Genomic DNA, 249,962 nt, shown 5'->3' with positions numbered 1-249,962 from the left:
GTAAAAGTTATAGTAACAATTGATTTTACTATAACAAAAATACATTGTATATAATAATTTTGTTCTTGAAATAGTAGCTAAATTCTTTTTATTACATTACTCCTTTTAAAATTGCTGATTAATAGTCTGTGCTGTTGCCCGGTTAATAAACACAGGTGTGCTTGGTCAAATCATGAGAAAAGACTTGCAGCTTATAGTAAAAGTTAACCAGCAAGTCATTCAGTAAGTGTATAGTATTTCTGAGTGTAAGTGTTTACAATAAAAGCAGGTTTTGGGATTACCGCGTGTTGGTATATTTTGGCTATATAAGACTATTTTATAGCAATTTAACAATGTAAATGCTATGTTTCAACATAAAATTTCAACAATATAATTCCATGTAAGTGAAAGGTATTTATCAATTTGGTTGAAGTTGAGTTTTGACGAAAACTAGAGGTTCCTTTAGCACCATGCAGATAGATTAGGGCATATGTTAAAAACAGAAACCTATAGTTTAATTGAAAAAAGTGTATTTAGTCGTGCATAATTGGAGAAAAATACTATTTAAGCAAAATTCATGGAGCTTTATCCAATGATTTTAGTTATATTTTTTCTCAACTCGGTAACATCCTCCACCTCTGATTCATATGGGGAAGTTGGCAGTTACTTGCGGAGAACAGGTTTGTACTGGTACAGAATGAATCCAGGAACACTGGTTAGGTTAACTGCCCGCCGTGACATGACTGAAATACTGTTGTAAAACAAAACTATATCAGTATGTGAAGGATATTTCAATTTATTGTATGCGTTGCCTGTAACTATAAGATCCATGCTTTTAATTTTGTATACTTTGCTTTTGATTTTATGCGGATTTAACGGGGTGCTTGTATCTGTGAGTTTTAATATGTGTTTATAACTTTATCTGATATGCTCTATGGATTGAGCGGTAGTTTCAGCTCTATATGTGGTGGATATTATTCTTTCCTACGGTGATTCTAATTTGTACCGTATACAAAGTTAGGTTTCTTCTATGTTATCCTACAATATATACATGCCACACACATTTTTTGAACTTGGGGCAATAACTTTGGACAGTTATGTCATAGAGTATCACCTTTTTATCACATGCCAAATATCAATGCTCTAGAGAAGATTTTTAAAGTCTGATAGCTGAAAACCTATTTTTACCAAAAAAAACACATATGTTCATTGAACCGGAACCATTTGAACAACTTTGAACGAGGGCTACCCAAATAACTTGTGTAAAGTTTCAACGAAATCATTCAGTGGTTTTAGAGGGAAACTGTTGATAAAAAGTGACCATGCACGCCCTCTGGCAGACAAGTTTTTTAAAACAATAAAAAAAATTGAACAACATTTGCAAAAGGTCACACAAGGACCATTTGTGTGAAATTATTTTAAAATTGTGCTAACAGTTTAATATAAGAAGATTTTCTAAGTTTCTACTATATACATATAGGGAAATGTGACCATGCCCCCTGGCAGCCATGTTTTTTTGTTTGTTTTTTTATGAATGAGAATAATTTGAAATATTTTGGTAAAGCGTCACACAAGGACCATTGTGTAAAATTATTTCAAAATCGGGCCATAGGTTTCAAACAATAAGATTTTTAATGTTTCCATTATAAACATAAAGGGAAAATAACCACGCCCTCTGACGGCCATGTATTTTGACAAATCAAAATATTTTGAACAATCTTGGTAGAGGGTCAAACAAAAATCATTTGTAAAATATTATTTTGAAATTGGGCCAGAAGTTTCACACGAGAAGAATTTTTTAACCTCCACTATATACATAGAGGCAAAAATGAGCACGCCCCCTGGCAACCATGTTTTTTATGACGAATCGGTATAATTTGGAAAATCTTGGTAGATGGTCACACAAGGACCATTTGTGTGAAATTATTTTGAAATCAGGCCAAAAGTTACACGTATTAAGAATTTCTATTTTCCACTAAATACATATATGCAAAAGTGACCACACCCTCTGGCAGCCATGTTTTTTGACAAATCAAAATAATTTGAACAAGCTTGGCAGAGGATCAGACAAGAACCGTTTGTATAAAACTATTTCAAAATCGGGCCAGCAGTTTCGCACAAGAAGATTTTTCTAAATTTCGACCATAAACATATAGAGAAAAGTGAACACGCCTCCTGGCGGCCATGTTTCTTGACAAATCGGAATAATTCAAACAATCTTGATAGAGGGTCAAAAAATAAGGACCATTTGTGTTAAACCATTTTAAAACCGGGCAAGCAGTTTCACACAAGAAGATTTTCTAATTTTTCCACTATATACATATAGGGAAAAGTGACCACGACCCCTGGCGGCCATGTTTTTTGAGGAATTGGTATAATTTGAAAAATCTTGGTAGAGGGTGACATAAGGACATTTTGTGTGATTCAGTTATTTCAAAATCGGACCATTGGTTTATGAGATGTCATTTGAAGTTTTTTTTCTATTTTTAGCTCTGGCATACCCTATGTGCAACCAAGTGGAACCGTTTAAAAATTTGGTAGAGGACCACCCAAGGAACATCATGGCCAAGTTTCATCAAAATCCATTTAGTGGTTTTGGAGATGTCATTTAAACACAGTTGTTGAAGACGGACGGACAACTTGACGGATTGATGGACGCACGACGGACACAGTGTGATCACAATAGCTCACCATGAGCACATAGTGCTCAGGTGAGCTAAAAGAAGAAAGATTTATTATTTTCACTTTATTCAAGACAGAAGTTGTTATCACTCTAGTATAATCTGTTGAACTTAAATGTAACATTTTCTTCAACTGTACACTTCATTATATACACTAGAACTCAACAAATTTCCAAGTCAATACACAGTATTTTACATATTAGTATTTCTGGACACAATTTTCTTGACTCAGTTCTGTACTAACTCTGCTCAATTATAAAGTTTAGGACCTTCCAGCTAAATCAGTATCGGACTGTTCAACATTTTGTTGTACAAAGATATAACTGTTTAAGTTATGGGTACAAAATAACACTCTTACAATCTGAAAAGAAAGAAATTTAAGTCCTCTTCAACATGATTTATTCTGTTCCAAAGTAGAATTATGAGATTCTGGAATTATATTGATGGAGATCTGCTTGTACTGACTTAATGTTCAATGTTTCAATGTCATTCTAGATTCAATATCATTCTAGATTTTATGTCATTCTAGATTCAGTGTCATTCTAGATTAAATGTCACTCTAGATTCACTGTCATTCTAGATTTTACTGCAAAAGAAGCAAGTTGTATCTCTTGTTGTAATGTCTTGAGCTACATGGTTGTCCGGTTATAATATACTTGACTGTTAATCCAGAGATCTGGGTTCAAATACTGCCAGGCACTGGAAATTTCCGAGATATTTTTGAATGTCACCTAACCAACTTGGAGGCCAGTACTTGTACTTCCATGGAAAGAGGACTGTATCAGAACTCTATACAGCCCACCTGAAAACACTAGACTGCCTATTCACACAGAGCCAGACGAAGATAACTAGTCTGTTTCTACAATTTCTTTGTATCTCTGATCTAGGGGGGCTTTGTGTCACTCTGTTCCTCTCCTCAATCTGTTCTGTATGTGCATTGGTAGAAGATATATTTAGCATCTATGAGTGGTTGTCTATATCTATGTATGAATGCAAAGTACCTTTGAATGTGTTTATGTGGGGATATAATGTTGCATTGGGTAAGGGGCAATGTTGTTTTGCAGGGGGATGATGGGATACTATTAAAGGCATAAGAAACTGAGAGTGGTTTGCTTTTTGTTCTTTTGGGAGGGAGGTGGAAGTGGAGGGGGTAAATATGTATATGTTTGTGGGTAAGTAACATGTATTGTTGCAGACCTTAAGTCTCTGCATCATTGGCATCTTTATTCCAAGTTTAAAGTAAAACCTTGAATAGTTTTGAAGTCGTGCTCCAGACACAAATTTCAAAGGACAGATTTGAACTCATTTTGTGACCTTAACCACTTACATACATACCAAGTTCATTCGCTATGCACATCGTCTCGCTTGTTTAAGATCTATCAGGGTTTTTTCTTCACTCAAATATGACCTACTGATTCTAACTGTTCTTAAAAATGTTCAAGACATTGACATTCGCCTTCTGATCACAAACTCCTTACCACGGGCAATTATCCTACCAAGCATAAAAGCCCAGACGTAATTCTGTTATATATTGGAAAGTATTTTCACTGTGACTTTTGAATTAATGATCCCTAAAATTAGCAAATGGTCATGTCCTGGCCACAGGACACACCAATCGACCTTCCATAAGCCAGCTTGATGGTTTCCTCACATGAAGATTTCAACGCCCCTAGTGAGACTCGAACCCACAATGGTGAGGGGACAATTAATTTAAAGTCAGTACCTTAACCACTCGGCCACAAAGGCCCCTCAAAGTATGACCTTGACCTTTGAGCTAGGGGTTTTACGCAACACATGTCATCTCATCCAGGAGAATATTTATGACAGAATCAAAATCCCTTAATGGTTTACAGAGTCATGGACTAAACAGGAAAAAACTCTAATGACATTGACCTCCAAGTGTGACCTTGACTTGTGAACTAGTGACCTTGGTTTTGCGTATATATAGGGAACATTTATGCCAAGGAATAATGTTATCCCTTGACAGATGGCAGAATTCTGAACAGGACACGGAATAGACCCTGTTCCTGTCATGTTAACATCTTGCCCGCAAAGTGTGATTTTGACATTTAAGCTAGGGGTCTGCAATTTGTGCATGACACGTTGTCTTGATTAATATGGAAATACTGTGTTAAGTTTTATTATATACCTATATAAATTCTGTCAAAAATCGGCTTGTACTTCACAACATGAAGAGGCAGAAAAAAAATCCGTATTGTACCTTTTAAATTCCGTATTGTACCTCCCGTATTGTATGCTGCCGGACTACTTTCTTTAATATGCATGACCTGACATAGTTCTTTAAATAACGTACATAAAAACTTCGCTAAATTCCATTTTGACATCATAAAGATTAAAGATTTCGTTCAATAACAAGACATGAAACAAAAAGGTAGAGGTATATAATAAAAGGGTCATTATAACAGTAGCTCGATCTGGGATGATGTATTCGACTCTCGTGGATTTTGCAAGGTCAGATCACACTCGGCGCGTGCGCGCCTCGTAAGATCCGATCTGGCAAAAATCCAGTCGAGCCGAATACAGCATCCCAGATCGAGCTACTGTTGTAATAACCCCATTATATCATGGATGGAATGTTTAGTTAAAGACCGGACAGAAAACAATACCTGTTCACATTTGACCTCAAAGGGGTTTTGCTCATAACATGATGTCTCATCATGGGGAACATTTGTGCCGAGGAATAATAAAATCCCGTGATGAATGGCAAGAGTAATGAACTATGTATGAAATTGCAGATGGACGGATGGACTGAAAGACAAACAGGCAGCTAAATGAGCTTGATCGTGTTTGAACAGTCAGTCCTAGACAAAGCACCTCCTAGTCATAATATGTATTGATTGTTGATAAGAAGAATAGAGCTGGTGTTCTAGACCATAGACCCCCTGTTCATTTAGGAACGATGTCATACTTCCAGCCTTTTTGACTCGAGGCTTTGTAATGTAACAAATACATGCCACGGATACCCGTCTTTGGTTGACCTTTATGGAAGAATTTGACAAGCCTTCTAAGAACTTTTTTTTGTTATAGAACCTTGCATTCATTGACTTGCCTTTGGGTACAGGGACCTGGATTGCTAGTCCTTTAGTAGTGCAAAATATGACATACATAACCTTTTTCACACTTGCAATCCTTTTGGCAATGCAAGGCCTTCTGGCATCTTTGGTGAGTCGTACTCGAATACTATTTTTTCTGTGCGTTTCGAAGAAATGTATCCCAGACACATCACTTGTCACTGCATTTATAATTTTTTCTGATCGTATCTTGGGAACCTTTTAAAAAGTTTGCGCGCCATCTTAACACGCATGCGTTTTTGCTACTCGGTGAGCTCTTTTCTTCTTAAATTTCTAAATATTTCGCCGAATGCGCAATACAGACGCTTTTGAAATTCCAACCATGTCTGCTGAGACGTATATCTTGCGTCAGATTTTACTATTTTGTATGAATTTTTCAACAATCCTTGGACTACTTGCAGACAGGTCGGCCAGATTTAGGTTCATTTTTAACAGACTCCACGCTTGCATTTAATTTCTTACCCATCTGGAAACGGTGGAAAAGAACATTTGATTACTACCATAAAGAGCATGTCAGCAGAAATATCCTATATCCTTTGAACCTCTGCCGAATGAAGCGCGAGTCTTAATGTAAGCCCTGATATCGTTCGCATTTTTTTACTTTTCCCAACCATTCTGCCTGAAAACTTACGAGAAGGGTTTATGCAAATGTAAATTTTAAGCAATATATTGTGTCTACATGTATAGTTTATACTGTATAATATTATACATCGATTTAAAGCTTTGACAATGGGGACTACGTGCAAGGCGGGAATTTGTACTTGCGCTAGACAATAATGAAAAATAACAGAAACCATATCTGCAAAGTGACTTGAAAAAAGTGAAGAACACAGTACCAGACAAGGGGCTGCAGCTACAAGATCATCTAAAATATACAAAGAATCAACATCTCTTTCCGACTTACGACCGAGATAATAAAGGTAAGTAACGTTGATGACCATTGCTATTCAAAGTCCTAGAGTTATTTCCCTTCTGTTAACGCATTCATAGAAATACACCTGCATCAATCGCAAAGTGCTATGGAGATCCTTATATGTAACTTATACATGTAATTCTGTTTGTTACAAAAGTTTCATAAGCATTTAAATGGTCATACAACTGTTTTTGGTTAAAATATTAATACGCAACTTCAATATATCAAATCCAGCCATGTTGTTTCAATTTGTCCTCTTTTCCATGTATCAACCCCTTTTAGACAATATGTGCATATGTTCCACAACTATATTCGCCAGAGTGCCAAATTATAAGGAACTTTTTGCAGGAGGTATATTTAAAATATTCAGTTTACAGTACTCGTCAACAGATACAGAGCCAGGTGATATGGTATTGACATTGTGACATCCGTCTTCATAAATCTTGACGAAGAAGCTTCATCCTCAAATATACACATTAGTATCCACGCTAGAAGTCTGTGTCCAATGTACCTGCTTACCTTCAGTCATTGAGCTGGCAACAGCTGTGGTGAGGAAGGGTTATCCAGCTCAGGTTTCCCATAGTGTATAATGGATAGCTAACTAATTTTTCATGCGTTCCAATATAAAGATTTGAAATTTAGTAGTTTTTTCTGTATATCAGACAGAAAACATCTATATTTTTCAAAACATTCTGCTTTTATAAGAAATTCATGTGTTTTTTCTCTCCATGCCATTGTTTTTAGGGTGTACAGGATAGCTTTGGTGATGTTTTCCATTATTAATATGAAATCCACATCTAAAAAAAAAGATTTACTTTTCTATAAATTAGAATTATAATGTTATCCCTTTTCAAAAACATTCAGCTTTTTAAAATTTTATCAAATAATTTTCATTCACTGACATTTTTTACATACACACTGATTTAGTCAGTAGAGGATAGCTTCAATTTTCATTTGATGATATCTTAAAAATAACACAAAAAGCCAACATTTAAAATGTATGTCAGATTGTCTGTCTACATGCCTGTAAAAGACTGACATGAAAATTTCTACAATAATTCTAGTCGAAATATAAAATTTATCAACCTATCCACTATAACATAAATCACTATAATTTTACAACATTTCATAAAAGTTTTCAAGAGGGATCTAACGCCATAGACAGAAAGACCACTTTAAAAGAAAACTCAGGTCAATTTCTTCTAGTTCCAAAACAAACATAAGATTATAATCCCCGCGCCTTTTCAGGAAAGACGCCCAGACGTAACTCTAACCACAGGTGCTTGAAGCTCTATCAATAAATGTATGCATTATCATACCCCACCCACTTTGTATACCACGAGATCTAACCTGCATATACATTTTTATTGATTGAGCCTCAAACACCTACATGTGCGCTAACGTCAGTTGCTTTTGTGCCAAAATTGCATAAAATTTGACTACTCTACGGCACTTTGGGTAAGTTTGAAATGCATGAAATAATGACGTGCTTCAAGTCGCTGAATTCTGGTTGCTATAGATACCTCTAATTCTTCGATGATTCAAAGAAAATTAAAACCGATTTTAAGATAAAATATATGTCAAATTACTTGTATATGTATTTTCATGTAATCTGACTGAAAAATAAAATTTTGAGAAGAAAATTCCGCGAACTCGTATAGCATATGCTTATATTACAGTTATGTTTTCTCTTTCAATGTGATCGAGCCAGTGTTACTTTCGTATAAAATAATAAATATCTGACACGGTGAAATCACCAATTAGGTATAACATTTTAACATCACAATGTAGTCTGGAATACTCTGCTGTTTGGGCAAACTAATTTCATGGAAACTGGAATCCTATTGTATATAGCTTTTATCAAAGGAAACGAATTTCCACTGTCAGGATATAACCACAGGTGGCAGTAACGTACCTAGGATACAGTATGGGTTAATGAGTCATAAATTATACACTTAAATATATTACAATTATGTTTTCTTTAAAAAAAAAATGCAAAAAAGTCATTTTAATGTTTTGTGTTTGACTAGAATTTGACATGTGCATTGCCTCCAGGTCCGTATTTTTTTTTTTCAAAAAAAATATTTCTTTATAAATGGTTAGCCGTCTTTTGGGCATGTAAATACTCTATCAGAAAAATTTTACTTCAAAGCCCAGTTGCAAACCATTTGCGCACAACGAGCGAACAACGGCGTACAAAGCGGTAGTTTTTTCTCTATCCGAATAAATCCCACACATTTTACGCACCGAAGTCTTCCCCCTAAAACACATCAAGTACAACGTGTCAGTTAAAAATAGCGTTACAAGCGGTCGGAATAGGCTACATGCAAACTAACAAGACTAAAAATAAGGTACAGTCCTACTTAGTTTCTTACCAGTTGCTATTTAATTTGAATTTGGTAAAGAACCTTCGTCTAACATAGCTGCTTGATTATATTCGGGTACTATTCGGATTTTATCGCTACTTTTCAAATACGTAAACTGTCTCCGCCAATGAAAACGTTCTTTACAACTGCCGACTTGTCATCGATAATCATGGCAGGCGGAGGTAATTTGCAAAAGCGAAAAAGTTAATAGCGAATCTGTAAGTAACAAAGTAGGACTGAACCTGATTTTTGGTCTTGTTAGTTTGCATTTAGCCTTTCCTGAACGGTTATAACTTTATTTTTGAACTTGCACAGTGTGCTTGGTGTGTTTTAGGGGGAAGTCTTTGGTGATAAAAATGTGTGAGATTTATTAAATAGAGAAAAACTACCGTTTTTACGCCGTTGCTCGCTTGTTGTGCGTAAACGGTTTGCAACTGGGCTTTGAAGTAAGATTTTTCTGAAAGAGTATTTACTTGCCCAAAAGATGGCCAACCATTTATAAAGAAATATTTTTTAAAAAAAATACGGACCTGGAAGCAATGCACATGTCAAAATTCTCATAAAGACTTTTCTAATGGCTCATTGTCACAGTACAGGGGCAAAAAATCAAAATGTTTTTTTTTTTTTGCATTTTTTCCTGAGAAAACATTAAAATTGTAATATATTTAAGTGTATATGGCTCATGGCCCTATACTGTATCCTAGGTATGTTACTGCCACCTGTGGATATAACGTATGCTAACATCCCTATTTAAAATCGTCCATTTTGGATTTTGCAAATATTTGATTTGATATAAGGCAACAATCGGATTTTTTTCAAAAAATCAATTTGATTATTGTGACATATTTTGGCGTGCTGGATTTTTAATCAATTTAATGCAATATTTACCCGAATTTTGTGTTCTTAAAGGTCCATTGTTTATGGACATGTTTTGCCACTAAAATATTGCTTTGTTTTTTGTTTTGATTGTGGGATAATGGTCGCACCGACACAATTATTATAGGTTATTAGCTTTGTATCGTGAAATATGCACAAGTTCTTCAGCGGAAATATTGCGCGACTTTAGGAGCGCAATATTTTTTCGTTGAAGAACGAGTGCATATTTCCCGATGCAAAGATAATAACCTTTAACCTTTTTATTACATACGCATCTACACGTATAAATATTATGTAAATATCATAAATATGTTCAATAGCCTGAATAGGATTGACAATACTAAACTAAACAGAAGAATATAGTGCAACAACACACACTGAATTACGTCACGCACCCGATATGAAATTCAGGCGTCAGTGTATTGAAAAATATTGACGTTTCCGGTACCAGTGTAACTTAACGGGGAATAGAAACGAATATGTAATAATAGGCCATATGGCGACTTTTCGGCTTTGATCGTGGAGGAAGACCTTTGCAGGTGCCCCTCGTGAATTATTTTATAACGGGCGGGCACCTGCAGAGAACCAAAGACCTTCCGTAAGCAAGCAGCTGAGCTGGATGGGTTCCTCGCGTTCAACGCCCCGGGTGAGGCGCGAAACCCATCGGTGAGGTTCATGTGTTTCAAAGTTCGCGATCTTAACCACTCGACAACGAAGTCCCCAATAAAATATTGCTTCACGTTATATGAATCTGTAAAAGTCACGATTTTGCAAATGATGTTCGTAATTATATCAGTAACTAGTATATTAGAAATAAAATCAGTTGATTTAAACAAAGCCCATCACTTCTTGTACTGAAATGCTTTAAATAACGGCTAACCTTCTCAACACTTAGGTTATTTATGTTCTCTGCGCAGCCAAAAGGAGCATAATTACGGGAGTATTTATGTTCTCTGCGCGACCAAAATGAACATAATTACTGGAGTTTTGTTCTTTGTATATTCGTGAACTGTTTAATAACTCAGTAATTTATCATTTCGGGTCGTGAAACTAAATTTTTGTCCAATAAGTAATTTGATATAAGATATCATGCTGGCGTTTTACAATGAATAACGTTCTTTTTCTTTCCCAGTAAAATTATGACGTGCGTGTCAGAAGACACTGTCTATAGACTACATAATATATATATATTATCTTTAGTTAACAAACACCAAATACTTTTATTGCCTTTAACTGAGGTCGGTGTGAGTTTTTGGCTCCATCTTCGAGACGTATTAAGACCAGTGAGAAATGAATATAAGATTAAAAATATTTCCCTTAAACTTTAGCCCGCTGCCGGAAAATGAGTCTGCATTTGCGACCAGTGCAGACTGTTCGCTATTCGGTCAGTAAATTTTCAGAAAACACCCTTTCAGACGATAAATGGTACTGAAAGCTGGATCACTCCATTTTAGAAATTTTGCAGGGTAAAAGTTAAGTGAGGTTGTAATGAGGATAGATCTATATCGACCTTTGAAAAGTGATACCGACCGAGGGCGTGCCCTTGGCGGATGTCACTTTTTCCAAGTTGATAAGTCCTCATTATGACTGAAGCTTAGATTATTAAATCGAACAACTGGAAGGAAGCATATGGAAAGGGTTGCAACAATTTACTGCGATTGGTATTATATTTTTATATTATGGTCATAAAAAGTGTACGACGTCATATTTTATGATGTCATAACGTCATGATGTCACTGCTCTATCGGGTGCGCCCTCGAGTCAGTATGTCTATTTCACTGATGAATTGATGTATTTAGGCCAATGGAAACTACTATTAATATACCCAGCCAAAAAAGAAACCTGACACTATATAGCTTCTGAATTTTTCGGGAAGCGGATCAAGATACAGTATAGACAACGGTTGGACATCATTTTAGTGTTTTGTTTCGGTTATGACCATCTCTGGCTCTAATGAGTGTCTCTACACGTCTTCTCACGTTGTACCAAACGATTGGGCAATTTGTTTCATTCCCTCACAAGGGCATTAGTCAGGACATTGATGTTACACGGCACAGAAGGACGGAGGACACGTCTCTCAACCGTGTCCCAGATGTGCTCCAGTGGATTCTTGTCCAAGGGCATTGCTGGCCGTTGCATTACGTTAACGTTTGCGGTGGCTAAGTGAGCATGAGTGATCATGGCAACATGCGGGCGGTCATTGTCCTGTTGAAAAAGAGCGAGAGCATTCCCTCGGATAAATAGAATAGCTTCAGCATTTAAAAAATCGTTGCTGTACCTCTGAGCATTCACATCGCCTCAAAGGATAATGAGCCCAGTTTTTTGTTCCTCACCCCCCCCCCCCCCCCCCCCCCCCCCCCCCCACCCCCCATTATCCCACCCCACACGATAACACCACCGCCTCCGAATCGATCATGCTGTCTAACACAGACAGGGGCAAGTCGTTCGCCTTGACGACGGTAAACACGATGAAGACAATAGGCGTGACTGACATTGAACCTCGACTCGTCTGAAAACAAAATTGTGTTTCAGTCTCGACGACGCCAACGTCGCACGTCTGAACCTGTTTCGTAAGTGCGTCAAGACGATGGCATGATCGTCCCCTTGGTGTACCTGGCCTAGGACGATCATGTACATCACATGTCAGCCTTAAGCGTCTAACAAGTTCATGCACTGTGTTTCGACTGCAGTTAAACGTCCTACTGACTTCAACGGCAGATACACCTGCTTGCAACATCCCGACTGCTCTGTTTCTCTCGGCCTCTGACAAACGCTGCATTGTGAAACCTTATGATTTCAGTTGTGAATTGAAGTGTATGGTCGCCGAAGTAGTTCATAGCGTTTTTTTCAAGCTATATCGGACACTGTGCACGAGGTCCACCTTCAAACAGGGCAACTTTGCGATAAGCAAAATTTGAAAGATATCCTGCGAGCAAGAAGTTACACACATTTTGTGTATCGATAAATCATTGAATTCAAATGTAATCCACATACTAATAATATCTGTCATGTGTTTACGAATCGGATAGAAATATCCGTCCCGAGGGCACCTGCGCACTGGGCGGTAATGAGGCTTGCCGAATTACCGCCCATGCGCAGGTGGCCGAACAAAGTTCCACTTAAGTCTTATGGTTTGTAGCGTAACGTTATGTTCTTACGGTAAACTAACGTGTTTTTTATCGAGAATAATAATATCTGGCATGTGTTTACGAATTGGATAGAAATGTCCGTCCCGAGGGCACCTGCGCATTGGGCGGTAATGAGGCTTGCCTCATTACCGCCCATGCGCAGGTGGCCGATGGACGGATATTTCCATCCGATTCGTAAACACATGACTGATATTTTTTCTTGCATATCGTATACATGTTAGCATTTTATTCTGGCAGACTTTTTTCTTGCATACCGTATTTTACAAAAGGTAGAAATAGTTTTTTTTAGCACTCTTTCTTACAGTGGAGAATGAACACAAAGCGCGGGAAATTAACGTCCGTAAGCAGAAGTGACGTCATGATGTTTTGCGTTACGCATGATAACAAAGTTCCACTTTAGTTTTGTCGTTTGTAGCGTAACGTTATGTTTTTATGGTAAACTAACGTATTTTGAATCGAGAAATATACTATAAGGAACGGAGAGAAACTATCAAGGTACCTGCTTTTTTCGTATTTTACATAAACAATATATTATTAGTGCAAGAACCAGTAGTTGTCATTAACAGTACGAGAGTCATCTGGCATGGGGGGTGCCAGATGGGTTTTACCGGCATGGGTAAAATCACCGGAAACGCCAGTCCGGTATGCAAGAAATATACTATAAGGGACGGAGAGAAACTCTCAAGGTACCTGCTTTTTTCGTATTTTTACATATTACAATATATTATCAGTGTATGAACCACTAGTTGTCATTAACAGCACGAGAGTCATCTGGCATGGGGGTGCCAGATGGGTTTTGCCGGCATGGGTAAAATCACCGGAAACGCCAGTCCGGTGTGTAAGAAAAACAGATATGATAATTATTAAGTTTTAGGTTTCTTGTTTGGCTGGGTATATATATCTAACAAATAATCAAGGCCTTCAGTGGTTTTTCGTCTAATTTACCACGGTTCAGAGTTCAGATGCGTAGGAATTGAACCACGAGGGCGTTAGCATCGGAACGATGAACCTTGGTAAATTAGACGATAAATCACAATAAAGCCTTGATTGTTTTCATTCTGACATGCTCATTGACATATTTTAATAAATATTATGCTGGACTTCATTTACCCGAGGAATAATGTATCGGACGTCATGCGCGTCAACCGTTGTTTATCGCAGAATATACAGAGCTTGATTTCCTCCTTTGTTTAACTGGAAATCAAATCGAGCCATTTTAGACTTAACATCTTAATATGACTAGCAATGCTTAATAAATTCACCATTTGAACTCTTCCGCAAGACGTATTACCATTTCCAGTCCTGGCGGGTATAAACAAAGGGGCGCGAGGACCTACCATTTAGCGTCATGCATCCAAGAAGAAACAGTTCTATCATATTTGATCTAAATTTTACATATAAGAATCGAAATGATTTATATTAAAACCATGTTTTAACACTATTTATACACTCGGTGTGGTTCGAAGTAATTCGCTTGGGCGGCGCCCTTGTGAAATTATTACACCGGACGTATAACCACCCATCGTGTATAAATAGTGTTCAAATTAACTAAATACTGTTTTGACTGATTTAAAGTCTTACATTATTTATGTAATCTATTGATTAATCGAAAGACGTTCTGTATCCACTGCGGGGTAAACTAATTCGCTGCGGAGAGAAGTACTTCCTTCCGCTAGGGGCGCTTTTTTATAACTTCGGACGAAACTTTTAAAATCCATCACTAAGTGTGAAAGTATACTTGCGTTACCTTCGGGCCTGCTCTTTGAGCTCGCTAATATGAAATAAGGCAAAGCCTCAAAGCGAGCTCAAAGAAATCGGATTTATCTAAAATTATGCATCATTTATTTGTCACAAAGAAACTATTCACTAGTCACAAGAATTCAGGAGAACCTATTCACTGAAAAAGTCTACATTTAGTGTCACTATACCTGTAACAGTGAATATCATACGCTGCATAATTTATGGGAAGCCGGTGTCACGATGACGTCATTACCACGTTCCCGTTTCTTTTTGCTTATTATGACATTTTTCCATTTTCTGGCCGATGCTTGATCTTTTAAATGAAAACAATATCTTTTTCAAACAACTGGAAATCATTCTTTCATTATTGTTAAGTGATGAATAATTTTTAGCGATTGAATGAAGTTCTGTATTCACTCCGGAAAGAAGTACTTCGTGTGAGCACCAGTCCGCTAGGGTGCGCTTTTTTAAAACTTCCGACGAAACTTTTCAAATCCATCACCAAGTGTGAAAGTATACTTGCGTTACCGTAAAGCTCGATTCTCGAGCAGGCCCTTTGGGCCTGCTCTTCGAGCTCGCTAATATGAAAAAGGCAAAGCCTCTGAGCGAGCGTAGCTTAAACGGTAAAGAAACTATTCACTGCTTAAAACAATTCCGAGAACCTATTCACTTGAAAAGAAACAAACATTTAGTGTCATTATACCTGTAACAGCGAATATCATACGTTGCAAAATTTGTGGAAAGCCGGTGTCACGGTGACGTCATTACCTGTTTGTGGCGTTCTATGGCTTTATGCTTATTTATGACATTTTATCCCATTTTCTGGCCAGTGCTTGATCTTTTAAAAGAAAATCATATTTTTTTTCTACCAACTGGAAATCTTTCTTGCATTATTTTTGAGTGATGGATAATATTCAGCAATCAAATGAAGTTCTGTATTCACTGCCAACAAAGCATTTCCTGTGAGCACCTGTCCTCTAGGGACACGCACTTTGTAAAATAAAAGCAAAATTGAAATTATTTCCATAACATAACTTTTTTAAAAATAAAGACACCTAATGAACAAAGAGATTGTAACTCATATATAAAATTAAAAAAAAAATAAAATTTTCCCGACTTTGACGGAAGTAGAACAAAATGGCGGCACCCAAAATGGCGGCGCCCAGACGAGAGGAAAATTTTTCAGCTACATCACTTTGCCCCCATTCGGCACACCTTTGTTATATTCGTCTACACATTGCCGTAAGGCGAATTTAGTGTCACCATACCTGTAACAGTGAATATCATATGTTGCAAAAATTATGGGAATCCGGTGCCACGATGACGTCATTACCGCGTTCCCGTTTCTTTCTGCTTATTAATGACATTTTTACCATTTTCTGGCAGATGCTTGATCTTTTAAATGAAAATAATATTTTTTTTCAAACAACTGGTAAGCATTCTTTCATTATTGTTAAGTGATGAATATTTGTTAGCAATTGAATGAAGTTCTGTATTCACTCCGGAAAGAAGTACTTCCTGTGAGCACCTATCCGTTAGGGTGCGCTTTTTAAGAATTTCCGACGAAACTTTTCAAATCCATCACCAAGTGTGGAAGTATACTTGCGTTACCGTAAAGCTCGATTCTCGAGCAGGCCCTTTCGGGCCTGCTCTTCGAGCTCGCTATTAACCTTTGCAATTACATTAAAGTGAACAAACACATTGTTCTAATGTTCCTTCAGGCTGAATCACTTAAGCCGGTGTAAGAATGTTCAAAGTCGGTCATAAAAAGGAAGTAAGGAACTTTTCAATATTTGATCAGATGGCAGCCATTTTGTTTCTATGGCAACGTAAAAATAAAATGGATGATGGATTCGTATTGTTAAGTCTTTGTTAAACTGTTTTATCTTCCTATTTTGAAAAAAAAATGTGTTTTTTTCTCTCCAAAAACAACAAATTTTGATAAATTATCGTACTTTTAGTAAACTAAAAAAAACTATACAGAACATAATCTATCTGGTCCTCGGGTGGTATATATCACACGTCGCAAATGTACGCTTGTTTGTTACAAAATCGATTTCACATGCAATGCCGTATTTAGAAGCAATGTTTTACTTATATAAGAAACAGCTAATTACAGAGCTTTAAAGGCGTTTTAAGCACGCTTGCTTGTCACCAGGAAATACATTTGTTTAAACATTATTATACAGATTTAGAAAATGAAACTCTCAGTAGGAATAACAGTGATACATATAGTTTCAATTTTGCAACTACAAGGAGTGTTTTTGTACACACCAGAAAAAGAAGAGTTGGTGCGTTTTATGGAACTACACAATACGTACTGCAATATGGACCTTTGCACTGTAAAAGCCAATTTGAGTCCAGAATTAACAAAGTTTCAGATACCCTGCTGCCGGTCATGCTCTTGTGAGAAAGATTGCGTGAAATTCGGATCCTGCTGTCCAGACTATTGGCTACAACAACAAATTGGAAATAAAACATTTCAAACGTTTGAAGAGATATCACAGGTCATTAAACATTTGAACACCTCAGACTTGCCAGACCAAGCTGTTCTACCCTCGGAAAATGACGTCATCATTGACAAATTCGAATGCATAGAAGCCAAGGCAATAACGCATGATCCATATTACAAATCTCTACGTCAAACCAACGCTTACTGGATGATAGATAAGTGTCCAACAAGTTTTAAGGATACAAGCACTGTTGCTAAATGCACAATTGACCAACAGTCGCTCAAACTGATTATAAAAGAACACTGGCAGCACAGAAATTATACTGCAAAAGCTTTCCACGACATTCTTGCTCCTATCACATCACTACGAACCAAAATTACGTACAGAAACATTTATTGTTTGAAATGTAATGGCGAACGCATAAGAGCAGACGACACAGAACTATGGACAGCTAGTCTCTCGTGCTCGTGGGGCAGAGTACACGAGCACGAGCAGATTATAAAAAATCCATATGTTTTATTAGAACAAATTGTTACAAAGCAGATTAAGGCTTGTAATTTTGTGTTTAAACCAACTCAAGTCGTCCGCGGTATAGTCGCTAAATGTTACAGAGCTGATATCTACCAATGTCCCGAAAATAGTGGAAATCTCACTGACTACCTCTGCAGACATTATAACCTGCCAGTAACACAGATCAACTCTCATCAAGAGCTTATATCTTACAAGAACATAGCATGCTATATTTGCAATGAGAATAAGACATTTGAAGTCGGTTGTAAACATTTTTATCCGTCTTATACCGAATCTAACTTTGAGATGAACTTCTTACATGACAAAAATAAAAATCTGGTTCACTACAATGAATCTGAAGAGGAACCATTGCTTATACCTGCTGATAAAAAACGTAACGGTAAAAGATGTGGCACAGGTTTCTTAATGGATCATGTCAAGGTAATTGTTTATTTACCTTTCTATTTCAACCAATCTGGGCCGGCCTGTGAAGCGATAGCCTGAACCATGGCTACTGCACTGATCAATCAATGGAGATTAACTGCGTTTCTGTGCTCCACTTGTACCATCGATTTTTTTTCTGAACACTTTCGTCGAAAGCCGAAATCACGAAACTAAGATGTAAATAGCTGAAATCAAGAAATTACGATGGTGAAAACTAAAAATTGCAATGGTGAAAGTCAGAGAACACGAGATTTAGATGATGAAACCGAGATATGTTTTCGCGAATCCGCTATCGTGGTGTCGTGTTTTTGGCATGGTTTCGACTTTCATCATCGTAGATTTGATTTTCAACTTTATCATTTCGGTTTCCATGGCCAGCTTATAACGAGAAATATCGAGTATTCTCTCCTTTATCGATTATGTTAAAACAAATACCCTCTGATTGGATTATTTTCCTTACATTTGCTGAATCAATAATTCACTTCCGTAGGTGGTACTGCTTTGAGCAGTATCCGTACATTAAAATAAAGCTCGCATATTATCCCGATAACCTTCTGCATCTTAGTTCAGTTTGCTCTGGCGATTTTTATTATAAATCCTGTTACTTAATAGATTCATATAAAAAAATCAGTAAAAACATGTAAAAACATTATGTTAGCTTATGTTGTTACGGAATTCGTGTTTTCACGTAATAGAACTATAAAAAACGAGCAGTTTAACAAACCTTATTGAACAGGCATGTTAGTAAAACACGCACGTATATTTTACTGAATACCAATTGTAACTGGATGATAGCTGTAAACTGCAGGTTTTCCATGAAAATAGAGGAAGAAGGAAACACTTTTAAAGCCCTGCTCCGCGGCTATTCAAATTCTATTGTGTGTATGCAGCCCATGATTAAAATAGGTAACAGTTAAAGGCCACTTTAGCACGCAAAACTACAGGTATTTTATATAGAATTTTATATAAAATAGACTCTGTTTTGACAGGCGTCACAGTCAGGATTTTCATGCTTTTTCAGTGACAATTTAAGATTATAAGGTAGAACTGAAGTAGGTCTTTAATTAATGAATTTGTTGGTATATGTGTATCATAAGCCTTCAGAAAATGTCGTTGAATTCTGATTCATTCTGTCTACTAGATAATAGGTAATACATATAGTATGAATGTTTGTCAAAAAAGCAAATCTACAGTTTCATATATCTGTTTGCGCTGATTTTACAGTTCAATCATGAAATAAAATTTACCTGAGCTTTGCATGCTTTTCGCGAATAAAGCCGTGAGAAAAATGAAGGTTATACCAAGGTCTAGTTAATCCCACTGTATACGTTCTTTTGTTTCTTTTTTGTTTCGTTTTTAAGCTTTTTTTTTCTCGCTAAAGTGGGCATGCTATAGCTTGTCTGTTATTTTCTTTGATTTGTACATCTGTGGAATTCATGTTGTACATTTTACTTAAATAAATGTATCCATTCCTCTCCCCGCTCACAGCTGTCACTGTTCGCCGAAATTGCAAATAAGATAACACTCTTTTCCAGAATCTGACTCTTATTGACTTTTTTCTCCTATCGTCAATAGTTTTAAATACTCCAAAAATGTTAAATTTTTTGTCGGAACTAATTCATGCTTATTCATATTGTGAAATAAAAGCTCGGTTCTGTTGTGTTATATTCTGTTCCCCTTTTATCATTATGAACGTTATCATTTCATATCCCTAGACTGAATTGTCGAATTGTTGGTATATACATTGTAATATAGTTCTGTACATTAACACCACGTAAGTTACAATAGAGCTTTAAGAAATCCGTCAGTTTTTAGTTTCTTGGTTAACTTTGACGTTAAATGGAAGCAAGAAGCTTTTACCTTATTAAAGTTGTGAATATGTTATCATAAAGATCATCAATTAGGAACGCCTACAAATGTGCTAATAAGTTGTCATATTTGGGAAAACATGATTTATTTGCCTCTTAAGTGAAAGAAATTGCAAATTTTCCTTAGTGATTTTTGCTATTTGCTCAATGTCAGTGATGGTGATACTTTTAAAACAAAATTGGAAGCAAGAAGATATTCAGTTAGAATACATATTTTTACATCAAATTGAAAAGGAAATATTGATGTATGATGTCATATCTACTAAAACATTCACAAATTTAAAGAAATTAACCATTGAAAATAGATTCACTATTGATTCTATTGCTCAACCAATTACTTTCAAGGGGCGACAACCTACTATGATAGATGTTCGAATTCATCACTATAGCTCCGACATTCTCACTCATGGTTTCAAACTTAATTGAAACGTCAAATATGAAATTAGAAATGGCGTATGATGGCGTCTCGAATTATAGTCCGTTGTGGCTGATGTTACACTAGAACTTTGGTATATGTATATAATAAAAGAGTCATTAAAACAGTACCTTGTGGGATCCAGCTAGGCCTGGCAAATCCACTCGAGCCGAAAACATTTATTTGTATCTTACATAATTATACAACTATATTTCTTTGAAACACGTCTTCATAAAACAAATAATCTGTGTATTTATTTTCAGAAATGTAGACGCATTTTATGTCCACGGCACTTTTATCCGTTGAACGGAGCATGTATCCCAATGTTTACCACAATGGAAAACATTAATTTTGCCATAATGGTTATTGTACGGCCGCTACAGAAATTAAGAATGGATCTGCGGGATAAATTTGATGAAGAAGTGCACAAAACGATAGAAAGCATTGCTGCAGAAATGTTTGAAAGGTTTTCATTTGAAATGTGGCAGTTAGTCTACAAAGAGAAATTAGTTTACAATCTAGTTAAATTATCGTTTTCAACAGTCAAACACAGTATTGCATACATTGATATGCTAACGAAGGTTAAACTGTTTCAAACAAAAGTCGCCCGGCTGACATTAGACATTGGGGTCGATGTAATACATGCTAAAGTTCGCGAAGTGTCTACTGAGTTTTTTGAAAAACTAGGGGAACTGTATGACTCGACGACAGGAATTTCATTAAAAAGAATACAAAAACGCGAAAACGTTGATCCTTCTAAATCAGAATGGATTATTAAACTGAAATACCACATATGTTATCGTGTGGAGCTTGACTTTGAAGAAATATTTCTTACACGAGTATCATGGAATATTATAAAACGGAACGGAGTAAAAATTGGTAAGTATGACGCAGAAACAACTGAAGAATGGAAATGGCGCGTTTGCATAGAGGACATTTTTCAAAATTTGAAAGGCATGAAGATTCAGTTAACAACATCCAGTATGAAAAACAGTGTCAAAACTACACAAAATCCGAAGAAGACAGATTATATTAAACAAAATAGTAATTTTGATTTCGCAAATGCCCCTAAAGAAATCGTGTTATCCGCAGTATTTGCTTTTGTTGGTATCATAATATTTGCAGTCAAAGCATATAAATATGTCAAAAGCAAATTTCGACAAGAGGCATAATTATTACTATTCCTGCAAAAGAAAATGATGAAGTTTATGCTTGGTACTTGAAAAAAAAATAATATAATAATAATATAGAAGATAAATCGTATGTTTCCTGTCACGACCAACATTCACTGGTGTCAAAAAACATTTGTTTTATGCCTACTGATCACTATTTTTTGACACTTGTCCCTGTTCAAGACTTTTCCACCACAGCTCTTTGTTAAATTTATGACGTTCACATCCATACGTAAACTGTTGAAAATGTTCCAGTTTTGGAGGATGCGGCAGTCTTGGAACATAGCTTGTCCTACTGGATACTTGTACTTGTTTTCACGTTGGTTCAGTAAAGAAAAAATATTTATTTAAAAGTTTTGAATTTGTATGCGTGCGTGCGTTCGTGTGTGCGCGTGCGTGTGTATGTTTGCCCCATCATCTTCTTGGGCACTGCATAAGATTTATTTAAATGTTTAGACACTGCGTGCGTGCGTGCGTGCGTGCGCGTGCCTGTATGTGTATTTGTCCCGTATATATCATCTTGTTGGGAACTGCATATGACAGCTTACTGGACTGTTTTCTTTTCCTCAACCGTTCAATGACTAAAATGTCTTGCTTGTTTCGATTTTAAAACCACTGATTGGTAACAAAACTAGTCTCACACCCTTTTGAACATATTACATTAGATTATTCTACCCTGCTTCATGTCGGTTGTCTCTCGGCAACTAATTCTTGATGGTTATATCATCTGTTGAAAGGATTACATAATTACACCTGTACGTGATATCACTAATTGAAAGGAAATAAACGATATCACCTATTGGAATAAGTTTTATCAAGTAATGGAATAGTTTTATCCATCAGCTGCTTGCTTGAAGGCGACAAACGATCACAGAGAAATTAAAGCAAAAGTCCTTTTTTGTAAATATTTTAACTTAAAATAGGGAAATATTATTTTGTCAAAATATAAGCGAGAGTTTTGTAACATTGTGTGCGAACTTGTCCTTTGACCCTAGAAATATGTTTTAGGTTTGAAAAAAGTCTATTCTTCTTCAAGAGAAGTTTACAGAAAATACACAATGTATCTGAGAAAATGAATGAATAAGCCCCGTGCCTTTCTGCATCTCCTACACAAACACACGAAGGAACACTCACGCATCTTTGAATAGGTGATATCACCTTCTTGAACAAGTGATATCACAGAAATGTAGAGAAGTAAAACTGCTTCTTATTTCCTTTTCTTTGCTAAGCATCGAATCAGAGAGCTACCGTATCATTTTGTCACGTCTTTGAGATGACAGCTACGTGTTCGAGCGTTTTGAAGTTACTGATAGGAACACCTTGATTTGAACTTCTGACAGGTAAAGGCCCAAGAGGTCTCCAAGCTATTAACCAGAAAATATTTTCGGTCTCTAGGTCATTGCGACCTTGACCTTTGACCCAAAGACCTCTGAGATAATGAGATTCATCTATAGAACTTTGGTAATCATATTAGCTGAACCCTAAAGGCAACAGTTATATTATTAAATCCAACATGTGGAAAGACTAGCAAACATTATGACGTCAAAATTTTCTCCTTTCACAGATTTAAGTCAGTATGACTTTTTGCCACAAGTGAAGTTACTGTTTTCAGACCAATGGGAAACGGTATAAATATATATTTACTATTAGACTTTTTCGGCGTAAATGGAAATGTACACGACTGAGTAAATTTATACGCATTTCTATCAATTTCGAGAGTTTTTTTCAAAGCATAATTTGAATAGCAATAATTGTAGTCTAAATAAAAGAGGCACGTCCATTTAAAGTAAAAAATGATATCAAATTTTATTTGATTTGAGTGATAACTGTAAAAGGGGCTGAAAACGAGTTATTCACCGTGAAGGACGGACGGACGACGGATACCCTATGCCTCCCCGGGGAACAAACACACTGCTGATTGTAGTTCAATTCAGATTCAATTCAGATTCAATAATAAGGGGACAGCCATTAGGCAATAAGAGGAGTTTGGATTTTCCGTTTCCCCTTTATTTACGTACATAGAAAACTTGGTGCGAAACATTCATTTACATAAAAGAAATTTTACAATTGCAAGAAGCAATGTTGTGCGCCTTTGCCAATCATAGTTTTACTTCTTCTGTAAACAGTATCATATACATTTTGTACAAATAAACATATATAAATGGATGAAAGGCATATGTGAAACAACGTTACTTATTACGGTGAAGACGGTTAGGCAAAAAGGTAAAATTTTGACATGCCGTTTTTAAATTTAGTTTTAACGAACGAGCAACATAGTTGCTGCACGAGAGGAAATACATTTTTGGATAACCGTGCTGGAATAAAAGCCAAATTATACTAATACTGTCCTTCATATTGAATGCGTAGCATATGGAATTGTAGTTATTACGAGCAAATATTCTATAATATCCTTTAATTGCAGCAAGATCGTAACATTTTATTACAAAATAACCTTGGCTCGGGGGCAGTAGAATATGTAAAATACTGTAATATTTATTGAGAGCGAAGCGAGCAAAATGTCTCATGAGATTTCAGAATATACTTCTTGAAATCTATTTTCTTTTGAACTGAGACAAAACTATATACCAATATATATCAAGTTTAATGTTGGAGTATTTATTTACTATCTGAGAGCCTCGCCCCTGATTTTCTTTAATTCATCGCTTTGATACACATATAAATAGTTCAATGGCTCCAAGTTTCCCATGAAATATGATAGTGATTCCATTTGTGTAAACACGTGCAGCACCTCAATAACCTGAGAAACGTGTGTTAGCCTTCTTTATTGCAATGTTGCCAGTACTGTTACACTTTTGCTTCCGCCTTGTAACCGATATCTGACCAAAGTACAAACCTTTGCATTTACACCAAGTAGAACCTTGTTCTAATGTTCTCTCAGTCTGAATCGGTAACGTAAAAATGTACGATAACTCCCTTTCTAGACTTAAAAATGCAGTCAATCTTCAAGACTGAAATCCTATGAATATTGAACAACTGTCAGAAATATAGCTTTTAAGATACAAGTGTAGAAACGATCTTATTTGTTTACATTGAAATACTCAGAAGTACACATATCTGAAAATGCTCGATTTAAACCTTTCTTTCCGTCATAAAATAGTAATTAGTCAGGTGATTTTAGTGCCAAAGTTCCCTAGAAATCAGTCAATGAGGGCCGACATGTTAATGCCAGAAGACAATATATTTGTTCAAGCTTGAAACGTCCCGGTTACTTTGATAGCTGTCTCCAAAAAATATAACAATATTTTATGTAAAATACTGTAAATACAGTAAAAATCTCAATTTTGAAAAAAAAAGTAAATTCTTGGGTTTTTATTATATGACTGACCAATCAGAACATACAGACTATACCTTATTTCCAGGTATACACTTACACCATTCCCAGTAAGTTCCTTGTACCTTTTTTTGAATTTGTGGTCTCTGGTCTATATACTACTAACATCTTGGGGTGGTATATATCGCAACTGGTTTGTTACAAAATCGATTTCACACGCAATGACGTATTTAGAAGCAATATGATACTAGTACTTATATAAGAAACGGATAATTACAGAGCTTTAAAGTCATTTTAAGCACGTATGCTGGTCACCAGAAAATACATTCGTTTAAACATTTTGATACAGATCTAGAAAATGAAACTCTCAGAAGGAATAACAGTGATACATATAGTTTCAATTTTGCAACTTCATGGAGTGTTTTTATATACACCAGAATATGAAGAGTTGGTGCGTTTTATGGAACTACACTTTACGTACTGCAGCAATATAGACCTTTGCACTGTAAAAGCCAGTTCGAGTCCAGAATTAACAAAGTTTCAGATACCCTGCTGCCGGTCATGCTCTTGTGAGAAAGATTGTGTGAAATTCGGATCCTGCTGTCCAGACTATTGGCTACAACAACAAATTAGAAATAAAACATTTCAAACGTTTGAAGAGATATCACAGATTACTGAACATTTGAACACCTCAGACTTGCCAGACCAAGCTGTTCTACCCTCGGAAAATGACGTCATCAATGACACATTCGAATGCATAGAAGTCAAGGCAATAACCCATGATCCATATTACAAATCTCTACGTCAAACTAACGCTTACTGGATGATTGATAAGTGTCCAGCAAGTTTTAAGGATACAAGCACTATTGCTAAATGCAGAATTGACCAACAGTCGCACAAACTGATTATAAAAGAACACTGGCAGCACAGAAATTATACTGCAGAAACTTTCCACGACATCCTTGCTCCTATCACATCACTACGAACCAACATTACATATAGAAACATTTATTGTTTGAAATGTAATGGCGAACGCATAAGAGACACAGAACTATGGACAGCTAGTCTCTTGTGCTCATGGAGCAGAGTAGACGAGCAAATTATAAAAAATCCATATGTTTTATTAGAACGAATTGTTACAGGGCAGATTCATGATTGTAATTTTGTGTTTAAACCAACTCAAGTCGTCCGCGGTATAGTCGCTAAATGTTACAGAGCTGATATCTACCAATGTCCCGAAAATAGTGGAAATCTCACTGACTACCTCTGCAGACATTATAACCTGCCAGTAACGCAGATCAACTCTCATCAAGAGCTTATATCTTACAAGAACATAGCATGCTATATTTGCAATGAGAATAAGACATTTGAAGTCGGTTGTAAACATTTTTATCCGTCTTATACCGAATCTAACTTTGAGATGAACTTCTTACATGACAAAAATAAAAATCTGGTTCACTACAATGAATCTGAAGAGGAACCATTGCCTATAGCTGATAAAAAACGTGGCGGTAAAAGATGTGGCACAGGTTTCTTAATGGATCATGTCAAGGTAATTGTTTGTTTACCCTTCTTTTTCAACTGGCCGGCCTGTCAAGCGATAGCCTGAACCAGGAACACGACTAAACTGCTTTGCTGTGTTCCACTTGTAACATCGATTTTTGTCTGAACACTACACGCCGAAAGTCGAAACCATGAAACTAGGATGTAAATAGCTAAAATCAAGAAATTACGATGGTGAAAACTCAAAATTGCAATGGTGAAAGTCCGAGAACACGAACCTTAGATGATGAAACCATGATATGTTTCCGTGAATCCGCTACCATGCACAGACACTTGGGGTCGTCCAGGACGACCCCCACCCACCCCACTCTCCTCCGCCCCTACCTAAGTTTAGCGAATATTGTTTTAGCATTTTAACATGTATCATGTGTATGGAGCATATGTGACTATCATGAAATGCATTTTGCAGCATTTTAGTGGGGTTTTTTTTAAAAGTATTTTACTATCAATTCTCTTATTAATACAAGATTTGGAACAAGCAAATTCGATGAATTGGTATCCCCCGCCGAAAGGGTTTGGGGTCAGGAATGGCAAAAAAATATATCTGGCAAAAAGTTAAGGATGTTACTAAGAAGCAAAAGAAGCAAATAATTTCATTTGTTAAAATCAATTTAACAGAAAATGAATGCTATTTTTTGGTTGGGGGAGGGGGGGGGGAGCAGCGGGGGTGACTGGGTGAGGGTAAAAAACATCGATTATTGTCATTGATCATCGCTGTTGATTATAAATATTGAAATAGGGATGGAAAATAAAAATGAAAAAAAAAATGAGGGGGGGGGGGGGGTTGGGTGATGACTGGGTGGAGGAGTGAGGTGGGGGAACAGTACAACTTTTGATAAATATTCATGGAAGTTTGAAAAAATAATAATAAAAAGGAAAGAATTTTTTTTGTGGGGGGGGGGGGGAGGGATTGGTCGGGGAAGGGGGTTTGACGAAAGCAAGGTGGTGACCAGGTGTGGGTACAAAACTTCACATGTTTATAATAAATGTTCACGGAAAAGAATGAAAGAAGTTTTATAAAATTCTACCAATTGGTTGGTTTGTTATGTACAAATCTGTAGATTTTCAAACAATTAAAGGGCAATAACTCTAAGGAAAATTGACCAATTGAAAAAAAAATGACAGACATCATCGAAGAATGTTGATTCATATTTATTTTAAGTTTCATGAAATTCTACCTGCTTGTTACTGAGAAATGGCTGCAGACGTGGATTTTTCATTAAATCAAGGGCAATAACTCTAAGGGAAATTGACCAATCCAAAATAAAACTTGATGGGCATCATTGCAGTATGTTGGTTCATATTTATTTCAAGTTTCATGAAATTCTACCTGCTAGTTACTGAGAAATGGCCGCAGACGGACATTTTTGGGCATTTTTCATTAAATCAAGGGCAATAACTCTAAGGGAAATTGACCAATCCAAAAAAAAACTTGACGGGCATCATCGCAGTATGTTGGTTCATGTTCATTTCCAGTTTCATGAAATTCTACCTGCTAGTTACTGAGAAATCGCTGCGGACGGACGCACGCACGCACGGATGCACGGACGTGACGGACGGACAACGCCATTTCAATACCCCCCTCCCGATTTCATCGGCGGGGATAACAAGTGAAACTTACACTGGGAACACTTGCTTACCGCTTGAACCCCCGCTGTGCATATGATAAACCGGGTACAAAAATTAATACGCTTACGACTATATCATACCATACAAGTAAGATGGATTGATTTATGATAATTATTAATTTCTCGTCGGAACCCGAACGTCAATTGTCAGGACTGGTTTCATCTGACAGAATGGTAACAGAATCGTAGATTGATACCAGGGATTCATAGGTAAGTGCTTATTAAAAAGCTAAATCGACTAATGTTTTCTACTTTCAGTTTCACTGTTGCAAATCTTCAAAAAAATTTACGGTAAAAATGCATTTTTTTAAACACGCTGAAATGTTACAAAATGAGCTTTATGATCGTCACATATGCTAAATACATGTTAAAATGCTAAAATATTCGCTAAACTTAGGCAGGCAGGAGCTGGGGACAGTGGAGTGGGTTTGGGTGGTCCTGACCCCAAGGGGCTGTGCTACCATGGTGTCGCGTTTTTATTATATTATTCATCCTAGTTTCAATTTTCAACTTAATCATCGCGGTTTCCACGGCCAAGTTATAACTAGAAATATAGAGTATTCTCTCCCTTGATTATCGATTATGTTAAAGCAAATACCATCCGTTCTGTTATATTCTGTTCCTCTTTAATTATTATGAACGATATCATTTCATATCCTTAGATTGAATTGTCAATTGTTGGTATATAATGTAGTTCTGTACATTAACACCGCATAAGTTACAATACAGCTTTAAGAAATCCGTCAGTTTTTAGTTTCTTGATTAACTTTGACGATAAATGGAAGCAAGAAGCTTTTACCTTATAAAAGTTGTAAATATGTTATTATAATGATCATAAAGGGTAAGAACACCTACAAATGTGCTAATAAGTTGTCATATTTGGTAAAACATGATTTATTTGCCTCTAAAAAGTGAAAGGAATTGTAAATTCTAGCGTTTTCACTATTTGCTCTAAATAAGTAATGGTGATACTTTTAAAACCAAATTGGAAGCAAGAAGATATTGAATTAGAATACATATTTTTAGATCAAATGTCATATCTGCTAAAACATTCACAAATGTAAAGAAATAGTTGAAATTAACTATTGAAAATAGATTCCCTATATAATTCAAGATGGGCAACCTACTATGATAGATGTTCGAATTCATCACTATAGCTCCGACTTTCTACATCGTGGTTTTGAAATATGAAATTAGAAATAAAGTAATAATGGCGTCTCGACGTATCATGCGTCAAAAAGTTCACTGTTTCAAATGAGTTTTAAGACATATTTAACTAAAATGATAGTCCGTTGTGGCTGATGTTAAACTAAAACGTTGGTATATGTATATGATAAAAGGGTCATTAAAACAGCACATTCTGGGATCCAGGCCTGGCAAATCCACTCGAGCCGAATACAACATTTATTTATATCTAGGTAATTATACAACTATTTTTTCTTTGAAACAAACGATTTTATAAAACACATAATCTGTGTATTTATTTTCAGAAATGTAGACGCATTTTATGTCCACGGCACTTTTATCCGTCGAACGGAGCGTGTATCCCAATGTTTACCACAATGGAAAACATTGATTTTGCCATAATGGTCATTGTACGGCCGCTACAGAAATTAAGAATGGATCTGCGGGATAAATTTGATGAAGAAGTGCACAAAACGATAGAAAGCATTGCTGCAGAAATGTTTGAAAGGTTTTCATTTGAAATGTGGCAGTTAGTCTACAAAGAGAAATTAGTTTACAATCTAGTTAAATTATCATTTTCAACAGTCAAACACAGTATTGCATACACTGATATGCTAACGAAGGTTAAACTGTTTCAAACAAAAGTCGCCCGGCTGACATTAGACATTGGGGCCGATGTAATACATGCTGAAGTTCGCGAAGTGTCTAATGAATTTGTTGAACATCTAGGGGAACTGTATGACTCGACGACAGGAATTTCATTAAGAAGAATACAAAAACGCGAAAACGTTGATCCTTCTAAATCAGAATGGATTATTAAACTGAAATACCACATATGTTATCGTGTGGAGCTTGACTTTGAAGAAATTATTTTTAAAGGAGTACCATGGAATATTATAAAACGGAACGGAGTAAAAATTGGTATGTATGACGCAGAAATAACGGACGAATGGAAATGGCGCGTTTGCATAGAGGACATTTTTCAAAATTTGAAAGGCATAAACATTCAGTTAACAACATCCAGTATGAAAAATATTGTAAAAACTACACAAAATCCGAAGAAGACAGATTATATTAAACAAAAGAGTAATTTTGATTTCGCAAATGCCCCTAAAGAAATCGTGTTATCCGCAGTATTTGCTTTTGTTTGTATCATAATATTTGCAGTCAAAACATATAAATATGTCAAAAGCAAATTACGGCAAGAGGCATAATACTGTTCTTGCAAAAGAAAATGATGAAGTTTAGACTTCGGACAGACATATATAGATACTGATATATATATAGATATAAAGTATGTTTTGTGTCACGACCAGCTTTCACTGGTGTCAAAAAACATTTGTTTTATGCCGCACTGTTCACAATTTTTTGACACTATGTCCCTGTTCAAGACTTTTCCACCACAGCTCTTTGTTAAATTTTTGACGTTCACATCCATACGTAAACTGTTGAAAATGTTCCAGTTTTTTTTGGGGCAGGCGGAATTCTCGGAATGTGCGTGCGTGCGTTCGTTCGTGCGTGCATGTGTGTTCGTGTTTGCCCATTATATTGTTGGGAACTGCATATGACAGCTTGTTGGACTGTTTTTTTTTTACCTCAACCGTTCATTTACTAAAAAGTCTTGCTTGTTTCGATTTTAAAACCACTGATTGGTAACAAAACTAGTCTCACAACCTTTTGAACATGTTACATTAGATTATACTACCTTGCTTCGTGTCGGTTGAGAAACAAGTTCAACAACTTTTATTATTCACTCTTGACACTTAATTCTTGAAGGTAATATCACCTATTGGAAAGGAATGCATAATTACACCTACTCGAATAGGTGATATCACTTATTGAAAGGGAATAGACGATATTACCTATTGGAACAAGTTTTATCCAGTAGTGGAATAGTTTTATTCATCAACTGTTTCCTTACAGGCGACACAGAGAAATTAAAGCAAACGTCTTTTTTTGTAAATATTTTAACTTAAAATAGGGAAGTGTTTTTGTCAAAATATAAGCATAAGTTATTGAACATGGAGTGTAAACTTGTCCTTTGACCCTAAAAATTTGTTTTAAATTTGAAAAAAGGTCTATTATTCTTCAAGAGAGGTTAAATGAAAATACACACTGTATCTGAGAAAATGAATTAGCTCCCTGCCCCCTCTGCGTCTCCTACAAAAACACTTGAAAGAACATTCACGCCTCTTTGAATAGGTGATATCATCTTCTTGAACAAGTGACAGCTACGTGTTCGAGCGTTTTGAAGTTACTGATGGGAACACCTTGATTTGAACTTCTGACAGGCATATAGGCCCAAGAGTTTTCCCAGTTATTAACCAGAATTCTTTTTTTCAGAATCTATTTTCGGATAAAATTGCACCCGTGTATCTGTTAAACTTTATAGCATAGAAATGGGTTTATGGAAAGATATATTGCATGAAATCAACAGAAGAGGTGTTATCCTATTTATTTTTCATAGAGAAAGATACGATCCTTTCATAACATTTACGTAAATAATTTTTATTTGCACGACTTAGGAAAATAATTGCAGCCGTTACGGAGGGGGCGAAAAAATCACACCTGTTTCCCGAAAATACGAACATATGCACTTCAATTTGGTTTAATATTACATTCCAGCTGGTGTTTGTGATTGACATATCATTAAAGGGTATAATTAATTCAAAAGAAACATTATTTTTGACAATTTTGCCTCATAATCGCCGGTAGATTTGCAGTGTTTTCGTTCCCAAATAGTCACGTTCTGGCGTACGATTTCTTTTCGGATAATTATACAATAGCGGGATTCGAAAGACTGCAATGAAATCATTTGAAATCATTCAAACTAAGTTAGAAAAATTTCAATTTTCAATATTTGAATTTGAACAATAAAATTCGTAAAAAGATCCTTTGGAAGCATAGAATGCAACCAAGAAGAATAATAGCAGACTCGGTTTGATTGAGTCTGTTCATAAGAGGTAATAAAATGTGCAACACCTCTTACGCCCCCTAGCACCGGCTGAAGCAGAACTCTATTACACATATGTTGAATGGACTCCATGATCCCAAAGGACCAGAAAAATAACATCACTAAAACATGCATATTGTCATGATTATGAGGCATATTATATTAATCTTAGACTTACAAGGTCTGTTGAGATCAAGTTATCTGAAATAGTTTATTTTTTCTTCATACTGACACTGATATTTTCTAAGAAAACCATTTTCTCTCTAGGCTCATCTCAACAGACTTATAAAATGCAATTCTGGGGTTATATAATGTCATGAAGAGCGATTAGTACCACCTGTCAATAGCCAATCTGACTGAAGTACATCTCCTATTACGCTACGCATAGGATCTGAGAACGACCTATTCATAGCCTCGTTCTGACGACCCTTTCGCTAGCCAATCAGAGCCTAACTTACAACATCTTGCAAATCTACCTGTAGCCTTAACTTTTGATTGTCGTAATGTATCAGATAGCCGGCTAGCTCAGTCAGTAGGCCACTTGCTTTGTAAGCGAGGGGTCCCGGGTTCGAGCCTAGAATGACTGCACATTTTTCTTACTCTTTGACATTCGAACAAGTCGTCTGATTGGATAAAATAAAAATAGCAATACTGGAAATCCAAAATATACAGAAGACGAATGTGAATGGGTCGTTCTCAGATCTTCGTTTAGAAGATCAAGTACTTTAGTCAGATTGTGTCAATAGCCACCCTAAACTGACCGGCAACAAGATTAATTTAACTATTTCAAATCACCTGTACCAGATGTTTGATTTTTCTCTAGAAATGAAAGATAGTAAAGCCTTTACCACATTGTAAATTCCCTGCAGAAGTATGCTCAAGCATTTATAGCTGCTGAATAGCTGACGTTAAATATCCCTTACCAAAATATCAGGCTTCCGGCGAACGTTGCGGCAAATTTGCCGCACACGTTTTGGTGAATTTGCCGCAAACATTCTTTTGACAAACTTTTACCATGCAAATTAGTTTGCAGTAAATTTGCCGCAAACAATTTATGCAAATGAATATGCAAATGAAGTTTGCAGCAAATTTGCGGCAAACATAATTTGCATGGTAAAAATTTGCGGCGAATTCGCCAAAACCTTTTTGGCGAACTTCTGGCAATGTTCTGGCGAGCTTTTGGCAAACTATTTATGCAAATTAGTTTGTGGCGAATTTGCAGCAAACAATTATGCAAATTTGTTGGCCGCAAATTTGCTGCAAACTTTTGGCGCTAAAGTAACAGGCACTTTGTTTTTGAAGAACAAAGGAATCTGGGTTCAACAATATATTCTCAAGGAAAGTAAGAAAAGGCATATTTGTCTCTTAAATTAGCAAAAAAATATCATATGCTGCTAATTTATTTTTCTAAATAATGATACAGAGAGAATTACAAATGTACGAGATCAGTATGATAAAATATGTCTTTAGTAAATATGTTTTATGCTAACATGGGTTTGAAACTCTTTTAAGTAGTTTAAGGTTGTGAAAATTGATAACTGATTTGCAAAAGAAATCCTCTGTGTGCAAATGTCTTAATTAATTTGCAGATTAACTAAATTATTTATTGCAATCTATTGATTCTAGTGGTCTTCAGGTAGCAAAAGTCTAAAATATAAACAAAAGCTAACCGTTAAAAATCATTCAGTTTTCTGCACGCGTAATAATGTGAAAACTAACCTTACATCGCAACATTTATCCACGGAATTAAACAGAGTATACTTCTGTGATTTATCCATCTTTTTGTACAGCTTCTTGTTTAATATGGAAACAAAAATAATCCATGTTAATACATCGATGTTCAACTACTTTTTGGCAGCTTGAAAATGGAGCCAAACTCTACGCAGCCAATGAAAACAAAGAAGAAGTCATGTGATACACTGTTCTGGCAATCCTCTGGCGAACTTTTACATCTGGTCAGGTATATATTGCGAAAGTTTTGAAGACGAAAATATAGATAGAAATTTCTGGTGACGTTTTGGTAAACAAAATCATATAATAAAGTTTCTGGCGATGTTTTGGCAAACTCTTTATTCAGTTAAGTCTGTGGTGAGTTTGCAGCAAAGTCACCGAAACGTTTGCCGAAAGATCGCCGCTACCGGCAAACTCCTGCAAACATTCATTACTCTGTTCTAGTGAACTAAAATGTTTGCGGCAAATTTACCGCAAACTTTTCATTTTGGTAAGGGATTTTTAACATTTACACCCTTCAAAATATTTTAATTACTTTCGTTGGTATGGACAATATGACAGGAGTTTATGCTTTTATCATAATATCATAGAACTGTTTTAGAAATCGTTAGATAGACTTCTGTGGTCAATTAATATAGATATATTTAGTAATATGAATTTTTTACAGAACCAATAATAGACAGTACATGTATATCATTAAAATTACCTGTTTATCTAATAGATCATATATTTGTAAATACTTAAACATTTCCCTTCTTTCAATGTCTCCCACAAAGTTCATAGGTATAGATTAAAGACACATTTGACCAAGTTCTGAATTTGACAGATGAAGCAGTCAATAATTCAGTATTGTTTTATTAGATATTTAAAATTGAACTTTTTATGTTTTGTTTTTGGTATTTTTTGGGGTATGTAGTTGGGGTATAGTCACACTGTCACAGTTTGATCATGCGGTGTCATTTAATGGTAGAGGAAGACCCAAGGTGCACCTCTAGGCATTGTTCCAGGCATGGGCAGACATCAGGTCAAAATCGCTGACATTCCTATATATTATAAGCCACCCGGATGGTTTATGAGCATGAAGAATTCAAACATCTCATGTGAGGTTTCGAACCTTTACCGTTCGGTTATGGTGGCCTCTCGTGAAATAATGTAGACAGTGCAAAAGTATGATTTAAGTATATGATTTAAGTATATCATGAAAGTTACTAAATATAATGACCACCAGTCGTTGTTTTGACCGATTGTATGATTTGATTAATAAACTTTCTCTCATTAAAGGCACTGACCTACACATTTTGGCTAAAAATGATCTTTCTTTAAAATTGAAGTTTGGTCATATAATGAACATTAAAATACGAGTTTTTGTTTCTAAACAATCTTTAATTTGCTCAATCAAGAAAAAAAGATGCCAGAGTCGGGAATCGAACCCGGGCCGCCACGGCAATGAAAATTTTCCTGCTGCAACGGAGAAATATGTATACAACGATATTTATAATCAGGCAGTTTACATCGAGTAAAACGTTACAAACGCTTTTCAATTTCCTGTGTAAAAAATAGTAAAAACAACCAATTCTCATGTGTTTCAACAACATTTAGTCTGTCAGTATTTAGTTCAAAGCTTTCTTAAGAGGTATAGCATTAATATTTTCTCTTTATTTGTATGACAGTGATTTTGATAATCAATATCTGTTTGGTGTTATCATCATTTTTTTTTACATACAGGTCAAGTATTAAGTTGACACGAAATTTCTGGAACTGCATCTAAAGCATGATTTAACATGACAATAAACTATTGATACTTTTTTCGGCGACGCCGTCTAAATTCGTTTTCGTTTACCTATGCCACGTGACTTCAGTTTGCCAATCAAACTACTTGATAACGCATTATAGATAATTTATCAAAATGGAAGATTTATGCAACACTCTGCATGATTGGACGAGAGTGTCAATTTCTTTCACTCTGTTGATTGTGCTACGCTGAGTGAAATGTAGACAAAGCGTTTATCCTAAACGACGCTGCTCACAGCTTTAAATTAACTTTGGCTCAGTATATTTAGCAAGAATATTGATATATCTCAAAATAAAAAGTAAGTTTAATAAATATGATAAAATCTGTTCAAATACCAACATATATCAAATTAAAGAAAGAGCTGAATACGGTCTGCGTATCACATGAATAAGGGTGTGATAAGAGTCTTTTATGTAGAGAAGTGCTTTTTAAAAGATTTTCCTTGTTACAATTGCCGTCTGTATATGAAAAGGTTTCTTGCTTTTGTGACTTATTCAGTTTGCATATTAAAATGAGTACTTGTTTGCTTTGATATATTTGTTACAAGTTATTTAACTGATCTGTTATATATGAAGATTTTTCTTTAGTATGGTATGCAAATATTGAACTCAGTTGAAATCTGTTTCATTATATATATGCTATATAATGACTGAATCTCATTACACTGAAATGAAGGTACGTTGCATACAGTTTATATATGAAATATTGAAATAATTACAATTGTATGTTTTGCTTGACCTTCACTTTTTATAGGTGTGACGTCATTGTCCAAAGATTCACGAATAGCGAATATGCATTTGTTGAAGCGGGATCAGTTGGTCTATTTCAGAAATAAATAAAATTATAAATAAAAAAATCCTTTAATTGATTTTTTCTCATGTATTCTAATCAAACTTGATTTGTAGCATCTTTATTAGGCCCGCAGCCAACTTTATCAGCTGGGACATTTGACCCCTTTTAGGGGCTGCTAGAGCTAAAACTAGAAATGCCTTTATACAGCGTCTCATGAACAGCTTGGTGGATCTTTGTCATACTTGGTCTGGAGCATCATTATAAGGTCCTCTTCCAAATTTATTTATATAGGAACTTGGGCCCTATTATGGACCACTATAGCTAAAAGTAGATATGCCTTTCTTCGCATTAACCACTAAAATATAATGGATTTTTATCAAACTCGATGTGTAACAATATCGTAAGGTCTCCTGCTATTTTGTTACAAATGGGGATAGGGACCAATTTAGCTAAAAATACAAACACGTTTAATGACCTCTTCTCATGAACCGCTTCATGAATCTTCATCAAACTACCGCTGTAATTATTCGTCTAAGGATAAACGAAACAAAAATTGCAACCCTACGGAACTTTTGCGAAAAATTAAAAGAGAACCATTTAAATTGTTAAAGTGTGGTGTTTAGTTTTGCAATTTGAAAAATGTAAGATGAAAGATGAATGTTAGATGAAAAATTCATAAACTTCTTTCCTTATTACAATTCGCCGACCATCATTTTTAAAGATATTTCTTGTTTGTATTAAATACTCATTTCTACTTCATTTGCATTTAAAAGATGATACATTTATGAAAGTTTATTAAAGTATAATGTTGATTAACACCTGTAATAAAAGGTTGGCAAACACTCCTATACAGACTGTGAAGGTCATTACAGGATTCTATGATCCAGGGCACTGGAGTCAATCAAGGGTTATGTTAAATTATGAACACATTTCCAATGATCTTTAACGAGATGGTGATTATTATAGCTGGGATGTAAACTGCTCAGCTCAGATCGCATTTGTTCAGTCGTTAGAGTCAAAGGTAAGAGATATTGTAATTTTTTTTCAGAAAGTGCAATCAAAGAGGATTGATTTTATGGCCAAGTGATTTACATTTATGACTCTAACGATTGATGCCAGTCTATATTAATCTATGTACAGCTGAAAAATGACTGAATGCAACCCGAAGATCATGATGTATGCTGATATTGGAGATAGTTGTAGTTGTTTCGGTTGTTTTAAAATTGAATGAAACATTTAATTTCATTGTAAGTATTATTTTATGGTTGCTTTTAGTTTAAGAACTATTCTGAAGTGTCTTTATCTATGTAATTTATGTATAATATATTCATAGCCTGCTCTTGCCAAGATGAGATCTCATTTAAAAAAATTAAAATTGAAAAAATCACCTGTTAATGTCACAGGGGCCTGAACATGGAAACCCGTTTCTGATCAATAACTTGAGGACCACTTGATCCAGAATGTTGAAACTCCATAGGATGATTGGACATGTAGAGTAGATGACCGCTATTGATTTTTGAATCACTTGATAAAAAGTTAAGGTCACAGGAACCAGAACTTTGAAAACAGTTTCCAACCAATAACTTTAGAATCATTTGACCCAGAACCTTCAATCACGATGATAGGAATTACAAAGCCGATGACCCGTAATGTTCTGGGGCCACTTGACTTAAGGGAAAGGTCACAGAGACATGAAGATGGAAAAACTCCTTCTGGATCAATAACTTGAGGACCACTTGACCCAGAATGTTGAAACTTCATAGGAGGCTTGAACATGCAGAGTAGATGACCCCTGTTGATTTTGGACTCACTCGATCAAAGATCAAGGTCACAGGGGCCTGAACATGGAAAACGGTTTACTTGAGAACCATTTAACCCAGAATTTTGTAACTTCATAGGGTGATTGGACATGCCAAGTAGATGATCTCTATTGCAGCCAAACATTAGTGTCTCTTTGTCTTTCGCTTCTATCCTCTATTGACTTCTTGCCTATTACGACTATGCATTTGGGGGCTAGGGAGACATGGACATCTTCTAATTTGAAATTTAATTGCCCTCATTCGAATGAGGAGGGGTATATTGTAAATATTAATGTTTGATGATGGATGTTGGTCGGTCTGTAGACAAATCCGGATGATAACTGGAGAACACTTGGGCCTAGGATCATAAGATCGGGAGATTTGTCATGACCAGCAAATGACCCCTATTGATTTTGAGTTCAGTAGGTCAAAGGTCAATATCACATTGACAATAGAACTTTTTTGCCAGAAAACTAGATTATGCTTTGGTCTAAGATCACATTTGATACGGAGGTCATTTAAGACTGGTAAATGACCCATGATTATTGATTTAAGGTCAATACGTTAAATGTCCAGTAGGTAGTGACCAAATAATTTCTGTTACTTGTCAGTTAATTCATGCAAGTGTTCTACAAGCTCTTGTTATAACTAGAATCTCCAAATTTCACATAATTATCATTAGTCCATGACCTTTGCTCACATTTACTGTTATTCCCCTTGTTTCAGTAAAAGCAGGGTGTTTCCCATTGATTTGTTAAAAAAATGCTTAAACCTCACAAAATTTTCAATTAGTACATGAGCTTTGCTCATATATTATTTTATCCCCTTTGACAGAGTAAAAGCAGAGTTTTACCCCTTGATTTGGTAAAAGAAAGGTTGAAAATGCTTATTAATCAAAAGTAGTTTAACTAGAATCACCAAACTTAAGCTAACTGTTCATGCCCATTACCAGAAGCTGTCAACCGCTGCCCACATCAGTCCTCTCAGTGCTTTGATTCCTTCTGTAAACAGTATCATATATAGAAATAAACATATTTAAATGGATGAAAGGCGTATGTGGAACAACAGGTTATGAACAATACGAATTTATTACAGTGTATTCGGTTAGGCACAAAGTTTGACATGCCATTTTCAAAGTTAGTTTTAATGAGCAACATAGTTGCTGCACGAGAAGCAATCCTTGCAAATTATAACAATACTGTCTTTCATACTGAATGCGTGGCGTAAGGAACATAATAGAATACTTGTATTTATTACGAGCGAAGCGAACATATTTTTGTCGAATATTCTATGATATCCTTTAACTGCAACAAGATTATAACATTTCATTGCAAAATGACCTTAGTATATGTAAAATACTGTTATCTTAATTGAGAGCGAAGTGAGAAAAATGTCTTCTGAGATTTTAGAATATACTTCCTGAAATTTATTTTTTTTTTAACTAACATATATATTAAGTTTAATAAAGGAGTATTTATTTACTGACAGCCTCGCCCCTGATTTTCAAAAGGTCATCGCTTTGATACACATATTAATAATCTGATGGCTCCAAGTTTCCCATGAAATATGGTTGTGATTCCATTACTCTGGGCGACAGAACTACGGATCAAAAACTAAAGGTCGGGTGTAGGAAGAGGCAAATATATTTGATCTTTTTGGAATAATTTATTTATTTAGAATCTTTCAATATTCAAAATGGCAATATGCAAGATATTTCTTAGGGTGGTCAAACTCAGCTGTGCCACGACTAGGAGACTTAGTATTAATATTAATCGATGATTCGTTATTCGTTGTTGTCTTGAGACCGCCCACCCACACTTTTGTCCGAAGTACATAATACATGTACGTCGTATACATTTACGCCGAAAAGATCTATTAACATAGATTATAATTTTTAATATATCATAGTCAATCGTTAAATACTATGATTATACATCATTGATTCATAAATAGGTCTATGGACAGACCAATATGTCCAAAGATCACCTACTTTTTTGACACGTGAGCACCTCAATAACCTGAGAAACGTGTGTTAGCCTTCTTTACTGCAATGTTGCCAGTACTGTTACACTTTTGCACCCATCTTGTAACCGACATCTATAAAACTACGAATTAACATTAAGGTGAACCTAATGTTCTAAAGTTCTCTCAATCTGAATCAGTAACGTAAAAAATGAAAACGATAACTTTCTTTCTAGACTTAAAAGTGAAGTAACTCTTCAAGACTGAAATATTATGAATATTGAACAACTGTCAGAAATACAAGTGTAGAAAGGATATTATTTGTTGACATTGAAATACTGAACGACACATATCTTAAACGGCTCAATTCAAACCTTCGTTTCATAAAATAGTTAAATACGTATATATGACGAGCGGGAAAAAAGCAATAACTGAAAAAGGGAAATGACGGCTCTCATTACCAACTTTTAGTAACATCTCTAAACCGATAAAGCGGGACAGATCTACCTATAGGCATACAGACACTAAATAGAAAAATGGCGCGACGCTATGGCGGATCTACATAGTTCTCAGTATTTTTTTGCTCTGTAGATATTTTCCTCTATTTTCTTTGCAATCATTTTGCAAAATCACACGATAGATCTCTGCTTGAATGTAGGTAGCATTCCTTTATGAATAAATGACAAAACTTTTCATGAAACTTGATATATACCACCAGTGTTTTGGGTTTTATTTACTGATTGACAAGTGTTGTTGACTGAAATATATATTCTTGCATCAAACATGACCCCCACTTTAGTTATCTATGTCCAAAAGGAATATTTACGCACAAGAAACTGTATGTAAATAGATCCTTAAAGTTCAAAATATGATATGTTATCAACAATTTGAAAGCGTTTAAATTCCCATACGCTTTCTTTTACATATAAACATTGACTAGACTTTTATCAAAAATTTTCAAATTCTAATCACTAACGTTTTCGATTTTCGTCGTAAAAGGAGTAAAGACAGCAATTCTCATGTATTCCGTAACAGTTAGTTTGTCAGTAATTAAGTTTTGAAGCCTTCAAAGAAATTTAGCATTTTTTTCCAGATATCTAAATGTATTTTGTGTCAACGATTGAGGCCATCGCTTAAAGAAAAAAAAGAAAAAGAATTATAGAATAAGAAATTATACTTTTAAAAGGAAAACTTAACCTTACCATGCGGAATATGTTTTTTGCATCAGTGTAATCATGATCACATCGTCAGAGTCAGATCTCACAGTCTGCTTACAGTTGTTTTTGTTGTTCAACAGTATTTCAGTCATGTAACGGCGCAGTTAACCAAACCATGTTCCTGATTCTGTACCAATACAAACGTTCTCCGCAATAATGCCAACTTCACCACAGAATCAGGTGAGACTAATGATTTCGACAAGGTTTATCAAATAGTTAGGAGAACATACGCCCACCATATTGTAAACACAAAAAAGTCAAGGTAATTTTAAGATATGTTACAATTAATTTTATGCTTAATGTGGTATTGGTGCAACCTAGAGACAAAACAAATAATAGTATCTATTTTTTAACGATGATTAAAGAATGTACCTTAACATGATAATTAAATCCAAATCATATATACAAAGGAGAAAGCAGAATACAGTCATCAGGCATCTTTCAATTAAAGTTGGTCAATAATGAAATAAAAATGATTTTTTTTTATTTCAATATAAAATCCATATGAAGAAAAAAATGACGCGTCGAAATCGGCCGGACAGCCTGGCAATAAAATAAGTTCTCCAGATCTTTGCAAAAATAATTAGGTATCTGAAATTAATCTCGCTATATTTCTTAAGAATTCTTTGAAACTCAATTACTGACTATATTTTACGGAAACAATGTTTTAAGTTTTTTTGTTGTTTTTTTGTGATGACAATTAAAAGCATTTGTATATTTAATGCGAATTTAACACTAAATCCTCCATAGCGTTATTTTAAACGACAGCGGATCTAGGTTTCGGCATTTCTGAGTTCAACAACTAATTTGTTTTATTTCGTCTAATTACAATCTTTTGTCAATGTGAAGTTGCCTACAATTCAAAGGCTTTGAGCTGTAACAATTTGTACCGACAAAGTCAGACTAGCAGACGACAACATTTTCCGTAACAGCTTCCGAGTACTTACGGATAAGGGTGGAAAAAACCGGAATTTTTAAAGAAATGTTCACTGTACACTCTAAAATGCAAAAAGGACCAAATAAACCATTATTAAATTTAAAACAAATTACACATAACGAAAATTGAATAATTTTTCTACATTTTTAGGGGTATCGATTTTTTTGATTATTTGCGGAAAAAATCTCATTTTATTTGTTATATTTGAAAAAGTCAGCTTTTTTTACCCGTTTCCTACAGAGTCTATATGAACTGAGGTGGGTCTATTTAAAGTCAAAAAGGACCGACCAAATATCAAATTTTTTTTTTAAATATTCATAATATCCGGAATAAATTAAACTTTAATTTGTGGGGTATCGAATTTTTGATTTCCAAATAGAACTTTTTCTATTAAAGTATTTTTTCTTTCTTTGTTTATATAGGCAAATTTATCGATTTTCCGATAGTTCGATGTTATTAAAAGTTGGTAATGTTCTTTTTCATTTCGTTTGGCATGGCAACCAGAATTCAGCATGAAGGATCTAGATTTATAGGAATTCAAAGGGGACCACGAAAGAAGAAAGGAACATTTCTGTAAAAAGTAAAAAGGACAGTTACCTTTTGATCCTATAGCCACCGAAGTATGCAAATGTAAGCTCGCTATGACAGATGGACATGCAGTTCAAACACAATATGCCTCCAATGTTTTCGACACATTGGGCAAAAAAAACAAAGGGGCAGACTTGGGGTTCGGGATGTAGATAAGGGATGCCAAGATATATCAAGGCACAAGCACGTAGACAGGGGGATATTTTTTACTGAACTAAGGCTAAACAAGAGCTGTCTGTAGACAGCGCTCTCGACAATTCAAAGAACTGATGGAAGTATGGGGTCAAAATATTACCAGAGATTTTCAGACAAAAGAAAAATAATAGACAAGACAAACAATGTACCTGAATTTGTGGATTTGGATAAGTCTTGCACTTTATGGCAATATAATTAAACAGTCTAGGAAATATGATCTGATATTTTTTGAAGTATTTATTCCTATATAACTCATATAACAAGTGACCCCCAGGGCGCGGCCTTCTTTTCACCCGAGGGGCATAATTTGAACAATCTTGTTAGATATCCACTAGGTAATGCTACATACCAAATATCAAAGGCCTAGACCTTGAACTTTCAGACAAGAAGATTTTTGAAGTTTTTTTCCTATAAAAGTCCATGTAAAACTTTGGACCCCAGGGCAGGGCCTCTGTCCACCCCAGGGGCATAATTTGAAATTTTTTTGTAGAGGACCACTAGGCAATGCAAAATACCAAATATCAAAAGCCTAGGTTTTGTGGTTTCAGACAAGAAGATTTTTAATTTTTTTTCCTATATAAGTCTATGTAAAACTTGTGACCACCAGGGCGAGACCTCTTTTCACCCAAGGGGCACAATTTGAACAATCCTCATAGAGGACCAGTAGACGATGTCACAAGCAAAATATCAAGGGTCTATGCCTTGCGGTTTTTGACAAGAAGATTTTTTAAAGTTTTTCATTTCAGTTGCCATGGCAACCAGAGTTCTGCATGGAATTCAATTCTTTGAAAAGTGTTAAAAGGGGGCCACCCAAGGATCTTTCGTGTGAAGTTTGTTGTAATTCTGCCTGGTGGTTTTCAAGATAAGATTTTTTTAGAAAATGTTGACGGACACACAACACACGATGGACATTGAGCGGTCACAAAAGCCCACAATGAGCCTTTGGCTCAGGTGAGGTAAAAAAATCTAAGTTAAAAAGGGGCATAAATCTGTCAAAATTCAAATCAGAGTCCTGGTGTAGACTGTGATAGTAAATAACTATTTTAAGTTTCAAGCCAATAGCTCTGATAGAAACAGAGATATTTGACTTGATCAAACACTTTTACCAATGGCGACGCCGACGCTGGGGCGAGTGCAATACCTCTACATTTTCTTCGAAAAGTCAAGCTAAAACCTATCGAAGGTAATAACTGCAGTAAAAATAGTCACAGATAAAATTCCATCCTTTATGGTCATCTGCACATCAAGCTTGTTCATCTGTGAGAGTTTGAAGCAAATCAGGCCAATAGTGTTGTGCGAATGAACGTACAGACCGCAGCAATGCTATATGCCTCTGGTATAAAAACAATTTCTGAAAACTACTTTAAACCTTGTTATGTGAATTTTCAGCACTTGGACATTATTGCAAGTATATCAAAACAGGCGTTGAAGTCCAGAAGTGTGGCCCCTTGATGAAGTCCTTTTCCAGAATTTAATGCATATATGACTAAATAGACAATTGTTTTGTACAGTAATATACATGTTTTATAAGCTGTTGAACTTTCATGTAAACCAACTACTTCTTTCAATGATTTAGTGTTGTTTGAATTTTCATTCTCAAAATGGGGCTTACCTATTAAAGAGCCCAGAAACGAAGAAATACCAGAAATAAAGTCAGGTCTGTGACCTTGACCTTTGAGGGTACAATAAAGATTGCTCCAATCAGTTATTGTCTGGACAGACAGACAGACAGACACAAATGACTAAGAAGTCAACAGTATATTCTTCATCATTTTAATCTCAAGTAAGAATGTAGGAAGATTTAACAGACGTGTGTCTATAGTACAAAATGTGTACTATATAACAATACTGGTTCGTGGTGGCAGGAATATAACAAACATATAGACAAATAACTTGCTTTTAACTTAAAGGCAGCTCTGCTGCTCAATTTGTAAAGGTCAGTATTCATCAAGGTTTTAAGTCTGAAATTTGCCATTACTTTGTGCACTGTTTAATACCACTGATCCTTGAGCTGGCTGTTCCTGAAGAAGGCAATTGGGGCTCAAAGTTTCATCACATTCTGGGTTTTCAATAATAACAGACCCAAACCAAAATTAAACATATCAAATTTATATATTTATATTTATTGGGTTTTACGGCGCACCAACACAGTATAGGTTATATGGCGCCAAACAGGACTACAAATTTTAGTTTCACATCTCATTTACATCGAAATTAAAACACGAGGTATGGAATCAAAATTTGCATACCTGCTGGAATCACAGAGTTACAGCAAAACCAAGTGTTAAGACCCTATTAGTCACCTCTTACGATCATGCAAGGGTAAGGCAGTGGTTCCAATTCTTTTCATACACAGATTGTCCCAGAACCACATGGGGCTAAACATATCAAAAGTCTGGAATATGAAAAAGTTGATGAATACAAGCCCTTAAGTTTTATCTGTAAACAATGCTACATATATCCATAGTATCAACAGAATACATATCAACATATTACTTTTAAATTTTACAATGATAATTATAATGTTTTGTGTTAATCTGTAATCTGGTAATTTACAGATCAGTCCACCTTTTTCGCAAGGTTTCTCCTTGACTTCACCTTCAATACGAGACAATACCATTTATTATATATAATAGTACTAATGCTAAAGAACTCCAAGGGTGATAATATTGGAATGTTTAAGATTTTAAAGTATGTTTATTCGTGTTGAATTCATTGTCAATAAAAAAAAAAAATTGTGACAGGGGTAAAAATATTGAAATTTTTCAATGTAAAGAATATTACAAAGAGAAAACTTCATCTGTATTTTTTTACCATAAAACCAAAATAATTATGAACATTTTCAAAATGCAAAAAGTTCTTTCCACTCCTTAAGAAACAAGGAGACCGATCATACTTGGAATTGCAAATTGAAATCAATATTCATAAAAATCCTGTTACAGATCAGGACAAATTTTCAAGCCATTACTATTGAAGTACATCAATTTGGCAACATTTGAATATGGCTGTTCATCTTGATGCAGTGTCTTCAGTCAAATTATCAAGGACAACATTACCCTCTCCTATGATCTACCCAAAGACAGACATCTCTATCTGTTTCACTTACTTCCACATTTACAGAATTTTGTAAATGTTTACATGATCTTTCAAACTTGAAAAAGAAACAATTTGAATGGCTTCAATTGTAAGTCGGTGGCTTTTTTCCCTTTTATAACAGGGACCTACAGTCACAAATATATTTCTTTTTCGAATAATGACAGGGAAAAACAAACAAACAAAAACAAGAGCTGTTCGTAAGACAGCACTCTCGACTTTTCTCAGTACTTGACTCTGAATTTGAGCTTTGCCAGCAAAAGGGGCATTAATCTGTCAAAATTCTAATCAGAGTTATGGGGATTGTTTCTTATGATGTAGCCTTTGATAGAAGTTTCAAGTCAATAGCATTGATAGTAAGAGAGATAATGGAAGCTATATAAAACTTTAACCAAAAAATTCTAAGTTAAAAAGGGGCATAACTCTGTCAAAATTCAAACAGAGTTAAGGGGATTATTTCTCCTGGTGATGACTCTGATAGTAAATAACTACTTTAAGTTTCAAGTCAAAAGATTTGATAGTAACAGAGATATTTGACTTTATCAAAAACTTTAACAAAAAAATTCTAAGTTAAAAAGGGGCATCAATCTGTCAAAATTCAATTCAGAGTTACGGGGATTGTTTCTCCTGGTGTAAACTGTGATAGTAAATAATTGTTTTAAGATTCAAGTCAAAAGCTTTGATAGTAACAGAGATATTTGACTTATCAAAAACTTTAACCAATGGCGATGCCGAGGTGAATGCAATAGCTCTACGCTGTCTTCGAAATGTCGAGCTAAAATCACGGACATTTTGGTTAACATGATTGCAGAGACCAGGCTGTTTCTGACATTTCAATAATGCACTTCAATTGGCCCTGACTGATGTGATTCCAGTACAAAAAGAAACAACTAATTATTTTGCACTAAAACAACTACTTACACTTGATATTTGGATTTATCCCATTATTAATCAAGGGCACAAAAATGGCAGCTTGTTAACCCTTAGCCTGCTAAATTTCTAAAGTGGACTGGTCCATCTTTAAATTTGGGCAATACCATTTATTATTCCAAGGGGTGTTCACTGAAATTTACTGGCTGAATAGCGAACAGTGCAGACCATGATCACAAAGGCAGAGTCAGTTGCCGCCAGCAGGCTAAAGGTTAAGTTCAATTTATGAGCTGAGAAACAAACTGTGATGGTCTGACAGGTTATCATTTCATTTACCCTGCTATAAATTTTGTGAAAGTTCACATATCAACATAAAATGTTCTTGCTTAAATGCGGGACCTTTACATTCCAGTCAGGCTGGTTTAATAACATGACATTCTCAAAGTCAAAAGCCAGTAAGCATGTAGTCCAATGACATTATACCAAGTTTCAGAAGCTCCCTTTTCATGACAAGCACCTTCAAAGGCACATTGCATACAAAGACAGCCACTCAGTGCGCCAATTTTTGTTTTGATCTCTGCCAAATTTTGACAAAAAACCTGGTGTGGAGTTAGAAAAGTTGTTGAGTCTACATCTAAATCACTAACATAATTGCATTCAAGGATTATATTAGATTTAACATATCCAGGATTATAAATAAACACTATCAATCCACACAATAATGACTCTCATTCTATTCACCAGATCAACTTTAGCCTGCTGGCGGCAAGTGATTTTGCCTTTGCTGCAAGTGCAGACCAAGTGCAGGCTGATCTTGGTCTGCACTGTTCGCAGTTTGGTCAGCAAATTTTCAATGAACACCCCTTTGAATAATAAATGTTACTGCCCTAAATGAATGATAGACCAGACCATTATAGAAATGTAGCAGGGTAACGGATAAACTTATTTTTCAATCATCAATATGTAGATTGACCTTATCTTGTACACGTTTACAGCCAGTTAATGAAACTTGTCCATTTTTACCACCCATGTCAACAAACGACAACTCCTCTATCACAGATAGGATCAAACCTTCACTTGGATCGCGTCCCTTTTTTATGAAATCTCTTTCAATACACTGCTTTACATGGACTTCTGTTAGAGGCAAAAACGGAATGAAATGATCTATCAAACCTTTGGCTTTCATATCTTCATACCATTCAGATGTACTGCTGTCAAATACATTATCAAATTCACTTTTCCTAATTAACTCCCTTTCTCTATCAACCAACATTTGCGAAAATAAATAATGATTAATTTGACTAGCTCTGGAATTACTCAAGAAAAGGAATACTGTAATTGGTCCCATCTTCACGACACCATCTGATACTCTTCTTGCCTCCCGGTTTAACGTTTCGATCACAGATTGTATGCCTCGCAGGTGATCAACCTCGGCTTTGTCTATCTCATCAACAATAATCACATTAACACCACATCTTGTTATATTTCCAAGAATCCAAGACTTTATCCCACCGGTGCCATTTTCCTTTTCACTTCCATATCGAGTGACTAAATGTAATGGCGCAAGGTACAACGAAATCTTTGCATTATAGAATGCTTCAGCAATAAATTTACTTATATAGTTTTTCCCTATTCCAGTCCAGCCATGAAAAGACAATATCAGGCTCCTTTTCCCATTTCTTTCTCTTATATTTTTCCTGAACTTTTCCAAAGCCTCAATTACAGATTTTACAGCAATATGCTGACCAAAGACATTATCTTCTAGTTTATGTTGTAACTTAACAGTGTCGACATCAAAGACAGCACACCAGCCCATCTGGAAATATAGATATCCCACAATACAACTTGATACCAAAATGATACACAGTAGGACTAAGAAGGAAGATTTTGTCATACTGTCTTGTGTAGAGAGTCTCGGTCTCCTAGCAACAACACCATGACAACTAGCACCAGATGTATCTTTCTTTACGGAATCACGAAAGAAGACTGAATCCTCTAGACTAGAATCATGTGACACATTGTTGTTGATATTTCTATGTCTCACTGTTAAGGGCTCTGGTATTTTCTGCATTCTTGGTACATTTTTGGACTTTTGGTTGTCATAAGCAACACCAAAGTCGCTGTGCCTCTTCTGTAGCTTAGAACTAGACTTCTTCGAATCTGAAACAAAAAACAGACAGACATAGTCACATGGCCTCAGACCAGGCAAATACTAATGTCAAACATATAAAGCAAACATTTAAGTATATTTCTTGCCTTACCAGGTGAAGTTTGGCAAGTTTTGGCCAAAGCATTCTTCAGACACTGATTTGAAACTGTTTTCAGTCAGTTGTCAGTGACCTTGACATTTGACCTACCAACTCCTAACACTGACCTCAGGCAATCATTCTATTAACTGTGATTGTCTAAGGCAGAAGAGCTACTCCATGTCATTGTTACTTTGATGTTCTTAACCACAAAACAAGAGGGGTCATCTACTGACATCAGGCTATCAATCAACAAAAGACAAATAAGTTCTAAGAAAACCAGGTTTTTCAAACATTTTCTGTTTTCTGGTAACGCGTTTTCTATCTTTCATATGGTCACAAAAACAATCCCTCAACCATTCTATCCCATAAACCATCCCATATACCAATACAAGTTCCATCCTAATTAGAGTCATTGAGCAGAATGGGTTTTTTTTCTTTTTTTAGTAACATCTATCACCAATACAATCCAAAGCTAAATCTTTGTATATTAAGCTTTTTGTTTTGGGTTTAATGCTGTTTTTCAACTTGCTGTACACAAAGTTCGTTGGGCCTAAATTAAAAAATGGTTTGTTTGTAGTGCTCCGACCGACTCATCAAAACTTGAAATGATATTAGAATCACTACCTGCCGGTTGCAATCCAAAATTACTACATTCAAAAAGGTGTAACAGACCAATTAGTTACATGACTGTACCAAGGTGGAATTTTTTAAGTTTACAGATCAATTATGCTGAATTAAACTTGACCCCACTGTCCCAGTATGCAGTCCCAATCTTGGTTTTTCTATAAGCTACCCAATGGCCAGATATAACTTCAACGCATCCATTTAAACTAAAACTAACATTAGTAACATTGACCTTAACCCTACTGGCCCCACATATGCAATCCTAACCATGATCTTCTAGAAGCAACTTATAGGCCAAGTTTCATATCAATATCTCAACTCAAACCAAGGTTAGTGAGTGGAAAAGAAAAATTTTAAGCTGTCCATCTGCCCAACAATATCACATATCAGGTTTTCAACTTTGAAAATCATGGTACCGTAAACAAGAGCTGTCTGATGACAGCGCGCTCAACTATTCGAAGAATTGATTGAAGAATGGTGTCAAAATATTTCCACGGATATTCAGACAAAAGAAATAAATAGATTAGACAAACAATGTTCCTGTATTACTTTGATTTCGATAAGTCTTGCACTAAATGGCAATATATGAGCCAATTTCAAAGTCCAAAAAGGGCCATAATTCAGTCAAAATAGTTATGTACTCTTGCCTACAGATGGAAATCATAATGATAAACAAGTGTTCAAAGTTTAAAAGCCATATGTCAAATAGTTTTGACAAAACATGGACTTGTATGGAAACAGAACCAATTTCAAAGTCCAAAATGGGCCATAATTCAGCCAAAACAGATGACAGAGTTATGTTCTCTTTCCTACAGATAGAGACTATTATACTAAACAAGTGATAAAAGTTTCAAAGCCATATGTCAAACAATTTACAAAAAATATGAACTGGTATGAAATACTTAACCAAGATTTCTCAGTCAAAAAGGGCCATAATTCAGCCAAAATCCTTGATGGAGTTATGTACTCTTGCCTATAACTGGACATGGTGATGGTAAACAGATGTTGAAAGTTTCAAAGCTTTATCTCAAAAGACTGTCAAAATATGAACTGGTACGAAACATTAACCCAGATTTCTAAGACAAAAAGGGCCATAATTCAGCCAAAATCCTTGATGGAGTTATGTGCTCTTGCCTATAACTGGACATGGTGATGGTAACCAAGTGTTGAAAGTTTCAAAGCTTTATCTCAAAAGACTTCGTCAAAATATGAACTGGTACGAAAAACTTAACCATGATTTCTAAGTCAAAAGGGGCCATAATTCAGTCAAAATCCTTGATGGAGTTATGTGCTCTTGCCTATAACTGGACATGGTGATGGTAAACAAGTGTTGAAAGTTTCACAGCTTTATCTCAAAAGACTTTGTCAAGATGTGGACTGGTACGAAATATTAACCCAGATTTCCAAGTCAAAAAGGGCCATAATTCAGCCAAAATCCTTGATGGAGTTATGTGCTCTTGCCTATAACTGGCCATGATGATGGTAAACAAGTGTTGAAAGTTTCAAAGCTTTATCTCAAAAGACTTTGTCAAAATGTGGACTGGTACGAAAAACTTAACCCAAGGTGTGACGCCGACGCTGACACCGTGGTGAGTAGGATAGCTCTACTTATTCTTCGAATAGTCGAGCTAAAAATGGTCCATGCATGATTAACAATAGCAAATGAAAAATTTATTTTGCAGTTTCAGTAATATCACTTTCTCTGCAAGGTTCACATTTTTTTGCCTTATTCTTAAATGTTGGACAAGTGTTTTTATAAAATTAGACTCCACAATTCTTGCACTGTCAGTTAGTGAAATAATTATTGACTTTTGGTTTTAAATTACCATTATGAAAGCTAGGTTCTGACACATCTAACTCCATGGGTGAGAAACTCTGGCTCCTGTTAAGTGCCTGTCTGTCTGCATCATGATAGGTAGCTATCGTCTTGTGTGACACCTGAAATATAAATGTGTGACAATTACTGGGTGATCGTTAACAAGTCTATTTATACTTGCTGACCTCTGTACAACAAGGAATCAAGAAAGGCAAACTGTCAGAATATAAACCTGCCACAGCAAATCACTTCTGGCTTTTAAAATTCCCATTCCGCAGACAAGTTCTCAATTTTCTCCATCTCAACTTATTCAAAGACCATTACTCAAGAATTACAAAGACTATCCAGCTGGTTTAGGTTATCAAACTTGGTAAAGATAATGCCAATAAACATTTTGAAGCCTGGTCAGTCAATTTTCGGAAGTTAAGAAACTCAAGGGCCAAAACTCGCACAGAGTGACTAGGAGCATCTGCCTGAGATATTATGTCAATAAACATTGTGACCAAAATTTGTTAAGACTGGATAAGAACTACTGATGGGAGATTCCAGCTGGTTTTTAAACCTGGGTGAGATAATATGCCTAAAAACAGTGTGACTAAGTATGGCAATTAATGGGTAAAGAACTGCACAAGTTAGAGAGTAAACACAGTCAATTTTCCTATTTTGCGTAATTCAAAGACCACAGCTCCAGAAAAAACTTACAGGATTTGCTAGTTATTAAATCTGGTCAAGATATTATGCCCATAAACATTGTGACCAAGTCTGGTTAACATTCGAAACTCTAAGTTAGGGAGCAGACAGTTCAGTTTTTCAAACTCTTCCTACATTTTATTGAGGGTAACATTCTGAACAAAATTGTGACCTCTAGTGGTAACATTCAAATTGTTGACTATGCACAACACACAATGACCGACAATGGTGATCACAAATTATTAGTTCACCTTGAGCACTTATATTCCATCGTATAATATAACAAGAATATTGTATGACACATGGCCACCTGAAAATGCTTGACCGAATAATAAACCAAGTCCATAATACTATATGTTGATAATGTATACCAAGTTTCATTTCCACTGGATGGAAACTGAAGGGGAAGTTGAGTACACAATGTTCTGATGTAGTTGCAATAGTTCAAAGTCTAGAAAGGAGCCTTAAGTTAACTCCAGAAAATAATAAAGTGAAACGGTAAGTGAGCTCAGGTGAGCTAAAAATGTGTAACTGGTTATTTATTGACAAGGAAACCAAATAACTTTAGCATGTTTAGTGGCTGACTCACTAACAATGTAACCTAAGAGTCTAGTAAAAAAAAAAAACAAGAGGGCCATGATGGCCTTATATGGCTCACCTGAGTACCATTGCTTTAACCAAAAACAAAACAAAAAAATTCTTACAAGGTACAGATATGTCAAAATACACCTAAAAATTGGAGGTAACATCCATGTTGTACCACAGAAAAGTGGTCTCAGTTTTTCCCTACGGCCAATAATAAAAAAGTTACTAAATAAGCTATTTATAGTAACATAAAAGGGAAGTAATAAAAAAAAAATATTGTAAGCAAACAAAAGAAGGATCTGCCCCCCCAAAAAAGAGCACTGCAATGCAACGCAATATTCACATAAAACAAAGTCATATGACCTTTGACCCCTAAGTGTGACCCTGACATTGAATTTAGCCATCCGAAACATGCGCTCTGCACATCCTTTCAATGAGTGAACATTTGTGTCCATCAAGGGGTTCAAGAGTTACAGAGCGGAAGGGAAATTGCTAACCAACACACAGACAGACAGACGGACACCGAGGCGATAACATAATACGTCCCTGCGGGCGTACAAAAAAGAATCGAGATCTTATGGTGATACAAGTTGTGTGCAAGTTTGGTTAAAATCAAATCATAAATGAAGCTGCTATTGTGCAGACAAGGTCAAAATAGCCAATTTTGGCCCTTTCAGGGGCCATAACTCTGGAACCCATAATGGGATCTGGCCGGTTCAAGAATGGAACCAAGATCTTTTGATGACACAAGTTTTGTGCAAGTTTGATTAATTTCAAACCATAAATGAAGCTGCTATTGTGCAGACAAGGTCAAAATAGCTAATTCCGGCCCTATCAGGAGCCATAACTCTAGAACCCATTAAGGGATCTGGCCGGTTCAAGAAAGGAACCAAGATCTTATGGTGACACAAGTTTTGTGCAAGTTTGGTTAAAATCAAATCATAAATGAAGTTGCTATTGTGCAGACAAGGTTAAAATAGCTAATTTTGACCCCTTCAGGGGCCATAACTCTGGAACCCATAAAGGAATCTTGCCAGTTCCAGAAAGGAACCAAGATCTTATGGTGATACAAGTTGTGTGCAAGTTTGGTAAAAATTACATCATAAATGAAGTTGCTATTATGCAGACAAGCTCAAAATAGCTAATTTTGGGCCTTTCAGGGGCCATAACTCTGGAACCCATAAAAGAATCTGGCCAGTTCCAGAAAGGAACCGAGATCTTATGGTGATACAAGTTGTGTGCAAGTTTGGTTAAAATAAAATCATAAATGAAACCACTATCGTGCAGACAAGAAATTGTTGACGGACTGATGCACGCACGGACTGACGATGGATGACGGACGTCGGACGAAGGGTGATCACAAAAGCTCACCTTGTCACTATGTAACAGGTGAGCTAAAAAAAAACACCCAAAAAAAACCTGCCTTCACTTTTGGGGGAGGCGTGAATGTCTTCTCTTTCAATGTCAAAGTCTTCCAGCAGCGGGGATTTGGAGTGGATGCTGCAGGAAATCTGGCAGGTGAGAGGATATGACCAGTCCGACGTTGCAGTGGAGGGCTCAAGTCTCTAGATGTATTAGCCCAAGACACATCAAAACTGAAAAAGATCAAAAATGGTTACATAGGTACAGAAAATCTTAAATGAAGACAAGAGCTATCAGTAAACTGATGGATGCTCACCAAAATATATCCTGGACACAGGAAGTGCAACAACATAATAATTGTTATGCTTAGAGAACATGGGAGAACAATGCTTAAAAACAGTTAAAAGAGAGTTATGTTTCTTGTATATTAAGTTTAATAAAATTCTATTCAGTACTTACGAAATCATAAAAATGTAAACTTAAGTGCAACTTCATGTGTATCCATAGGACACTGGAGCCCCACTTACTATGATTGTATGGTCATTATGTTACTAATGTTGACAATGCAAGTCTTCCTTAACTTTCATATACCTTAGAGTGGGGAGGGGAGTAGGGTGTAAATCCCAAATAAAACAGGGCCCAGGCACACAATTTTACATTCCTATATGGCTTCATGATTCTAGGTCAAACACTTTTTGAGTTACGTGTGACAGAAACTTTTAGTCCTTTTATGCATATTATGGACTATGTCAATGACCATAACTCTGGTCATGCAGAGTGACACCACATCTAAACCCTTGGTACACAACTTACCATGCTGAATAACAATCCTATGATGTTTCACGACTCTAAGTCAAATACTTTTTGAAGTATGCAAGACACAAATTTGGACTGACAGAAAGATGGGATGGAAAGATAGACAAACAGAACTTTTTTTCTGCAAACAAGAAGAGGTGTGTTTTCATTAGAAAGGGGTTAACATTTATACTGGGGAATATGGTAGTACATGTATATCACTTAGCGGTAATAGCAATGCAGTTCAGTTGTTTGGGCTAGGGCCCATTGAAAAATCATTACATGAGTTATATGTATAGCAAAATAGTATTTTATAAAACTTTAAAAGGCCGTATCTCCTAAACCAGGCATGGTACATGTATGTCTGACAATGTTTCCCTCCTGGACTACTCTGACAGCACGTTACTGTATATCAAATGTAACAGATGCTTTCATAGCTGTTTTAAAAAAAACATTTACTGTCATTTTGCACTTTCTGATAATTTAAAACGAAGTGATACGTCACAAATTTATGTTACCTAAATATTTTTTCAACAAGATCACCACTGTGTGGAGCAATATAATCCCGAAAGGCAACTGATCCTGTTGAATAAAACCCTTGAATGATTCAGCAGATGTGACTGAATAATTATCTATCTGACCACTTAGCATGACAGTGACCATGACCTTTCACTAAGAAATCTCAACAAGAGGGTCATGATAACCTATATCACTCACCTGTTAAACTTGGCCTTGGAATCATGAAGATAAACATTCTGACCAAGTCCCATGAAGATAGGGTCATAAATGTGGCACCTACAGTGTTAACAAGCTTTTCTGATTTGAGCCTTTTGATTTGAGAGGTGACCTAGTTTTGACACCACATGTCTAAGTTCAGTGTTCCCAGAAACTCCCAAATGGGGGGTTTTCACCCCCAGAATGGTACTTTGCACCCCCAGTTTTGGAGACAGCTGTTATATATCTCTTAGTGAGGGGGTGCAAAAGTGCAAGAAAAACTCAGTTTTCACCCCTAACTTTATATGCCAGTGGAACACTGAAGTTTCATGAAGATAGGGTCATAAATATGGCCTCAAGTGTTTACCCTTAGCCTGCTAAATTTCTAAAGTGGACTGGTCCATCATTCAATTTGGGCAATACCATTTATTATTCCAAGGGGTGTTCACTGAAAATTTACTGGCTGAATAGCGAACAGTGCAGACCATGATCAGCCTGCACAGATGTGCAGGCTGATCTTGGTCTACACTGGTCGCAAAGGCAGAGTCAGTTGCCGCCAGCAGGCTAAAGGTTAACAAGCTTTTCCTTTGATTTGAGCGGGTGACCTGGTTTTTGACCCCACATGACCCAGTTTCAAACTTGGTCTAGAAATCATCAAGATAAACATTCTGACCAAGTTTCATGAAGATAGGGTCATAAATGGCCTCTAGAGTGTTAACAAGCTTTTCCTTTCATTTGACCTGGTGACCTAGTTTTTGCCCCATATGACCCAGTTTCAAATTTGGCATAGGAATTATCAAAATAAACATTCTGACCAAATTTCATGAAGATAGGATCATATATATGGCCTATAGAGTGTTAACTTGTTTAAGCATTTTTTTGCAGGTAGGAAGATATACCTTTCCAGGCTCTGGCAAACACTGACATAATTATGAAACTCACAATTTGAATTAAAAACAAGCACAATACAATTTTATGAGGCAGTCATTTGCAATTAAATCTGCATTCAGTAATGTACAGCTACATAAGTTGAATGTGTGTACTGCAACATACCTGAAGTTATGTAAGTTTGAGACCAGATTGGACTCCCCAGATAATTCCATCGCCTCCTCTTCATTGCTCATCCTTCAGCCTGAAATAAGAAGCTTCTGTTGATGTTCATATCTACAGTAACTAGTCAGGGTCTGGTTGGTGTCAGAAATAAGGTAAAACCACAATAAATTAAATCAATATTTAGTGTCACCATACTGATATTTCACTTGACTGTTTGATTGCAATAAAAATCTGAAAACGTTAAAAAGGCAATGTACACTGAAACTGAATAATTTGATTAAACGCCTATTTCTATCCAATGACATATTCAATGGCGTTGTACATAATAATAACAGTAATAATAACGACAATAATAATAATAACAATCATAACAGCCTTATTTAAACAAAATGTCATGACCGCACCCTTCCCCCTGAGGTTATTTTACCTCTATTGTGAATACCAGTGCTTAAAGCCTTACATGGTACGCCCAGACGGGCTGCATATATATAGAGGTTCAAACCCCCTAGTTAATGATGCTACATGTATCACAGATTATTTGAAAAAAAGAAATACTACACACTACTTTACCCATAGAGCCTGTACCAACAATTACGTTTTTAAACTAACCTTGAAAATATAAATGTTGAAATGTAAACCCTTTTACAAAAATTTAAAAACTATCATCTGCTGCTATCGCATATAAAACAGTTATCAAACTAGAATGTGTCTGTAGGACACAGGGTGTGCCCCCCACTGGTACATTTGTCACAAATAAGGGGCAAAAATTCAAATGTTTGCAGTCTTAATGGGGTATAGCCTCAACAAACATTTTATGAAAAGGATTCATTATTCTAGGCCCTATACTTTTTGAGCTATGAGCATCACAAACAAAAAATCCACTATATTGGCTATTTCAAGAGCCATAACTTTAAAAATAGGGGATGGAGCCAGCCAAAAAATTAGAGGTGTGCAAGTTTATATCATGATACTTATTTCAACCACTTATATTAAATAATTTTTGAGCTAGGTGCATCACAAGGTGAAAATGTACATTTTTGACTATTTCAGGGGCAATAACTCTAAAAATAGAGGGCAGACCCAAATGAAAAATAGGAGGTGCGCAAGTTCATATCATGATTAAGACTCATGCAAGGTTTCATGAATCTATATCGAATACTTTTTGAGCTAGGCGTGTCACAAGGTGAAAATGTGCATTTTTGACTATTTCATGGGCCATAATTCTAGAAATAGGGGGCAGACCCAAATAAAAAATAGGAGGTGCGCAAGTTCACATCATGACTAAGACTCATGCAAGGTTTCATGAATCTGTATCAAATACTTTTTGAGCTAGGCATGTCTCAAGGTGAAAATGTACATTTTTGACTATTTCAGGGGCCATAACTCTGAAAATAGGGGGCGAAGCCAGATAAAAAAAAAGGAGGTGCGCGAGTTCATAAAATGATTAAGACTCATGCATGGTTTCATGAATCTATATCAAATACTTTTTGAGCTAGGCGTGTCACAAGGTAAAAATGTGCATTTTTGACTATTTTAGGGGCCATAACTCTGAAAATAGGGAGCGGAGCCAGATGAAAAATAGGAGGTGCGCAAGTTCATATCATGATTAAGACTCATGCAAGGTAACTAATAAAATTAGGGGGCAGACCCAAATGAAAAATAGGAGGTGCGCAAGTTCGTATCATGATTAAAACTCATGCAAAGAAGTATAAAATACACAGAATGGCAACTGGCTGTAATCTCGCGTGAGCTCGTGTCAGAGCGTGATTCGGCGTTATCTTACTAAAAACAAACATCGGCGAGCATGGAGTTACAATTTGTACCTTTAAAACTACATGTACATTTAAAGTACATGTTTAGCTTCTAAAACAAAATTAGTTTAATTTGAAATGGTCTTAAGACACGAAGTTCACATTTTTTTTTTTGCCATCGAAAGAAGCGTGGTCATACGGTGATAATTATTTTACCGATGAATAATTGCTTTCGCATACAAAATGGCGCGTGGAGAAAGCGCCACTTCCAGTAAACGAGATCTCGTTTTTTTGTCATGGGAGGTTGGCGAGATTTGCTCTATATGCCTTTCAAGTTGCCAATCTATTTATTTTTATAGCTCTTTGACTCATGCAAGGTTTCATGAATCTATATCAAATACTTTTTGAGCTAGGCGTGTCAAAAGGTAAAAATGTGCATTTTTTGACTATTTAAGGGGCCATAACTCTGAAAATAGGGAGTGGAGCCAGATGAAAAATAGGAGGTGCGCAAGTTCATATCATGATTAAGACTCATGCAAGGTTTCATGAATCTATATCAAATACTTTTTGAGCTAGGCGTGTCACAAGGTGAAATGTGCATTTTTGACTATTTTTTCAGGGGCCATAACTCTAAAATCAGGGGGCGGAGCCAGATGAAAAATAGGAGGTGCGCAAGTTCGTATCATGATAAAGACTCATGCAAGGTTTCATCAATTTATATCAAACACTTTTTGAGCTAGGCGCGTCACAAACTTCGCACGGACAAGAGCAAATCTATATGCCACCACCACTAATAGGGGGGTGGGGGGTGGGGGGGCACAAAAAACACTGACTTATCGTCAAACACATTTTGTTCAAGTTTGGTGAAGATCGGATGAGAAATGTTCGACTTAGAGCGCGGACAAGAATAAAAGGGCTGATTTTCGGAAATTCAAGCGCCATAATTCAGAAGTGCCTGGGCCGATTTGGATATACAAATGAGAATAAACATTAAAATGGAACTAAAAGATTAACCTTAAAAAGCCCTAGATTTTTAGCAGTTCAGTAAATTAAACAGGGGTTAGGCAAACAGTCTTTTCCTCTGAGTAAAATTCTAATCAGTAATTTTTAAAAATAGTTTACAAGTCTTTTTAATTTAAAACAAACATTGTACATGTAAATGGATATTTGTCATTCTCCCATATCAGACGTCTACCAATTAGCAGAATTTTTGGCAGAAATTTGGTCCCATTCTTCCTTCCAAAAAAGAACGTAATTTTACAATAATGACATCAAAAAGAATTACAATAGTCATTGTCTATGATCCCAGGATTACGTAAATTCTGATTTTTACAAACGGAATTGAAACATAAAATATCTACATTAGGTCTTCATTTCCAAACATTCACCCGAAAAGAGACACAATTCCTTTAATTAGGCTATATGCCTAATGAGATTCTAGCCTTACTCATTTGGCTTATCAGGATGACTTATTTTATGATCTGATATTTTATAGCTGTCATCCCTTTAACGGAGACAGCGGCAGTCAAAAGTTAAAACGCTATCCCGAAACATCCTATTATTTGGACTAATGAGATTATATTTGGTTAAAAAAATTCACAGGCCAAGCTTTTAAATTTGAAGCATTTATTATTAGTGATTGGTTTAGGACTATGATAATAATTTATGTAACAAGAGCACCGCCTTGCGGGTGCTGACGCTCATCTGATTTTTTTTGTATAATAGAAATATTGTCCTACCCATGATTTTCTAAGTCTAAAAAGGGCCATCATTCTTGCAAAAAGCAGGATAGAGTTATGTTTCTTGATTTACAGTGTCCACTTATGATGGTGAAAAACTGTTGCAAGTTTTAAAGCAATAGCTTTGATAGTTTATGAGAAAAGTTGACTTAAACATAATATTCAACCAAGAAAATGATTTTTCTAAGTCCAAAAGGGGCAATAATTATTGCAAAAAGCAGGATGGAGTTATGTTGCTTGCTGTACAGGGTCAGCTTATGATGGTGAACAACAGTTGCAAGTTTTAAAGCAATAGCTTTGATGGTTTAAGAGAAAAAGTTGACCTAAACATAAAACTTAACCAAGAAATCTGATATTTTCTAAGTCCAAAAGGGGCCATCATTCTTGCAAAAAGCAGGATGGAGTTATGTTTCTTGCTGTACAGGGTCAGCTTATGATGGTGAACAAGTGTTGCAAGTTTTAAAGCAATAGCTTTGATAGTTTAGGATAAAAGTTGACCTAAACATAAAATTTAACCAAGAAAACTGATTTTCTAAGTCCAAAAGGGGCAATAATTCTTGCAAAAAGCAAGATGGAGTTATGTTTCTTGATGTACAGGGTCTGCTTATGATGGTGAACAAGTATTCCAAGTTTCAAAGCAATAGCTTTGATAGTGTAGGAGAAAAGTTGACCTAAACATAAAACTTAACCAAGAAATCTGATATTTTCTAAGTACAAAAGGGGCCATAAATCTTGCAAAATGCAAGATGGAGTTACGTTTCTTGCTATACAGGGTCAGCTTATGATGGTGAACAAGTATTCCAAGTTTCAAAGCAATAGCTTTGATAGTTTAGGAGAAAAGCTGACCTAAACATAAAACTTAACCAAGCAACGCCGACGCAGACGCCGACGCCGACACCGACGCCGACGCCGACAACCGCTCAAGTGATGACAATAACTCATCATTTTTTTTCAAAAAATCAGATGAGCTAAAAATGTTGTTACAGTATGTTTCAATATGAATAACAGAAATTATTCAAATACGCTTTTCTCTACATCTATAAAGCTCTTTGCAGATGACTGCCTTATATACTGGATCAGAGAGTGACACCACCATACTCTAGCAAGACCTAACCTCACTAGAAAAGTGGGAAAAAGACTGGCAGATGGCATTCCATCCAGAAAAGTGTACCACCATTCACATAACAAGGAAGAGAAAGCCAGTCAGAGCCAGCTACCATCTACACAGCCACATGCTTGAAAATGTTTGTTTGTTTTGGGTTTAACGTCGTTTTTCAACAGTATTTCCATCATGTAACGGCGGGCAGTTAACCTAACCAGTGTTCCTGGATTCTGTACCAGTACAAACCTGTTCTCCGCAAGTAACTGCCAACTTCCCCATTTGAATTATCAGAGGTGGAGGACGAATGATTTCAGACACAATGTCTTTTATCAAATTGTCACGGAGAACATGCACCCCGCCCGGGGATCGAACTCGCGACCCCGTGATCCGTAGACCAACGCTCTCCCTATATTGAGCTAAGCAGGCAGGCCCCTTAAAAATGTATTTGGAGGCAAGTACCTGGGAGTCTACATCAGCCAGGACTTGTCTTGGCGCGAGCACATAAATCAGACATCAGCAAAGGCACATCGATCTGTTGGATTCCTGCGGAGAAACCTAAGGAGCTGCCCACAAGATGTTAAGGCACAGGCATAATTATTCTACACTTGTCAGGCCTGTCCTGGAATATGCCTCTACAGTATGGGACCCTTACCATCACCAGCAGATCCAACAGCTTGAAAATGTCCAACGCCAGGCAGCCAGATTTACTACTGGGAACTTTTACTCAAGAGACCCTGGATGCGTCACCAGCATACTACACCAACTAGAATGGGAGCCACTTGCACACAGGAGAGCCAGGAATAAGATCATCATGCTCTATAAGATCACCAACTTCATTGCAGAGGTTCCCGTGCTCCACCTACTGCATTATACCACCAACAAGACTCGGGGCGCCAGGGTTGATGTATATAAATACTCCTTCCTACCAGCCACAATCTAATTGTGGAGCAACATCCCGCCATCTATGAGAGGATTACCATTCCTAGACAGCTTCCGAACTGCCATGCAAGCCATGAACATGTCCGACCTCCTAAGAAATTAGACAGTCAAGATTTTTAGCAGTTTTTAATTGTAAATACGGAATTTTTAGCTGTTCGTCCGTCTCGCGCTGGAGTAGCAACACTCGAGTATGAGTTCACTTCATAATGGGAAGAAGAAGAAGAAAGGCAGATGTATATCTATACCGTACTTTCTTTTCTTAAGAATATTTGTCAAGTCATCACATACAGTCAGGGGTGTAACTGTTTTAAGTTATGTAACCTATTTCAGTTATTTTTTCAAGCATTTTATAACCTGTATTAGTTATAAAATGTAAGTTAACTCAGGAAAGTTATTCATAAAAAGTCTTTTTGCTGTTCTCACAATGTGACCTATACAATAAAATAAGTAGTAACCTGTGGTTAATCAAATTCTCTTTTAGTCTGATCATGACCTGATAAGCATAATGGGATGCTAAGAGTTTTAAAGCTTTAAACCTTTTGCGTAAAACTTTATCAGCCTTGCGTAAACAATTTTACTGCATAGCTGGGAAGATAAGAGTTCAAGGATTCAGGGAATAATTACATTAGTCACTTTCGAAATGAGGAATTGGCACAGGAGGGCTTTGTAATATTTTATGATAACTGAAACAAGTTATGAAAATATAAGCAATAACTCAAATGGGTTATAAACTGCGATAACTTGAAATAGTTACACCCCTGACTGACATACGGAGATTTAATTTTAACTTTAACGCAGTGTCTAAGACATAACAAGCTTATATGTAATAGGAGCGGAAAAATGTGCAGCCCGATACAGGTCTCGAACCTGCAACCTTCTGCTTGCAAGTCAGAGGCTCTACCAACAGAGCTAATCGGACAATCGATATCATAGACAAATTATATTCATTATATACACACTGCTACATTCCTCCTTCCTTTTTTTTAAAGACAAACTCAGATTCTTTTGACTAACCCAGCCATTGCTTCACCCTAGCTCTAGGATTCCAAGGCTAGTCACCACACTCATGGCACCAATGTAATAGGAGCGGAAAAATGTGCAGCCCAATACAGGACTCGAACCTGCGACTTTCTGCTTGCAAGTCAGATGCTCTACTAACTGAGCTAATCGGACAATCGATATACATTATATACCACTTGCTGCTATTTTCACGTTACATCTGGTCTCGCGGTATTTGATTTTTGCGAGAACAACAATGTGCAGTGCTCTCTACAGTAAACAAATTTGACCTTCTTTGAAAGCTGATTATGTTTCACACCCTATTTTTGTAAACGTTGGTCAATTAATTTTAAATGCCCTTGTCGATCATTTGACTAAGTAAAATCGGTAATGAATTGTGTTGTCCATATATTTGACGGAATTACCCTTCCATTGTGTTAATTTTACATTGCAATAATTTTTAATGTTTTACTCACAAAATCTATTTTGAAAATTTAGGGGTCCTATATACATTTTACACTTTCACAGGAAGCACTTTATCAAGTTTGATGCCGTACCGCGAAATTAGAATTAACTCCCTTGGGGAAAGTGAAAGTCACATGCACCGGAAACATGATCGGTTTAAAAGTATACAAACAAGAACTAGAAAAATGATTTTCTGCTAATAGTGGAAAAGAAAAGATTTACGAAGTTAATAGGTAATAATAGCAACATAATATTGTTTTTCTTTCCTTTATTCATACGCATTGGTCGAGAGGGCTAAGACGCTTTCTTACGGAGGTGAAGGCCCCTGGTTCGAATCCTGGCTACTCCCATTGTGGTGTGTCCTTGGGCAAGGCACTTTATCACGATTGCCTCAGTCGACCCAGCTGTAAATGGGTACCAGCAAAATTGCTGTGGGTGAGGTATAATTGGTTTTAACTGTTCTTAATATAGGGTCGCAGAAAGCTCTAGAGAGCTTATGTGAATTGTTTCACCAAGAGACGTACGGTAAATAAAACTTACCTTTACCTATTATTCCCTTAGTACCGCGAAAATAGGTGCAAACAGGCTATACACAATGCTACCTCATATATTTGGGAATATCATTAATACAGTTAATTGTAATAATAGAACATGATAAACTTCCTAGAACTGATCCATAATTAGTGATATTTGCAGCCATTGCAATAACACCAGCTCGTTATTTTTTTATGGGGCACTGGTGATTTTTCAAGGGAGCTCTGCCTTTTAGGTAGCACCTAATTTCATATCAAAATAATGTGACTGTGACTTGATTCATATTAATTTCTTTACCTTTAGTTTCTTTTTCAGAAACTTGAACGGTGCGGGAAAATCAGGAGCTTGCAAACGCTTGCGCACGAACGCTTGCTTTAGGTTGAACACCACTAAGTAATTTTCGTTCCCTATTTTCGTACCCATAATTTTGAAGTAAGTACAACAAAAATGTTTGATTGGATACAAAATGGCGCTGAAAGTTATGGAAGTTGTTAATTGGTACGTTTTAGGAAGATTAAACAGTTTCAGCACGTTAATTCCAATTACATATTCTCATATGAAATTAGGCGCTGCCTATCTGACGGGAAAACCTAGTGATAGTGATACGGATTCTTTCTTTTTTTTCTGCATTAAATTGTTCTTTCTGAATTTTTTTTTTTGTTTGGCTTTCAGTTTTGACAGTACGCCTGATGGTTTTGCTATTGTTATAAAAATAAGAAGGGGAAATGTTTTAAAAAGTTTTGTTTAAATGAACATGGATCTAATAATTTCTTCAAATGTATCAAGACTAGACAGACAATGGAAAATAGTGTTCATGAGTTAAAGCAGGAAGGTCTAATACGGGGAGTAGAAACTCCGTATAAATCAATACATTTACCTGTATTATGCTGTCGTCCATACCTGTAAATATCGTTAGCGATCGATATTTCGTTTTCGCCACTATCGATTAGCGTGTAATTAGCATATTACCTCATGTTAATCATGGAGCTATAACACTTATTGTTCAAAGGGTTTACCAGTCACGTGTTAAGTGGCGATAATTAGATGATCAGAGATTGATCTAAAGGGATTCTGAAGCAAAAACAGCATGCGACTGCATGTGGTGATATGCTTAATTATTACCAATTAACTCGAGCTCACTTCCCTGAAGAAATATTTTACCACGTAACTTCAAACCTTTATCAAAGGGCCGATTTTGGTTGGATTTGAATAAAAAAAATTGGAAAATAGCAGAAAGCTGACACTTTTCTTAATCTTGTAGAGCCATAATTATAATTATTGTTTATAATGTCAGATTTCTACATACAGAAACAAACATTCTTCTTGAACGTAGGGAATGTTTCAAACGAAATTGTTGTTTAAACTCCAAAAATTAGTTTAATAAATTTAATCTTAAAACTGATGTGTGAAAAATACAATGTATTTAAATTAAAATAACAATTTTTTTTTTAAAAAAAGGCTGACAACGAAGTTACATTTAGTATTCCGAACTTTTAGATAAAACTGCAGAAAATCATCTAGGTTTAACACGCATTTAAATGGTGAAGAACAGAGCAATATCATAAACAAATATTTTCAGGCAACAGTTTACAGTTTTGACTTGCTATTTTCATTAAAATATGTCCTAATTTTTTTGTTCTAAATACTCTGAATCAACAAGGCAAATATCATGTAAAAAACGACATCTTTCTCTCTGGGTAAGACAAGTCTAGATTTAGCCATTTTCACAGGGCGAAAAGTAACATTAATGTAGATATTTTCCATTTAAAAACAGATGCAGGCAATAATTTCATGGCAGAACTTTTGTTTTCAACAAAAAAATCAATAAATGCTTTCCCAGATTTTCACTGAAAGGACGAGTTAAACTGTAAGGCGTAAGTGTTTGAGTAATAGCAGAATAACCTACTGTAACGATTACTGAATGCATAAAGGGAAGTAATTCCATTAATATGCAAATTTGTAAACCTGTGAATTGTCATTGGAGTAAAATGACAGTATATATGCGCATTAGATCACCTTTGGTGATGAGCTAGCTTTTCACCGACGGGATTTGTGTGGCACTGAAACGTTACACTACGGCATACGCTTCGATTGGACGACAGCATAAGATAAGATAAATGCCGGTTTCCAGTCCCCGTATCAGTTGTTCCAGGTTAAAGATAATAGTGATATTTGGGTGCACAGAATCTACTCCCAAAAACGCACCATTAGTTGTACTGATGGTAAAATAGAGAAAAGCGGAAACTTCACATGTCGCTCAACACGACAAAAACGAAACTGTTGCATAAACCCGGACAGATAACGGGGGGTTTTTGACCTGTCACTTTTTTATTTCTGCAAATTGTTATCATTTATTGGTATCAAAATAATGCTTTTGCTGAAAACTTTACATAATTCAAATTAATATCTAGTAAGCAAATTTTAACTCACACGAAGTGAGCCACGGAAAGGGGTATGTAAAATGGGGGCTGTACGAACATTGATAAATTCGAACACTGTCATTTACAAAATTTTCCTCATAGTATTATATATGGTGCAACAGTCATTCAAAAGTGACCCAATATCAGGCCTTTATGTGTTGTCAGTGAGCATGCGTAAAACACACTCGTCCTCAGTAGTTTTGGATAAATATTTTATTATATACAGATAAATGCAAGTCATTTATTTATACATAATATTATATCATATTCCCCAGTGATTTTATATCACATGCGCAAAATCGTTATTTTCAATTTCTGCGCAGGTGATATGATCCATAATTTCATATCACATGCGCAACAGCGTTATTTTGTTTTCTGCGCATGTGATATTATTGTTTCATATCACCCGTTGAGAAATTGATACTTTCGCATTGATTATTTTCTTTTTTAAGCTACGTGCAAAATATTTCGAAAACAATTTTTCATCAAATATTGAATCGAGACTACAACAATAAGTTTGGAAATGATCTAACAAAGAAAATGAGTACTCACACTTATATGTTTCATTTAGAAAGAAGAAAGTTATCGCCGTTTTTCGAATGCTACTGTTTGACGCAATGTTGAAATATTAGAATAAATATAGCTAGATGTCAGCGATATGTAATCGTCTCGACTAAATCTATCAAAAAAAATCTTATTACAGCAAAGTCGCCAAAAATTATGAGTCCTAACAAGTAAAGACTCTTTAATTCTGTCTTCATTATTTGGTTAGTAATTACTTTTTAATGTTAAATAAATTATTATGTTGATTTTCCAGTAACTGCTTTGACCCTTATAAGCTTTCGGTATAATAAAATGAATATTGCATTCCTGAGAGGGTGATATGAAAAATGTTCACCCCTCGAAATATGAATATAGACCTCGGCTGGCGCCTCGGTCAATATTCATATATCTCGCGGTGAACATTTTTCATATCACCTTCTCAGAAATGCAATATTTATATATTATTCAAGTTGAACTAATGGGAAATTTGCATTGGACATTTATGTGAGGTATAATAATACCAATTTTGTTTCTGTTTACAACGAACATGCCTTTGCTATCAATTTGTTTCTCTAATACAAATTTCTGAATCCGGAAATGCACATATTCTTTTCAGTTCATTTGTTACAAACAAATAGTTTCTAAAAACGACAAAACAATCCAAAAAATAAAACACAACAATTTACACATTATGCCTGCGTAACATCCCATTCAATATCATCTTGTTCTGATATTCTTTTGTAGTATAGATACCGGAACTTACATAATCCTGCTATCCTTAACACAGACTATTTTAATTCTTTTAAATGCCATTATTGTCAAATGACACTCTTTTAGGTCAAATTGTGTTCCACTAATACAGCTATGGTAAAACTCGTGTATGTGAGAATGACAAACAACCATTTACTTGTGAAATTTTTATTTCAAATTCATTGTAAAAAGTTCTTGACTAGAAATATTATAATATATACAACCAAACACTCTTGGTCTAAATTCAATTTTAATTTTAACTAACTGCTAACCAGTATCTGGGATTCATTTTTTGAACTTATGATTAAGGTTAAATTTCTTAGCTTGTATAGTGATCGTAGTGGTGCCTCTCAAGTTTATAGCCAAAAATTTTTTTCCAAGTGTAATTTTACTAAAACTGTAGTCAATGAATTGACTTTTAGAAAGTAGCTGCAATGTATGTGAAAGATTGTGGAAGGGAGGGGAGATAAGCAATATCGATATATGCTTTTCCATGCCTTCGAATATTTTGTTCAAAATTTACAGACAGAACATTGGTTAACTATACTTATTATTGATTTGTGTTCCAGTAATTGAAAAAAGTGTGATAAATATAAAGAAAAAAAAATTAAATTGGGCCTAAGCTATAAAAAAAAAAAAAAAATCAAGCACCTTACGAGATTCGAACTCGGACCTCGCGCATGGAAAATATGTGCGCTAACCACTGGACCACAGTGACTTGTGACACAAATGTGTGATAAAATTATGTATATAAATAAATTTTGTTAGGACAGCATGTCTATATTTGTTTTACATTGACATTTTTGAAATTATTGGCTTTTCTACATTCATAGAAATAAATAAACAATGGTTTTGTTATTCAAACAGTGCAGTAATGTAGCTTACATCATAATTCATTTTTGGAAACAAAAAGCGGGCCGCTTGAATCATCCATAAACTCGTTTCATGAAGAAACCCGAATAACACCGATTTCTATTGATACCGCGAATTTTCAACTGGATAGAATAATTTGTAAATAATGCGGCGCCCGATCTTTCATAAGAAATTTTATTTTATCAAATGTCGTCCTGAAAATTATTTACTGCACAAGCACGGCAGCAGGTCGGGTAGAATTATGGGACAACAACAACAACAAAACCGGTGAAGGTATAGAACATATTCCCAAGTTGAACGGTATATAGGTTTACTTTGACATATATACACGTACACATTATCTATAGACGGAAAAACCTTCGGTTTTCCCATATTAGAGGTGGCAATTTTATCGACTTTATAATTGTTACTTTATTATACTTCTCAAAGGATTTCACAAAAAACTGTTTCCACAGGGAATTTCCTTCATGAATAGCCCATTTTATTTAGCTAAAAATAAAAAAAAAATAATTCAGCTCAGAAATGTTTATATCTCTAAAATGAAACGAATCCTGATTTGAAACCGAACCGAAAATCGTGCCAGAAGTCTGTCACGCTATAATTTCCTCAAATGAAATGCCATGGACTCGCCTTTTACTTTAAAATAAGTCTATAATCCATTTTTCTTTTTATCTGACATAAAATAAACCATATAACACAAGTTATACGCACAAGTTTCAAATAGGTACCGCTGTCTGCAATATTTTGACCGCCATTGCAGTTGTGACCTGGTCAGAGTACTCTTCATTTTGAAAACAAATAGGCCGTATAGAATTGTTATTCCTTTAATTTGATCTTAGACACGGGTGGTAAACGCGCAATCCAATTCCCGCCGGGAATACGCTTAAAATGGGTTGCGCAACGTCCCGTGCTGGTGTTGCGCGTAAAAAAAGACGAAATTGAGGTATGTGAAGTTATGATTTTGCTTAGTATGAGGCAAGTATAAATTTTCTCGAAAAAAGCAAAATGCTATTCGACACAGATATGATAATACATCATATGTGTAAAATATCTGGTTTGTAATTTATGATTCGGCTCTATTATCACAAAAACTCTGGCGACACGAAACGTGAAAAAAGTATGAAATCAACAAAAATGGCAGTTTCTGACCTCATATGCCTAATCTGAGGACATTTGATGCTTTTTATGATAACTCAACTGTTATAAAGTAACGAATATCAAACTTATTTGTTTCAAATCCTGCTTACGGGGACATAATTGACAAAATAATCATCGGGAATGGGGTTGCGCACCGGGAATGGAGTTGCTCGTATACATCATAATGTATATAATGTATACGCGCAACTCCATTCCCGGGGCGCAACCCCATTCCCGATTATTTTTTGCCAATCTTTCCCCCAAAAGCAACATTTCATTCAAGTGTATGTAATATTCATGACTGTTTTACACGTGTTTGATCATTCGAAGCGTCACATTTCCAGAAAGAAGGCACAAGAGTTAAAAAATTTGCATTTTTCATGATTCCATGCTTTTTTGACAGCTCGAGCCATCAGAGTTTTCGTGATAACAGAGCTGATTCTTAAATTAATAAGTTGGTATTTCACACATATGATCCGTATTCATTTTTGTGTCGAATAGCATTTTGCTTTTTTTCGAAAGCACTCGTAAATGTGTAATTATTTACAAAAACAAAAACCCACCTACCTCGATTTTGTATATATTGATGCGCAACACCAGCACCGGAAGTCGCGCAACCCATTTTTAGCGTATTCCCAGTGGGAATTGGATTGCGCGTTTACCACCCGTGTTAGAACTGTGGTATCCCTTACAGAAGCAAGCCTCTGTGGCGTACATGCTGCGTATTTGCTGTGTATATGCCGCGAACACAGTAGTACGCCAGAGGAGTACATTTTACATACACCGCATGCCGCGTACATGCCGTGTACTATTTCGACGAGTACACAGCATGTACGCAGGAGGTCACTAGTACACTTCAAGTACGCAGCACAGACTCTGAAAATTTAAGGAGTACACTGCATGTACGCAGGAGGGACTTGTACAAGAAAATAGTACACTGCATGTACACCGCAGATACTTCGAAATTTATAACACTTATATTTAGTTGCATTAAAGTTGTTTCCCCTTGATGCAGTTACGCCATTTTGTTCAGATGTTTACCAAATTACATGCTACAAAAATTGATTTATTTCATTGAAAAGTGGATGAAGAAAAGCATACTAATTTATTTCATAACATCAATCTACATTATTTTGGTAAGGGTAAATACTTATTGATGCATGTCACTTATCTTTTTTCTGTTTTTTTCTGTCCAAATGATCAGCATTTGCATAAGAAAGTTGGTGGGGTAAGGAATTTACATTATCACAGCAGTTTCGCCACAAGAGTACACAGCATGTATGCAGCAGGAGTACACAGCATGTACGCCGCAGGACTCGGGCCAGGAGTACACAGAATGTACGCCGCAGGAGTACACAGCATGTACGCCGCAGGAGTACACAGCATGTACGCCGCAGGAGTACACAGCATGTACGCCGCAGGGGTAGTACACCGCAGGCTCATTTGCATGTGAAAAGTGTATGTGCCGTGTACATGCTGCGTACTATTTCCCGCATACTAAATTCCTCCAGCGTACATCCTGTGTACTATGTAGTCCACAGCATGTACGCAGCAAGTAGTACGTGGCAGAGCTCATTTGCATGTCAAAAGTGTACTACAAACGTACTATCGGTGTATGTGCGGTGTATATCCTGCGTACTATTTAAAGCCTTTGATTTCAGTACACATCATGTATGCATCATATACGCTGTATGTACACAGGAAGAGTACGCAGCAGGCCTTTTCTTCTGTAAGGGATGATTTGCATGAACTTTGTTGAAAATGGTTATATTTATAATTCCATAAAATATATAAGATGTTGATCTTAATTTTCAAAAATAACTATGTGCTGTTAACTTTTGACAGTTTCTCACGAGGGTCAGTGCGCAGATGTGGTTCAACACTGGTTAGGTAACAAATGGCCCGTTACTTAATGGACGCAACCATCACAAAATAAAAACAGCGTCAGTTTAAGTTATGGTAGCCAGAACTACCCATTATGTACTACTAGTCCAAATAATAGGACGTTTTGGGACAGCATGATAACTTTTGACTGTCGCTATAGATGGCAACTATAAAATATTGGATCATAAAATAAACCATCACGATATAAGCCAAACAAGTAAGGCTAACACAGTACATGATCCGGCCCTCTGAGATACTCATCATCATCATCATCTTAAGTAATTGTCTCACTCTACAAGCATGACAAGAGCATACTCGCAATTTGGTTAAAACTTTGTACACATGGGTAGCAGGCAGGACTGACTTTTATCATACAATTAGCAATGCAATGGCAGTGGCAAGGGACCTCTATACTCTGGGTCCGGTTGGCCGATGGTCTAATGGTAACATGCTTGACTGTCAATCCAGAGGTTCGGGGTTCGAATCCCGGTCCAGAAATTTCAGTGATGCTCTTTAGTGTCTCCCACCTAACTAAGAGGCCTGTACTGGTTTTTTCCCAGGAAAGACGGCTTCACTTGTATCGGTGCTATACACCGGACATGTTAAAGAACCAGACTGTCTATTTGCAAAGAGCTAGGCTAAGTTAGCCAGACAGGCCTGTATCAAAAAAGGATTTCTCTCTATCTGTTATGGGGGCCTTATCTCTCTCTGTCCCTCTGGTCAGTCTTCTTCGCTCTGTGTCTGTACTAGTAGAGGATGAACTTCGCGCCCTGTGTGGCTGTGTTTGCTATAATATAATTATAATATAGTATATGCAAAGCGCCTTTGAACTTGTTTATCATAAAAAGGGCGCTATATAAATCTGGTATAATAATAATATAATAATAATAGACATCCCTTATATTGGCTATGTAGAGATCCAATAATCAGTTTGAGTACTATAACTGAGTTTGATGCACAGATATCAGAAATGGTCTTCTGTCATTTTTTAAAATAAACCATCCCAATATAAGCCAAACAAGTAAGGCTAATACAGTACATGATGTGGTTTTGAAACTTTGAACACTTGTTTATCATTTATGATTTCCATCTGTAGGCAAGAGTAAATAACACTGTCAACTATTTTGGCTGAATTATGGCCCTTTTTGGACTGAGAAATTGGTTCAGTTTTCGTACAGGTCAACGTTTTGTCAAAACTATTTGACATGTGGCTTTCGTCATGATCTCCATATGTAGGCAAGAGTATGTAGCTCTGTCAACTATTTTGGCTGAATTATGGCCCTTTTTGGACTTGGAAATTAGTTAAATTTTTCATACCTGTCCATATTTTGCCTAACCTGTTTGTCATATGGCTTTGAAACTTTGATCACTTGTTTACCATCATAGTATACATTGTAGGCAAGACTACATAACTAGGACAAAGACTTTAGCTCAGTTATGGCCCTTTTTTGACATAGAAATTAGTTAAGTTTCAGATACCATACCATATTTTGTCTAAACTGTTTGATATATGGCTTTGAAACTTTGAACACTTGCTTACCATCATGGTCACACATTGCCATACAGTGCAAGACTTATCCAAAACCACAAATACAGGTACATAATGTTTGTCTTATCTGTTTTTCTTCTTTTGCCTGAAAATCTGGTAACATTTTGATTCCATACTTCCATCAATTCTTCCAATAGTCAGTCACGCTGTCAAGAGACAGCTCTTGTTATTTCCTTTTCCCAACCCTTACAGAAGAAAAAGGCCTGCTGCGTACTCTTCCTGTGTACATACAGCGTATATGATGCATACATGATGTGTACTGAAATCAAAGGCTTTAAATAGTACGCAGGATATACACCGCACATACACCGATAGTACGTTTGTAGTACACTTTTGACATGCAAATGAGCTCTGCCACGTACTACTTGCTGCGTACATGCTGTGGACTACATAGTACACAGGATGTACGCTGGAGGAATTTAGTATGCGGGAAATAGTACGCAGCATGTACACGGCACATACACTTTTCACATGCAAATGAGCCTGCGGTGTACTACCCCTGCGGCGTACATGCTGTGTACTCCTGCGGCGTACATGCTGTGTACTCCTGCGGCGTACATGCTGTGTACTCCTGCGGCGTACATTCTGTGTACTCCTGGCCCGAGTCCTGCGGCGTACATGCTGTGTACTCCTGCTGCATACATGCTGTGTACTCTTGTGGCGAAACTGCTGTGATAATGTAAATTCCTTACCCCACCAACTTTCTTATGCAAATGCTGATCATTTGGACAGAAAAAAACAGAAAAAAGATAAGTGACATGCATCAATAAGTATTTACCCTTACCAAAATAATGTAGATTGATGTTATGAAATAAATTAGTATGCTTTTCTTCATCCACTTTTCAATGAAATAAATCAATTTTTGTAGCATGTAATTTGGTAAACATCTGAACAAAATGGCGTAACTGCATCAAGGGGAAACAACTTTAATGCAACTAAATATAAGTGTTATAAATTTCGAAGTATCTGCGGTGTACTTGCAGTGTACTATTTTCTTGTACAAGTCCCTCCTGCGTACATGCAGTGTACTCCTTAAATTTTCAGAGTCTGTGCTGCGTACTTGAAGTGTACTAGTGACCTCCTGCGTACATGCTGTGTACTCGTCGAAATAGTACACGGCATGTACGCGGCATGCGGTGTATGTAAAATGTACTCCTCTGGCGTACTACTGTGTTCGCGGCATATACACAGCAAATACGCAGCATGTACGCCACAGAGGCTTGCTTCTGTAAGGGAAATGTCACCAAAAGGCCTCTTTCATTTTTGCACCCAAAACTGGCTGAAATACTTGTTTTTTTCTACGTCACAGTCATTTATATATTGGTAAATAAAAGGGATAGAAAAAGGTAAAATTTTTAAAACCATGAAAATATTTCACACATGTCATCCATGTTCAAAGTTATAATGTTTATCATATTCATGCATAAATAAATTTCAGTTTTTAGACAACAAAAAAAATATATATTCTTTCTATTATAATCAGAAGGGATCTAATTTTCAATCCAGTGTTTGACTCTGCCTTTCAGAATTTGTTACTTCTGTTGTTTTTTTTCAGAAAGTTCAATAGCAACATTGTCAGAGGTAGAAAAGCGTCGTCAGTCATGGAGAGGGGTGGGGGCTATGGCCAGTCCCTGGCCCATAGTTTTAGTGTGCCGAGTCTTGTAGAAGGCAGCGAACCAATAAGTGAGGCAGAAGAATTTGTTGAGGTATTAATCATGTTCAGTTCAGTTTCATAATTATGTGACAATGGCATTATAGTTCTGTACCACCTCAACAAGGTTTGGTCACGAAGGTGCAGAATGGGTGAAATATTTCAGATTTCTTAGGGTAGTTTGAATTGTGCATTTTAGATGCTCAAATTGTGAATGTAACTAACTGTACTTACTTAATAATTAATAATAGAAAGCAGTGTTTTGAATTAATGTACCATTACGACAAATACTTATTAATTCATATTATTAACCCTTAAACCTTGCTAAATTTCTGTAATGAACTTGTCCAGCTTTCAGTTTGGACAGTACGATTAACTGTTAAAAGGGGTGCATACTAAAATCAGATACTGACTGAATAGCGAAAAGTTCAGGTCCGTGCAGGCTGATCATGATCTGCACTGGTTGCAAAGGTAGAATCAGTTGTGTCCAGCGTGATAAGGGTTAACTACAATTCAATTTCACTGTTACAACTATAAACTCTGTAAATTGACAATATCTACATGACTAAGTACAGCTCAGTGTACTGTTCCAGTTATACAGATTTTCAAGGAAGCTGCTTTTAAAATAAAGTTATTATATGCACAGTTGTTATGGCAAACACGTGAATTACAATTTCAGTGGTCATTGATTGTATAGTATACCACTAGTGCTGAATATTTTCATTGAAAATAAGAGCTTTATAATTTATTTCTCCTTTTTTTTAGATGAAATCTTTGAGAGAAAGAGGGGACAAAGCACTCAAGGTGAAGGATTTTACAGGAGCTATAAAGTTTTATAACGAAGCGTTGGAAATTGACGAGCAGAATCCTGATGTGTTGTTGGCACGTGCCACTGCGTGCATAGAGATGGGGGATTACATCAGTGCACAGAGAGATACAGAATTTCTTATCAGCCAAGATTCTGAAAACCATCTGGTAATCAAAGTTATTGTCACTGTTTTCAGGTTGTTGAATGTGGCATACTTTGCACTAAGCATGCAGGTGACAATGATAACAACAGTCAGTACCTTAACTTGTACATGTACTGCTTATACTGATACAGTAATTTTCAATGAAAACACTGACTGCTGCAGGTTGAAAGGAGATTAGAAAATGCTCGTGTTAACTGGGAATTGCAAGTGATCTAAACATGGAAAATATAAGAACCATATGTATGGCTTGATTGAATCTGTGTGCTCAAGCTATTTATGCCTGGTTGAATGGTGCTTCACTGTGTTAAGAAACACAAAACATGCACTGAGAAGCTTTAGCATTGGGACATTTTTAGCTCGACTATTCGAAGAATAGTCTAGCTATTCTACTCACCCTGGCGTCGGCGTCGGCGTCGGCGTCGGCGTCACACCTTGGTTAAGTTTTTGCATGCAAGTACATACAGCTATCATTTAAAGGCATATAGCTTTGAAACTTATTTATTCTTTTTCTAGGTCAATTACCAACCTCACTGGGTCAAGTTCCATAACTCTAACATGTATTTTGAGCAAATTATGCCCCCTTTTGGACTTAGAAAATTCTGGTTAAAGTTTTACATGCAAGTTACTATCTCCAAAACTAATGCAGATATTGAATTGAAACTTCACATGTGTCTTCGGGGTTATAAAACTAGTTGATAGCACCAAGTCCCATAACTCTGACCTTCATTTTGGCCAAATTATGCCCCCTTTTGGACTTAGAAAATTCTGGTTAAAGTTTTGCGTGCAAGTACATACAGCTATTACTAAAAGACATATAGATTTAAAACTTATTTATTCTTTTTCTAGATCAATTACCTACCTCACTGGGTCAAGTCCCATAACTCTGACATGTATTTTGGCCAAATTATGTCCCCTTTTGGACTTAGAAAATTCTGGTTAAAGTTTTACATGCAAGTTACTATCTCCAAAACTAATGCAGATATTGAATTGAAACTTCACATGTGTCTTCGGGGTTATAAAACTAGTTGATAGCACCAAGTCCCATAACTCTGACCTTTATTTTGGCCAAATTATGCCCTCTTTTTGACTTAGAAAATTCTGGTTAAAGTTTTGCGTGCAAGTACATACAGCTATTACTAAAAGGCATATAGATTTGAAACTATTTTTTCTTTTTCTAGATCAATTACCTATCTCACTGGGTCAAGTCCCATAACTCTGACATGTATTTTGGCCAAATTATGCCCCCTTTTGGACTTAGAAATTCCTGGTTAAAGTTTTACATGCAAGTAACTATCTCCAAAACTACTACAGATATTAAATTGAAACTTCACGTGTGTCTTCGGGGTTATAAAACTAGTTGATAGCACCAAGTCCTATAACTCTGACATGTATTTTGGGCAAATTATGCCCCCTTTTGGACTTAGAAAATCCTGGTTAAAGTTTTGCGTGCAAGTACCTACAGCTATTACCAAAAGGCATATAGCTTTGAAACTTACTTATTCTTTTTCTAGGTCAATTACCAACCTCACTGGGTCAAGTTCCATAACTCTTAACATGTATTTTGAGCAAATTATGCCCCTTTTTGGACTTAGAAAATTCTGGTTAAAGTTTTACATGCAAGTTACTATCCCCAAAACTAATGCAGATATTGAATTGAAACTTAACGTTTCTTCGGAGTTATAAAACTAGTTGATAGCACCAAGTCCCATAACTCTGATATGTATTTTGGTCAAATTATGTCCCCTTTCGAACTTAAAACTCTTTTGATATTTAACATTTTGGGTAATAATTTCCTGCTTCTGTGACAATATTTCGAATAGTCGAGCTTGGCTGTCTTACGGACAGCTCTTGTTTAGGTTAGAAAACAAAAACCCAGATATCACGTGTATGCCATCAATGATATCCATTGTCAGGCTAAACTGAAGCTGGAGTCTATATCTATTTTAGGGGCTTTGTTTGTTTGTTTGGGGTTTAGCGCCGTTTTTCAACAGTATTTCAGTTATGTAATGGCAGGCAGTTAACCTAACCAGTGTTCCTGGATTCTGTTCTCCGCAAGGAACTGCCAACTCCCTATATATGAATCAGAGGTGGAGGATGAATTATTTCAGACACATTGTCTTTTATCAAATCATCACGGAGAACATACAGGTTCCCCCCCCCCCCCCTGGGATCGAACTCATGACCCTGTGATCCATAGGTCAATAAAAATGTTTGATTGGATACAAAATGGCGCTGAAAGTTATGAAAGTTGTTAATTGGTACGTTTTAGGAAGATTAAACAGTTTTAGCATGTTAATTCCCATAACATATTCTATTAGAGGTGGCAATTGTATCGACATTATGATTGTTACTTTATTTTTTAGCTCGACTATTCGAAGAATAGTCTAGCTATTCTACTCACCCTGGCGTCGGCGTCGGCGTCGGCGTCACACCTTGGTTAAGTTTTTGCATGCAAGTACATACAGCTATCATTTAAAGGCATATAGCTTTGAAACTTATTTATTCTTTTTCTAGGTCAATTACCTACCTCTCTGGGTCAAGTCCCATAACTCTGACATGTATTTTGAGCAAATTATGCCCCCTTTTGGACTTAGAAAATTTTGGTTAAAGTTTTACATGCAAGTTACTATCTCCAAAACTAATGCAGATATTGAATTGAAACTTCACATGTGTCTTCGGGGTTATAAAACTAGTTGATAGCACATAGTCCCATAACTCTGACCTTCATTTTGGCCAAATTATGCCCCCTTTTGGACTTAGAAAATTCTGGTTAAAGTTTTGCGTGCAAGTACATACAGCTATTACTAAAAGGCATATAGATTTGAAACTTATTTTTTCTTTTTCTAGATCAATTACCTACCTCACTGGGTCAAGTCCCATAACTCTGACATGTATTTTGAGCAAATTATGCCCCCTTTTGGACTTAGAAAATTCTGGTTAAAGTTTTACATGCAAGTTACTATCTCCAAAACTAATGCAGATATTGAATTGAAACTTCACATGTGTCTTTGGGGTTATAAAACTAGTTGATAGCACCAAGTCCCATAACTCTGACCTTCATTTTGGCCAAATTATGCCCCCTTTTGGACTTAGAAAATTCTGGTTAAAGTTTTGCGTGGAAGTACATACAGCTATTACTAAAAGGCATATAGATTTGAAACTTATTTTTTCTTTTTCTAGATCAATTACCTTCCTCACTGGGTCAAGCCCCATAACTCTGACATGTATTTTGGCCAAATTATGCCCCCTTTTGGACTTAGAAAATTCTGGTTAAAGTTTTGCGTGCAAGTACATACAGCTATTACTAAAAGGCATATAGATTTGAAACTTATTTTTTCTTTTTCTAGGTCAATTACCTACCTCACTGGGTCAAGTCCCATAACTCTGACACGTATTTTGGGCAAATTATACCCCCTTTTGGACTTAGAAAATTCTGGTTAAAGTTTTACATGCAAGTAACTATCTCCAAAACTACTACAGATATTAAATTGAAACTTCACATATGTCTTCGGGGTTATAAAACTAGTTGATAGCACCAAGTCCCATAACTCTGACATGTATTTTGGGCAAATTATGCCCCCTTTTGGACTTAGAAAATCCTGGTTAAAGTTTTGCGTGCAAGTACATACAGCTATTACCAAAAGGCATATAGCTTTGAAACTTATTTATTCTTTTTCAAGGTCAATTACCAACCTCACTGGGTCAAGTTCCATAACTCTTAACATGTATTTTGAGCAAATTATGCCCCCTTTTGGACTTAGAAAATTCTGGTTAAAGTTTAACATGCAAGTTACTATCCCCAAAACTAATGCAGATATTGAATTGAAACTTAACATGTTTCTTCGGGTTATAAAACTAGTTGATAACATCAAGTCCCATAACTCTGATATGTATTTTAGTCAAATTATGTCCCCTTTCGAACTTAAAACTCTTTTGATATTTAACATTTTGGGTAATAATTTCCTGCTTCTGTGACAATATTTCGAATAGTCGAGCTTGGCTGTCTTACGGACAGCTCTTGTTTCTCAAAGGATTCTTTTCCACAGATCATTGCTGTGATATGCATGTTTTTATTTTTGCAGGCATACAAGGTTCAGGGCCTTGCACTTAAGTACCTCCACCAATATAAAGAAGCTTTGACCTCATTTCTCACTGCCCTTGACCTTGACCCAGATAGCTCAGATGAACTCACTGATTTTATAGCAGATGTTGCGGCAACATTCTGTAACATACCGGAGGAGACAAGTAACGCTCTGAAAGGTAAAACTACTAGAATTTATTGTTACTGGGTAGTTCAGTTTGAAGATGTGGCACCTATATAGAGTTATGAAAACTGATGTAATAAAGAATTTATTTTTGAAGTTAGGTAATTGGTCATAGTCTTCAGTATAACGAAAGTGGCAGATGCAGTAGTTGTGTAAAAGTGACAACATCCTGGATTATGTAATTAGATGCTGAATTTTGTGATAAAATTACTGGATTATGTGATGAGAAACTGGATTGTAAATGTAAACCAAGAATCATGATTTCAAGCTCTCTGGTATTAAGATTACTAAAATTCTTTTGAATAAGAGTCCTTTGTATGAGTGCTAGTATTATGGTAAATAACAAAGGCTGTAGATTTTACACCCAAAGAGAAGTAGGATATTTCCACATAAAGCAGTGCACTCTTAATTTCGTTTATATTAGTATCAATACCTAAAATAATATGAATTGAAATTGTTCACAACACACTCTTCAATGATAATCTGATAATGTGCTGTATTCAAATAACATTGAAATTCAAAAGAAAATATATCATTGATTTTGTGTCAGCTCTATATTGTCCAACCACTTAGAACATTTTCATCAAACTAACAGTAGTTGTTTAACTGTTCAAGACAACATGTAGAGCACACAACCCAGGTCACTAGGCTAAAGATCAAGGTCTCACCTGGAGGTCAAAAGTCAAATAGCTTAATTTCGTGTCTGCTCCATATTGTCTAAATTTCTTTGAAGATTTTCAAAAAACTAACAACATTTGTTAACATCAACAAGTCGACATGCAAAGCACACAACCCAGGTTACTAGCTCAAAAGTCATGGTTGCACTTGGGGGTCAAATTTCAAATGACTAAACTTTGTGTCCGCTCCTTATCTTCTAAACCGCTGGGAAGATTTTCATAGAAAAAGCATCAATTATTTGCCTCATCAAGACATTGTGCAGAGCACACAATCAAGGTCATTAGATCCAAGGCTAAGGTCACACTTGGAGGTCAGTGGTCAAATGGCTTGAATTTGTGTCCACTCCATATAAACCCACAAGAATGATTTTCATAATATAAGCTTCAGTTGTTTGCTTCATTCTAACATCATTCAGAGTGCACAACCAAGGTGATGAGGTCTAAGGTCAAGGTCACTCTTGGAGGTCAAAAAATAAAATAGCTTTATTTTTTGTCTGTTTAATATCTTTTTAACAACTGGAAAGATTTTCATAAAACTAGAACCGGTTTCTATCCTAATCAAGACAACTTACAGCATAAATAACCCAAGTCACTACGTTCAAGGTCAAGCTCACAATATTTTACTTTCTCTGTATCAAAGCAGCATCTGGGTGTATCAATTGCATTTAATGAAGGCTCTGATTATATCTGCAAACGAGACATCATTAATTCAAATTTTGTTTCATTTCTCTTAGATATGGACTCGTACAAAAAATTGAGTGAAGTAGGGGTGAGTTTATTCCAAGCAAAGAAGTACAAGATTTGTATCAAAATCCTCGACACTGCCCAGAAATTCCAGACCAATCAGAAAGGTATCACAATGAGAATTCTCCTAACATCGGCAAACGCCCACTCTGCGCTGAAGCACACAGAGAAGGCAATCAGTCTTTATCAAGAATGTCTTCAAACTGCCATAGCAACTCACGATCAGATCTATCAAACTAAAGCTCTCGTAAATATTGCTACACTCTACCTTGAAAACCATGACACTCATCAGGCTATTATATACTATGAGAAGTTGCTACATCTGGAGGCGGAGCTTATTTTGGAGACCGGTAGCGAGGACGTTTTGCCGGACTTCTGGACGCGGGAACTTCAATGCGGATTACATCTAAACCTTAGTATAGCTTACAAGGCCATTGGTAACATGAATGCTGCTATCAGGCATGCACAGAAGTATGTGAAATTTATTGAAAAGTATAATTTTCAAGGAAAACTGAGAGCAGAGTCATATCATAACACTGGAATGTTAAATGAAATTTTAGGTAACTACAATGATGCAATTAAAAATTATAAAACATATCTAGAAGAAGGAAAAAAGAATGGGGATAAAAAAGGAATGGCACAAGCTTATGGATGTTTAGGTAGTGTGTATGCAGCATTGAAAAACTGGAAACTTTCATTAACATATCATGAGCAGTATGTTACCATGGCAACCAAATTTGAAGACAAACGAATGAAAATAATTGCCAATGAAATGCTTGCGGATACATTAATGTTGAAAGGGGACTATGAAAAAGCTTCAAAAGCTTATGAAGAAATGATTAACAGTTGTATACGGACTGATTACAGAACTCGTGCAACTGGAATGTGTAAACTAGGCCATGCCTATCGTGCTCTGAAGAGGAATCTATATAGTTTACATTTCTATGAACAAGCATCAGAACTGGCTGAAGATTTTGAATATCCAGAAATTGAGACGTTAAGCCATTACAACATAGCTTGTATTCATCAGCAGTCAACTCAAATGTTGGAGCTGGAAAAAGCTTTAAAATATTTCCAACAGTTGGTTCCCTATTATGAGAGCAAAATTCGAGAACATATGGTAGAAGACAGTCACTGCCCAGAGGAATATTGGATCCAGCTACGTGAATGTTATGATGGAATCCAGACAGTTCATGCTAAGCTCGGGAACAAAGAGGAGTGTCTGCAGTTTGCGGAAGCATATAGAAAACGTACACTAACCACAACTCATAACTATCAAGCATCAGCGATGACAAGTCAGAGTCACACGGCACCATGGGATATGTGGTCGGTGGAGAGAATGGGACGTGTAGTATCACAACAGAACAGGTAACGTCTAAATATTTATTACATGTTTGACATTGTGGGAGTGAAATAAAGCAAATACATTATTTACTATTAAACTTGTTGAGTAAAATGAATAAAGTGCTTGGCAGAGCCTCCATTTTATTATATTATTCAACTTGTTTAATAAATTCAGTATGAAAAGACACTCATGTCATATTCTCTTTGTAATAATTTTCCAGCATTCAGAAATTTAAGACAGGTCTTGACATTTTCTCACTTGGATCCTATTTCTTCTTGCACTTAGCAGCAGACAAGTGGATTTGTCAGGGTGTTCAAGAGCTACATAAATGACATGACACTGTTGTTTAATTTGACTGATTTTATTTCAGTACTGTGTTGTATTATTCACTGCTGTCAGAGTATTTGCTGCTGTGGGTACTGCAGCCTGGGGTAGGGCTCGTCCGCTTCTACTCACGGAGGGCTGGTAAAGAGGAAAACATGATAGAAACTGTAAGTTTGAAGTCTTTTTTAATGGAAGAATTCAAGTGTTACAAAGTGGCAAATTTACTACTTATATGTTGAAAAAAAAGAGTTGAATTACACCAAACGCCAGCTATTGCCACCTATATCCATCAGCTGCCACCCTTTTTCCATGGAAATAAGTGGCAAACCGTGGCATTAGGTGGCAAATCTAGGGACAGGTATATACTGTATATTGATAAAGAGCGATTAATAAAAAATCACAAATATCAGTATGAAATTGTATAAGCAATGTCAGAATTAAGTATTTTGCATTGCATTATCAGTATTTATTAATATCCATTTTTAGCTCACCTGAGCAATGCTCAGGTGAGTTTTTCTGATCACTCGCTGTCCGGCGTCCGGCGTCTGTCTGTCTGTCTGTCGTCTGTCAACATTTAGCTTGTGTATGCAATAGAGGCTGTATTTTTCAGTTGATCTTCATGAATAATGGTCAGAATGATTGCCTTGATGAAATCTAGGCCGAGTTGGAAAATGGGTCATCTGGGGTCAAAAACTAGGTCACTAGGTCAAATCAAAGAAAAACCTTGTGTATGCGATAGAGGCTGTATTTTTCAATTATTCTTCATGAATACTGGTCAGAATGATAACTTTGATGAAATCTAGGCCGAGTTCGAAAATGGGTCATCTCGGGTCAAAAACTAGGTCACTAGGTCAAATCAAAGAAAAAACCTTGTGTATGTGATAGAGGCTGTATTTTTCAATTGATCTTCATGAATAATGGTCAGAATGATTGCCTTGATGAAATCTAGGCCGAGTTGGAAAATGGGTCATTTCGGGTCAAAAACTAGGTCACTAGGTCAAATCAAAGAAAAACCTTGTGTATGCGATAGAGGGGGAATTTTTCAATTGATCTTCATGAATTTTGGTCAGAATGATTACCTTGATGAAATCTAGGACGAATTCGAAAATGGGTCATCTGGGGTCAAAAACTAGGTCACTAGGTCAAATCAAGGAAAAACCTTGTGTATGCGATAGAGGCTGTATTTTTCAACTGATCTTCATGAAATTTAGCCAGAATGATTACCTTGATAAAATCTAGGCTGAGTTCGAAAATGGGTCACTAGGTCAAATCGAAGAAAAACATTGTGTATGCAATAGAGGATGTAGTTTTCAATTGATCTTCATGAAATTTGGTAAGAATGATTGCCTTGATGAAATCTAGGTCGAGTTTGAACATGGGTCATCTAGGGTCAAAAACTAGGTCATATCTAAGAAAATGCTTGTTTTATCGCAAGAGACCCATTTGGGTTATCTGAGGTCAAAAACTAGGTCACTAGGTCAAATTAAAGAAAAATTTTGTGTATGCGATAGAGACTGTTTTTTTTCAATTGATTTTTATGAAATTTGGTCAGGACATCTTGGCCCTCTTGTTTAAATAAATAAATGAAAAAGTGATTTATGATGAAATTTTGATAAGTAAACTGGCTTCAAGATTATGACATCCTTTGAAATTAATGCAAAGAATCTGCAGCTACTTTACATTTTTTGTCCAGTAACCTTGCCAGTTTTTATCTAAGAAATGAGTCTAGTCTTACTGTTGTCTGTGAGAAGCAATTAGGAATGGATACACAGTATTATAAATTTATTTATTATACCGCCACAAAAAGTTTTGGGGAGTATATAGGAATAAGCTTGATGGTCGGTCGATCTGTCAGTCAGTCCGTTGGTTTTCATGGTTTATGGACAATAACTTATGAAAGGCTTGACAGATTTTAAAAATTTTTGGTACACAGGTGTAATATCATAAAACATGACGGTTTCCAGATGATAATTTGAGAACGCTTGAGCCAAGGATCATAAGTTATGGTACACAGGTGTAACATCATAAAATACAGGTCAGGATCAACTTTGAGGTCAAAGGTCAAGGTCACAATGACCCTGAACAGCTGAACGGTTTTTGGATGATAACTTGAGAATGCTTGGGCTAAGGATCATAAATTTTGGTACACAGGTGTAACATCATAAAATACAGGTCAAGTTTGACATTGAGGTCAGTAGGTCAAAGGTCAAGTCTTAATGACCCAGAACAGTTAAATGGTTTCTGGATGATGACTTGAGAATGTTTAGGTCTAGGATTACCGGTATGAAAGTTTATAGGGAGGTTGGCCGTGACCAGAAGATGACCCCTATTGATTTTGAGGTTAAAAGGTCAAAGGTCACAGTGACCCGGAACAGTAACCATTTCCAGACAATAACTTGAGAATGCTTGGGCCTAGGATCATGAAAGTTGATAAGAAGGTAATGGTCATGACCAGCAGATAACCCCTATTGATTTTGAGGTTCGACTTTAACATTGGCTTACTTCTGTGACAAGGTCATACTGTGGGGGAATAATTCGTCACTCCAGTGACAGCTCTAGTTATAACTGATTAATCTTTAGTATAGTCTATATCTAGAAAATCTATGATAAATGTTATTGTTTTAGGTTGAAGGATTGCTGAATGAACTTAAGAAGAATTGCGACTGGAAGCAAATGACCAAGGTATGTGAGAACAGAGCTTTACCACTGAGAACAGGTGAGCTCGAGATGACCAGGAAGAAGTATCTCAAGCTCAGTAACTCATCTCGGAAATCTGAAGCTGAAACTGATGAGAGCAAAAAGCTTGAGAATGAGAACCAATCAGAGAAGAGTTTTGAGAGGAGATTGTACGATTTGTTGTTTTCGCCCGTGGAAGATATACTCTCTAAACTGCCCAAGGAAAGTCCATTGATAATAATTCCCGACAAAACATTATGTCAGTGTCCATTTAACGTATTGCAGGATTTTCTGAACAGATATGCATTTAAGAGATTCAGGATTACTTACTTGCCGAACTTATTGTTACTTGACAAAGTGGTTGCTAATGAGTTAAACCATTTACGACTGAAGGATGATTTGGAGTTTAACAGGCAGATCCATAAAAAGGGAGGAATGTTGAGTCTGACAAGTAAGTATGTAGGATCAGATATAAGTGGTCCTGCGTCAGTGAGATCTTTAGCTATAGTTGCCGATGTGAGTGCCAAGCACCTGTCGCATCCAAGGTTACTGACACGCCCACCTAGAACTCCAATGATACCACCTAAGCCAGGTGTACTGCCACATCAGAGGACTATGTATGAAGAAGACTTCAAAAAACATTCCCAGTGGAAATCTCCAAGGACTGCTAGAGGTAAAATATTTATTTAAAAATATGGACACATTTTATATCTAATTTTTAAGACCAAACAGAATTTCTACATGTAAGAACTTGTGTTTGCATTTCATGTACTATCTTAGTCACTTTCACTTATGTTCAGTTTTTAGCTCACCAGAGCCAAAGGCTCAGGATGAGCTATTCTGATCAGTCACTGTCCGGCATCCGTAAACTTTTACTTTAAACGACATCTTCTCATAAGCCGCTAGGCCAATTTCATCCAAACTTCACAGGAATGTTCCTTGGGTGAAACTCTACAAAAAGTTTTCAAAGAATTGAATTCCAGGCAGAACTCTGGTTGCCATGGCAACAGAAAGGAAAAACTTTAAAAATCTTCTTCTCAAAAACCAGAAGTCCTAGAGCTTAGATATTTGGTGTGAAGCATTGCTTAGTGGACCTCGAAAAAATTTTCAAATCATGACCCCCGGGGTCAAAATTGACCCCGCCCCAGGGGTCACTTGATTTTACATAGGAAAATCTTCAAAAATCTTCTTCTCAAAAACCAGAAGCCCTAGAGCTTAGATATTTGACATGTAGCATTGCCTAGTGGACCTCTACAAAAATTTTTCAAATCAGGACCCCAGGGGTCACTTGATTTTACATAGGAAAATCTTCAAAAATTTTCTAAAAATAAACCAGAAGGCCTAGATCTTAGATATTTGACATGTAGCATTGCCTAGTGGACCTCTACAAAATTTGTTCAAACCATGACCCCTGGGGTCAAAATTGACCCCGCCCCAGGGGTCACTTGATTTTACATAGGAAAATCTTCAAAAAATTTCTAAAAATAAACCAGAAGGCCTAGATCTTAGATATTTCACCTGTAGCATTGCCTAGTGGACCTCTACAAATTTTTTTCAAATCATAACCCCCGGGGTCAAAATTGACCCCGTCCCAGGGGTCACTTGATTTTACATAGGAAAATCTTCAAAAAATTTCTAAAAATAAACCAGAAGACCTAGAGTTTAGATATTTCACCTGTAGCATTGCCTAGTGGACCTCTACAAATTTTTTTCAAATCATAACCCCCGGGGTCAAAATTGACCCCGTCCCAGGGGTCACTTGATTTTACATAGGAAAATCTTCAAAAAATTTCTAAAAATAAACCAGAAGACCTAGATCTTAGATATTTGATGTGTAGCATTGCCTAGTAGACTTCTACAAAATTTATTCAAATGAACCCCGAGATCAAATTGACCCCGCCCCATGGGGTTACTTGATTGTATATAGAAAAATCTTCAAAATTTTCTAAAAATAAACCAGAAGGCCTAGAGCTTAGGTATTTGACATGTAGCATTGCCTAGTGGACCTCTACAAAAGTTGTTCAAATCTTGACCCCCCCAGGGTCAAATTGACCCAGCCCCAGGGATTACTTGATTGAACATAGGGAAATCTTCATAAATTTGTTAAAAATGAACCAGAAGGCCTAGATCTTAGATATTTGATATGTAACATTTCCTAGTAGACTTCTACAAACTTTGTTCAAATCATGACCCCTGGGGTAAAATTGGCCCCGCGGCGCCCCAGGGGTTACTTGATTGTACATCGGAAAATCTTCCAAAAAATTTCTAAAAATCATCAGTTTAACATTTGAAGCATGTAGCTCATATTACTCTGTCGAGCGATCCAGGGTCATCATGACCCTCTTGTATATTTTACACCTGCATAGTAGATCTATTACCTTTTCATTATCTCTGTTCTCAAATCTTAAACTCCATCTTACTAGATTTCAGATAGGAAGACATTTTTACATCACATGTAGTTCTGGAAATGTGAAGACAATGTTGACAGGGTTGCTAAAAGAGAAGATTTTTTAAATTTAATTTAGCTTAGATCTGAGATTTCAAATCAGGCATTTACTTGAATGTTCATCGTGATATGTCTGACCAATTGTAGGACCTCCAGATTCCTACAGAAGTTCACTGAATACCAGCCGCACCCAAGTTGTAAATCCAACACTAGATCGTATGTTTAGTCTAGATTCATTTTCAACATTAACTACGGCAACATCAACTGGTACAGATATAACAAGCTCAAAATGTGCTATCACCAAGTTCAAGCAAGTGAGCTGTCAGGATAGATGCCTCGTCTTTGCTAACCCAAAACTGCCAGAAAGGTAACAATTTGTACATTTTGGATTGATAAGCAGTGGTTGCAATTTCTTTTTATATATGGTTGAAAAAAATGCATATAAATAAGAAGGTTGAAATGATTCAGTATCCTTCAGTCCTTCATTTGTCAATCAGTCATAATACATACAAAGAATTCACAGTGCATGTATATATTATGATAAATTGTTTAACTTTTCAGATTTTAATTTGGATTTATATTATATATTTATCAGAGAGAAAACTATATTTCTAGCAAGTCAAGATTACTGTGAAGTCATTTTATTTCATGTTTACTTAAAATTGCATGGTTTGGCCCAAAGCAGCTCTTTCGGTGGGAAATGAATACATGGATTTCCACTTATCAGACTAAAATGAGGGGAAATTTGCTTGTTCCTTGGGATTTATTGCGCAATGACAAATTCCACAAAAACTGATCCTCAAAGAATATTTGATTTTACAGTATATGATATTAATTTAGTAAATAGCATGTCATTTTAAATTTTAAATTACTGTATTTATTGTACTTTGTGGTTTTGATGTCTTTTAAACAGAAATATGACCATGCATATATACATGTGCTTTAACTGTATTTTCAGTTTGATGTTGCATGGTAAGGTGTGGAAACCTAGCCTTGAGGAGTTGTCCTCGGCAAAGAGAGAGGCCCTGAACGTGGCAACATTACTAGATGTGATTCCTATAACAGGCCCTGATGCAACCAAAGAACGCTTCTTGAAGGATATTGAGAGAGCTTCTGTGGTGCACATAGGTCAGTAAACAAATATATACTATCTTGTAAGCCCGCCCGCTTAGCTCAGTCGGTAAGAGCGTTGGTCTACGGATCTCGGGGTCGCGAGTTCGATCGTCGGGCGGGGCATATGTTCTCCGTGACTATTTGATAAACGACATTGTGTCTGAAATCATTAGTCCTCCACCTCTGATTCATGTGGGGAAGTTGGCAGTTACTTGCGGAGAACAGGTTTGTACTGGTATAGAATCCAGGAATACTGGTTAGGTTAACTGCCCGCCGTTGCATGACTGAAATACTGTTGAAAAATGGCGTTAAACCCAAAACAAACCAACAAAACAAAACTATCTTGTAAAAATATCACACATGTTAGGATTGCACTATTTTTCAGAGCATAATATATTGAAACATTGTCTTAAAAGGCTTGTTGAAAATATACAGTCAGTGTGAGGCTTGACTACATATACTGCATGTCTTAGCTAAATGTTGCATAATTAGTGGTATGCATAGATTAATCAAGAAAATAAACTTTTTTATCATATAACCAAAGTCTTTGCTTTTTGAAAACACATAATGTAAGCTTTGTCTGATAGTGAAAATTATCTTTCAGTTTTGACTTTTCATATATTATTTTGCATTATTTTTACAAAAGTTTATTACAAAAGTAGCACCAAACTTTATATTTGACAGTGACATATGGATGTTGGCATGAAGGTTTGATAGCACTTGCCCCATCCCCAGTAGATGCTGGTGAGGACATACCCACCGAGGATTCCTACGTGATAAGTGCTGATGACATCCTGGGGCTCAAACTCACTGCACAACTTGTTGTCCTCAATATGGCACACAATGCATACAGGAGAGAAACAATACAGTCAGGATATCTGCTGCCAAGTGCATTTATAGCTGCTGGTGAAGAATTTACCTTTATTTTGCTTCTAAAGTGATGTTTCCAGACATTTTTAACCTTTAGCATGCTAGATAAATTGTCGTCTGCTGGAAATGTCGTCTGCTAAAATTGTAAAGTTCATTCAATTTGCTCCAAAATTGGAAGAAATATTGTCAGAGTAGCAAACAGCTTGGAACCTGATCAGACGCCGATTTAATCGGCATCTGATCTGGTTCCAAGCTGTTTGCAAAGGCTGTTAAATTCGCCTGCAGCAAGCTAAGGGTTAATAGTATTAAGTTCAATGCAGTGCTGTACTAACTTGTCAGTGTTTCTTGATTTTGTAACAGAACTCATTAGCTGCCAACTTCTCCGCTAGAGTTATAGGAGGAGGATGGATGTCTTTAGGTGCTCATTTAGTTATGAGTATTATTTGCAATAAATTGGAAATTGGTAGTCTTGAACCATAATTGTATTTGAGCCTGCCCACATAGAGAACAGGTTTGTACTGGTACAGAATACAGGAATTCTGGTCAGCTTAACTGCTGTTACATAACTGAAATACTGTTGAAAAACAGCCCTAAACCCAAAACAAGCAATTTTATTTTGCCAGAATTTCAGTCTTGTTTGCACTACAGACTACACATTTTTATCATCATTTGTATAATGAGATTTAGTAGAAAAAGTACCCTAAGTCTTTTACATAGTGTATAGATTGTGAGGCAGTCTTGTCTTGATTACTAACTGAGAAATAGCTTTGTAACTTGTACACTGCTACAAAATTTTAAAGAGAATTATTGTTACCTAGAACCATAATTTGGTCTTGCATATTGCCCAGTTAATATTGGAGTATAGTTTCCACTGGCAGTGTTTTTATTAACATGCCTTACCATGTTTATTGTAAGATATTAGCATGGAACTTTGTTCTCTAGTTTGCTTTTATAACTCATTAAATGATTTTTTGTTGTAGGTGCTCAGTGCGTATTAACCAACATGTGGCCGCTTCCTGACTTGGCAGTGGAGAAGTTCTACACAAGTTTTTACCTCGCCTTACAGAGTGGTGCACAGTCTGCTACTGCCATCTCAACTGCCATAGAAGCTCTCAGACAAGATGACAGGTAAACTAGACTACAACTACTAGTCTGGCTTTATTTAATTCACAGATAGATGCAATACTGTCCAACTATCTTCATTTACTGATAATCTTGAAAACTTTCATGTAACAAAGTAGATATTTTATATTCCACCTGAAAAAGGGTGAAAGCTGCAGTATTTAAGGTCAGTTTTCAGGTGTTCCATGGATTAACTTTTTAATTACAATAAAATATGATAAATTATTTCTGTAAAGATTCGTAATACTTTCTTTTAATTTGTAGATACAATGACCCATTATACTGGAGTGCCTTTGTTTTGATTGGTAAGGATGTATATATAAACCTGAGTGAGATACGTCATGCCATGTTGGACCAGAATCTCGACCAATCTGAGGCAGAGGTAGAGGAGGAAACTGGGCGGGAATATCTTAACCTGAAACCTGTTCTTGCTCCAGGTAGATATTTTGCTACTTTTTAAAAGTTATTTTAGCAGAATGGTGTTTATCTGTCACACTTGAAATTCCAATTTTTATGTGCCTGAAGGGACATATGAGATGGCACAAGTTGTCTGTCCGTCTCTTCCCGTATTTAGCAATTTCATTTCCCTCAACAGCTTAAGAATGCTTCAACTATGATCTTCAAACTAAGCAGGTACATTGCTCATGGGTATTAGATGACCCCTATTTTGAGGTCATTGGGTCCAGAGTCATGGTCACAATGACTGTTAGTACAAAAAAGAACATTCACCATTAGACCCCTCTTGATTTTTAGGTTTCTAAGTGAAGGATTATGGTCACTGTCATATGAAGTGATTTATTATGCGATGGTGCTAATCCTCTGTTTTCAATAGCTTTTGACTGCTTTGACCTACGAGTTTAAAACTTGATAGGCATATTGCTTCTGGCATATTTTGCACTGTACTGTAGTACTATGGTTGCAAACACCAGTACTGGTAGAGCCACAATAATGATTCCATGGAGGTTTTACTGAGTTTACCGAGCAGGAAAAAATCTTACCCACTTAACTTCTGCTCCAATATTCCACTGCTTCTCATACTAACATGATTTCTGCAGCAGCAGCTTACCATAGCAGTTTTGCTTAATAGCCTTTTTAAGTTACAGTGAAGCTGGTAGTTAAATTGACAGGGTTAGTAAAATGTTAAATTAATTGTTGAGGTTTTGACAATAGATTGAATATGCATAGTCATGACAAATATTATGGAAACAAATATGAACATGAAAATAAAAAAGCAGAAGCAGTGTCAGGTGTTAGCAGCAAACATATCTGTTAGAAAATATAAGCTAATTTGTATGTATGTTTTACAGTAAAGAAGAAGCAGGAAAACCTACATGAGCTTCAGCGCCATCTTGGTACCCTGTTACGTAACCACGCCAAGCAGCCCCAGGTTTTACTTGATCTCATTGACTTGGTAAGTTGAATAACTACTTTTCTTTATGGAGTATCATATATGAAATAGATACCAGTAGGCAACATTTAGCATGATGACCTTTTGTTGTAATTTTCCATACATTTTTAGCGTTTCTTACTTTGCTCAAGTAAATTCCCTTACAGAAGAAAAAGGCCTGCTGCGTACTCTTCCTGTGTACATACAGCGTATATGATGCGTACATGATGTGTACTGAAATCAAAGGCTTTAAATAGTACGCAGGATATACACCGCACATACACCGATAGTACGTTTGTAGTACACTTTTGACATGCAAATGAGCTCTGCCGCGTACTACTTGCTGCGTACATGCTGTGGACTACATAGTACATAGGATGTACGCTGGAGGAATTTAGTATGCGGGAAATAGTACGCAGCATGTACACGGCACATACACTTTTCACATGCAAATGAGCCTGCGGTGTACTACCCCTGCGGCGTACATGCTGTGTACTCCTGCGGCGTACATGCTGTGTACTCCTGCGGCGTACATGCTGTGTACTCCTGCGGCGTACATTCTGTGTACTCCTGGCCCGAGTCCTGCGGCGTACATGCTGTGTACTCCTGCTGCATACATGCTGTGTACTCTTGTGGCGAAACTGCTGTGATAATGTAAATTCCTTACCCCACCAACTTTCTTATGCAAATGCTGATCATTTGGACAGAAAAAAACAGAAAAAAGATAAGTGACATGCATCAATAAGTATTTACCCTTACCAAAATAATGTAGATTGATGTTATGAAATAAATTAGTATGCTTTTCTTCATCCACTTTTCAATGAAATAAATCAATTTTTGTAGCATGTAATTTGGTAAACATCTGAACAAAATGGCGTAACTGCATCAAGGGGAAACAACTTTAATGCAACTAAATATAAGTGTTATAAATTTCGAAGTATCTGCGGTGTACTTGCAGTGTACTATTTTCTTGTACAAGTCCCTCCTGCGTACATGCAGTGTACTCCTTAAATTTTCAGAGTCTGTGCTGCGTACTTGAAGTGTACTAGTGACCTCCTGCGTACATGCTGTGTACTCGTCGAAATAGTACACGGCATGTACGCGGCATGCGGTGTATGTAAAATGTACTCCTCTGGCGTACTACTGTGTTCGCGGCATATACACAGCAAATACGCAGCATGTACGCCACAGAGGCTTGCTTCTGTAAGGGTTGCAGTCTAACATTATCTTCTGATATATTCATTTGCTTTTGTAGTTAGAAAAGGCAAACCTTTACAAAATTGAGATTGCTTGTTGCCCTATTTGTTGTTTTAAGTTATACAATTTATTCTTGTTTATAGGGGAAGTTATCATATAGAAATATTGACTGCTATCCCAGGGTGTAGCTTATTTGATTTTGATGTCGGAAATAATTTGGGTCAAGGTGATCTTGGAGCATGCTTGATTCAAGTGTTTGGTTTTCATAAAAATTGTATGCTTAGTGTACATGTATCTGAGCTACCTCCTAACAATATAATGATAAAGAAATTAATATGTAAATATAAAAAAGTGCCTGTAGAAAGCTATTTCAAGGCTGTCTGAAACATTGTATGGAGATTTTAACTATGGTTTCGAACACTAAAAAAAATAAGAATTTGAATTAAATCATATTTAGAAGTTAACTTTTAACCTGCATTTTAAGACAGTAAGACTGATTTTTTTTTCAGCTTGACAGTTCATTAAAGAGGCTTCACACTGAGGAGAATAATAAGCAGACGACACTTCTCAGTGATGACATCATGGGAGGTGAAGGTGCCCTTGACCTTCTCAAGTTGCTAGGCTTCCATTTTCAGTCCAAGGGGTCATCACTGAATAATCCTTATGTGATTTATCCACATTGGAACAGAGATGAACTTCTGATTCCGACGTATGATGCCGTCAGATCATTGCTTGGTATGATAATTTTTTCCTTTACTTCAGTTGATTCAAGTTTTACCAGCATTTTGTTTGGGCCACTTCTATCAGTAAATGAGCCGCACCGTGAGAAAACCAACATAGTGCATTTGCGACCAGCATGGATCCAGACCAGTCTGTTCATCAGCATCTAGTTAGAAATGTAACCTAAAGCATGAAAATATAACTTCCAGTTACATAAGTCATTTCCCAGTTACAACAGCTTTAGACGTTTTTGCAATTCTGTTTACAAAAACACCATCATTGGAAGTTTCATCATCAGATTTGCTTAAAAGGAACCCAAAGTTGTGAAATTTCTTTGCTTTTCAGGAAATATAAGTTTTCAGCACATGACTGACTGTAAAATGTTCTATGATGCAGGGCTCCCTTCACATAAATATTGAGAATGAAAGTCCGATTCTGATGTTTTTGCATGCACAAAAAAATAATAGGAAAAAAGGTTATCCCATAGGTGTTTTGGAAATGATTTTTGTAACTTTTACTAAGATTTTCGTGCTTTATGTAAAGTTTCTTACTACCAGGTAACTTAGACGTCAGTGTTATAAAATCAAGTTATTAAACATGTTGTCAAAAGCTTTTGAAATGGGCAGTCATTTTCATATATAAATCCTATTTTTTACTATAAAGAAAGTGATAGCAAATTAAATATATGGCATTCCTATGTCTAGGTCTAAATTTGAGAATTTAAACATTGGTGTGTATGAGTCCTGGAATTCAGCTGTTAATGTGATTTTTTACCCAATAAAACCAACCAGCATCTTTGTATTGTCAATATATTAATGCTTTTTCAAGCAGTAACTAAAGTCCAGTTTCTGTTGTTCCTGCCTAATGTTTATAAAGGTAAATTTCATGTCCCAAATATTTCAAGTAATTGACAAAATTAACTTCGTGGATATCATAAGACTTCAGTAAGTTGATGCAAATGCTCAATGTTTTATTTTTATATATTTTGAAAGAAGAGAATTTTGTTTTCAGAAATAGCTGATTGTAAAGAATTAGTTCAGAGCCTGTGTGGAGTTTTACCTATAACCCAGGACAACATTTCCCTCATCATTGATCTGGTATGTATATACTGCTACATAATAGTTTAGGGTGGTTTTCAATTTTGAGATGGTTTAGAGGATACCTGACAGAGCTACTTGACAGGATAGCAGTACACAAGACTTTGTCGCATCAACTGCTCTTATCAGTCATAAATTAAGGGACATGAAAGTTTTGGTACCAAATGTTGGGCCTCATTAGAGAATGGTACTTTTGCTGTAGACACCAGTGACTTGCAACAACAGCGAGAGATATGCAAATTCTAATGAGTATAATTGTTTATATGCAATACAATGCATAATGACTTACTAATTTCAAAACTCAGTTTAGTTACAATGAAACATGAAAGTTTAAATCCTAATTGATGTTCCAGGGGCCTCTGTGGCCAAGTGGTTACAGTCGCTGACTTCAAATCACTTGCCCCTCACCGATGTGGGTTCGAGCCTCACGTGAGGAAGCCATTCTTACCCAGGAGCCTGCTTGTGATGAAATAATGCACGGAGGGGCACCTGGGGTCTTCCTCCACCATCAAAGTTGGAAAGTTGCCATATGACAGACCTATAATTGTGTCAGTGTGACGTGAAACCCAGCAAAATAAATAAATAAATAATTGATGTTCCATCTCCATGTTGCATGTGTGACGTAATTTGTGACATCATTTTCACGGGTTGTTGTGATAAAAAGTTTATTAATGACAATATTTACAACTTCACTCTGGCTAGAAAGCAAATTTATATCATTTATATAATATTAATAAGAGTAGATGCATACAATATGAGAAGTTTATTATTTCTTCATGGACAAATTATATATGCACTCCCTTCTTTCAGCCGGATCCCCTTACAGAAGCAAGCCTCTGTGGCGTACATGCTGCGTATTTGCTGTGTATATGCCGCGAACACAGTAGTACGCCAGAGGAGTACATTTTACATACACCGCATGCCGCGTACATGCCGTGTACTATTTCGACGAGTACACAGCATGTACGCAGGAGGTCACTAGTACACTTCAAGTACGCAGCACAGACTCTGAAAATTTAAGGAGTACACTGCATGTACGCAGGAGGGACTTGTACAAGAAAATAGTACACTGCATGTACACCGCAGATACTTCGAAATTTATAACACTTATATTTAGTTGCATTAAAGTTGTTTCCCCTTGATGCAGTTACGCCATTTTGTTCAGATGTTTACCAAATTACATGCTACAAAAATTGATTTATTTCATTGAAAAGTGGATGAAGAAAAGCATACTAATTTATTTCATAACATCAATCTACATTATTTTGGTAAGGGTAAATACTTATTGATGCATGTCACTTATCTTTTTTCTGTTTTTTTCTGTCCAAATGATCAGCATTTGCATAAGAAAGTTGGTGGGGTAAGGAATTTACATTATCACAGCAGTTTCGCCACAAGAGTACACAGCATGTATGCAGCAGGAGTACACAGCATGTACGCCGCAGGACTCGGGCCAGGAGTACACAGAATGTACGCCGCAGGAGTACACAGCATGTACGCCGCAGGAGTACACAGCATGTACGCCGCAGGAGTACACAGCATGTACGCCGCAGGGGTAGTACACCGCAGGCTCATTTGCATGTGAAAAGTGTATGTGCCGTGTACATGCTGCGTACTATTTCCCGCATACTAAATTCCTCCAGCGTACATCCTGTGTACTATGTAGTCCACAGCATGTACGCAGCAAGTAGTACGCGGCAGAGCTCATTTGCATGTCAAAAGTGTACTACAAACGTACTATCGGTGTATGTGCGGTGTATATCCTGCGTACTATTTAAAGCCTTTGATTTCAGTACACATCATGTACGCATCATATACGCTGTATGTACACAGGAAGAGTACGCAGCAGGCCTTTTTCTTCTGTAAGGGGAATGATGTTGCACTTTTAAAGTCGCACAATATTTCTGCTGCAGACCATGTGCATATTTCTTGATACAAAGCTAATAACCTATAATTATTTGTTCTGTAAGGAATGTTTGGATATATTTACCATTTGCTTTTGGTATGTTATGTTTTTCAAAAAAAATTAAACCTAACAACATAATGACATTTTCTGAATTCACACTTTTTCAGCTGAGTGTAACAAAACATGCTCCAGAGATTCAGTTAAAGGTCTCGGATCTTTCTGTCCGACCTCTCTGGGTGAACATGAAACTCAAGAAAACACTGTTAGCCGCAGGGTTCCACCAGATAGGCATGCTGCTCAACTTCAATAGGACGCCAGAAAATAGGTAAATGTATACCTGTGTCAGCACATTCAGTACATACACACATAATGTAGATAGTTAAGTTTGTTGCAAGAATTTAAGACTATAAAGATCTGCATCCTTGTAATAGTATATATAAATTCAAGCTTATTTATTTCAGAAAGTGATTTGTAATTTATCCAATTGTAGAATTGACTGCAGTACAGCAAAACATTAATAATTGAGCTCCAATAGGGACTGTAGGATGCTACTGTGTTAATACAAATAAAATACTTACCACAGTGGCTTTTAAATGAAAAAAGTATTAATGTTGTAGACTTGTGGGTAATCTTTGGGTAAGATTAAGAGTTTAAAATACTGAATGGGTTTGTCATAATTATGGTGATAATGGCACACCTAGTGCAGTAATAGTGAAAGAGCCATTGGGAAACTTGGTGTATCATTTGCCAGAAGGCATAGAGCTATGCATTGAACTTTTTATCATAATTCATACATTGCTATATTACATCCACATCAGATCATGCAGACGTTCTGCCAGAGACCATATTTGTATGATTTCAATGTAAATTTGTTACTATTTATATGAAGGTAGTTCTGCACGTTTGGATCGAAATTTTTTCTACAAAGTAGAATTTGATTAAAACTCTGATTTTTCAATACTTCAGAATATATTTAGAAAATTCAGCAAATAAAAAGATAGGGTCTTGTGCTTGATTTTTTGCTAGACTGATTTGAAAAATTTGGACCTCACACAATTTTTCATAATGGATTTCTATGGGGAAAATCATAACATTTTCACGAATAGAAATTTTTCTACAATGTAGATTTTAATGGAAGTTTGCAAAGTTGTAAATAAACATATGGCCTATAATGTGGTGAAATAAAATGTATAGGTCTGTGTGCTTATTTTTAAGATATTTAACCATGATTAAAGAGAACCGCACATTTCACGCTAATTTTAAGACATAATTTTTAGCTCACCTGTCACAAAGTGACAAGGTGAGCTTTTGTGATCGCGCGGTGTCCGTCGTCCGTCCGTGCGTCCGTAAACTTTTGCTTGTGACCACTCTAGAGGTCACATTTTTCATGGGATCTTTATGAAAGTTGGTCAGAATGTTCAGCTTGATGATACCTAGGTCAAGTTCGAAACTGGGTCACGTGCCATCAAAATCTAGGTCAGTAGGTCTAAAAATAGAAAAACCTTGTGACCTCTCTAGAGGCCATATATTTCACAAGATCTTCATGAAAATTGGTCAGAATGTTCACCTTGATGATATCTAGGTCAAGTTCGAAACTGGGTCACGTGGGATCAAAAACTAGGTCAGTAGGTCTAAAAATAGAAAAACCTTGTGACCTCTCTAGAGGCCATATTTCTCAATTGAACTTCATGAAAATTGGTCAGAATGTTCATCTTGATGATATCTAGGTCAAGTTCGAAACTTGGTCACGTGGGGTTAAAAACTAGGTCAGTAGATCTAAAAATAGAAAAACCTTGTGACCTCTCTAGAGGCCATATTTTTCATGAGATCTTCATGAATATTGGTCAGAATGTTTACCTTGATGATATCTAGGTCAAGTTCGAAACTGGGTCACGTAGGGTCAAAAACTAGGTCAGTAGGTCTAAAAATAGAAAAACCTTGTGACCTCTCTAGAGGCCATATTTCTCAATGGATCTTCATGAAAATTGGTCAGAATGTTCATCTTGATGATATCTAGGTCAAGTTCGAAACTGGGTCACGTGGGGTTAAAAACTAGGTCAGTAGATCTAAAAATAGAAAAACCTTGTGACCTCTCTAGAGGCCATATTTTTCATGAGATCTTCATGAATATTGGTCAGAATGTTCACCTTGATGATATCTAGGTCAAGTTCGAAACTGGGTCATGTGGGGTCAAAATCTAGGACAGTAGATATAAAAATAGAAAAACCTTGTGACCTCTCTAGAGGCCATATTTCTCAATGGATCTTCATGAAAATTGGTCAGAATGTTCACCTTGATGATATCTAGGTCAAGTTCAAAACTGGGTCACGTGGGGTCAAAAACTAGGTCAGTAGGTCTAAAAATAGGAAAACCTTGTGACCTCTCTAGAGGCGATATTTTTCAATGGATCTTCATGAAAATTGGTCAGAATGTTTACCTTGAAGATATCTAGGTCAAGTTCAAAACTGGGTCATGTGGGGTTTAAAACTAGGTCAGTAGATCTAAAAATAGAAAAACCTTGTGACCTCTCTAGAGGCCATATTTTTCATGAGATCTTCATGAATATTGGTCAGAATGTTCATCTTGATGATATCTAAGTCAAATTCGAAACTGGGTCACATGGGTTCAAAAACTAGGTCAGTAGGTCTAAAAATAGAAAAAACCTTGTGACCTCTCTAGAGGCCATATTTTTCAATGGATCTTCATGAAAATTGGTCAGAATTTTTTATCTTGATGATATCTAGGTCACATGTGCTCAAAAACTAGGTCACTATGTCAAATAATAGAAATAACGACGTCATACTCAGTTGAACACTGGGTCATGTGGGGATAGGTGAGCGATTCAGGACCATCATGGTCCTCTTGTTAATTAACGTGTCAGATATTTTAATATCATATGATAGTAACAGTGCCATTATAATAAATTTACTCAAAGTTTGCCATTTATTCATAAAATGATTTTCATTACCATACGCCGAATCCAGGCTGTATTCTACGTTTTTTCCGGATAAATGACGTTTGCCATCATTTCGTTTTATCAAACATGCAGAACTACCTTAATATATTTAATATAATTTAATTTTGAATATTTTTATTGTTTATGTGTAGGAAGTTGATGACAGGACTGTTCCAGCTGTTACTGTCTGTCAGCCAGTCCAAGAGTCAGGTCCTTCTTTACAGATTAGATGTAAATCTGCTAGGAAATTCTTCAGAAGCAAAGGTATTTCAGTTACTGTTTTAGCTGGACTACTCCGAGGAATTTGTAGAGCTACTGTACTTGCCTATTCATCATTGTGGTCATTCAGATTGGTTGTTTTTGTATGGAAGCTAGTATCTTTGTAACCATTAGTGGGAATGGACTCTACTTGGCCTTTTGACAAAGTTATGTCCCTTTTTAGATTAGCATTTTTTGTATGTAAGCTAGTGTTCCATTTAGCATGATGATAGGGGGAAGTTCAATGACTCTTACTTGCAGTTAAGCAAATTATCTGCCCCTTTTGTACTTGTTTATGTCATTATATTCATTCATTCAACTTTTTTGTGACAAGACTTGAATAGTTTGGCATTGCTGTCATAAAACAGCCCCTGGTTTACTGTACTTTCTGAGGACTGTTAGCAAGAATTAACATTTAAAAATACTTCTTACTAAGTTGTATTTACAAAAAAATATCTGTAGATGAAGTACCGGTATTGCATATGATTCTTCATGTTTAAACTTTAATTCAGCGATATATGATTGTATTCTCTTACAGTCAATATCTGACTACCCAGAACTAACAAGGCTGCCATCACTTGCTCCGCTGATGTTGCCAAGGAACCAGTTATGTATGAGCACACCTTGGCTGAGTAAAACTGAATCACATGTTGAGATGGAGGAAAAAATCAAATTGGCAAGAACGTAGGTACAAATTGGTTGGTGTATATTAACCTTAAGGTGTCTTTTAGCCTTTTTAGCTCACCTGAGCACAAAGTGCTCAAAGGTGAGCTTTTGTGATCGCCCTGTGTCCGTCATCCTCCTTCAGTCGTCCGTCCGTCATCCATCGTCCGTCATCAACAATTTGACTGTTAATACTCTAGAGGTCACAATTTTGGTATAATGTTAATGAAACTTGGTCAAAGTGTTACCTTCAATAAATTCTTGGACGAGTTCGATATTGGGTCACCATGTCAAATCAAAAGAAAAGCTTGTTAACACTCTTAGGTCACAATTTTGGCCCAGTCTTAATGAAACTTGGTCAGAACGTTACTCTCAATAAAATCTTGGATGAGTTTGATATTGGGTCATCTAGGGTCAAAAACTAGGTCACCAGGTCAAATAAAAAGAAAAGCTTGTTAACACTCTAGAGGTCACAATTTTGGCCCAATCTTAATGAAGCTTGTTCAGAATGTTACCCTCAATAAAATCTTGGACGAGTTTGATATTGGGTCATCTGGGATCAAAAACTAGGTCACCAGGTCAAATCAAAGGAAAAGCTTTTTAACACTGTAGAGTCCACATTTATGACTGTATCTTCATGAATCTTGGTCAGAATGTTAATCTTGATGGTCTCAAGGTCCAGTTTGAATCTGGGTCATGTAGGATCAAAAACTAGGTCACCAGGTCAAATCAAAGGAAAAGCTAGTTAACACTGTAGAGACCACATTTATGACCATATCTTAATGAATCTTTGTCAGAATGTTGATCTTTATGATCTACAGGTCAAATTCAGATCTGGGTCAGGTGGGGTTAAAAATTAGGTCACTAGGTCAAATCAAAGGAAAAGCTTGTTAACACTCTATAGAGGCCATATTTATGACTGTATCTTCATGAAACTTAGTCAGAATGTTAATCTTGATGATCTTTAGATCAAGTTCAAATCCAGGTCATGTGGGGTCAGAAACTGGGTCACTGGGTCAAATCAAAGGAAAAGCTAGTTAACACTTTAGAGACCACATTCATGACCATATCTTAATGAAACTTGGTCAGAATGTTAATCTTGATGATCTTTAGGTCAGTAGGTCAGGTGAGCGATACAGGGCCTTCATGGCCCTCTTGTTTAGGTGTATCATAACATGTGTCTTTTTCCAGTTAGTGAAAGCTTAATTAAATTCCATGTTATCATAAGCTTAAAAGAAAAAATCTGATTTGATTAGACAATTTACAACTGTTGGAGAATTCTCATGAAAAATCAGTTGTATTTGGTTTGGCATGTGATTTTGACAATTGATTTATGACAGGACATGTCATCATTGGAGAGTCATAAATATTTTAATTTGTGACTAATTAAGACCTGGTAAAAGGCACTTTTAAGGATTATGTCCTGACAAGGGAACTGTGTTTGGAAATTTGAAGTAGCAGCTCTAAAATATCGAGATATGTTAACAAGACCCATTGCTAGCCTGCTGCTCTGAATAACGCATACATTTTGTCAGATATTAAGGAAAAGTTTCAGTCATTTATAGTTTGAAATACTGCAGTATTTTATAATTACAAATTAAGGTTTTAATCATCAGTGTCTTGCTTGATAAAGGTTTTCTCAGTTTCTTGTGTCTATTTCAGTCGATCTGACCTTGATGAGAATTTCAAGGACTATCTAGAAAGAGCCAAGACCTGGCATCAGATGACAGTAGTTGCACAGGTAAATAAATAATGGACCTAAAAAATAAATTCAGCATTAACATACGGTCCGAAAGCCTATATTAGTGGCAAAAAATCAAAATTGAGATAACAAAATATACATGAAGAACATTCTTTTAGTCAATGAAGGCATTTTTGAAATGTGACGTTAAGAACATCATGAAAGTAGTATGATGTTGCTGCCTATCACTTACTAAACATCAGTCATTTCAATATTTAGGAACAGTTTAAAATGATTTTACTGAAAAATAACCGCGGTTATTTTTTGTTTCATCATTTTCATCTATACACCTCTTTATTTTCTTATGCGTGGGTGCTTTCAAATTGGAATTTTCGTTTACATGACAACACAAACAACATTTATTTGTATAATATGATAGAATCTGATTTGCCTTAGATAACTATATTACAATATACTTGTTTCTAGTTAGAAAAACAGTGATTTTATGTTATTGTAAACTACTTATTATGCAATAATTATATCATGTCACTAGTACAGGTTTTCTCATGGAACGGCCCATATATTTATGTCTCCCCCAGGAGACATATTGTTTTTGCCCTGTCCGTCCGTCTGTCTGTCCATCCGTCCGTTCGTCCGTCACACTTCATTTCCGAGCAATAACTGGAGAACCATTTGACCTAGAACCTTCAAACTTAATAGGGTTGTAGGGCTGCTGGAGTAGACGACCCCTATTGTTTTTGGGGTCACTCCATTAAAGGTCAAAGTCACAGGGGCCCGAACATTGAAAACCATTTCCAGTCAGTAACTTGAGAACCACTTGACCCAGAATGTTTAAACTTCATAGGATGATTGATCATGAAGAGTAGATGACCCCTATTGATTTTGGGGTCACTCTGTCAAAGGTCAAGGTCACAGGGGCCTGAACATGGAAAACCATTTCCGATCAATAACTAGAGAACCACTTGACCCAGAATGTTGAAACTTAATAGGGTGATTGTACATGCAAAGTAGATGACCTCTATCGATTTTGGGGTCACTTTATTAAAGGTCAAGGTCACAGGGGCCCGAACATTGAAAACCATTTCCGGTCAGTAACTTGAGAACCACTTGACCCAGAATGTTGAAACTTCATAGGATGATTGGTCATGAAGAGTAGATGACCCCTATTGATTTTGGGGTCACTCTGTCAAAGGTCAAGGTCACAGGGGCCTGAACATGGAAAACCATTTCCGATCAATAACTAGAGAACCACTTGACCCAGAATGTTGAAACTTCATAGGATGATTGTACATGCAGAGTAGATGACCCCTATCGATTTTGGGGTCACTCCATTAAAAGTCAAGGTCACAGGGGCCTGAACATTGAAAACCATTTCCGGTCAGTAACTTGAGAACCACTTGACCCAGAATGTTGAAACTTCATAGGATGATTGGTCATGAAGAGTAGATGACCCCTATTGATTTTGGGGTCACTTTGTCAAAGGTCAAGGTCACAGGGGCCTGAACATGGAAAACCATTTCCGACCAATAACTAGAGAACCACTTGACCCAGAATGTTGAAACTTCATAGGATGATTGTACATGCAGAGTAGATGACCCCTATCGATTTTGGGGTCACTCCATTAAAGGTCAAGGTCACAGGGGCCTGAACATTGAAAACCATTTCCGGTCAGTAACTTGAGAACCACTTGACCCAGAATTTTGAAACTTAATAGAATGATTGGTCATGCAGAGTAGATGATCCCTAACGATTTTGGGGTCACTCTGTGAAAGGTCAAGGTCACAGGGGCTGAACATTGAAAACCATTTCCGGTCAGTAACTTGAGAACCACTTGACCCAGAATGATGAAATTTCATAGGATGATTGGTCATACAGAGTAGATGACCCCAAATGATTTTAGGGTCACTCTGTTAAAGGTCAAGGCCACAGGGGCCTGAACATGGAAAACCATTTCCAATCAATAACTTGAGAACCTCTTGACCCAGAATGTTGAAACTTCATATGATGATTGTTCATGCAGAGTAAATGACCCCTATTGTTTTTGGGGTCACTCCGTTAAAGGTCAGGGTCACAGGGGCCTGAACATTGATAACCAGTTCCGATCAATAACTTGAGAACCACTTGACCCAGAATGTTGAAACTTCATAGGATGATTGAACATGCAGAGTAGATGACCCCTATTGATTTTGGGGTCAGTCTATTAAAGGTCAAGGCCACAGTGGCCTGTTCATGTAAAATCATTTTTTGGAAATAACTTGAGAACCACTTGACCTACAATGTTGAAACTTAATAGGATGATTGGACTTGCAGAGTAGATGACCCCTATTTATTTTGAGGTCACTTGATCAAAGGTCAAGGTCACAGAAGCCTGAACAGTGACTTGAGAACCACTAGGCCAGGAGTGTTGAAATTTAGCGGGATGATTGGACATGCCAAGTAGATGATCCCTATTGCAGCCAACCATCAGTGTCTCTTTGACTTTTGCTCCTGACCCCTATTGACTTCTTGCCTATAGGACTTTGCATTGGGGGAGACATGCGCTTTTTTACAAAAGCATTTTCTAGTTATATATGTCTTCGTGTTACTATTTGGTTTTCCTGCTACTTACTAAGAGGTCGTTATTATTCATGGGGGACTTGTTTTTGTGGATTTCATGGTTGAGTAAATCGGTGATTTTAAATCTCAATGACCAAATGAAATTCTGAAAATTTTAAAGAAGAATTTCAAAATTCATTCTTCCTTATTTTTGAATCAGCTGAATACAAATATTGATGAAATTTTATTTTTATTATCTTGAGGCCTGAAATATCGAAGAAATGTTCAGAGAATGACAAACTGTAATAGTATGTTTATGAAAAAGAGATGTTCAGATAATAACTGACATTTGGAGTAATAAGTGAGACTATGCACAATTTTACTAAAAGTTTCAGAATTTTTTTTCATGTAATTATTATATATGTAAACATTACAAAATCACACATTAATTATAACATGCTGACATAATTGTGTATTTCATTAGTTAAAAACGGCGAAAAAGGTAAGTCGAGTTAGAGGAGGCAAAGTTACACTCGCACAAAAAACATGACCATGCTTTTGATTTTATCCAAATTATATATTTTTCCAACCTTAGTATTTAAAACCTTTCATTTATTTGTATGCCCTTGCCATGCTAGGCCCTTTACATAAATAGAACATGGTCCTTGCTTCTGTTTGTAGATTCTTATGCAATGTATCATGCTGCATCTTCTTTAATGTACCTTAAAGCAGTAAAGGTATATTAAAAAGCTTATATGTTAAGTTTGACACTACAACAGGTACAGCATTCTACCGGTATTTGTAAATTATTTTTGTTTGCTGCCCCCCTCACCAACACCTTCACTTCTCTAGCAATACCTTTGTTTCAAGCTTGAGCAGTGAACTTGTCCTTGCTTTAATCTGAATATGCCTTGGTATTATTATAAAACTAGCTCAAACAGCGGCCGTGCCCTTCCATTTATTTGACTGTCCCTTGCTATTATTGTTAAACTAGCTCAAACAGTGGCTATGTGCTTCCATTTATCTGAATGCCCCTTGCTTTTATTGTTAACCTGGCTTGAACAATGACCCTGCCCTTCCTTTTATCTGAATGTCCTTTGCTATTCTTGTTTATCTCGAAACATTGGCCATTACCTTGCTTTTATCTAAAAATTTATGTCCTCTACCTTTACTCTGAGCCTAGGTTGAAGAGTTAATTTGTCCTTTCAGTTATCTGATTCCTGCTGTAAATGTTAACCTAGCTTTAACACTGAACATGTTTTTGCTTCTGCATGTAGGTCCCTTACTATTGCTGTTAACATAGGTTGAACAGAGGGTATACCCATTGTTTTATGTGAATATCCCTTACTGTTACTGTTGAACTAGCTCTCACTTGTAATTGATTTTAGTTAAATGTCCCGTACCATTACTGTTAACCCAACTTGAAAAGAGAAGATATTGTTGTTTTTATTTGAATGTCTCCTATCATTTCTGTTAATCTGGCTTGAACATAACTTGCTTTTATTTGAATGTCCCCTACCATTACTGTTAACAGAACTTGAACAAGCAAGATATCCTTACCTTTACTGTAAACTAAGCTTGAATAGGGAAAGTATAATTGCTTTTATTTGAAATGTCTGCTACCATTTCTGTTAATCTGGCTGGAATAGGGAATATAACTTGCTTTTATTTGAACATCTCCTACTGTTACTATTGAGACCTAAGCTTCAGCAGGGATCATGTTCTCTTCCCTGTCTGTAGTTTTCTCCCTTACTGCTTTGCGTTCCCATTTAGTTGTATATATACAAGAATTTATTTTTAGATCTGAAATACATTTAAATTCCAATTTTATTTCCATCAGTATTTAATTATACTGTGCATCATCCCTAGCAATTTTCAATCAGCGAAAGCAAAGTCTCACCTGGTAACTTGATTTTCTGAGTGTCACACAGAGTTAAAGACTATCATTGCATGCATGCTCCTGGACTGCACATTTGGGATTTTTCTTTTTGGTTTGGTTATGCACAGGAGAAGACAGTTATTTTCTTGTGTTTTGCTGAGGCTGAAGGAACTCTTATACCTGTTGTGTAAGATGACTCGTGTGCTATAATTTATAAATAAATGTGTAATTCCATGTGCTACTATAATAAAATAGTGCCTAAAAGAAAAAGATTCATTTTAATTTATTGCTTTCATTATATGAAGAATATGGTATGCAAAAAACAAACTGTCAGTGGTTGTGACTATGGATGGAAATATCTAACTGTCAAGTAACGTTTTTGCGGTAACTCTGCAGAGCCTCGTTACCACCTAGACAGTTACCCTAGAGCCAGATATTTCTGTCTACATGTTCAGCGAGTGTGAGATTCTTATAAAATAATGTCTCTAGATTCAGAGTAAGCTTTCTCTGCAGCATGGTATCTTGGTATTACAGTCTGGTACTTTTGAGTATGAGGCTACTCATACAAATTTAATTGTTATGCTGTATTTTATTGTTAGTTTATTTCAGCTTTATACGAGAAGTATACATACAGTATATGTGTGTGGGTATTAGTATTTTTACTATTTCATGTAAAACTTTTGTTATTTTAGGCAAATGAATCATTGAATGAGTATGGTCGACCTCTGTCCCAACCAAGTAAGATCAAAGTTCTACCAGGTGGGAGTGCATCGAGAACTCGAATTCCAGTTGATGAAAAGGTTGTCCTGCTGAACCCTGAGGTGGACCAGCGCAGAGATTACGCTCACTATGTCTATAACGAGAGGGTACAAAACATTGGCACTCGCCATAGAAATGAAGTGTTAAAGCTGTACCTACCATATGTAAACAGCTGCTGAAATCTGCTTAAACTACTATATATGACTGTTCCTTCACATGTTTTTTACAGTTACTGTAATATTTAATGTCATGAGATTAAAAAGTTAAATTCTTATAATTATAGAAAATTCAAGTTTGTTGCGGTTACAGGAGAGCAATACACCTTTGAGAGCTGAACATTACAGAACTGTGATATACTTTAGTTTAATGACACTGCATTGTATTTATCTGTTTACGTTTCTATGAATTTTATCCTGAGAGTTTTAAGCATGTTGTATATATATGTTGAGAGCTGTGATAATCTTGCACAAAAACAAAGTGTGTTTTAATATTTGTCATTTTGACTAACTTGCACACAATTTTAAGGCATATTTTTTATCACCATCAATTTTGTAATAGAGTGTTTTTGTTCAGTTCTTTTATTGAAATGCCATTCATGTGTTTGTTCCTGTGTGTGTATGTTATTGGGATAACTTTGCTAAAATTATTACTTGCTGATCTTCCAGGTAAAAGCTGTAGTGTACCTCTTTTGCCAGGATATAAATTAATGACTATTTTCATATTACCAGCACTTGTTTTTAACCAAGGAAAATGTTTTTGAATTTTATTGGACAAAATATAACCAAGTGGCTACAACTGAAAATTTCAACTACTTGTAGCAACTGGCTTAATATTAAGAGTAGCTGTTATGGTATATTTATTCTGTTGCTTGTTCTTGTTTTGTTACATTTTTAAAGATTTATCAAGAAAATAAACTTATAATTATTACTGTTGGTGTTTTTTTATTGTGTCCGATCAATATATTTAAGAGGATACAGATTATCCAGATCAAGTATGATGTACCAGTAACTTGGTATAGAGTTATTATTATTATTTGAGCCGTGCCATGAGAAAACCAACAGAGTGGGTTTGCGACCAGCATGGATCAAGACCAGCCTGCGCATCCGCGCAGTCTGGTCAGGATCCATGCTGTTCGCTTTCAAAGTCTTACAATTAGAGAAACTGTTAGCGAACAGCATGGATCCTGACCAGACTGCGCAGATGCGCAGGCTGGTCTGGATCCATGCTGGTAGCAAACCCACTATATTGGTTTTCTCATAGCGCGGCTCTTTTATTTAATATCCTCCATATATATTTGAAGATTACACATACATGTATAAATACAATTTCTGACAATATCGAATATATCCAAGTAAACGCATATATATACATATTAAGAAAATAACTGATCTTTGGCTACTAAATTCTACGTAACACACATACATAATTGCAACCTTTAATTAAACACTTAAGTCTTGTTCTCTAGTTATTGTTCAATGAAACCTTTGGCTTATTGACGCCAGGTACAGTAATGAGTCGTATACTTGACTAAGCCAAGTTATTGTATGCAAGATATACTTTTCTTTAGTTTTGGGACCAGTACGACCTTGCCTATCGACCGCAAAAGCGGTGGAGATAAATTGCTCAAAACAGGTGATTACGGTTGCATGTATGAGTTATAATTTGTTAAACACAGTCGCCTTACAGAATGATGTTCAGGTGTGGGGGGGGGGGGGTGCTGGGGGAGAGATAAATTTGCTCAAAACAGTCATCTTGCAGAATAACTTTCATGTATTTAGGAGATAATTTGCTCAACACGGTCACCTTACAGCATGATGTTCATGTATGGGGGGAGATAATTTGCTCAACACAGTCATCTTACAGAATAATGTTCATGTATGGGGGGAGATAATTTGCTCAACACAGTCATCTTGCAGAATGAAGTCCATGTATAGGGGGAGATAAATTTGCTCAACACAGTCATCTTACAGAATGAAGTGCATGTATGGGTGGAGCTAAATTTGCTCAATGCAGTAGTCTTACAGGATAACTTTCATGTATTTAGGAGATAATTTGCTCAACAGTCATCTTACAGAATAATGATCATGTATGGGGGGAGATAAATTTGCTCAACACAGTCGTCTTGCAGAATGATGTTCAGGTGTGGGGGGGGGGGGGGGTGCTGGGGGAGAGATAAATTTGCTCAAAACAGTCATCTTGCAGAATAACTTTCATGTATTTAGGAGATAATTTGCTCAACATGGTCACCTTACAGCATGATGTTCATGTATGGGGGGAGATAATTTGCTCAACACAGTCATCTTACAGAATAATGTTCATGTATGGGGGGAGATAATTTGCTCAACACAGTCATCTTGCAGAATGAAGTCCATGTATAGGGGGAGATAAATTTGCTCAACACAGTCATCTTACAGAATGAAGTGCATGTATGGGTGGAGCTAAATTTGCTCAATGCAGTAGTCTTACAGGATAACTTTCATGTATTTAGGAGATAATTTGCTCAACAGTCATCTTACAGAATAATGATCATGTATGGGGGGAGATAAATTTGCTCAACACAGTCGTCTTGCAGAATAATGTTCATGTATGGGGGGAGATAAATTTGCTCAACACAGTCGTCTTGCAGAATAATGTTCATGTATGGAGGGAGATAAATTTGCTCAACACAGTCGTCTTGCAGAATAATGTTCATGTATGGGGGGAGATAAATTTGCTCAACACAGTCATCTTGCAGAATAATGTTCATGTATGGGGGGAGATAAATTTGCTCAACACAGTCGTCTTGCAGAATAATGTTCATGTATTGGGAGATAATTTGCTCAACAGTCATCTTGCAGAATGAAGTGCATGTATGGGGAGGAGATAAATTTGCTCAACACAGTCATCGTACAGAATGAAGTGCATGTATCGGGGGAGATAATTTGCTTAATGCAGGAGTCTTACAGAATAATGTTCATGTATTGGGGAGAAAATTTGCTCAACAGTCACCTTATGGAATATGGAATATAGTCGCCTTACAAAATGTTCATATACCAGCTCGTATGGGGAGATAATTTGGTCAACATAGTCAGCTTGCATAATGATATTCATGTATGGAGGAGATAATTTGTTCAACACAGTTACCTTACAGAATGGTTTTCATGTACTGGTGGAGATCATGTGTTGCACAATCACTTTGCAGATTGATATTCATATATAGGGGAGATAATTTGTTCAAAGAATGTTCAGGTATCAGGGGAGATAATTTGATCAAAGAATGATGTTCAGGTATCAGGGAGATGATCTGCTCAACATAGTGATGGTCATCTTACAAAATGATGTTTGTATATGGTGTGGGGGGGAGATGATTTGCTTAACACAGACACCTTACATAATGATGTTAATGTATGGAGATATTTTACTGGACAAAGCTTGCAGAATAATTTTCATGTATTTAGGAGATAATTTGTTAAACACACTCACCTTACAGAATGCTGTTCATGTATGGGGGGAGATATTTTACTGAACACAGACAGCTTGCAGAATAATGTTCATGTATTTAGGAGATAATTTGCTCAGAGTGATGTTCCTGACTGGTGGAGATAATTTGCTAAACACAGTCACCTTAATGATGTTCATGTTTATGGGTGAAGTACTCCAGTTTATCAACTTGTTGATCAGAAATAATTTTTTAAGGATCACCATTACCTTGACTACGTACTCTAAAACCTAAGAGTCATTGAACTGCAGGCAATGATTGTTCAAATGCTGATTGCCACAGGCTCAAATTATTTTTGGAAACAGCAAAGCACTTTTAAGTAATTACAACTTTGACGTCTAAATAATTATGTCTGATTACCAAACAATAGGCAGTCGTCCTATGAATAATGCAATGGCTCCTCAAGGTTAAGATATTGACTGGAAACCATAATGGTCTACCAGTTGCTTTTCTGAATTATAGCTGAAGGATGCAAATGTGATAATATAGTGCATCAAGTTTATGGTTTGTCTTTAATGAACTTTTATTTAAACATTTTTTTCTTTACATTCATAGAAAGTTTTTATTAAGAAACATCTGTTATCTGCTCCCCGGGGAGTGTTTCCCAACTTCCTCACAAGCAAGAGATTGTGTCTCTATAGATTTAAACCCAATATTAATGAGGTGCAGGAGGAAAGGTAAAAGGCGTCTGATCTTTAACATGAAAAAAAGTGATGCGGAAAAAACAAGTGAAGTTGAACAACTGTAAAATCACTTTTATTCCAAAATTCTTACTTGGAATGTAGAAATATCACAGACATAAGTACACAATACACCCAGTTTCTATGTAAAATGCTTACATGGACGGAAGTATTCTTTTTTGACAAAAACCAAAAAATTATAATGTATAAGGCTTTTATATAAATAATAAGATCACCAGATAAATAATACAGTCTACAGAATACAAACTGTTTGTGTATCAACAGTTTACAGCATAAAATATAGAATAGTTTTACTCTGAGGCAACGGAATTCAAAACTTGAATCACTTTTATGCAAATCACAACATACATACTTAGATATTGCATTCTTTTTATGTAAAGGCAGTTTTCCATATTTTTGAAAAAGAAACCGCTTTCATGCAAAAATGTCACATCATTCATTGGAATAAATTTATACTTTACTATCACACTATTTATCAAAATGTCTTGTATCACATATCAGTACAGCATTTTAACTTTCTCAACCGAGGTATTCCAACTATCCATCCAGCGTTGCTCAGCAACCAGCAATCGCTGTTTCTCATCCTCTATTTGTTGAAGAGCTCTCTCAAACTGTGCCTTGTACTCCTGAAAAAAATATAGAACAATAAATAAAGGATCAAAGAATTATTATTTTTGTTGTCAAAGAAAAGAATGTTTCTGCGGCCTGATTTGTTTGTTTTGCGTTTTGCGCCAACAGTAACTTAGACAAGTGTTCCTGGACTTGGAACCAGTACTAACTTGTTATCTGCAAACAACTTTTAACTCCCCCCACATGAACCAGAGGTGAAAGAGGAATGATTTTAAACACAATGTCTTATTAATCGTCACTGTGAACATGCACCTCGTCTGAAGACTGACCTCACAACTCCACAATCCCTAGATTTGTGCTCTCCCTATTGAGTTAAGCAGACAGACTTCTACAACCTGACAGCAGGACACTAAGAAACGGACTTTATGTTTACACTTTTACTCTAACTGTAATAACAAAATTTTATGGCAGCATAAAAGTAACTGAAATGAGTCTCAAAACTCCCACATCTGACTTTTTTTTTATATGAACTGAAATGGCAAGTTTGCTCTCGGCAAACTTGGAACCAGAACTAAACAGACACATGATAAGAACTTTCATGTTTCTGCAAGTAAACAAAGTATACATGCATGTACAAACTCAGATAACAGTAACATGGTAAGAGCAATTTGGTCAAAAACTTCGCAATCTCTCACCCACAGTTATGCAAGAGGTAATTTTTTATCAGCTTTTACAACATATTTATTTGCCAATATACCGAGACATTCCCTGTTACAGGATGACAGCACACTCTACAATGCACATTACTGTTCCTGCTTGATACAAATATACTGTGATTTTTAGCTCGACTATTCAAAGAATAGTCTAGCTATTCTACTCGACCTGGCGTCGGCGTCGGCGTCACACCTTGGTTAAGTTTTTGCATGCAAGTACATACAGCCATCAGTGAAAGGCATATAGCTTTGAAACTTATTTCTTCTTTTTCTAGGTCAATTACCAACCTCTCTGGGTCAAGTCCCATAACTCTGACATGTATTTTGAGCAAATTATGCCCCCTTTTGGACTTAGAAAATTTTGGTTAAAGTTTTACATGCAAGTTACTATCTCCAAAACTAATGCAGATATTGATTTGAAACTTCACATGTGTCTTCGGGGTTATAAAACTAGTTGATAGCAGCAAGTCCCATAACTCTGACTTTCATTTTGGCCAAATTATGCCCCCTTTTGGACTTAGAAAATTCTGGTTAAAGTTTTGCGTGCAAGTACATACAACTATTTCTAAAAGGCATATAGATTTAAAATTTATTTTTTCTTTTTCTAGATCAATTACCAACCTCACTGGGTCAAGTCCCAAAACTCTGACATGTTTTTTGAGCAAATTATGCCCCCTTTTAGACTTAGAAAATTTTGGTTAAAGTTTTACATGCAAGTTATTATCTCCAAAACTAATGCAGATATTGATTTGAAACTTCACATGTGTCTTCGGGGTTAAAAAAAATAGTTGATAGGATCAAGTCCCATAACTCTTTCATTTTGGCCAAATTATGCCCCCTTTTGGACTTAGAAAATTCTGGTTGAAGTTTTGCGTGCAAGTACATACAGCTATTACTAAAAGGCATATAGATTTGAAACTTATTTTTTCTTTTTATAGATCAATTACTAACCTCACTGGATCAAGTCTGAAAACTCTGGCATGTATTTTGGGCAAATTATGCCCCCTTTTGGACTTTGAAAATTCTGGTTAAAGTTTTACATGCAAGTTACTATCTCCAAAACTAATGCAGATATTGAATTGAAACTTCTCATGTGCCTTCGGGGTTATAAAACTAGTTGATAGCAGCAAGTCCCATAACTGATATGCATTTTGGTCAAATTATTCCCCCTTTTGAACTTAAAACTCTTTTGATATTTAACTTTTTTGGGTAATATTTTCCTGCTTCTGGGTCAATATTTCGAATAGTCGAGCTTGACTGTCTTACAGACAGCTCTTGTTATTACACTTTTAATTGATGTTATGATTGCTTTCACACTAAAAGTTTGGTTTATTTTTTAATGCATTAAATACTGGCTGCTTTGTTACAGAAAAAGTATATCTTTATGGATATTTTGGTTTCATTTTTAATATTAAGAGCCTTAGAACTCTGCCGGTCATGTTGACTTTTCTCAACTAAAGATTTTTAAGATTTAAACTACTGAAAGTTCTAATTAAGAAATAATAAATCTGTTCCTATATTTTATCAGTTCATAAAATATGGGCAGGAGTTTGGATGCATAATAATTAAATCACGAGTGCATAGCTCAAGTTGTTTAATTATTCGCATCTGAACGACTGCTCTTATTTTATTAACTGATAAAATTATTGGAACATATTTATTATTTCGATTCTAACAACGCAAATAATTCGTATTTTACAGTACTACATTTTCAGCGTAATACGTCATTAGGATCATATGCTGTTACAATTTACCCCCATGGTTAGAAAGTGTTGCACAGCCAATGGAACGTATATAGATATTTGTTCCTTTTTTTATTAGAATTTTGAGAAATATTCATCAACTAGTTATCTAACAGCTTGCAAATTATTTATGAACAGAATAATCAAAATAGGTAAGTTGACCCTGTTTTACGAGTTACAAGCATAACTTTTATATGACGTCACATCATTATGACGTCATACTTTATGTCATACAGTTATGACGTCACAGCTGAATCATAATTGAGCTAATTGAATTCGCTCGTAGGGATCAAAATGTGTTTTACGGTCCTACACATAAGTCAGTATGACTTTTTATCATAATTATGTTTTTGAAATGTTGTTTTCAACCATTTGGCCCTGAAATAATTTGTATGTAATGAAAAAGAGGTAGAATTTCTTATGTCAAAATCGTTGGGGGTGAAATACAACAGCCAACCATATTTTATCGTAGATTCATGTATAGGCGATTTCATTATATGTTTATATAGCAATTGCTGCGGATCGTGTTAGAATATTTTATATCCTTACCTGATAAGCTCCGTCTCTAGCCTTCACAGTAGCATTATGAGCCAGTGTTGTTTTAGCAGTGGTAACAGATGCTGTCAGCTGTGGCTTGTCTGGCTTGTCACCAGCTACAAGCTCATTGTGAGGTAAACCTGAAACAGTTGACAACAACAGCTAACAAGTGAATCTCAATTTACCTAAACCTATGTCACATTGACAGATTCTTGATAATTAATCAGTAGTCTATTTAAATCCATTTATCTTATACTAATTGTAGAGTTAATTAGGTTAACTTAATACATGATCCCACTCTGATACAGCATGCTCAGGAGTTCTGTGGTAAACTCAATTGCAGAAAGATGTCCATTTCCGGAGCTTTATTTTCTTAGGTATACAGTCAAAGTGACACAATTTAGACTTCATGGTGACTTTTTCCTGCCTTTGGTGGTACAGGAAGACGCCAGGTGCCCCTCTGGGCATTGCTTCAGACAGAGGCAGGTACCTGGGTAGGACCATTAACCTTCTTTAAACCTGTTGGATGCCTTCCTCACATAAAGAACTCAAGCCAAATTTGAACCCATAATGGTGAGGGGCAAGTGATACAAAGTCTTGGCCATGGAGGTCCTTCCAATTTTGGTTGAAGAAATTAACATAAATTGGCTGTATCAACAGTGCACTTCTACAGTTTATAACAACATGTCACACACTTAAAACAATGTGATGGTTAAAAGTCAGCTGCATTTTTACCTGTCCATGTATTTTTGCCACGAGGCAGGGCATCTTTATCCTCACTATCTTCTAGTGGTTCTCCAGCATTCTTTCTACGTATCAATTCTGTGGTCGGGTATTTGGTGGGATCTATGCCTGAAACATATTTAAATACTCCTATGTTGAACTAAATAACTCACTTAACACGAAGTGTCTCACTTGGAATAACAACTTGTCAGAGGACAGCAAGGTTTGACTATACGAAAGCTTTGTCACTAAAAATATTTAATGCACGAGTATCAAAAAAGGGGCATAAGTTTGTAAATATGTAGAGTACAGTTATGGAACCTGAGCACTGCATGTTAGATCATCACAGCAAACAAGTGTTTGAAGTTTCAATGTGTTTCTAGTTTCGATGTGTTCCCATCAGTGTTTATTAAGACATCAGCTTACATACAAAACATTTTAAAAATCACTCAGCTAAAAAAAGAGGCATAAGTTTGTAAAAAGGCAAATGAAAGTTAAGGAACCTGTGTATTGCAGGTCAAATCGTCACACTGAACAAGCTTATCCATTCCCACAAGTGGTTATCTTACATACAAAACTAAATCAGGACAAGACTGGAGCTGGAAATTGGGTGAGTGTAATAGCCCCACCTATTCCTCATATGGCCTAGCTCATAATTAATTTGATGAAACTGATCAAATTTCCTCCAGTACTAATTTCAGCCCTAAAGTAGATCCACTTGGACTAACTTATAATTTCAAACTGCTCTGTTTTTCCCCCAGAAAAATTATGACTAATTTTATGGTGATTATTTTGTACTGAGAAAATTTTCTCAAAGTCCTGGACAAATAAAACAAGAATTTCTAAGCCAGAGAAATTAATACTTCTGTAACTTACGTCCTTTTTCTACATCATCAACCACTAGTTCATTATCAAACTGAAGCAGTTGATTCTCTGACATTCTTGCAAGAGCATCAAGAAATTTTCTGGCATTATCCACTGCATTGTCCTTTAAAATTGAAATACAAACATTTGTTACAAGCATTATTTCTAAGCAACAGTTCTGATGGCTTTATCAGCAATTTAATTCCTTTACATGTAACAAAAATTGTTAAAACATTAAAAAATCTAAACAATAAAGAATGTTACTATTTGCATTCTGCTATCTATGAAGAAGTTTTCTCATGGATGAAGTCTGACATTTGTATCTAAAAATATTACTTTTTTGTTTCATGACCAATTATATTATGATGTACAAGTTCAAAAAGTGCTTGCTAACATATATACATCAACAAGGCAATCAGTTGGGCTGATGGATTCTCCCAAGTGATAATTTGTCAAGATATAATATGCAAAGTGTGGCACAGCTTCTTATAGAAATGTCCATTATACTATGATTTATACTGACTGCAAGTGTCAATGAATTCCATTCAGTACTAGTACTTTAATAAGCCTCGGTCATGCTAACATTTGTTAAGAGTGAAAGAAAATGAGAGATTGTTCCGGCATTACTTGAAGGATCATGGTTCTTTCACTCTGCACATCCATGTTTAACAGGTACAAGTCTACTTCATAGTGATACATTTCTTTTATAAGTTTGTGCTAAATACCTTGAAAACCAGAAAAGTTATACAAACAAGAGGACCATGATGGTCCTGAATCGCTCACCTGTCCCCACATGAACTGAGTACGACGTCATTTTTTTCTATTATTTGACACAGTGACCTTGTTTTTGAGCTCATGTGACCTAGTTCTGAACTTGACCTAGATATCATTAAGATAAAAATTCTGACCAATTTTTATGAAGATCCATTGAAAAATATGGCCTCTAGAGAGGTTACAAGGTTTTGCTATTATTTTACATAATGACCTAGTTTTTAAAGGCATGTGACCCGGTTTTGTACTTGACCTAGATATCATCAATGTGAACATTCTCACCAATTTTCATGAAGACCTCATGAAAAATATGGCCTCTAGAGAGGTCAAAAGGTTTATCTATGTTTAGACCTAGTGACCTAGTTTTTGACCACAGTTGACCCGGTTTCAAACTTGACCTAGATATCATCAAGTTGAACATTCAGACCAACTTTCATACAGATCCCATGAAAAATATGGCCTCTAGAGTGGTCACAAGGTTTTTTATTATTTGACCTACTGACCTAGTTTTTGACCGCATGTGACCCAGTTTCAAACTTGACCTAGATAATTATTATCAAGATGAACATTCTGACCAATTTTCATGCAGATCCCATGAAAAATATGACCTCTAGAGAGGTCACAAGGTTTTTCTATTATTTGATCTACTGACCTAGTTTTGGACCGGACGTGACCCAGTTTCGAACTTGACCTAGATATTATCAAGATGAACATTCTGACCAATTTTCATGCAGATCCCATGAAAAATATGACCTCTAGAGAGGTCACAAGGATTTTCTATTATTTGACCTACTGACCTAGTTTTTGACCGCAGTTGACCCAGTTTCGAACTTGACCTAGATATCATCAAGATGAACATTCTGATCAATTTTCATGCAGATCCCATGAAAAATACGGCCTCCACAGAGGTCACAAGGATTTTCTATTATTTTACCTACTGACCTAGTTTTGGACCGGACGTGACCCAGTTATGAATCTGACCTAGATATCATCAAGATGAACATTCTGACCAATTTTCATGCAGATCCCATGAAAAATATCGCCTCTAGAGAGGTCACAAGAATTTTCTATTATCTGACCTACTGACCTAGTTTTTGACCGCAGTTGACCCAGTTTCAAACTTGACCTAGATATTATCAAGACGAACATTCTGACCAATTTTCATGCAGATCCCATGAAAAATATGACCTCTAGAGAGGTCACAAAGTTTTTCTATTATTTGACCTACTGACCTAGTTTTGGATCGGACATGACCCAGTTTCAAACTTGACCTAGATATCATCAAGGTGAACATTCTCACCAATTTTCATGAAGATCCATTGAAAAATATGGCCTCTAGAGAGGTCACAAGGTTTTTCTATTTTTAGACCTTCTGACCTAGTTTTTGACTGCACGTGACCCAGTTTCAAACTTGACCTAGATATCATCAAGGTGAACATTCTGACCAACTTTTATCAAGATCCCATGAAAAATGTAACCTCTAGAGTGGTCACAAGCAAAAGTTTACGCACGCACGCACGGACAGACGACGGACGCTGCGCGATTACAAAAGCTCACCTTGTCACTATGTGACAGGTGAGCTAAAAAAAATTCTGTTATTAGTGCTGTGCATTTCATAAAGTTTCAAAGGGCCATAACTACCTCAACTAGGCTTTGTTCATAATACACACAAATTACTTCAGAGTATATATGTCTGTAAGTTTCAGTCAAATCCCTTGGAAACTAGAAATTATCTAGACAAATATTTCTAGACAGACAAACAGAGAGACTATGCAGCAACTTCATGATAACAACAACCTAAAACCAGAATTTATATGTGTTGATAAATAGCTTCTGAAGCTAAATGGAATCTACTATTAATTTATAAAACAAGTATTCGTTTTTGTATGGCATTAATGATTGATACCTGGAGTGTTTTTGTATGTTTTTCTACAGCATCAAGATATTCCTGATGTCTCTCCACCTCTGTCTGACACAGTGACTCTAGCTTGTCTTTCTGGTGGGGATGTCCTAATGCTGGTCGCAGTAAATGCTGGTGCTCTTTCTACAAGAAAAAAACAGACAAAATTTAGCTGGTAAAATCACAAAGCTTATCAAAATAACATGAAATGTAATCTTTAGTTTACGTAACAAAGCAGTGTTGTAGAAGCCACCTTAGCCAAAGGTAGTTCAAAATATATTGCTTTTTTTTAAAAATAGTATGATTTTATGACTCGAAAATTTAGGTTAACTGAAGAAATTACCACTATTTTTTAACGTAAAATGAACTCAAGTACTTATTAACTAATGATACAGCAAGGGTAAGTTTTTATAAAGTACATGTTTTTAAGCTAGAAAGAAAAAGTGTTCTTTAAATTTCATAAACAAGAGGACCATGATGGTCCTGAATCGCTCACCTCTTCCCACATGACCCAGTTTTGAGTATGACGTCGTTTTTTCTATTATTTGACATATTGACCTAGTTTTTGAGCTCATGTGACCCAGTTTTGAACTTGACCTAGATATTATCAAGATAAAAATTCTGACCAATTTTCATGAAGATCCATTGAAAAATATGGTCTCTAGAGAGGTCACAAGGTTTTTCTATTATTTGACCAATAGACCTAGTTTTCGAAGGTACGTGACCCTGTTTTGAACTTTACCTAGATATCATCAAGGTGAACATTCTCACCAATTTTCATGAAGATCTCATGAAAAATATGGCCTCTAGAGAGGTCACAAGGTTTTTCTATTTTTATACCTACTGACCTAGTTTTTGACCGCACGTGACCCAGTTTCGAAACTGATCTAGATATCATCAAGGTGAACATTCAGATCAATTTTCATGAAGTACCATTGAAAAATATGGCCTCTAGAGAGGTCAAAAGATTTTAATAATTTTAGACCTACTGACCTAGTTTTTGACCGCAGTTGACCCAGTTTCAATCTTGACCTAAATAACATCAAGATGAACATTCAGACCAACTTTCATACAGATCCCATGAAAAGTATGGCCTCTAGAGAAGTCACAAGGTTTTTTTATTATTTGATCTTCTGACCTAGTTTTTTAAGGCAAGTGACCCCGTTTCAAATTTGACCTAGATATCATCAAGGTGAACATTCTGACCAATTTTTATGGAGATCCATTCACAAGTATGGCCTCTAGACAGGTCACAAGGTTTTTCTATTTTTAGACCTACTGACCTAGTTTTTGACCGCACATGACCCTGTTTCGAACTTGACCTAGATATCATCAAGATGAACATTCAGACCAATTTTCATACAGATCCAATGAAAAATATGGCTTTTAGAGAGGTCACAAGGTTTTTCTATTATTTGACCTACTGACCTAGTTTTTGATGGCACGTGACCCACTTTCGAAATTGATCTAGATATCATCAAGATGAACATTCAGATTAACTTTCATACAGATCCCATGAAAAATATGGCCTCTAGAGAAGTCACAAGGTTTTTCTATTATTTGACCTACTGACCTAGTTTTAGACGGCACGTGACCCACTTTCGAACTTGACCTTGATATCATCAAGGTGAACGTTCTGACCAATTTTCATGAAGATGTCATGAAATATATGGCCTCTAGAGAGGTCACAAGGTTTTTCTATTTTTAGACCTACTGACCTAGATTTTGACAGCACGTGACCCAGTTTCGAACTTGACCTAGATATCATCAAGATGAACATTCAGACCAACTTTCATACAGATCCCATGAAAAACATGGCCTTTAGAGAGGTCACAAGGTTTTTCTATTATTTGACCTACTGACCTAGTTTTTGACGGCATGTGATTGAGTTTCGAACTTGATCTAGATATCATCAAGGTGAACATTCTGACCAATTTTCATGAAGATCTTATGAAATATATGGCCTCTAGAGAGGTCACAAGGTTTTTCTATTTTTAGACCTACTGACCTAGTTTTTGACGGCACGTGACCCAGTTTCGAACTTGACCTAGATATCATCAAGGTGAACATTCTGACCAATTTTCATGAAGATCTTTTGAAATATATGGCCTCTAGAGAGGTCACAAGGTTTTTCTATTTTTAGACTTACTGACCTAGTTTTTGACTGCACGTAACCCAGTTTCGAACTTGACCTAGATATCATCAAGATGAACATTCTGACCAACTTTCATAAAGATCCCATGAAAAATGTGACCTCTAGTGTGGTCACAAGCAAAAGTTTACGGACGCACGAACGGACGGACGACGGACACCACGCGATCACAAAAGCTCACCTTGTCACTTTGTGACAGGTGAGCTAAACAAGAGCACCGCCTTGCGGGTGCTGACGCTCATCTGATTTTTTTTTGTGTAATAGAAATATTGTCCTACCCATGATTTTCTAAGTCTAAAAAGGGCCATCATTCTTGCAAAAAGCAGGATAGAGTTATGTTTCTTGATGTACAGTGTCCACTTATGATGGTGAAAAACTGTTGCAAGTTTTAAAGCAATAGCTTTGATAGTTTATGAGAAAAGTTGACTTAAACATAATACTCAACCAAGAAACTCAACCAAGAAAATGATTTTCTAAGTCCAAAAGGGGCAATAATTATTGAAAAAAGCAGGATGGAGTTATGTTGCTTGCTGTACAGGGTCAGCTTATGATGGTGAACAAGTGTTGCAAGTTTCAAAGCAATAGCTTTGATAGTTTAAGAGAAAAGTTGACCTAAACATAAAACTTAACCAAGAAATCTGATATTTTCTAAGTCCAAAAGGGGCCATAAATCTTGCAAAAAGCAGGACGGAGTTATGTTTCTTGCTATACAGGGTCAACTTATGATGGTGAACAAGTGTTGCAAGTTTTAAAGCAATAGCTTTGATAGTTTAGGATAAAAAGCTGACCTAAACATAAAACTTAACCAAGAAAACTGATTTTCTAAGTCCAAAAGGGGCAATAAATCTTGCAAAAAAGCAAGATGGAGTTATATTTCTTGATGTACAGGGTCTGCTTATGATGGTGAACAAAGTATTCCAAGTTTCAAAGCAATAGCTTTGATAGTTTAGGAGAAAAGTTGACCTAACATAAAACTTAACCAAGAAATCTGATATTTTCTAAGTACAAAAGGGGCCATAAATCTTGCAAAAAGCAAGATGGAGTTATGTTTCTTGCTATACAGGGTCAGCTTATGATGGTGAACAAGTATTCCAAGTTTCAAAGCAATAGCTTTGATAGTTTAGGATAAAAGCTGACCTAAACATAAAACTTAACCAGGCAACGCCGACGCAGACGCCGACGCCGACGCCGACAACCGCTCAAGTGATGACAATAACTCATCATTTTTTTTCAAAAAATCAGATGAGCTAAAAAGACCCACAAGATTGAAATTCCAGCAAACTTTATAGTTTTATTTTGAGATATAACTTTTAAGTTGGAAAAGTGGCCATACCTCTGCCAAGAATTGGCGGATTATTACTGAAATCAAACTTGGCCTGCATTTTATATTCATGTACATGCCTACCACATTGAAATTCAATCCATTTATTCTTTCAAGATTTATCAAACCAACACTGATATCTTGTAGAATTTTAACTCAAAAAGGAGATATAACTCTGGCAAAAATTAGTGGAAAAAGTCGAAAGTCATACTTGTTTTTCTTCCAGATTTTCTTGTATTTGCTTGAACTGTGCCTCAAATCCAGTCCTAGCAGACTTAGATAATTCAATCTGCTCCTTGACAAAGTCAGAAACAACCAGCTGTGGAATGTGAGCCACCAATTTCTCCAGCTGTGTTAGCTGATGTCGCAATTCTGTAAATTAAGTTAATAAAATTATATGACAGAAACATTGGGTACGTACAACAGTGGGAGACCTGCAAACATTTTCAAGAAAAACACATTTACCATATGGAGTACTATACAGTATAGCACTTTAACGCATTTAATTAGGAATTTCAATACCATTCGATGGCTTGTATTGTGCATATATGTAATTTTTTAGAACTGACTGTCACATTAGATAGAAATATACTGAAAGAATAACTGCACATTTCAAATTTCCTCACATCATACAACATGACTTCAAACATGACTCTTTACCTGACCAATATATTTTGCCCAAGTTTATGATAGCAATGATTACAAAAGACTCCTGCCAACTGAGCAAAGGCAACACACTGGTTTTGATGTGGTACAGCCTGGACATCACTTACCTTGTAGACATTGGTTATGATATTCATCAGATTGTTGATAGTAAGACTGTAATTTCTGTACAACGACATCTGAACATAGCTCAAACGTCTCTTGTAAGGCCTGGGGTCTGGTCACAGCACGACTGCCCTTCTGACGGTAATACAGCTGAAATAGAACATCATACATTGCTGGGCTGTGTGACACTTCAGAATGTTACATGTGCAGTAATATATGTCTCCAGAGTTCTTAACCTTTACCCTGCTAAATTACTAAAATGGACAGTTCCATCATTAAATTTTGGCAGTACCAGTTTTTATTTGAAGGGGTGTTCACTGAAAATTTACTGACTGAATAGCAAACAGTGCAGACCATGATCAGCCTGCATAAATGTGCAGGATGATCTTGGTCTGCAATGATCGCAAAGGCACCAGGCTAAAGGTTAAGAGGTTCCATGATCAAGCAGTTAAGACCTCTCACTTCCTCCTAATCTGGTTTGTTCCCAATGGGCTAAGTTTCTTCAGTGGCAAAACCAGATGGCCATGGTTCTACCATGATGTATACCTGTGCCTGAAACAGTGCCACTAAGGTAAATGTCCTCCTATATTAAACATATTAAACTTATTTATCAAGTATAGGACAAAACCCTGCTAAAATTAAAAAAAAACCTGTTTGATAGCCTCAAAAAAAAGAATGTTAAATTTAAATATTTACAAGCAATGTGACTAAATGATCTGCAATAAAATTCTCTTGATAAAAATCACCTTCAGCTATCATGTTTTATCAGTTTCAAACAAAAAGTCTTAATCAAACTTTGTACGTATTGTTCACAAACCTCAGCTGCTGCAAGCAGTCCCTCCAAAGCTTCTTTCAGACTTTTCCGGATGATGCCGAGGAAGTGTGAAGTGTTGTCCTCTTCCTCTGTACTGTCACCAAATATTACTGTCTTCTTCTCATACTTGCTTGGCTTACTACTTGACCTCCGCGTCCTGTCAACAAGGATCAGTACAGTAAATTACATCATTTGTTACCATTAATATATTTCTAGTTACCTGTGTCATAATGTATGTCTATGCTGAATAGGATACCATCTTGTAGAACCTGTACTGACAGATAAATGACAGTCATTTTCGCTCTGCATAGTTACTCCCCTTTTTGCCTCTTCAGTTTGTAATATATAGCAAAAACTGTGACAATACATATTTCACCTGTTTACTTGTAATAATTACTGAAACTGTATTCATCTGTTATTCTGAATAAGATAGTAAGTTATATGATAACTTGAAAAGAAGAAACGTCTGATATTTCATTGATAATACTAAGATTTAAAATATGTTACTAATTGAAAGTAATTACACATGTATATACAACTTAAACAGGTCCTAGATCTTCTTACACCTACAAAAGAATAAAGCAGACATAGAAGCCCAACACGGTAAAGCGGGACAGCCTCCTTAAACAGTAAAATAATGTGCTTCATTTGACTGTCATTCTATGTTAAGGTAGTGGGCCTGTAATGATGATCAACAATTTCATGTCAATTACCTATACTCTGTACATGATTTTAGCATTTTCTGGCTAGTATGGATGCCAAGTGCTCGCACAAGCTGCAATAACTGCTTAAAAATGCTAAAATAGTGTATGAGAATACAAAATCACACAGAAATTGTTGATTGTCAATAGGGGTCTGCCACCTTAATAGATCAAGTGCTGCGAAATTCAAAATTCTTCAAAAAAAACTTTTATCACTTTTCCCTCAAAAGTTTGCTTAATTTTTCAAAACTTCAATCACAAATAACAAATAATACTTAACCAGACAGCCTCCTTTGTCACTTTAAACATTCAGTGTTTTACTGCATTTCCAGTTTTATAATCAGTCACTGTCATTTCTTGACTGACTGTGAAAATGATTCAGTGCATTTGTGTGTTATTTGTTGTTAGTAGGTTAAACATTTTTCACGTCAGTAAACTTTGAACAAATAAACACATACCTGGTGTGTCCCCTATCTCTCCATTCATAAAAGAAATGCTCCAATAATTGAAGCAAAGGCAATGCATGTAGCAATATCAAACAAAGCAGGCCAGAACAAACGGATCAATTTGAATTCCATACAACACACTATCTCCTTAATCAAAAGTTAGACCCACATTATATCTCATTCCAACAGACATTCTCTGTTTATTAAAAGTGTGTCTCTCACATGACCTCTTTCACCATAAGCATGTCCCTCACATAATCTTTTTCACCATGTGTCCCACACATGACTGTTTTCAACATAAGCATGAATCTCACACAATCTCTTTAACCACAAGTGTTTCCCTTACATGATCTCTTTCATAATATGTGCGTCCACCACATAATCTCTTACACAGAACCATTTCTCTTTCATAATCTCTTTCACATGTGTGTACCTCACACAATCTCTCTCATTGTGTTTACCTCACATGATCTTTTTAACATATATGTGCCCCTTACACAATCTCCTACACAATGTGATTGCCTCTAAAATGACCTCTTTCAAATAAGTGTCCCTCACACAATCTCTCTTGTTATCTTTCCTGCATATGATCTCTTTCACATATGTGTGCTCCTTACACAAACTCATAAACAATGAGAGTTTCTCTCTCATGATCTTTTTCACCACAACTATGTGTTCCCAAAAAATCTATTTCGCCACAAGTGTTTCTCTCACAAAATTGCTCTCACTAAATGTCCCTCACACAATTTCATACACCATACTTGTATCATAGAATGCCATTCTTTTGTTCAGGAGTTGAAATAATTGTTGTACAATTTGATTTTTAATGTCTAATTCTACAACATGATTTTGTTTCTGAACAAAGAATTAAGAAAGATGAATCAAAAGCAGTGATTCTTTGTACGACAGCTGGCTGATCTGCAAAGCATTAGTTTTGTAGCATTTGAATTTCAGTATTAAATCTAAGCACAACTATGTATTTAGACATTCAACTCCACAATCCAGAAAAAAAATCATATGTATACTGCATGTCTGACTTGATATCAGATATGTAATTATCAGCTCCAAGCATAAATGATTTCACATTATATAAGCTGTAACTATGATCTCTGATTGGGGATAATAGGGGTCATTTACTGACCATAAATAATCATACTACGTAATATGACAGTCCTAGTCAAGAGCATTCTCATCAATTTTCTGTCTCTAGGGCTCTGTGACCTTGACCTTTGATCAGATGACCCTCAAAACAATAGGGGACATCTATTTATAGACAATAATACTATTAAGTTTAATGGTTAAAGTGTTCTTAAGCATCAAAACCATTTTTAGTGCTTGACCTCTGGTGAACTGATCCACAGACATTCATCCGATGAAGTTTAACAGTCCTGAGTCAAAGCATTCTCCAGTCATTGATCAGAAACCATTTTCAGTCTCCAGTTGTGACCTTGCCCTCTGACTACATGACCTTCAAAATAATAGAGGTCATCTAGTGCCAATGGCAATCATCCTATGAAATCTGAATATTACAGACATGAGCATTTACTTGTTACCGATCAGAAATCAGTTTCAGTCTCAAGGTCACTATGATCATGACCTATGACCTACTGACCCCTTAAGCAAACTAGTTTATCTACTATAGACCAAAGGGTCTGCTAACTGACTGGAAACCAAAGAATCAACCAACAGACAATCATGAGCAAAACAAAATACCCCCTCTTCTTTGAAAGGGGGGCATAATAAAAAAATTATCTTGAGTGTTAAGACAGGGTTAAGGAAACACAAACTTGTTAACATATCAAACTTCAGGCAAGGAACATTAGCATTCAGTAATCAAACATGAAACTTCCCAAAACAAGGCACAGGCAAAACATTTCAGCATTCATGTGTGAACTTACCAATCATTTCTGGAAGAACTTGAGGCACTAAAAGTTCAAAGCAGGTTGTTGTAAAGCAATATTCAAATATTTCAACCAAATGTGTGTTTCTTTTAACTATATACACATATTAATAGGACATGAGAACTAAAACAAACTGTATAATTTTGATAAGCTTAAACAAAGCTTTGATCACTTCTTTAAGTGTAAAAAGCAATGCAACTTTCATCTGATATCTGGCTCTTTTTATAAATTTTAACCATGAAAACTTTAATACACTTTTATAAAATTTAGACTAACATTAACGTAACAAAGTAGAGCACAGAATTATTCTAGACTATATTTCATGGTCAGTTTATAGAACTTCATCATAACATTAGAGAAAAAATAATGTGTAAGCAGCGCCATAGCTCAGACAGTTGCTATAGCATCAATATTTCAGGTTCCAGTCCCAGTCTTTCACTGTTTGATATATGTACTGGTATTTGCCAACGGACATTCTATAGTGTACCTGCTAGCTGCTATATCATATATCTTAAATAATTTTCTATATCTTTTTATGTACTCATCAAAATACATCTCTTGATAAAAGGCACACAACAGCAGCCTATCTATGACTTTTTTAAAGAAAGAAATGCATGAAATGAACTCTGTGAGGGTAATTTTACACTGTACTGGTACAATAAAAACCTTTTTTTTGTGAAACAGAAGTGCAAACATTTCAGTTCTATATGTAAATTTGCCATAGCAAAAAAAACCTGAAAATATGTAGTATAATTTCACATATTTTTTGACAAAACCCGTATTTCACATTGAATTTCTTTCTTGTAATTTTTAATTTCTCTGTGGCACATGGACATGCAGAGTACAACATAATGTCTTATTCAGTGAAAATTTTTACAATGCAGTCATCATGTACTTGTGAAATATTTACATCCAACAACAACTAGTAAATTACTCATCATCATCTTCATCCCCATTTCCATCATCAACATCGTCATTTGCCACAGCAACAGATTTTACAAGTGACTTGGATGTGCTGCGTTTTTTTATTGATGTTTTATTAGATGAAGGAGGTTTAGATGAAGAAGGTTTGGACGAAGGAGGTTCAGGTGTCTTGGTTGTCTCTTCTTCCTCCTGGCTATCATTACTATAATTGCATATTTCCATTTCATAAATTGACTGGGACTATTTTAACAAAGATTAATTGTTTGCAACTACTGTAAAATCATTTAATTTCGTGGGCATGCAATTTCGTGGTTTTGGTCAAAACGACTATTTTGTGGGGACATGAATTCGTGGATTTCAACTTTTGAACATAAAATGAATGGAAATTTATTTTTTCGTTGGCATTAAATTTCGTGAATTCACTAAACCACGAAATCCACGAAAATTAGTCCCCCATGAATATTAATGATTTCACAGTATTAAAAACATAAATATTCAAGCAATTAAATTAAAGCTATCTAATTAATGGTAACTGAGACAGCCTTATATACCACTTAGCTCAAAATAGATTGTAGTGGTCCAGTCTCTCTATGAAATTTTCATGTATGAAAAAGTTTCTAACTGTTGCATCATACCAGTCCTATGGTAACCGTTTAAAATTTACATAAGTATGGCTATTTTGGTATATCCGAGTAGCCATGTGACAGAATATTTACTTGGTTATAAGTTCTATTACAATGACTTTCTCACAAGGAGATGCTCTGTGAACATATGTTTAAAATTTCATTTAACTTTCGAAGTCAGAAATTTAAACTTAGACTGTTGCAAGTTGCTAATTTTGCTACATTTTTTCTTATAATGCATCAATAAATCTGTAACTTTGCATGTCTATTAACAACTGATGAATATATAGTTATATATATTGTTTCATTAAAATCTATACAAGCTTAAACACAAATACAGCACAAAAAGATAATGTAAATTATTTTGAATAAAATAATTTTATTTATTTTCGAGAATTCACGTTATTGGTTGCTAAGCAAAATAATATCGATGAATAACTGGTTCCGTAGCTCTTCTTTATCTTCTGGGAACAGGCGTACTTTAAACCGGTCTCAAGCTAATACGCATGAACAGGTAGTTTACTATAAATAGTAATAGCATGAACAGGTAGTATTTATGCTTACAGGCAACTTCTCAGAGTAGTTGACAAAAGGCCTTATAGAAGAATGCACAGTCATATACACAGGAACATTATGCCAGGAACTATCGCTGTGAGAAGGGATATCCGGCGATTCCAGAACATTCATATGAAGAAAATGTGTGGTAACCAATGAACTCTTTTGAGATCATTTTAAGCATGTGAATTACTGTTCCTGGATATTCTTGTTATAGTTACATGTAATTGTGCGTTCATTTGAAATGTGATAAGTACTATTAAAGGTGAAATAGACAATCACTGAACTGTTCCTGGAAGTTCTTGTTTAAATTACATGTGATTTGTGCATTCATTTAAAATGTGATAAGTACGGTTAAATGTGACATAGACAATCACTGAACTTTTGAGAAAATAGATCAATGTGACTGTAAATATTCTCACCGAGAAATATTTGAAGGCCATTTATGTAGTCATATTTGCGAACAATATTCTTTTCTTTGTATTTTATAATTAACGTCGCTCTATTTTCATATAGGAAAATTCTATAAACCGGAAGGTGATCAGGAGTGTCTGCTTACATTAGTTTACAATAAACTGATAAGTATAATTTGGAAATAAATATTGTTTCATAAAAATACATCTATTGTCTGGCGAGAACTTACAAAGCACTGTATTTTCGGCGTGTGTTACTCTTATGTGGTTACTCTTATGTTGTTATGTGGCTAGGGTTGAATAGGTTTTGCCCATAGTACCTGGCGAAATCTAGTTTTGTATTGCGTATTGCTTTGTACTGCGTATTGCTTTGTATTGCGTTAGCAACCCTCTAGCATGCAACTTACTGCTTTCCTTCACGCAGTGGTTTTGGTATGTGTTGACCCGTCATTCCCGGATACCTGGTCGTGTCTGGTAACTATCATACCGTTACTACTGGCACCAAGTTGCCGTGAATTGCCACATTATGTTTAAGTTAGTCAGTATTGCTACCTCGTTATGTCCAACAGTGCAGAGTTACGTTATGTTGAAATTAGCCGGTGTTGCTACCACGTTATGAGAGTGTAAATTATGTGACAGTGCAGAGTTTCATTGTAATAGTTTGCAAATTTTAGCAAGATGCGCCTGGTCTCCTTCCGGTTACTTTATTCACATACTTGGCGAGATACCTTGTCAAGTACATCTTTGTTTTTGAGCGGCCAATAACTACCCAACCTTGTATTCATTTAGTAAATATTTTATTTGTTTGATTTGTAACATATTGAAATATTAACATTACAATATAAAAACCTATCGTGTAGTAATTAAAAGGTACAAAGCATGGTTTAGTTGTAATCTTTTCGAGTATTAAAATAATTAAACATATCACAGTAAGTATAAACATATATTAATTTCTGACTTCAAATGTTGTCCTGATGTCTACACTACTGTCCAACATTATCCAAGTATCAGATTGTGATGAGATTTGTTTAACTTAAGCCACAGACTGAGATTTGTAGTTAGTCCAAGTTAGTAACTACAGTACTAAAGTCAGAACAGTTTAACTTACGCTGCTGACTGGGCCTTCCTGGCATTACCCTCTACCCCAGAAGCTGGAGACTGACCGTGCCGACTCTGTACCAACTTTCCACGGTCAGATGATGTGTTGGTTGACATTGACGACTTCATCTTTTCCCTCGTCTCATTTGCTGTAAATGTTTGTAAAATGTTACAGGGCACTGTTAATTAAACAAAGAGTCTAGCATCTCTGAACAATTAAGAATTTGCTAAGAACAGTGAAAAAAGTGGAACAAACAATTGACACAAGATGACATTTTGACTCTAACGAGTCTTCTTCATGGTTAAGGATTTGAGTATACAGAACTTCTGATACAGGGATTTATTTCTACTGAATAAGATGTTAAAATATATAAATAGTGAAAAGTCTTAGCATTCAGATGGTATGTATTTCTGAAAGTCTGGAACTTCAAACTGCATTTGCTAAAACAAAACATCCGGAATGGCAAACATTTTATTATGCAATCATGTCATGTACTTCACATGAAATCACAAATATTGTGAAAGCTTTTGTTTTGACATGTGTAATGCAACAGCCATCAGTTACCACAGCTAGTACAGATTTGTTCTCAGCTAAATTCCTACTACCATAGATGTACTGTCTGCTGTTAAATTAATGGGAAGAAAGAGTAGGTTTAAGAGTGGGGTTGGGATGTCAGACCTGCCATCTCTTAAATAGTGACCATGTCCTCTACATTCTGTCCTTACTGATCTGACTGGGTGGGCATAAAATAAAGATATATTAGGGGCGTTCCATGACAAAACCTGTATTAGTGACAAAAAATCAAAATTGAGATAATACAATATTCATGAAGAACATTCTTTAACCTTTCAAATCTGAAAATTTGAAGTAATTATCTTCACTTTTACAAGAGTTACAATGATTTTAAGTAAGTCACCAAAGGCATTTTGAGATGTGACGTTAAGAACGTCATGAAAGCAATATGACGTCGCCGTGCATGCCATGTATTTTTCAAGTCATATATACAACAAATTTTGTGTATCACTTACTAAACATCATACTTTTGAATATTTAGGAACAGTTTAAAATGATTTTACTGAAACATAGCTAAACTGTATATTTTTGTTTTCATCACGGTCCTTTTATCTACACACCTCTATATTTTCATGATGCACATGTGCTTTGGAATTTCTGTTGCCATAACAACACAAGTAACATTTATTTGTAAAATATGGTAGAATTTGAATTGCCAGAGATAATAATATATTTGTTTCATGTTTCTGTCTGAACATAAGAAAAATGATAATTTTCCAAAATTTTAAACTACTTATTATGCAATAATAATATCATGTCACTAATGCAGGTTTTCTCATGGAACTGCCCATTTATTTAATTTGTCAGAGCAAACAGATAAGGGTAACCGTTATGGATCTGAAAGCAAACACAGTACAGTCAAACCTAACTATAATGACCACCACTGACACAGCCGGAATACAGCAGTCTTAATTAACAGGTTGAAAGACAGTAATAATGTTTAAGTGGGAAACGAAACGTATGGTCTTTAGAGACAACTGGTCTCTGTTCAAAAGTGTTCTTAAGTAAGATTTGACTGTTGTGATCTGTTGCATGAAATCTTTGGATTTTAAAGGATGGCTGCCCCAGGGTTCAAAGTGACAATAACAAAAGTCAGCCAGGTTTCTGTTAAGAGAAGTTAAGGTATGTTAGAACAACATATAATGTGAGTAGAGCTAAGCAATGTAGGTAGGTGAGTACAACACTAACATTGAGTATAGTCACCATCTAATTCAGCATCCAGTCCAAATCTTAACTTGCTCTTGTTCAATCTGAAAAAAAGGAGGTCAAATATTGCAGCAAGTATTTAGCAATAAGGTTAAGACAGTTGGAAATTCAAATATCCATTAAAAAGTTTTGTGTATACACTTACTGAATGGGTTTCTGGCCAATAGTCAAAACTGTCCATGGTAAGAATAGCCGAGGACGAACAGTTTTGGCTACTGACCAGTAACCCATTCAATAAGTGTGTTATTACATGAAATCAGTCATAAATTTTAAAAGATTGTTTACTTAAATTTTGACTTCAGTATAGTAAAAATGTGTTGAATATAGACCAGTTATAATGCAGGGAACTATGGACCATCAAATTCATGTAAGGAGGCATGTAATAGAACAGTTTATTTTACATCACTATGAAGCTAGTAGTCAAGTCAGCTGAAAATAGAAGAGGTCAAATAAAAAGTGCTATTGAGTATTAACTCCTTATTTCTTCAAGAAGGACTATCCACCAGTGAAATATGGACTGTATATTAAGTTTATTTATTATAAGACAAATGAAATATTACAAACAAGTATGTTTACATCCTATTCAAACAAATATTTTCTGTCTATCTCTGCTCCCTCTACAAAGTAAAATTTCTTACTTCATGATTCCCTTGATGACCCCTACCGAAGGGTCTTCTGATGGCTGTTTCCCTGCTTTACTGATAGGCGTTGGTCCCACATCCTGAACAAAATTAACTCTAGCACCTGTCATAAAATAGTGCAAGAAACAAATGTAAAAGCTAGAATTCTAACTTTCTGGAATAACACCAACATATTAACATCTTTCTTCCCACATCTTTGACACAAATCAGAATATGAAGAAATATGCTAAAGCATACCATTTAATAAAAGTAATTTAGCTGAACATTAATTTTTTGTTTTAGATTAATTCTACATGATACATGATTAATTACTGATTCTAATATGATCCTTTTGTGATATTTAAGCATAGCCATTTTGAGTGAATTTGTTAGAAACAGGGTGGATTTATTCTGGTTCCAGAAATTTTCACCATTTACATTTCAAGACTGTTAACCAATTTTCCGCAAAAAAAAAATTCTGACATTCCAGTTTTCACTTACCTACAGCTGGTGCCCCTTGCATGGTTCCTGACGGGGGTCTCATTGAAGGATCTTTTAGGCAGTTCAGATATTCACTTCTAGACTGGAAAGCTTCGAAAATACCTTTCAAGCTGTCATTTAACTGTTCAGCAGTGATTTGCTGAAAAGAACAAGATTATCAATTCAGTCAATATAAAATATGTTTTACTGTGCTTCGTGCAACAGAGTAGGTCATATTGCTGTATCTGAGTCTATATTTTTCACATGTATTACTTTGTATTCATCTGGTTATGGCAACTTCTACTTTTTTACTATAACAGAGCACATCTGCTTAGCTCAATAGGGAGAGCTCAGATCTACGGATTGCGGGGTCGTGATATAACTTGTCTTTGGAACAAATGACATTGAGAACAATTACTTTCAGGTTAAAATTTTAACAAACTCCTATCTGATATTCAGTAGAGTAGTAACCATTTTAGAAGCATTTCTGACAAAATGTGAAAATCTCATATTAAATACAGATCAATAAAAAGGCTAGTACTCATAAAAACTCAAATAAATCTTATTTCTCATCTCTTTTCTTCATCAAAGCCACTTGCTACTTTTTTAAAAGGCATTGGTCAGAATGTGTATAAAAACATTCAAGCAAGATTCCACTTAAAAAGTGCAAAACAAATATTCAAAATCACACAGACCTATTCAAAACTAACATTAACATGATTGTTATACCTCTTTATCTAGATTAGGTTTTTCACAGGCATCAATCCTGCGCTCTATGTCACTGAGATGCTGTGCAAGCTTCTGAGCCTGACTGTTGCTATTGGCAACCTCAGCTTTAATCTTCACCTGGGTGTTTGTCAACCATCGTGCTATCTTCTCCATGAAGATCAAGTCAAACATGTGACTCTTAAATCTAGAAGTACACATATTCACATTAGCCTTTGCGGGTAACATGGATCTAAATAGATATGTCTGATACGAAACTCTCTCAGTATTTTTTTTACAGAAGTCAATATTCTTACTACTGAGCAGAGAAAAGGGAAATCATAAGATTATTATCATACTAAAGTAAGAAAACAACTTGGATTTATTAAATGGGAAGACATTGGAAAGAACTGTCTATCCAATGAGTATTTTGTACCAAGCTTTAAGAATTCCGAAAACATTTGATGTAACTCCTACATGAGCACATACCTGTCTTCAAACTCCATGGCAACTTTGGTAGCTTGTTCAAGTCTCTTGGATTCCATATCTTCTAGATCAGACATTACAGCACCCTCTGACTTGTCAATATTACCCGCCATTTTATCAAGCCTTTTACGATACTCGCCTATCTCCTCAGGACAAAAGTTACCTCCATCACTGAAGACTCTGCAAAATGGTTTGACATAGAAATCTAAATACTAGTATTATTCCAAACCCCTACAATGAAAATATTTTAGCCACAAAAATTTTGAGAAAAATCAAACTGAATTAAAACTATAAAAGTACCAGTCAGACTGATTCTTGAACTTGGACCGGCACAACATTTATCGACAATATGTCTGTTATAAAACTTCATTTTATTTTTTCTACCCGAAACTTACTTGAAGGATTTAATAAATCTAGCATTAGATTCCCTCAGCATCTGCAGGGTCTCATCTAGATGTTGCCTGAACTGTCGTAGAGAGGCCCTGATCACAGACATAAACTTGTCTAGCTCCACATTTAACTGATTCTTCAAACTATACAACCTGTAATGTATACGTACAAACAAATCTAACATGATCTATTATACAAATGCAGCAACAGAAAGTTGAAGAGGAAGATTTAAGTATAAATTTTCAAAACAAGAATGATACTGGGAATCACCTTCATTCAAAATTACATGGACTTTGTACTTCAGATCTGTGTATAATTTTTCTCTCAAACCTCTAAGCATTATACACTAAAGTGTAAAATGAAAGCTGTAATTTATCAAGCAAATATTGTAGAACTGTCTGGAAACAAGTAAACATGTAACTTATGTCAGAATCTTAAATAAATCTAAAATTTATGACGCAAACAGACCAACTGCATTCAGATTATATGCATTCATCTATCCATTTATCTAAACTAAACAGTAAATTAACTTTTAAAAATACATACTTTGAAGCTTTTGTAGCATTTATGAAGACCACTTCTAGGGCCTCTATGTCCTGTCTAAATTTGGCAGCGAGATCATTGTGCTCGTTAGTCATGTTGGTGAACCTGTTTCGGACCTCTGTCAGGGCCTGCTGTATCCCCTTACAGTGCCGAGTAACCCTCTCCGAGTGCATCACCAGCTCAGCTGTATACAAAATTTATATGTAACTTTTACATGCAAACTAAGCAAACCTTTATCGGTACTTTTATAGGTAGTAAGAAAAAGTTTTGGAGGAGCATCTACATATATTCACATGCATAGCTCCCTGTAGGCACTGCTGGCTGGGCCATGACCGAACATTATTGAAACATCAATAAATATCATTGCATCACATGTCCAGATGGGCACAGAGCTTGCTATATTTATAATATCAGTCCAAATGAATGCCAAATGAATGAAAACACAACATCTGCAAACTGACAACATATGAGCCGCGCCATGAGAAAACCAACACAGTGGCTTTGCGACCAGCATGGATCCTGACCAGCCTGCGCATCCGCACAGTCTGGTCAGGATCCATGCTGTTCGCTTTCAATGCCTATAGCAATCAGAGAAACTGTTAGCGAACAGCATGGATCCTGCGCTGGTCTGGATCCATGCTGGTCGCAAAGCCACTATGTTGGTTTTCTCATGGCGCGGCTCATATGAATACATTATATTTTAGGGTGATTCTTTGTAACATCAATAATCAACTGTTTTCAATCTATTTATCGTTTCACATTTTTACATATGAAGTAAGTGCTGGCATGTTTAATTCATCATGTTAGCCGCTGAGTAATTCTGAAATGAATCAAAGTACAAAAACTGATGTGTGTATAGCAAATATTTGCAATAAATAGTCTTATACATTACCTGCTCTAACATTGTGTACATCATATTCTGCTCTACGAGCTCGAGGTTTATGTAGATGTAACCTCAGGTCAAGCTCACTGTTCAGCTCCTCACACTGTGTAATGAGAACAGGTTCACATTAGTTATAATGTTAGAAAAATAACAAAATGAATAAATTCATATTTGACTGTACTTTTTCTTTGTAACAACCTCACATCAATACAATTAAATATACAACAAAATGGAACCTAACTGAAGCCCTTTTCTGTTGCTGCAGAATCAGCTAGTGCTTAAACATAATAATCAGCAAAATTTTGATCTGAATATCTGTGGGAAATATGCAGTATTTGAGAGTAGAAGCATAGCATACACAGCTGTTAAAAGAATACACAAAAAAGTCACATGTACAAGTAAAATGGCCAACAATATGTAGACACAGTGGTATGTGAAGGCTTGGATATTAAATCATATAAATGTGTCTTTGTTTCTTAAAGAGAATAAAATGGGTACATATTATTAATAAACTGAGAAAAAATTACAGAACACTGTAAACTTGTTGAGGATTCAATCAGCTAGTATTCTAAATGATATTTTACCTACTGTTATATGAGCAAGAAAACAATAAGACCTACCGAGCAAAAAAGTTTTCATTTCAGTTTTAGTTCCATTTTGTTATTTGCTGTAGTACATCCTACTTTTTTGTCGGGGGGGGGGAGGTGGGGGGGGGGGTTGTTTCTTTTCAGTTTAAGTGTATGTGGAATGGATTATCCCTAATGTCATTTATCTTTGATAAAACCATATTACAGATCCAAAAATCTGTGCTTTCCATTTTTTCATTGTAGCTTATTTAAACTTTCTGATTTGTGACTGCAACTTTAACCTAAGGATGGAATTGGATACATAACTTTTTCTTTGAATTTTTGCACAAACAAATCATCATCATCAGTTAAATTTGTTTGGCCTTAATCAAACACAATATTATTATAATGTCCATCATTTCCATATATTCAGACACTTGAGAAACATATAAAGACCTGGCAAAGAAAAACTGTATAAAAACCATCTAGTTACCTTGGCAACAACAACACTACTAGCTCTTTCAGAAGCTTGCTCTGTCCAGTCCTCTAGATGATTCAGGAAATTCATACGAATGCTGAAACACAATAAAGCAACAAAATAACAGGTATTCTGTATATATATTACATATGTAACAGTAAAATTTGAGAATATTTTGTATCAAATGAATTACTAATTTACTACACTGCAGCATCATTCATATCACAAGACAAAACTTGAATACTGAAAGATTATATATATAAGACTTAAAGTTCTGCACACTTTTTTTTTCACCTTTACTCTTTCAGTGACTTGTACATTATTATGCAAAAAAATATATTAAATATATCAAAATAGTAAAACTATACATAATATCAATGAAAAAGCATTAACAGAATGTACTTATTGCGCAAGCCTTTCTTCAATGGCATATATGATTATTGAATACACTCACATTTTCTTGATATCAATTAGAACAGAGTCTGGAACATCAATATTTCTAATATAGTCTGGTTTCCGGTCTTGCTCTGTGGAAACATTGGACACCTCTGTCATGAATGCACTGGTTCCCGATTCATCTTCTTTCTTTGTATCTGTAGCCGTTTGTTTCTCTGGAGGGATACCATGTTCCCCGGCAACAGTCAGCACATAGAATGTGTTCCCTTTGTTGGTCTGTAGCACCTCGCTGATAGCTGATGGCAAATCTGTTGCCTGAAATATACAAAATGATCGCAATGTCTAAACAACTCTAAATAATGTTTCTAGTGGATACAGGTGCTGCCTTTAAAGGTGCAAAATAAAGACAAATGAATAGACATAAATCTTAAAAAAAGACTACACATTTTGTAATACATGTATAGTACTAAACATTATGATAGCCATGCAATATTTCCTTGAAATCAACACAAGAACAGAGAAACAAATGATTGTTTCTGTATTTTCTTAGACTGACATGGGGGGTCATTTTGTCCTACTTTCATGTTTATCGTTTTTCCGTAATCAGTCGGAAATTCTTCAGGATCACGTGATTTTAAAATTGTTTCAAACGAATATCCGTTTAAAGACGCGCGACAAAATAATTGTATTTCCATGATGGTAATTATACACAACTTGCACGAAAAATAAGAAATGTACAAAATTTATGTTTAAAATTGAAAGTGACATATATTAGGCCAAGACAATGTGTTTAATGTCTAAAATCTTATTAAATTAATGTAGCCATATATACATAAATCAGTGTATTTAGGTAAATTTCAATCACATTTTGTTTCGGCAGTGTAAGACAGTTATTCATTTATATTCTTAAAACTATACTGAAAAGAGATTAACTGAAAAAGTTTGCAGACGAAGTTGTAAAAACACTTTTATTCGGGAAGGGCCTGAATTGTCCTGCCGCAAACTTGTAGTATAGCTGTTTATTACCTGTATTATAAGAATGTTTTTCATGAAGGTTTTGTGAGTTACAGAATTGTTGAATTCCATGTGCTAAGTTTGTAAAAATCACGTTATCGTTTGGGCATATAATATATTTTGCATCTATTTATAAATTATAGCCTCGTTTCGGAGGATTCTTCCGAAAATATCCGAAGATGCTCGACGGGTTCGTAAGCAGTCGGAAAACATACTTTCGGTTTGACATAGGCAACATTTTTTTGTTTATTTGTTAGTTATTCTTGAACATATTCATGACTTTTTGGTCAGATCCGATGCAGTGGGCCATATTTTCAGTAAATAGGAAGTATCAGCTACAAACTCTGGTTTTCATATAATACTCGTTCGGGTTTTAGTAATGGACCTTTAAATATTGTTCTATTCTTGGTAAGCGCTGTCCACATTTGCAAAATCTGTACCCATGTAAAAGCAACTTTTTCAACATGTGAACTAGAATACATCACACGCAGAAAGAGTGTATTTCTTGCAACTAGTTCGCCTAGTGCTAATCAGATTTGCTCTTACGCAAATTTTGTGGGGGTTTATTTTCTTCATCTTTGAATCAACAATAAAAATTCACCCTATGTATATCAGTTGGAAATTTATATTGGGCCCCATTTTTCAGTGCATTAGATTTTACAAGAAAGAACTTTACAAATGCAATAGCTGGGGGAAAATTTTACCTCCAGTACATGCGAATAGGGTCTAAATGTCATTTGAAAGTCTGTACCATTTTCCACAATAATTAATGAGGCCTTCAAAATATTAGATTTTCTTGATCAACATAATTACTGAAGTATTAGGACTGCAAAGAAGAAATCTATATTTCCTTAGATTTTGAGGACACAAATACATCAGTAAGATACTTTTACCTAGTATAAGACCTTTTTGGCATAAATGGAAATGTACACAACTACTTAAAAGTATACGTATTTCGATCAATTTCGAGGGGTTTTCTCAAAACGCTGGACAAAACATATATTGAATAGAATAATTCAGCAAGTGTACATACAAAGTAAAAACAGGAAGTACGTAATAAAAATTCTTGCGGTGCGATAAGTAAGATCAATTTTTCCTTTTAAAGTGGTCTAACTCAGCTGTGCCATGACTATAAGATTTGGTGTTAATATTTAGCTAATGGTTGTCTAGAGAAAATAGGCATTTTGTGATTTATATCAAGTTTTATTTAATTTGAATGAGCACTTTACAAAGAGCTGAAAACGACAATTATTCACGGTGAAGGACAGATGGACGACGGATACCGTATGCCTCGTGGGTCTTCGACATCCGGGGAATAAAAGCTCTGCTCAGTAAGGAGATGGCCATTAGACAGTTAGAGGAGCTTGGGCTGCCAGATTTTCCTCAGACTCGTTTCCCCTTTATTTACGTACATAGAAAACTTGGTGCAAAACATCTGATAAATTAATATTAACAAAAAAATTACACAATTGTGTGCGTTTTTGCCAACCATAATTTTACTTCTTCTGTAAACAGTATCATATACAAATAAACATGTATAAATGGATGAAAGGCATACGTGAAACAACAGGTTATGTACAATAAGAACTTAATACGATGTAAACGGTTAGGCACAAAGGTAAAATTTTGTCATGTCATTTCTTAAATTTAGTTTTAATAGGCAATATAGTTACTGCACGAGAATCAATACATATAATGTGGATATCCTTGCTGTAATATTTACATTTGCCCTATTCTTTTCCATTGAAAATTATGACATTCGGTTTTTATGCGCAGCAAAAAGAAATGCGCCAAAGTTACGACAAGGCTGCTAAATGATAACGGGCTGCTGTTTTGATGATGTCCGCGTATAGCAGGGAGAGCGCTCCAGAGATTACATCACAGATGCTCCGTCTGGTGCACAGAATAGCCGGGAAGCTGATTTTTGATGTCTGATGCAACAAAATGTGTGCAATTTTTAATATAACATTCTTTACAAATGGAAAAGAAATACAATGTATAGTGTAAAAATAAGAAATGAATTTTTTTTTTCCGGAGTTCCCATACAAATTTAACCCTTTGTCATGTATTTGCAGAATATATTTTAAATATTTGTTTTCTCAGAAACTATATTCCAAGTGATTGCAAAGTATTTGCATCAGACTTTCGCAAACAGTCTGCAAAACGTATCACACTGAAGCAAAGGGTTTGCAAATAAACACTTAGATAAATTACAGACTGCAAAGGTTTTGCAAATAAATACTTTATTAAATTAGCAGACAGCAAAGCATCTGCAAATAAACACTTAGCTCATTTACTTCGCAAAGGTATTGCAAATAAACACTTTGTACAGAAATGAAAGAGCAAAGCATTTGCAAATAGTTAACATAGATGAACTTGCTTTCCTGGTAGACTCTAGGTACAGGAAGTAATTAACCATTCTGTTTTCTGATTGGTCTATATTCAAATGGCAGGATTTTTGAAAATATTGTGAGGAAATGTTTACACATCAGTTAGTAGAAATATTTTGGTGATGCAAACTTGTGTTAAACAGATTATTTATATATAATATTCTAATTATTTTTTCTGGATATAAACTTTGTTGAACAAGGATAATGCAATACCATGTTGTTAAGCAATAAGACTTCCAAGAACCAGAGGATATTGCAGCATGTAGAAAGGTAATGTTAATCAATGATAGTTATATAAAACATTTTTGACTCAAGCAATTGTTAAAACTTACAAATATTACATGATGTTAGTTATTGTTACTGAATGATCACTGAAATGATTGACTTTTAATATTTATTTAAACTGCAAAATTTTAATGGTTTTGTGAATTTACATCTGTTTTTCAGATATTAAAAAAATTCTTTTCTTTGAACCTCAGAAACTCATTTTATGCTGTTTGTTACGTATTTGCGAATACTTTGCATATTATTTGCATGCAAGTTGCAAATACTTTGCTATCACTTTGCGATTACTTTGCTATCACTTTGCGATTACTTTGCTATCACTTTGCGATTTATTTGCCAAAGTTTCAGCTGCGAATTGTAAATTGTTTGCGAAGTATTTGCATTCTGTGTGCGTTGTGTATATTTGCAAAAGCTTTGCAGAATAGTTGCACGTTTCGTTCCATTTCTACTCGTCTGCGGAATATATTCAGCAATCATGTGCTGCAACTGTTCTGCAAAGGTTATGGCAAATATTTGGCAAAGGTAAAAAGTATATTCTGCAAAGGCCCTGTTTTTGCATGGGTTTATGCAAAATGAACGACACAGTAAGGTCGGCAAATTAAACATGACCGCCAGCTGTAATACTGAAATATCTATTGAGAGTAAAGCAAGCAAAATGTCCTATGAGATTTTGGAATATATTTCCAGAAATTCATTTTCTTATAACTGAGACAATACTACTAATATTATAAACTAAGTTTAATTATGGTGGAGTATTTATTTACTGACAGCCTAGCCCCTAATTTTTTTAATAATCATCGCTTTAATATTATAGGAATAGTTTGATAGCTCCAGGTTTCCTATGAAATACGACTGTGATTTCAAATTTGTGTAAACATTTCACACAGGGCGACAGAACTACCGAGCGAAAATTAGAGGTCAAGCGTAAGAAAAGGCAAATATATTCGATCATTTTGGAATATTTTATTCGTTTAGAATCTTTCAATATTCAAAATTGCGATATGCAAGACCATTTCTTAGGGTGGTCAAAGTCAGCTGTGCCATGCTTATGAGACTTGGTATTAACATTAGCTGGTGATACGTTTTTCATTGTTGTCTTGAGACAACCCCCTACTTTTGTCCAAAGTACATAATACATGTACGTAGTCGCATACATATACATTTACGCCGATATATGTAAATCATTATATCAACATGTATGACAATATATTCACACAAAATACAAAGTGAAAACTAGACCAATTAATTGACTAAGAAGCTTAAGAAAATCTATTTCAGTTCTTTTCACGAGTTATGACAATAATTTAAAACATTATTCAACCTATGAGTTTATTTAATATTTCAATTCATTTCTGGTATCTAAATTTACAAACAAGTCACTTCAATCTTGGCATAAAATCAGTAAATTCACTGTGAATGTCAAACACATTCAAACAACTCCTTATGTAAAGCTTCTTTCTAACTGATCTGTAGATTAAACTTTATCAAGATTTGATTTTATACCTGCCAATAGTATGTCTCAACCACTGTTTTAAGAAGTTCAGACACTGAAAAGGTATAATTTTTCGTTTTATTATTATTTTAGTTTGTTCAGCAGTAGATTAATTTTACATATTTTAAATATTTACTGATTTCTGAGCACAATATGGGGATAATTGCAATAAAATAGTGTTGGCCTCAGTCTTCTAAAGTTTCACAGCCAATATACATGGCTTGCATGAATGACACTGTATCCATTAAGGTCAAAATATTCTGTACCGAGTTTTTCGTCCCTTATACATGATTTATTATTGCTGTCAAATACTGCCAGAGTGGTCATTTTTGTATTTCAAAGATTTATCCAGCATTTCCAAATTTGGACAGTTTAAAATTATACAACTGTTTCATGTTTACTATGATACCCCACTTTTTCAGTAACTGATGCATTAATTCTTTACTACATGTATTCTGTAATGAACAAACACAGTGTTCCTTATAATTGCAGAAACTTTCTTATCCCTTTACTTTTTTTGCATAAGTTTATAAACCTAATGGAATATTATCTTTCAAAATAGTTTGTTCATAAACATTTAATCTGAACATTTCGTTAAAAGAACTCAATCAGTTTTTACCTCTTTTTTGATCTTATCACTATAATCTGGGTAACGTGTACGTGAACCATATAAGGAGGTAACAATTGGCCTATACAGGTAGTTTGATTATCTTGGCGACGCATGCATGGCCGATCATTTAAAACCTGTTTTGTCAATCGGAAAATCCCATGTAAAACCAGGTATGGTGTACTTCTTACTAACACACACAAGTTCGAATATCAATAATCTATGGGAAACTTAAACATATTTGTGCAAGTGTTATAACTGGATTTAAAAAAAAAGTTGTGAAACATACAGTGGAAAGCAACAGTTTGATTGGATTTTAGATTAAAATTTGTGTGGTAACGGGTGATATCAGCCAGGAATACCTCCAAAGAGATTGAGTTAACAAAACGGTAAAAAAATAAGGTGTGGATCTGTCTTTATACTTCAAATTTTGTATGGTAACTGATAAAACAGAGACAAAAATATATCATTTCAGTGTCTTTAAACAGTTAAAGGAATGTCAGAAATGGTACCAGTGTCGAGTATTGATTCATTTATAGACCTTTAAATTGATCTTTCATTAAGTCAAGCATGAAACAGCAAATAGAAGAAAATCAATAGCTTTAATCTGTGTTAAAACCACAGGTATAGACAAATATGTTTCAAACGGGTATAAAAAAATGTCAAAAGTGAAACTCTTTAATAATGCCAACTAAGACTGTCATATTTTACCCTAGAATAACATTATCTGGTCTAGGAAAAAGGTAAATTTAAGGATAGTCGATAAGCTATAAATTTACATTTCTTCCGTCAGTCTATAAATTTACACATGGAGTGTGTATAAAAAATGTCAAAATTATATTTTGTACTACAAAAAATCTTAAGATTGAAACTGATAGTTACACTTAAGCTGTTACACTTAAGCAGTTAAGTTATTTATATACAGATCTAGGAATTTAGTAGCAAGTTTACAGATTATCAGATTGAGTGTATGAAAACTGGTGAAATCTCATAATGCTGAAATTAATTGTAATACTTCAATAAAGTACATTAAGTTTCAGCCTTTCTGTTGACTTTGATTTTTCTACTTTACTGAAAGTAACAAATGACCCTTTATTGTATACCATAAGTAAAACAATAAATTTCAACAGATAAATATAATTTTAACAGTTTTCATACACTTAAACCCATCTGTAAATCTATAGATATGATAAATAAAGGCTATTTTTGAGCTTCGGCCACTTTTTTTTATTATTGATTTTGGGGTATTTTTTCTTAAAAATAAAATCAACAGAAATAACCTTAAAAATATTTATGGCCTAGAAATAATTGGCTTCCAATGGAAAGCACATCTCTGATTTCATTTGTTAATTTTCTAAATCATTATTAGAATGTTTATGTAAAGTATAAGGAACATTTTGACATGGGTCCCGTCTTAGAATACAACCTTGCCATTGGTCAATTTTAAAATCATGGTGTTTAGGACTAGCCAATCAGATACAGGAGTTGTAAGACTGGTCTCCAAACCTAAAAATGAACTCTTTCATTATTATCATGCCGAGATGGAGGGTTAGTACACTGACAGTTATTATTATGATGAAAAACACAGATCAATCAATTGTTTTTAGAAGTGTTGTCTATAGATGTGGTTACTCTAGTTAATGCTTGACATATAGTAGCTATCTTGGGACATTTATGATGGTCAGATAGAATAAGCTGATGACAAATGATCACTTTATTTGTATCAATTAACAAATGATACCTCCTTTTGATCAATCATGTAAAAACAAAATAAACCAAAGGTACATGATTGTACTAGCTTAACATCATATTTGTTTCTTAACATAACTTCTGACTTTTATTTAAAACACTGACTGGGCCCATCAATACTCACTACTGGGTAGAACTTCAATGACAAACAATTTTTTTCAAGTACCTTCTATAAGAATAAAGTTGAAGCCCTGCAAATATGATACAAAAAGCAAAGCGATATAATACCATTTGGTTGCAAAGAACACAATAGTCTGTTGGTAAAAGGTTTGACCATTCAATGTGGAAGTCATATGTTCAAACCTAAATGGGGTCTCACACCACTATATTTTCCTAGGAAGCTGACTGCTTAAAAAAAATTAGTGACACTTCATGCCCAGACAGAGCTTTCCTGCTATCAGCATTACAAAGATATGTTTTGGATCATTTGCAGAGTTATAAAAAACATCATGACTGTGCTAATTTGCAAACTTTTGTCTCTGTAATTTAGACTGAAACTGAAACATTCCTAAGACTTTTGGTTAAACATGAATATTATAAGTGGCTGAAATACAACTTTTTTGTCTATTCTCATATTACATACCTTTTGTTATATACCAGGTCATTAACAAGTACAGTAATATATTTTGAAATACTAGCAGTGTCTTTTTTAAAAAATAATTCAGTTAGGGTAAATCGTGACTTTAAGAAGCGGGTATGTAGGTGTAACCTAAGTTCAAATTCTTTCAAGCATTGAATAATGAGAGTAATTTTACCATCTGCTAATATTAAATATCTTAAATATGGAGATAACATTTCAATTCTCTATTCCTTACATCTAAACATATTTATCAAAATGAAAAGCACTTCCTTTTCGTGAAAACTGAAAATTCAAGATATTTTGATTATTTCTTTCTCAAAACCCGTCAGTTACTTTGATTTTCAAACCAATGATTTAAAAAACTGTGTTTTTTTGGTTGAAAGTGTTTAATAAAGTAGTTATTTGTCATGTCTTTATAAAAGTTTATAATGAATGGTGTCTGCCTTCTTTAAATATTATAAACTAAATTTACATAACTGTTGGACACGCCTTGTGGTTACAAATTAACACTTTCATCTATTTATTTAATAAACAAATTACAATGTCATTTCATGCATACAGAAAACAATGTCTCTCAAATAAAATGTAAAAATACTCACACCCTAGGTAAATATTCTATAAAATTATTAGCACTGAGTGTGATCTGACTTTAAAAAAAATATATTCTGAACATGATAACCTTTACTCTACTTTAGTTCTAAAATGGACTGGTCCATCATTCAATTTAGGCAATACCATTTATTATTCAAAGGGGTGTTTAATGAAAATTTACTGACTGAGCAGCAAGCAGTGCAGACCATGATCAGCCTGCACAGATGTGCAGGTTGATCTTAGTCTGCTCTGGTCACAAAGGCAAAATCACTTGCCGCCTAGCAGGCTAAAGGTAAAGGGGATAGAATAGCCTTTGATTTCCAGCTAACTAAACATTTATTCTTTCATATGTTGTGAAGTGCTGGCCTAAGTCTTAATAATCACACAATGCGCTTTACTAAAGATTTTACTGCAAACTGATAGTAAAACCTGACAGACAATGAGTCTTCTTCTTTCTTGGCGTTCACACAGACCGAGAGTAAAACATGCAGTTTTCATGATTAACACTTCATGAATTATTCAGTCTAAGACAGATGCTAAATCTTTCACACACACACACAAAAATGACATCAAAATACCAAACATCTTTATCTTACAAACAATCAGTGCATTCATGAGCAGAACAGAACAGAACAGAAAAGGAAAGAAAAGAACTGAACATATTACATCAGTGTTGTCATATTTTCTGATCCTTTGGGATCATGGAGTCCATTAAGCCGGTGCTAGGGGGGCATGAGAGGTGTTGCACATTTCATTACCTCTCATGAACAGACTCAATCAAACTGAGTCTGCTATTATATTCTTCTTGGTTGCATTCTTTCAGCTTCCAAAGGATCTTTTTGCAGATTTTATTGTAAATATGTTGTATGATGATGTGCCTATGGTACAAGGCAAATAAAATATTTGTTCTGTTCTACATTTCTAATTTACAAACTTCATACAATTTGGTTGAAGTTAAGGTGATGATTTTGCATAATTACCCACACATACTGCTTCAGGGCATGATTATATCAAAACAAGATTTACTCCCACTGCATAATTAGATACTAAAAATTGATGACTTTATTTATCTATAAATCTTCCAGAAAGAGTAGTACAGACTACAAACAGTATGCTAAAATAATGAATAATGCACATTCTTCATACTTCGAACAGTTTCCATTTTTCTAAATGATCATAATGTTTTAATTTGCATCATGAAACTGAAAACTGGCATTTTGATAAAGTCTATAAGCTTTTAACAAAACAGATTTTTTTCCTGTTTTATTATAAGTATATATTAACATATTTCAGGTGTTTTCTTAAAACGGCTGGATAAAGGTAATGTATAGACAGCTATGGTGTAAACAAATGTGATACGGTACAGACTTGTGAAAAGAAATATGGCAGCAGCAAAACAGTCACCATTTGAGAGTGTGACAATCAACCTAGAACATGATATTGATGAACAATACCAGTATCAACCAGGGGAGATCATCAGGGGGAAAATTGGTAAATTCATTACTACCTTTTCAATTTTCAGGTTGTTAAAATATCCCAATATCTGTCAAGAACAAAATGTAATACTAGAAATTCTATTGAAATCAAAAGAAATAGTCCACTTTTGAAATGTTCTTATATTAAAGGGAGGTAATTACAAAATGTAATAAAATGTAATAAACTACACATTTCCAATATGTATACAACTCTATGTAATCGTTTTTTGTTCCTTAAATAAATCCATTACAGAATAATTATATGAAACCTGAAAAATTTCATAAAATGTTGCTGAATGTGATAATTTGATCGCCTTGAAATTGACCTTTAGAAAGGTAAATTTTGTTCAGTGTGAGTAGAGGTATAAATAAGTTCTGGACTTCATATCTTTGGTCAAGTGTTGGTTAAATAACCTGTTCTCAGCCCATATGTATCAAAAATACAAAGGAGATATAAATCAAGAACTGAGTGTTTTCTTTAACCTTAATACAGATTCCCTATATAGGGCTAGATCATCTTATTTATTTGCAGCTCTACTTATTACTAAATTTTCTTACTGATATTTACTGACTGTTGCGAAATTTAACAATATCTTTGAATCAGACTGCACTGTAATTGCAGCTAGTATCTTGGTTCTCAACTTCGCAAAGGCAGAACCATCTGCCGCCAGCAGGCTAAGGGTTAAAACAGTAATTAAAGGATGCCATAAATATTACTAAATTCATACCTTTTAAATTTATTTGCAGCTTTTTTGAATGTACTGATTTTAAAGACTTCATTGATGATTCCTAAACAGCCTGGTTGCTAGGACTATATATTTTAAAATATTCTTTGACAAGTCATAGACTTAGATGCACTGAATCAAATATAGCAGTAAGTTCTTGTTCTCATAAAAATTACTATTAAGAAATTAAGTAAAAACATATTTTTAATTCAGGTATCCAGCTACATCGAAGCACACTGGTACAATCTGTGTACCTTACCATTACTGGTGACGGTATATGTGCCTGGGAGGATGACTACCTTGGTTCATTGGAATCTAAAGAAAACTACATTGATGCCACACAGGTATAGTTAAACATGATTTAAGTGCAGATTCTGTATCTTAATCAAAACCTGGAATAAGCCTGAAAATAGCTCAAATATCTGTTACCTTTACTCTTAAATAACTTGCCTTTAAAATTATACTTCGTATCTACATTATTGTTAATATCACGTAGATGTAATATGAATTTCCTCAACTGAATAATGTAACAGTAAATTATTTTTACAAAAACTACCATGCAGTACATACAGCAAAAGCATATCATCCCACATGTTGGCACCCTATAATTGAAAGTTATATCGTTTTAAATGGATAAAATTTGACAAAATGGATGATCAGATTACAGAATTTATTAAAAATATTTTTTATAGGCAATATTTGATGCTGAAGGACTAGCCAGATATCTAGATACAGGATTCCACCATTTTCCGTTCGAGTACAGACTGCCGGAAAATATACCATCATCCTTCATTGGGAAATTTGGCAGTGTTACGTATATTCTAAAAGCCGTCGTTGAAGGTGATCGGCCAGGGGACACAACAATAGCTACTGAACCCTTTCTTGTAATGCGTAAATGTTTACTACCGGAAAATCTGTCTGAGCCACGTAAGATAAAACTAGCTAAAACTTATTTTTCAATGTGTTCATGGGGAAAAGTGAAAGCTGACATACATATAGATCGGACAGGTTTTGTACCAGGTGAAGATATTTGTTTACAAGCAGAGGTACAGAACCATAGTCCATTACGTATTACAGCCATACAGGCGGGACTTATGATGGAAAGTGTTTATCATGCTCAGAAAAATCTCATTTCTTATAGGCAAATTGTAAACAAACGGCGCGATGACTTTGAGCTCATCGACGGAGACGGAAGACGCTGGCAAAATGTGAGAATTGGTATTCCAGCCTATGTACCAGAATCTTTCCTTGAAGGCTGTGATATCATTGAGCTGTCATACAAATTTCAGTTTCGTATTGAATTATCCAGCGGGAAAGAACTGAAAGTTGAAATACCAATTACTGTTGGTGCTGACCCCAAGGGATTAGCACTGCCTGGTCCCAATAAAAATGATGAAAATGTTAATATTCACTGGACAATGGGACCTAGAGATCTAGCAAAGAAACAAATTGAAGAACAAAGAGAAATGAGTGCATGGACAGTAGCATCACCTGAATTCCGTGATCGTGAACAGGTCATGAACCCTTTATTTAGAAATGAAAGTGAAAAACTTAGAAATGGCGATAGACCACATTTAGAAAGTTCTGGTTTCAATCATGATGACTATGAAGATGAAATTGCACCCGATTATCCAGGAAGTGAAGACACTAGGTTATAAAATATTCATATAAGCTATGCATAGACAGAAATGAGGAAGGTGTTTCAACAAAACAGATTTCTATTTTACTGCACTGAGCTCAAGATTAATTGCATAATTGCTCGTATGCACGTAAATCAACATAATGGTATTTAAATAACAGTTTATCATTGCTTAGTTTTTCAGTGTCCAGACTGCTGATTTTAAAATATATTTGCATATCTTGAATTTCATCAGATAATTTACATATTTGTAAAAAAAACAGTATAATAGAATAGGTGATAAAGGGCATGAAAAATTTGCAATTATTTTTAAGTAAATCTTTTAAAATGATTTTTAAATTGTAATATTTCACAAATTACTGAACACAATTTTAATATAAAAAAATCTGTTCCAATAACCTTTGACAATTTTATGCTAATCAATAGGCAGCTAGAAACAATAATTTCTAGGCAAAAATCTCTGCTGATAGATTGGTAACATTATACAAAATAGTGACTATTTTCTGGCTTTTCAAACAGCTTATTATATCAAAGAATGGTGTTAACATGATAGCTTCATTGTAATGGTTACTTAGGACTGTTCTTGTTTCTGGCATCTTTGGAATCATTAATAATCACAGGGTGGGGATGGGGGAATAATCATAGGGTGGAGATGGGGAATACAGGTGGGGATGGGGGATAATCATTGGGTGGAGATGGGGAATAATCATTGGGTGGGGATGGCGAAATAATCATGGGTGGAGATGGGGGAATAATCATGGGTGGAGATGGGGGAATAATCATTGGGTGGGATGGGGAAATAATCATAGGGTGGAGATGGGGGAATAATCATGGGTGGGATGGGGAATATCATTGGGTGGGGATGGGGGAATAATCATAGGGTGGAGATGGGGGAATAATCATTGGGTGGGGATGGGGGAATAATCAAGGGTGGAGATGGGGGAATAATCATTGGGTGGGGATGGGGGAATAGATCATAGGGTGGGATGGGGGAATAATCACAGGGTGGAGATGGGGGAATAGTCATTGGGTGGGGATGGGGGAATAATCATAGGGTGGAGATGGGGGAATAATCACAGGGTGGGGATGGGGGAATAATCATAGGGTGGAGATGGGGGAATAGTCATTGGGTGGGGATGGGGGAATAATCATAGGGTGGAGATGGGGGAATAATCATTGGGTGGGGATGGGGGAATAATCATAGGGTGGAGATGGGGGAATAATCATTGGGTGGAGATGGCGAAATAATCACAGGGTGGAGATGGGGGAATAATCATAGGGTGGAGATGGGGGAATAATCATTGGGTGGGGATGGCGAAATAATCATTGGGTGGAGATGGGGGAATAATCATAGGGTGGGGATGGGGGAATAATCATTGGGTGGGGATGGGGGAATAATCATTGGGTGGAGATGGCGAAATAATCACAGGGTGGAGATGGGGGAATAATCATAGGGTGGAGATGGGGGAATAATCATTGGGTGGGGATGGCGAAATAATCATTGGGTGGAGATGGGGGAATAATCATAGGGTGGAGATGGGGGAATAGTCATTGGGTGGGGATGGGGGAATAATCATAGGGTGGAGATGGGGGAATAATCATTGGGTGGGGATGGGGGAATAATCATAGGGTGGGGATGGGGGAATAATCATTGGGTGGAGATGGCGAAATAATCACAGGGTGGAGATGGGGGAATAATCATAGGGTGGAGATGGGGGAATAATCATTGGGTGGGGATGGCGAAATAATCATTGGGTGGAGATGGGGGAATAATCATAGGGTGGGGATGGGGGAATAATCATAGGGTGGAGATGGGGGAATAATCATTGGGTGGGGATGGGGGAATAATCACAGGGTGGGGATGGCGAAATAATCATTGGGTGGGGATGGGGGAATAATCATAGGGTGGGGATGGGGGAATAATCACAAGGTGGGGATGGAGGGTGGTGGGAATTTAGAGTTGGGTCAGTCCACAAAATTAAATACCAGTGAACAACTCAAAATTCCCATTCATTTAATCCTTTAGATTTGAAATTCGTGAATATATGTCCTAGCAATGAAATATCCACTTTAGTTGGATGCATGGAATTTTAGACTAATGGAATTTAATGACTTCATAGCATTACATTATAAAGCTGTCATGATCACCTTTATGATCATTCGTAGATATTAGTTTGCTGATTCTAGTAGATATTACTTTTTCACCTTTTTATTTTAGTACTTGTATTACTTTTTTAATTATAATTGTAAATTATTCCTTGTATTACAGATATATTTATGTTAATCAATAACATACTTAAGATTTTGTTGTCAGTTCTTCCTTTTAAGTTCCAAAAGTAATTAAAAAACGTTGCCCCAGAGTGGGAACTGTACAAGAATGGAAGAAGAAGAAGAAAAAGCTAACTTTTGATTTGATTTTAGGTTGTTAAATAACTTTTGAATAAACTCTGTACTATACTTATATTATATAATAAAACCTGAATCACGAATACAGCTGCTAAAATACTGTTGTAGACAAACTGAGTGAGGCCCAATAGGGGTATCTAAATTAGAGATCTACCTAAAATATCAGTCAGGAATGAGGATAAAAGTTAGCAGTTCGACGATTAACTTTTAGGGTTATATTTTAACATTTTAGATGACTTAGTAAAACAAATGAATGAGTCAAGGATTATAAACCCAAAACAGACCTTATAGAAAGATTAAAACATCAAACTAGTGTTTCCCAACAAGACTGCTATTTTGAATAAAAATTTAACAGGCAGTTAGTTTAACAGCCGGTTAACATTTTCAAACAGTGACTGGGCCAGCCGCTAGCTGTGTTGTCCATCCTGCTTTCCACTGCCTCACTGTAGCCCTTACAATTGCAGAACTACTTTTCAAACCTTTCCATTCATAGACTTATGCCCTTGGCTAAAAGTTTACTGGATATCCATGAAGAAGACATTTTAATACTCAATGTCTTTATTGTGATATAACAGGTAGTTAAAACAGGTGAGGCCTTTAAGAACAAACCACCCCTAAAGCAATTACAATCTTTCATGAAATCACCTTCTTTAAGGTGACTCATCTACTGTACAGAAGAGAGTAAAATTTTAGATGTAGTGTACACTTGATTAATTATAAAATGTTGATCTGGATGGCATAATGACTTTTGGGCTCATTTATATAACATGAAATTTATGTCTGATGTGCATATATTCGTTGGTAAAAAATAGAGATTCAAGGTATCAACAGCCTCTGGTGGATTTTCGAAAGGTGGCCTCTGATCTTTTTCTATCAACCAAGGCATTGGTGTGTCATAATTTGGCTAATGTCTATGTTATAACATCTTTTAGGGCACTCAGGTCAAAGGGATCATGCACATGGGTGGATTGTGTTAAATGTGGGTAAATTGACTTATTTTAATTCTCATACTACTTTGAATACCCACTAGGGAGTAGTCATAGAAGTATGGGAATTTTGGTAACTTTAGCTCTAAGACACAAAAATAAGTCAGTAAGTTCAATTCACTCACATTTAGACACAATCAACCCATGTGCCAGACCCCTTTGCTTTAGCCTGCTAAATTTTTTTTTAAATAGACTGGTCTATCATTTAATTTGGGCAGTACCATTTATTATTAGAAAAATTGACTGACCAAATAGTGAACAGTGCAGACCAAGATTAACATGCATTGATGTGCAGGCTGATGTTGGTCTGTACTGGTTGCCAAGGCAGACTCGCTTACTTAGTAGGCTTACAGTTAAACACTGGTAATTTCAAGATCATATAGGTCTCAAATTTTACTTAGCACCAATATGATAAGAATGTACATAGCAGGATTACTTACTGGTTTCTGTGGCTTTGGTACAAAAGATTTCCTCTTTGCCTTCCCTTCAGGCTGTAAGAGAAAAACAAAACATTAGCCATACTATTATTCATCAAATTCACCATCCGATATCATATAAATAAGGTAGAAAGTGGTTAAACAGCTGAGGACAACCAATTCTCATATTCCTGTATTTAGTACTAATGATATTTTTAAGGACAAATGATTTTCGTAGAATTATATATCAGCTATAGAAAATGGCAAATCTCGTCAAAATTTACTCCCTCACTACTTACCACAGCTTTGCAATTGTCAGTAAAATACAGTCTTACATTGTAAAGTTGAATGTAGCTTCAAATGTACGTTGCAGTCAAAATTACATTGCTTTAATTTCTGCATTCAGAATCTGAATTTACAATAATTTCATTTCTTCTATATAATTATAACAAATTAAATCATGGTAGTTGACAGAAAACACACCAGAAATCCTGATCCCATTTGACATGCTCTGATTTCTTTTTTTTTTCTACAGGTCTTAAACCTTTACAATACAGTAATATTTGAAATCTGTATTAAAGGGGAGTATTCAACATCTGACAATGTATGTATTTAGAAAGAATTTAATGTATCCTATAAATTGGCGAAAAAATTATGAAAATCAGACTACAAACAAAAAAGATACGGCACTTTAAATATAATCAATTAATTGAATGGTAGCCATTTTGGGCACACTAACATCATCATCCTTTCCTTATATGGGCATTACCAAATATTGTATTTATGGCAAAATTATGTTAAATACAATTAAACATGGAGCTTAAATTTAAGGCATACACATTTACACACATACTAAGGTTCATATTATATTATGGCCCACAAAATATGTTTCTCCTAATTGTTATTCACTTAATTTCCATATATAGTAATGCCCTTATAAGGAAAGAATGATGATGTCAATGTGCCCAAAATGGCTGCTGCTTGAGCGGCATATTTTTAAAAGGTCATTTTAAGCTTTTCTCATACAAAGTCTCATAGGTCAAAACGGTTAACTGGAAATAAAAGTAACTTTGATTCCCATACACCTTTATCTGTATTCAACACTTAATTGTTATATATTTTTTGTTATTATATTTTAAGTTACTTTGGTTTAAGTCAAACATAAAGTTTTATCATAAAAATGAATGGGATTGTAAGTTTGTCTGTTTGTTTGTTTTGGGTTTAACGCCGTTTTTCAACAGTATTTCAGTCATGTAACGGCGGGCAGTTAACCTAACCAGTGTTCCTGGATTCTGTACCAGTACAAACCTGTTCTCCGCAAGTAACTGCCAACTTCCCCACATGAATCAGAGGTGGAGGACTAATGATTTCAGACATAACGTCGTTTATCAAATAGTCACGGAGAACATACGCCCCGCCCGAGGATCGAACTCGCGACCCCGCGATCCGTAGACCAACGCTCTTACCTACTGAGCTAAGCAGGCGGGCTTGGGATTGTAAGTTAACCACATAAAAATATATCGTTGTAAAGTCAGTGTCTCCACATGGGATACTTGATACAAGTTACACAACACTTATTTCTTTACAGTACATGATTATGTAAATTATTTAATATAACAAAAAAACTGTCGAGTCAACCTTAATGTTAATCCCATTCATTATTATACATATATATACAATACTTATCCTGATTTAATCATGCCCTGCCTGAACATTAAATAATGCACAGGACAACCTTATAAGAATCTGAAATCAGCATTTTCTATTTTTATTGGAAATTTTATAGTTAGATTTTTACTCAAGATGGCCTATTATCCTGAATACTTGCTAAAATTAGAGGACGGTGAATTAACCATTCTTTGATAAATCAAGAGCACATAACACTACACTATTTTGTCTGAATTAGCTCAGAATCAACCTTGTTTGGGATCTTAACAGTATAAACATCTTAATTGTCTAAATATCATCTGCCTGATTATATCAGTGCAGGTACTAAATGGAACATTATCCATTCTAAACTTGATTATAATTTATATAAGCCCAGTAGACTTTCATCCAGATTCTGTAAAATGTTTGGCATTTCCTTTGATTAATGACTACTAGCTAAAACAAAATATTCTTGACTACTGTATTTTTGCATTTCTGTCCCACAAATTCATGAGCAAAAACACATTATACAGGTACTAAGACTATTGTCTTTTAAGAAATAACAAACAGTATTGTATTTTGCATATCGTGTTTTTAAATTATGCATGATTCTTGGTCTTTTCTTTTTTTTACTGCAGGCAGTTTTGGGTACACAATGAATTAAATTACCTGTAAGATTATCTAGGTCAATGAACCTTACATTTTTCAAATTCCTTATCTTTGAACTTGTGCACTATGATACCATCTTTAAGATGCATAAAATACGGTATACATTAATTTAAATCTCATATAAATATCTCAGCAATGTCCCATGCATGCACACACACATGCTCTCTACATGCAACTGTTTATATACAATTTTGAATAAGCTAAGTACACACTTTCTTTACATAATATCATACAAATTTAGTGCAAGTATTAAAACGTAATAGTCTGGATTTAGCAAAAATATAATAAATAAAACAACCAAACCTATTTCTTTGTAGATGACATATTGAAAAGGATTATAAGTTTATCATGGTATTAAAGAAACTATAAACTACAAACTTCCCATGCAGAGATGATTCATCTTCTATACCCATATGGGTAGCTTAAAACTAACATATACGTATGTGTTTGGGTTTAGTGTCTTTTTGTGAGCACAATATCTAGCTTTATACTGCTGCCTTGCTGAAATATCAGGTTGTAGACACATTACGTGATAGCCATTATATTGACACCAGGTTCACCAGTCCTATTTTACTTTATGCCGAGTGCAAAACAAGGAAGCTACTAGTACCACTTTTATGAAATGATTCACAATAACATAGCAGACCTCCTGCATGTAAGAATCAAAGCGCTCAAAGCGCTGATGGTGGCTGCTTATCAATGTGTAAAATATAACAATGAAAGTGACATTTGAGGAATTATTAATATAAACCAGAAGAACTTTTTTTTTTGGGGGGGGGGGGGGGGGGGGTGCAAAATATTCAGCTTTGGTTTTAAAATTAATCTTTTTTTCATTGCCAGTCATTGTTTACATACACACTGATTCTGTCTTTAACGAATAGTTCTGATCCTTTTTGATTATTTGTGACGAAAACAACAACTTAAATTATTTTACTGTAAATAAATGATATAAGTTTTTTTCTACAAATTATTCAGCTTTTAAGATTTCTTTCTAAAGCTTTTGGACAGTGCCTGTCATTAATTATATGCACACTGATTTTGTCCTTATCGGATAACTTTGGTTTTCATGAAATTTTTGTGGAAGAAAACAGCACAAAACATGCACCACAAATGCACCTCAGAATTTCAATTCTGCAGCCAGTGTATTTAAGAGGCGCATTAATTATCACTCCATCTGTTATACCGGTACTCAAAAGTCCGCTAGACATAACAGCAGGCTTCGCAAAAATGTTGGACATTTAAGTCAGACAAACTTACAACTTTAGTCAGACCGTGAAAAAAAAATCGAAAAATAAATTATGTAACTGGCGAAACGAAACTGTTTTAATTTTTATACATATTTGTATCAATCCAGATATTTCAGGATCCATGTTGTTCACTTTCAAAGCCTATAGTTGCAACTAGAGAAACCGTTAGCGAACAGCATGGACCAGACTGTGCGGATCCGCAGGTCCATATGCTGGTCACAAATGCACTATGTTGGTTTACTCTTGGTGCGACTGACGTGAGCAGAATCTGTCTTAAAACAATATTCAATTTTTAAGTTGGTCAAATCTGTTATCTGATGGCTTGATACAGTCTGACATTGTCGTTTCAAAAAGGCGAGTATTGATATCATCACTGCGCCCGTTGATAATTTGTGTTTTGTTAGACGAAATTGTACCGAATACATGTGTATCTATGCATTAATATAGTATCTTATGTTGTACATTTGCTGAAGGAAGATTATCCGTGAGGGAATATAATTTAGAAAACATACATGTCTTTAATTCTCATAGCAGGTCACATTGCAAACAATATTGAATGAATTTTAGCTGAATATTCTTTTGTTTTGTTCACTCTCGTATTGCAAAGCATGTTTAATTATATTTTGTTCTTAATATAACGATGAACTGTACATGTTTAAGTTATATCAATAAATTACTGTCCTGTTCTGTTCTGTTCATAAATCATCTTACTAAATTAGTGCGCTAATAAGTGTTAAAATTAAGGCAGTAGCAACGCCTGAGGAAATCCGTATCACTGCTGATTATCGATTTTCTATAAATAGCCTAATTAACATGTGGTCATATTTTCGAGTGTTTGAAACGACAACGAGACAAAACTGTCTAAAATTCGGTAACATTCTTAGATCACTAGGGTTGCATTAACATAATATCTTATATTTTGATAGCTATGATTGACGAACATTTAAGATTATTCTGACATACTTGAAAATCGTTACAACTTGCTGGAAAAGCTATGGTAGGTACAAACTGGTATTGTCTATGGACCGGAAATGTTCGGAAACTTTTCCGTTGAAATTCCGTTTCTATTTTTAGCCGTGGATTATCTGTAGATGTATATAATCTGTAGATTATTGTTGCTATTAGAAGTCATCGTTCTTTATCAAATACAGTCTTATATTTCGGGAGTTATACATGTGACAATGCGGTTAGGAAACATGTTTGAATTGTCAGTCTGGATTCCCGGCTAGGTTTCAACTTTTTCTACGTTATAAGCTACGTGACCTCGGCCAGTACTATGCAATAGCTAATCAATATCATCGCTCAGTTCAGGTGACATGAGGTCAACGTTTATTCATGTGATCATAAATTTGCATATTTGTATTCATACACGTAGTTGTTTTAATTAAAACGTTGACTTCAGTTTGTATTGATTTTAGTTGCCGAATTTACATTAAAAATGGTATTAAGGCATATATTGCAGCATTGCATATTCTGCACGTTGTGTAGATAATTATTTCCCTGGAAAGCCCTGGAACTATTTTTGGTTGTTAGGATGGTATTAACAACTGACAAGATTTCTCAAACAGAGTATTCTTTTTAACACTGGTGGCAGCAGCCACCAAAAATGCTCTATCAGTGATTTACCACTGAGATTAAAACCTGTATTAGGTAGCTTGAAGTATCTATAAATCTACTGTAACATGCAATATATACTAAAAGAAAAAGAACAACTCTACCTGATATTATATAAGAAACTATCTACATCAACTTCCTCAAGTCTGTACATTTAAGATAACTAGCAGATCTATGATACAATGTGTTTAAAATCTTTGTTCTTTAAAGCAATGATTTACAAATCTGTTCTCAAAAGGGTAATGAAAAATTGTATATATATTTTATCATTGTGAAATCATATAAATTCGCAACGTACGTGGAAAAGGACTGTTTCGCGCGGGCTTTAATTCGCGCATTTTCAATTTTAGTAATGAAAAATATAATTAAAAAATAATAATAGCGCGGTCTTAAATTTGCGCATCGGTCCTTGCGCGAAATACGCGAAAATTCGTCCTACGCGAATAAAAATGATTTCACAGTATTAAAATCACCAGGAAACAAAGGAAAAGTATAGGGATATGATCAGTCCCATCTAAAAAGAATATATCTCACTTCAAAAATATTTGGCAAAAGGTACTGAAATTTGTTACAACAATATAATGCCAAAGAAAACTTTATTATATAAAATGCAATGTACAAGTTAAAGCATTTAAACTGCAAGTTACAATAATGACTGCATGCATTTGTGCAATGTTATAACTGTAAAGAAAATCTTCTAGTTAATTCTGAAAATGATACATCGTCAAAACTGAGGAAGTGGATCATTATCTGGGAAACTATACATGTTACTGTTAAGAAAATGGTTTGTTAAGGTATATGGGTAGCCAATGGTTCAACAAGTAACAACTGCTAGCAAAAAACATAAATATGCAAATGGCAACTGAAAAATAATGAGTAATTTCAGAAACGATAATAAACAAGTTAAAAATGGAGCACTACATTGTACTGTTAGAGGGGTGTGTAGCATGCTTCATTACAGCACAATAGCCTGTCTTACCCCATCTTCTTCATCAGAAGGTTCCGGCTCAACCGATTTTGACTCGGCCGGAGCAGATTCCTCACCTGCCTCTTCAACTTCCGGTGCCAACTGAGCAACAATTTTAAATTTCAATATTTAAAAATCACCCTATAGTTACTTCCACAGTCACATCGTCATATTTAATTATCACAGGAAAAAGCTTTCTCGAGTTAGTGAGTAGCCATAACCATTTTTTCGGTAAGTGTAAGTTAACCTTTAGCCTGCTAAATTTCTACAATGGACTGGTCCATTATTCAATTTGGGCAGTACCATTTATTATTCGAAGGGGTGTTCATTAAAAAGTTTACTGACTGAATAGCGAACAGTGCAGACCATGATCAGCATGCACTGGTCTGTACTGGTCACAAAGCCAGCAGGCTAAAGGTTAATCTAAAAACCAAAACATGTAATTATTTCTGACAGTTTTTCTCCTGAAAACCTCCCTTTGAAATAGTTTCTTACATACCTTTCGCTTCTTATTAAGAAGTGAAATGAAAGAAGATTAAAACACATTTACAAAAACAGTTTTATTTACAGACTCTAAGGCACGTATAATTATACACTCTCAGTGAATTTGAGAGAGCACAGTCATTAAGAACAGGCTTACAGTAAAAGTTGTCAAAAATCTTTTCTTTTCATGTCCTATTGAAATGTGCATTATCTTTAATACCGATACTAAATTCATTCAACACGAAACAGAATAGAAATTTTATCATAGACTTGAGAAGATGAAATCACACAGTAATGTAACTCATTATTTGTGAAAATGTGTCAAATCATCAGAGTCATAATTCCTTTAAGGGTAGGAATGAAATAAATATTCACTGGATGGTCCAAGTGCTTGTGTATACAGACTCATATCAATAATCTTAGAACATCAGAGTGAGAGTACAATAAGACAATAACTTACTGGTTTATTTCTGTCTACCATGAAGAGTCTTAATAATGCCTCGTCGTAATTCTTGAGTTCTGACTTCACCATGTCTGGATATCCCTTTACGATGTTTGTCTGGTCTTGGTGGAATATCTCATATCTACATATACATGTAAATAACTTAACAGTGTCAACTCTTCATAGGTATTCTAAACTAAGTCTTGATCATTACTGCAGGATAATATTCTTTTTTGAAACCACTTGTAACACAATTGGTTATAGAATTTACTTCACCTGCACATACCCTTGTCTAGAGCATTACTGTAACAAAGTATGATTGTACCTACTGACAACTTCTTCAGCAAATGCAGAATTTTTTAAAATAAAGTGATCTTTGCAATGAAATGCAAAATTCTTGCTAAAACTGGGACACTATATTAAGGAACCCCTAAGAAATCCCATATATATGCTTCAAATTTTCTATAATTGTACAATATCTTTATTGTCTCTGTTGTTGTTTTTGCTTGCTATTGTTATGACATGATAGGTCCGGAATATCACTGCTAAACTTAATTCTCCTAAGTTCATTTTCAAGTTTTTCTACTTTAAACTGATGTCTTAATAGGGAAACTGCTTCTTTGATGGTCACAAATGATGATAAGATAAAGGCTTTCATAATGTGTTTGTTTTTTTGTTAAGTATATCAATTACTTACGCATGTCTAATTTTTTCAAGCATGTCCAATGCCCTTTTGAGACTGTCTTTGAGAGCTTTCTCAGTGGCGTCCTGTCTCATTCTGTCCATGATGATATCCAGGTGAGCCTCCTTGTCCTGTAAGAGAGGGAAAAATTATACATTGTAACACAATAAAACAAGAGCACCGCCTTGCGGGTGCTGACGCTCATCTGATTTTTTTTGTGTAATAGAAATATTGTCCTACCCATGATTTTCTAAGTCTAAAAAGGGCCATCATTCTTGCAAAAAGCAGGATAGAGTTATGTTTCTTCATGTACAGTGTCCACTTATGATGGTGAAAAACTGTTGCAAGTTTTAAAGCAATAGCTTTAATAGTTTATGAGAAAAGTTGACTTAAACATAATACTCAACCAAGAAAATGATTTTCTAAGTCCAAAAGGGGCAATAATTATTGCAAAAAGCAGGATGGAGTTATGTTGCTTGCTGTACAGGGTCAGCTTATGATGGTGAACAAGTGTTGCAAGTTTCAAAGCAATAGCTTTGATAGTTTAAGAGAAAAAGTTGACCTAAACATAAAACTTAACCAAGAAATCTGATATTTTCTAAGTCAAAAAGGGGCCATAAATCTTGCAAAAAGCAGGACGGAGTTATGTTTCTTGCTATACAGGGTCAACTTATGATGGTAAACAAGTGTTGCAAGTTTTAAAGCAATAGCTTTGATAGTTTAGGATAAAAGCTGACCTAAACATAAAACTTAACCAAGAAAACTGATTTTCTAAGTCCAAAAGGGGCAATAAATCTTGCAAAAAGCAAGATGGAGTTATGATTCTTGACGTACAGGGTCTGCTTATGATGGTGAACAAGTATTCCAAGTTTCAAAGCAATAGCTTTGATAGTTTAGGAGAAAAGTTGACCTAAACATAAAACTTAACCAAGAAATCTGATATTTTCTAAGTACAAAAGGGGCCATAAATCTTGCAAAAAGCAAGATGGAGTTATGTTTCTTGCTATACAGGGCCAGCTTATGATGGTGAACAAGTATTCCAAGTTTCAAAGCAATAGCTTTGATAGTTTAGGAGAAAAGCTGACCTAAACATAAAACTTAACCAGGCAACGCCGACGCAGACGCCGACGCCGACGCCGACAACCGCTCAAGTGATGACAATAACTCATCATTTTTTTTCAAAAAATCAGATGAGCTAATAAATAAATGCATAGGGAATATTATATTTATTACTTATGTGTGCAAGTCGCTAGTGTGAAGTTAACATCTTGCAACTACAGGCTCAGTGTAACATTATGTACCTCACAAAAGCCTTCAGGACTGATACATATACAAACAACTATCAACTTGTATCAAATTACATCTATCATATACCCATGCCTTATTTACTCTATCAATTTCAAATCCTTGACGTATATATTCACTGAAAAAATAAATGTAACTATCTATATTACAGATATATGTTATACAATATAGGATGCAATTTTACACAGGGAAGTGTAGAAAATATGAAATCAAGAATCTGCATGGCAGTCATCCAAATTTCTTTTCTAACAACTTGTGTTCCTTTTCTTTTCATAACACAAGCTAACAGCCTAAATGTAAGAAAATGCATAACATAAAAAAAAAGGTAATAGGATATGTTTGTTGTGACAATGACATGCATGTCTAGTATTTCAATATTCTGTAAAATCACTGATATTCATAGGGGACTAATTTTTGTGGTTTTTGTGGTTTTGTCAATCCTAAAATTAAATCTCAAGAAACAAGTAAATGTTCCATTAATGTTAACTCCGAAAGTTGAATTTATATTCCCATAAAACAGCCGCATTTGTGAAATTCAAGGAGTTCCATTCTCACAAAATCAAATGATTTCACAGTATACTGAGACCCCTCCAAACTGAAACCCCTGAAAACCAAACTGCCCTGCAAACTGAACAAATTTTGTGGTCCCCAAAAAAATACTTATTTCAAGAGAAAAAAATACCCCTATAAACCTGTACCCCACTATTCTCGAAAGGTAATAATTTCTCCAGACGAGACCTCTTATAATATATATCAACATAAAGTTACCCTTGAAAACTGAGCAATCTTAAAGGCAGTCTTATTTTTGACTCATGGCTAGTGGAACTTACTCTTTACTGGTTGCACTTGTCAACAAAAGCTTTAACACTGTTAATTAATAAGGGAAACAAATTGATTCAGAACTTAAAATATATCAGGACATTATGTTATTATACAAATGTTTATGCTTTGTAATATTTGTTGCACTGATAAAACCTCTTTATACAGATAATCTCTCCAAGCCTAACATAAAATCTTGTCTAGTGCTTGTTCAGTTTAGAGGGGTTTCACTGTAGCAACAAGAGCTCGTCGAACACGAAATGCCGCCCCCCCCCCTCCCCCCTTGATGCATTCACTAATTGCACAAGGAACAGAAATTATATGCTCACTGTAAACAAAAGTTCTACTGTTCTGGTCCAATCTGACCTTGACCTTTAACCTAACAAGAGATCACAGAGTGATCTTGGCACCGACCACTGAGCCATTTTTGAATGTTCCAAATTTCAAGACTTGCTCAAGATCAAAATCAAGGTCAAATTTCATTTCGGTACAAAACACTGTGCATGTGGTCCAAATTTGAAAGCTGTGGCTTGAGAAATGTGAAAGTAGGTCACTAGATCAATTTCAAGGTCAAAGTTCATTTTGGTAGACAGAACTATGCATGTGCTTCAAATTTGGAGGCTGTAGCTTGAGAAATGTGAAAGTAGGTACTAGGTAAAAATCAATGTCAATTTCAATTCAGAATACAAAAATATGCATGCAGTCCAAATTTGAAGCCTGCAGCTTCAGAAATGTGAAAGTAGGTCACTAGGTCAATCTCAAGATCAAAGTTCATTTCGGTACACAAAGCCATGCATGTGGTCCAAATTTGAAGGCTGTAGCTTGAGAAATGTGAAAGAAGGTCACTCGGTCAAAATCAAGGTCAAATTTTATTTCAGAACACAAAACTATGCATGTGGTCCAAATTTGAAGCCTGTACCTTCAAAAATGTGAAAGTAGGTCACTAGGTCAATAACAATGTCAAAGTTTGTTTCGGTACACAAACCTATGCATCTGGTCCAAATTTGAAGGCTGTAGCTACAGAAATGTGGAAGTAGGTCACTAGGTCAAGATCAAGGTCAACTCATGTTATATACTCATCTTGTCACTCAAAACAATACATGTGGTCCAAATTTGAATGATGTAGATTATAGACATGAAGTTTCTAAGTTTTTCCCTATATAAGTCTATATGAACCATGTGACCCCCGGGGTGGGGCCATATTTGACCCTAGAGGGATAATTTGAACAAATTTGGTAGAGAACCACTAGATGATGCTACATTACAAATATCAAAGCCCTGGTCTTTGTGGTTTGGACAAGAAGATTTTCAAAGTTTTTTCCCTATATAAGTCTATGTAAACCATGTAACCCCCAGGGTGGGGCCATATTTGACCCTAGGGGAATAATTTGGACAATCTTAGTAGAGGACCACTAGATGATGTCATATACAAAATATCAAAGCCCTAGGACCTGTGGTTTTGGACAAGAGGTTTTTCAAAGTTTTTTCCTATATAAGTCTATATAAACCATGTGACCCCCAGGGTGGGGCCATATTTGACCCCAGGGAAATAATCTGAATAATCTTGGTAGAGGACCACTAGATTTTACTACATACCAAATATCAAAGCCCTAGGCCCTGTGGTTTTGGACAAGAAGATCAGAAACCATTTAACTGTTCCTGGCAAATGTGACCTTGACCTTTGACCTAATGACCTCAAAATCAATAGGGGTCATCTACTGGTCATGACCAACGTCACTATCAATTTTCTTGAAATTAGGCCTAAGCGTTCTTAAGTTATTGCCCGGAAACCATTTTACTGTTCCTGGTCACTGTGACCTTGACCTTTGATATACTGACCTTAAAATTGATAGGGGCCATCTGCTGGTCATGACCAACCTCCCCTTCAACACTCATGATCCTAAGCCCAAGAGTTCTTTAGTTATCATCCGGAAACCGTTTTACTGTTCAGGGTCACTGTGACCTTGACCTTTGACTTACTGACTTCAAAATCAATAGGGGTCATCTACTTGTGATGACATATATCCCTATCAACTTTCATGATCCTAAGCCCAAGCCTTCTTGAGTTATCATCCGGAAACCGTTTTACTGTTCAGGGTCACTGTGACCTTGACCTTTGACATACTGACCTCAAAATCAATAGGGGTCATCTGCTGGTGATGACCAACCTCCCTATAAACTTTCATGATCCTAGACCATAGCGTTCTTGAGTTATCATCCGGAAACTGTTCTACTAATCAGGGTCACTGCGACCTTGACCTTTGACATACAGATCTCAAAATCAATAGGGGTCATCTGACGGTGATGGCCAACTTCCCTATCAACTTTCATGATTCTAGGCCCAAGCGTTCTTGAGTTATCATCCGGAAACGTATTGGTCTACATACAGACTGACCGACAGACTGACTGACCAACTGACATCTGCAAAACAATATACCCCTCCTTCTTCGAAGGGGGGCATAAAAATTATGTGGTCATTTTGTTTTGTAAATAGTGAACTATTGTAGCACTTTTTTCTATTAATAGAAACATTAAGAGGTTAATGCTACCTGGTTCTGGTTATCATGAGTCTGTCGGCACTGCTCTAGTTTCTCCTGAAGCGCCCTCTCTTGGCGAGCCAAGCCAATTTCATGTACATCCCAGACATGTGCTGTCCCCTGGGCAAACTTGAACAATGATTTCAGCTGCTCTGTTGTCTGCTTGTTCTGTTCTTCTAGAGATTTCTAACATTGACAAAAAATCATAATCCAATTAAAAAAATATTTGAAACAATATACATAAATATTTATAGTAAACAAGAGGGCCATGATGGCCCTGTATCGCTCACCTGAGTACCATTGCTCAAAATGATATGATCAAGTTTGACATAGAGCACATAGGCATACACATTAAATATCATCAGGATAAACATTTTCTTGTAACAGTCCCTTTGACCTAGTCACGGCCAATTTCCATACCAAGTTTGAGGGTCCTTGGCTCAAATGCTGCATTTTTGTACTAACATGACTATTCCTTACCCTGGAAGATTTAAATAACATTTAAAACCAATCTCATTAAATGCTGCTGATATATATTCGTTTACATGAAATAAAGGGAGGCAATTTGTAACTAGAGCTATCACTAAAGGTGATGAATGTACCCCCCGCATGCACTGACACAGTACATTGCAATTTGACGCACACAAGATTGCATAATTACGTGGACTGTATGTATATAGACTGTATGTATACAGTAAAGTAACAAAAAACAAAGTCCCATAACTATGCAGAATATTTATCTAAAAGAATGTAACATGCACCATGCACAACTAGGGTTGGTACTGATCACTTGTGTGAAGTTTCATTAAATTGTGTGTAAGGGTTTGGTAGATTAGGCATGCACAAGATTGCATATGCAGACTGTATGTACATGGTATGTTAACAAGAAACAAAGTCCCATAACTCTGCAATTTTTGTCGCTGAAAGAACCTAACATGCCCCATGCACAACTACTGTTGATACTGATCACTTGTGTGAAGTTTCATTAAATTGTGTCAAGGGGATGAGGAGAGATGGTGCGCACAAGATTGTGTCTATGTATATAGTATAGTAACAAAAAAACAAAGTCCCATAACTCTGCAAATTTTTTTTCTGAAAGAACCTAACATGCCCCATGCACAACTACTGTTGTTACTGATCACTTGTGTGAAGTTTCATTAAATTGTGTCAAGGGGATGAGGAGAGATGGTGCGCACAAGATTGTGTCTATGTATATAGTATAGTAACAAAAAAACAAAGTCCCATAACTCTGCAAATTTTTTTTCTGAAAGAACCTAACATGCCCCATGCACAACTACTGTTGGTACTGATCACTTGTGTGAAGTTTCATTAAATTCTGTCAAGGGGATAAGGAGAGATGGAGCGCACAAGATTGCGTCTACGGACAGACGGACAGACAGACAGACAGACGGACAGACAGACAGACAACCTGAAACCAGTATACCCCCCCTTACAACTTTGTTGTCGGGGGGTACAATAAATTCAGTCAAAAGTTATCTACCCTGATTGTCCGAGTCCATCTGATGGCACAAATGACATTTCAAATCAGTAATTTCATTGGTTACTGAGATACACCCATTTTAATTTGAAACAAAGGGAGGTAATTTGACATAAAATCAGTCCATAGCTATCTACCCTGATTGCCTCAGTCCAACTAAAGACAATAATGAAATTTCAAAAGAGTTCTATAAATATTTACCGAGATAAATCCATTTTTATTAAAATCAGGGAAGGTAATCATGCATTGGTATATGCATGTAGAAGATACAGAGTACAAGCCTATACAACAATATATTAGTAAAGTATTCAATAAATGTTCAATCAAGAGTTATCTAATATGATTATTTCTTACCATGGAAGACATAAATAACGTTTCAAACCAATCTCATTAAAAGCTGCTAAGGTGTATTCATTTAGATAAAAAAATAAAGGGAGGCCATTTGTCATAAATTCAGTCAATATGTATCTTCACTGATTGTCCAAGTCCATCTGTTGACATAAATGAAATTTCAGATCAGTATCTTCATTAGTTACGGAGATATACCCATTTTAATTTGAAATAAAGGGAGGTAATTTGGAATAAAATCAGTCCATAGTTATCTACCCTGATTGTCTCAGTCCAACTAATGACAATGAAATTACAAATAAGTCCTATAAGTACTTACTGATATAAATCCATTTTAATTATAATCAGGGGAGGTAATCAGATATAAAATAACTCTGGAACCTACGATTGGATCTGATAGATTCGTCATGGAATCCAAGATTTATTGTTGTTGAAAATATTTTGGAAGTTTGTATCAAATCATATCATAAATGAAGTCTCTATATGGCTGCAAAAGCCAAAATAGCCACTTTTGGACCTTTAAGGGGCCATAACTCTGGAACCCATGAGGGAATCTGGCCAGTTCAATAAAGGAACCAAGATTTTGTGGTGACACAACTTGTGTGCAAGTTTGGATAAAATCAAATCATAAATGAAGCTGCTATTGTGCAGACAAGGTCAAAATAGCTAATTCTGGCCCTTTCAGGGGCCATAACTCTGGAACCCATAATGGGATCTGGCCAGTTCAAGGAAGGAACTGAGATCTTATGGTGATACAAGTTTTGTGCAAGTTTGATTAAATTCGAATCAAAAATGAAGCTGCTATTGTGCAGACAAGGTCAAAATAGCTAATTCTGGCCCTTTCAGGGGCCATCACTCTGGAACCCATAATGCAATTTGGCCAGTTCAAAAAAAGGAACCAAGATCTTATGGTGATACAAGTTGTGTGCAAGTCTGGCTAAAATAAAACCATAAATGAAGCTGCTATTGTGCAGACAAGGTCAAAATAGCTAATTCTGGCCCTTTCAGGGGCTGTACCTCTGGAACCCATAATGGAATCTGGCCAGTTCAAGTAAGGAACCAAGATCTTATGGTGATACAAGTTGTGTGCAAGTTTGTTAAAAATCAAATCATAAATGAAGCTGCTATTGTGTAGACAAAGTCAAAATAGCTAATTTTGGCCCTTTCAGGGGCCATAACTCCGGAACCCGTAATGGGATCTGGCCAGTTCAAGAAAGGAAACGAGATCTTATGGTGATACAAGTTGTGTGCAAGTTTGGTTAAAATAAAATCATAAATGAAACCTCCATCGTGCAGACAAGAAATTGTTGACAGACGCACGCACGGACGGACTGACGACGGACCAAGGGTGATCACAAAAGCTTACCTTGTCACTATATGACAGGTGAGCTAAAAATATAAACTGTACAAGTCTTCAATAACAACTTAGACAAAAGCATGCTAACTTACCATCAAGTAATCAATTTTGTTTTTGCTTGGTTAAATATCAAACTATCAGCTAAGGTCACATTGAAACTTTTCAACTTTAATTGTGCTTAGTATGACCGAGTTGTGTCTTGAACAATATTTCAGACACAAGCAGATAACCTTGTGGAACGACTGACCTTTAACAAACCAGTCTGATGGGTTCCTTCCTTAAAAAAAAACAGCTCTGAGAAGACTTGGACCGAATGTTGGGTGAAAGATGTGGTAAGAAGTCTGCAACCATGATTAAATGGTCATTAATTTGCAGCTTTCTTTTAGAAATATAACAGTTCAATATCATTTATGAATAAAACAGTTCAAAGACCAGTTCCAAAATGCAACCTTGCCACTGGCCATGCTAAAAAAACAGCCAATCAGATACTAAGGTTTTGACTGGCTACTAAACTCACTGCTACCCATCTGATAAAATCAGTAGAGACAAAAATCTTTAAATGCTTACCTCCATAGTCTCCAGGTTCTGCTCATAGATTCTCTGTCGACCACCTACCAGCGGAATCATGAATTCCTCCACCACAGTTTTAGCTCTACTCTCTGTACACACACCTGTCTCCACTAGCTCATTCTGTAAAACACAAATAATGCTTTCATAAGTTTCTTCAATGTGTTTTATCAGATTTTTTTGAAGTATAAACATGTATGTTACCAGTCTTAGGAACAGTTTACCAATAATATTTATATTTTACTGACAGCAGTGAAGAAAATTTCAATAATTTAGTTTGTTTTGTTAACACAGCAACACAATTCCATGCCAAGTGGTGGCTTTTGAAGCTGGAGGAAGACCTAAGGTGCTTTTCCCGGTATTGTTTCAGACATGGGCAGGCCCCTAGGTAGAACCACCGACCTTCCGTAAGCCAGCTGGACGCCTTCCTCACATGAAGAATTCTACACTTCAAGCAAAGTTTTGAACAAACATGGACAAGGGGCACGTACTAACCACATGAATAAATATGTTTTTACTGGCAGCTTAATTCAAATTAATGGACAAGCAAGAATTGTTTCACTAGTTTTCTCTACTTTAAAACATCTTAAACTTGAAAAAAAAAAATTTAATCTTTTGATATGCAACTAAACAAAATGGCAAATAATTGGTATAAAGGATAATACTCAATTAATATAAAGAATGTTTTCACAAAACTCAGAAGTACCTTTATACTTTCAATTTCATCGAGACAGCTCTGACAAACATTCTCGTACTCTTTATGCAGTGCTGACAGGTGTAGCTGATTGGTTGTATCTGAAAATTGATAAAAAAACTTGTGATGTGGGACTCATGTATTCCTCAAGATGTAAATAACAAACTTAGAGATAAGTCTGAACTCATTCCTCCAACTAAAATTATAACAGGTACACGTATACTTTCATATAATAGTCTTTTGTATGGATGCCTCTTACCAAACATGAAAAAGAATTCATGACAATTCAATAACACATCTATACTGATTATACATTGTATCTCAACTGGTGTTTGAAGTTAAAACATGACTGGCTTTGAGTAAACAATGTTTTTTTGTAAATGTATTCCCTTTATTCAAAATGAAACACCAATTATGCAACTTGACAAAACAAAAGCAGTAAGTAAAACACATCTTACCAATTTCTAAAGATATATCCTGTACACCTTTGTTCCAGTGGTACACAGATGTTTTGGTTGATGATGGAGGCATTAAATCCCTGTAAACAATCAACAGACGAATATACATCTGTGTAAAATTGCAAAATTATGCGCAACTTTGTCGTATAAAAGATATTACAATTTACTTGTTATTGTATTTGGCCAGCAGTATAAGTAATGTATATTCAAACAGAAAGGTGGTCTAGTTTAGTTTACTGCATTTTGCAGATACAGTCAAACTTCGTTCCCTTGAACTTGGACAATTCAAACACCACTCTTCATTCAAACTCATTGTCAAGTCCTGGCAAAATCCCTATATACAGCATTTTGTTTGATGGCTCGAACTACCAATAACTGGCACATATTATTCTGGTCCCATCTGGTTCAAGGGAATGAAGTTCAACTGTATTATCCTAACATGGCATGTGTGAGACATGTCAGCCAAAAATCATGCAAACCCACCTAAGAAAGGAATAATTCATTCCCTTCAATTAGACATTTTTATTTTATCCACTGTCTCATAAGAATATCCCCATAAATACCAGTACAACAAATAAATCCCTTTAACCAAATATAATGCTGTAACTAAAGGTCTAAATTAACAAGAGCTGTCCGTAAGACAGCCAAGCTCGACTATTCGAAATATTGACCCAGAAGCAGGAAAATATTACCCAAAAAAGTTAAATATCAAAAGAGTTTTAAGTTCAAAAGGGGGAATAATTTGACCAAAATGCATATCAGTTATGGGACTTGCTGCTATCAACTAGATTTATAACCCTGAAGGCACATGAGAAGTTTCAATTCAATATCTGCATTAGTTTTGGAGATAGAAACTTGCATGTAAAACTTTAACCAGAATTTTCAAAGTCCAAAAGGGGGCATAATTTGCCCAAAATACATGCCAGAGTTATGGGACTTGATCCAGTGAGGTTAGTAATTGATCTAGAAAAGAAAAAATAAGTTTCAAATCTATATGCCTTTTAGTAATAACTGTATGTTTTGCACGCAAAAACTTTAACCAGAATTTGTAAGTCAAAAGGGGGGCATAATTTTGGCCAAAATGTAAGTGTCAGAGTTAAGAGTCTATGGGGACTTGATCTATCTACTAGTTTTATAACCCGAAGACATATGTGAGTTTCAAATCAATATCTGCATAGTTTTGGAGATTAATTAACTTGCATGTAAAACTTTAACCAAATTTTTCTAAGTCTAAAAGTGGCATAATTTGCTTTTTACTTCAAAACATGTCAGAGGTTTTGGGTCGTGCCCTGTGAGGTTGGTATATGATCAGAAATAGTAAAAATAAGTTTTTATATCTATATGCCTTTTAGAAATAGTTGTATGTTCTTGCACGCAATATCTTTAACCAGGAATTTTCTATGTCTATAGGGGGCATAATTTGGCCAAATGAAGTCAGAGTTATGGCTACTTGCTGCTATCAACTAGTTTTATAACCCCGAAGGACACATGTGAAGTTCTCATTTCAATATATGCTTTGTTTTGGAGGATGTAAACTTCATGTAAAACTTTAACCTAAATATCTTAGTCTAAATAGGGGGCATAATTTGCTCAAAAACATGTCAGTGTTATGGGGACTTGACCCAGTGAGGTTGGTAATTGGATCTAGAAAAAGATAAAAAATTGTTTTAATTCTATATGCTTTTAGAAATTGTTGTATGTACTTGCACGCAAAACTTTTACCAGATTTTTCTATGTCCATAAGGGGGCATAATTGGACTATAATGGAAAGTCAGAGTTATGGACTTGCTGCTATCACTAGTTTTATAACCCCCGAAGATACATGTGTAGTTTCTTTATCAATTGGCATTAGTTTTGGAGAAGAGTAGTAACTTGCTTGTAAAACTTGAACCAAAATTTCTAAGTCAAATGGGGGCATTAATTTGCTCAAATACATGTCTGAGTTATGGGGGACTTGGCCAGAGAGGTTGGTAATTGACCTAGTAAAAGAAGAAATATGTTTCAAAGCTAAATTGCCTTTCATTGTTGGCTGTTTGTACTTGCATGCTAAAAAACTTTATCCAAGGTGTGACGCCGACGCGACGCGACGCGACGCCAGGGGATAAGGATTTGGCTAGACTATTCTTCGATTTGTCGAGCTAATATGAGTTTATATTTTTTATCAACAAGATGTGCAAAGTGTTTTTACTTGCTATCAGTATTCAGTTGGTTCCTGTCCTGATAAAACTTTACTTCAGTTTGTTTCCTTTATTGAATAAATGGTAAAATAATATCTTGGATTATACTTCTGAGATGTATCTGTATTCTAGACCCCTGTCGTGAGTTGTAGTTATGTTTTGACCCTATTTCGAGTTCAAATTTAAAACTGCTGAATAACTTATACAATAATCATAAAATATATTACTGTACTGTATATTGTGTACTGGATGATTGCTTACTGGCTGATAAGTTCAACCTTTTACTGAGTTTATGCTCTCCTGTTTCTTTCAGCATATAATGCAGCGGCGCGCGATGTATGAGGTGAGATGTAACCTTTGCATCCTTGCATAAACTTTCTGCTAGTCAGAATAAAAGAAAAGAAATTAAATATTAAATGAAATATATCATAATTTACTATTCAAACAAAGAAATCTGTAATCTGACTTTTAAAAAAGTAAAATTAAGTTTTCTCATAATTATTATAAATTTGCAGAGTTAATGCACTAGTTGTATGAGTAGAAATGTTCCTATTACACCTTAAAGTAGAAATAGAGCCTAAGCCAGGGAGTGTAATGAAGGCTACAAATGAAAGTCAATAATTACAAAGCCGGTGAATATTAACATAAGTTTGTACTGTTTTATGTGGCAATGTTTAAAGAACATTTGTTTGTAGAAAGTGTTTTATATCCAGCACCTTAATATTTGAAGCCGATAATCTGTATTGTAAAATGGCTAACTAGAGTTAATATCTCCTGTCTTCAAACCTGAATTTTTGTATTGCCAGTTCAGTTTTGAGTGTTTTCCAGTCTTCAACTCTTCGCTTCCATACAGTATGCTGAGATTTCTCCCTCTCAATGTCTGTAGACAACAGTCGAACATACAAGTCTCCGTATGCTCTACGATTACTCAACACAGTCTGGTTTATCAGCTGTAACAAACAAATGTATAATGTTCCTGTTACTGTATGACATTTAGGCAATGTATTACACACCATTGAGGCTATTTGTCTGGGTTAATAAGTCCTTGACCATCTTGAATCAAAATTTTGCCCACACTTTGGAATAAAGATTTTTTTTATATATATATTGTAAAGTCAAAATATAAGCCTAGTGGTGACTGTGGTATTTATTATGACTCATTATCAGCAAATAAGGGCTATTTTTACCTTTTTTCCACAAAACTTGGAAACATATGAAATAATTGCCCTTTCAATTTACAAAGATATTCTTGTTGACATAGAAAAAAGTTTTATGCTGTTCTGTCAAGAATGTCCTAGTTTTGTGGAACAATACCTTTCAGTTGACAGAGGCCCAGTACATTATCTTCAGACCCCTAGTATTGTGGGACAATTACCTTTTCATTTATTCAGTTTGACAGAGGCAGTTTAAACAATCATTACATGTACTTCATGGAATTTGGATTATTGTGCAGAATTTTTGAAACAAAGTCTGAGAAAAAAATGAATATCTCATTATAAATGTTTGAAATGCACTCTTGCCTAATCAATTTGTCTGACCTTTTTTTACCATATCAAGAGTGAAAACACTAGGTTAAAGCAATAATGTGACTCTCTATCCTTGTATTCTGTGTAGATTAGTGATAGTTTATGAGCAATCTGTCTCAAGGCTTTGATAGTCTTTAAATACTCGACGAATCTACAGAAATCACGAAAAGTTTACATAAGCTCATCCCATATAATATTTTCATCAATGCCAAAATTGACAAGTTCTACTGTGACTCTGTTGGTCTCTCTCTTGCCTCATTTGTTTAGGAAGTCAACTGGTGCCATCTGGCTATGTTTCAGGCATATACGGTTAATGGACAGAACCAGATGTCTCAAACCAAACTGGAAAGCCTTCCATATGTGAGAGAAGATATACTTGAATCAAGGTGGGGCCAACAACAATTAAGCCGCATCAAGATTTCATAATGATTTGACTTCTAATATTTTTGTTGTTGGATTCCTTTTCTACCTGCACAATTGGAGATACAGTCATTTTGTTAAGTTTGGTTTAACGTACCACCGGACACAGTTATTGGTCATAATGGCAACTCAATTTTGTAAGAGATCCTTTCTTAAGTATGTGCGTATTATACAAAACATGTCATCTAAAGAATCACAACTTGAAAATTCATTTTGAAATGGCAGTAAAGTACAAGAAATCTGCAAACTTAGCTTTCCTGGTGAATTATCAGTATAATATGCAAAAGGTTTACAATTTATCCCTTACCATTTCCATCCTGTCATCTTCAGCTTTCTTCAAACTGACATCCAGTTCCAATATCCACGACTGTCTAACCTTCTTGAATGGACTGAACGTGGGTCCCACAAACACATGCAGTTCATCCAAATGAGTAACTCAGTATGGTCCTGCAATTATTCATATTGAAACATGTGTGCTAATACAGGATGATCTATTTCACTTTATATGACAAGTAAAATGTCACTCATGTAAGAGGATGAATGCTTTAAGTCAAATATTTAAATGAAAAGATGATAACTTCAATAATGTTTTCACGATATTGAGTACAGTCAGGGCCCAACACATGCACTGCCCAACACATGCATATCTCATTGAAGTGTAACTTGACTTTGATAGTAGTTGCAACCAATAAATTACAGCTAATGTTTGTCTTTTTCTGATTTTGAACCAACTAAAACACATGCCAGCTGCTTGAAAGATTAACGTTGTTTTTTTTAATCTCTTGTTTTGTATTCGAAAACATTATCCTATATATTTTTCACTTCCTAAACTTCAACTGATATTGATAATTTTTAGAGGAGTAAATTAGGTAGCACTGTAACTGTTATATGCCCAGTCACGTATTACAACTCATTGAAAAATACAAGTCTTAAAATGGTCATAGGCCCTAAAGAAACAAAACATAGTCCAATTATTGAAGGCTAAAAATGCACATCTTAAATGTTTTACAATTAAAATTATCCTGTACAAATACTGTAACAATAAATGAGCCGCGCCGTGAGAAACCAAAATAGTGCATTTGCGACCAGCATGGATCCAGACCAGACTGCACGGATCAGGATCCATGCTGTTCGCTAATGGTTTCTCTAATTGCAAAAGGATTTGAAAGTGAACAGCATGGATCCGCGCAGGCTGGTCTGGATCCATGCTGGTCGCAAACGCACTATGTTGGTTTTCTCATGGCGCATTTCAAATGTTATAGACAACATACATCATCTTGTTCTATTCTAGCGAGTTTGGAAGCAATTTCTACATCATCCTCTTCTAACCGTCGCAACAAATTCTGACAGGTCTCTGCAATCACTGGCTCCATCTCCTGAAAGGTGTAAAGTATCTGCTGATAAGGCTATTCATTCAAAGACAGAAGAGAAATTGTCAATATTTGTATTTCTTCTATACCTATTTTTCTCTTCCAATAAGTGATTAGCATTAATTTTGTACCGTGTGACAATGCGATATATTTCCATTCAGGGTACAATACACTCCATACTGGACAGTTCAAAATTTAGCAGGAAGTCCTATGTTCACTAAACAATAAAACTCTTTGACCAATAACAGAACCCACATGAAATTCAACTTGAATAAACAGTTGAGGCATTGTTCAATGTTTTTGAACATTGCAATCACCTAGATCTATATTGTTTGATTTTTTTCACCAAGAGAAAACACACTGAGAAAAATTGTTCATTTAACTTTCTTGGTGTACAAATGGGTATAGATCTGAACTCTTTCCCTAACTGGAAAATCATATAACATGCCTTTCAGTTTTTCATCTGAGTACTCATCCAAATAAACTGTCTTTTCAAAGTGTTTAAGGCTTTAGCATAAGTCTACCTCCAAAAAAGGCCATGAACAGTTTATGAACTCACAAGCATACCAGCCAATGTGTAAAAGAGTACTGTACACATATAAATAGCAACGTATATAACTTACAGAATTGATCACACTAAGTTCCTGATGCATCTCCTCTACTGTTGACTCATGTCTCTCTTTCCTGCTTGCTGCTATACGCTCTATAATGTTTGATTTTTCTTTTGCTGTTACTGTAATATATAGTTCAATACTTCAACATCATGTAGAGTAAAATCCTTAGACATAAAACCATTACTTTGTGAAGATTCCAAAACACAAGGGTTCTTCTTACAGATTTTATTGACTATCACAATAGCAAACTTCAAGTGTTGTGTGGCAGCTATAAAGTTTACCCATACTTGGGTTCAATATTGTGGTCCTTTTGGATCATGGAGTCAATTCAATATACTTGTAAAACAGAATTCAGCTTTAAACCAGTACAATGGTGTATGAGAGGAACGTCTGAAATACTGAAAATTAATCTTTTACACAATGTTGGAATATCACACTTAACATTATGTGGCATCATGAACATACAAACCATATTAAAAAAAAAGAACTTGTACAGTACATACCTACGACATCAGGTAGACCCCTGACTTCCTTCCCCTCTAGTGAGCTCTCTGGTTCCTTCATTTGGGTTCCAACATATTCAGCATATTGCCTGTTGCAAGGAAAAATGTTTACCAATGAGACTAGTCTGATTATTTCTATAACATTAACTGTATGTTTATTCAATGTTAGTGAACCTGAATACTATGAATCTAAATTGAAATTGGAGAGGCTTTTAATTTTGTTCCTAATATCAAAAAAGGTTTTAAATGAAAATGTACCACTTCTATTTGATGTGGCTTAGTCTGTGATCTAAGTAATTGAATTTATGAGCGGCACCATGAGTAAACCAAACATAGTGCATTTGTGACCAAGCATGATATCTGACTGACTGAGCTACCGCGCATGTCTGGTTCAGGATCATGCTGTATGCTAGATGGTTTTTCTAATTGCAATAGGCTTTGCGCAGGCTGGTCTGGATCCATGTGGTCGAATCGGCACTATGTTGGTTTTTCTCCATGGTGCGGCTAATTTTTGCTTCCCTGGTTTTTCACTGAAAGTTGCAGGTCACTATTTACTAGAAGCTGAATTCTTGTAGGACAACCAGGATTTCGTGTAGGGGTCGTGAGGGAACCTCTGCCAGGTCATCTGTCTCTGTACCAGGATTCATGCTCTTTATCATCTGAATGGAGATTATGTGTATGCTGATTACTTGTTACAGGTTTATGTTTTTTCTCCTTTCAGTAGATATCGATGTTAAAGAACACCTTCATTTTACCGGCAGTAGTAATATATAAGCATTTACAAACTGACTAGAGTGACATTTACATGTTACAATGTACCATGAAATCAATAATATTCATGGGGGACTTATTTTCATGGATTTTTGTGGTTACATCAATCCATGAAATTTAATCCTAACATACAAATAAATTCACACTCTTGTTATCTTCAAATGTTGAAATCACTTTGTCTATTTTGCTGTTTATCATTGTATTATCAGTCAGGGGTGTAACTGTTTTAAGTTATGTAACCTATTTCAGTTACTTTTTCAAGCATTTTATAACCTGTATTTTGGTTTAAAATATAGGTTAACTCAGGTAAGTTAGTCAAATAAAGCGTTTTGCTGTGCCACAAAGTGAACCTTTATAGTGAATTTAGTAGCAACTGTGGTTAATCATATTCTCTTTTAGTTGATCATGACTGATAAGCCATATGGGATGTTAAGAGTTGATAGGCTTTAATATCGTTTGCGTAAACCTTTATCAGCCTTGCGTACATAAAAAGTAACTGATTAAGCTGGAAAGATTAATAGTTCAAGGGATTTCCGGTATAATTGCTTGTGGTTCATTTCAAAATGGATGGTTTTGGCTCTGTGGGGCTTGTAATTTTTTATGTTAACTGTTACTATTATGATAAGTCTATTAAGCAATAGTACTCAATATGGGTTTATAATCTGCGATAACTTGAAACAGTTACACCCATGATGATTTTTTTTATGTTACTGTACATTAAACTCCTTTGATCTAATATGTTCAAAAAATGTGATAACATTGATATGTACAAAAAAGGGAGTAAGTTTAAAACAATTCTCAAAATAAGAATAATGTTGCTTTCATTACCCACTCTTTTGCCATGAACATTGTATCAGTTATAGCCAACTTCTCTTCAGCAGATATAAAAACAGCAGTGTCTTTTAAATGTTGAAAAAAAGTAAAAATTAAAATGGCAAAAAGAGTGCCTGACTGTCCAATTTCCGTTCATCGAAACTTGGCCCTAATTTCAAGGAGCATATTCTAAGAGTTTCTGGGGCGATTTGAATCTGGTTATTGGAACTTGGCCGAAGATCTTATGACCAAAACATTATCAGCAAGTTTGGGGATGATCGGATATGAAAATCTGCTTGGACTTTGAGAGCGGACAGGCTAAATTCGCAGTTTTCCAAGTAATTCAAGGGCCATATCAAGAGTGCCGGTGATAATTTTGTGGGTTATCGAATTTGGCCGAGATATTATGCCCACAAACATTGTCAGCAAGTTTGGCGAAGATCAGATGAAAACTGTTCAACTTAGAGTGCGGACATGCTTTGGACGCCGCCCGCCGCCATGGGTGTTCACATAATACACGCCACTCTTTCACAGACCGGCGTATAAAAAGGGAGAAAATCTAAATTATCATGATTCTAGAAAAAAAGAGTTAAAGTTCTTGTGCTCTTCACTTCAAAAACAGCCAGTCCAACAAACACATTGGCTGGTTGATTTTAATAATCTTTACCTTTAGATAGATGTACGAGAGGTATAGCACTGCCCCCTGCTGTGGTTCTTGTTATACTTGTAGAGTCTCGCTGGACCTTAGTGAGACTGCGATTCAGCTGTACCTAATTACAAAACAAAATACACTACGTTAAGGAGGCATATTCTCTTATCACTTTATAAAATCTTATTACCTAAAATCTTCAGGGGTCTGTATATTTTTGATTCATGTAAGCTATGCATAATAATGCTCGAATTACTGAAAAATAGTAAATTACCAATTATTTTGGATTTTTGTTTGTCATATATAATTATACGCTTATTTATAGTCACCACCAGTAACCCATATGGGCGACTCTTCAGAAGACTGTAGGTGGATAGTACATGTACAAGATTGTGAAGATACAGAAGACGCTCCAATTCCAGAAGCTTCCTGGTTCTTTAGCATGCCAGGTGTAAGCACCATTCACAGGACAGTTTATTATCCATTGTTAGTAATTTTTTGTTGGAGGAAAAGGGGATGAACTCACGACCAGGTTTTCGAGCCTGGACAGTGTTACCATGGGACCACTGGCCGTATGCTATTTATATTTTTGGATTACTTAATTAATCCAATTTTTATGCCTGCTGATAAATCACCAGGACTATATTTATCTGAGGACATTGCTTCTCTCTATATAGTATGTTCAAGATGCTGTCTTCATGTTTCAGTATACTGAATTAGTAACATGTATTAAGAAAAATTTATAATCAGTCAGTATTTTGATATCTATATTTATAGTTTATTATTAAATCTATAATTTATATTCCATTCATTGGTCTAATGTAGTCACATGGATCAATGATAAAAAAGTCAGTTACTGACTCGAAGGCGAAGCAAAAAACACAAGTATAGACTGCCAGCTGTGACGTCATCACGGTTTTGACGTCAATATCAATGTGACGTGGTATACAATAATTTACCACGAAAAAATATGACAAAGGCTGCGATACTTGTATTTTTAAAATGTATATACTATTGTGTAGGCTGGATTTATTAATAAATAAAACAATTGGTTGCTTTTATGTTCGGGTCATATGTGGATTTATCGACCTGATAAAGCGATATCAACCTGGGCTGCGCCCTCCGGTCGTATATCTTTTTTCAGGTCGTATATCCAATATCGACCTCACCAAAAGGCAATAATTGTATAGTATTACAATATCAAGTGAATGAAATGCTGATTAAATTCTTATAAAGAAAAGTTAACATAATTATACAATACCTGTGCATCAAACATCTGTTTATAAATCTTCCCGCTAGGAACAACTCTCATGGATTTCATTTCTGCCATTTTTTTGTATGTTTGGCTAATGTGACAGAACAATGGTTGTGTTTAGTCCTCTTATTTCCTGTTTATATTGACTGCCTATCTCAGTTATTGGCTAAAAACTTTCACATCTTTTTACATTAAATCTTTCACCTGAAAGTAGATGTAGTAAAACTGAATAGCAGCCAAATGAATGAACATAAAAATCAGGCTAAAATATATTAAGTAACAGATGTGAATGAGAGTGTTATCTGAAATCTTAGCGATTTCTTGACAGTCACCGTTTTATTTTTTTACTCATGAGTAAAAAGTATTCAAAATTCTGAGCACCAATCCATGCCTTATTATACTAAGAAAAACATTTAAGTTATAACTTTATTTATTTTAATTCATCAGTCCTGCGAAAAAAAACATTAAGGAATTGATAATAGCTACGAATATGGCGTACAAATTTCATTTAATTATTAATTACCAAATTTGGATCATATTTCTCGGGATTTAAAAAATTTTATTTAGATTCTACTTTGTTGCTGTCACTGACAAGGTATTTAAAACGATGAGGATAAAATCATGTGCAATTAAAAATTTGAAATCATCTCCCAGTTTTAAAGATAAAATATATAGTCTCCTCTTTGTAAATACCACTCTCAGTATTCATATTGATTACCGGTCCTCTAGCCAGCCCTGTAGGCATTGTCTAAAGGTCCAGCAACCAGACCTCTAGACTCTGGGTCTAGAAGTCAGGTTTCCGGATCCCTAGCCACTGCCATTTTTATTTTAATGTGAATAATACTATTTTCTTTATTAATACTTTTCAACTGTTGCCCTACTCGCCCACATGCTAATTTAAAAATAAACATTAATAGCTGCTGCTACTTGATCCTTTTTCCAGCACTCATACTTTGCTAACTTTAGTTTCCCTAGATCCATACGTCTCTGGTACTCCCCTCCCACATCAGTCAAAGCTAGCCAGTATCAGTATCTTTACAGAGAGACTGGCGGCGGTCCTATTAATTCTTCCATTCGTCTATTTTATCAGTAGCATACTGTCTGTTATCTTATACTTTTTATTACTGTAATATACTAAATTTCTTTACAACTGTTTCTCTGACAGCGCCGACAGGCATAATCGAAAATCGATTGTTGGTTGTAGGTGTAGATGTTCGGATCTAATAGGAAAGGCTAGGAATTACAGATGGGGCATATCTGAATTTCGTACATGCCACAAAATATCGATACATTTGCAACATCTAAATAACGAAAAGCTATTGACCTATTGTTTGCAGGTCATTTATGATTTTTCATAAAATAGCAGTGCATCATAAATTCACAAGTCCCTGTATTTTCTACAGATTTCTTATTTTTGGGTCATATTTATTTTATACAGTTTGATTCCAGAGTTTTCGACAATATTGTGAGTACGAGAAGATATTTCAACATGAATGATGTCCTGGGAATGTTCACTCTGTGTTTTGATTAAACCATTTACTGTGTAAAATTAAAATAATCCAATAAGTGAATTAACTACATTGTAAACGTTAAGTTTCGAACATTTATAGACTTAGCAAAGTGACAAAGTCCGCCATTTTGGCGTCGTTACCACAACAACATTACGGAATCTGTTTTAGACGAAATTTTATTTTGCAAGGTGCCCGCTGCAAATACAAGATACAAGAAACTTTATTTAACATTTCTTCATTCCGTATTTAGTCTTATACAGTTCTTGAATAATATATGTGCTGTTTCGTTTTCACATGTCTTGCTACTGTTTTTCAATTTTTTTTGTGATCTTATTCTTATCACATGCTTGTAATAAGCCTTGATATTGAATAAACATGCACCAAAAACGTCGGATATTGCATATAACAAGTAACATTAGCTAGAATTAAGCTATTTCCCGACAAAGAGTGGTAAAGTAATAGCAAACTATTTAAAAGCAGTTGGCATAAAAAGGTAAGGGAAGAAACCCTGTTACAGTAGATATTCTATTACTTTGCCGCTTTATCTTTATTTAAATATATTTACATTTAGGTCATAGCATAAAATATCACAGACTCTCTAGGAGAATAACCGTTAATAAATCTAATAACTCTGACATTTTATAATATTTACCGCTGTAATAAAATGTCTGTTTATATTACTTATACTATTGACCCTGGGTACCGTAAAATTACATTCACTATAGATCTTGTGTTATGTTTTACCCTGTCGCACCTAATTTAAATAAGGTGGACATTTGTTGTGAAATATTCTAAACATGTGATTTAATCTTAGTTGTGTAACTCTATTTCTAACATTTAACATGTTCAATTCAACAAAATCTTCACTTGTGATAGACTCACTAGGAGAATAACCTTTAATAAATCTAATAACCTTGTTTTGCATAATCTGTAGCTTGTGTTTAGGCCTTCATACCATGATGAATAAGAATAGTCAAAGTGGCACTGTATTAACGCCGAGCATAAAATCTTTCTTATATTAAAGTCTAAGCATCTACCCTGTCTGTAAAATAACATTTTCAGTTTTGTATTGACTTTGGATACAATATTCTGAAAAATGGTTTCCCCTGACAAATTATTGTCAATAAATAAACCTAGGTATTTTACTTGAGTTGAGCCCTTTATTGTATGACCGTTACAGCTAATACCCGGTTGAGTTTGTTTACTAAGTTTACGTTTGGGACCAAAGGAATATATTCTGTTTTCCCTAAATGTAATGATAACTTACTATCTACCTGCCATTCTGAACAACTTTCTAGCACTAGACCAAGTTTAGTTGATATGATTTCAGGGTCATTACAGCTAAACAAAATCATACTATCATCAGCATATAAAATCAGCTTACAATCGTTATCAATACTTGTTACCGTATAATAACAAAGCTAAGCAAATAAACATATGGTACATGCATTAAAAGAGATAGGAGTAAAAACATATAGATAAAAATTAGTAGTTGACAGTCGGGTATTGCGACAAGTGTATGAAAAAACCTAGTTTCCTAAGTAAAAGTACTTGTTTCCCAAACTACCGAAAGAAAGGTGTAGAATGGAAAAAGGGCCTGAGAGGGTCATACACAGTACCACACCCGCATCTACCATCTACCATATTATCACAAAATTAAAGTAGACATCGTCGTTTATATGACTGAAAAATTGTTGAAAAAGACGTTAAACCCGAACACACACACACACACACAAACACACACACACACACACACACACACACACACACACACAAAAATAGAGAAAAGTAGAAATTTCACAGGTCGCCCAACACGACAAAAAACGAAAATGTTGCAGGCTCGGTTTGATTGAGCCTGTTCATGGACGGTAGTGGAAATGCATGCTACCGTCCACGCCCTCTAGCCCCAGGTTGAGCAGAACTCAACATTTACACATGCTAAAAGTACAAAAAACAATTTAGAGACATCCGCAGATGTATTCAAACGGCGGTGAACATGCATTCTCATCAATCAGAGGTTCGTCAAAATCCCGAGACGAACATGGAACCTTCAATGATACACGTGCTGAGACGTGTAATTCCATGAAGAGCGGCGTTTGGTCCCCAGATAAAGTAAAGGGTTTGCCCCAAACGAGAAAACAATGGGCAGAACTAAACAAACTGGAATTTAGAAAGGGGATCGGAGGTTATGGAGCCTGCGTATCACAGGAACGGTCAAAAGACAAAATTAAAAAGCAGGCACCATATCCAAGGGGTGATTATACAATACCCAAGGCTATGAAAGCGGGAGTATTGGAACCACCCAGGCCGAAATGGTCAATGAGCAATTGGTTAAGTTGAAAAATATTGTAATCTATTAAATAGCTGCTGTAAAAATGTAAGACATATTTTGATAATTTAATTATCAATAGTCGGTTAAAAATGAAGACTTATTGTAAAAATTCTGTTTAAATTTGACTTCTCCTGGTTTCACCAGTTGTACGGCCAGTCCACACGCACTGAAACTCAACCAGGCGAGGGAAAAAGAGAAGAAAAAATCTATGAAATAAATAAATAAATAAAATAAAAACAAAAAAAGAAGCAGTATGGTGATGAGCGAAAATAGTTTATCATAACGAAAAACTATGCACAACATAATAGCTGGTAAAAAACAAAGATATAGCTGAAAGCGCAACTAAAAATAGCACAAACATAAAAAAAAGCCAAGCAGCGAAGAAAATAACGAAAGCAGCTATGAGCACATGGCGCATTTACATTTTGGAAACTGTCCAGGTGCGGACCAGCCTATTCCTGTGCAGTCCTTATATCATTAGGCAGGCTGTTAAACAATTCTTAAACCACGATATTGTAATTTTTCAAGCTTTTATGTATTTGATTTACTACAGAAGTGCCACACGAGCGAACAGTAATTGAAGTTGGACCGGATGAAGGATTTAAAAATGACCGATCTTGTTTAGGAATTAATCTTTGAAGGACATTTAACTTTGCGGCTTTGCGACATATAATGTTGGTGACCTGGCTGTCGAAGTTAAATAGGGAGTCTAGTGTAACACATAATAGTTTGACCTCGTCTTCACGTGTGATTTCGTTATTATTTAAGTTGAAAGATTTGAAGTCATTGTTTGATTTGTTGCCTATGCATATTGCTTGAAATTTATCTGTTCTGAGAGACCATATGCCTTGAGCTTAAGTAGTATTAAGTTATTAGGTAGGCAGTCAAACGCCTTGGATAGATCCATGAGAATGGCACCGACATATTTATTTTTATCTAGGGCCTTTTCCCAATCTTCAACCAAGCGAAGAAGTGTAGTTTGACAGCCAAAGGGTGGTCTTAATGTTGCAAGGAAGGGTTGGAAGATATTACTAAAGTGGGCATTTAACTGGTTGCATTTCTCTTTCATATAGTTTTGACATAGTGGGAAGGATACTCACTGGCCTATAGTTCTTTTGGACAAAGGGAACATCTCTTTTATAGATAGGGGTAACCTGTGCTTATTTTAATTTGGATGGGAATTGACCTTTGTTTAGGATTGAATTATGAGCGATAACAGTTATAGGAGGGGTAATACTTTGGGACCCAGCTTTGATCTTTTTGGCGGTATGACCGTTCACTCCTGTTCTTTTTGATTGATTGAATTCTACATAACGACGTATTAACAGGTCGTAAGTGAATAAAGTAGATTCTCTACGCTTGAGATAACTAAAAAACTGCATGCTTTGTTTCACAGATTTCTAAAACCGAATAATAAAAGGTCGTATCTGCTACTTACGACCTCTTTACTATACAATCGCTGTATCCAAAATCACATAATATATGCAATATTAAAATTAAAGTTGAAAGTGGCAGATACGACCTTTTTCTTTTATACATTTTACAAGAAATGCCCCCCAAAATGGGTTGCAAGTAAGAGATAAGACCTTATATTGTTAACAAAATGTTATTTTTGGTTCAAGAACAGACTCACACAATTATGATTTTATGTTCAAGTTACAGCCCTTTCAATGCAGTTTCCGAAAATGTATAGGTCGTAAAAAGGTCAATGTATGGTAGAAGAGAAAGTACGAGTAGTTAAATAGATGTATGAGTAGACACCGTAGAAAGATGGAATAAGTCGAAGATAGAAATGAATAAAAGAAGAAAGAAGAAATGAAACTCTCTCAGGATCGCTAATAGAATCTCATACTTTTGGATATGTATGTATGTATAAATAGATGTATGAGTAGACACCGTAGAAAGATGGAATAAGTCGAAGATAGAAATGAATAAAAGAAGAAAGAAGAAATGAAACTCTCTCAGGATTACTAAAAGAATCTCATACTTTTGGATATGTATGTATGTATGTCTGCATATGAGTAAATATTATCATGTTATCCTGATCAGAATTGTAGCGATTATCGCCTGAATCAGGAACAAGAGAAGATAGATAAGCCAGAGTCAGATGATATTTCATTTTGAAGAACATGATAAAAAAAGTCATTGTTTATATCGTTTGTCTGAATATGTTTTCCCAATATATTTCTCTCTTCAGGTTTTCCAAGGAAACAACCTTTGTAGCTCCAGAGACAATGCGAGCACATTCGTTTTGAATTTTGTCAAGTTGATCCATTTTATTCATGATACATTTGCTCCACACTATGACAACATATTCGAGTATCGATCTTATTAAAAAAAAAATATATGCGGTTTCAAGTGAGACTTTCAATGTACACATTATGTTTACCCTCTTGCGTGCTTTTTCTACAATGCAGTTCTCAATGTAGTTGAGAACAGTCCATTAACAGGAATACCGCAAGTTGATACAGTACTAGAGATCAATCAAAGACACCTTGAATTTAACTATACACCTGTATGACATAAGTTAAAAGGAACAATGGAGTAACTTTATGGTTATAAACTTAGTGATAAGTCATTTCATTGTAATGTCAATTTTGCATGGTAACTGCTGAGGAGCTTTTTCTTGTTTTTTTTCTTCTTATAAATGATGTATGGTATGGTACAAATAACAAGGTATCTAAATTTCAGCTTATATAGTGGATCTGAATTTATTTTGTTAGACATAAAACATTTTCTGTTGTTATACAATATGCATGTATCTGAAAACTTTTTTTCACTAAGATAAGGGATTAAATATTTATCAATGGCTTGGTAGGTAGGACTATCTGCAAGAGCGGCTACGTAGAAATTAAATAGGCAGTTTCTGAAAATCTTAATTAACAAGCTTCAAAATAATCAAATCAAGACTTAAGTATTATACTCTGTCTTAAATATCATATTTAAGCAACATGCATTAATTTTTTAATCGTTTAGCAAACTTAAAATTTTTAGGTACTATCTCCACACCAAAATGCTAATATTCGAATATCTCAGGAAAATTCTGGTTAAACATTCGGAGAGTAGGATGAAGTAAAAAAATATCTTTCTTGAAATTAAGACAGCTTATTAATTGGAGGGGTTAAATGTAACTAGCCATTTTTATACTTCTAGACTATTATCAAGAGCTTTACAAAGAGTATCGTATGTGAAAACATATTAATTAAGTGCGGAGTCGCCTGGAATAAAACCAGATTGTACGAGGGTCATGTAGACGGTCAAAAACATGCTTGAAAATGATGCGTTCAAAAACCTTTTCAATAATAGTTAAGAGAGATTGGCATATAGATATTAGGAAGAGTTGCATCATCTTTATAGAAGACTGCGAAAACATTGCTTTTCGTAAATGTGACAAAAAACATTGTTGTAAACACTAACTATTTTATCTAATCAGCTAGTGCCTTTTTAAAGAAACAATTTGTCCAAAACAGTGATTTGTCGTTGAATAAAATAATTGTTTGGAATTACATGCAAAGGAATTATATCACGAGGGCGCAGTCCACGTGATATTATAACACGCATGTAAACGACAATGACTGTACCTAAGAGAAATCACTGTTTGAGATCTTTTATTTCGATTCTAAATTTCTAACACGTTATCAATGATTATTATGTACATTTATGTACATCCTTGACGGCATCCACCAAATATTTGCCATGGTACATTATTAGTCATATTTTGATTATTTAACATCAGTTGCCGGCATAAATTTTGTTTGAAGAAATATTCGAAGAAACATTTTTCAAAATGGCGGATTTCCTGAAAAAAAAAAACAAAAACAAAAACAAACAAGAAATATCTTTAAAAATGATGGTCGGCGAACTGTAATAAGGAAAGAAGTTTATGAATTTTTCATCTAACATTCATCTTTCATCTAATATTTTTTCAAATTGCAAAACTAAACACCGCACTTTAACAATTTAAATGGTTCTCTTTTAATTTTTCGCAAAGGTTTCGTAGGGTTGCAATTTTGTTTCGTTTGTCCTTAGACGAATAATTACAGCAGTAGTTTGATGAAGATTCATGAAGCGGTTCATGAGAAGAGGTCATTAAACGTGTTTATATTTTTAGCTAAATTGGTCCCTATCCCCATTTGTAACAAAATAGCAGGAGACCTTACGATATTGTTACACATCATGTTTGTTAAAAATCCATTAAATTTTAGTGGTTAATGCGAAGAAAGGCATATCTACTTTTAGCTAAAGTGGTCCTTAATAGGGCCCAAGTTCCTATATAAATAAATTTGAAAGAGGACCTTATAATGATGCTCCAGACCAAGTATGACAAAGATCCATTAAGCTGTTCACGAGACGCTGTATAAAGGCATTTCTAGTTTTAGCTCTAGCAGCCCCTAAAAGGGGTCAAATGTCACAGCTGAACAAAGTTGGCTGCGGGCTTAATAAAGATGTACAAATCAAGTTTGATTAGAATACATGAGAAAAAAATCAATTAAAGGATTTTTTATTTATTTTTTTTATTTATTTCTAAAATAGGCCAGCTGATCCCGCTTTAACAAATGCATATTCGCTATTCATGAATCTTTGGACAATGACGTCACACCTATAAAAAAGTGAAGGTCAAGCAAAACATACAATTGTAATTATTTCAATATTTCTGTTTCATAAGCAAAGTTTGACTGTAGTCATATCACATAGATAAACTGTATGCAGCATACCTTTATTACAGTGTAATGAGATTCAGTCATTATATAGCATATATATAATGAAACAGATTTCAACTGAGTTCAATATTTGCATACCATACTAAAGAAAAATATTCATATATAATAAATCAGTTAAATAATTTATAACAAATATATCAAAGGAAACAAGTACTCATTTTAATATGCAATCTGAATAAGTCACAAAAGCAAGAACCCTTTTCATATACAGACGACCATTGTAACAAGGAAAATCTTTTAAAAAGCACTTCTCTACATAAAAGACTCTTATCACACCCTTATTCATGTGATACGCAGACCGTATTCAGCTCTTTCTTTAATTTGATATATGTTGTATTTGAACAGGTTTTTATCATATTTATTAAACTTACTTATCATTTTGAGATATATCAATATTCTTGCTAAATATACTGAGCCAAAGTTAGCTTTAAAACTGTGAACAGCGTCGTTTAGGATAAACACTTTGTCTACATTTCACTCAGCGTAGCACAATCAACAGAGTGAAAGAAATTGACACTCTCGTCCAATCAGGCAGAGTGTTGCATAAATCTTCCATTTTGATAAATTATCTATAATGCGTTATCAAGCAGTTTGATTTGCAGTTTGAAGTCACGTGGCATAGGTAACGAAAACGAATTTAGACGGCGTCGCCGAAAAACGCTCGTACATCCTTAAGTTATTAACATCTTAAAGTGATCGCCATTGATCCGACTTACCCGGTATTCCAAACCCGTCAACATTAAATCGCCCCTATTGGATGTACGCAAGTATTGAGTGTACTATATACTGACTAAAGGTTAGGGTTAGGTATAACATAGGTTGAATAGTGTACATTCAGTGCGTGCGTACCCTTACGGAAATATTATAGTTTGCCGCGAACACTTGCTGCGATCATGCCGCGAATATCCGGCGAACATGCCGCGAACACTTTTGATACAATTGGTATAATTGTTCGCGGGATGTTCGTTTGTTGTTCACTTTTCACATGCAAATTAGTTTTGCCGCGAACAAGTTGCCGCGAACTTCCCGCGAACAAGTAGCTGTGAACTTCCCGCGAATAAGTTACTGCGATCATCCCGCGAACTAGTTGCTGCGAACATCCCGCGAATTAGTTGCTGCGAACATCCCGCGAACTAGCTGAAAATCATCTCTACAGAAATTGTGTACAAAAAGCATGTACAGAAAAAGTGCAAAAACAAATAAATTAGTAGGAATCAGGGATATAAATTTATTGAATAAATTTGAACGCTGAGTTTGTAACAAATTCAAATTGTCAATGTCTGAACTTTTTCATATCATATCTGGAGCATTTTAAACAAAGTTTTAATGATAAAATATGTTGGAATTTTAACTGTTACTTGTCATTTCAATAACAGTGTCTGAGTGCATGTATTCACTTCATCCCAATGTTTTTCTTCGCACTGCTTATAAGTTATATGTATCTCTACAAATCTGTCATAGTTTTACATGTTAATTATCCGACTTATGAAGCTTAGAAATTGTCAAAATAAGCTACATTTGTAGTTTTATATTTCTTTTTAGATAATCTGATACAGCTCTGCAAAAGGTTAAGCATATCTATTTCATTTTTAAAATTCCTTATGTTTACTGAGATATAGGAGTATAGATACTAAACATAAATTTTCTGACTTATCACAAAAAAGTATTATATTCCTATCAGCCTCTAAGAATCACTTATGAAAACTGTCTGTAATGCACACAGATTTCCTTCTAAACATGTCCAGAATATCTGGTTGTAATTAACTTATCAGACTCATACAATGACCTTACAAATAATGTTACAAATTAATTGACTTACAATTACCTGCCCTTATAAAAGCTCTTCAGTAACAGTTTACCAAAAGATGATAATCTTCTAAGTTCTTCTCGCGAACATGCCGCGATCATTGGTCTTCCTGCGAATATCCCACGAACTGAACGAGTATCAAACCAATCGCGGCATGATCGCGGTAGCAGCGAATATCCTGCGAATACTTCTTGCGAATAGGTATGTTCGCGGCATGTTTGCAGCATATTCGAGGCATGTTCGCAGCTTTTTGACCATTTCGTAAGGGTACACTCAACGCGGGAGATTTAATGCCGACCGTTCCGGTTTGCACCTCTTTTGTGTATATGGTAGATAGAAAGTGTAAACAAAAGAATCAACTATTTCAGGCAGAATTTGATAACGGATACTTTAAGAACCTATGATTAAGCATATTAATCTATGGACATACTTGCGTAATAACTCCATTCTTTTTTCTCTTCATAGAATCGCTGTTTCATTTTAATACATCCAGATATTTTTTTAACTTAATAGATTCTACTAGACATTGTTTACAATTCTAGTTGTGTACAATGTGTCACAAATTTCGTTGAGTTGTCACTAATACAAATGTATGTAATTTCAATGCAAGAAATCGGGATCAAAGGTGTTCGAACCATGAAAGAGTATCTCAGTCACAATGAACATAAAGGCATACTTTTATTTTTTGTAGATTTTCTTGAAATGCTAATGAAATGCCCACTTGCCTCGACTGTGCTAAAGTGACAATTTGAAAGTAAACCTTGAAGCTGGGTACGAGAACATGTTCAAAATTACACAGAAAAATGCTATGAATTTGTGTGATAAAACTCACTTTTGCAAACCTAGTCAGCTAGTTTCATATTGAATCTTAAAACAGACAGGAAATGACCATGTATTCTGCTATTTTTCTTCTATGCTTCAATTTGTATGGAGCAGAAGAAAGATCATCTGCTTTAAGACTTTTTCAAATATAAAAACGGACAGAATGAAGTTCGATTTCTGCTTACGACCACATAGAGTGACATACATGCTACAGGTATCGGACAATCAGAACATGCCGCCTCTGTTAAGTCGTAGTCTGCTATCATAAGGGTGTATAATTATGGTGTCGGTAGACAGGCAAATAGCAAATGTATTTCACAGGAGGATGACTGCATGTTGTCAGCAAATGACCCCTATAGATTTAGAAAGCATTACAGTAACTACAAAATACAATACAACAGTGAACTTGAGGCTGAAAATTGATTCAGATTATTGTCCATGACCTGTAGCTGCATCTTGCAGATCTGAGGATTATGAGGTCATAGGTCAAAGTCACAGTGACCCCGAGACTGAATACGCCTTTCGATTGCTTTGGCACAGAAATGTCAAACTTCATACGATGATTATCAATATGGGGAGACTCCTGTGGCCCACGGTCATCAAACTTCACAGTACAGTTACTTGCATTGAGGACATGTCTTATATTATTTCGGTGACAGGAAGGTCAATTTTAAAAATGACTTTGAAACTAAAAAAGGTTTGGAGACTATTTTAGTTTCAAAGTCATTTTTAAAATTGACCTTCCTGTCACCGAAATAATAAAAGACATATATAATATAATATAATATAATATAATATAATATAATATAAGGTTTGGAGACCATTTTGGCTAACGGCCATTAGACTTCATAGCATGATCGTCTATGATTAGTAGATGACCCCTATTGTTTGGGATCATTAAGTGAAATGTCAAGCATCTTGCCACTTCAGTCTGAAAATTACACAACATCATGGAAGCATATGTGTTCTACAAACAACTCTTTTTCTACATACAGTATTGTCAATTCAACGTCCGATGATTGAATTTAATGTCGGTTTTGAAACATTGCTATTTTGTTTGTGTATACTTTTGTCACTGATGCCATATCTAATACTGGTAGCATGGCGCGTGCAACCTCACGGAAAGAGTAGGTTAAAAAGTCTAAATAGATTTTGAAGAATCTATTACATAGCGTAGTGTATTAATTTTGCTTGTAATTCACACATAATTCATTTTAAATAATCAAAATAAACTTCTTGCGTCAACTCCTTAAAGAAATAATCAGAGCATCATTTTTCTGAATCCTTATAAAATTACACCAATTTTCTTTCTTTCTATCATGTCGATTGGCATATCACTTAAACTCATGACGAACGAAAAGCTTGCCTATGCAATGACCAACAGAAAATTGTAATACCTTTAATGATTTCTTTGTTCTTGTAGCCAAAAACATAGGTACAGACTGAAAGTACATGCATAATCAAAATTGAGGAAAACACGTCTTACATATCAGAATTAGTGGGGTTTTTTTTCAAATTATGAATAAAACTTTTATTGGAAGCAGACTGATAAATCATGTGCAAAAAACCCAGTTGACTAATGAAATATCATCAAGACTTGTTAACCTAGCACTAACATCTATGGTAAAGCCTGTCTGCTTCATGTGCTTTTAGACCAGAATACGGAAGCCATAGTCAGTGCACTTTTGAATTAATAGTGTGTTGCTTCCATTCCTATGGACTTATCCAAAGCATGTGACTGTGTGCTACTAAAACTGAAATATCATGGATTGTCAGAGTGCTTTAGATCTAATAGAATGTTACACAATGTGTAAAACCATGATTTGTTTTCTAGTAAAATCCAGGATATTGTTAAAGGACTACTCAAAGGTTTCTTTTAGTTTCAATGATATTTTTCACCCCAGGAAAGCAGCTTTTTCATAATTATGTTGATGACAACATTCTTTCTGCACAGATCATAACATAAAAAGCTGCAAATTACCTCTTTGATTAAATGGTTTTCAAATCCGGTAATCAGATAGAGATTTCTAACAAATGGCCATTGGAAAAATGACTCGAAAGTGTATGCAAAAATATTCCGAATAAAGTGTGATCAGAATATAAACTGTAAACTGCAATGTATTTATTTCAAACAATCCAGTCAATTAAATTTTAATGCAAACTGATAAATTCATACAAACTTGGAAAACTAAATTTCTTTTACTTTTTCATTTTCTCGAACTCTTAATTGCTCCCCCTTACAAAGCACTGAGAGGCCGAGTTGAGAAACAAAGGGCTTATATTCATTTACAGTGATACTATACTTCAGGCTGTGACAGTTAACCATTACAATGTAAGATGCCAACGTGAAAAGTCAGAAAATTAAGAGCTATAGCCTTAGAATTATAATTGCATTACCTTATGCATAGTAAAAACAGTAATTACTCTTTTTGGTAAACAAATACGGATAATAATCGTCTTTATCGTGTTTTCGCATCGCTTGTCTTGTATTGTTTGTCTTATCGCGCAGTCGCCGGGCGGAGGTACGAAGCAACGGTTGATAGTATTTATTAACTTGACTAAATGAACGTTGATTTTTTTTATTTTATTGTACAAGAACTATTTAGTTAGTACGGAAGCCTATTAGGGACATTTTGTCTTAGTTTTTATGCATAACCTCGTATGTATGACATATTATATGTTACGTATTATCAGTTACCTCTTACATGTTACGTATTACCTCTTAGGTGTTATATCTTGTGTGTTACTTATCAAAAGTTAGGTTTGCCTAGTTCTCAATAGGGAAACAAAATTTGCGGACGTTAACCATTATTGGTTGTGGCACTTTACCCCTTTTGGTGACCACTAGAGCTAAAACTAGAAAAAAGCTTTAAACGACTTATGCTATGAACAGCATGATGGATCTTGATCAAACTTGGTCTGTATCACCATTATAAGGTAATTTCCAAATTTGTTTCAAAACGCGCAATGGTCCCCTTGTAGGGTCCTCTAGAGCTAAACACAGAAATACCTTTTAACATTTTTTTCATGAAGTTATTTGCTGAATTTTCATTAAACTCTGTCTGTAGTTTAAACACGAGGCATTTGATCCCTTTCTGAAGCCATTAGAGACAGAAATAGAAGTACCTTGAAACAACTTTTTCTGATGACCACTTGCTTATCATCACAGTATACATATGTAGGCACGACTACATAACTAGGACAAGGTCTTTAGCTCAGTTATGGCGTTTTTTTTTATTTTGGCATAGAAATTAGTTACGTTTCGCATACAATTCCATATTTTGTCTAAAATGTTTGATATATAACTTCGAAACTTTGAACACTTGCTTACCATCATGGCCACACATTGCCATATAGTGCAAGATATATCCAGATCCACAAATACAGGTAGATTGTTTGTCTTATCTATTTTTTATCTTTTGTCAGAAAAGTCTCTGTTAATATTTTGAAACCATACTTCCCCCATTTCTTCGAATAGTCGAGTGCGCTGTCAACCGACAGCTTTTGTTTCTTGTTGTTTTATGGGAGACCTAAAATTGTTCTTGTCAGTACGTCTGTCCGAATATATGTCATGTATTTCTCAAAAAGTATTTAACCCAGAGTCACCAGACCTAGGATTGTTGGTTTGAGTTTACAAAGCCAGACCATGGCCATGACTTAGTTAAAATATACTTATTGTAAAAGGAAGTCGGGTTTTGGCTGTTCCTAAAAATAGAAAATGGCTTAAACTGGCGCAAATGGGCATATGCAGTATTATGTATTTCATTACTGCCCATAAACAGACCCGTTAAAACCCATTTCATATTTCCTAGTGATTCATTTCAGTTTGTTGTCTTGCAGGATTATACATTTCATTACTGCCCATAAACAGACTAGATAAACCCATTTCTTATTTTCTGTTTGTTTGTATTGCTGCATTATATATTTCATTACAGATCTTGTGCGTCGTCTTTTGTTAACTGCGCAGTTAGTAATCTCTGAACTAACTTATGTCTGTAACTTAACACTATATTTATACAAACTATATACTTTATTTATCATAAAGTACGATAGCCACAATAGAGAGTATATAAGTCCTTAGACATAAGATGAAATACCTAATTCCTAATACCTTTGACATAAGATGAAATACCTAATGCCTAATACCTTAGACATAAGATGTAAGATGAAATACCTAATGCAAAATTATGTACATTTTATATATGCAAGAGCTGATAAATAAGACTTTAGTAGGAATTCGCAGTTCGCGCCACACTAAGGACTGAAGTTTTCTTCCAGCGTATTTATAACTTCACCAGTATTAAAAGCTATTTAACACCTTACACCAACATTTAAAAACAAAACATATATCACTTCGGCAGTTTAGTGTCCCTTTTTCAGCTAAGAATTTCGATGAAAATATTCTTAAAGCGTACGTGCGATTTTAGCTACAAATCAATGTTCTGCGTAAACCCAAGTTAAATTTACATAAAACTTCCCTGAGGCAAAGGAATTGATTCAAACGTCATAGAAGTGTCCGCTAACCAGATCTGTATCATATCCAATAGTATCTTTATTTTCACAGATGCAATGAAAACTGATATGATGAAATGAAAGATATTTTCATTATGTTAATAAGTGATTAAATCAAACTTTTCTTCAACAAGTGTTAATAGCTCTCTATATAGCATCTTGTACATGTATGGAAATTTGAACACTATAGGTTTGAGCAGTCGTACTAGACATTCTGAGTCTTGGCTATATATCTTCCTATGAGAACCACACATTTCACAGCATATATTGACATCTTCTTAGTGTACTTTTTTGCCAAAATCATACCGATCAAATACTTTGGTAACAAAGTACATTAGATCAGGCTTTCCATGCGCAATGTAGATTCCAGTTAACAGAGCTATTCGGTCGAGCTTTGTGAAAAAAAAACTTTATACATTCCACATATCAGCAAAGGGTTCAGTTCATGTTTCCCGCTTCACCCCTACCTTACGTATATAGTCTAAGAGGTAATAAATAATACGTAACGCATAATACATCGCACATAAGAGGTAATGCAGAAAAACTAAGATAAAATGTCCTTAATAGGCTTCCGTAATTTAGTCTGCAATTTCTTCTTAACACTTAAATGTCAGCAGCTCGTATTTAAAATAGTGAGTTTTGTAAACTGCTAAGTTAAACAGTGTTTAAACAGTGTTTATTATGCATAAACACAACAGTATTCAGTATTTATATCTATTCGTGTCAACGGTGTATTTTATTCTAGAGTGTGCTTTTTATGTTATTTATTTAATTATAACTTGTAACCTTTATTTCACGTGTTGATAAATAGCAAAACATATCTTATGCTCCTTGGTTAAACACATTCAACTAGTAAATATTTGTTTCGAGAGTGGTGATATCCTGTTCCGGCACTTCCCTTTCAGATAATTATGTCTAACAAGTCTTCCTTTATGAAAAGAGTACATTTTCACATTGTATTTGCATGTTTCCAAACTAGAATATAAACACTCATGACAGACACCATCGCACTTGGTTTCAACAGAATATTTGTTGATTTTTTCCCCGCAGTTTTGATAAATTTACAACTTGTTTTGCGCGATTTCTAAAACATATTACAAAAACAAAGCGAAATTTAAATGTACGGTTTCGTGATTCGATTCGCTTTGGTTGTGGAAATAATCAAAACATAGCTGTTGGTCTATAGAATTCATTTACGCAGCTAAAGTGATACTAGGTCCTGTCAAACAGAAATTTTGCATCCTTAGAATCGTAATGCAAAATCTAAGGTGCTTTTTTTTTGGCCAATCAGTTTAAGGTTGTCTTAGTAAAATTATTACTGTGGAGAAACACAGAATGTAACGTCATCTAAAACCAACACAAAGGAGTTATCTGCATCAAAATTAACGCCGCCTCATGTAATTATGGTCTTGTACCTTTTGGTGCCCTTTTCCGTCCGTCCGTCCTCAGCTCGTCCGTCCGTCCGAGTTTGTGTCGTTCATATCTCAAAAGTATTTGACCCAGAACCTTTGTTATTCATTGATTGGTATTTAGCGGGAAGTTGTGCACCAGGTTTGATTTAGATCTCACACACCCAGACCAGAGTTATGGCCCTTGGCTTATTGACTTAGTCAAAAATATGCATAAATAGGATGAAAGTTTGTGTCACATCTATCTAAAAAAAAGTATTACTCTTAGAGTCATAAAACATAATGGGATTGTTAAAAAGCATGTGAAGTTGCGCACCTGGTGTTCTGTTTGGGATTTCACTCAACTAGACTGGAGTTATGGTCCTTGATTTAGTGAAAAATGCACAAGTGCTTAAAAGTTGGTGTTAAAATATTTCACCTAGAGTCATGAAATCACTTGACTAAGTCAAAAAATAAAAATTTGTGACCCATATGTATCTCAAAATGTACTCGACCAAGAGTCATAAACATCAGAGTATTGTGTTATAGCATGTGAATTCTTAAAAGATTGTGTTGAAAACATCAAGAAAAATATTTCACATGGAGACATGAAGCCATGTACAGTGATTTTGGGGGAAGGGGGGGGGGGGGACCTATGTCCTATATAGCTATATATATCTAGCTATGTATATATAGCTTGGTTATTTTCCGAAAACGTAAACATTTGACAAAAAGGAAAAGAACAGTACTACACAAAATTTATGTATAAGAAAGAATATGTGTTTTGGACGTAATTTCATAAAATGAAAACAGACTTGATACTAAATATCAGTAACTGGCATTAAACTCAATCATTGTTTTATTTTTGGATTTTTAAGGTTGCCCAACGATATTTCACAACTTTAAATTGGGAATATTCACACTAACGATTTTGTTGGAGAACATGCACACACAGAAGTTACGAAGCTATAAAAAGTGTAAAGCTATGTAACCTTTTGCGACAACATGATCCTCAAACAAATATTTTAATCAAAAACTGAAAAATGACAAGGGTTTGATACCCAGCGATATGGATATTTTAAGATGCGAGTTATAGGTCACTGTTGTTGTTGTATTTTTATTCTCTTTTTTTCATATATGCGAGTGTCTGTCGAATGAATGAATGAAAGAATGAATGAATGGAAAAGTTTTTAATACATTGATAAACCTTTTTATATATTAGTGATTCGTGAAATTGTAAATGGTTGCATACATGTATATTGTTTTTTTATATTGTTAACTGAAGGTTCTACCGGAAATAAGTATTCGTTTTCATATTTATGCTATGTACACTTTGTATGTTACCATCATTAGATAGAGATTTTATTATTATTATAATCATTATAATCATTATTATTATTATTTTATTATTATCATCATTTGCAGTAGAAGATAAGAGATTTGAAATATCTTCCTAATGGTTTGTTAAAGCGTCTGTTCCGTACATCACAACGCCATTTCGTGTCAGTCCACCAGAGATACTACATAGTTTGCATGGTTTCTGGACATTTATTATTAGCCAACAGGTTCCGATATTGTTTATTTCGTCTGTTACACACCTGGTTTTCGTGGCTGAATTAGCAGTTGTACATTGCCACGTGGCTATCGTACTACATGTAATCGCAGGACCTTAAGTCGGTCAACAATGTTGCGAAAAGTTAGATCTGTTAACATCTCTATTTTATCCCAAATTTTGTAATTTAAGTATTACATTATTTTTTAGCAATATGGACAATTCAGCAACTGTATGTTGATACTCCAGAAGCATATTTGTTAATAAGTCAGTGTTACGACAGCATGAGGCAAGACAGTTGATGCAAAAGCAAAGTACAGGTCAGTTCTTTTTCTTTTCTATATATACGATTTCAAAAAATATAGATTTCAAAGGCAACACAAATATCGACAACTTAAAAGTTTCTTTCTTAATCAGGTCGGTCAAAACAGTCTCCGGATTTAGTTTGCAAACCCGGAATTTACGCAAACTCAGCTACCTTTTATCTTTGATTTTTATGTAATTTTTTGACATCTAACAATAGTTCGGGTCTCATAGAGAAATAATTGGCCGTTTTCTTTTACATATCTCAAACAATGAACTCTTGGTATATAAATGTATCAGTTCCTGATTCATTGTTTTCATCGGAAAGACCAACAAGCATTTACAATATGGAGAGGAAAGGTGTATTTTACTCTTTATGACAGTTTTAGTTCCAAATCATGATATATATTACAGAAAAAAAATGAAAGGAACAAAGAACTGTGCGTTTCTTTTCCCTTTTAGTGTGTATACTTAAAGGACATTAAACAGCATCTATGATAATCTCATGAAACGAAAAGTTCTATAGTTCTATATAAGTTGATTTTATTATAATGTGTTACCATAACTGCTCAAAATCAATATAAAAAAGAGATAGACTAGTGCACATTTAAGCAGAAATTCACATATGTCACTGCTAAATTATGTTACTTTAAACTACTTTTCAGATGTTCCAGGCATAGGGAAATTCTATTATGTGCAGTGTCTGCAAATGTTGATCCAAACAGCCACTAAAGCTTTAAATTTGATATTTGTGGCATAACTTTAGTTTTAGACTTGTGTAGGTTAAAGTGATACTTTGTTGTCTCATAGTTGTGAAAATCTGAAAAAAGAAACACACAAATGAACACTCATCCGAACAATATATATAAAATTCGTGCGGAAAAGAAAGTTCATGGTTAGAGAGATTAGGTCGATCAAATATGTGAACAAGGCAAACATAAAAAGAGACGGGAAGTTATATCTAGGTCAAATAGGAAATGATTTAGTGAAACATGATGGGCTATGAGTCAGAAAAGAAAACAAACTTTTATTATTAGTTTAGACATATTTTATTGCATATAATACATGTATTTATATACATGTAATATTATTGCAGCACATATAAACATTAACAATCTATTGAATTATAGCAAAAGGGTCGGGTCACAAGTTACGCCAACATTGGTAAATGGCTCTTCCCTTGAAAGTTAACTATTGCATAAAATTAATTACTTTTACGAAATTAACAATTATAAACATGTATTTCAAACAAGATTGAAGAAAAGACCAAAGTGTAACTGAAACTGAAAAAAAAAGAATGATAAATACAACTAGTTTAATGTTAGATATGATATTCATATTGCTATTTTCTCCTATTGGATCAGTTTCCCAGAATCTAGGCAAGGGCAGGAGTAACTGTCCGTTTTAGACAAACTGAGGTTTTATCAATTATTAAAATCAAATGTTACGTACTGTTAAAATAACAAGTTGCCGCTACTCTCACTGAAAACGATTAGAATTAATTTATGATAAATTTATGTACCGCCAAAGTAATTTGTGCTTTCGTCCGAGTATATTTCAGATCCGAATAATAGTAGTGTGCCATTTAAAGACCCACCACGACCTAGTGATCTACAAAAACTTCATGAAAATCATTCTTATAAAACAGGTAATATACAGCTATACTACAAGTTTTCAGGTGGACAATAACTTCTTCTGCAAACTTATTCAGTCAATCTCTTTTCAACATAGTTTCAAAAATATAGATGAATATCTATCTTACACTGTAGAAACAAAATGTGATTGAAATTTAACTAAATATACTGGTATCTGTACATATTGCTTTAGTAATTCAATAAAATGTTAAGACATTACACACATTGTCTTGGCCTAATATATGTCACTGTCAATTTGTAACTAAATACTTGTATATCTCATTTCATGAAATAGTTCGATTCTTTTGTTTTGTAAATTTGATACACTGAAAGAAATAATGTTCAGCATTCTCATGGGGTACCCACAATCACAGCTTGGATTATTTCTTAAATGGTTTCTGTATAAATCGTTATTCAGATTTATATCTAATGAATTCCATAGATCGGTAGATGACGGTATGAATGAGTTACTATAAATCTGAGTTCTTCGAGCTATTGTTAATCCCGTAACTATACGCGCTGCTTGATATTGTAATTTTTCTAAGAATTGTTTTTGTTGTACAATACATCCATCCCATAAATAGATGCATATTCTAATATAGGTCTCATATATAAAATACTAATTTGATTTAGAGTAGACTTCTTAGCTCTCATAGAACTCAAAACTTTCGATGCAGGCTTTTCTATGTGGCTGATATGCTCGAGCTATTTAAGATCGGACGATAGTTACACCTAAATGTTTATGACAATCAACATCCTAAATGTTTAAGACAATCAACATAATCTAGGAAAATATCACTAAAATAAAGAGATGGCTTTACATGTATGATTAGAAAAAAAAAAAAAAACATCACTTCAGTTTTGTTAGGATTAAAATCAACTAACCGCTGTTTGGACCACTGGCTAATTGTGGTTAGATCACTGTTTGATACAGATCCTATATAATTTGCATCATAAGAAGTTACAGCTTAGGCGCTGTAATCTGCAAACAAACGGGTAATGGTTAAAAGGTTTTCAGCTATGTTATTTACAAAGAAGAGGTCCAAGGGCCGAGCCATGTCGAACGCCCACATCTAGTGGGAGTACACCCGAGGTTCGCTACCAACAAAGACGGACAGTTTGCGATTCAAACGATAACTCGCAAACCAACTTAGTAGTGTATCATGTAGGCCATACTGCTTAAGTTTAAAAAGAAGAACGCGGTGCCAAACTCTATCAAATGCTTTAGATATATCACAGAAAACAATGCAAGTTGATTTTCTCTCGTAAAAGGATTAACATATTTGGTGATGCATATCTACTAGCTGAAAGACAGTTGAATGACCAGGTAAGAAGCCAGACTGTAGGGAATAGATCAAATTATTGGAGTGTAAATGGTTATATATATATGTTTGAAAATTACTCTTTCCATTACTTTTCTAACACAACTTATTAAGGAAATAGTTCTGTAGTTCGATAGATTATTTTTTTATTCTTTTTTTTTGAAAAGGAGCACTAAGTTTAAGTAAATTTCCAGGCACTAGAACAAGTACCTTCATGAAAAGATCTGTTAAATATGATACAAAGAGGATTTACCACTTTATGTGTTTCTGTAAGTAACATATGACTAATGTGATCGGGACCTACAGGTTTATTTGTTAATAATGAAGATATTATGTCAGCAATTTCACTTTCAGTTATAGGAGACACATGTAAGGTAGAATTTGTTTTTAACATAATGTTCGGTAATTGTGCATTTGAATCATCAACTCTTGACACAGAGGCAAAATACTAATCCCTCTGTTTATTTAGACAATATTTATCATTGAACGGTTTAATTGCTGCCTTATAGATATCCTTGAAATACTGGTAATGGAGTGGATGTTAAAGTATAAATATTCTCATTTAAATAATTTAATGTTCTCCGTTTTCAATGAAATATCATCAGCCGTCCATAAAAATAAAAATAAAACAATGATATTATTAAAATTTTGCTAGTCAGCGGTATCAATTTAGTGTCAAATTTATCTTCATTTCACGAAAATACGTCCAAAACACACTTTCCTAGACATATGTGTGGCACTGATCATGCCTTTTTCATCAGCTGCTTGCGTTTTCGGGAGAAAAAACCCCAAGCCATACGTAAAACATGGAACACAACTGTTAAATAATATGTTGGGCGGGTTCTGTGCTTATTTGATAAGAGTCGAAAGCTGCAATAATAAAATAAAGTTACAAGACTTTTCTTTCTTTGGGTGGCGTTAATTTTCGTGTGCATAGCTCATTTGTGTTGGTTTCAGATGACGTTGCATTTTGCGTTTCCCACAGCGATTATACTGAGATAACGAATGATAGGGGTTCAGTTTGTTTGGCCTTAGATAACGAAAATTACACGCCGTGTGCAATATCGATTACAACGCCATTTTGTAGTCACGGGGCGTATATCCTACCAAAGGGAAAACTTGCTGGATTTAAAATATTTGGGCTAAAGAAGCTGAGGTTTAATGAATAAGACAGAAGTTTGATGAGTAGGTTATACTTTTACAACTAATACATATATTTTTAGTTCAGTTCATGTATGCCATTATTTATCATCACAACTACTATTAAGGATAAATGTAAAGTGTTTTGAGACTATCCTTCATTGAAAAGTTATACCTTATAACCAGAACTATCAATGATATATTTATGTTTATGTATTGCATTGTTTAGAAGAAGTAGGAAATACTTCATACAAACGTAAGTTTGTTTTGGAATATACTTTTCTCTTATATCACATGTACTTTGCCTGTTAAAGTTTTGTTTCGTAGAAATGATTAAACTTCCGTTTCAAAAGTACTCTGTTTTACATTTGTTTTAACTGAGTGCATAACATATACTAGTATATCTAGGTACTCAAAGTAACGAAAAAATGGTATTTCTTTTAACCCTAGCAGTATTTAGACAGCTTTACTTTGACTTCCATTTTGCATTTTTACAAGTTTTTGAAATGTACATGTTTTGAAACATTCTCACACTTGGGACCGAGTTTATTTTAACTATTTTTTGTGTGTTATCCTTGACATATAATGTTGACTGACATTGCTATACTAATTGTTTATTTTTTGTTGTATGTATTAATATCATACTTGCCATGTAATTGTACATTTTATGTTGAAATAAATCTAGCCTGGATAAACATGTTAGGCTCACAATAATTAAAGACAATGATAAAATGTTTTTGAAAAAACAAAGGTTTACAAGTAGAACGGGATCAGTCAAAGTACATCTGGTATAAGGTAAGATCTGCTGTTACGACCAGACTAAGCTCTATTGAAAACCTCTACTACTTGTTCTAGAAAGTTTGTTATAAACAAAAACAAAGCATATGAGGCGTAGAAACGTAATACAAAAACCACCGGAGGGAAGGGTTTTACACGCTTTAAAAGAGCCTTAAAGTACATTATGGCATGAGTGTCAGTGTCAGTGATTTAAATCGTTTCTCCTCTTATGCAACTGTACAACATATTAGTCATCAAAATAACATATCGTGTAGGTATGTTGAAAGAAAAAAAAACCAAAACGACCAAGCAGAATAAATATTTACATAAAAGTCTAGTATGATCTTCTCTCCAACAACATAGATTTTAGTCATCAGTTACATTAGTACCACTTCTACCGATGTATCTTATATGTCTTGATAAATTCTCATACTTCAGTGTGACAATCAGTTCACGATATGTCGGAAAATCCAGTATGTCGGACAATCCGGAAGAAACTTCTTATTATCTGCGAATTATATCATTGTTTATCGACGTTGCAACAGAGACAGTTTTAAAGGCATTTCAATATCATATACCGGAACAAAATACTGCTCAATTCTTATCTTCAAGTGATACAAGACAAAAAGTTTCAAAGTTACTGAAAGATAAAGTTATAACAAAAGTACAGTATAATTTTGTAAGCGCATATAATCCGAATGCAGAAAAATTCGACATCTCTCTCCTTATAACCTTGCTTATCAACACCGACTTACTGCCTCCCCCGCAAAAGGGATGGGGGAATCGGCCAAGTAAGTCCGACCTGTCTCTGTCAGCAGATCTGCTGCGCCTGCGCGACATCAGAAATAGCATAGTTGCACACAAACGAACAGCAGCTTTATATAAGGAGAAATTTGAGAGATTATGGGAGGAGCTAGAGGATATTCTGATTCGAGTAAACAATGAGGTAGGACCTGGCACTTCGGAGGAACTTGAACAGAAGATTAAATTTTACCGAAGTAGAAGTTTAGATGGCCATGATGAAAGCAAGTATAGCCAGAAGTTGGAAGAGTTGTGGGAAAACTGTGAAGAAGTTTCCAGATTACAGGAAAAGGTATGACTAGATGTATAAAATATTAAGACAGAAAATGTTTTACCTAAATTATGTCATATCTCCAAGAATTATACTGTTTAAATAGGTAGTTTGTAAGCAGGGGGTGTTACATTTAATGTAGGTTAAGGTCGTTAACCTTAATATTCAAAATGGCGAGAAGACAAATCAGATCTGCATTTTAAAGCTACTCGCCCACAGTTAGGGTGAATTGTTCAACATGTTCATTTCCATCAAGTTTGGCATAGAATGTAAATATGACACTAAAAATGATAAAGTGAGTGAAAATACGTAAAGGTTAGATATTGGTAAAAATCAAGAAGAAAGTAAATTTTCTGTATTATTTCAAAAGCTTTGCAATGGATTACTACCTTCTGCACAATATTTGGGTTATTTCTAAGAATATCCTAAAACATCTTATGTCAATAATTTTTTTCCCACTAGACACTTTTAGAGTACTCACTTTTTACGGCTTTTTCACTTAAATGTGTGGGTTAGTTCCTTTAAACAGCGCTCGTTTTAGGGCAGTACTTATGGGGAAATATATAAACAACAACTAAGGGCGCTTTTGTATTATAAAAAGATGTCATACCATACATTTTACTGTTAAGGAGATAGCATTAAACTTATTTATTTGCACTCAATGATTTACTGAATCACTAAAATTATAGAGTTTCAGTTGACACTTGACATTCTGACACTCGCTGTCGAGCATGCACATCGTGAAAACATGTTTGTAACGATTAGATAGCGATTAGCTATTCAAAGCTCATTTGAAACTTACGGAGTCTTTGTGCATTTAAAAGTCCAAACTCAACGGTACACCGAAACCAAAACTGACATGACTTTAATTCAAACCTGAGTAATTAGTACATATTGTCTACGATTATTTTAATCGCTCAGCTACTACAAAAATAAATTATTATAGATGTGGACAAAGTTTGCGACTATATAAACTTTTGTGAAATCTTAAGATTTTCTATTTTTGAACGTAATGCAAAGAGAATTTACATTTTAAAGGCACTGACCTAAGGATTTCGGCTAAAATGATCTTTCTTTAAATTTGAAATTTGGTCAAATTATGAACACTATAAAATAAATTTAAACTATCTTAAAAATGCCAAATCAAGAAAAAAATATGCCAGAGTCGGCGCGGCAATAAACATTTTCCTGCGGTCTTGATCAATACACCACGGAGGAATACGTACTTAGAGATTGTTAAATATGAAGCTTTATAATTAAGGCAGTTCATCTCCGGTACCCCTATAGAAAACGCTTTTCAATTTTGAATGGAAACTAAGTAAAAACAACTTCTAATGCGCTTCAATATTTATTAAAAGTTTCAAGACCTTCTTAAGAAATATAGCAATAATTTTCTGATATCTAAAAGGTTTTTTATTGTTGTCGTACGATCTGGAGCTGGAGGACAATGCCATGCCTTTAACTGTAGATAGTCCGGCGATTATAGACTCATTGCTTGTATTTACAGGTGGAAGAGCTGGTCAAAAAGTGCAATGGTAAGTTTGATCATCAGCAATTCTTTAAAGAATCTTAATGACTGCCATATTTTTGTTACTTCGAACAGAAAATATATCCATTTCTTGTTAAATCCTATTTTCGATAATTGTTTTCTCATGTATTTGCCAAAGGATTGAATATCAATTAACACAGTAGAAAATATCATTGAATCCACTGGTTATGAAGGCTCTAATTGTATAATATTTAACGTAGTGATTTTTTAATCATGATATCATGCATATAACAAGTTTAAAGCTTTATGGACTTTAAAAGAATATATACTTGTTGACTCTTACAGGTAGACCCTTTTGTATTTCAAATATCTATATTGCAGTCATACAGATATTATGACACTATGTTAAACCAGTCATCTACCAAGTATAAATAAAGAAAGAAACAGGTCAAGAAGCATTTTATAATGTTATAAATAATTGCCAACATAATAATTTTGGTGTGAAATAAGTAGTATGTCAGGAAATGAAACACATAAATAATTGCCAACATAATATTTTTGGTGTGAAATAAGTAGTATGTCAGGAAATGAAACACAGAGAATATAAGTCCTCAATAACACGGCACACTTTTGAGAAATTGTGTCTGGAATTCTGAAGTAACATATAATGCTTATTGTAGCTGTTAGAGTGGACCATATGCGGTCTTGTTCTATTACTGGTATACTGTAATTGTCGTGATAACGTTAACGTTGCCGCCAATTTATGTATACGTCGGACGTCAGATATTGACGTCATGTTGTTGAGTTGTTTATGCAGAATTGAATAAAGGATCGAACTGTTAAGACGCGTAGTACTCTTTTCTTACAGAAATTCCATTATCGTATGCACATTTTTCTGGTGCCGTGACAACAACAAAGATGAATTTACAGAAACATATAGCACAGAGAAATGCTCAGAAGAATGTTATAGACTATTATTTAGCGAGAATAGAAGACGCCAAAAGCGCCGAGAACATTTCACTGATCGATTTCAACGGAATATTTGAAAAACTCGCGTTAAAAGTGAAACAAATGGAAGAAATGAACGAGAAGATTGCAAATCTTACGGACAGCGAAGAAATTAACGAAGAAATTATACAAACCGAAAAGTATATGTTGGACTTAGACCTTAAAATGAGACACCTTAGTGACTTTAGAGATAAACAGATTCGTACGATGTACAACAACCGCAGTTTTTCCCCACTGATGGTCAGTCAACTCTTCATGTGGAGTCGCAGCAGACATTTTCCTCTGAATTTTCGCAGTCCACAACTGACAGATCGTCACAGAGCACTTCCGGTTTTCAACAAGCACAGTTGAATGTAAATGCACATCCTTTCGTCAGTCAGAAATGTAAGTAACAATTCATTTCAATTTCATAGACTGCCAAAGTTGTCTCTACCCAAATTTTAACGGTGATATTCTTAAATGGCAAGGTTTCTGGGATTCCTTTGAATCAACCATTCACCTGAATACCAATCTCACAGGGCGTACAGAAGTTTACATATTTACAGTCTCAGCTAGAGGGCGTTGCAGCACGTACTATAGACGGTTTTGCCTTAACAAATTCCAATTATTTGAGAGCCATTAGTTTACTTAGAGAGAGGTTCGGACAACAGCATAAGATTGTACATACCACCATGCAGGCCTTGATACAACTACCGGCGCCATTGAACACGCTTAGCAGTTTACAAGCGTTCCATGACAAAATGGAAACGTACATTCGAGGGTTAGAATCATGGGCAGAATTTAAGAAAGTTACGGAAGCCTGTTAGTGCCAATAATTTTAGACAAAATGCCACAAGAGGTCAGAAAAAATCTTGCACGAGAACACGGCGACAATGACTGGAAGTTAGAAGAACTTAGGAGTGCCCTGAGGAAAGAAGTCCCGGGTACTTGAAGTCGGAATTCAAAGCTATACACCGGAAATAAACGATTTCATACCGACATCGTCTTTTTACACTGGAGCGTTATCCCAAACAAGAAGAAAGCAAAATAAAGACAAAACAGAGATAGATTTCAATACAAACAGAAAAATAAATCAAATGATATCATTTGTGCATTCTGTGAAGAATCAATAAATCTATTGACTGTACAAGGTTTCCCGATACGCTGTTAAGAATGCAGAAAGTGAAAGAAAAACAATTGTGCTTTAATTGTTTAAGAAAACACCGGGTCATAAAATGCACGTCACAAAGAAGATGTCTGGTCTGTAAAAAGAAACATCATACTAGCATATGTAACAACAAGAGTAAAGAACACAACAGTGGCGGGAATGTTCCGGATGTACAGCCATCAAAACCGGAAACGGCAGTTCTACATTCATCTACCCAAGAAACTTCCCATGGTGTTTTACTGAAAACAGCATTAGCAAGGTGACTTCCGGTAACATAACAAGGGATACTCATATCCTGTTTGACGAAGGAGCACAGAAGTCATTTATCACCGAGACGCTAGCACAAGAATTGCAACTATCCAATCCGGTACAGAAACCTTACACTTAGCAACGTTTGGTAACCAAGAACAACAACTAAAACATGTTGATTCCGCAACGGTGTACCTCATTACAAACCAGAAAAAAGAATACCGATCAATGTATTAATAGTGCCTACTATATCAGTACCTATTAGTTTCCAGTCTACACAACACAGCGTCCCATTTACCTTACCTGAGAGGACTGAACCTGGCACATCCGGTTAGCGGCGATGAGGTATTTACAATTTCTCTGCTGATAGGAGCTGACCATTACTGGGACGTCATTGAAGATCATATTATACGCGGATGTGGACCAACTGCAGTGAAGTCCAAGATCGGATATCTTTTGTCGGGACCTGTGAATGCATACTGCAACAATACTACTAGTAAGATGAACCACATATTTAACGTTATGACCACACGTGCACGAGATGAAAACGCTATAGAACGTTTCTGGTCGCTCGAGAGCATAGGTATCACTCCGTGCAAAGACGAGCATGAGAAGACGGATTACTTGGTGCAGTATCAGCAGACGTCAATTGAATTTACAGACGATAAGTACACTGCAGCCCTTCCATGGAATTAGACCACGACCCTTTCCAACAAATTACAACATCACAAAGAAAAGAACTGAGAGCACGATTCGCAGACTTAGCCAGGAACTGATATGCTAAAGAAATATGGTGAAATTATATCAGAGCAAGAGAGACGGGGATTTATAGAAAAGATTTAACGATGTTGCACAAACTTCAAATGCAGTCCACTATATTCCCCACCACCTGTGCGAAAGGAATCATCTACCCATCCTATTCGTATCGTGTATGACTGTAGTTGTAAACAGTCATCTAGTCAACCTAGCCTGAACGACTGCCTGGAGTCTACAGCACCTGTGCTGAATGAATTAACGTCTATATTGATGCGATTTCGATTGAAAAAGTACGCTGTAACCACTGACATAGAAAAAGCTTTCCTACATGTGGGACTACAGAAAAAGACAGGGATGTTACCCGGTTTTTGTGGCTCACTGATCCTAGTGATCCTAAATCTCAACTTTGCACATACCGATTCAAAGCAGTGTTGTTCGGCGCGACGTGCTCACCGTTCATTCTTAACGCCACTATTCTCAAAACCTGGAATTGAACAAAACAAACAAAGCAGCCGAGATTATAAAGAGAGATTTATATGTTGACAATTATACTCTCTAGTTTTGAAGAAAAAAGAGATCTACTCACCTATTTCCGTGATGCACGTGATCTGATGAAATGTGCCAGTATGAACTTAAGATCGTGGTCTTCTAACAACTCCGAACTAAAAGCTATCGCCACACGAGAGGAGTCATAGATAGAGATGAAGTAACCAAGGTATAGGTATGTGCTGGAAACCGGAAACAGATTCCATGGCATACAGACATCACAAGATACCAAAGTTAGAAATCTGTAACCAAGTGGGACATTCTAAGATATTCATCACGAATTTATGATCCACTAGGTCTGTTAGCCGGTAACAGTAAGGGCAAAAATTACTTCTTCAGCAATTATGGAAAGATAAGTTTGATTGGGATGTACCGTTACCACTAGAGGTGCAAGATAAATGGAACAAGCTGGCTGAAGATCTGAACACAGTTACAGATACAGAGTTTTCCAGACAGTACATACGGCAGTCAAAGCATAAACAGACCATAAATAATTCAAGAACAAAAAGTACTCTCCATGTATTTGTCGATTCCAGTCTCAAATCATATGGAGCAGCAGTATACATAGTGAACGCAGATGGATCCAGATTGGTGATCGCGAAAAAATCGGGTAGCTCCCGTGAAACCCATGACATTACCACAGCTCGAACTTATGGCCGCAGTAGTCGGCGCCAGATTAGTTCAACACGTACAAGAATCCTTGAACATTTCCGACGTCATCTGCTGGTCCGATAGCCAGATTGTGCTTCATTGGTTATCAACATCTAAACCACTGAAACGGTTCGTGCAGAACAGAGTGATAGAAATACAAACACTTACTAAAAATTACCCATGGCACTATTGTCCAACATATGATAATCCTTCAGACCTTCTAACTCGTGGTATTCCTGCTGACAGCTCTTACAGAACGACCTATGGAACAGTGGGCCGTCATGGATACAAAACCAGTCCAACTGGGGCCCGTTTGGAAACCAACAGAGAATGAAATGCAGACGACAACAAAAACGCAGACGACAGTTTCGGATATCTCGTTGCCCTCCGATGCCACAAAGATGAGCGTAGTATGCAGTATAAAGTGTAGCACAAATGAAGGCATCCATCAAGTAATCAACATAGAGAAATACAGCAAATACTTCAAACTGTTACGTGTAACTGCTACTTATTACGATTCATAAGCAATTGCCGAAATACCAGACAAAACTTACCGATGAATTAACGACAGCAGAAATCGAAAGAGCAGAGATAAGGTGGCTAAAATGTTGCCAAGAAAGTACTTACCAGATGAGATGTCCAGTTTGAAGTCCAATACCACCAAAAGATTACCACTTGTCAAACAATTGCGTTTATTCGTAGATAAAAGCGGTATTATTCGTTGTGAAGGACGTATACATAACGCGCCATTATCCGACGTCACCAAATTCCCCTATTTGTTACCGAAGAGACATCCACTTACACGCCTGATTGTACTAGACACACATGAGAACCAGTTACATGCAGGAACGAACGCTACTGCTACCCAGTTAAGGCAGAAGTACTGGATCCAGCTACCAGGGGAGTGCGTAAAATCTATCCTCAGGAAATGTACAATATGCAGACGAGTACAAGGAAAGCCGTATAGAGCGCCAGATCCACCACCATTACCAAAAGTAAGAGTAGAAGAGTCTCCACCTTTCACTGTGACTGGAGTTGATTACACAGGTGCGTTATACGTAAGAGACCATTCCGGAAGCGTAATAAAAGTATATATATGTTTATTCACATGGGGCCAATTCTCGAGCCTTACATTTAGAGGTTGTACCAGACCTGTCCAAAGAGTCATTCCTACTAGCTTTTAGGCGTTTCGTAAGCCGGAGATCAGTTCCGAGGGTCTGATGTCAGACAATGCTACAACGTTTACAAGTGCTTCAGAAAGCTTGAAACATTTTTCCAGTCAACTCAAGTCAGAGAAACATTAAGCAGAAAAGGCACAGAATGGAAATTCATTCCCAAACGAGCACCATGGTATGGAGGATGGTGGGAGCGACTAATAGGTCTCACAAAAAATAGCGCTGAAGAAAGTTGTAGGATGCTCCCTTGTTACCATGGAAACACTTCAAACGGTAGTTACGGAGATCGAAGCCATGCTGAACGACAGACCCTTAACTCAGATGTCATCAAGTGTCGATGACATGGACCCACTAACACCGTCAACCTTCTCTACGGCCGGAGACTGACGTCACTTCCGTATAACACAACTACCTTAGACTTTGAAAATTCATCCAAATTTGACGAACATTCTGCGGTTACAAAACAGGCAAAATTACAATCAAAGCTCCCTTTACCATTTCTGGAAACGGTGGAGAATGGAAGTACTTAACAGCATTACGTGAATCTCACCGTAAATCAGGAACGAATGATCAGATGATAGCCGTGGGTGACGTAGTACAAATCCACGATGAATGTCCACGGAACCAATGGAAACTAGGCGTTGTTGAGCAGTTAATTACCGGAAGAGACGATCGTACCCGAGCTGCTACAATTAGAACTGCGAACGGAACTACAACCAGACCAATAGTGAAATTTATACCCCCTAGAATGTGTGAACTATAGAAACACTTAAAACATTACGAGTGTAATGTGAAGAGATGTCAGATTCATTAATCATAGTTAGTTATTATTGCGAAGTGGTTCATTTTCTAAATTCGCGAATATACTGTGACAGTTAAAAGACACGCTAATTTGAAGTTTATTTTAATTCAAGCATGTTTAGAGTTGTACTATTCCTTAATACGAAAAACCCTGACTGGTGCATTCTGCAGGATATTAAATGTGACTTTTTTTTGTAAATTTTTAGATATTTCCTTTATCTGAGCATTCATTTTATGAAAAGACACTAGAGATATCATTATGTCATGGTGTTTTGCAAAATATATCATTTAGCGGCCCCCAGGATGTCGTGATAACGTTAACGTTGCCGCCAATTTATGTATACGTCGGACGTCAGATATTGACGTCATGTTGTTGAGTTGTTTATGCAGAATTGAATAAAGGATCGAACTGTTAAGACGCGTAGTACTCTATCTTACAGAAATTCCATTATCGTATGCACAGTAATATAATGTTTTCTTTGAATATCAGAATAAAAGATAGTTTTAGATTTCTAGCAAAGCACTGGTAGACTGCATTTATTACTTTACCATCTTTGTCAAAAAGCGTCCGATTGTCAAAATTCAGAACCAAATTTATACATACATATTTCTAAAACAATCTCATCGGCATAAGAGTTAAAAGGGGTTGCTCACCAAACATGTGTATCTCGAAGTCAGAAATAAGAAAGAAAACATTCACAGGGGATTGTAAAAACAAAAAATGTTTTCACAATGTCGATGCAGATGGGTTGGGTACATGATAATATCAATATGTGCTCGAAAATCATAAATAGTTAGGCAATTATTTATAAAATTATAAAAAGCTTCTTGAACTGCTTTCTTGTGTAATGCATGCATGTGAATAAAGAAATGATACTACTTTTTCGTTTTCAAACAGATAAATTTTCAATACTTTATTAATATTAATTAAAATCTAAAGGAAGCTGTTTTTAAACATCACCTAATTTTCAGACTTTGGCGTTGATTTCTTTTTAGGACTGTTTTCCTGTATTGCATGAACAAATAAAGATTATAAATCATTAATAAATCTTTATGTTGGAATTAGTTTAAGGTTCTGATATTATTTCTAGTAATATGACCGGCCTATATTGAATACATTGCCATTTGAATATTTGATATATTTGCTTTTTGTTTTTCAGAGTTTACTTTGTTCTTTAAGGAAACCCCAGAAAAATATTCACGGTATGTTAGATTGATGTTTGAAGGTGGGCGTCTTGTACTGTATGAGTTATTAAACAAAGGATTGTCGGAACAAGGGCTTGACTTAAGAACCGTTCTTTTCAGTAAACGAGATGTATTAGAAAGTAGCATTGTCAAAAAGAATTAATTATCAATTTTTTTCATGGAAAAACTGATTTTTTTAAGTTAACATTGACTACATTTTGGGGATATCACTGTTTTTTGCCGATTTTTATTGAGGCTACAGTTAAAACAAGCAATCTTAAAGAAATAAATATAATTAGAGATGCGAGAAAGAATTATGCTGTCACAGCTTTGATAAATGAAAATTTTTTTCCCATTTTGGGGATCATTTACAGCAAAAGGGCAGCGTAAAACACTTGATAAAGAAGACAACAAAAGTGTGAAGAAAAATCAAGAGATACAGGACCCGATCACAGACAACCAAACAACGGTTTTTGGTTTTATTATTTAAACCCAAACTAAAAACCATAAAGGGGAAAAAAAGTTTGTCCCTGATCTCTATAAGGTACTGCATTTAAAAAATCAAAGGTTTTTTTATTTTTGACGACTCGGCTTTGCTTTTTACATATATATTATTAATTTTTTTCATTTTTTCTTTAACTCCGTTCTGTTTAATTTTAAGTCATACATCTTTAAACAAAAAATTTCGTCAGCGAGATTTTTCTTTCTAACTCGTGATTAAAAATACGTTCCCATGGTTAGCAAGAAAACTCCACTTTGGGTTAAAATCCATAAAAAATAATTTCATTTAAAAACCCCCACATAAAAAATAAAAAAAGTAAAACAAATCAGCCATCAAAATCTTTTAATAATTTACAATCTTTACTTATACTTAATGCTTTGAGTTTAATAGGTGATTCTTTTTTGCCTGAGTCTACATAACTATTTTACACAGAATTACACGAAAAGAAAATATGAAAATGAATTTTTTTTAAAAGTTTCAAAAAAACTCTCGAAAATTTAAAAAAAGCCCAAACAAATGAAAAGATGCGGGAATCCTTTCAAGAATAACATGAAAATTTTACAGCGGGGTTTTTAATAAAAAAGCTTTTTTAAACCCCCGGCAATTCGATTACTTTCTAAACAACTAAAAATTTTCGTTCCCTTAAACTGGTTTTAAAATTTTCATAAAAAAAATAACTGTAGAATTACCCCAAATAAATCAAATGAAAAAAAAAATTTTTCATTTTCGGAATTTTGAAAAATGAAAACATTTGGGAGAAAGCAGAAAAAAAAAAAAATTCGCCGAAGATACGCTTCATACGGTGTGGCAAGCTGCTCTTGCTAGGTCGGAAAATTCACATGATTTTGTTGATTCAAACAAAGCACAAATTTAGAAAGAAAAAATATAAAAATTTTAAAGTAACCGACATCAAAAGACACTCATTTTTTTTAAAAAAAATGTGTTCTGTTGGGTTTATACAAGTCAAGACTATCTGAGGGGGGACCTTTTCAAGAAACCCCTTTTGCAAAACTATCTAAAAGTTACAGTATTTCTGTATGAAGTCTGAAAATAAAAGGGCAACATTACTTTCGAGAGTTTGAAAAAAATTTCGGAAAATCCCGAAAGTACTTTTTAAAAATGTCAAAACTCATCAAAAATCACTTTTATCAAAAAAATCGTACACTATAATGAAGCCACTTTTCTGCACTAAAAAAAAAAGTACATAATTACATGTATTGTATCAAAACACACCAACAAAATTATAACAGCCACCGGGGCCCTTTCGTTTTTTGAGAGAAATTCCCGACTTCGAATCACTCCCCTTACCAATAAATTTTTAAAATCTCACTTTTTTAAAACAATTCGGCTAACGGTGTCATTTTTTCCCCAGTGTCCCCCCTGCAAAAACCCACCTTTGGTTTTTTCCTCCACCCCCCAAAGCTGGAAAAATTGCCATAAGACCTATATCGTGTCGGCGTGACTCTAAACCCAACAAAACAAATTAAAATAAAACTTTCTATTCTCAACTCCTTATTTCAAAGGATAATCTTTTTTTTTCATACGTTTTAACTATTAGTGTTTCTGCTTTAAAAGGGTTGTGAAATACATTTCAAAGTATCGTGACATATACTTCGAAGGGTTGTGATATATATTTCAGTTTATGACATATTTCAGAGAACTGTGATGACGCACCTTGAGCCCTGAGTTTGCCAATTACAGTTTTTCCCACAAGGAATCGAGACATGAATTTTTGAAGCGAAAAATTACTAACAGTATCAACAAAAACTGCCCGTCTGTTTTTCACAGTAAGAAACAAATCTTTAAAAATAATCCCCGACTTAAAGGATTACTGAGTATTTGAGAAACCGGTAAATTTTAAACAGTTAATTTCAAATAACGAACTACTGTCGTTAGATATTGTTGAAATTTTAGATTTGAACTTTAACTCCCAAAAAGAGCGCTGGTCCATATTTTTTTAAAAAAGACGAGTATTACTCAATATTTGTTTGATTTAAGTAAAAAAGAATAGCTGATGTCAATAATAAAAAAAAAATACCGCACCAATAAAAAAGTGCATCGAAAAAAATTCTCCTAAAACCCCCCAAAGGTAACTTTTTTGTTTTTTGAAAAAACATCATCATTTCGGAAAGCTTACTACAAAAAGAAAACGCCCGCTACCAGGAAAAAGGGTATTTCATATCATATACAGTACTTTGTTGTTTTGGACAATAAGAATAAAGTTTCAGTAAAAACAAATATATTAAATATTTTAGAGTAAACATTATTCATTTGACATTTAAAAACAAAAAGATGGCAGTCTTTTTAAAGTAGGGTGGTTTAATTTTTAATGCTTTTTCATTACTGAAAAGGCACCATTCAAAACGAAATTCAGTTATATCACAATCGGAAATCATGATTAATTTTATTTCTCAGGTAGAAGACGAGAAGCCAACGCATTCTGAGCTGCTATCAAAAGAAGGTAATCATTTCTTAAGAACACACGAAAACTTATTGTACACTAACCGAAACATGTTACCCTTTTCAAAATTTCGCAATTTTTTAAAGTAACTAATTATAACTCAATCTTCAAAAAAACCCTTTTTAAAGACAAGAAATATTAAATCAAAAGCGAAAAAGTATCATGAAATTTAAACATAAAAAACGACGGATTATTTGATTTTTCAACATCAGATATTTTTTAAATTAAACCAAATAAAAATCTTTTTTCTAAATATGACGGGAAAAAAACAATTATTTTTGTTTTTTCGGTTTTTCCCGTCTTGAAACGAAATTCCCGTTTAAAAATTCAGACTTCATTATTTTAGTGACTTTAAAACTTGCTGAGCTCGAAAAAAATAAAAAAACATTTTAAAACAATTTATTTGTTGAAAACTTTAGTTAACGCAACTTTTCCCCCAAAAGTCTGAAAAAATTTTTATAAATTTGAATATTATGAAGGATATTGCCAGAAATATCATCATGGTGCTTTTAGCACTTGCCATTGGTATACAGTACATTAAACATGGACGTTTCTTTTATTATTGCTTTGTTGTCCTCATGAAATGAAAAAAAAAAAAAAGTAAAATTCCTTTTTATAAAAAGGGAAAAAGCAAAAACATTTAAGTTATATTTTCTATATTTAAAAATTTTTTCTTTAAAAACTGCAAATAATAGTATTGTAATTAAAACGTTTTAAAACAAATTGAAGATGTGCCATCTGTTTTGGGACATCGCACTGAAAAAAAAACACGAAAGGAAACAATTCACAATAAGATGTTGTTTTTTTCCAATCGGATCCTCACAAATAATGCGATGAAATACAATGTTATGCTTAAACGATTATAAAAACACTTTACAAATATGCACATATGTAATAGAACTTATGTATAAAATGAATTGTCGACTGAAAACGCATTCATTTTTATTGCAATTTATTTCTTCTTTATGTGCATTTCATCAGAAGATGTATGTTCAAAATTGACAAGTTCATATATATATATTACAGTTAACATATGCACTTTTTAGAACGTCTATCCCCATTTTGAATTCAGAAAGTGTGTAACGTATATTGTCTTTATGTAAGGATAACAATCTTAATGTTACCTGTTATAAAAGTATAGATCCGATTTGGCAAATTGTATAATTTTTTCACATAAACTTTTTTTTGAGAGACGGATAATGTCATATTCATGATTTAATCAAACTAGCCGACATACAAGATTTTATGTGATTGTATTTGTGTATAATATTTCTTTGCAGCAGCATTTAAAAAGGACCTCGTAAATCATAAAGGAAGAGACATACAAAAATCCCTTTGGGACGAATATTGAGATAAAATGACCGTTATAAAGCGATTTCCGCCTTACCATTGTACGATTAAACATTCATAATCAGGATTCACCCAAAATTTCCCTAAAGGTTGCCAGTAGAGAAAAATTTTGCAGAAACATTACCTGACTGCTGAAACATTTTTTGGGCAAAACTGCTTTTTAAAAGGGCTGACCCTTGTTGGGCCAACTCAGATTACGACAGGCATGGCTGAAAAACACATCAAAGAAAGCGTAGAAGAAATGAAAAGGTTTGAGTTCTTGTTTACAGTGTGTGTCGGAGAATTGAAAGGTTACAGGTATCAAGTAGATGACATGATTTACTGCGATATTATTGGTCAACTCGGAGATGCGAATAACTACAACATAGAATTCCTTAAAACCTCTTATCAAAAAAAAAGTTTGATATTTCTAGATGCATTGATAAAAATTTTTAAAAATTTCAATTTTGTCCCTTTCCGGATAGAATCAAAAGAACGATAAATTAACACTGCTACATGCACCAGGACATATAACCCTTCCCGGGCTTAGTTCACAAAAATAATAAACATATAAGAAGACCTTTAGAGAGTAGTACTTCAGAAACGATTTCAAGAAACATCATTTCACTGATTTCGGAAAAACGAAACGAGCGCGCCTGCTACGATTTAAAAATACTACTCGAAAAAAACAGAATCATTTGATAAGTTTCCCAGTTTTACGACTCATTTTCTTTCTCTTTGGATGATTGGGGGGAAAATTGAAAAATCGCAATGCAAAAACACACAAATGCCCCTTCTGTTAGACGAAACCTTTTTGAAAGCGCGTTTGCTCAACAGTTTTCAAGTTCAAAAAAATATCCGCCAAATTTAAATGCAAATAATTTCAAACCATTCATCGCTTATTTATAAAAAAAAGGTCACGGCGTTCGATACTTTTTTGGTTCACCGACGGAGCGAATATTATATTTGCGAAACGAGGCCGAAAAAGTTTCTTTTTCGACTCCAATATCCCCCCACCGATGTCCTCGAAGCTGGGTTCATAACAGGGAAACTTTTTCAAAATGCCCGCAGGAAAACTTCAGCAAGAAAAAATTTCCCTTTCATTTATTTTCTCAGTCCGACACGAGTTCCCTGCACTGTATATAAGTATGTTTCTCAAAACCGGATAGATACAAAAAAAAAGGCAACTGCACACCGTTTCCTCAACTGGAGTTTCGTGTTTTCTTTGTTTTTGAGTGGTTCAACAAAAAAGAGCTAGAGATTTTTGATGCAAAGCAAAATTTTTAGTTTTTAGGAAGTTTTACAGGAATACAGACAACATAAGCCAAGAATAAAAAGCAATTCAGGGAAAAACAAACATGAGGGTTCGTTTGAAGAAAGTAAAATAGTGGCCGGGGCAAATTTTTCGTTTGCCCTTACAAGAGCCTTAATACTACTCGGTTAAAAGATTCGTATGAACTATCTTTGGGGAAATTGTCAAAGCAAATCGAAGTATTTAGTCTGTCAGTTGAAGCTCTTTACCTAAAGGGATCTGGTTGACAAGCTTTAAACCCCGGGTGCGCAGAAATTGAGCTTTGGGGTTATCGGGATTTCAAACAACCCATTTTTACAAGCACAAAAACCCCAATATATTCATTTAAAAATATGTTTTTGAACCTACTTTTCCCCTTTTGGGGGCTCATGCTTTCACTCATTCGTCTACCACGATTAAGCTTGGGGGCCCAAATTATGTTATGACCCAGCACAGTTCAAATTCTTCATACTTTTAACGGAAAACAACATACACAAATTTTCGAGGGCGATCCATTAAAAAGGGCCCTTTGGGGACTTTCCTGACCTTTTTTTAAATCTGAAACGTCACAGCGCACGCTATTTGAAAACGACGAAATACCTATAACAAATGGCAATGAACCCCGAATCCTTGTAAACGCCAGTGGGAAACCTTTCCCCCAATACTGCAACATCATTTTTCGTGGTTGGAAAAGGCTTCGAAGCTACAAACATATTTTCTCTCATATCTCGGGAAAATCTATATAAACCAATGACAATGTTCTTCCGTGTTTTTTCAATCTTGTTTCCTTGATCTGTCCTTCATGATTTGGTGAAAGCATTATTACTTTCCACCTAATGAAAAAGAAAAAATAAAAGCCTATATTGCAATTCTCCTAAGGAAATTTCATAAAGTAATTTAATCAATTCGGCTTACAGGGAACGGACGGGGGATTAAAAAGAAAAAGTAAATTTAAACCGGAAATTGACTTTGATAAAAAAAAGGCAAACAAAGGTCACGTCAAAATCACTGTTCTGAGATATCGCAATGAAACTTCAATTTCGAAACAAACCCGAAGCAAATCGAAGAAATAGAACGAAAAAGGGTTTAAATTTAATCTAATTTTTGCGGGGTTGTTGTTCCAATCTTAAAAGGGACCAATAAAAGATGTACCAAAAAAACACATTAAGAAGTGTAATGTGTACTCATTGAATCAAAGACTAAAAAGCACTTTTACTTATTACAATACAACACGGGAAATGGTTACCAAGTGATTTTTAAAATGGCCAAATGTTTTTTAAAGATTTGAAAAATCAAAATTGAAAAAATCACATCTGAAGATATCATTTTTTAAGCACATGATGATTTAATTTTCGTAGAAAATTATTTTTGCAATCTTTTTAATAGTATTACTGTAATAAAATTTCATTTGCTTCATTGGAGCGGTTTATGATGTTTGAAAAAGGTATATTGGGTATTGGTTTCGTCGGATTAACTCATTAAACATATTTTAAAAAAAAATTCAAGGGGCCGTAAGTTTAGTTAGCAAGGAATAATAGAACAAGCGCAATAATGAGATTTTTAACCGCCTTTTTTGGAATGAAAATGGGTAATTTTTTATTTGTTTCTTTTTTGATATTTTAAAGTAAACGGGGTTTTGGGGGGGAAAAGGTTTTTTATTGAAAGACAACATTTAAAAATAAATTTGAACGAATGTTTTGTAAAAAAACGAAGACCTTAGCCGACGAAAAACAAACCAGGACCTTCACACATAAGGGACACACCATTTCCTAAAAAAAACAAACTCAGTAGCAAGGAATTTTAAAATGCAACGTTAAACGGGCCCTACTACTATACCCCTCCATTTTTAAATTTGTCCCAGATTCGTGAGCGAACCCCGGGGGACGTTCCAAAGTCCAATTTAAATTTTTTCCCGGATATAAAAAACTGGCGCCAAATAAAACGGACTGACAAATTTTAGTCGTGCCGGATTCGAAACGAACCCCACATTGAAGAGGAACCCAAACCCCGCAGCAAAAAAAAGCAACCCAATACACAGAAGTATAATCAACCTATACTCTACCTCTAGTTTCAAAGGGTTATGCATTAAAACGACACTCACGCGACTACAAACTTTTTCGTGGTAAAGCAATCTAAAACCCCCCGATAAACCAAAATCAATTAGAAAAATTTGTTTTTGGGCTTTTTTAGGGTAAGTTTCGAGAAATTGTTTTCAATATATTAAAAATAACAGTGATTTTTTTGACCTAAACGATTAGCAAAATTTAAAAAATTTTTTCAATCACTATAAGGTGGGTAACATAAACGTACAACAGCAAAAGATTTTTTTGTAAGTCATATGACAAATTTTATAGTTTTTTGCATGGATATTTAAAAAAGGGCCCCCAGCACTCGCCCATTTTTTTCGGGGTCGGGATCGGCGTCCGCGTTTTCGTCCCGGTTTGGTCAAGGGTTTTTTATTTAAGCTAAATCTTGTAACCACTTGGCGAATGGGGAAACTCAAACATTTTTTCATGTGAAAGCCTTGCATGCCAGCAATAACTCATCTTTCTTTTTTCAAAATAATTCCTTTTTTCGATTTAGAAATTGGTGAAAATTTGTGTATATAAGCTAGCATCTCCGTACCCTCTAATGGGAATTGGTTGAAACATGATAACGCGTCTACTGTGATGATCTGACATGCATTGTACAAGTTCCATATCTCTGTTTTGAATTAAAAAAAAAAAACATTCCCTTTTTTTCCTTTTTTTTTTCTTTCAATTAACACCTGGGGACAAAGGTTTTGAATACGACGTATGTCCTCCAAAGCCTTGCATTTTTAACTTTCATTTTTCAAAAAACAAAGACATGCAACGCGAAAAACCCTAGAAATTCAAAAAGACAACCCTTTTTCAAAAAAAACATAGTTTAAAGAAAAATCCTTTCTGCCAATTCAGTGTCAGATTTGGGCAAGAACAATGCTTTTAACCTTAAAAACCTTGAAAAAAGAAGACGCAAAAACAGCCTTGGATACTTTTCAAATTAGGAAAGGGCAGGGATCACTACAGAGGGAGGGGAAAAAACCCCAAAAAATTATCTAATTTTTTAATAAAAAAAAAATATAATCACAAAACAAAATTTAAATTTAAAGAAAGGGCCCCACAAACCAATCTAAAAAATTCTTTTATTAAAAAAACAAATCGTGTGGATTGGGGAAACAATTAGAGGAAGGCAGTGCATACTACAAAGTTAGGGGTTTCCAGACTACCTCTCACAGTTATACTAGCCCCATCATGAAATCTATACCATTGGGGGGCCCTTTTTTTTGCTTTCTGGGGCAAACAGACCATATCAAACAAAAAAAGATTATGGCACCCGGAAACCCTCGGGTTTTTTAAAAACCGAAAAACCGGCAAATTTTTATTTTTAAAATATCTCAAAGGTTATGATGTGATTTGAAGGGTTTACTACACATGTTGTATCAAAATATGTTTATTGACTTCGTCCAACAACTATCTGACAGATTTATCAAAATCCTCTTAGAACTATACCGCTGGTTTCCCCGGGAACATAAAACATTATGTTTGAAAGAAAAATTTTAATCACCAACTGGGAAACCCTACATTCCCCCATGTCCTCTATTTTGTTGCAATCGGAAAACAACTATCTTTTCCAGACCGTTAATTGTTGCGACCAACAAAAATCAAAAAGGGTTTTACGGTTTAAAAAACCCCCTTTCAGGCCTCAAGTAAAACACTCTTCCCTAGCCTTGTCACCTACACTTAAATTTTATCAAATTTTACGATATTCGAAGGGTCTTTATTCTCCCCCAAGACGATTTTTTTTTTTGAATAAATTTGGCCATCACCGGAAAAAAAATTTCTAAACTTTCAGAAAGTATTAAAGACCTATGCTTAAAATGTGAAGCTTTTTTTATCTATGCTTTTTGTCAAGATTTTGTCTTTTTATCACCAGTGATCTTTTTTACTTCAAAGTGTTTTAAAAGCCCCCCATACCAAAACCCAATTCTGCGATCTCGTTTTTGTATTTTATTATTTTTATCATACACATCTTCATTATTATTTTTTAAAAGTATTTTAGTAAATTGTATTTTTTAAATATTTCAAAAATCTTTTTTAACATATAGTCAACATCTTGATCTCGTCATTCCAACCCGTCTTTGTCAGTCTATTTAACAAAGGTTTTTCAGTTAAATAAGGGATATTTCCCCTTTTTTTCGTACCTTGGTAAAAAGATTTTGTAACTAATCAATTTACATATTTATATATATATTTTCATTGCACTTTTTTCCCTGTTTTAGAGATGTACTGTGCCAAAATAAATCTTTTTAATCTATATTTAACACAGCCCCATTTTATTTTTCCATTAAAAAAAAAGCTACATCAACACCGTTAGTACGTAACAATTTTTACGTCATAGCGGGAAAGTCAAGCGGTACCTGGAAAAGAGAAACACGCATAACGATTTGAAAAAACTTTAAAGATTAAAATAAACCCTTTATTTAAGTGTTTAAATCGAAAACGTGATTTTCTCTCGAATAAAACCATTGTTGCATCGTTCAGATGCGTATTAGATCTATTATATACATCTCTTTCGCATCTGAAATCTGTCCTTAAGGGGTAATGAAAAACAACAATCAGTCCGCAACCTCTATTATACAAATATTATATGGACTCTGACTCCGTGATCCGACAGGACCAGAAAATATACTTACACAAAAACTAGCAGTACACACTGGATTATTTCTCCTCGCCAAATGTATAATAGAATGGGTGCCGCAGTCGAGAAGGTCATTTACTTATGAATAGCTCTACAGATTGGATTATTTCCCCTCAACAAATGTATAAATAGAATGGGTGCTGTAGTCGAGAGTGTCTTTCGGTTATGAATCATTCAACCCGGATTCGATTCCGTTTTGTGAACTACGGTTTTTCCTTAGACTGTTTATCCTTTTCTGAGCGTTGTTGACGCGTTACTTCAAACTAAAGACACCAATGCAGATGTTAAGAATTTACTCACATTTATCTAAATGAGCAAGTCTACAAAACGTAATTTTCGGCAGCGCCTCTATTGTAAGGTAGTGTCAATCGCTAAGAAGATGTGAGTAGTGTAAATGATCGGAGCCAAACAACAAACTATTGAGGTGAAATGGCGTTCCAAACATGTTCAAACATAGATGAAATATCGGAGAATGTAGGTGAAAGTAGACCTCTAAATTCCATTCATGACAAGGTAAAGTGTAGTTTTATTTATGTCAAGAAACAGAGCAAAATCGTTTGACACCTATTTCATGTATTGGAGAACGCAACTTGCCGGACAAACATTGTGATACGCTGCACATATTAACTACTGTTTACAATTAAACATTCTAGTGACTCGCCGCCGAGAAAAAATAATGAATATTATCTAAGCCCAATTTGCATACAATCAGTCAGACCTTTGAGAAAATATTTAAATCTTTAAAACATAATTAATTTGTATCCATAAAACAATTAACTGTTAAATGATTTATGTATCGAGAAATATTGATCTTGCATCTTGTGCTTTAAGGGGTCGGCAAAAGAGCCCAACCTTTAGATTATAAATGTTCTATAATCTATCAGGCGAAACGGTATGGTAACCATTAATGACATCCATATTTGCCAAATAGTGGACCCTTATTGTCGGCATTTTCCGTTTGTTAACTTTTTTTTCGACACTCCCCGGTAATTATGAGATATATGACCGAAGTATGCCGAAGTAGCATAAGAGAGTACGTATTCGCACGGAAATTGCCGATTGTCATTACGGGTCATTACGGGTCCGTTACCATAATGAATTATGCGGCCTTGTATAAAGTTAAAAACTTGAAAATCTCTGGTTTACACTAGTTTAACTATAAGGATGTAAAGGTTACAGATCATTTATTGACCTTAAAATGCTTAATTTTTTTAGTCACGAGAAGCAAAAACTTAATTTATTAGAATGGCAATAAGTGATTTATAGGCTATTCCAAACTCAAATGCCCATACCTCACACAATCTGAAAGGTGTAAAGTAATTTATTCTATTTAAGCAACTTACCATAAAACCACACAGATTACATCTAGCTTGGGTGTTAGATGACACAAGCAAGTACGTTAACTATGTATCACATTACTTCAAACAACACAGTTTTTCATTGGCTGCGATGTTAATTAAGATGCAACAAGAAAGTTTTGAAAAAAAGAGATGCATAAAAGTCAGTCTACTATAACAGATCGACTTTGAAATACTATATTTTAAAGGTCCTTATAGTAGTATGAAACAAAAATATAATATAATATACATGTACGAGTAGGTCTTTCCCTTTTGATAGAATAAATAAGGATGATCAGTAAATTGGTGTATTCATGCGTACAACGACATTTCCTTATAGGATATGAAATACAAGGCTTAAAATATTTAGAAGATAGCTATGTTTCTTGTATATTAAATTTCATATGATTCTATACAGTATTTACGGTTTAAGATTAAGTCCTAAAAGGGGAGATAAATCAATAATTATAAAGGGGTGAGTTACGTTTACATTTGATCCCATTGATACTATTAGTACCTGAGGAACCTTGAAATTCCATTCTGTAGATACACATACACATGCATTTTTTTCATAATTTGCGTAAGTAAATAATTAAAATAATTAATATAAATTAAAATTACAGTAATAGAGGGAAAAGTACGTTTATAAGGAGAGGGATGTCTGTACTTGGTTACACAGTAGTACGACTACATAAATAACATTACATTAAACAGTATACAATATCAAAGCCCTGAGAGGACTGTAGGTAAACATAGCTGAACCGGTATGCATTTTAATTGGGACGCCAGGCAAGAAAAAATTCCATCATTTTGGAAAACATTAACCCACATCCAGACCAAAGTCAGTAAAGGTTACTCAAATCATAATCGTTTGAATTGACTCTAGATCTAATAGCGAACCAATATCTGATCATCAGTAAAAGCAGACGAAGGCTTTAAAGGCCGCTTTGACCACGACACCAACATTAATAAGGATTGTTTATGTCTTTGGCAAGGTGGTAAGAAAATCAAACGGACTAGACTGAAAGCAGGTTCGACAGACAATCATGGCAAGATCTTCTAAAGTGAGATGTCAATGCATAAAACCAAGAAAACAAACAGAGAAAATGTTAAAATATTTATTTTCTAAACTGTGTAACAAATTTTTAAAAATATTACAATCCTGTGTAACATATGTTTTAAGATCTTACAAAACTGTGTAACAAATTTTAAAAAATCTTACAAAAAAGAGATTAAAAATTCAGTATGTTGAAGGCCCAATATTTTCTATCTGTCAAGAAATCCAACTGATTGACATAATAGTACTGTGTGCGCACTTGAAAATAATTGGGCCAGACTAGCAGCATATCAACAGAATATCACAAGAGGGTTGGCAAGACTAGCATCATATCAGTAATATATAAGAAAATGGTCCTAATGGCATTTTTAATTACGAGTGACTACTATTTTTGCAAATACTTCATAAAAATTTTCACGTCGTAAAGATTGGTGCTACCAACGACTACACTCTAGTGTATCGTTGAAGGTTTCATGTGCACCGCCGTATGAATACATTTGCGGATGTTTCTAAATTGATTTTTGTACTTGTAGCATGTGAAAATGTTGAGTTCTGCTCAACCCGGGGCTAGAGTGCGTGGTGGGTAGCATGCATTTCCACTTCCGTCCATGAACAGTCTCAATCAAACCGAGCCTGCAACATTTTCGTTTTTGTCGTGTTGAGCGACCTGCGGAGTTTCCACTTTTTCTATTATATTTTTAGCTGATTAATATATTTTATAGTTTTCCGTGTGCTATTCGCCTTGGTCACATGACAAATATTTACCCCATAATTAAAGTAGTTCAACGCGTAGACAAAAATCAATACATTTATAAAATTTACAAGTGTATCCGATCACAACCACATTTTTTCTTTCAAAATTAATTAGTGTTCACATTTATTGCATATCCATAATAAATTGCATCGATCTGTTTACTCTCTCATCTTTCAATTCCTTTAAGTATTGAACTACTTTTACGGCGCGTGCATGGAGAAAGGTAGCGCTGAACCGGAACCATGTGTTCTTGGTCTTGGTCACGTGAGAAATATTTACGTCATAAAGTAGTACAACGCGTAGACAAAGTTTTTTACAAGAACTTATAATTCCTGCCATATTTTTCATTTGCAAGTCAGAAGTGTTCACATTTATTGCATATGCTAAATAAATGGTATCGATCTGTTTACTCTCAGACCCTTAAACTTCATAGATTCTGAAGTACTTGACTACTTTTATAGCGTATGTATGGAGAAAGGTAGTAACGGCATTTGTAACTATAATTTAATCAATGTCGGTATACGTAGTTTAGCGACTAAGGCTACGCCTCCCAAAAACGGAGCGGGACATGGAGTGATTTTGTTAGAGTGGGTGTTTGTCGTTTATACGGTAGTGCATGTATATCCTGACATATTGTAGTACATGTATATATTGACAATATGTAAAAATTACCTTTTTGTTTTATTTCTTTTTGCAAGCATCACATGTCTTTGCAGCAGTTGAAACATAGGAAACTAAATAAAGTTTAAAAACTACGGGCCTCGGGGAATCGAACACACGACGAAAAAGTATATCACATCCAAAATGGAGCGCATAACCACTAGGCCACAGAGGGTTAACTGACGTTGTTTACAGGCTCAATCTTACGTTATTCTTTCGTTTGTTTATATTTTTGAAACGCCTTAGTACTGTACGATACCTGTAAATTATGTTTTAGTCATATAGGTATTTACGGTACACGACACTTCGTCGAATCCGACACTTCGCCGAATACGACACTTGGTCTGATTTTCATATAAAGTACGACACTTGGTCGAAATTGTTCCCTTTGAAAGGGTCTTTATGATGAAAATTGATTATATTATAAGCATTAACAAGTTTATAATAAACGCGACAAACGATAGCTTTGTGTGAAATTATGACAGTTAGCTTATGTTTATATCGCCTAACATAAAAGGAAAACGTCCTGAATGAACTGTAATTTACTGATCTTTAAAAGCTAGTTTCCGGAACAGTGCCTCTAAGTTGGGTGAAAAACCTATATCATCAGGGGCGTACCTGGATGATTTTGAACTGTACACCAGAAATAAGTAGCATAGATACGAACCAAACAGAGATGCTGCGAGTGTGGGGTATATAAGGTAGAGGTCTCAATCTCCCTGCGGATTGGGTTTTTGGGGTTTCCCCTTAAAATGTTGAAACATTTTCGGCAAGAGATGCGTTCTCTTGCTATATTCCAGCGTTAATATATTTTGTTTGTCACATTTGTACTACATGTACATATTACAAAGATAATAATTTAAATTCATGCTTACTGGCAGGGATCGTGACAGGGTATAAAATTGCAACTGGAGCTGCCCCGGATATTTTGAAGAATAAAACCATTTTTCGTATAGTCCTATGTAACTTTACCCTGAAAAGTGTGTGCTTCAATAGCTCGATCCTCTGGCACGATACATGACCCGTATTAGTATTCATTAATATTTTTATCTAAGATTTTAAAATGTTTTAAAAATATCTTTTTTCGCAGATTTTGCCTTATATTACTTCGATACAACGATAAATAACAAAATGAATTATGCCAGACTCTGTTGAAAAATCAGAGTTCTGTGAATTGCTCTATACAATACACTCCAGGACACAACAACATTAAATCAACTGTACGCAATGATAGCTCGCATGTCAGTTTTCAGTTAATAAATCATTGTGTTTATTTAAAAAATAAAACATTCTTTTTCGGTGTTCATGCTAGCGATTCATGAATTTGCAAATCCTATTCTATCGTGCATTTCGCAATAACACCGAAAAAAATGTTTCATTTCTTATATTTACATTATATTACTTTCCATTTGTAAACAAGATGATATTGCAAATTGCATACGTCTTCACCTATGTATAATTCAATGCATGAGTTCTGCATTTGTATGCAATTTGACAAGTTTTTGATAATGTATCTACCCATACATTGCAAATATTTCAAGTTTTCTCACGCGAAACGTGACTTTTTGGTATTTCGTATTCAGATTTGGTCGATTCATTGCAACCATTAAAACATCTTCAATATCACGCCAAGAGTGTTATATTGAGCGTAACTGATTACTTCCCGAGACATTGGCTGATGGTTTTGTTCTCCTGCTGCTCTCTTGATTTACTAATAAAACACATGTCATTTGAAACTTGAAAAGCAGAGTGAGACCGGTGTCCTCTTTTTGTGCAAATGAGTACATCGAGGTTCAATGGACATACATATTGCTATGTTGGTATGTTGGTATGTATGGGGCGCCGTTTTACTATTTTATAGGCATTTTTTGATATCAAAAAATCATTTCTTGATATCAAAAATTTGATTTCTTGATATCAAGAATTCCATTTCTTGATATCAGAAAATCATTTCTTGATATCAAAAAATCAGTCACATATCGGAAACTATTTTTTTATATAAAAAAATGGACCGCATTTCTTGATATCAGAAAATGAATGCCTGATATCAAAAAATCAAATTATTGATATCAAAAAATCGACTTCTTGATATCAGAAAATGAATTCTTGATATCACAAAATCGTGTTATTTCTTGATATCAAGAAATTGAATTCTTGATATCAATAAATGAATTTCTGATATGAAAAAAATCGACTTCTTGATATCAAGGAATTATTTTTTTGATAACAAGAAATCAAGCCTATTTTTTGATATCAAAAATGCGGCACTTCCCGATCTAAATATAGATGTATTGAACAGGATCATATAGAATTGTATAATCCCCGCTATGGAACGCCTAGACTGTCTTGACATGATGATTATTACTTCATCATGTGCATTTCCCAATATATTCGGAACAAATTATAATCTTTCTTGTAGATAAAACAATTTGTTATGTACCTTTACTAGTTTGTCCGGTATATTTCTTAGTTTGTGTTGTGCATTCACCAGTTTGTGCTGTACAACTAATAGTTCGTCACATGCATTTTCCAATATATTCGGTACAAATTATAATTTGTCTTGTAGATTAAGCAATTTGTTATGTACATTTACTAGTTTGTCCGGTAAGTTTCTTAGTTTGTGTTGTGCATTCACTAGTTTGTGCTGTCCAATAGATAGTTCGTCATTTGCTTTTCTTAATATGTTCGGTACTTATCATAATTTGTTGTGTAGATAAAACAGTTTGTTATGTACATTAACTAGTTTGTCCGGTACATTTCGTAGTTTGTGTTGTGCATTTACTAGTTTGTGCTGTCCGATCAATAGTTCGTTATGTGCTTTTCCCAGTATTTTCGGTACAAATCATAACTTGTCTTGTAGATAAAGCAGTTTGTTATGTTTTAATAAACAGATATGTATTAATTATCTTTTCAATAGTTTCCGAAAATAGATAATTGCCGAAAAGAACTTATTTAACATAAGTAGTATATCTGTTGTATGTATGAGAATCCACTTGTAAAGACAAACATTGTAAGGGTACACGTTATGTAATTTCACATGAAATCGGGTATTTTTAAGCAATCAATTGGACATAACAAACTGGCGAATGCACAACACAAATCAAGAAATGTACCGGACAAACTAGTAAATGTACATAACAAACTGTTTTATCTACATAATAAATTATGATTTGTACCGAACATATTGAGAAAAGCACATAACGAACTATTAATTGGATAGCACAAACTAGCGAATGCACAACATAAACTAAGAAATGTACCGGACAAACTAGTAAATGTACATAACAAACTGCTTTATCTACAAGAAAGATTATGATTTGTACCGAATATATTGGAAAAAGCACATGACAAACTGATAATCATTATGTCAAGCCAGTCTAGGCGTTCCATACCCCGCACTGAATAAATTAATTAGGGGCTATTCCTAATTGCATGTCTATTTTTAGAAAGGCGGGAATTTTTTATATCAAGAAATACTTGCAATTTTTTGATATCAAGAAATCGAATTCTTGATATCAAAAAGATTTCTTGATATCTAGAAATCGAATTCTTGATATCAGAAAATAGTCCGTATTGCTAGATATCAAGAAATGATATCTTGATATCAAGAATTCGATTTCCTGATATCAAAAAATATAACTAATTTTTTCATATCAAGAAATGATTTTCTGATATCAAGAAATCGAATTCTGATATCAAGAAATCGAGTTTTTATATCAGAAATTCATTCCTTGATATCAAAAAATCAATTTTTTGATATAAAAAATTGGCAGCGTTTCTTGATGTCAAAAAATGAATTCCTGATATCAAAAAATCGATTTTTGATATCAAGAAATATCAGAAATTCGATTTCTTGATAATTCTTGATATAAAGAAATCGAATTTTTAATATCAAGAAATCATTTCATGATATCAAAATATGCCTAGAAAATAGTAAAACGGCGCCCCATAGGTATGTTTAGAAAACGAGCGCTGGGTATAACGACGCATCGACACAAATTTAGGTCATTTGGGAATTTTCTAGCTTTGATGGTGGAGGAAGACCCAGGTGCCCCTCCGTGCATTTTTTCATAATGGACGGCCACCTAGATGACGCCGACCTTCCGTAAGTGGACGGATTTCTCACATGATATGCACAATAGACTAGTCCGATATTGCAGATATAAGCATATTTAAGAAGTTACAAGCATTTTGTTAGTATATGGTCCTACGCACTTTTTTTTTTTTTTTTTTACATATTTTGGGTATGCTAATATATGTTGGCCATATAGCAAATGCCTCTGAAAGGTTAAAATGGGGGCAAAAATGACCATTTTTTTTTAATTCCATTGATTTTATTTTATAATACAAATGATTATCTTTAAATATGTTTGAACAAATTATTTCATATCATTGGTATAACTGAGTAAATATTGATCAATAAAATATATCACAAGTTAAAAATTTGTACTTTACGGGGTTCAAAAAGGTGACTTTGAAGAAATTTTTTAAAAAATCCAACGTCATTCATAGAATAGAACAATGAAACTAAGTAATGAAAACTTCTGCTGGAATTTTAATTTCAAAAAGAAAATGATATTTTTGATGAAATGGGTTTGCAGTCTTAAAAATAACAATGGGGAAATTAAAACTTAGTTAACATGACAATGTCTATAATGAACAGAATACCATGTATAACAGTTTATCCTGGCAAGGTCATTTTATTGAAATACCCAAGCATCATAATAATTAGAGAAAATTAGGTGTGACAGGGATTACGATTAAGGTTAATGTTAATGTTAGTATAAACAATACAGGTATCTATTACAATAACAATCTGAGTCTGATCACGTTTTTTGTTAGTGTCCTTATCTAAACATTTTGGAGTGCTTTTCCTTTTAATTAATATATATAAATTCTGACAAGAACACACTCTTTCATGATCATGAAGGTTTTAGAGCTGTCAAGAATACTTCATGGAATTAGGACTTTTCGCAGGATTTTAACAAGTAGGAAAAATTTACATGTAAATTTTATTTCTAAAATATGTTAGAGATGCTTGGTTTTGTATACTTTGTTATATTTTAAGATTTGGCGAAACTGTATTAATTTATAAGTATCTGTTAATGCTTGCTTTTGATATACTATAATTGTTGTGAATGATAAATAATAAATATTATTTTGTTAAAATATTCCACAGTAAGAATGGACAAGAATTTGTATCTCAATAGACCATTTCAATACAGCACAGAAATGTGCATCATTTGTCAGAAGGCAAAATCTGACAAACTTGAAACTAAACAGCCTCAAGGCATAACATCTCTAAAACAGTGTGCTGAATCAAGAAATTGTTTTAGAGATTATTCTAACTTTGCCATAGGAAGTGTTGTTCTAATTTTGTTCACAAAAAACTAATACAAACACTTTAGTCAAAGCTAAGTGTTAATACAGAACAAGCCTCCACACAAACATCAGATAAAGCTGCATCTTCATCACATGATATACTCCTACAAGGAGATCGGTTAAGCCAATAAACTATGAAATGTGTATGTTCTGTCAAAACAAAAACATGAAAAACTTTTAAACCTAACTACCTTCCAAGTCAAGTCAGTGATAGTATTTTAAAGGATGTTAACCTTGACAACACAATGCGATTGCGACTCTCTGATGTCAACGAACTCATAGTTGCAGAGGGAAAATGTCATAACGAAAGTTTAAATTTTTTAGATACGGAGTTCGCAAAACCAAGTCGGACAACTCAAATACAGATCTTGCCATGATCTTTTGAACTTGAGTATGCTGCAACGAAATCGCAGATATTGCCACTTTCAGACATTTGGAACAGATACCGCATACTTACTGAAGAGACTTCTTCAACAATTCGTTTGTCATTTAATTCTAGAAGGTCATCCTACAAAAAAGCCCTACAACGTAAACTGAGAAACCAGTTTCAGTGTGTAACTCCACTACATAGATCTTCTGATGAAAGGAATACACTTGTTCCATATGAATGTGTTGTGTCAATGTTTAGTGATGCCCATTATGGTACTACTGACAATAGAGAAGAACGGCTGACGATACCGAAATATAATTCCAGTGACGATTTCTTGTCATTAGTACACGTAGCACTTAAATTAAGGGCTGATTTGTTCTCTCTTGAGGGACATTCTGGACTGAGTGTGAGTGAAAATGATGCAATAAACTATGTTCCGGAGAGTCTGTCCATGTTTCTGATTTTAATGTATGGTGGCCAAGAGCTTCTAGATGAAGAAATTGACCATAAAGATCCTGAATCTGAAACAAACAAAAATATTAAGTGTAGCACAAAATATTGTTTATGGAGTGAGCGATGGTAAAAACTGGACTCCTAAACACATTGGTCTTGCAAGTACATTGCACCCGATGACAAGGTCAAAACATTTAGGTAACCTATTTCATAGTGTAGGACATACATTGAGCTACAGAGACATACATACTAAGAGTAGACACATATTTTTAGCAGAAAAAGTCCTGGAATCAATGGATCCTGAAACTGGCCATGTTATTCCGCTGAATCTTAATGAGAATGTTTTCACACATTTCACTGCAGATAACATTGATATAAGTGATCCAACAATGGATATAATACATTCCATGCTACACAAATCGCTGCTTGGCAGAGAGGTAATGACGATACCTTCAATCTTACAGAGATCAGTACTTCAGGAAGAGAAACATTAGAAGTCCCAGAACAAATAGATATTATCTTGCCTGCTAACATTAGTGAAGGGAAAAGCATTCCAGTGTTTCGTAATAATGTTGAATTAAAACCCTTCTCATCAAAAGAATCTGAATTAGAACCAGCAAAATAAGCAAGAGCCCTCGATATGGCATTTTATCTATGTTGGAATTGTGTAGATACTCGTCCGGTCAGCTTTCAACCAGTCTATCAGTGGAACTGACTCAAATATAACAAAAGTTGGCTACACACCGATCATACAAGCACCAGCTTATGATATCGGCACATTAAACACTGTTGTTCAGAAGTGTATGTATATATCAGAAAGACTTGGACAGTCACATACAGTTAAAACTGTAGACCAGAATCTTAACCTTAAGCTTATTGATTTTAAATGGGCAGTGCCTGTATACAGGGACAAGATTATACCTAGAATAGGCAATGAATTATTTGAAATCTGATATAACGTTTTAGCACTTCCTGCAAATAAAATTGACCTAGCTAGATTTTTATCAGAAATGCTGATCATGCAAGCCCCTACTGAAAAGATGTTGGTTGTTGGCGGTGGCTTTCAGGGAGAAGAAACTAATGAAAACAATGCCAGTGAACTTAATTTGGATTAATTAAAGGCTAAACACGAGGAAGCTGACACAAGAATCATTATCCTTGCTGTTCACTGCAGTAAACGATGAAATTGTAACACTGTTGTTGTTTCTGCCAAAGATGCTGACGTGTTTTTGCTCTTACTATGCCAACTGCAGGAATTAAATGCAACAGTATGAATGACGACTGGAAAAGCGAAAAAACGAAAAATACATTCAAGTCAACATAGTGTTAAATAGATCACCGGTAACTGAAGAGTTGTGTAGAAATTTGCTTTCCTTTCATGCACTCGTTTGGCTATGACACAACATCATATTTCTGTGGAATCTCTAAAAAATCTGCATGTAAAGTCTTTATAGCCAATGCAAAACTGATAGAAAGTCTTGGATATGAACAACTGTCTTATGAAGTAATGAAAATCTGTGAATATTTTATTTATAAAATGTATGGCCAAGATACTATAAGTACTGACAGTGCTCGAAATGTTATATTTGGCAGATCCACAAGTCATGAACACATGCCCACAACCAGTAATACCTGCCCATTTCACATTTGAAGAGCTCATTATCAAGATCTTGTATGGAACCAAGCAACTGTTACCAATCCAGACCTGCCTGCACCTACAGATATGGAAGGTGGCAGATGTCACACTAAAGCCAGTTCTTATTACCCGTGATCCAATTCCTCAAGCTTGTATGGAGTTCATTGCTTGCAAATGTACATCTGGATGTAGGACCCTCAAATATATATGTAAAATGCACAGATATATGTAAATGCAATAAAAGCATTTCCAGCTGTATGAACTCAGGCAGTAATTAACATATGAAATGGGAGTGTGAAAGCATACCTTAAGGTTCAAATATTTCAATCTATATTATTTTGAAATAATTATATGATAAACAGTTTATGGATATTGCTTCTTTCCTGTAAACTGATTCAAAATATAAAAGTAGTGTACTGTATTCAATAATATCTTTGCAATTATTACCAACGTGAATTATTTAATAATCATCTTTTTGGCGATATAGTTAAGTTAGAGTGGTTACTTTTTCTCTTAAAGGAGCACACATTTAGATTAAAAGTTATTTATCTTTGAAAAAAGCGTTGTTCATTTAATCTGTTACTATGTTACACATTACTTTGATAAAGAAACCCACATAGTTTTGGATAATTGCGATTCTATTACATCTTTATATTGGAATTATATTAATTTGGCGGCCATTTCAAAAATGTTTTCCGCCATTTTGACCTATCAAAAATCATTTGTCCGATGACCAACATATATTTTTGAATTCAGCACACCCATATTATACTAAAAGAAAATGTATATGGGACAAAATATTAACAAAATGCCTGTACCTCTCACATTTATTGAAATCTGGACTAGACTACAATAGAGTCTCTTTTTTAACAGAGTATCGCAACTTGGATTTTGTGGCAAAATGATTCCCCTGAAGTGGTGCTCTAAATCTAAAACATTCAATTAGTATACATGTATATTAAATATAAATCATCGGCTAGGCTGTTTATACCAGTAATAAATATTTATACAGTGTTTAGCTACTGCATAGTACTGTTAAGTGCATGTTTACATAAACTATATGTAATAATTGTTCATATTTTCAAATGTAAAATTCGGATCTAGTATTCCTTTGAGATATGGTCTGTAGCATGTATCCGCTCGTATCTTTGTATGTTCGGAAGCCCGCACGAGGTGTCTATGTTTTAATAAGAGTAAGTCATCAAGCTGGCTTTGTGAACAATTCGTGGCTTTATCCAGTACCAGTTCATGGCTAAAGTTATGTCCGAAGGAGGCACCCGGGGTCTTCCACCCAACATTAAACATTGTTAAATGCTGGATAGTTCTTTTTAGACACATGCACGAACTTGTAAAATATTGCAAGTAAAATTTGTAAAAAGGTCATGAAATGTGCAACACCTCTCACGCCCCCTCGCACCGGCTTAAGCGGCACATATGTTGAATGGACTCCATGATCCCAAATTGATCATCTTATGCTAAACTTTCTAAACGTTTCAGGGTTTACCTGCATATTTTCTATGGCATTAATACTCTGGCTTTACTTCCATTGTTCGAATGTTTCCACTTGGGTATTTTGGTTCTTGTGAGACATATCTATGCGAAATTTCTTCTATAGAAAACTTTAACCAAGGGATGCCCAATATACACATGTGTAATCAAGATCATAAGACATGGTTATGAAAACCTTTAAAAGTTCAATTAAAATTTTATTGCATATTTAGCATTTTAAGCATTTTCATTTTCACGTGTAGGCATATGAGCAGGTATGCATTTGATCATACATCATCCGATTGTAATATCATTCCCCGTGATGTTGCATTTTGCCTCCAGATTATATCTCTTCAAATATTATTTAGTTGACTGATGAAAGCAAATCCGGGTTTACTTTAGCAAAAGATGATAGATTAGTAACATTTTTTTTTCGCTAATAATGGTAATTTGCATTTTGTACAAACTATAAACATTGTAATGATGTTTTATGTAATAAAATGTTTTGGTTTATTATACCTCACATAAATGTCCAATTAAAGCAAAGTTCCCATTAGTTTAACTTGAATAATATATCATATTCCCCAGTAATTTTATAACTCATGCGCAGGTGCTCGTGCATTCATGTGCGAACCCGGCTGAATTTTCTTTTTTATGCTACGTGCAAAATATTTCGAAAACAATTTTTCATCCAATATTGAATCGAAACTACCACCATGAGATTGGAAATGATCTAACTACATGTAAGAAAATGAGTGCTCTCGCTTATATGTTTCGTTTGGAAAAAAGAAGGTTATCGCCGTTTTTCGAATGTTACTGATTGACGCAATGTTGAAGTATTAGAATAAACATAGGGGTCAGCGATATGTAAACGTCTTGACTAAATCTATCAAAAAAGTCTTATTTCACAGCAAAGTCGCCACAAATTGAGTGCTAACAAGTAAAGACTCTTTAATTCTGTCTTAATTATTTGGTTAGTAATTACTTTTTAATGTTAAATAAATTATAATGTTGATTTTCCAGTATATGTTTTGACCCTTATAATCTTTCGGTATAATAAAATAAGTATTGCATTCCTGAGAGGGTGATATGAAAAATGTTCACCCCTCGAAATATGAATATAGACCACGGCTGATATTCATATATCTCGCGGTGAACATTTTTCATATCACCCTCTCAGGAATGCAATATTTATATAATATACATTTGAACTTCATTTTTTTTAAATTGAGAAGGAAGATATTTGTTTTTTACTTTTGTAAATTAAAAACTTGCATATTGCTACTTTTTATAGATGCGTTGTATTTATTAACTCGAAATTTTGGGCTACTAACGCGAGATTTCGAGATATTTAACTTGAAATTTCGAGTTAATTAGTCGAAATTTCGAGTTAAGTAACACGAAATGTCGAGTTAATAACAAGAAATTTCGACTTCGTATCTTGCCCTTTTATACTAAGTCGAAATTCCGACTTAATTAGTCGAAATTTCGAGTTAAGTAACACGAAATGTCGAGTTAATAACAAGAAATTTCGACTTCGTATCTTGCCCTTTTATCCGCAAAATTTGAACGTCTGTCCGTCTGTCAAAGGCCAAAAATGTAATGGACGACTTTTAACTCTTCGAAGTGGAATCATGTATCTACACATTCATATATTTTATCCAACATATAGTGACTTGAACATATACTACCATACATCAATGTATGACCTACCTCATAGCCTCTAGAGCTACTCCAGATTTCAAACTGCATCCAGGATATATACCTTCATTCACATGTATAGTATGTTCAGGTGGTAGGGGCTAGAACTAGGTCGGAAACCTTCCAGATATGGTCAAAATAGTGCAATATTCTAAATTTGAATACTTTCCGGTCACCTTCTGTGACCTCTCCTCAAAATCTAATCTATCCAGGTACCGAATCTTGGTCAGACTTATTACTGCACGTTCATGTAGGGTATGTATATATTTGCTTGCCATATGGGCTCAAACTAGGTCGAAAACCTCCCAGACTTAAACATGGTTTAAATAATGATATTTTCATGAGCAAAGGCTGCCCGGTCATCTTAATCATATTACCATTTAGGGCTACCCGATGGATTCACCAGGTACCTAATCTTAGCCAGGACCTATACATAACGTAAATGATTGTAGTTAATAACTCGAAGTTTCGAGATAAGTAACTCGAAATTTCGACTTAGTAACTCGAAATTTCGAGATACGTAACTCAAAATTTCGAGATATTTACTATTTTAGTTATATATTTCGAGTTAACATACACCTGGCACTAATGCTTTTCATTCATAAGCAAATAAAGATGCACACTTAATATGTTTTGTTAGTTTTTGTTACAGTTATCCTAACGATCGTCCAAAATATGTTGTTTTGAACATAACGGTTGCATTATCTTTGTGTGGCAGCTATATATACATTTTTGTAAATGGTGAGCTTTTATTAATGTACACGCTAAACCTGCCCATGCATCCTATACCCTTGAAGTCGGTTCTATTTTCTTGCGCAATATTCTACTTACAGTATATTTATATTGGTAGGACACAAATTGCCAGTCAATGGGTTGTGATTACTCGACGGCCTTTGTCTGTCTGTCTGTCTGTCTGATTATCTAAGACGCCTGTCTATTTATCAAAGATATGACCTCTTTTGTTTGTTTCTGGAGGTGTTACATATACTACTCAGTGATCTATTTGTTTTTGGTTTTATCCCGGTCGGTTTTAAGATAGGAATTGTTAACTCTTACCCTGCTAAATTTCTATAATGAACTTGTCCATCTTTCAACTTGGTCAGTGTCATTATTTGTTTAAAGGGGTGCTTACCAAAACGATTGAACAGCGAACAGTGCAGATCATGATCATGATCTGATATAGGGCTTCATTGCTGCGTTTTCTGCATCAAGACCGTAGACTCGAACCTACTTCTGAACACTTTTCAAAATTTAAACTGCAATTATTTTCGTCTTCGAAAAATAAAAAACAACAACAAAAAACAACAACAAGAGCAAAAACCAAAAATCAAAAAGGGAGAAGAAAAAACACCAATGTAACCACAGTAATGATTTTCATTTCTCCATACTCAGATATAAGAAATTTAAATCGTTTTAAACGAAATATGTAATACCATTAAATGGTGATGTATTAGATATACAGGCATAATGAGGAAGTAGACCTGTCTTTTATATGCAATATTGAGTCTCCCAGTAACCGAGACAGTTTTTATTTATTTTTTATTTATTTAATTATCTATAAACCTTTTTATTTCTTATTGATTAAAAATACAATCTAATATGCATTAATATATCATTATTTCTTAGTACTTGAACTTTCATTGATTCAGGTGAGAGGCAGTCACTATTAATACCTAACATCTTACGACTATTTAAAAAAAATGTGTATCGTAAGTCTGCATGTATGTCTGAATACGCAACTTTGAACGTGTCTGAGGCATTACACAGGTCTTGTTTTGTATTATAATTTAACAAAGCAAGGATTTCATGTTGGCCTTGTTATTTGTCCGAAAGTGGTCTTAATTATTGGCTTAACGCCGACAGTCGAGGGCCAATATGATTTCACAAGGACAAACAATAAGCTCAATATGAAATCAGTTGAAATTTTGATTTTTTTGTAATTCAACCATGGACCCCCATTTCAATTAACCAAATTTCTCGAATCCTGTATTGGCCCTGTTTTTTTCGAATTGGCCTTGTGTTTTTTTATACTGGGCTGGATGTTTTTACATTGGATCATTTGATATTTGAATATTCTATATAATATGCGTAATTTATCTGATACTGAGTTTAATATTACTTAACTAAATAACATAACACAATGTTTCATCACTTTCAATTTAACAAATTTCATTATCTGTGATATCCATATCACTCATACTGCGAATGATATAGCTGTTGTTTGTTTGTTTGATTGTTTGGCATAGATAAGTATAGAAGAAAAGACAATATGTTTTGTTTTTCGTAAATTTGGAATATATCTTGCCTCAAGATGACAATATATTTCATATTTCACGGAAACTCAACCCGCCCTCTGATCTTATGTGAATATCTTAAAATAAATACTGAACGTACTCTTATGAATTAGATCTATACATACATTTAGATAAAGATCTAGCTGATTAAATAAATTATCAATTCTTTAAAAAAAAAATATATATAATCATGCAAAGATAAAATCTTATTCATTTTGATACCACTTCCCATATTTTAAAGTCACAAAAATTGATATAAAAGCTGTGGTTTTTAAAAACTGGCGAATACCTTTTATAAAAATACACAGAGCGATATGTGTAGATTTTGATTATTTACTAAAACTGTTTAAATATCAAAAAGGTACGACAACGACAAGCCCCATAACGATTATTGCTTGCGTGTAGATTCTAGACATTTTAATTATTTTGAGACTTTTTTCAAATGGGTTGATGTCGTAAAATGAATGAATTTATTTGATGTTACTCATTGCATAGCTGGAGTAGTCTTCTGCTTATGACCAGAAGTGATTATCAATGTAAGCGCACGGCATAAATACGCAAATTATTGCTTGCAGGTCCGCACGCATGTAGTATAAAAATCTATAATGTACTGACTAAAGGTAAGGGTTAGTATTACCATGGTTACAAAATATACACATTAAAGATACTTTTCATTCAAATTGCTTGAATCAAGGATATACCGGAGTCTGTATTTATACAGGCGCTCCAGGTCTGCAGTGGGTCTCATTCGAATTTATTATATTACTGTTTGATAAACAACGATCGACGCGCAGACCGATGAGAGGACACTATGACGTGAAATATGACGCCCGGTTTATTACTACTCAGACGAACGAAGTTCAGCATAGATTTTATCACAATGCTTACTGAGCACGTCAGCGTTAAAATATACAAGGCCTTCTTGTGAATTATGGTATGATTCAGTTAATGGTTAGTTAATGATTAGTTAGAGCCATAAAGAGAGGTAATAAAAAACGACAGATTCAATATAACTTTCTATTATGTTCATCAATATTCAAACCTGTTACAAAAATATAGAAAACAATTTTTCAAAATAGCAGTGAAAAGTAATTAATATATTTTTATTCATAACGGAAAATGCGGTTGCCATATTTTAAACAAAGGCATTATGAACTCTTATTAACGATTACATTATATTTTGCCTAATATTATTTTGCCGGTGGTATTTTTAACATTACTGGCAGACGTATCCAATTTTTACCAGACTTTATTAAATGTTAAGCTTTGCATGAGATTGCTGTGGCGACAGAATTATTCTTGATTGCATTCCAGATACGCTTTATGAGCAAAACTAAATATTTAACTGAAGCAATATATTTAATAAACAGCTGAAGGTTACCCCAAATATATTATAATTTAAATATCATTACAAAATACTGCGTCTTTAAATTCTATAACACTTTTTTCTGTTAATTAGCTTAACCAACCATAAAAGTTAAATGACTCATGGAAAAATTCAGTCAGGCTACACTTAATACCATTCTTTCTTATAAGACCTAAATATATAGTCAAAATCCTTATTTATATTTAAGTTAATAGTCTGAAAATATAATAATCGAGTTGTATCATGAATAGTGCTCTATCATTTTTCGACACATTCCTTAAACCAATAAAACGGCGGACTTAACGATAGTATTACGGATGAAAAGTAAGGTATCCCGTTGGAGCCATTGCCGCCTACTGTGAGCTCAGCAAACCGAACGAACGATACTGCGATGTTAAAAAGTCGAAATAAAGAAACTACGATGGTGAAAAGCTGAAACTATGATGATGAATAGCCGACATAACGAAGTTACGATAGTGAAATTCGAAATTATTTCGTATTTCTATCATCGTACTTTCGACTTTTTACCATATTGGTTTCGTTGTTATGTTCACCATCGTAGTTTCGACTTTTCACCATCGTAGTTACGACCTTACCCCATCGTACTTTGGACTTTTACCATCGTAGCTGCGACTTTTCACCATCGTTCTTTCGTCTTTTCGCCATAGTAGTTTCGACTTTTCACCATAAATATACAATTTTTAGGTAGATATTTCTTTAAATCAAGTTAGATTAAATACATGTCACAATTATATCCTCAATAAATTATGTTAATAAATCCTGCAAAGTGTTCCTTTGCACTAACTCAAAAGTCTTCAGATGTAAATCATGATGATTTGAGTAAGAAATGAATTTCTTTTTTCGGAGTTCATGCGAAATGAACGATAGAATAAGACAGGCACAGCCGTGTTTAATTTGCCGATTTCGCATGAACTCCAAAATAAAATAGTTTATTTCTTATATTTCCTTTCCATTTGTAAATAAAGTTATATTATAAATTGCACTCTCTTTGTTGCATTTAACATTAAAATCAGCTTCCCTGCCTGTATAAGACGGGGATTTCCCTACCCGAGGGATAGTGTGGAATGAAAGACCCAGCGTTAGTGAGGATTTTTATCCAAACTGTCCCAAGGGTTAGGAAAACAGCAGTCTTACACAGGCAGACATGTAAAATAATTTTCCTTGCCTATCACGTTCAAAATAGATCGTGGTGACAAATAGATTTGGGTATTTCCTGGGATTATTTTTTTTTTATAGTTTATGACGTCATAATAATGCCAGTACTGACCTAAGTGTACGCTATTTGAGGCAAGGATTTTCCCTAGGGAAAGACAGGAATATCTATCTATGGCGCGTGCTCAGACGAGTGTGTATTTTTCCCGCTAGGTAGGCAAGAGTAAGTAGCGTTTTCGTAACGTTGGCGTCTTCCCTTTTGCTGTAAATGAGCTGCACACTTTTTAATGGGAAAGAATAGGGCAAATGAAAATATATGAGTGCTTTTATAGAATTCAATTGGAATTCGGCGTAAGAGTGAAACATTTCGCATATTCCTTTTTCCTTCACACGGTGTGTATGCATATCGGATCTCTTTCTGTGGTAAATGAAAAAATGGAACCCTCTCTGTTCGTCCTGAACATAAAAAACATACGAATCACGAGAAGACGTAGATATATACCCCTTTGCTTTTTACCGTTACATTTGTTTTATCAGTTGACACAAGTCCAAACGAAGATGGAATGTAGATGGAGGGTACTGGCTCGGATGAACATCAGGCCATGTTTATGAAACTAAATACGACTTTCCTTGGATATAGCAAGTATCTAGTAGCTTAGATGTAAAGACGTTGTCCCTTCTTATTTGTAAATACACTTTATGTGGTTATTTTCATTATGTTTCCTTAAAAACGCCCTACTTTTGATTTCTTTCATGCACGGATCCCTCTCGGTCGGTGCAATTTTGCCTTACAGGATCCTTCTTGACTCTCTGCACCAGGCACGGGGACCGTCTCGAACACATTTTTTATCGGCATCGGAACCCTCTCGGTCACCATATAGTTATGAGATAGATTCGTATTCAAAAGCAGCACAATAAAACAGACGTGTGCCTTGGTGGACAGGGGTTCCTATATTTGTTATGGTACAGATATGCCGCTGAAATCAAATCAAGTTATACAAATTCTTGTTTTAAAGTGGTCACAAAGATATATGTAAATTTGATAATAAAATTTAAATATGCATGTTTTGTGAAATTACTTATTTATTTTCAATTTAAAAGCATATTAAGGGAGGTAAATTTCCTAGGAAATAAATTCGCGTTCGGCAGAAATTTATGTTGGAAAAAGCTGGTATTGGGCCGACCATTTTCACGAACAGAACAAACTAACATTTCGGCAGACATTTCTGCTGAATGCTGTGGCAGAAATGCGTTCTGAAAGAAAACACTCAACTTTCATATCTCCTTGTATTTCGACAGAAAATACTGCCAGAAAGAAATATCGTAGCAGCATTTACAGGCGTAACATGCAGATTTTACAGTGTATACATGATACATAAGCGTTTGTTAATGCAAAAATACACATTATATTGACCGCTGAAATGCATAAAGCTTAAAACAGAACAAAATCCATTTTTATTTTGGACACCAATATTTATTTGCTTAAAACAAATCTGAATAGTTTCAAACTGGAATCATTATACAATGGAATATTTTGTGACAGCAGTCATAGAAACTTAAAGAATTTGTAAGGAAAACATAATTATATGTTGTACTTATTCAGGTTTATAGCAGTTGCAAACTATTTAGTATATACACTGCGCACGTAAGTGCTGTTTTTATTTTAAAAATATGAATAAAATCCTGTTATGGGAGAATCAGAGAAGTTAGGCATTTCTGATAAAATAAAGAAGTTAAGGAAATGATATCAGTGAGTGATTAAGAGTAAACTTTAAAATCTATACTAGTTTGTATTTTAAATAATGCACAATAACTAGATGAAAATGCCCGAGGATAATTTTTGTAATATTGTAATTTAAAAGTTTAAAATATTTAAAATATTAGATTGATGCTACATTATTTTGCATAGAAATTCCATAGCGTGGAATCAGGTGTGAATTCATCAAAAAAAAAATTGATCGCTAAAAAGTATCAGTGTTTGAAGGTTCATTGAATTGCATTTAAATCATTTATTTAATATTTTAATATTGTGATCTTGAATGTGATAGAACTATCTTTGTAGTGATATTTGTCATTATATGTGATAGAAGCAGTTTAAATTGGGTCATTTTAATAGAAAAGCAAAATGAAAAATGATATGACTTTGAATTAAAGGTCTTTTGAATAAAT

General features: G+C 35.1%; 5 protein-coding genes across 8 annotated transcripts; 3 read left to right on the top strand and 2 right to left on the bottom strand.

The window, feature by feature from the left end:
* Positions 1–45,385: 45,385 nt before the first annotated feature.
* Positions 45,386–65,046, bottom strand: LOC123548430 (torsin-1B-like). The gene is made up of 5 exons (XM_045335694.2): positions 64,970–65,046; positions 57,144–57,222; positions 54,643–54,814; positions 51,955–52,066; positions 45,386–49,415 (listed from the first exon to the last, which is right to left on the bottom strand). The coding sequence occupies exons 2-5, from the start codon at positions 57,212–57,214 to the stop codon at positions 48,205–48,207; spliced, it is 1,566 nt and encodes a 521-aa protein (XP_045191629.2). The 5' UTR covers positions 57,215–57,222; positions 64,970–65,046; the 3' UTR covers positions 45,386–48,204.
* A 33-nt stretch (positions 65,047–65,079) lies between these two features.
* On the top strand, positions 65,080–110,018 carry LOC123548423 (tetratricopeptide repeat protein 28-like). Of its 2 annotated transcripts, XM_045335680.2 has the most exons (21): positions 65,085–65,170; positions 75,384–75,534; positions 76,245–76,454; positions 80,533–80,710; positions 82,127–83,504; positions 83,852–83,972; positions 86,431–87,154; positions 89,075–89,294; positions 89,886–90,055; positions 90,725–90,946; positions 91,891–92,038; positions 92,297–92,469; positions 93,340–93,443; positions 95,126–95,351; positions 96,348–96,433; positions 98,507–98,664; positions 101,448–101,559; positions 102,092–102,237; positions 103,879–103,957; positions 106,938–106,955; positions 109,025–110,018. In XM_045335680.2, the coding sequence occupies exons 2-21, from the start codon at positions 75,430–75,432 to the stop codon at positions 109,268–109,270; spliced, it is 4,824 nt and encodes a 1,607-aa protein (XP_045191615.2). In that variant the 5' UTR covers positions 65,085–65,170; positions 75,384–75,429; the 3' UTR covers positions 109,271–110,018. The 2 variants fall into 2 exon arrangements, with proteins under 2 accessions (XP_053380746.1, XP_045191615.2); XM_053524771.1 differs by lacking the exon at positions 106,938–106,955 and having other exon boundaries at positions 65,080–65,170.
* Positions 110,019–113,309: 3,291 nt separating this feature from the next.
* LOC123548415 (coiled-coil domain-containing protein 180-like) lies at positions 113,310–184,118 on the bottom strand. The gene is made up of 36 exons (XM_053524129.1): positions 183,927–184,118; positions 182,684–182,786; positions 180,433–180,579; positions 179,939–180,048; positions 179,217–179,321; positions 178,288–178,392; positions 176,786–176,949; positions 176,296–176,377; positions 173,823–173,931; positions 173,377–173,465; positions 172,671–172,793; positions 168,913–169,086; positions 164,255–164,370; positions 163,576–163,699; positions 162,645–162,734; positions 156,513–156,563; positions 140,192–140,448; positions 139,753–139,834; positions 138,703–138,796; positions 137,814–137,994; positions 137,273–137,419; positions 136,881–137,057; positions 136,416–136,599; positions 135,708–135,846; positions 135,225–135,330; positions 134,569–134,630; positions 132,817–132,955; positions 129,191–129,217; positions 126,149–126,302; positions 125,337–125,481; positions 124,775–124,935; positions 121,097–121,234; positions 118,432–118,543; positions 117,568–117,684; positions 116,845–116,972; positions 113,310–113,896 (listed from the first exon to the last, which is right to left on the bottom strand). Exons 1-36 carry the CDS (start codon positions 183,993–183,995, stop codon positions 113,768–113,770), a joined length of 4,440 nt encoding a protein of 1,479 aa, XP_053380104.1. The 5' UTR covers positions 183,996–184,118; the 3' UTR covers positions 113,310–113,767.
* Positions 145,359–153,332, top strand: LOC123548408 (arrestin domain-containing protein 17-like). Of its 3 annotated transcripts, none has more exons than XM_045335652.2 (4): positions 145,359–145,377; positions 150,135–150,332; positions 151,255–151,385; positions 151,734–153,332. In XM_045335652.2, exons 2-4 carry the CDS (start codon positions 150,224–150,226, stop codon positions 152,697–152,699), a joined length of 1,206 nt encoding a protein of 401 aa, XP_045191587.2. In that variant the 5' UTR covers positions 145,359–145,377; positions 150,135–150,223; the 3' UTR covers positions 152,700–153,332. The 3 variants fall into 3 exon arrangements, with proteins under 3 accessions (XP_045191587.2, XP_045191576.2, XP_045191566.2); XM_045335641.2 differs by lacking the exon at positions 145,359–145,377 and adding an exon at positions 146,023–146,094; XM_045335631.2 differs by lacking the exon at positions 145,359–145,377 and adding an exon at positions 146,101–146,323.
* Positions 184,119–206,837: 22,719 nt separating the features above from the next.
* LOC123548398 (E3 ubiquitin-protein ligase DZIP3-like) lies at positions 206,838–217,983 on the top strand. Its single transcript, XM_053524128.1, has 4 exons — positions 206,838–207,013; positions 208,180–208,834; positions 210,321–210,348; positions 217,796–217,983. The coding sequence occupies exons 1-4, from the start codon at positions 207,006–207,008 to the stop codon at positions 217,981–217,983; spliced, it is 879 nt and encodes a 292-aa protein (XP_053380103.1). The 5' UTR covers positions 206,838–207,005.
* Positions 217,984–249,962: the final 31,979 nt, after the last annotated feature.

This window comes from Mercenaria mercenaria, chromosome 15 (assembly GCF_021730395.1).
Source record: "Mercenaria mercenaria strain notata chromosome 15, MADL_Memer_1, whole genome shotgun sequence".
NCBI classification, from domain to species: Eukaryota; Metazoa; Mollusca; class Bivalvia; order Venerida; family Veneridae; genus Mercenaria; species Mercenaria mercenaria.
The sequence above is the reverse complement of the archived record's forward strand: the minus strand, read 5'-3'. Positions and strand labels throughout refer to the sequence as shown.

Coding starts and splice junctions, on each gene's coding strand:
- LOC123548398 (XM_053524128.1), top strand. Junction 208,835..210,320: donor TTTCCAGATTACAGGAAAAG/GTATGACTAGAT, acceptor TTGTATTTACAG/GTGGAAGAGCTGGTCAAAAA. Junction 210,349..217,795: donor GCTGGTCAAAAAGTGCAATG/GTAAGTTTGATC, acceptor TTTGTTTTTCAG/AGTTTACTTTGTTCTTTAAG.
- LOC123548430 (XM_045335694.2), bottom strand. CDS start 57,214: ATGAGCAATGAAGAGGAGGCGATGGAATTATCTGGGGAGTCCAATCTG. Junction 52,067..54,642: donor CGCCTCCCCCAAAAGTGAAG/GCAGGTTTTTTT, acceptor TTTATATTTCAG/GTGTCACACAAGACGATAGC. Junction 49,416..51,954: donor AGAACCTAGCTTTCATAATG/GTAATTTAAAAC, acceptor TTTTTGTTTCAG/ATTCGAAGAAGTCTAGTTCT.
- LOC123548408 (XM_045335652.2), top strand. CDS start 150,224: ATGGCAGCAGCAAAACAGTCACCATTTGAGAGTGTGACAATCAACCTA. Junction 150,333..151,254: donor GATCATCAGGGGGAAAATTG/GTAAATTCATTA, acceptor TTTTTAATTCAG/GTATCCAGCTACATCGAAGC. Junction 151,386..151,733: donor ACTACATTGATGCCACACAG/GTATAGTTAAAC, acceptor TATTTTTTATAG/GCAATATTTGATGCTGAAGG.
- LOC123548415 (XM_053524129.1), bottom strand. CDS start 183,995: ATGGCAGAAATGAAATCCATGAGAGTTGTTCCTAGCGGGAAGATTTAT. Junction 172,794..173,376: donor ATGAAATTGAAAGTATAAAG/GTACTTCTGAGT, acceptor TGTGTTTTACAG/AATGAGCTAGTGGAGACAGG. Junction 124,936..125,336: donor TCATAACCAATGTCTACAAG/GTAAGTGATGTC, acceptor CTTAATTTACAG/AATTGCGACATCAGCTAACA.
- LOC123548423 (XM_045335680.2), top strand. CDS start 75,430: ATGGAGAGGGGTGGGGGCTATGGCCAGTCCCTGGCCCATAGTTTTAGT. Junction 76,455..80,532: donor AAGATTCTGAAAACCATCTG/GTAATCAAAGTT, acceptor TTATTTTTGCAG/GCATACAAGGTTCAGGGCCT. Junction 90,947..91,890: donor AAGTGCATTTATAGCTGCTG/GTGAAGAATTTA, acceptor TTTTTGTTGTAG/GTGCTCAGTGCGTATTAACC.